Genomic DNA, 288,358 nt, shown 5'->3' on the forward strand with positions numbered 1-288,358 from the left:
GTGACGTACAGACAGCTATGTATTTTTTATTTCATTTTACTTGGATCCATAATCAATCCCCATGGAAGCAGCAGTCAAGAAATCAAAAGACAGATTGCATTGGGCAAATTGACTGCAAGAGATCTCTTTAAAGTGTTATAAAGCAAAGATGTCACTTTGAGGACTAAGGTGTGCCTGACCTAAGCCATGGTGTTTTCAACTGTCTCAAATGCATGGGAAAGCTGGACAATGAATAAGGAAGACTGAAGAAGAACTGATGCCTTTGATTTGTGGTGCTGGCGAAGAACGTTGAGTATACTATGTACTGCCATGAAGCCCTGGTGGTGTAGTAGTTAAGTGCTACAGCTGCTAACCAAGAGGTTCGTAGTTCAAATCCACCAGGCACTTCTTGGAAACTCTATCTGGCAGTTCTACTCTGTCCTACAGGGTCGCTATGAGTCGGAATCAACTCGACGGCAGTGGGTGGTGTGTGTGGGTGGATGGACTGCCAAAAGAACGAAAAAATCTGTCTTGGAAGAAGTACAACCAGAATGCTCCTTAGAAGCAAGAATGGCGAGACTGCATCTCACATACTTTGGACATGTTGTCAGGAGGGATCAGTCCCTGGAGAAGGATGTCATGCTTGGTAGAGGGTCAGTGAAAATGAAGAAGACCCTCAAGATCAAGAGATGGATTGACACAGTGGCTGCAACAATGGGCTCAAGCATAGCAACAATTATGAGGATGGTGCAGGACTGGGCAGTGTTTCATTCTGTTTTGCATACAGTCACTGTGAGTCGGAACTGACTCCACGGCACCTAACAACAACAACACCTTAGCAACAGCCTGACCATACTCTTTGCTCCCCACTCCAATCTCCAGCTATAGGTTAAATATTTGCCCACTGATTGCTGCTTAAGGATAAAAAAGATGCCTATTATCTCCTTTGTTTAGCCTAATCCATGAAAAATAAGAGATTAAAATAACAGTGTCCTTAATTAATACACAAAAAGACTCCATGACATTTGGCCCTAACGTAGGGAGGCCCAAAATGCAAAATGGCTGCATTTACTCCATCAAGCAAGAGCATCCAAGTCCTGAAAGCAATCGGGTTGTGGGCACTGGTGACAAGGGTGCCATTCTCAGGTCTCGTTGGTGATATATTTAAGAGAAATAGCATCAAGACCATGTTGATGTGGGAGTGGCTGATATGTGGGTCATTTCACTAAAGTTTCTAAACATATTTTTGCAATAATTAAAAAATTGTTTTGCCATAATTTAAAAAGTTGAAACATATATATATATTTTTGCAAAAAATTTTACATATTGCCTAGATGACATCTCCTTAAGCCATTCCTGCTGTGGACGAGGTCGTCCGGTGCACAGATCAAAATTAAAGGGGCGAAGGACAACTGATCACTTGACATGCCCTCTCCGGGGTCTCCAGTTCAGTACCTTTTATTTATTCAGTACATTCAGCCACCACTCACAGCCAAGCGGTTAGGACAATTTGTACCTGTAACAGCTATTAAGACACTAAGTCTGACTACACCCTCGAGTTATAGTAGCATTTCAGGGTCCCCTGAGGGCAGGGAGGGGTATCACTGTGAGACTAAACGTGCCACATAAACATGTACTTTCAACCGCGGGCATGTTTCCAATAGCCTGGCACTGCAGTCAGTCCTGTCATGCTCTCTCCTCCTTTACACCTTGATGCTCTACAATAAACCGACCTCCACACGCACTGCTGTCCAGCCGATTCCAGCTCACAGCGACCCCATGGGGTTTCCTAGGCTGTAAGTCTCACGGAAACAGCCTGGCACATCTTTCTCCCATGGAGCTGCTGGTGGTTCTGAACTGCCGACCTTTTGGTTAGCAGTCCGGCGCTTTAAACTCTGCACCACCACGGCCCCTTTAATGCTGCTCTACAGTACTACAACCTGAAATAGTCTACTCTGTTGGGTGAGCTTGCCGACACACATACAGGAAGAAATGCAAGTCTTTTTGAAACATGTCAACTGCTGATGAGCTTTTGGCCATTTAGTCATGGGAGCTCCAAACGCAAAGCGAAACAACAAATTATTTCCAGCATCACTTTTGTTAGGGAACTCTGGAGGCTGAAGACACTGAAGATACCTAATTAATTAGAAATCCACCAGGTATCAGGCCTCTCCCGGTCACCTCCCCACCACTTCACTCACTTCCTCTAAGTTGTTTTCTCTGACGCTCCAGAGAGCCCTAGACCAGTCCAGACCGAACCGGCTCATCCTGACATGCGCAGAGCAGACCATAATGGCTGACAGACGACCCTGGGCCGCCACGCATGCTCAAAAACGCAAGAGAACGTATGTCAGGGAGCCGAAAGACTCAGGCCAAGGAACCAAAATCACCGGAAATGTCCCATCGACAATAGTGGAGCCCATTTCAAAAGTGTTTGGTCCGTCGGCCACTTCCATGCCGACCCGCCTCATAATAAATAATCAGTAGAGACTATGAATAGGTAAACCGTCTGATCCTGCGTACCTTCCCCCCGCGCCATGAATATGTATTAAGTATAAAGTGTACATTGCTCACGCAGATCGGGGAACTCGCTCTGCGGTAGATACCTCTGAGTTCCCACATGGTAGCCTGCAAAATAAACTCTTTCTTCCTTTCAAAACCAGCCTCTCAGAGTTTGGCTTTTTGCACGCTGGGCACGGACCCATTGGTCTGGTTTCACTTTTCTTCTCATATACATTTTACACCTTGGTTTCCTAGGACTTTCACACCTTTTCGAAGGCCAGTTTTGTTTTGTCCATTTGGTCTGCCCCCAAACCACACACACACAAACACATAAAAACAAAAGGCTTGTTTCCTTGACATCATAAAGCAGTGTTCAGATTGCTGCAGTGATTATCCCGAAGAGGAAGACTTTAATGGTAATAAATAATTAATACCCGCACCTCCCCCAAAACCAAACCCCTTACCCTCAGGTCAACTCTGACTTATGGCAACCCCACGTGCTACAGACAGAACTGAGTTCCATAGGGTTTTCTTAGCTGTAATCTTCACAGAAGCAGTTCACTGGGCCTTTCTTTTGCGGTGCCGTTGGGTGGGTTTGAACTGCCAACCTTTAGGTTAGCAGTGTAGCACAAACCGCTTACTGCCATCCGGGATCTCTGACATCCAAACACCCCCTATCAGTAAACAGTTTTTCAGGTGAAGTGTAAAGGCACATTCTCAGCTTTAACTCCTCTCTCCCTCTTCCACCACCAATGGAATACTCGTCTCAAGAATGGGCTGGGGTGAGGGGCAGAGCCAAGAGCCTATCCTCTCTCTCGGAACACACAGGTTCTATTCAAAATGGCACTCTAAAGGAGGTTTGGGGGTTATTTGTAACTTTACATTTTGTGGGAGTAAGGGTGATTTTTAAATGGTTTCATGTAACACTCCAGGCTATTCAGTCTGCCCAGCTGCTACTCAGAAACCAGCCGTGGCTGAAGGTGCAGAAACCAGCCGTGGCTGAAGGTGCAGAAACCGTGGAGCTGAAAAACGGGCCAGCTTCGTCTGGGAGGAAGAATGCTCCTCGCTGAGACACAATGGCCACCTCCCATTTTCAGAGAACGTTTACAACGAGATGGAAAGGATCATGGAGTTGCCTGCAGGGCCCCCTGAGCCTAGTAAGAGAACTTTAGCTTTGTAGCTACAGATATGCAAATCGGCTCTGAGTGCTACAGTGGCCCAGAAAAACTCTGTGGGTGGACAGGGAAGGCAGCAGCACTGTTCAGCTGGGACTATTTCCCATCCACGCAGGGACTACAGGCTTTATCACCTCCACTTCCAAAAGTTGGGGCTGCCTTCTGGGGCCATGCTGAGAGACGGTTGTGACGGTGACCAAAGGGCTATATTCCCTATCCAGAAATCCTAGAGAATAAGCTTTAATAATGTGCACAAATATTTAGATTGTCAGTTGCATAGGTTATATCATAAAATCCACATGGATGAAAAGCATGCTTGCAATTGCCTAAAAACATTAAAAAAAAAAAAAAAAAAACCTTGAACATCTTTCAGTCATCTTTCCACGAGTCATTTTTGTCTTGTAGCATGAGACTGGAAAGTTCTACGTGTTCTTCTCCAGATCATACTATCACTTGTTATTAAGAGAGTTGGTAGCATATTCAATTTTATTTAGGGTTTTTTTTTTTTTTTTTTTTAAGATTCTAGATCTGAATGGATGTGAATGGCAAATTCATACTCAAGACAGAGAGGCCAAAGGTAGACACAGCTTGACCTGAAGGAAGAAGCCTCAAATCTAGTTCTCTCCACCACACTAGGGACCAGTGACTCGCCTCTCCAGGAAAAGGGGTAGTGGCAGGAACTTTGACCTAACTCGCTGGGGCGTGGTGTGGATTAACTCACAAGTGCCTATTAACAAACAAAAATGCCAAATTCTGAAACGCTAAGGGCTTCCTGACTCGTAGGGAAATGTGGTGAAACACGTTGGACAGGATGAGTTTTCTTGTCTAAAATGTCCTGTGTACTCCAGCACTATTCATGCACAGCCTGCTTAGGTTTCAGCCATCCAGCCTACACCGAAGTTTCAGGCTCTCAAGCTGAAGCTGACAATCGTGAGATGGTTTTGGATTGCAGAGGATGTTAAGCTGGCTCCCTTCACATAAGGATCAGGTTCCTCTCATTTGTAATTCTGAAACCGAGCTTTAAGATCAAAACCCAAAGGAGGAAGGTACAATGGTGGAAGCCACCTACAGTATAAACGGATTCCTAAACAGTATTTGGAAACTCTGGTGGCGTAGTGGTTAAGTGCTACAGCTGCTAACCAAAGGGCTGGCAGTTCAAATCTGCCAGGTGCTCCTCGGAACCTCCATGGGGCAGTTCTACTCTGTGCTATAGGGTCGCTATGAGTCGGAATTGACTGGACGGCATTGGGTTTGGTTTTGGGAACAGTATTTTGACGAGCACTTCTATTTATTATACATTCGAGCTATTATGCTGTCCTTTATGCTACAACTTAAAATTCACCGTGACAGATTTTTCTCTTAGCCCACTCAGGAGTGTTTGGGTATATAGTTGTCTAAGTAAGAAGGCTCACGCCAGGGAAGTACTGTGGGGAGGCAGCACCACATTTCAGCACTATGTCTGCAAACAACTGATTGTGGAATTCTACCATCTTTGTGCACCTGATGAAAATTTTGACCAGTTTAAGAGCTAAACAAATTATAAGAGTAAACCGGTGTGAAGGTAAGCATGTCAAATGTAAGAATATCTGAAATTTTAATTGTCATTTTCCTTTTCCTCTGTTTCACTTAAATTACATGGCAAACATCCATCATTTAAGGAGATCCAAATTAAAATTCAAATCTATGTTGGTAGATTTAAAATAAGATCTATAGACTAATAGACCCATTAGGATGGTATAGCTGTGTTATCAACACACACAAAAGGTTTTAAAATTTTGATTTGAAGACTCGAGAATGATAATCGGAACGATAGAAAAGCTGAATGACTAAAGAGTCCAAAGTACTTTGAAAATCACCATCCTAATGCCTACCAGGAAAACTTGGTAACTTAGTGGTTAAGAGTTTGGCTGCTAACCAAAAGGGCGGCAGTTCAATTCCGCCAGGCACTCCTTGGAAACCCTATGGGTCAGTTCCACTCCGTCCTATAGGGTCGCTATGAGTCAGAATTCACTCAATGGCAATGAGTTAATGCCTACCAAAAAATCCTGAAACTGGATGACACCCTCCTCCCCAAAATTCCAACGATGAATACTTTTCTCTCAAGAGTCTAACATTAAATGAAATATTCCAGAAACTAATTTATTAATCTATTTTGCCAAATACAGTTTACTATGCCTCAAAAACTGTGTAAAATCTTATTAGTGCTAAGGAAATACGTAAGTTGCTCATTAGAGAGCCAAGTTGAATAAGATACATTCTACTTTTAAGTGCTTGTTAGTAGAATGGTCATTTACATTGTTTTGCTTCCTGATTTAAATTTGATGGTTCTAGACACTGATGTTCACTGCACATACCACTTCAACAACACACGCACTTTGTTACTTCCTCTACCTGCTAGAAACAATTTTTAAAAACTCTCCAAGATATAGTTAATTTTATAATAGGACATGAAGGAAAGAATATGTTCCCATTATCGGTTTTTTATAACACCAATCAAGGATTAAAAAAAAAAAAAAAGCACACTGAGCTTTCTTTATCTGTTGGTTTTACCTTTGAGTCTATTTTCCTGAAGGAGCAGCTCTGGTTGCACAACGGTTGAGCACATGCATGCTAACCAAAATGTCAGCAGTTTGAATCCACCAGTCGCTCCACAGCAGAAAAGATCTGGAGATCTGCTCCCTTAAAGATTACAGCCTAGGGAACCCTATGGGGCAGTTCTACTATATCCTATAGGGTCGCTTGAGTTGGAATTGACTCAACGGCACACAACAACAATCCTGATGAGTTAATTCAAATTATTCACAAATAATTCACCTATGTCTTTAAAGGAGTCCCTGGGAGATGCAAATGATTGACGTCCTCTGCTGCTAACTGAAGTTGGTGGTTCAAGTCCTCCCAGACGTGCCTCAGAAGAGAGGCCTGGTGATTTACTTCCAAAAATCAGCCACTGAAAACTCTATGGAGAACAGCAACTCACAGCAACTGCTTACCTCTGTAAAATATACCCTAACCCTATCCACTGCTTCTGATCTCTGTCACTACCACCACCTGGATTTCAGGCCACCACAGGAGTCTCCCAGCTGGTCTTCCTCACTTCCCTATACAACTCATTTTTCCCACTGCAGCCATGTTGTTTTAGTCGCTGTGGAGACGGCTCCAACACGTGGCAACCTTACGGGTAACAGAATGAAATGTTAGCCGATCCTGCGTCATCTTCAGGATGGTTGCTATGTTTGTGTCCATTGAGTGGCTATTGTGTCATTCCATCTCACCGAGGAGCTTCTTTTTTCACCGACCCTCTACTTTACCGACCATGATGTCCTTTTCTGGTGATTGGTCTTTCTTGACATGCCCCAAGGAAGCGAGTTGAAGTCTTGCCATCCTTGCTTCTAAGAGGCATTCCGGTTGTATCTTTTAAAACCATGAATCTGATCATATCCTTTTCCTATATAAAATCTTCCAACAACTCTCCATGGCACTTAGAAGGCAATTCAAACTCTTGACCAGGACCCTCCAGTCAGACCCTGTATGATCTGGCCTCAGCCTTCCATTTCTTCTACCACCTTCTGCTATGCTTGTGGCCTTTAGGCAGATGGGCTTTTATATTTTTCCTCTTCATCCAAGTTCATTCCCAATTCAGGTCTTTGCATTTGCTGTTCCCTTTACCTAGAACAGTCAACTAGATCTCAGTCTGGCTACTACTTCTCCATGTGAGCTCAGCTGTCACCTCCGAGTTCTGCCCTGGCCAGCCTACCACCTTAGTTCTACAAGCGTTTTATTTGTAATTTGTCTATTGTCTGTTTCTATTAGAATGTAAGCTCCTTGACAGCAGTAACCTGTTTTTGCCTCATTTACATTGCTATATTCTCGGCACTAAGACAGCATTTTGCACATAGCGCCCGGTGAGTGCTCGGGGATGAATACTAATGAAATCACACTAACGGTGGTTGAGAACCTGGGCTTTGGACTCAGACAAATCTGGATTTAAATAACAGGTTTGCAATGTTATTGTGACTTGTTTGTAATCTTTTTTAAAAAACCTTGATTTCTTTATAACGTAGAAATACTCATAAACCTGTAGCCATTGAGCGAATTCCAACTTACAGCGACCCTACAGGACAGAGCAGAGCTGCCCACAGATTTCCAAGGAGTGGCTCGTGGATTTGAACTGCTGGCCTTTTGGTTAGCAGTCGAGCTCTTAACCACTATGCCACCAGGGCTCCAGAAATACTCATGTGGTAAAATAAATACTAATTTAAATGAAAGTTACTGGGACTCCAGTTCCCTTAGTCAGATTTCATACTGTTCCAGGTTCCAATTCATATAAAAACCCACTGCCATCAAGTTGATTGACTCATAGCAGCCCTACAGGACAGAGTAGAACTGCCCCATAGGGTTTCCTAGGTTGCAATCTTTATGGAAGCAGACTGCCACATCTTTCTCCTGTGGAGTGGCTGGTAGGTTTCAGCAACTGACCTTTCAGTTAGTAGCAGAGTGCTTAACCACTGTGCCACCTGGGCTCCTCCAATTCATACAGATTTAATTCACAACTTCAAACTTTTAAGGTCCATTATGGGAGGGTAAGGGGGATGGAAAATGTAAAAATACAGAACCAAACACTTTGGATCATCACTACATAATTTTCTTTCAGAGATGGAAGAATGTACCATGGTAAGGAGACTGTCATGCTGCCTGGGTTCAAATCCAGCTCCTGCACCTACTGCCGCCCAGCCAGGAGGTTGCAGGAAGAACCTACTGGCCAAAGAACAGTTCTTCCCTCCCAGGGAGCAACAACTGGGAAGCACTCAGCCCCTCTGTGCTTCATTACACTGAGTACATGGTACACACCAGTTATTAAGCATCAAACCAAGTTTTAAATATTTCTTACTTAGGTACATTTGAGATCTAATATTAAGAATTCCATTAGAAGAAAAAATGCACCTTCTAATTTTTTTAATATGGAAGTCTCCATAACTTGAAAGAAGTGTTAACAGATGAATCTTGGATGACTCTGAGCTGACCCCTTCCTGCGGTCCCCAGGGCCCCACGCACTGCACTCCAACAGGGACAAGTCACATTGTCATGACTACATGAAGGGATCACAGGAAAAGACTTCCAATGCCATAAGGAATTCGAAAAACTCTTATGATTCATTGTCTTATACATATTTTCCCTACCTATAAGTTATTTTAAGGCTAAAAGGTTTTTCAGTTATTTAAATTTCCTACATTTCATGTACAGCTAGTCTTAATTTCCATGTTCAAAGAATTCCTTTTCAGAAGACATTCTTAAAGGCACTTTCCCCCAATGCACCGAAACCAAAACGAAAAACCCAAACCCACTGAGTCTGACTTACAGCACTTGACCCTACAGGACAGAGAACTGCCCCAAAGGGTTTCTGAGGAGTGGCTGGTGGATTTGAACTGCTGATCTTTTGGTTAGCAGCCAAACGCTTAACAACTGCACCAGCAGGGCCCATTGAATAAGTAACTTTCAAGAGACACTAACGATGATCATGTTGATGAATAATCAAAGGATCTATAGGTGGTTGCAAGTGGTTCCTCTCCCAGGATCATCATGGGTACATTTTCAATTACCTGAATCTCCTTATTGGAAAGGAATTTGAACGATCTGTTTTCTAACACACGGAGGGCAAGGAGGATGGACTGGGTCTGTACCCTGTGGGGAGCGTACTGAGACAACAAACACAACTTCGTCTACTTCCTTCCTCTTCCTTTTAACTGGATGGAAATATGGTTTTGTGTTTGTTCAGATGACATAAAAAGATGAAAACAGCAGATCTGAAATTATGTTTTATCTTAAATATTAAAGGTCATATGCTGTCTACAAATCAGTAGCTCTCAAGATCAGACCGTGTTGTGTGTGTGTGCGTGCGTGCATGCTCACTGAAGGGTTCTGTTCAAATCTCATGTGGGTTTTTCCACACACTGGTTTCTGGCATCAAGCTCTGGTCTGCAGGACACCAGGCGCCTTTGTGTCCCTGGCTGACACTATGGCTTTGTGTTTTTCTATCCATTAACCAAGGATAAATGACCTAGATATTGTGCCTATTAAAGCCTCATTTTTCTTTTGCCCTTTTGTTCTTCAGTGTACCCCATTATCACACACTGCACACATTTGTACGTATTCTCAGTCTCATGCCCTTTTCAGGGCGTAATGGGAGGTTTTTGTGTGTGTTTCTCTGTTGTGATATCTGGAGTAGAATTCTGTGAAGGTAATTCAAGGTTTCTCTTCCTGTCCAGTTTGAGGACAATCCGTTTAGGGTATTACTAACAGCTCATCTAGTAGAAGAGGATATATCAAGAAACTGTACAAAAGCCAGAATGCTGTATTTGCATCTATTGCGAATACAAAAAATAGAGTGAACACCAGTTCCCCTACATACTACATTCTATAATTACATCTCTGCATATCATGGGCCACTTTTATTAAAAGCATCATTACTACAGTTGGCAGCAATTTACATTTTATCTTACATGATAGCAGTTTCCAAAGAAAAAAATAAAAGGACATCACAACAAAGAAAAAAACAATACATTTACAAAGTCCTGTCTGTAAACTTCAAGGCTAGTTCAGAGCTGAGGTAATGCTGTTTAGCTTTGTAGCTAAAGTAACAAAGTCCTTTAATTTAAAAAAGGTACCTGATTCTCTCTTCTCTCACTCTTTACTCATCTATTTGCTTATACCAGTGCATTACAATATCACGAGACAATGGACTGTAGTTCTATCTGGCAAGAACCCTCCCAGTAGGTAAATTTCCAAAGGGACCCTTCACATTCAACAGCTGCCTTTTTATTGCTGTGTCTCGGGACAGAGACGTTCACACTAACGTGGAGATTGTCAGAGTCTATGTATGTGTGTGTTGGAGCAAAAGTGTGGGAACCCCCATACAGTCAAAAAGGAAAAACATGAGCAAGTATGATATGCATGGTAAATTTCATCTTGACCTTCACAGCAAAAAAAAAATTAAAATTAAAAAAATTAAATATATAACTTCATACTTCCTTTAAGCAGCACTTCCTTCCATTAGTGCCACTCAGTTACGAATTGCTCTTTTATTATAATACCAATGGTACCAAAAGGAGGAAAAAAAAAAAAAAAAAAGCAGAGCATTATGTAAGTTTCCTTAAAAAGACATGATCACCTCTCAAATTTCATCTCTCCTAGGGATAATAAATAATGCACTGCACAATACTTAATGACCAAGATACCTTTTGACACACCTGTATAACATGACTTGGACTTTTTTTTTTTTTGCTACACTATGTTACAGAACAGCTTATAAAACTAGGTATGAACATTAACTGTGAGTGTAAACAGTAGGACTACCACTTGTCAAAAGTTTTAAACACTTTAACTGGAACTGGTACTGGTTATTCATCATTTTCATTGTTTTCTATTTCATCCCCCCCATCGAGTGAGTCTAGCTCTTCGCCCTGTGCTATTTCATCTTCTAAGACAGAGGACTCGGCGGTTTTATCCAGGCTTTCCTCGGCATCACTGCCTTCCAGGGTCTCCTCGTCTTTGAAGGGTGCCCCCTCGGCCTTGTCGGCAGGCTTGTCCTCCCCCGCGCCCACGGCGTTCTGCAGTCCTGCCAGCGCGGGGAACCCAGGCAGTGTCAACCCTCCCAGGCCTGGAGGTAGAAACATGGACGGGTAGAAGAGGCCAGGGGCCATGGTGGACAGGAGGAAAGGGTTGAAGGCCAGCGGGTTGGAGGGCAACCCGGCCGTGGCAGTAGCAGCACCAACAGATCCATTCGCAGAGTCAGTAGCCGAAACAGCATCTGTGCTTTTCTCGGAGTCTTTGTTCTCGTCGTCATTCTCATTGCCCTTCTCTTCCGCTTTTGCAGCCACGTCGTCCGGGTCGCCCTGCCCGGGGCCGGGGGCGGCGTTCCCCGCGGCGGCCGACAGCGGCGCATTGAGCAGCCCGCCGAGCCCGAACACACCGGGCAGGCCCGCCATCCCGGGCAGCATCAGCGGCAGCACGGCCGCCGGGTTCTTGGAGTCGCCTCCGGCCGCGGCAGCTGTTGCCAGTCCTGGAGGGAAGCCCATGAGCCCTGCCAGCTGGAGAGACTGGAGGCTCTGGAGGTTCTGGAGGCTGGTGAGGTCCATGCCGGCGAACAGGCTGTTCACCAGCAGAGGGTTGATGCCCGACGTGGAGGCCACAGCAGCGGCAGCTGCGGCCGCTCTGGCGATCTCACTTTTTGGCCTCCTTCCTCTTCGGCTTGCTCCCTCTCCCCGCACCACCGGACCAGTGAGAAGACGGTCAAACATGGACTCCGGAACAAAGCCCTGGGGGAAAGACAGGCCAACAACGGTATTAAAGTTGCTGATGAAAATTTAAGTTCACACCTACGATTTATGTAGACCGTGACTCAATATCCCAACTCGTTAGTTCCAGTGAAGTCGGGGCTCACAGCGACCCCACTTGTGCAGGGAGCTGCACCGTAGGGATGGAGGGCAACCAGCCTGTGCAACAGCAGCACAGAAGCAGACTGCCAGGACTTTGTTCTAAGATGCCTTCGGGTGGGTCTGAACAGCCAGCCTTTCAGTTAGTACTCCAGGACTTAATCATCTGCACCACTCAATGGCTCCTTTACTCCAAAAAACAAAACCTATACTCAAAACCAAATACTGTTGCTGTGTAGTCAATTTCAATTCAGAGTGACTCTACAGGACAGAGTAGGACTGCCCCATAGGGTTTCCAAGGCTGTAATCTTTATGCAAGCAGATCTGTCTCCCCTGGAGTGGCTCCTCCCGGCTAGCAGCCAAGCTCTTAACCACTGTACCACTACAGCACTCCTACTAGGAGTATTTAAAATGTCTAACGTTTTATTTCTTTGGGTAAATCACATACCCATTTTCCCAAGCAGTACTGAATGTAAAATTCTGATGCAGGTTTTGCATTCCAAATGGAAATACATAAGCGATCATTTCCAGCCTAAAAGCTCAATGATAAAACTCATGAAAGCAAAAGAATTCTGATTTTTAGTATTACGTTAGCTTACTGAATTATGCCGGATCCCTCCTCCAAAAAAACTTGTTAAAGGCTATTCTATCAGAGGCTAATGTTAAGCGATCCACACCCATGATTAACTTTAAACAATGCATCAGACTGTAGCTGAGAGATACAGAAAATTTAATAAACTAAAATTACTGTTTAGTAGCTATCCTAGAGAAGTGAAAACCTCTGTTCACAGGAAAACCTGTGCATCAGTGTTTATAGCAGCTCTCTTCCAACTGTGAAAATCTGGAAACAACCCTAATGTCTTCTAATGGATAAATAAACTGTGGTATATCCCTGCAATGGAGTACTATTCAGGAATAAAAAGGAACAAACTTTGGATCAGGACTTGGAATCGGTTTGAACCGGTTCAGTCATGGCCAACGAACTGAAACAAGAACAGACGGAGTTTTACAATTTGGAAGATACAGCAGGGTACCCAGAGCTGAAAAAATTACAAGGCAAAACCCTGGAACGGGAAACTCAGAAGAGGTGTAACGAGCCCTTTCAGAAGCCTGATGTGTGAGACTGGACTATTGGCAGGACTGTAGGAGCGCAGCACACATTCAAAGCGGTGCTGCTGGCCACCATCTTTGAGCTGGGCAGAGCCATCTTTGAGCAGGGCACCACCATCTTTGACCTGGGCAGCGCTGCTTTGGACTGGGCTCAAAATCCAAGGGCAAGATATTTGGTTGCTCTGCAACGTGTACGATGCCCTTGTTCTCTTAGACATTAAGTTTCTAGCAGGGCTCCAGCCCTTAATTTTTCTCATTCTAGCTATCTTTCTGGTTCATTTGAATTTTAAAAATTCGGGTCTGTTCCCCTGGCACTTCCTTGGCCATGATTGAACCGGGCAGAACCAGTTCAAAGCCTTGCTTTTGATACACGCCAACAACTTGGATGAATCTCAAAGCTATTACAAAGAGTGAAAGAAGCCATTTCAAAAGGTTACATTTATATGACATTCTCAAAAAGGCAAACGATTAGGGAGGGAAAACAGACCAGTGGTTGCTAGGACTTAGGACTGGGAGAGGGGGTGACAATAAAGGATAGTTCAAGAGAAGTTTTGGGGTGATGGAACTATTCTGTATTCTGATTATGGTGGCTGTTCGTGAATCTATACATGTGCTAAAATTCACATAACTATACACTGAAAGAAAAATTAGTCAATTGTACTGTATGATAATTTAAACAAACAGAAAAGGAATCAATCAGCTTGTCATTAACAAATTAATTTTAAAAAGAAGCTAATAATGAAAAAAAAATTTAGGAGGCAATGTTGTATTTTTTATTTGTTTGTTTTAAAATTGGAAATCACAGTTAACAATCCTCATGATCTCCATCATTACAAATTCCATTCCACAGATGGGATGTTAAGTAGGCTTACATGGGGTGTTCCTCCCCGTGGTAAGTCTACCTCCAACACTCTGAACTTAGCCTACAGAGTCTTCTTACCAACCCACTTTGGGCTGATGGTGCAAAGATATATGAAATGATGATTTTTAATCATGTATGAAGATGCTGTATTACTGTCAATTCTCTAAAGCTAACAACTCTTACAATTGGACAATTAATGGGCAATGGAAAATAATGAAAAAATTCCAGAAAAGTTCTGTAGAGATACCATTCTTGATAGAAATGTGGAGTTTGTACGTACAGACTGCTTAACTATATCAGTCCAATCTGGGGCAACTGCAAATTCAGGATTTTCTTCCAGCCACCTGGGTAGATCCTTCATCGGAGGGGCCATTGCTCCACCCATCTGGGGAGAAACATTTGAAAAACAATTAAAAAAAAAAAAACTCAAATTGTTCTCTAGATAGATAGATATAGATTCTGGAAGAAACACGATTCTTTTCCTTAAAAATTATGGCAGGTAAAAACATTTCTTTTTGGGTTAAGAAATCACATAGAGGTCGAATTCCCTTTTCCATTTTACCTTCTTCCCATTTCGTTTATTGACAACGGGCACCCTTTCTTCTCCTGTCAAAGTGTTTATATCCAATTTATTAGGGTTTCGACATCTATGTCGTTTCTGTTTCGGTTTCTGAAACGAGGAAAACAGCACATCTGCATTCTTCTGCAAAAACAAAAAAAAGTCTATTTAGCACATATTCTTTCCTATGTAACTGACAAAGAGAACAGTCAGGTCATTTTCGATTACTATGGAAGTTTCAAGGCTCTTTTTAATTATCGGAAATCTTATTTTTCTTTGAAAGGAAAAACTCCCACCCACCCTGAGAATCTGCTTTTCTTTTTGTCTGTCAATAACCATACTGAAGGTTTCTTCTTCTAATGTTTAACCAAGCCACGGCATCTTTAAGGGCCACTTTCAATGTATATTTACTAACTTCTACTCAGTGACTTGGAAACCCTGGTGGCATAGTGGTTAAGTGCTACAGCTGCTAACCAAAAGGCTGGCAGTTCAAATCCACCAGACGCTTCTTGGAAACTCTATGGGACAGCTCTGGCCTGTCCTATAGGGTGGCTACGAGTCAGAATCGACTTGACAGCAATGGGTTTGGTTTTTTTTTAGTCAGTGACTTAAATGAACACAGAGACGACATCACATCTGACAACATGAAACTGCACGTAAGGAGAACACACACAAGGGGTAAGAGCATCTTTGCAGGAGGCGGCATTTAGGACACCTGGCTGAACTCAATAAAGTAAAACGTAAAATCTTACGTTTAAGTTTTAAAAATCAATCACATAAGCGTAGGCGATAAAAGATTAGTTTTCTTAGCTAGCAAACACTATGTGACAAATATCTGGAGATACTAAATGTCAAATGTTTAATATAAAGCACAGGTGTTATTTAGTTGCTTAAAAAGAAGCTAATAAAACCTTGGGCTGAATTAACTGGTCAAATCTCAGGAGGAAACAGCTTTGAAGTACTTTCTGCTGGTCAGATCTTGTCTGGAGACCAATTAAAACACATTCCAGGGTGTTATCCCAATAACAACGACACACGAAAGTCAGGCCATATGAAGAATTCTTGAAGAAACCATGTTTGTTTGGTGGAAGAAGAAGAGTAAGTAGATGCATGGTAACCATCTGTGGATAACTATACAGCTACCCCTCAGTAGGACAGTCTAGAATCTAGTCTTTCTAATGTAAGGAGTCCTGGTGACAGAATGGTTAAGCATGGAGCTGCTAACCAAAAGGCTGGCGGTTGGAACCCACTCAGAGGTTCCATGGGAGAAAAGACCTGGTGATCTGCTGAAAAGATTACAATCTAGAGAACCCTATGGGAACAGTTCTACTCTGTCACATGGGGTCACTATTAGTTGAAATTGACTCAATGGCACACAACAACAGCGATGTAAAAGATACAATGAAGAAAAACTGTGAAAGGTTCAAGACGTTCAAGCAAAAGGCAGGGGGACCACTGTCAGGGATGTCGCTGTCATGTGGGAGAGGGAACTGAACTACCTCTGGGGATTCCTTCCAACTCCAAACTCTGAAATACTTACTGGTACATAACTTGGCATATCAACAGTATAAGTAGGATGCAGCTTAAGCCATTCAACTAAATCCTTATTTTTAGGAGCATCTTCCCCCACCAGCCTAGTCCCATCTTCTAGATTTATCACAGGGATCCGTGTGTCTGGGTCCAACTGTCCAGGAGAAGGAATGTTTCTTGTTGGTGGAGTGTCTATATCTTCTTCAAAAGCTTTGGTCACCTCAGCATCCTCCTGCAGAGAGTTGACAATGGTCTGAATTCTCACATTAAGAGAGACACTCTGACAATGTCCTACCCCAAGAAAATGCTATCCTAGCATAAGGGATCTTTGGTCTAAAAAGGAAGTTTCTTAAGGCAATATCTGTTTTGGAACAGCTATTAAATTAGAAGGAGAAACTTGTAATATTATTCTTCACACGGCAGATATCATAATGAGTTAGAAAGTTCACAGTCCATCCTATCTCCATTCTTTGAAACCCTAAGCAAGCCATTATGAATACAACATGGGCATCATCTGTCTGAGCTTGATATACACGATAGGAAGACTACTCAACCCCTCTTGGGGATCCTGGAATAATATCATTAAAGATAATTTACTTAAATTATCTTTAAAGATAAATTATTTAAAGGATTGTTCCAAAAGCTAGTTTATAAGTAAATCATCAACACTCTGCACACAGTACAGTGTTGTTGGTAGTGCAATATCTTGTGTTAGGTATGTGTGGCAACACTGACAAGATCAACTCTTACTGAAGTCTACACTCTACCATCACCCAGCCACTGGGTAATTCTGTTACGTCCACCTCCAAACACCTCTTATATCCACCCATTTCTCCATCCCTACTGCCCAGGCCTTCTTCAGTTCTCACCTGTATTACTGCAACATTCTTACATGACTCCAGTTCCACCCCTCTTCAATCCAACCTCCACACTGCTATACTAGAGTTAAAACCAAAACCAAACCCGTTGCCATCGAGTTGATTCTGATTCATAGCGACCCTATAGGACAGAGTAGAACTGTCCCACAGAGTTTCCAAGGAGTGCCTGGTGGATTCGAACTGCCAACCTTTTGGTTAGCGCTGTAGCTCCTAACCACAGGGTTTCCATACTAGAGTTAGTTTTCTAAAATGCAGCTTTACACAGTTTAAAAAAAATTACATCACATCATTCCACTACTCAAGCAACTTCAAGGACTGAATCCCCATCTCCTTCAGGCTAAGATCCAAGTTCTTGAGCGCGTAGTCAAGGCCTCGTGGTTTGGATCCTGCCTGATCTCCAATCTCACCTCTACTAAACCTTGGCCTCACCTTTCTCCCTCCCATGCCACCCTTTTCAAATGGCTAATCCCTACCCAATCCTCAAAACTTAGCCTAAGTGTTAACATTTCTACCCAGTGCCGTGGAGTCGATTCCAACTTACAGTGACCCTATAGGACAGAGTAGAACTGTCTTGTAGGTTTTCCCAGGAGCAGATGGGGGATTCAAACCGCGAACTTTTTGGTTAGCAGCCAAACGTTTAACCACTGTGCCAGCAGGGCTCCATTAACATCTCTAGGGAAACTTTATCAATTTTCTTTCCACAACTTCCTCCATTCATTGCCGGCCTTCCTTTGGGCTCACAGAGTCCCCCTGTCATGCCTTGGTCACAGCACACACACACAATGATAGTACATTATTATTTACTTATAGGATTTGTCCTGTTCCATACATGTAACATTCCCGACCTTAAGCACGTCTTCACAACTCACTTTACTTAGAGACTAATCAGTGTTTTCCTTGCATTTAACGTGCGTGCACTCACCCTCCAAACCATCAAATGGGGAATCCCCTACATACAGCATTTGATAGTAAAAATAGCAATTTAAAGATACATTCTCTAACATCGATTAGCAGTCCTATTAGACCTGAGCTGGGTTGCTAAATGTGACTTTGGAAAAATAAAATCAATAAATTCTTAGCAGTGGCTTAAAATATGTGAAATGAATAAAGTCAGTGTTAGGTTTCATAGGATTTAGTCTGGAAAAGGAAAGGTGAACCTGGTCTCACTGACAACTAATTCCTGACGCCTGCTCCACAGAGAAGTATGAGCTGTGACCCAAATACTAAACACACTGTTCCCACTCACAGCGACCCTACATACAGCAGAATGAGACACTACCAGTCCTCTGCATCCTTGCAATCTTTGCTATACTGGAGCCCACTGTTGCAGCCACTTTTGTCAATCCATCTCCTTAAGGATCTTCCTCTCTTTTGCTGACCCCATATTTTACTATGCATGATGGACTTCTCCAGGTACTGGTCCCTCCTGATACCATGTCCAAAGTACATAAGATGAAATCTCACCATCCTTGCTCCTAAGGAGCATTCTGGTTGCACTTCTTCCCAGAGATTTATTCATTCTTTAGGCAGTCCATGGTATATTTAATATTCTTCACCAACACCACAATTCCAAGGCGTCAATCCTTCTTCAGTCTTCCTTATTCATTGTCCAGCTTTCCCATGCATATGAGGTGACTGAAAACATGATGGCTTGGGTGAGGCACACCTTAGTCCTCAACTTTGCTCTTCAACGCTTTAAAGAGGTCTTCTGCATATCTGCTCAATGCAATACATTGTTTTCTTTCTTTTCATTTTTATTGTACTTTAGATGAAGGTTTACAGAACAAACTAGTTTTTCATTAAACAGTTACTACACATTATTGTCTTATGACATTGGCTAACAACCTCACAACATGACAACACTCTCCCTTCCCTACCTTGGATTCCCAGTTACCAGCCTTCCTTTCTCTGCTGCCTTCTAGTCCTTGCCCCTGGGCTGGTGTGCCCCTTTAGTCTCATTTTGTTTTATGGGCCTGTCCAATCTTTGGCTAAAGGGTGAACCTCAGGAGTGACTTCATTACTGAGCTGGAAGGATGGTTGGGGGCCACGCTCTCAGGGTTTCTCCAGTCTCTGTTAGGTCAGCATGTTTTTTGTTTTTTTTTCCTTAATTTTTATCGTGCTTTAAGTGCAAGTTTACAAATCAAGTCAGTCTCTCATACAAAACCTTATGTACGCCTTGCTATATACTCCCAGTTGCTCTCCTTCTAATAAAATAGCACACTCCTTCCCTCCACTCTGTTTTTGTGTCCATTCAGCCAACTCTGACCCCCTCTGCCCTCTCATCTCTTCTCCAAACAGGAGCTGCCCACATAGTCTCATGTTTCTACTCGAGCCAAGAAGCTCGCTCTTCACCAGTATCATCTTCTATCCCACAGTCCAGTTCAATCCCTGTCTGAAGAGTTGGCTTTGGGAATGGTTCCTATCTTCGGCTAACAGAAGCTGGGAACCATGACCTCCAGGGTCCTTGTAGTCTCAGTTAGACCATTAAATCTGGTCTTTTTCTGAGAATTTGAGGTCTGCATCCCACTGCTCTCCTGCTCCCTCAGGGGTTCTCTGTCGTGTTCCCTGTCACGGCAGTCACTGGTTGTAGCCGGGCACCATCTAGTTCTTTTGGTCTCAGACTGATGTAGTCTATGGTTTATGTGGCCCTTCGTGTCTCTTGGGCTCATAATTACCATGTGTCTTTGGTGTTCTTCATCTGGTCTTTTTGAGCTAGAATTTTGTTCTACATTCTTCTCCAGCTCTGTCCAGGACCCTCTATTGTGATCCCTGTCAGAGCAGTCCGTAGTGGTAGCCAGGCGCCATCTAGTTGTACTAGATTCAGTCTGGTGGATGCCATGGCAGATGTGGTCCATCAGTCCTTTGGACTAGTCTTTCCCTTGTATCTTTAGTTTTCATTCTTCCTTGCTCCCAAAGGGGTCAGATCAGTGGAGTACCCTGGAAGTGGAGTATCCTAGATGGCTGCTCACAGGCTTTTTAGACCTCAGACACTACTCACCAAAGTAGGATGTAGAATATTTTTTTAATAAACTATGTTATGTCAAATGAGATACATGTTCCCCAAGACCAGCTTCATTTCTTGATTGCTGCTTCCATGGGCATTGATTGTGGATCCAAGTAAAATGAAATCCTTGACAACTCCAATCTTTTCTCCGTTTATGATGGTGTTGCTTATTGGTCCAACTGTGAAGATTTTGTTTTAAGTTGAGGTAAAATCCATATTGAAGGCTGTAGTCTTTGATCTTTATCAGTAAGTGCTTCAAGTCCTCTCAGCTTTCAGCAAACGAGGTTGTGTCATCTGCATACAGAAGGTTGTTAATGAGTCTTCCACCAATCCTGATGCTGTGTTCCTCTTCATATAGTCTAGGCTCTTGGGTTATTTGCTAAGCATGCAGATTGAATAAGTATGGTGAAAAGATACAACCTTGATGCACGCCTCTGATTTTAAACCACACAGTATCTCCTTGTTCTGTTCCAATGATTGCTTCTTGGTCTATGTACAGGTTCCGCAACAGCACAATTAAGTGTCCTGGAATTCCCGTTCTTTACAATGTTATCTATAATTTGTTATGATCCACAGAGTTGAATGCCTTTGGATAGTCAACGAAATACAGGTAAACATCTGTTATGGACTGAATTGTGCCCCTCAAAAAAATGTGTTGTAAATCCAAACCTCTATGCCTGTGGTTATAATCCCATTTGAGAATGGGTCCTCTTTGTTACTCTAATGGAGAAGGTTAGAATAGGGTGTGGGGTAAGATAGATGCCAAGATACATGGAGATCTCCAAGGAACCAGGAAGCAGAAAATAGAGACAAGGACCTTCCTCCATAGCCAATAAAGAGAGGAAGGCTTCCCCTAGAGCTGGCACCCCGAATTCGGACTTCTAGCCTCTAAACTGTGAGAAAATAAATTTGTTTGCGTAAACCACCCACTTGTGGTATTTCTGTTATAGCTGCACTAGATAACTAAGGTAACATCTTTCTGATATTTTCTGCTTTTGGCTAAGGCCCATCTGACATCAACAATGATATCCCTCATTCCACGTCCTATTCTGAATCTGGCTTGAATTTTTGGCAGCTTCCTGGTGATGTACTCCTGTGACCATTTTAGAATTATCTTCAGCATAATTTGATTTGCATGTGATATTAATGATATTATTCGATAATTTCTACATTCCATTGGATCACCTTTCTTTAGAATGGGTATGAATATAGATCACTTCCAGTCAGTTGGTCGGGTAGCTGTGTTCCAATTTCTTGGCATACATGAGTGAGCACTTCTAGCATCTGTTTGTTGAAACATCTTATTTCGTATTCCATCAATTTCTGGAGCCTTGTTTTTAACCAATGCCTTCAGTGCATCTTGGATTTCTTCCTTCAGTATCATCAGTTCTTGATCATATGCTACTTCCTGAAATGGATGAATGTCGACAAGTTTTTTTGGTACAGTGACCCTGTGTATTCCTTCCATCTTCTTTTGATGCTTCCTGCATTGTCAATATTTTGACCCCAGAATTCTTCAAAATTGTAACTTGAGGATTGGATTTTTCTTCAGTTCTTTCAGGTTGAGAAATGCCAAGCATGTTCGTCCCTTTTGGTTTTCTGACTTCAGGTCTTTGTACGTTTCATTATAATACTTTACTCTGTCTTCTTGATCTGCCCTTTGAAATCTTCTGTTTAGCTTTTTTATTTCATCATTTCTCCCTTTCGCTTCAGCTACTCTACATTCAAAAGCAAGTTTCACAGTCTCTTCTGACAACCATTATTGTCTGATATAGTGTCAGAATATGAGCCCCTTCCCCTTAGGTTGGAAGGTACTCAAAATATGACCAGGGAAGAGCTGCCTCCTCAAAGTAGAGCTGACCTTAGTGACATGGATGGAGTAAAGCTTTCAGGACCTTCATTTGCTGATGTGGCATGACTCGAAATGAGAAGAAACAGCTGCAAACATCCATTAATAATCAGAACGTGGAATGTACAAGGTATGAATCAAGGAAAATTGGAAGTTATCAAAAATGAAATGGAATGTATAAACATCAACATCCTAAGCATTAGTGAGCTGAAATAGACTGGTATTGGCCGTTTTCAACTGGACAATCATATGGTCTACTATGCTGGGAATGACAAATTGAAGAGGAATGGTGTTGCATTCATCATCAAAAAGAACATTTCAAGATCAAGCCTAAAGTACAACACTGTCAGTGATAGGACAATATCCATACACATCCAAGGAAGACCAGTTAATATAACTATTATTCGAAATCACACACCAACCACTAATGCCAAAGGATAAAGAAACTGAAGATTTTTACCAACTTTTGCAGTCTGAAATTGACTGAACATGCAATCAAGATGCATTGATAATTACTGGTGAATGGAATGCAAAAGTTGAAAACACTGAAGGATTGGTAGCTGGAAAATATGGCCTTAGTGACAGAAATGACACCAAAGGTTGAGTGATAAAATTTTGCAAGACCAATGACTTGTTCATTGGAAATACCTTTTATCAACAACATAAACAGCAACTATACATGTGGACCTTGCCAGATGGAATACGCAGGAACCAAAGGACTGCATGTGTGGAATGAGATGATGGAGAAGCTCAATATCATCAGTTAGAACAAGGCCAGGGGCTGACTTCGGAACAGACCAGCATTTGCTCATATGCAAGTTCAAGTTGAAGCTGAAGAAAATTAAAACAGATCCACAAAAGCCAAGTTGATTAACATATTCTACCTGAACTTACACCATCTCAAGAACAGATTTAACGCATTGAACACTAATGACCAAAGACTAGAGAAGTTGTGGGATGACATCAGGACATCATACATGATAAAAGCAAAAGGTCATTAAAAAGACAGAAAAAAAATAAAAAGGCCAAAATGGACATCAGAAAAGACTCTGAAACTAAAAACAGTAGTATATGAAAACGGTGTTAGCTGTAGAAACTCCCCAATTTGTTGATGTTTATGGAGAAAGGATTTTTCAGTCAACAAAATCTATCAGAGTATTAGGATGGTTTCAAGCAGGAAGGCTCATCAACAGTGATGTCTGAGGACCATACAACTAAAAATGGCATTTTAAAAACTTCTGGAACAGCAGTCACCGCTGATCCACCAACAGGTGTATTTTTACAAGATTCTAATGATAATCCTACGACCAACAAAAATGACCTTAATTATGACTGACCAATTGGTAATCAATTTTGAAATTTTACTTTTAACTACTTGGATGCTTCAGTTTTAGTTATGCCGCACTAAGAGTCAAACAAAAATCCTCATAACTAGACCAATAAACATCATGATACAGGGAGAAAAGATTGAAGTTGTCAAGAATTTCATTTTACTTGGATCCACAACTGACACTGATGGAAGCGGCAGTCAAGATATCAAAAGGTGCATTGCATTGGGCAAATTTGCTTCAAAAGACCTCTTTACAGTGTAGAAAAGCAAAGATGTCACCTTGAGGACTAAGATGCGCCTGACCAAAGGCATGGTGTTTGCAATCACCTCATATGCATGTGAAAGCTGGACAATGAATAAGGAAGACCAAAGAAAAACTGACACCATTGAATTGTGGTGTTGGCAAAGAATATTGAATATACCATGGACTGCCAAAAGAGCGAACAAATCTGTCTTGGAAGAAGTACAACCAGGATACTCCTTAGAAGCAAGGATGGCGAGACTACATCTCACACACTTTGGACATGTTATCTGGAAGGATCAGTTCCCAGAAAAGGATATCATGCTTGGTAAAGTAGGGGGTCAGCAAAAAAAGAGGAAGACCCTCAACAAAATGGGCTGACACAGCAGCAGCAATAGCGGGCTCAAGCATGGCAAAGATTGTGAGGATGGCTCAGGATTGGGCAGTGTTTCGTTCTGTTGTACACAGGGTCATGATGGGTCAGAACCAGCACCAACACGAGTCAAACGAATTTCAGTGAATGCTAGGTTATGATTTCTGGGCTTCGACTCAGCCATGTCTTTTCATTCCCCTTTAAGTTACTGAACGAATCCTTGGTTGGCACAAACGATTAAGTGCTCAACTACAGCTGAAAGGCTGATGAATGCACCCAGTGGTGCCTTGGAAGAAAGCCCTGGCGACTGACTTCCGAAAACTCTGCCACTGAAAACCCTGTGGTGCACCGTTCCACTCGGACACACACGGGGTCGGCAAGGGTCAGAACCACACACGGGGTCGGCACGGGTCAGAACTAACTCCTTCTGCCACTGAAAACCCTGTGGTACACCATTCCACTCGGACACACACGGGGTTGGCACGGGTCAGAACCACACACGGGGTCGGCACAGGTCAGAACTAACTCAACTCTTTCTGCCACTGAAAACCCTGTGGCACACCGTTCCACTCGGACACACACGGGGTCAGCGTGGGTCAGAACTGACTCCTTCTGCCACTGAAAACCCTGTGGTACACCGTTCCACTCGGACACACACGGGGTCGGCACGAGTCAGAACCACACACGTGGTCGGCGTGGGTCAGAGCTGACTCCTTCTGCCACTGAAAACCCTGTGGTACACTGTTCCACTCGGACACACACGGGGTCGGCACGGGTCAGAACTGACTCCTTCTGCCACTGAAAACCCTGTGGTACACCATTCCACTCGGACACACACGGGGTCGGCACGGGTCAGAACCACACACGGGGTCGGCACGGGTCAGAACTGACTCTTTCTGCCACTGAAAACCCTGTGGTACACCGTTCTACCCTGACACACACGGGGTCGGCACGAGTCAGAACTGACTCCTTCTGCCACTGAAAACCCTGTGGTACAAACCGTTCCACTCGGACACACACGGGGTCGGCACAGGTCAGAACTGACTCCCCCTGCCACTGAAAACCCTGTGGTACACCGTTCTACCCTGACACACACGGGGTCGGCACGAGTCAGAACTGACTCCTTCTGCCACTGAAAACCCTGTGGTACACCGTTCTACCCTGACACACACGGGGTCGGCACGAGTCAGAACTGACTCCTTCTGCCACTGAAAACCCTGTGGTACACTGTTCTACCCTGACACACACGAGGTCGGCACGAGTCAGAACCACACACGGGGTCGGCACGGGTCAGAACTGACTCCTTCTGCCACTGAAAACCCTGTGGTACACCGTTCCACTCGGACACACATGGGGTTGGCACGGGTCAGAACTGACTCCTTCTGCCACTGAAAACCCTGTGGTACACCGTTCCACTCGGACACACACGGGGTCGGCACGGGTCAGAACTGACTCCTTCTGCCACTGAAAACCCTGTGGTACACTGTTCCACCCTGACACACATGGGGTCGGCACGGGTCAGAACTGACTCCTTCTGCCACTGAAAACCCTGTGGTACACCGTTCCACTCGGACACACACGGGGTCGGCACGGGTCAGAACTGACTCCTTCTGCCACTGAAAACCCTGTGGTACACCGTTCTACCCTGATACACACGGGGTTGGCACGAGTCAGAACTGACTCCATGGCAGCTGATTTGGTTTGAAGTTACGGAGCTTCCTATCCCTTTAAGAACCTTTCTCTAGTTTCAAGAAATAGAAAACAAGGCAAATAATTATAGGGAAGGTATAAGAAAAAACACTTCAAACAATCATCTCCCCTGAATTGCAAACTGTCAAACTGTGTTGGGTTCTGTTGCCCAAGGGAAAGGCCACTGGGGCTCACTCTGGAGGTACCCTAGTACCCTATCTGCCTCACAGCCAGACAAGTCAACACTCTTGGGCGACTTGTGGACTTGGGGTTTCCCACTGAAAAGGTCAGGAACCTTAGTACTGAGTGATCCTTTAACAAGAACACACGTTCTTTGGGGTAAAATCTTTGCCTTCAGCGAGGTAGGCAACAGTTTTAGATGGCATGGTTGTAGCAGATTAGGGAAGAGAATTATTTTGGTTACACCACATGCATTTCCTTTGAATTTGAAAAGAAAACACTAAAATTCATCAGCATACACATTTCTTTCAAACCTAAACTGACAGAAGCCCTTTTCCAGTCTAGGTTTTAAAAAACACCTAGTTTTCCTGAAGGTCGGGACATCTGGCATCCCTAGCTGGGTATATGCACACAATTCCTAGTCAAACCCTAAACATTTACATAATCTAATAGATGCCGGGCCCAAAGCAAATCAGTGTTTTTAAGAGCAGAAGCTATTTCCACCTCAAAAATTCAGAGACAACAATCTTAGGCTCAGAAAAATGTGTTTCTGCTTTGGGCCACTTGTCCGAAAGCAATCAATATATCAGAACCTTGAAAAGAATAAATCCTCAAGCTACACTTGGTTCAGGCTTAGTGGTCTGTATCGATGATCAGCACAATTTTCCAGCTCAGAACCACGGCTCTGTTCACTGTAATTCTCTTTCAATAGCGCAAGAAGCCAGCTTTGACACCCAGTCTGCGCTGCAACCTTGGCCCACGGTGTGTGCAGGGGCCCCTGACTTACTGCACTCAGCGATGTCCGTTTGTGGCTCATGAAAAGCAGGTCAAGGCCCTCCACATTTTTCCTCCTTCCCCGCCTCCTCTTCATGGGAGGCTCTCCATCCACTAGGGAGCCGTTCAGCAGATGCCTCGTAGGTGTGCGTGACAGGCCTGCCTGGAGCAGTTCCATTTGAGTCTTAAAGGCATCAGAGACTGGTGTGGAGACATTAGGCAAGATAAACTTTGAAGAAAGAGATGAGAAATTTGAGGTAGAACTTGCTGCCTCTCTTGAGGCCTTGGATAAATCTACAACTTTCTCTTGTCCGTTTTCTGAGACCACCTGAGACTCCCGCAGCTGGGCAACCATCTCCATGAGGTTTCGTCGCTTGGCAGCTCTTTCAGCCTCAATTTCGACTTTCCTCCTCCTCCGCCGCCGCTGTCGTGGGACTGATAGACTGAGCGTGTCTTCCTATGGAGAAATTCCAAAAGAGAGTTGCAGTGAGCCAAAGCAGTATCTGATATAATGGCTACTTTAAAAATAAAAAAAAACAAAGCCTAAGGAATAAAATATTTGTGACTGGGGAGAAGTCACAGAAGTGGATAAAGCTGGAGAACCAGTAGCTCCCTTATTTCTCAGTGGAACCAGTTACACACAAACCTCCAAACTGGGTTAAGATTTACAGAGTTTGCCTTTATGCCAAAGACATCATGGAGACTCACTTTTGATAACTGAGGAGACGCTGTGATGTCCTCACTACCCCCGATGCTAGCGTGACCGACCATCGAGAGCTCCGCAAAGCTCCTCTTCTGCAGAGGGCTGTCCACAGCGGTGGGTGCGCAGCCAGGGAGGAGCCCCTGAAAATCAAACATCTGGCGCCGGTTGACTGGCCATTTGCCTTTCAACACCGCTTCACAGATGTTGTCTAATCGGTTTATCATGACTCGATCCTGAAGGGAGAAGACAAGTCACATGGAACTGTTACAAAGACCTAGTTAAAGCTCCTGGATGAACTTAGCCAGCCAGAGACTAAATAGCATGGAAGGCTTAAAAGTAAATTGGTGGATAAAAAGCAAAAGGAAATCTAACAAACAAGCAAATAAAACCCACGAAAAAAACGGCTTTGCTCTGGTAGCAGGTCTTAGGTGTACGCAATACAGAAAACTTAATTATTTTTCAATTACGAACATTTAACCACATAAAAGAGAAAACATATTCAAGAACAGCCGACTCCATAACACTCCCATATTTTAAAAGTAACTTTTGTTTGAAGACTAGTACGTGCCAACGGAAGCTCTGCCTTTAGCTTCTTGCCGCTGGGGCGCTTCAGACCCACAGGCTGGCCCACAGCCTGTCCCAGGAAGTGGGACGTGATTAGCGTCACTATTAATAAAGTCCAGCATTATGAAATGAGCGCCAACCTAGGAACACCTAATGAATGTCATTTGCATCCCCTACCTATTATCACTTCAAATTTCATTGAAGCGTGTACATTAAAATTTCTAATTACAGCTCTCAGACCGAGGTCCATAGATTAAAAGTACATGCTACCATAAACCTTTTGATTGCTCTGCGAAACTCCCTTCTGTACCCAGACAGGAACATTAGCCTCAATGGGGAACCAAAGGGAACTACAGAGAAAAAACGTCTTTGACGGGACATTCTTCAGTCAACAACTTCACCCTGTTTCTTAAACAATCAACACTGCAGAAGACAGGCTGGGAGGCGTCTGCTAAAGCCCTGCTGTTTTTTTTTTTTATGGTGATTAGGGTGATTAGCTTCCACTCTGAAAACAGACCCAAATTACGTAGGGATTTATTATAAAATTATGCTACTCAGCCTTAAAAGTAGTTTCGACTTGGCTTTTCGTTACAGATTACTACATTTGGATTATCCCATAAAATGCTGGAGCAAATGGGCCAACAATCCACCCTCCCTCTCTCAAGAAGACAGATTTTCAAATACATGACATTGTCTTATGTCCTGAAGTTCTGCTTCAGATAAAAATAAATAGATAAAAACAAAGAGCTTTAAAGGTCCACACGTTTTATTCTGGCAAATGGTTGAGTCTGCTGAAGCAGTAATCCAGACCACACTGGTCGACGTGGATAAGGAACCTAAAAAGCCACAAGGAACAGGCACCACAAAAATAGCTCTCCCTCTCATTATTTCTTCTTCGTGTCACTTTTTCTATATTATTAGAAAAGTATTCTACAAACTTCTTTTCTTCAAGCTGTCCTAAATCATTCTTTAAAAACAACAAGAAGGATCTACAGTTTTTATGCATGGTGTCAAAATTTAAGGCTATTTGAAAAAACTCAAGCTAGAAAGGTTTCTACCCTTCTCTACTTTTTTTTGGTCAACAACAAGACGACACCAACCTTAGGCCAAAACGAGAAGGCAAACGTTCGTTCGTGGAGGAGCTGCGCTACTGAAGGGTCTCCATCCTCCATGTAGAATCCATCTCGGGTTTCATCCCTCGCAGTGCTCAGAGAAGCATTGCTTTCTTCATCAAAATTCTTCCCTCTAGACACCGCTCCTGCTGAGAGACGAGTGAGCGTACATTACTCACAGCCAGAACACCACTGAAACAGAAGCTGAGAAGGGTGTAATTAAAAATTTAACAGCAGTCTCATTTTATTGAGAACCTACTATATGACTAGACTGGTATTGGGCACTTTATATATGGCTGTAAATGCCATTTAACGCTCATTAAAGCTCTTTAATGTAGGTACAGGAGCCCTGGTTGCACGGCACTGCTAACCAAAATGGTAGTGGTTCAAACCCACCAGCTGCTCCATGGGAGGAAAGCTTGACGGTCTGCTTTTGTGACGATTACAGCCTTAGGAACCCTATGGAGCAGTTTTACTCTGTCCTAAACCCTGGTGGCGTAGTGGTTAAGTGCTATGGCTGCTAACCAAGAGGTCGGCAGTTCAAATCTGCCAGGCGCTCCTTGGAAACTCTATGGGGCAGCTCTACTCTGTCCTATAGGGTCGCTATGAGTCGGAATTGACTCGATGGCAGTGGGTTTGGTTTTTTGGTTTTATAGGGATCGGAATCGACTCAACAGCAGAGGGTATTCACGAAAGTGGTATCATTCCTATTTTATAGATGAAGGGACAGAGGCTCCGAGAGGTTAAATGACTAGTCTCTGGTATTGTGCAAGTAAATTGTGGCAGAGGGTGAATGCCAACCAAGTCTGACCCAAGAGCCTATGATCTTCCTTATAGGAAAATGGGCTAATGCTCTGGTTGAAGTTCAGAGTTTCAGCTGGAGCCAAACCAAAACAAAACCCATTGCCGTCAAGTCAATTCCGACTCACAGTGACCCTACAGGACAGAGTAGAGCTGCCCCACAGGCTTTCCAAAGAGCAGCTGGACGATTCGAACTGGTGACCTTTTGGTCAGCAGCTGAGCTCTTAACCACTGCGTCACCAGGGCTCCAGCTAGAGCAGGTGAGCTCAATGCGGTGCCTCATCCTTACTTTGTGTCAGTTCCAGCCACCTAACCATAATTTACAAAGAGAATTGGTTACTTCCAGATTCTACTGCTACCCTTTCCTTCCGAAACCAAATAAAGAAAATCCTACATCAGGTCACTACGAGTTGGAATCTACTTGGTAACAACTGGTTTTGAGTTCGTTTGTTTTAAAATAATTAACACTATTTACTCAGCAAATGACTGTCCTCTCTCACATTTAGTTGTCCAAATTAAAATCACATGGAATTCTTCATACGCTGCTACGAGCTGGCATCGACTCGACAGCCATTACTTCTTTTTTTAATTATAAAGTTAACCTCTGTCCTTAACCCAGAAGGTATGCTGTGTGTGTAAAACTCTTCTTAGAGTTCAAATTCTTCAAAATGCCGTCTTTCCATGTCATAAGATACCAGAGTAAATCACACATGGAAGCACAACCTGAAATTATTATCCTGTCACAGAAGAAAATGTGGATGAATTAGCCTTAAAAGGGAAAGCACCTGTCCTGTTATATGAAAACCACACCTCTCACGACAAGCTGCTGTGTGGTCAGGCTAAGGCCCCAGTTGCCAGTTGTTACCTTCAGGCTGAGAAGACTCTTCTGACTTATCATCATCCTCCAGCTTTTCCTCCTCATCTTCTTCAGAACCCTTTTCTGAAATGGACTTGGGCCCCATATCCGCACTGCCCTCCACGCCCTTCAGGTCATTTTTCACCATGTTTGCCTCGGCCTCACATTCCTGCTTACTGTCCTTCTCCCCACTGTCCATTTCTTCTTCCTCTTCTTTCACCTCGGATTTCTCTTTGGCAGCTGGGTTTTCCGACTCCTCAGCTTTACCTTCAGTTTGCTCTGTCATCTTTTCATCTTGAACGTGAGTGGACGAGATGGCTGGGGGAAGGGGGCTAAACCCAACTGCCAGGGGAGTCAAGGAAGATATGTTACCTGCCCCTCTGTTCTGAGCAAAGTTTTTATGTGCATCCAAGAAGGATAACTCAGGGTCATTGAGGATATGGTAATCCGTCCTACTGACCCCATGCTTAGCAGCACCAACCAATAAGTCTCGGTCGTGTCTCCCACACTCCCACCACTCTGGCAAGTCCAAACTTGGCTGGCACAGTTTTAGCCTCTCTCCCAGCTGAGGGTGATGAAGAACTTGCTCACGTATCTTCCGCAGCAGTTCTATGCGGTACAAAGTCCTGGAGGCTCGCTCTTCTGTGATTGGCTCGATCATGGAAGAGAGGTCGGGTAGCTCTAGAAAACAAAAGCAATTGCATTTGTTTTGGAAAATGAGTTACTTTCTCATTTTTTTCTTTTCATTTTTTTTTTCATTTTATTGGCCTTTCAGTATAAACTTTTGTTACTCCATATACCTACCATCATCTGCTTTAGAGGGCATTCGACACACTCGTCTACACATGGCCACAAAACAACTGAAGTATTTCTCCAAACTCTCATCAGACTTTTTGTCAAGTCTGGCAAAGGCTCGAAATTGGTTCCAGTCAAACTGCTGTTTTACGGGGTCAAAAACAACCCCAAAAGTGGACACCACACGGTAAAAATCAGCCTCTTCTCTTCTTGTCCATCTATTAGAAAGAAGATATGAGCTTGAATTGGACTTGAGCATAGAAGCTTAAGTTCATTAATTTCTTTTCCTCTTCCCCCTAAACTTAATACACTGTACTTATTTTGGGGGTGGGGAAGCCAGACTGCTTTGATGCAGTAAGGATTTCTTTGACGGTTACTATCTATGAGGGGGTTCCTGTCTGCTGTGGGCCTAGCAGAGGAGAAAAGAGGGGCCGGTTCCAGGAGCCGAATAAAACCCTGAAGAAACTCACTTTTGACGTTTTTCAGATATAATCGCTTCCCTTTCTGCTTCTAGCGCTCGCACTTCCTCCCGTGGCCGGCGTCTCCGCCGGTCAGTCTTCATTAAGGCCTCTTGCCTCATTTGTTCCCTTTTATAGCTGCGCTGATAGGCAGTAATGAGGCGACGCAGACGCGTAGTCAGGGTTGAAGTGTTAGGCCAGTAAAGTTGGCCTAACTCAGCATTGCTTTCACTGTGCTTGCCTGGGGAAGTGGAAAAAATATTTCTGAAATGTGTAGCTGCAGTCTTGCAATACACAGGATTTTCCAGCCAAACAGGATGACTCATTAACACTCAGATGACCGTGTGGGAAAGGGCATCTCAGCGCTCTCATTTTTAAGATATGAACGAGGGATAATGTTAGCACAGAACTTATGGCCTGTCTTTTGAATGCCTTAGGGGGAAAAGACAAGTTTACTTGCCAATCTTACATGAAGGAATGCACTTTGCATCATGAACTACATTCTAAGAATGTTCTCCTGTAATGCCTTTACAATAAAAACCTCAAACATAAGAAAAATTCATGTAATTGCTAGCTGATGATTTTATATCAGTTAAAAGGTCAGTATTCTATATAAATTGGCAATATTTCAGATAAACAGTTAGCAAATGCCCTATTCCCAACAGAAGTAGTTCTAAAGACACTTAAAATGATTTTGCTAACTGGTGGTATAAAGAAGATCAATTATCTTAGTCTAAAAAACAGTCATTCTATCAGTGAAATTCAATGTAAGAAGAAACCAACAGTGAACAAGAATTAAAATTATTAAAAAACAAAAAGATGAGCCAGTGTGAAGAAGTAATATTTTAAAATACCACCATCAGAAGTCGCTAACGTGGCAGTGGTCCCTGCACAACCCGTCTCTGCTCCGCCTGGCCTTTACAGACCCTTACCTGGGGCAGGTATTCCAGGAGACTCTTCCTTATCCTCTGGAGGGGAATTCGCAAATTCCTTGAAAGCAAAGCAAAAAATAGAATTATTTTAATTTGGGGTTTTATTTTTGCTTGAACTTTTAGAGAAAAGGCCATTATCTATAAAGTTTAACAAGTCTTACACGGGTATATTATATTTTAATGGTGCTGTAAAAGCCAATATACTCAAGTTCTTACATCTATTTCATCCTTGAATGGCGTTCTAGTTGGTTTATATTCTGGGTCTTCATCTTCTCTGTCAAATTCTCCCCTATATAAAATTAAAAAAAAATTTTTTTTTTCCTTCTCTAAATCATACTGATGAACAAGAAAATGAAGGGTAGGGAGAGGAAAAGAGCAACAATCAGCTGAACGCTACTTTCAATTCTGGGTTTGACCTCAAAAGTGACTCTATCAATATTTAAAACATGCAGTGGTAGAGGCGGCGGGGGAGGGCGGGGGGCTGTCATTTAGAGAAGACAAACAAGTCTCCGGTTATTTAGATAATGTATTTGTTTAAACAGCTATTATGATATGTAAATAAAATAAACCGGTGAAGACCGCTGAAGTTCAAGTCAGATGCAATATAGTGCTTCGTGCAGTGTTAAGAACAGAGCCTGCCGATATGTGTGACACTGACATAAAGTTTATTAAAATTTTACAATGTCCTCCTTACCCGTCACCGCCATCTGCTAGCATGTCTGTCCCTCTCTGCTCGGCAGCGATGGCCTTGGCATCAGGCATGCCGACTCGTTCCAGAAAACACAGCGCGGGGTCAGCACGCATGGAGTTGTACTTCTCATAGCCTGTGCCATCCGGATCCACCAGCCCCGAGGAAGCACACACAGAAACAAAGAAAGCCCTCGTCACTGACAAAATCACGGCGCCACCACAGCACCCGTGTTTTGTTTCTTAGTCAAGAGTATCCTCTATGTTGAATCAAAACAAACTGCGTTTCCAGAAAGCATTCTGGGGCATGATCATTCTGGGAAGCTTTTTTTGGGGCCAAGTTACACGTCAGGGATATTATCAGAATCACAACAAATACTAACAGAAAAACATGTCCAGATGCCTGGGAAGATTTTTGACCCTATTTTCCCCAAGATCTAATTTCGCCTGACATTTGAAAGGCTTCAGAAGGTCCCTTTATGAGTTCTGCAGTGGTAGTCCCGGGCCGCCCCTGCCCACCCTCCTTTGAATCGCTTCAGCCCTGCTGGACCCCGCACCGCTGGCTGAAAATCCCTGCGTACGTCAGGCCAGCGAACCTGTCTTATTAGGTTTAGGACGATGCATGTCATGAAGATGACACTGTTCCCTCCATGGTTTTCAAACTGCAATTTGCTTTTTGACTGCCCAAGTTGACTAGATGGAAAATGGCAGATCCCAACAGTGCACTGCGGGAAAATGATTTTTAGGCTGAGCTCACAAAACGTGGCTGCGGAACACAAGCCGAACAGCACAATTCAATTAGGATGTGTACTACAACACACTGCTCCTAACTGCTGTAGAGCCTCCAGCCAAACTGTCATCATGAAAGGTTTTATAAGCCATCATTCTCCCCTTTAGTCAGCCTGGGCTGCTGAGAATACCTCGGCAACCTCCAGAGAATTGGGATTATAATCAGGAATCGCTCACTGTATATATCATGCCAGTTCTGCATCCCCAGCCTTTCAAAGTTAACAAGGCTGCATCCCACTCGGGGGAGCCGCCAGTTCTCAGCACTGACATTTGTGAAATATTGCTTGGAACAAAGCCCAGGAGGCACTTGTACAGATTAATAGCAGAGGTTAAGCCCACCGTCCACTTTGACACTGGTTGGCAGAGTCAGCAAGTGAAGCAGCGCTGGAAGCAAAGTTTAGGGAGAGCTATAGTAGAACTTGGCCATTATTAAAACAAATATGGTTTTGGTTTTATTTACAGCCAAGAAAAGAAATGTTTTCTTCTCAAATGCTCAACAAACATTCAAAAACAGCATCTGATATTTACAGTTCGTATTAGATTTTTTAGAACAGAAAAATGGTCGACGCCAAGAGTCCTTTGGAACTAGCCTCATTAATATTATGACTTTGGGAAAGAGTATGCAAAGAGTTCTAAATAAAGACAAAGCCATACAGTCAAGATGGATTGAAATAGAAACAACACTTACCATGTTTGAACACTCCAATTAAGAGGGATTTATCTGCTTCCTTGTCCCACCAATCTGTAGGAACTTCAGCATGGAAAGGCTCAGGGATCCACACGTCTGCCTCACTATAAAGACAATTGTTCAGGTAATATTTAAAATAGATGCGAGCCTTAAAAAGGAATATCAAGTAATGAATACGATACCCGCTCTCATACCCTCTCGCTCACAATGAAGATCTGAGCGTGGTGGGGAGGGACAAGGAAAGGTTACAAGAAAGGGCAGAACTCAGTTGTTCTCTCCCATCACCAGGAATGAACTTTCTCACACAGCATCACATCTAAAAGGTCATCTCAAGACATCAGTGATTTATCTCACACGTTTTTATATGAACAGTCTCTTCCAGACTCTCATCCCACCCCCAAGCTCAGTCTGCATTCGACATGCCAAAAGCAGAAGTCTTCACGGGCCTGTGAAGGTTCTTAAACTCAATACACGATTGTCACCCGAACTCGAGAACAAGTGCACACTCACACTAACCTTGAGTCAGCACCCTCTAAGATCTTATCTGCCTGGTCTCCTATAACTTCTTGTCTTAGGTAGTACAGCATGCGGACACGCAGCAGGACCCTGGAGAGGAAGACAGAGGGGAAAAAAGTTCTTAACTTCAGGACTGTTTGCCAACAGTGGCTTTTGGCAGCTGCTGCTGTTCATCCATCATCCTGCCAAGGCTGATTAGCCATGCTGTATGGTAGGCTTGAAGCGTGACAGATGGTGGCACATAATCACCTCTGTGTGGTGCTTTCTGCTGGCTTCCAACAGGCCTGCCTGGCAACGGCTACGGTGCACAGAGAGGGACCGGGCTCGGCCCAGCCCGGGCGCACTTCATTTAGTTCTACCTAGTGCAGCTTGTGAAGTTTAGACACGTCCCCTACCAGTGCCTCTGAAGTATTGAAGCAAGTTTGTAAACAACCGAGCAGATGGCTTTCAGTAACTGTTCTGCTTCATTATCTCATAAAATTTCCTCAGCTGCTGCCTTAATACCATTTTTGGAAGCACATCAGAAGTTGTAGGAATAAACGAGATATAAAATCTGGTTTTACTACCTTACAATAAACCCTCAATATGGAATGTCAGGTTTTTCAGATTATACAACTTTGCTTCCGAGAAAGGAAGATAGGGCTGGGGCTGGAGTAAGGGTGGGTTCTCACTCTTCCCCCCGCCCCCTTAAGGAATATTAGGCATTTTTGTTCCTTCTCATTTATATTACCTGTGAACCTAAGTTGTAGCTTAAAAAACCATAAAACAGAACATTATATAGGAGATAAATATGTGCCCAATTTATTGAAGTTCTTAATCATTTTTTTCAATAAATCATTTAAAAAAAAAAAAAAAAAAACCCTTGGAATTCTAGGAACCAGATTTTCTATCCCACTTGGATTTTCTCATGGCTCGAACATAATTCTTTCAGTAAAATCCGCCTGGTAACTCCCAAAGACCCATGTCTACTCCAAGTCTAGCATCCCCTGCTGGACAGACTTAGCGTATAGTCAGGACCGAGAGTTGAAGATGACCTCCTTGGTCGTGACTGAATTACATTATCAACTTTTATTCCCCTAGCTGAATAATTCCATCATTTACCTGTATGACACTTTACAACCGATACCTCACTTTTACATATATAAGCTCATTTGATATTCAAGATAACTCTCTGAGGAGCTGGGGCAAGTTACGATTTCCATTTTATAAATGTGAAAACCGAGACTAATAAGAGAGAAGTTGCATATCCAAGATTCCAGAATTACTTTGAGCACAGAACACTCAGATCTAGGTCTTCTGAATCCACCACATGACAAGTCTCTCTGTGATGTAGCCAATGTCCTTTAAGACATCAAAATGGCAACTACAGACAGCTTCACCAAACAGACTACTCCTGACTATGCATAAGTAGGTCCTTGCAACACACCTTCCTCCCACCTCGAGAGTCCACTCCTGCTAACATGGGTTCAAGATGGGCCATGTGGGAGAGGGAAATGCGATTATCTGAACACACTCCAAGGTAAGTAATCACTTTGGGTAACTCATCTTCTCTAAATTTTAGAATTCATTCTTTCGTTAACTCATAAGATAAAACCGACTGTGCCTCATTTGACCAACATGCAGAAAAAAGTGTGGGCCCCAAATCTGGCACCCTTCCTTCGTCTCTGGCTGGAGAAGAGCATTTAAGGTCAGGGTCTACTTCCAGAGGCTGCTTAGAAAGGGCAGTTTCAAAGGAAAGCACCTTCAACCTTGGGCTAGATTCCTTTTCATTCACAGCAAAACTCAATACAATGGCAGTGATCCTAGTGATTTCTCTCTCTTTCAGTAGAAGACACAGTTCTTCAGGTAGAATTTTTGTCATGTAGAGACTTTTATGGACTAACTGTGAACTTTGCCTTTCTTTTAGGGGAAAAATTCAAACCAATGCAACTGGGAAATTTGGAGCCTGCTGTAGGCTACTCTGGGTGACCCTGGCACTGGGGGTGCAAAGGTGAGTGGGCATAGCCGCTGGGATGAAGGAGTTCAAATCCTACACATTAGACAGACGCTACCGTTCCTGAACCCTCAGGCCTTATTCAGTTTCACCAGCTGCCCCACTAGCGACCACTCTCTGTCCAGGATCCAGCTCATAGTCGTGTACTGTCTGAACTGTTTCATCTCCTTGAACCTGAGACAGATCCTTGCCTGTCTCTCACAACCTTGAACTGGTGAGAACACTGGCCAGCTATTTTCTCAGATGTCCCTCAACTTGGGTCTCATTCTCTATCTTAATAGTCACAAACACTTTCTCATGTTGGATCCTGGAAAGTCAAGGCAGGATCTGTTAGGAAGGCAGAATCGGAGTGCTCGCTTCCTCACAGAGATGAGATGGAATGCACTAACAGGCTTCTTCTGAGATTGAGCAGGGAGATGTGAACAACTCTAGTGAGCATTCACCCACTAGTTAGGGAGGTACCCTATGGAACTGGTAACTGCCATTAGTTGGGAAACGTAAACCATCACCTCACACTGAGACCCTAGAACAGAGCCACTCCTGCACAACAAACCCAGAGAAGCCTGGCTGTTCCAGGTGACTTCATCCCCAGCCTGCATGAATCCAGAACTCAAAAGACTTGACCCCAAATTTACATAAACCACAAGGAAGCAGATGTCTTCTAATAGCTGTATGTGGGGTAATATTTTAGAACTATGATTCTACAGCAGTAATAAGTTTCTGGGGTGCAAAAAGAGTCTAGAAGACTCAAAAATTAAAAATTTGCCAGTAAAAATCCAAGTACGGCCATCAAAGGTAGGCCCTAAAAGCACCATGGCTACTAAAAAAGTAATGAGAACTAGTCAGTGCCACCCAGGAAGTACCAGGTGTTTCCCACATGTTACCTCACAGCAGCCCCTAGACACAATGGGGCCTCCGAGGTGGGTGGGGAGGCCAGTGTTCAGTGCTAGGGCACTCTACTGGTCAGGCCTGGGTTTCAGATTTGCTCAGAGCCCAGTTAAGTCAGTTACTCAACCTGAGCCTCAGTTTCCTTATTAGTTAACTGGAGATAAGGTGGTACTACTTTCCTCAATTCAAACAGATTTGAAGTGATCCATATGAAGTGTTCAGCACACTGCCAACATGATGTGCTCAGACTTCCGTTGCTGTTACTTTTTAATGTGTTGACAATGCATTTATCTACTTATATTCTGCCTTATCCAATCAAGACCTTATTGCAGAGCTCTGTTTGACTGCCAAGGACGCTATGTCTCAAAGGAGTTGGGAACCTTGCCCAAGATGGCGCATAGCAGGGAAGAGGTGCTGACCAGCACACTCCGAATAAGGGAGGTGAGCATGTGCAGCCACCAGCGGGACTATAACGGAGTGCCAAGCAATGAAATCAATTTAGATTCAATGTTCTTCAAACACTTGTGAGATCAGAATCTGGAAATAAAGGTAAGGGATATGATTCTAACTCACAGAGAAGGGAAAAGGACCCAGCAACCGAGATATTCTGAAGCACAAAACAGCATGCACACTCCCCACTCCCTCCACCGCAGTCGGTCAGCAACAACGGGCTCACGGAAAGCTAACTGTAACTAACGAAACACGGGCTGGAAGGCGGTCATTTGAAAGTGCACCCTCATTACCTGACCGGGCAGCATGTTTCAAGACAAGAGTAAGGCTGTGCAAAGACAGCAGCTATAGCTTTTAATCGTCCTAATAACACAGGGTTTTTAAAAAGCAAGGAGGGAAAGGAGCTCTGGTGGAGAAGCCGCTCCACGCACTTGTTGCAATGGTGCTTCAGGTGTTTCTTGTAACTGTCCTCCTGGAAGAGCGCGTCCGGGTTGCAGCCAGCCAGCCAGTCCGCGTGCTGCACCACCGGCTGCGCGCTCTGTGCTTTCACCTTCTTGCCCTTCCTTCCCCGCGGCACCGGTGCTGACAAACCTGTAACGATAACGATGATAAAAGCTCCTCACAATCAAATCACAGCGCCAGAGTCAGGTATTTCAAGGTAAGGGACAAGGAAGTACAGGGTATAACAACGACAGCAACAAAAAGCCAAAGCAGTTGACGGGCCCGTGTGTCGCAGGAGAACTGCTCCCTGGGTTTCCAGTGGCTGAGTTTCTGAAGCAGACAGCCAGGTCTTCCTTCTGAGGCACCTCTGGGTAGACTCATACCTAAAACCTTTTGATTCGTAGCTAAGCATTAGTGGTTTGCACCACCCAGCTACTTGTCTTCTCACCAGCAGCATGTCACCAAGGTATCAGGTGGCTCCTGATGACCCTGTAACTCAGAGGACGAAGCTCTTACCAGAATGATTGACCAAAGCTCGAGTCTGGCCATCAGCCGTTGGTGTGATCAGATCCCAGATGAAGCTTTTGATATTCTCATCCCCTCGGTAGTGATTGAGGCAGTATACAAGGATGGTTCTGCATATGGTTTCCACATCTTGTTCGGTGAGCTGACGTTTGTAGCGCCCGTGTGAAAGGATGTCTGTCCACCGTCCCCACCTGGAATGCAAACATTCAGCATGTAGACGGCACCTTTGAGTTTAGACTCGGGGCTTCACTTGACCAGTCAGGTGCTGGTGCTGGGAAATCCTGAGTCTAAACTTGTAATACTTTACACCAGGTGATAGAAAAGCAATCCAGGATGCAAGTCTTAGGTGCAAGTGTCTTACAGAGTGGGCCATAAGTCACTGCTCATAACGGCAGTAGTTAAACCATCACTGAGATAATAAAGCACACGTGTTTAACACAGGCTCTCCAAGTAAGACGCGGGCAGTGGCAGCACCTTTCAGGACAGGAAAGCACTCCGGAGGGTGGAGGTTTAACTCTGTGCTCTGCTCTGTCATGGCTTGTGTGTTTCAGTGCTGATCAGCCATCTGAGATGAAAGGTGACTCAGAAAGGTGTGGCTACTCCAGAATCAGTGATGCAATGGTGAGGATTAGAGCCCATCCGTCTCTCTCAACGGGCTGCCATGATAATTAATGGACGACGATGGGAAGCCGTGAGTTTCCTTTCGAAATCAGGAGTGATAACTCAAAGCACGCTGGCACTCACAGGAAAAGTGCTCAGCCGGTTCTCAGTTCCCTGTGTGACATGGGTGGAGAGAACGCACTGCTGAACCAGAACAGTCTGCCTAGTGTTCTCCTTGCAGGCTTAAACACACTGCGGCCTGGCTTCCTCTCGGTGATGTGGACTGGGTTCACACGATAAAGAGACTTGGGCGGAGGGCGTTTGGAGGAGGCACAAACTCTGAGCGTGTCTTTCCCCGTGTTACACCTGACTGAGCCACAGGCTGCTCATGGTAGAGCCTGTGAGAACTGATGGGCTGGGCATCACGGAGTGCTCAGCCTGTGGGGGAGAAGTCCAGGGCACTCATGCTCACCCCCTGCCTTTCACCCTTGCTGGTCTCCTGCCACACCCTCGTCCTCTCTGGCTTCAGTGCTCCTTTCAGTTCCTCAAATCACAAGGCTTGCCCTCACCTCTAGGCCTCTGAGCTTACTGCTCTCTCAGGCAGGAGCTCTCTTTTCCTCTCTGCCTGGCTAGTTCACAACACCCATCATGGCACACACTATGTACATACCTCCTATGGAGTCCCTGCTTTCACCTCCTAGTCCTGGAAGTGGGGAGAGCATACCTGAGCTGTGTCTTAAAGGATGGGACACACTTCTAGACCCCATTCCCTGTTATGGCTACTGTCACATTTTACTGCAATTTCTACTGGCTCACCCACCTGCCTGAGATTGTGAATGCATGTAACTGTCTGTCTGGCCCTCTGCAGGATCCCGGTGTCTGAAAAAGAGTATCCTAGCACAGCGCCCAGCGCATGGTGGGTGTGCAATAAATAGTGACGAATATCACAGGGGGTCGGGGAGGCAAGGGAGAGACTCTACTGAAAGGAAAGACAAGATGCCCTAAGCATGCTTCTTAGCTTCAGGGGTCATTGATATGTTCTGTTTCTAAAGGTAACAATACAATTCTCAATTTTTGATCATTAGGTTGAAATCTGGAAGTTTATGCAAGTAGCAAAGGGCCCAGATGGGGAGAGCTCTGCCCCCAGGGTGAGAACGGACAGGAGAGAAGGAGCGTCCACCCAGTTGGCTCAGGTACTCAGGAGCGCTGCCCTGGCCACTTCATCTGTCCCATAAATGATCATTTGTGCAACCTCCACCATGAATCTGCCACCCTTCAGTCTGCACTGAGGACATAGAAAGTAGGGCCTGTCCCCAGTGAGCTGCTAAGTGACCATCTACAGGGGAAGCTTGTGACTCAGAAACCACACATAGCATGGCGAGAGCAGTGGACTCTTGGGTGCTGGGTGAGGCCTGAGCTTAAAGGACAGTGGACGTCAGGCCAGTGAAGTCGGGTGTGTGTGTCACGAGGACAGGAGAAAGGGCTTGTGACAAGTCAGGGGTGACACAGAATCTGGCACATTGAAGGTGATGCAGGCATCTGTCCCAACAAAAGCTCGGCTACCCATGGGGAAGGTCCAACAAGAGAGACACAGGCCACAACAAGGGAGCCATGGATGCCACACTAACAGAAAGGTTGTATTTATGCTGAAGCTAGCGGTGAGCCCCTGGAAGAAATCATCAAAGACACAGCATGACTAGATCTGCAGAAAGACTGCTTGGGTGGCGGTTTTTTTTTTTTTTCTTTTTCATTTTAATGGCATTTGCCTCAAGTCCACAACCCACTGCAGAACTCTCAGTTACTGATTCAGTATTTATTGAGCACCTTGCTGTTCAAAGTGCTGTGTGAGGTGCTGTGCAGATTCAGCTGGGTTAGGGATGGCTCCCGCCTCTCAGGAACAAGCAGACCTGCAGGACAAACACGTCCCACTCACAATACGCAAGTGACCCTTTGTTTGCACCACAGGTGAGTGGGGGGAAGGACTTTACGAGTGAGATGACTGCCTTTAACAAATTTTTATAACTGAAAGATATTAAAAGGATAGTCATATTTTATATAAAGATAAAGTAGGAAAAGATTTTGTGATTTTGAGACTTTATTTTGAATGATAATCAACGAATAAATTTGAACCTGACAGAATTCCTTAAGCTACAAGCCAATATCCCTAACCTCAGGTGACCTCTTCAAATCCATGAGGATCTAACTGACTCAGAGTGACTTTGCTAAATGACCCCTACACCCCATCAAAATTACCACAAAAGTGTCCGTGTGATTGCGCTATGCGGAGTCACACAAATCCAAACACAGTTTTTCTGTACCAACCGGGAATTCTAACAATTTTAAAAATAAATTACATCTCACACAGTAAGTCCAACTCACCCATAAACAAGCAGATTCTTCTCCACTCTGAAACACTCGCTCCTTGCGTAACCCTGTGACTTATCCTGCGGGCGCCTGGGCTTGGTACAAGGCTTTTCTTCGGAATCACTTTCCAAGTCTGAGAATTCCATCAGCTCATCTTCTTTCACTGCACTGTACAGCCTAGTTTGCTTTCTCACTCTTGGCGTGTCAATGACTAGGTTGTTCTGAAAAGGGAACACATAAATTTGAAACATCTGAAAAATCACACCCTTGGGTGAGATCAAATAGGGGTTTGAATGGGGCCTCTCACTCACCCTCCCATTTAAGGCATCGATATCCAATTCAGCCTTCTTTGCCCACTTTTGCCAGAAATTTGGATCATCCAAGGAAATATCTGTCCTATTTCCAGATGCAACAAAGCTGGCCTAAAGGGAAACAAATGTGCATTAGCTAGAAGTATTGTTCTCAGGGGCAAGGTGCAAAAGCAGCTTTCTGCTCATCCACTCAAACACCGGTGAGCCCTTCCACATTGTGCCTGCTGCTCTCACGGATGGGACAAAGACGACAGACCACCCCTCAGGTAGCTCACTGTCCAGGGGCTGAGAGAGACTAGGAAATAAGGGGTTACAATGTCGTGTGACAAACGATGGGGAGCAAAGGCACGCACAAATACAAACAATACACAGAGGCGGGGCCCCTAATCTGGCTTAGATGGACGGGTTGGGTGTTGCAGGGAAGGCATTACTGGAAAGAGAGAAGAGAAGGCTCTGAAAGAGAATGTCTGGACTAGATTTCAAAAAGCTCCCAGAACAGGAAAACACATGGACATGTTCACAGCAGAGGGAAGACCATGTGCAAAGACAAAGAGAAGAAAGGCTGATGTTTCATGTGGGCAGGGCTAAGGGCACATGGGAGAATGGCCGAAACTCAAGCTGGTCAGTCAGGCAAAAGCCAGATCAGAAGAAGGGCCTGGCATGTCCCATCAGCAAGGTCTGAACTCTATTTGGAGGTAGCAGTGACCTATTTGAAGGAATAATCTCAAGATGTACATGATTGTATCGAGTCATATGTTAGGAAAGCTCATGCTAGAGTGTCGATCTGGGAGCATGGAAGGTAGAACAGAGTAGAACAGGCCACTACAATAGTTTAGATAAGAAATGACAAAGACATCAGGGGACATCTAGGTCAGCTGGCATAACAAAGTTTATTAAGAAAATGTTCTGCATGCCACTTTGGTGAGTGGCATCTGGGGTCTTAAACACTAGCAAGCGGCCATCCATCTGTATTGGTCTCAACCCACCTAGAGCAAAGGAGAATGAAGAATACCAAAGAAAGGGCCACATAAATCAGAGATACCATCAGCCTGAGACCAGAAGAACTAGATGGTGCCTGGCTATAACAGATGACTGCCCTGACAGGGAACACAACAGGGAATCCCTGATGGAGCAGGGGAACAGTGGGGTGCAGACCTCAAATTCTCAGAAAAAGACCAGACTTAATGGTCTGACTGAGACTAGAAATACCCTGGAGGTCATGGTCCCCAGACTTCTGTTAGCCCAAGACTGGAACCATTCCCAAAGTCAACTCTTCAGACAGGGATTGGACTAGACTATAAAACAGAAAATGATACTGGTGAGGAGTGAGCTTCTTGGCTCAAGTAGACACATGAGACTATGCAGGCAGCTCCTGTCTGGAAGGGAGATAAGAAGGCAGAGGTGGACAGAAACTGGCTGAATGGACATGGGGAATATGGGGTGGAAAGATAGAGTGTGCTGTCTCATTGGGGGAGAGCAACTAGGAGGATATAGCAAGGTGTATATAAATTTTTGTATGAGAGGCTGACTTGATTTGTAAACTTTCACTTAAAGCACAATAAAAGTTTTTAAACAATTAAAAAAAAAAAAAAAAGAAATGACAAAGACCAAAAACAGTGATACCAGAAATGGGGAAAAGGAGACAGTCTAGAAAGACATTTTTTAAAAGGTAAAATTTATGGGAATTAGAATCTGGGTGGACGAGAAGCATGAAAGAGGAGGAAGAATCCAAGGAAAGCCTCAGCATCCAACTCTGCCACCAGGGTGGTGTTACCTGGGCAAACAAACAGGTGTGTGAGGAGTGCGGGGGGCAGAAATGATGAGTTTGCTTTTGCACATACTGAATTTGAAGTGCCTGAGAGGACTAGGGAAAGAGTAAAGAGAGGTTGGGAGGAAGTGAGGGAAAAGATGTTAGGTCACAGAGCCCAGAGGAGAAGGGCCTGCCAAGCATGGAGTGCTAGGACAGCTGGGTGTCCTCATGCAAAAGGAGGAAGGTGGATCCCTACCACACACCATACACAAAAATGAATTCAAAATGGCTCATAGATCTAAATGTTAGAGCAAAAACTAACTATAAGACTCTTAGAAGAAAACACAGGAGTAAATCTTTACGACCTTCTGTTAAGGCTATGACTTCCTAGATGAGACACCAAAATCATAAGTGATAAAAGAAAAAGCAGATAAATTGAGCTTCATCAAAACTAAACACCATTAATAAAAGACTAGGAGAAAATAACTGGAAATCACATCACCTGCTAAGGGCTTTAATATCCAGAATATACAAACAACTCTTATAACTCAAAAAATAAATAAATAAATAAATAAATGGAACAAAGGATTTAAATAGACATTTCTCCAAAATCATATACAATGGCCAAAAGGGCACATGAAAGGATGCTATTATTATCAGAGAAATGCAAATCAAAACCAGAATGGAATACAACCTCACACACACTAGGATGGCTATAACCAGTAAGGCAGCGTTGGTGAGGAAATGGAGAAAAAAACCCTCATTTACCATTTCTGGAAATGGAAAATGATGCAGCCATTGGAAACAGTCTGGTAGTTCCTCAAAAGGTTAAACAGGAGTGACCACAGGACCCAACAATTCCACTCCTAGGTATATAATCATAGAAAAGGGAATACATGTCCACACAAAACTCATACGCAAATGTTCACGGCAGCACTATCCATAATAATCAAAAAGTAGAAACAACACAAATGTCCATTACCAACTGGTAAATGTGGTGTACACGCACAACGGGATATTATTCTGCCATAAAAAGGAATGAATTCTGGATACATGCTACAACTTGGATGAATCTCAAAAAATTACCCTAAGTGAACAAAGTCAAACAAAAGATCACATATTGTATGATTCCATTGATATGAAATGTCCAGAATAAGCACATCTATACAGGCAAAAAGTAGATTAGGGGTTTACCTAGGGCTGGGGGAAAGAAGCCCCGGTGGCACAATGGCTAGGCACTCAGCTGCTAACAGAAAGGTCGGCTGTTCAAACCCACTAGCCGTTCTGTGGGAGAAAAGACCTGGCAATCTGCTCCCATACAGATTAGAGCCTAGGAACCATATGGGGCAGTTCTACTCTGTCACAGGGGGTAACTATGAGTTGGAATCGACTCAACTGCACCCAACAACAACAGGGCTGGGGGATGAGGTAGGAGAGTGGGTGGGGATTGCTAATGGACATGAGGGGTCTTCCTGGGGCATGGAAATACTCTAAACTTAGACCGTGGTGTTAGTTGCAGAACTCTGTAGAACATGCTAAAAACCATGGAGCTATACACTTAAAACAGGTGAATTTTATGGTACGTGGGTGTGTGGAGCGATGAGCACATAAAGCCCCTGACAGGCTCTCAGGTGGATCACGGGGGTTGGTGGTGACCTTTGCCAAAGCAGTTCTGACTGAGAGGTGGGGGAGGGGCAGGAGCCTGAGGTTGAAAAATAAGCAGAACAGGAAGCGGTGGCGACAGCTGGTGTCGATTAGGCATGTGTGGACTTTAGCCGCGAAAAGAAGAGTTACGGGGTTGTAGCTAGAGGGAAAAACAGATGAGAGGGTTTTTAAAGGCTGAAGTGACCTGATGGTTCTTATAGGCTGTTTCAAGAATCAGGATCTTGGGAGGAAAAGAGGATGATGATGATGATGGAGCAGGACTTGGAAGAAGTGATCTCAGAGGCAGTGAGAGGGGATGGGGCCAAGCGTGCAGGTGGAGGGTCAGCCTCAGGAGGCTGGAAGCCCAGGACTGTAGGCTGAGGGGCACGCACACCCCAGGGAGCTAACAGTTCACTGATTCATTATTCCCAACGTAACGCCAATGCTACATTTGCAGCCTGTGAGCACTTTCCGAGGTGCTTTGACGTAAACTCTACTCTGCTCCTAATGTAAAAGCTAGCCCTTCGGATCGACTCGCACCTTAGCGAACGTGGACCCTTTCCCTTCTGACTCAATGGTGATGGTGTGGGTTCGCCGTAGGAGAATCTGATCGATATCTTCCTCGCAGAATTTAGACCCTTCATCCTCCTCATCCATGAGCGCACCATAGGCCCCTTTTCGAAGAAGATCCTCTATTTCTTTCTTGGAAAGCTGCTGTACCTGTTTTAGGGAAATATTTTCCATCGTTTAGAATTTACTTGTTTGTAGGCTGAACCAGTGCTTCGCATGTCTCAAAGTGAGTGAACCTAAGGTACAACACACAAAAATGTGGTGAAATATGCTTACAGTACTGAGGTCAAAGATAATGGGATGCTGGGTAATTTCTTAATATTACCTAAATAAAGTAAGGAGTCAGGAGAAATGAATGGTTTGGGGGGGAGTTGTTTTACCCCATTAGTAGCGTTTTCTCTTCCGCTCATAGACTGTAGCACAGCTTTATCCAGCCCAAGCTTCAAACTAGCCTTGTCGAACATTTCTCTTTCATAAGAATTTCTGGTAATCAGTCTGTAGATTTTCACAGATTTGCTCTGTCCTATCCGATGACATCTAGCCTGAGCCTGGAAGGAAAATGAAATCAATGGCCATCAAAGAAAGAAAAGACTCAACTGCCAGTTAGACAAGTGTATGTTCCAAAAAATAGCAGTGCAGCTTAGGGGAGTGTTAACATACTAAGAAATAACATTTTACATTATTAATAAATTGACCACCAGTTGGTTCATTTGCTACGAATCGTGGGGCACTGCCTGAGCAATGGCGCAACTTTAATTTATCGGTTTGGCTGGGGAGTCTCCATCATAGCAGAATGACTTAAAAAAAAAAAAAAAAAAAGCATCAGCAAGATTTCCCTGCATGTTTACCTGGAGGTCATTTTGGGGATTCCAGTCTGAATCAAAGATGATGCAGGTATCAGCAGCGGTAAGATTAATGCCTAACCCTCCTGCCCTTGTACACAGGAGGAAAACAAACCTATCGGAATCAGGCTTAGAGAATCTGTCAATAGCTGCTTGGCGCAGGTTGCCTCTGACTCGGCCATCGATTCTTTCGTACGGGTACCTAGAAAATATCAGTGTTAACGAGGAGGTCCAGCGGACAGCTATGTTCCCTTTTAATTTTTAAGGAAGTATTACCATCTGGACTATATACTAACAGAATGCTACTACTCAGGAGAAATAATTTTAGAGTAAATAGGGTTTGTTGTCGTTTTTCACAGTCGGCTGAATGCCCAAAGGTCAAATTTTATTTTACCTTCCTCTCCAGTGAAAAACATCTAAACTCTAAAAATAGCTGGCACCTTCCACAGTAAAACAATAAACAATTTCCAGTTTAGGGAACAGCTCTTCTCCCTGAGTGAAACGAGAGCAAAGGGAAAAGGAGAGCCCACAAAAGTCTTCCGTGTCCTCCTGCAACCACCACAAAAAAACCACTGCCACGTCCATCTACGGTTTTGCAAAAAGATAACGCGTTTTCCCCATGCCACCCCCCTCGTCATAAATGTCACTTTGAGGTGAACTACGTGGAGCCCGTGAAAGTCCATTTTTCGTTTCCTCTTTATCGTATGACATGGTGCGCTCACCGTCTCTGAATGAGGTAGTCTTCCAGTATGTCCAGGCAGCGCACCATCTGGGAAAAGATAAGCACCCTGTGGCCGCCAGCCTTCAGTTTTGGCAGCAGCTTGTCAATCAGCACGAGCTTGCCAGCAGCCTGGATCATCGCCTGGAGCTGAAAATCTGGAGACTCGGCACTGTGTGTTTCTTTAAACTCTTCCAAAATTTTCTCTTCAGCACCTGCAGAGATGGGACAGCACAATGTGAATACTGTAAAAGGTTTTTATTACCAAAAACAAGGAGTCTGCTTTCACCCCCACCACACGCCAGAAGAACCTCAACACCAGGCTCAAGTTAAGAATAAGGACCCGTCCACTTTCTGAAAGTTCAGTCTCTGCAAAACTGTAAAAGTAAAAGGGGGCCAAAGTTTTAAGCACAGCACATTTAGGCAGTTGGGGGAAAACCACATTTTCTAACAAACAAATGTTTGCTATCTGTAGAAAGTGAATTTCAACAACAGACTGTCAAGCCAGAAGTGGCAGAAACAAGCCAAGGGCCAGATACCTAGAGAACATTTGGAACCTAAATTGTTAAATGAAGAGCTGTTTGCTCACTGAATATAAACACAAACAACCAAAATCTGTTCTGAAACTAAGAAATAAATGAACAGAATTCTGACCATGAGGCTGTAAGGGCACGCATTTGGGTATGTAATTGCATATTAATACGGCAAAAGGACTAAAACAAAGGACGATTCATCTTTCAAAATACTTTTTAGGGATTTTTGTGGGGACCTAGGCACACATCTTCTATTGTCATCTCTAATCTGCCTCCACATTTACTTCCATCTGATAGTTTCCTCAGATACAAAAATGCTATCTCGAATTACCCAAAGCTTAAAAAAAACCTCTAAGTGTTTCGTGTTTCACAGAAGACTTCCACAAGCAATCCTTTTTCTCACAGCCCATGTGTACTTCCGCGTATTCAGGGACTTAGTACATCAGAGAAAAGCCTTGAGTGAATGACATCTTCCTGGGAGAAAAGCCCTGACCACTTCCGCCCTGACCCAGGACCTACACTAATTCAGGAAGCAGCAGGCTAAGCTTCCTTCAACTGCTGAGGTGGCTTAACTAGAATTAGGTGGCATTGGGCTGCCCTTTCCCACTCGGGGTAATCGGCACAGAGCTGCTAATCTCAGCTCCTCTCCCTCAGGCTGGGGGATGCAGTCACTATTCTTTAAAAAACACAAACAAAGCCATCTACTGGGATCCCTTCCCAGCCTCAAACTGTGCCAGAACCTTTATTTTTCCTAGCACTGGCTTTAACCTTGTGAACTACCTATACACACAATGTGGACACCTAAACCACAAAAAGGTTTCCAAGGTGAGGGGTAGGTTAGACAGGCCACCACAGCCACACAGACAGAGCTCCAGCAGGACGCAGAACAGGTAACCAAAGCACAATCGGCTTTTCATTTTAAGGTCGCCTGCGAAAATTAACTTATGACACAGTCATAAGCAGAAATACAGCTTAATTACTAACCAACAAAGGATCTCACTGAGAACAGATTAAAGTCACTTAGCATCATCACCATCCACAAGGCATACTGCTACTTCTCAGGAAGGGGTGGCAGAGAACGGCACCTAGGTGGGGACTGCTATCCCCTCACTCCCTTCTCCACATTAATAAAAGGAGAATATTTCAAATTTTCATTTAAGTGAAAACTAAATTAATAAAAACGAAAGGTTTTATAGGAAAAGGTAAAGAATAAAATCCTACTAAGAGCACTAGCAAGAATGTTCTTAATAAAGTGCTTTATTTTTTCAGAACATGAAATTTAGAAATTCAGGTTCTAGATTTAAGAAGGTTATTAAGAGATAAGGGATAAAGATTTAAATCAATATATTCCATTAGGTAGTTTTTTAATGTTTGTTCTTGTTGCACAATATAAGCTCTTTGCAATTCAGTGATAGACAGATTTTACTTTTGTGATATTTGGATATTTATCCATATTAAGATTATACTCCACAATTAAAAATAACAAAATTTTTGTAGTTTAAAACAATAAGCTGGTAGTCAATGGGTATTTAAAAAAAATGAAATAATCATTTTAGCAATATAAAATCAGACATGTTTTTGAGAAAATAAACAATTCAGCCAAATTAGATAAATTTAAATTTACTTTTAATAAATTAATTACATTTTTCCAGGGACGAGAAAAATAACTTTCCTGCCTTTTCAATACTACCAATAATTTCTCATCTTCTAAAGAACAGTAAAAAAGATAAAAGCATATTCTTTAACTGACAAAGGATGCTACCGCTGGATTGATTCAGGTGATACACATTTAGGTTCTTAAAGTGACGGTTTACACTAGTAATACTTCATTTAAAAATATTATCAGCAAACATATTTCCTATAGGATTCACTTAGCACTGTATTTATTGTGGTCAGACTGAAGGATGGTTGGTAGGGGGAGCTGGGGAAGAAGGTAATTTCTACTTTCTGATTTTACAGCCAAAATTTCAAGTTTACCAATTAAAGATTTATCTTGATGTTAGATTTGTAAATATCAGTCAGAGAATTAACTGGAAATGTGTTATAATAAGCCCAAATGTTTTTCGGGCTCTATCCTGAATTAAAGTATTGCTTGTACTACATTAAAAAGTGTGTGTGTGTGTGTGTGTGTGTACCAAACACAACTTAAAATAAGTGTGCAGTCACTTAGAGCTTGGAAATCTTTTCAGTGCACCAGCCTGTCACTCTAAGGACAGTGGCTCAGTTGGTACCCAGCTATAGTAGCCACAAACAAGAAAATATTTTGTTCTTAAAGATTATCAGAAAAAAACAAGTTACCATTTCCTCTTGGAAACTGATTCCCTCATTCTTGTTTTCTTTTTGCCTACTATTCCCTATATTCTCCCCACCGCCAACACTAATGACGACCACACTTAGTCCCTAATCATCGGGGGTATTTACCAAGTTTTCACCATCTTTCTTACGGGGAACCTAAAATCAGATAATTCATTCTAACAAAGTTTGGGCCAATAGCAGTAACTCCATTTATATTACCCAGTCACCTGCTTAATTTTTAGCAAGAAACACAACTTCTAATACTTACTGAGTACACACGCTGTGCCAGACACTGCTCCAAGCATGTTACTAGAAATACTAACGCCCGTTAAAAAATCCCCGATTTATACACAGTTTGTGTTCTACCATTACTTCCAGATTTTTTTTTTCTTCTGCTGTGCTTATGTTACCATTCTTAGCTTATGCATATTAGTCGCTTCTTTTTTTCATAGTTACAGCAAAGTTGTGCTTTGCTGAATTTTCTTTTGATCAGGGCCACTTTATTCTCTCACACCAGTACATATTTTAACCTCCGAAAGTAAAGGCTTCCCTTGTCGCCGCTCAATAACACACGTTGAGCTGGCATTGCATTATTCCACCTTATGACCTTGGCCGCATGGGCCCTGGAACCCACCCTATGGAAGTCACCCAGGCAGTCACGTGCTGACGTGTGTGCGTGCATGTGCATGCGTGTGCCTGTTTTTTTGTTTTGTTTTTACTACAATTTCCGAACATAAAGGCATATTTTAAGGACACCTGCTTAGCAGCTACTCCATACCCTGTTTTAAGGACAGAAAAGCTGACTGCAAGGTGTGACAAATTAGAACAACCGCCACAGACGCCAAGCCTCAGGGAGTCCCATAAGGCTCCTGGAGAACAAGTGAGCTACAGGCTGACCCTGGAGAGCAATCGGCCAAAAAAAAGATCTACCAGCAGCGTTTTGGGGAAAAACGCTGCAATGCTCAGTGCGTGTAATTAACATGCAACCAAACAAGGTGAGCTTGATGAAACTGGGACGCCCACAATCACGGCCTCCTACCCTCCCACACGCATCCTGCTGGCAGCACTCAAGCCTTTGGTGAACGTCCCCTTTCTTTTTTTTCCTTTGGAGACCACTATTATTTATTTTTACCAGACATTAAATGTGTGTGTGTGTGTGCGTGTGTGCGTGCGAACACACACGTGCTTCTCTCATCCTGTCTAGGCCCCTAAGTCCTAACCCTGGAAAGATACTCTCCACAATGATCTTAGAAAGGGTTATGAATATTGTTATTAGCAGTTTTACAGAATTAAGCATATATTTATCATACAAGATACTTTCTTGGAGAAGACAAAGCTAAAACCACAAAGCTTTAAAAAGATATTTACTGATGTCCCACCCCTGCAACATTGTCAGGTTCTGCGCCTGAGACCACCTTTCAGATGCAGCCACCCTGTCCTCCAGTAACTGGGACTTCTGGATTGGGGCGGTGGGGGGGTGGCTGACAGATGTGTTGGGTCTGAAAGCAGGAAAGAGAAAGAACTCTTCAGCTGCATGCAAGTGGCCAATTATAACTGCACAAATATCCCCACGTTGTAGGCCACCTCTCTATGTAATCCATATTAACTCTTGTCCGGATTATACCTGCAGCCTCCCAAGTAGTTTCTGCTTGCCTGTCTTTCCCTACTGCCATCCTTTCTACACAATGCCGCCAGATTACTCATCCTGAATCGGGTATCTGATCATTTCTCGCACAGAAACTAGCAAAGGTTCTCTGCCGCCTACAGATGAAAGTCACAGTTCCTACCTAGCACTGAAGGCCTTCCACAGTAGGGCCCAGCACGTCTGAGGTTCCTTTTCCTACTATCTTTCACAGGCACCTTATACTTGTACAAGTTCCTCTTTGCTTTCCTGCCTCCCTCTCTCTGCTGTGTTATTACTTCAGCCTAAATGCTGGTTCTTTTCTAACCTGCCTGGCAAAATCCTTCCTGCCTCTGTAGGCTCATCTCAAACACCATGATTTTTTTTTTTTTAATTGTGTTGAGTATACATATAACAAAGAAGCCCTGGAGGCACAGTGGTTAAGCACTCAGCTGCCAACCTAAAGGTTGGAGGTTCAAACCCACCAGCGGCTTCGGTGGAGAAAAGGCCTGTAAAGATTACAGCCTAGGAAACCCTATGGGACAGTTCTACTTTGTCCTACAGGGTCACTGTGAGTCGGGAATCAACTCAACGGCATACAACAACAATCATATAACAAAAATTTTGCCATTTCAATATTTTTATATGTACAATTCAGTGAAATTACATTATGTACAACCATCACCAAGATAATTCCCAAATTTTTCCATCACCCTTAGAGGAAGCTCAATGCCCCCTAAGCTTTGACACCCTCTCCCCCCCCCCCCCACCCTTGGTAACCACCAACAGACTTTTTAAAGCCCTGCCTAATCTCAAGTCCTTCAACTGACGGTATGCTTGCTGAGGGGACTCTCCCTTCTTACTTATCTTTGAATTCTCGACAGTATTGTACACATGATAGTTATGAAATACCGGAGCTGAATCGAAAGCAACTAACAACAATTTATTCCCTTAGAGGTTTGTGGAAATATTTTTTGGGAAATATACAAGAGATTATCGCCCATATCGGTTATATAACACTATGAATTTACTTAAGAAAACAGGAAGACTACAAATTAATCATCAGGAAGAGGGACAAATCATCAAAGCTTTAGGATAATCTCTCATTCTCAAGGAACAGGTATTAAAGGAACCTAGCTACGGCTGAGAGAAATCTCGGACATTTTCTCCTCTCAAAGGCTTGAGACAGCTGCCTTCTCACACCAAAGTTCCTTCCCACACCAAAGTTCCTCTTTAACTCCTCTGGTATACACATACACACACACCCAAACACACATTCATGTGTGCACACACATGGCACACGTGCACACACATACAAAAGCCTCAACCCAGGGCTGATTTCTCTTTAGCTGTTGGCGCTTCTGATAATTTATAGCCCTGGCGTATTAAAGCCTCCCTGCAAGGGGGTGGGACTTAAGGAGGTAGGAGAAAGGCAGGGTGAGATCTAGGTACATGGGTTGACTGGGACAACGGCTGTTAGCTTGTGGCAACCACAGAAGGAGGCATCATCAAGACTAGGAGGTCAGTGATACCAGCAACGACTACAAACCACAGGGAGAAAGGCTTTCTGGTGCTTTGACAGTTGCTTAAACAGTGTGAGAAGGGGGCAGGCTTACCATTAATAAGGTAGGGGTGATTGCAGCACTTTCGTAATTCCATCATAGTGTTTAAAAGGTTGGGTACGTTAGCTTGACCACCACCTTTGGAAAGAAATGTAAAATTCTTCTCAAGGATGGCTCGGTAATATTTCTTCTGAATGTTTGTTAGCTCAACTTCAATAATAGTCTCTTCTTTGGGGGCCAAGTTCTTTTCTACATCTTCCTTGAGACGTCTCAACATCATTGGCTTTAGAATAGCCTGAAGTTTTTGCACCTAAAAAAGGACCTTAAGTAAATACTGGTATCACAATTTACTTGCACGTTAAAAACATATCCTAACATGGAAAATAAGGATTATCTTATGTATTTACCCCTCATTTTAATTTTTCAAAGTCCAGTAAGAGTGAAGGGTATGAAGGTACGAATCTTTCAGCTTTCAAAACAGAAGCACGTGAAGATTTCAAATCGACTTCTTCACCTGTACAGGGTTTGATTCCTGAACAGCCAGGAGGCTGGTAAAGTACACAGCAGAAATAACCCAATAATACATTCAGCTTTCCCTTGTTTGTCTTAAGCCACAGAGATGATGAGGAAGAGGAAAGAGATAACATCACAGGAGCGCTATGCTTTAGCTCTCTTCCCTTCTAGACAGAGCTAATAGAACAGAAGAGAATGAGCTGGGGGGTGCCTAGTCCCCTCGCTGAAGAGCAAGCAGAGACACCTCGCCTGAGTTCTCTTTCTGTTGATTGGCTATCTGCCCACCATATAGTTTTTATCGTAGAAAATCAAAGCAAAACAAAAGAGACTTAACGTTGAACTAAGGTAAGAGGTTTTAAACAGTAAGTTGGAGAACAGGGCACGTGAAGACCAGGATTTCAGATATAGCTCCATATTTATTTCAAATGCAGCACATAAAATATAACTAATACCCACGTAACTCTTACAGTATATGACCAACCACTTTTCATCCAGTACCTCTTACTTCTCATAGCAATCCTGTGTGGTAGTTAGGACTCATGTTTTTAAAAGGAAAATATGTGGGCTCACTGTGAACCACACGGCCAAGTGGACATGGTCCAGAAGTGAGCCTAGAGCCTCAAAACTCTGGGAGGCAAAGAGTTTTACAAACGTCAGTGGCCTCTGAGACTATTCCCGAAAGTGAACACGATCAAACCACCAATCTGAAGGGCACAGTGTCTCTGAAAATTAAGCAAAAGGCTATATATTCTCTTTACCCATCTCGATAGCCCTTCATTAGACAAGCCAAAAGCCTTCGTGACGATGACGTGCAATGTCTAAGAAAAGGACATTGAAAATTTCATGCACCCTGTTTAAGAGGTGGGAGAGACTGTACATATAACTCACATTTTAAAACAGTTAAATATTAATGCTTTGCCATTCCATGGGTTAATCTTCAGTTACATTAGTAAAAACATGGCGGATGTGATACGTACCTGCTCTTCAGTTTTCAGATCACCAAACTCTTGCATAAAGGTGGTTTCTGAAGGGAAGCGACTTGGTTCCAAGAAATGAAGCAAGCTGAAAAGCTCTTCCACTGTGTTCTGCAGCGGGGTCCCGGTCAGCAGCACTTTGTGTTCCTGTAGTAACGCAAGGAATGAAACTCACCAAATCGGCACAGAAACTGTCTGGAAGCCAAAGCCTCTCTCCAGATACCCATTTTTCTACTTCTATTCAGCAATGTTGGAAACCCCGGTGGCGTAGTGGTTAAGTGCTATGACTGCCAGCCAAAAGGTCAGCAGTTCTAATCTGCAAGGCGCTCCTTGGAAACTCTTATGAGGCAGTTCTACTCTGTCCTACAGGATCGCTATGAGTCGGAATCGACTCAATGGCAACAGGTAATGGGTGACTCACCAATGTCAATTTAGCATCCACCCTATGAAAGGCGTAATAATTGGGCACTAAGGTGGAGATGCAAGGAAAACCAGGTTCCTACTTGACATAAATAAATACGTGGAGGGTTCTCTCTAGAGCTCTGTTGTTGTTAGCTGTTGTTGAGTTGGCCCCCAACTCACGGCAACCCCATGCACAAAAGAATAAAATGCTGCCCAGTCCTGTGCCATCGCCGTGATTGGTTACAAATCAGACCATTGTGATCTGTAAGGTTTTCATTGGCTGATTTTGGAAGTAGACTGCCAGGTCTTTCTTCCCAGCACATCTTAGTCTGGAAGCTAAGATGCACTGAAACCTGTTCAGCATCATAGCAGTGCACAAGCCTCCACTGATAAGAGGGGTAGTGGAGGCACTGGCATGAGGGGCACTGGCCAGGAATCGAACCTGGGTCTTCCACATAGAAGGCAAGAATTCTACCGCTGAAGCCAATGTCCCCTCTAGAACTCTACAACTCCTTAAATGTGTCCTGCCATTTTGTTTCCTCCAGGGTTATTAGGCCAATATTTTAGTACTGGGGCTTCCTAAATCCTCTAAGTCTCAATGCTTTTTCCCCACCACAGCTAAGTTTTTTCCTGAAGTCCCTTGACTCAGATAAAGCTTATATGCTTCTTTCTGTTCTCTAAATCAACAGTGCTCTCATCTCTCCATCTGCTTCCTGCATGACTCACTTTAGAGACAAAAGACATTCTTCTACATGCAACACCATATGAAAAACTATTTTGTTCTGCAAACATTTCAAACAAGCAAAGAGGTCAGCTTGGTTTTAAATACCACAATCACTTTTTTTTTAAATAATCAGATGCTATTTTTAACTTTCTCTCTTTCAACCAAATTAGTATTTCTTTAAATTCTTCCTGTTTACAAACTCTTCTCCAGCTTTCCTCATACAGTTGTTCCCTTGTACTTCTATTTCTATATATCCAACACAGAGGAGCTGTTTGGCGATGGTTAGTTTTAATAATAGTAAGTTTATGAACAGTAAGAGTCTTACTATGTTCTACTTTATTTGACTATTAGATATACAGTACAGTTGACAGCTACAGCTAATAAAACTACCTTAGAAAGTGATTACACCCTTAAGTAGGTTCAAAAGTAATATTCTGACTATCTTTAACTTGGGATCTGACAAGACTTTGTTGCCAAGCAGAGAGTATATGCTCAGTAAATACCAGAGGGATGACGTAACCAAGGACAGGTAGATTTTCTTAGTTTCCGCCATGTTTTATTTGTCAAGGAAGCTATCTGAAAGTAAGGTAAAACAGTTCAATGTGCTCTTATTCCTCCATTTCTCCCCTCTGAATAAAGATGTCTCTAATTCGGGAAGATGCCTTCACCTTCAGATCCATTAAATTCACAAAGAGTAAGGAGTTTGTGAATCAATTCAAGATTTCCTAATCATACAACCAACCTTGTGGATAACGTGAGCCACAAAAACTGGCATACTCAAGTCCTGGGTAATTTTATCCAAGACTTTTTATTTTTTATATCATAACACATGTAGGAAGAGTGATTTCAGTGAAAGAGCTGTAGTGATGCTAATACTTATCTCCCTGTATTTTATACCCTTCGTTACTGTGTTACATTTAAATCCTGAACCCCTAACCAAATACTTCAGAAACAGCCTTTCGACTTTTCATTAATTTCAAAATAAGCTTATTTGGGAAAAGGAAAGGAGCTCCATTTATTGGCCTGCTACCTCTCTAATGGCTGTTTAATACTCAGTTTACTTAATGACTGCACACACGACCCTTTTAAATAGTTGCATATAAGTAGCTGAATAAAACCAAGTTCAAAATGGGTAAAGAGCAAGTAATATATGTTAATACACAGTGCCCCAAAAACATCACTGAAGGGACTTAGGCTACAGAGCTTTTCAGCTCCAAGCTCAACTGTGGTGACAGATATACCTTTGGCTTGAAAACATCACCTTTCTTTTTAGCCCTGACTGGAGTGATGTCCCTTTAATTTCATTTCAGCAAATTTCATTTCAGCAGACTCCTTAATTTGGGCGGGGCCTCCTGACAATGAAAGATGAGCTAAGAGACTCAGTGGACAACCCCGGCCGCTCCACAGCAGCCCCTCCTTGATAAGGAGGGGCAAGGAGACAGTCTGCTTTTCCAGAGCTCCTGTGGTGGACCGTGAGGGCCTGTAGGCGTCCCTCAACAAGGGCTTTCTTTGTGATGGGAGAGTTGAGGCACTCATTGGTCTTCCTTCTCTGAGAATGCATTTTCATCCTAACTCAGTCTCATTTCGTTGAGAACAATCTGCTATAACCTGCTGTGTAGTTTGATAGAGCCACTACTCACTATTTTGGCTGTAACTCAGTCTACGAAAGAAGAATAAAAAATGACAAGTAACGTCTATTGTAAGTAAAGACTTAGAGAGCAGGCAATAAGCTGTTCAGAACTGGATGTCAAATGCAATTATGTTCTAATTCTGAACAATGATGTCTTTCATTCTGAAAACATCTCTTATGAGATAAAGATTCTTAATCATCAGAAAAGCAAATATTTCATTCATTTGCTAATTGGCCTCCCCAGATGGTGAGCCAAGTCCTGGGGACAGCCAGCAGGGCTGGGGCAGTCAGGGTCCCCCAGCTGGGCACCTCTGGTAGTTGGCAACCAGAAAAAGCAGTTGCTGTCAATTCTGACTCACGGGGACCCCATGTGTATGGAAGTAGACCCGTGCTCCACAGGATTTTCAATGGCTGATTTCTCAGAAGTAGATCATCGGCCTTTTCTCTGAGGTATCTCTGGATGGACTTGAACTTCCAACCTTTTGGTTAGCAGCCAAGCACATTAACTGTTTGTACCACCCAGGGGCAGTTGGCAGCCCTCTCCTATTACCCAAGTGTGACATACAAATATTTATTATTTTCTAGATGTGCCACTCTGTGAAAAAGGTTAGGGCACGCTGTGATTTGTAACAGCAAGTTTATCTGGATAATAGATTCTAATCCATTAATGAAGTTTTAGTATTAAAACAAACAAACAAACAAATCCACTGCTTTTGAGTCGATTCCAACTCAAAGCGACCTAGCAGGACAGAGCAGAACTGCCCCATAAGGTTTCCAAGGCTGTAATCTTTATGGAAGCAGACTGCCACATCTTTCACCTGCAGAGAAGCTGGTGAATTTGAACTGCTGACCTTTTGGCTGGCAGCTGAGCGCTTAACACCTGTGCCACCAGGGCTCCAGAAGTTTTAGGATAAATAATAGAAAATCCTTTGAAGCCTCTCAATGACAATTAGATTGTTTGATGTTGGTAGAATTAAATCAATTTGTACTCACAAGTGGAGGCCTATTTTGCAGTAAGAATTACTATCTTGACTCATATGAACTAATAATAGAACACAACTTAGATAAACTCAGTCAGATAGCCACTTCAGCTTTCAGGGAACAGTGACATAACAGTCTTTTCCATGGAACGGTAGGGAGATGGGGGCCCAGCACATAAGATGCATTTAGGTATTTAATGAGCATCAGTGTTGACCTAGAGCTCTGATGGCGCAGTGGTTAAGACCTCCAACTGCTAACCAAAAGGTCAGCAGTTCAAATCCACCAGTCGCTTCTTGGAAACCCTATAGGGCAGCTTTACTCTGTCCTATAGGGTCATTTTGAGTTAGAATCAACTTGGCAGCAACAGGTAGTAGGTAGTAGCAGCATTTACCTGCAGATACAGGTTTATTTCCAAGCAGTGCTAAACTGTCACCTGGAGAGACCAAATACAGTCATAGACTTTCCCTTTTCCATATGCTTAACCATAACTTCAAGACTGTATACTGTTTCTAAGTTGTTTTGTGGACTGGTCAACAAATAATATAAACTGCTTTGAGAAAGGTCCTAGTTAAGATAGCTTTAATACTAACTCATTAGGTAGAAAAATGGGAAATACCATCCTAACTAGGAAAATTCAGTCAGATTTCTTCCTGTAAACAAAACCAAATTTTGGTTGTTTGTTTTTATTTAAAAGAATGGCTGGCTAATCCAATCCCCTTAATTTAAGAATAAAAGAAGCTGCTTCAAAGAACCAGCTATAAAACAGAAAGCTTTTAGGTATTCTTTTCCAAAGTTCCACAGACTTCAGTTAAAAAAAAAATTATAGCCATGGAAATATAGTATATTCCTCCCCATCTTAAACTCCTAATTAATAAGAGATCAAATTTATTTATGAGTACACATTAAAGAAATTTTTAAAAATCTTTTTGTACTTTTTTGAAACTCATCAAAAAACCTAAGACACTCTAAATGACAATAACAGCTTCCAAACTGTATGTTAAAAGTGAAAAACAAATTATCGTAAGCCACCTTATAAACTATGGAGTGAAAAGGAAGCCTGGGATGACCGAGGGCATACAGCGGTTTCTGCTAGGACATCACATACACACACAGCATGGGACAGAAAATCAGTCACACTCTGCTACTTACACAATATGGCATCCCATGATGCCCTTACTGAAAAAATCTAGGAAATCATCTAGTCAGGAACACCTGACCATCTCTTGGGAACCTGGAAGAGGATGGGACAATGCAGTCTAAAACTCCAGATCAAATCCAAAGTCCTGTAAATATCTCAACCTTCTAAGTGGCTGTGCAAACTGGACCAACCCCAGATACCCTGCCAAACCCTCTCAGAACTTGCACCTACCAGTTCTACTGGTCATACTATGCCAAAACCTATGAGCCCTGAAATATGACTGGATGGTCACCAATGAGGTGAAGTTTGGCCCCAGCTTCTGAAATGTCCGTATTTATAAACAAAGGGAAAATTCGACAAAATATGTGAAACTCACTTGAGTAAAAATAAGACTATGACTATATTTTCTGTATACCACTGTAGTAAAGACACCAGCAAACAATGTAAAAATCCGGAAGACAGCAGCTCTTTTTGAGTAACTGGAAGTCTAAGAGGATATATCACAATATTTAATAAGCTTTGCAAACACCCTTCATAGGCATCAAGGTCACAGCAGCAAGAATCTCAAGTCAGTAATAACTCAGGTTCGTTGGAATCACCAACATGACCACTGACCAAGTCCATCATCTTGAGTCCCTCCAGCAGCTTGCAGTTCCTATTCTTTAGCCTGTGAGCTTCGTCAATGACCACACAGCGCCATGGAATATTCCGCAGCTCAGGACAATCAGTCAAAATCATCTCAAATGTAGTGATGATGGCATGGAACTTATAGGACCCCTTTATCACTCGACCCTACAAGAACAACTCTGAATTATTATGATGCATCAAAGATTACATTAGTAACTTTGAGGGTGAATATATTAGCATAAACGTACGTATTTATCCTTTTGGAAATCTATTTTAGGTAACACATTCTGTTTTCAAGTTATTTGGGTAGTTTTAAGCTGTTAGGGTATAACACAGAGCTCAAAAACCTTGCCTTTCTTAAGGAAGTCAGAAAATTGTTAGCAACATTTCCGATCCAACTTCCTTACACACCACATGCAGCTAAGTGCCAAGAGGTGCCCCACACAGGTCACAGCTGTAGGCTCCAAAAGGTGAGAGGCCAAAGGGATTATGCACAAAGCTAATTTTTAAAAAACTTTTTACTTTTTTAAACTTCTTTTTTACTTCTAAAACTTTTTTAAAAATCTCTAAAAAAAAAAAAAATTCAATCAAGACAGAACTTATGATAATTCCCAAAGCTAATGGTATATACAAAAATAGATTTCAGAATTTTTTTCACCTTTACTTATCTAATTGCAGGTCAGGTGTTACAGTTACACTTAAACAAAAATGCAAAGCAAAACTCCCATTTCCAATTACAGGAGTTCCACTGGCTACCTAGGATTTAAAACTATTTCTAGCACATACTATTCTTCCTTCTTTATCATGTCATTTCTAATGCTTCACTGTCAATATCACAGAATAAATAATTGCATATAGGTAAATAGAATAAAATTATAAAAATTGCTATAATTAAGCCAAAGTATAAATCTGTCCCTTTGGATATATTTCATCCAGTGTGTCACATATTTCAAGGACTTTTTACATGCCTAATATTTTTCACTTCTAGCAACTTTATAATACATTATAATAAGATATTCTTCCTATTCACACTCGATAACACCACTTTTCAATTTAGCATTCTCTTTGGCTTATAAAATAAAACCAATTAGCATATCAACATGTTACATGGATTTCTGTGGTCATCTAAGGTAAAAATTACACTCAGAATGACCAAGGCTATAAAAATAAAGAGCTGTATTGACCAGATATAGAAATGTGATATAAACACAAATGTGATATAAACACAAACTGGATAAGAAATCTCACCCGAGTTTCTCAATTTAGCAAAATCTTGACCTTCCCCCCAAGCCGCTGAGACCATTTTACTTTCCAGGTCCTTAAAAGGCCCGTAATAACTACAGATGATAACATCTGTGACATTTTTACCTGTGGATCTTTGAAGTACATTTCATACAACTGAATGGTCCGACGACTAGCTTGACTCCCATGATACACAACCACGTTCAACTCTGTCCAGGTACGAAACTCCCTTTCCCAGTTGGGGATTGTGGACAATGGGGCAATTACTAAAAAAGGGCCATGGATTCCTTTCAAATATATCTCATAGAGAAATGTAATGGACTGGATAGTTTTTCCCAAACCCATTTCATCTGCTAAAATGCAGTTTCGCCTTTGAGGGAAAATAAAATAAGGAAAGTGTAATGAGTACAGATATTAAGACATTGTCTTTTCAACAAAAGGTAAACTATTACAATCACAAATGCATACCTATATGGCTTCACATGTTCTCATAGAGTCAATAAAATACATTTCTAAACAAAATTCTAAGAAACATTCTTCCTACATAATTCTATCAATCTCTATTATTATGTTTGCTAAGTAAATATTAAGTATATTCCCAATGCTTACTGTTAAAACTTTTTAGAGTTAAAATACTATTTAATTTTTAAAAATTAACTAATATTTTAAATACCTACAGAGGAAAAGAGCTACAGACATTTTTAAAAGTGAAGAAAAAAAATGTTTCACATACATGTTGTACCAATTGAAAAGTAGCCAGTTCACTCCCTCCAACTGGTATTCCCTGAGTTTGTTATTGTTTTTATACTCCCTGGAACTCTCTGATTTCTTCCAATCATCAGCAGGAGGTCGCTCCTGTTTCAAATAGAGTAAATCCCATTAGTGGTTTCTCAACGACCACACTGGTATGCTATTTTCAAATTAAATCTTCTACCATGGGCCAATTCTTACCACACGCTCTGTTTCCGGCTCCCTGGACATGAGCTTTTCAAACTCTTCGACCTTGGCTGGGTCTAGGTCCTGCCTCAGCTCCCACGTGCTGTCTTCATAAGGAAGTGAGCACCACTTCACCAGGTAGTGTGTCACAGGCTGGGCCGGGGCAGAGACCAGAAGGGAGGTCATTGTGCCAAAAAAAAGAGAATCCCCAGGAAAAGCCCCCTCTCTGCTTCATTTATCCATACACACTACTCCAGCAGTGTTGGAGGTGGCAGAAGTTCTAAAATTCTGACCACTAGGTTCCTAGTTATAATGTCCAATCAAAACTACAAACCGTGAAAAGCCAAAAAGTATAAAGAAATAGTTAATAAGCAATTAGAGCTGAATTCAAGCCTCATTCTTGTACATGCAGATCATATATCAATGTCTGATTCAGCCTTAAGCAGCTAGTTTCTGAAATAAGGAGAAATAAGCTTAAATGTATTAGGATCTCTGCCTTTTCTGCTGAGAGAAAGATATTCTTTATATTGATCTCTCTGAAATAACATATTTGAGCTCTAGAAGACTAGAGGGAAACTATCTTGGGATCAGTGGGACTTCCTTTGTCTTCCTCTAGAGAACACTCTGGCTTGCTGACCCGCATTTTAGCACCAAGGTACCCTGACCTTCCGGTTGTAATATTAAAAACATTTGCTGTGCTTTGTAAAAATAAAAATGCTACAAAGCAAAAAATTTGAAGTACAACTAAGCAAAACTAGAAGAGTAACTAACCATCATGTTACAGATTTGGTATCTGTAACATCACGGTTTCCTGATGTGGGGTCTGAAGTAAAATGGGAGTGCTTTACAGACTTACTAGAGTTGTTAGACAAACTTCCAAACCCAAACACTTCCTATATAAAACTAAATTCACGTGAAGAAGCCAGGATGACAGAACTCATGGTGGGCACACGGTTGCCAGGACACCATGCTCAGGAAGCCACTAGGCTTATCCTTTACAACCTCACAGGGCAAGGCAACATGAGAATGCCAAGCCTGGGATCTCATCAAGAGAAATATTTCATACTATCCTCTGTGGACCAACATCAACCTTAGTTGATCCACTTCACGAAGGACGCCCAGTGCTAAATAATATTAAACTCCATTCTGTTACAAGAGCACTCTCCATCATAGAAGGGAAATCGGTGCTACATGATAGATTAATACCAAAACGTATTGATTCTTTATTGATTGTATTCTGAAATTGTGTAAAATGTATTGGCTTCATATGGAAAACAGATTTAAAAAAAAAAAAGCTCTCAAACTAAACACAAAACATATTAAGTCAAAACTAACAGCAAGTCAGTAAATTTCAGTTAAATTTAGACCAAGTGTGTCATAACCCAAGGCTCTGACTGGGGCTGGGTCTAGAATTCTACAGTCTTTCTCCGTCAACACAGATGTTTTATCTGAGGCTCCGCCTCCTAATACAAACACTGTCCTGTTACCTCTCCCCGATCGTCCGTGCTGCGTGCAAAGTCCATTATCCGGTCCACCTCCACGTAATCTGGATTGAAAAGCTCATCCTCGATCTGCACCAAAAGGGGCGGAGGGGGTAAAATGCTTATTTATTTCCTGAGAGTAAACACTATTTCACTTTTCACCAGGCAATAATATTTTGGGTCACAGCAATATAAAATTCCTGTCTGGCAGATTCTAATACATTAATTGAAATGCTACCATTTAGCAAAATCATTCCCCATAAGGAAATCAGACTTCTCAGACTTTGTTAACTAGGTCTTTTAATTACTGTGAGAAATCTTTTACTGTGAGAGAATGTTTAAGAATATTTTAAATGAAGTGTGAAATTACAATTCACTAATGAGCAATCCAAAAGGCTTATGGCATGCAACGCATTTAGCATTCTCAAAACTACAGCTTGCAATAAGGCATCGGAGCTGTGCACACCAAGAGCTACCAGAGTCTCATAACCACCGGAGTTGTTGGGTGCTTTACAGCATCAATTTCTACAATGTTATTCAGGAGCTAAAATCACTGATACCAGAGAACTGCATATTTCCGTGGGAAAGGTTATACTGTTTGGTCTTCTTTGCCAATCAACCTATTAACATCTGGTTTAGAATAATGGTCTTGTTGTCAATCTTTAAGCATTTTATTCAAACACAGAATGTTTGAGTATATAAGTATTAAGAATAAAGAAATGAGGTTTAAATAATTGGGTCATTTAGCCAATACATTAACCACCTTTATAAAAGTCAAACAATACTGCTTGCTTGGAAAGTTACCTAATATAAAAGAATAGAATAAGGCTCAAGGGGAAGTTGTAGACTGAATCAAACTTTAAAGGAGTCAGGATCAGATAAGTTTCCAAATGTTAGTCAGAAAACAAAGGATACGTTATTAAATGTTCCTACTAATTAATTCATAAATAGTATAACTATTAAAATACTTTGTAAAAACATATTAGAAGTCACTTAAACATCATTCTTATCCCCTGAACTGCAGATTGAAAGGATAAATTGTTCAGTCAGTCTGCTCAAGGATAAAAACGTTCTCTGGGCTACTGTGCCATTTAAAATGCCTGGTTTGGAGGCTTTTAACCGTGAATTAGGAAACAAAAAGCAGAAATATAAATATGTGTTTCAACTGCCTTAAGCTTTCACATAGGCAAAAAATTCACTGAAACGTTCAGTTAATTTAAAATGTTAACATATGAATGCATTGTCCTTATCAAAAGTGTCTATCTAGATTTAGGTACATCATACATAGGTATTACTCATATACAGCACAAACACTAACATTTTCCACAAACTCTTTGTGTTGATAGCAAGAGCTCTCTTTAAGACAATGTATTCTTAAATATAAGCTTTCATATTCAGTACTGGACTAAAACCTTTAACTTCTCCTAAACGCTTCCACCCTCTAAGTGAGCAATCTATACCATCATGCATATGACAAAATTTCTAGTCTAAATGATCTTTTCAAATAGAGGTTTTAGTTGCAGTGGACTTGCAAGGAAACCTAAGGTGAAATAAAGAATGTAAAAGCAGCGCAAACCCCAAAGTAGTGGAACCATGCAGTACCTGAAGCAATGACGGTCTACAGATACAACAAACAGATGGTGCGTGCGTGCGTGTGTGTACATGTGGAAAAGGATTGCTCTCCTGCTCTGCTAACCCATGGACCATCTTTTCCAACCCAAGTTTAAGCTACTGCCATTCAGGATAGCACTTAAGATTTCCAGTTGCCAAGTTACTGGCAAGATAATGTACTTTGACCACGGTACAGGTGACAAATACAGATAGACTCAAACAGGCTATATAGCCAGAGTCAGGCACGATTCTCTAACGTGCATGTGACTAGAGGAAACACAGTCCAAAAAAAATTTAATAAACAGGACCAGGATTTAAGGATGGGGGAAAAATGACCGTTGAGTTTTTTCCTTTTCCCTCCCACTGATGCACATAAAAGGCAGAACATACACCGTCTCTTTCTAAAAGGAAGCTGATGATTTCAACTTGCCCAGGGTCACAAAAATTTAACTCTAGTTTCATTAACAAGAGCAAGAAAGAAATAGAACTTCACAGCATTTTCCTGGAAAGATCACTTTCAAAAAAAAAAGAATCACCTTAATATTCTCCATTTTTGTAAGACGTGAGTCCCATGTAAGTGATTCCATTCCCCCTCAGTGGCAACTACTACACTGACAAAAAAGCTTAATACTCGGAATAGGACAGGTTGTGTGGTACAAACTTAAGTCCAGTGAAGAACAACAGCCTCATCTCCCATCTAATGCTAACTTTACAATCTGCCAGATTCCAGAACACAGACCTATGATGTGAGGTTACTAGATTTTATTCCAGCATCTCCAAAAGGGCACGGGGTGAGGAGCAGGTTGTTAAACAGGTATTATTTTGCATCAAATGTCAACAGTTTACATTCTTTTAACTCTTTTATGAAGATGAAAACTAATAAATCAGCAAATCTAATCTTTCAATGTTAGGGTTTTTCTTTTACCTACCTGAGGCTATACGTGAAATCAGTTTGGTAACCAGAAGTCCAGAGACCCCAGTAACCAGTTTGTAAAAGCCTTTTTTTTTTTTTTTTTTTTAAATGAAACTGACCTCGGTGGAGAGAAGCTGGCACTTTCTGTAAATGCCCTAGGAATGGTTGTCTTTTCATCATAATTGATAACCAGAATAAAGGGCATGGGCAGAGACACCATACCAACTTCTACACCACAGCACATCAACTGTGAAACTGAGTTTAGTGAACGTTCTACAATCAGGTATTGACCTAAAATAATTTTGCTACACGCCTCCCCCAATAGAAGTTTTGTATCTTCAAACTTGCACTTATTATTTAATGTACATTTTTTAACCTGCTAAATTTCAATTAAGCTTTTGTCTACTTACTTTTTTCATTGTCTACTAACTGCACTTTAATTTCAAGGTTTTAATCACACTGTCATCACTGTTTCTACATATAAGGACCAGTATCTTTGAGACTAAGCAACAGGAAGAATGAGAAATTTCCTGTTTACAAAGTTTTTAGCAATAACCAGTTACCAATATGCAAGAAACAGTACCAAATGAGGCAAACTAGCTTTTCTTAATAATGTACTGAACTAAAATTCAAAATGCAGAACATTTCAATAAAGCAAATACTGTAGAAAATTAACCAGGTACTTCATACCTCGGAAAGGAATTTGTTCTGGCCCTGCTTTGCCTTGAATCGTTTAATCTTTTGCTGAATTCTCTTATCTTTTTCCAGATCTTCTATGGATGCCCACTGACAATGAAGGTAAGAGCTAAAAGAATAAAACAATATCCTTAAAACATGGAAAAATATTATTTTACTATATATGTCTCTATTATAAAAAAAAAATCAGCTGAATAGGTCATTAAAAAAATAACATGTTTGATTACTTATAGAGCCTGTTGGGTAACATTCAGCACAACCACTAATGTTCGGGAATAAGGAAAGAAAATCAATATTAGTGCCTAAATTTTGCCTTCTGTCCTGAGCCTCCAGCTCTCTTATCCACTACCCATAAATACAAAAAAGGATGTAATAGCAAGTGGTGTTCATAAGTGATTGGATTACACTTCAATACAAAGCAATTAAGCACTACAGGTGGCCTTAATTATGAATTTATGTTTTGAGCCTTTTATCATTGAGAATAAAAGTCTTTTATAAAGTTTAAAAAAAAATGCAAATTTAAACGAGCAATCCTTCAAGATAAGGGGTGTAATGTGCCTGTGATGTATACAAGGCCTATCCTACCGGCCCCAAAGGTATGCCTAATTTAGTCCTCCTAGCTCAGTTGGGGAGAAAAGAGTCACCTTCACTCCCTTAACACCTACCCATGCTTCCCTCGGTCCTAATCGGGCCCTGCACTCCCAAACCCAGGCCCCTCCCAAAGCACTGAAATTATGCCCTATTGTCCCTTGTGAATTCTCTCATCATGTAACTCTACCCTGTCCTGGCACCAGGGAAGTCCAAACACTTCAGATTCACCACTTGTCTGCTGTTGCGGTGGTGTGCTTTCTCTAACCTTAACTTGAATCCACTCCACCCTCCTTTTTTCTTCCCCGAGACTCACAGGGACATAGTTAAAGTTTTACGGTACCTTTGACATTCTCTTGTTTGGAATTTCAATATACTTTTATACCATCATCCTTTCTCTGTCCCTAATAGCCTCGACTCTCTCTCTTTTTTCTCCTTCTGTGATGGCATTAAAAAAAAATGAGATGTTCTGGGGCCATGGATGGCGCATGAACACCTGAAACTATTGCCCTCAGATCATCTTTAAACCTTAAACCAAAAATATCTCCTGAAGTAATCTTAAAACCAAACAATAGTTTAGATTAACTAATGAAAAAGGTCTGTCTTGAGTACTAAGATCTTTTAAGAACTATCTATATGGGATCAAACTGACAACAGGTACTCGAAATATTAGATAGGAATCTTAGGGGGCAGTGAATTTATGTTAATGCAGGAGGAACAACTCAGAAAAGGAGAGTGAGAATGGTTGCACGACTCGAAGACTGTAATTAATATCACTAAATTGTACATTTAGAAACTGCTGAATTGGTGTATGTTTTGCTGTGTGCATTCTCAACAACAATAAAACTAAAAAACAAAAAAGAAGTGAGATGCTTGTATACAAAACTCTTTCAAAATCAAGGTTCTACCACTCTTAAAAATTATGTAGCCATTATAAATGTCAGAAAAATGATTAATGATATGGAAAATATTTATGATACTGGGTATTACATCACTTATATTTATATAATGCTAATAGCATTTTCAAAGGTAAGCCTGATTTAGATCTTCTAGAATTGACTGAGGGAAAAAAGAACTATGAACTCACGAATCGATACAAATCCTGCACACACACACAGAAAATACACTAGATGAAAATGCATCAAAATGTTAATAATGATCAATTCTGGATGGTAAGATTGTAAATATTTATTTTCTACTTCCAACTTATATCTTCCAAATTTCTAATAAATAATACTGCTATAATCAGAAGCCTTATAAAAATAACCTACTATAGTCTCCTAGGAGCTCTGGTGGCACAGTGGTTAAGAGCTACAGCTGCTAACCAAAAAGGTCAGCAGTTTGAATCCACCAGCCACTCCTTGGAAACCCTACGGGGCAGTTCTACTCTGACCTATAGGGTTCACTGTAAGTCAGAATCAACTCGATGGCAACGGGTTTATAGTCTCCTAATTACTGGACCAGAAAAAGGCACATGTGCTGTCCGCATCCTTGTCCCAGTTGCGGTGCGAATGCCTTTAAAGCATCGGTAGTGTGGATGTGAGCTGAGACAGGTGCTAAAGAAGGTGAGTCCAGCCCTGCCCCCTTCCTGAGCCAGACTGAAATTTTCAGTCAGTGACCCCACTTTTCAGGTCCTGATAATAACCCACCCCGAAGGCTTACTCAGGAGGGAGAGAAGAGATCAAAGGGGGGCTGGTATGTTTCAGTAGGTAATTAAGTTAAGGAAAAAGGTATGTTGTACTGGAGGACTAGTATTAAAAATGTTAAGAAAAATATTATAAAGCAATAAACAAGAAAAATATTATGAAGCTAATAAATAATCTGAAATAGTCTCTACAAATAATAGTTTATGGTCACTTTGGAAAATAAAATTTCATTTTTAAACGTAATTTATCTTTATGAAGAGCAAGTGTATCATTTATACCTAATCCTGGTAAAGACAATACAAAAAAAAAAAAGAAAATTAAAGACCATATCACTTTTGAACACTGATGCAAAATTCTAAGTGAAATATTAACTAACATAATTCCACACCACATTGAGAAAACAATACACATGACCAAGTAGGATTTATTCTAGGAATGCAAGGTTGGTTCAGCATTAGGAGGAAACCCATTAAAAAATAATACCCAATATTAACAAACCTAAGGAGAAAAATCACACAATTATTTCCATAAATGCTAAGAAAGCCTTTTACAAAATCTATTATGGATTTTAAAACTCAGGAAAACAGGAACTGATAGGCAGTTTATTAACATCATAGACTATATATACACCTTAGTCCTAAAGCCAGAGTCTTACTAAACGGGGAAACATCACAAGCTTTCCCACTAAGATCAGAAACAAGGTAAGGATTCCTATTATCTTCACTATTATTCAGTGTTGTATTCAAAGTCCTAGTCAAATGCAGTTAATTAGAGAAAATAATAAAAGGCATAATAATTGAAAAATAAGAAGGAAAGCTATCTCTATTTGCAGATGAAATGATCATGTACCTGGAAAACCCCAGAGAATCAAGTAGAAAACTAATTCAAACAAACAAAAAATACAAAATGTAGCAGAATATAAAATATACAGACATTTACAGCCTTCATTCACACAAACAATAACCAGTTATAAAATATAATGCTAAAGGAATCCTCAATTACAATACCAACAAAGATAAAATACTTAGGAATAGATTTAATAAGAAATGTGCAAAACTTATACAAGGAAATACTTAAAACACTCCTAAAAAGATACAAAAGTAGACTTGAACAAATGGAAAGACATCCTGTATTTTTGAATAGCATGACTCAGTACCAAAACTCATAAATTTATAAATTGAACAGCATTCAAATAAAATTAAAATCAAGCATTTGTGTACAGCTAGACAAGTTAATGCTGAACTTCGTATACAAAAACAAACATTCAAGAACAGCTTGAAAAAAAAATTAAAAAAGAAAAGCTATTACGGGAGTCTACATTAACCAGATATTAAAATATACTATTAAGTAAAATAGTGTGGTACTGGCTTATAAGGAGACAGACAGATCAAAGGAAAAGAATAAAGTATACAAATAGAGCCAAATAAACACATAAATTTAATATATGATAAATAAAGGTTGCATTCAAATCACTGGACCAAGGATGGAACATTTTAATACTGGTGCTAGAATGACAGATAGTCATTTGGAAAAGATACTTAGATCCACACCTTACACTATACACAAGAATAAACACCAAATGGAGTAGGCACCTAAACGTAAAAAAGGGAACCATACTAGAAGAAAACACAGGCAAATTCCTCTGTAACCTGGGCGTAAGGAAATGCTTTCTAACTATAGCCAGAGGAAAAAAGACTGATAAGTCAAAGTATATCAATGCATTTTAGAAAAAAACTTTCAGAACGCAATACACACCATAAATAAAGCCAAAAGACAAAGTGAAACTTTGAAAAGATACTTGTAACACATAAAACAGATAAAGAACTAATATCCCACACATATGAAGGACTCTTCAAAATTGGGGGAAGCACAACAGGAAAATGGGCAAAAGACATCAACAGATACAAAATGTCTATTAAAACTTACAGAACAATATTCAACCTCATTCATAAAAGAGAAATGCTAGTTAAAACTACACTGAGACACAATCTCTCACAAAAAATAGAACAATACATTCTGTTGGAAAGGCTGTGGAGAAATAGGCGCTCTCATGTATTATAGGCGGGAATGCAAGCTGTTACAAACCTATGGCAGGGACTTTGTCAAGAGCTAACAAAACTACATATGCACTAACGTTTCAATCTGGCAATGAAAATACACAGGCATGCAACAACAGTAACAACAACCAAAACATATGTGTGTGGTTACATAGGTTGATACAGACGCATATCTGTGTATGGGAAGGCATATGCAAGCGTATGCACACACATGTATAGGTGTAACTGTAGGCATATGTAGTATATACTTACGTGTGTGCTACGTACATATCCATACATATAATAAAGCACATAGGAGGCACAGATACGGAGACGTCCTAGACATATCCAAACAACTCATGGGATTGGTTTACTGGGTTAAAAGGTTTAGAACCATAACCTCCTGGGGCAACTCAGTCAATTGACGTAACATAGTTCATGAAGATAATGTTCTACACCCTAGTTTGGTGAGTAGTGTCTGGAGTCTTAAAAGCTTGTGAGCAGTCATCTAAGACTGTACAAATATTGGACTCTACTCCGCTGGAGCAAAAGAGCATGAAGGAAACCAAAGACTCAAAGAAGAAACTAGTCCGCCAAACTAAGAGCCCACATGAACTGTGTCCTCTAACCTGTGACCAGAAGAATGAGATGGTACCTGGTTATCACTACCAACCGTTCTGATGAGGGACATAATAGAAGGTCCTGGGGTAGAAAGGGAGAAAAACAAAGGACAAAATTCAAATTCCTAAAAAAGACTAGACCTATTGGTCTGATAGAGACTAGAGGAACCCCAAGACTTGCCCTAACATACCCTTTGAACATAGAACTGAAGCCACTCCCAGAGGTCACCTTTAAGCCAATTAACAGATTGGCTTATAAAAAAAAAAAAAAATCACCCTTGAGAAACGTGATCTCTTAAACAATCAATTACATGAAGCCAAACAGTCAACATTTACCCAAAAGCAAAGATGAGAAGGCAAGGAGGGGAAAGGAAGCTAGATTAATGGAAACAGGTCAGAATGGAAATACTGATAATGCTGACACAATGTGAAAATTGCAACCAATGTCACAAAAGAACTTGCATAAAAATTGTTAAGTAGAATCCTAATTTGCGATGTAAACATTCACCTAAAACACGGTAAAATATTTAAAAAAGAAAATGCAAAGACAGGAGAATAAATCCCACCCCCCACCCCCCCACCCCCCGCTGCAGCATTATTTGTAATGCAATGCAAGCCCTACACAGCTGTAACAAAAAATGAGGAAGATCCCCATAAACTGATGCCAAGGGAATAGCTTGTTGTTGTTAGATGTTGTCAAGGTGGTTCTGACTCACAGGGATCCTACTTAGAACAAAACACTGCCTGGTCTTGAGCCATTGTCACAATTGTTGCTATGTTTGAGCACACTGTTAAACCCACGGTGTTAATCTAGTTCACTGAGGGTCTTTCTATTTTTTTGCTGACCCTCTACTCTACCAAGCATGACATCCTTCTCCAGGAATTGGTCCCTCCTGATAACATATCCAAAGTACAAGAGACAAAGTCTCACCATCCCTGTTTCTAATCAGCACTCTGGCTGTACTTCTTCCAAGACAGATTTGTTCATTCGTCTGGCAGTCCACAGTGTATTCAATATGCTTCATCAACACCATAATTCAAAGGCATCAATTCTTCTTCAATCTTCCTTAATCATAGCCCAGCTTTCCCACACATATGAGGTGATCGAAAATACCATGGCTTGAGTCAGGTGCATCTTAGTCCTCAAAGTGACATCTTTGCTTTTTAACACTTTAAAGAGGTCTTTCGCGACAGATTTGCCTAATGTAGTAAGTCGTTTGATTTCCTGACTGCTGCTACCACAGGCATTGATTGTGGATCCAAGTAAAATGAAAGCCTTGACAACTTTAGTATTTTCTCTGTTTACCATAATGTTGCTCATTGGTCCAGTTGTGAGGATTTTTGTTTTATGTTGAGGTGTAATCCATACTGTAGACTGTAGTCCTTGATCTTCATCTGTAAGTGCTTCACCTCCTCTTCATTTTCAGTAAGGAAGGTTGTGTCCACAGTCAGTCTTCCTCCAGTCCTGATGCTGCATTCTTCTTCATATAGTCCAGCTTTCTGGGTTATCTGCTTAGCACACAGATCGAATAAGTATGGTGAAAGGATACAACTCTGATGCACACCTTTCCTGATTTTAAACCATACAGTATCTGCCTGTTAGAACAACTGTCTCTTGGTCTATGTACAGGTTCCACATGATCACAATTAAGTGTTCTGGAATTCTCATTCTTTGCAATGTTATTCATAATTTGTTATGATCCATACAGTTGAATGCCTTTGTGCAAAACACAGGTAAATATCTTTCTGGTATTCTCTGCTTTCAGCCAAGATCAACCTGACACCAGCAATGATATCCCTCATTCCACGTCCTCTTCTGAATCCAGCTTGAATTTCTGGCAGTTCCCCATTGATATACTGCTGCAACTGTTTTTTAAATTATTTTCAGCAAAATTTTATACATGTGTGATATTAATAATATTGTTCAATAATTTCCCAATTCTGTTGGATCACCTTTCTTTGCAATGGGCACAAATATGGATCTCATACAGTTGGTTGGCCAGTTAACTGTCTTCCAAATTTCTTGGCATACACAAGTAAGCACTTCCAGCACTGCATCCATTTGTTGAAACATCTCAGTTGGTATTCCATCAATTCCTGAAGTCTTGTTTCTTGCCAAGGTCTTCAGTGCAGCTTGGACTTCTTTCTTTAATACCATCGGTTCTTGTTCATATGCTACCTCCTGAAATGGTTGAATGGTGACCAATTACTTTTGGTACAGTAATTCTGTGTATTCCTTCCATCTTGTTTTGATGCTTCCTGCATATTTCAATATTTTGCCCACAGAATCCTTCAGCATTGCAACTCGAGGCTTGAGTTTTTTCTTCAAGTTCTTTCAGCTTGAGAAATGACGAGCATGTCCTTTCTTTTTGCTTTTCTAACTCGAGGTCTTTGCATATTTCAATAATACTTTACTTTGCCTTCTTGAGCCGCCCTTTGAAATACTCTGTTCAGCTCTTTTACTTCATCATTTCTTCTGCTCACTTTAGCTACCTGACATTAAACAGCAAGTTTCAGAGTCTCTTTTGACATCCATTTTGGTCTTTTCTTTCTTTGCTATCTTTTTAGCAACCTTTTGCTTTCTTCATATATGATGTACTTGATGTCATCCCACAACTCATATGGTCTTCAGTCATTAGTGTTTATTGAGTCAAATCTACTCTTGAGATAGTCTCTAAATTCAAGTGGTATATACTCAAGGTTGTACTTTGGCTCTCGTGGACTTGTCTTCATTTCTTTAGCTTCAACTTGAACTTTCATATGAGCAATTGATGATCTGTTTTCTAGTCAGCCCCTGGCCTTATTCTGACTGATGATACAGAGCTTCTCCATTGTCTCTTTCCACAGATGTAGTCAATTTGATTCCTATGTACTCCAATCAGGTGAGGTCCATGTGTATTAAGCTGCTTATGTCGTTGAAAAAAGATATTTGCAATGAAGAAGTTGTTGGTCTTGCAAAATTCTAGCAGGCAATCACTGGCATCATTTCTATCACTATAGCCTTATATTCTACTATAAGTTCTTCTTTGTTTCCAACTTTCACATTCCAATCACCAATAATTATTAATGCACTTTGATTGCAGTTTTGATCAATTTATGACTGCACAAGTTGGTAAAAATCTTCAATTTCTTTGTCTTTGGCATTGGTGGTTGGTGCATAAATTTAAATAACAGTTGTATTAACTCCTTTTCCTTGTAGGCATATGAATATTATCCTATCACTGAGAGTGTTGTACTTCAGGACAGATCTTGAAATGTTTTTTTTTTTTGACAATGAACGCAATGCCGTTCCTCTTCAATTTGTCATTCCCAGTATAGTACGCTATATGTTTGTCCAATTTGAAATGGCCCATACCAGTCCATTTCAGCTCACTAACGCCTAGGATATCAATCTTTATGTGTTCCATTTCATTTTGACAACTTCCAGTGTTCCTGGATTTGTACTTCATACACCCCACGTTCTACTTATTAATGGATGTTTGCAACTGTTTCTTCTCATTTTCAGTCATACCACATGAGCCAATGAAGGTCCCGAAAGCTTGACTCCATCCACGTCATTAAGGTCGACTCTACTTTGAGGAGGCAGCTCTTCCCCAGTCGTATTTTGAGTGCCTTCCAACCTGAGGGGCTCACCTTCCGCACTGTGTCAGACAATGCTCTGCTGCTATTCTTAAGGTTTTCACTGGCCAAATTTTTCTTAAGAAGTAGATTACTGCATTCTTCTTCCTAGTCTCAGTCTAGAGGCTCCACTGAAATCTGTCCACCATGGGTGACCCTGCTGGTGACATAGCTTCCAGCATCAGAGCAACAGGCAAACCCCCAAGGTATGACGAACTGACAGTTAAGAGGTGGTGAGGGGATACAGTACTGTGAAAAAAAAGATGCAAAAATGTACTAATAGTATGCTATTTTTTGTGTGAGAAAGAAGAAATTATATAAATATGTGTGTGTGTGTGTGTATATATAAGCCCTGGTGACACAGTGGTTAAGAGCTACTGCTGCTAACCAAAAGGTAGGGAGTTTGATTCCACCAGCCACTCCCTCGAAACCCTAAGGGGGTCGTTCTATTCTGTCCTATAGGGTCACTATGAATCGATGTTGACTCGACGGTAATGCGTTTTTTATACATATGTATCTGCACACTGATGCCAAAAAGTATAGAAAGGATAAACCTGGGATAAACAAAGGGGCAGAGCGGAATGGGCTGGAAAGGAAAGAAGTAAGGAGGGACAACACTTCTCTGAGTATCCTACAAACCAAACTGTGTTATCAAATAAATAACATAGTTACACTTAAGGGGGGGCCGGTGAGGGAGGTAAGAACCAACCCAAGGAAATTCTGAACAAGGTTTTCGCCTCTAGGCCCTCAGGGTAAAGAGAAAAACTCTAAACAAATACTGAACTCAGTAGGCTTCCTGTTAACAGAAATATGGGCTAGTAATTCTGAAACCATTTCCTCTATGTTCTAAGATTGAAAAATATGCAAATATGAATATTAAGAGCCAGGTTTCTCACAGTCAGAGAAGGGTGTTACTAATACCAATATTAGTTCCCATTTTGGGAAATGAGAGAATAAACCCTGTGGTGTTGGACTAGAATTAGAAATATCAATATAAAGGAATCTTTTTTGTTGAGGTAGATTGGTAGGTATGTAGGAAGGCGGATATATAGACTGACAGAAATATAGGTATGTGTGTTTGTGTATATATGTAAGTGCATATATATAAGCGCATACATGTATGTGTACGTATGTGCATATATGTGTGCATATATACACATACATATATGTACACACTACACACACACATACACATGGGCACACACATCTCTTATCCCTGTCCACTGGGAGGCCTTGAACCAATGACTACCTAGCAACAATGAGCACAACTAGTGTCTCAATCTTTGTTTCTAAATGCCCTTGGAGAATAACTAAGGCTAAAAATAACCACGGATACTTGGAGAAATAGCTGGTTCCAGGATTGAAACAGGGAAATTATGAGGTAAGCATGCAACATTCTGTGTTTCCAGAAAGGAAGGAAGTGATCAGAGAATGAAGGGAACAAGGCAAAAGCACACAGAAGCCAGCTGGAAGGGGCTCCCAGTGGCCAAGTCTAAGGCAATGTGAGCAAAGTAAATAATGACATGATGGTAAAGACTTACAACCCACTGCCTAAAGCAACAATCCACGAGTCTACACAGGCATAAAGAAATAAATGGGTAAGACGGGAAAGCTCTTCCTTTCAGTAGAAACCCAACTAATAAGTTCAGAAAGAATGATAGAGTTAGTAAACAATCATTTGGCAACCATTATCGAATTTAATAGTCTCAAAGTATCTTTCCACAAGATACTTATTAATTACAAAAATATAAATAGCTTTATAGTTGAGAAACCTGGCAGTCACCACCTTAACCAAGAGTACAAAGTTAAGGCCAGTAATGGGAAAAAACGATATTACCTGCCTCCTGAAACGTGTCCTGAGAAGAACACATCACTGCTTCTGTGGTTTTCCTGCCAAAAGTGTATAACCTGAATCTAACCACGAGGGAAGATCGGAAAAACCCACAATTGAGGGAACCCACTCTTCAGAAACAGCGATGTATGACACAGAAAATCAGACAGAGGAGCTGCTCCAGAGTAACAGGGCTGACGTTGAAACACTGTGTGGGACTGGGACTTCCTTTTGTCCTGAGGATGTTACTGGGAAAACTGGTGAAATCTGAAAAAGGCCTATACGTTAAATAACAGTATTTTATCACTGTTAATTTCCTGATTTTGATCATCGTCTTATGGCTATATAAGAGAAGGTCCTTGTTTTTAGGAAATACACACTGAAGTGTTCAGGGGCAAAATGGCTCATGTCTGTGCTGACTATTGACAGGTTCAGAAAACACACACATACATATATACACGCATATGCATACAGAAAGAGAAGAATACAGCAAGTAAAATGTCAACATTTGAGGAATCTGGGTGAAGGGTATATAGGAATTCTTTGTATTATTTTTGCAATTTTTACATAAATCTGAAATTACCTCAAAATAGAAGGTTAATAAAAACTGTTAGTTTTATAGGAAATGTAATTTCCTTTAGATCTGAATAAGATCCCAGGGGACAGCTATTTTTTTAGGACTCTTTTTGCCTCATGTCAATGACCAATGGAGGATGGCTGGCCTCTCCCGGCTCAGCAGCAGTGTCTCATCAGGAGTGCTGTAGGCTTCTCTGGGCTTCTTTACAGGCTAGGTTAAAGGTCTTCAGTGACCAAGGCACCCCAGGCCCCACTGCCATACCAACCTCGATGCCTACCACCAGTGCCATTTTTCTGCATTCAGTACTGAAGTTCCCTTGCTCCAGTTTTGACTTGTGAATCTACAACAGGGCTCTCATCCCCTGGCCTTATCTGCCTGTTGATTCCTTACGGACCCTTCTCCACTCTTCATCCGCAGCTGGATGAAATCCTGTACTATGCATAATTTCCACCTGTGTGAACTCATCATGCTCAGAGGACAAAATGGCAGTGTCAGCTAACATTTACTGAGCACTTTTTATTGCCAGGCTCTGTATTTCGCTGAACCCTCACATCATAGAAACTTCTTTGCCTTTCTACTGGGTAGAAGGCTTTGCTCATAAAACTCCTTTAGAAGTACACCAGTTTATTAACATGGTGCCAGCAGAAGTAAGGCAGGATGACAGGAACAATGATGCCCCATGCTTGCATTTCTATAGGGTAGGTTACATTTTCTTAGGCCATTTGCATCCCGGCTCACAAAAGCCTTTCTTTAAACCCTAGAATTTATGACTATGGTACTTGAGTTCTTTGTTTTAAAGGGGGCAAGATCAGATTTAATTGTTATATTATCAGTGAATATTTTTTACCATGTTCTGTGGTTGTTATTAAGGTATGAGAATGACCCGTCTTCGGTAAAACTACGCTGGCTCATCGAAATAGTCCAAAATTTGCTCTATTTGTTACTAGAGCCTTTCTAGAGCTGTGATATATTAAGGAATTTCTAGCCAAAATTTTCATAGATTCATAAAAATAAATAATTTCCTGAAGTATAGGAAATTTGTTTTAACATGAACTTCCAAGCTTCCTTTGGCATATTTTGTAAAGCTATTTTAGAGATATTTAACACGAATATACCATCTATGTGGCCATATGTCACTCTGCAACAAACATAAAGCCACAAAACTATAAGAAACCTTATGTCCTTAGTCCAAACACACTCACATTTGAGGTAAGGACTCCGAGACCCAAGTACAGAGGGTGAAGGGCTTGCCCCTACTTGGCAGCAGCAGAACCCAATTCTCTTGATTCTAAAACAGTGCTTCCTCACGAAACCAAACCAAAGAGCTGATAATTAACAGAGGGCCAGGCAATCCAGAAAAAGGCTAGAAAGCTTGATAAATTTCTCTTACATGGAATCTAGAATAAGAGTTCAGTACCAGTCTAACAAAAACATTAAAATATTACATGGACTTCATGGGCCTAATTAAGCCCTGACACAGTTTTCTGACCTCTTCATAAATACGATGAATTTAGATCATGCAAAATGACAGTAACATGTGGCATGGTTAGTAACATTCAAAGGATTCAGCCAAGCATTGAAAACAGCAATAAACTTTAGTAGTTGCTTCAAGCAATTTTTCCACTCCTGTCCTTGCAGAGAGTTGTGACAGAGGCATGTCCACACCAGGTACACTGTCTAGATCTACAGTACAGCATCTACAAAGACAACGACTTCCAGAGGTTTTCAACTCAGCCTTTAAAAAGTTCTGCAATTCAAATCCACTATTTAAAAAAAAAAAAAAAGATTAGAAACAGAAAACAAATAAGCAAAACTGTAGCTTGGTGCATTTGAAAACCTCCATGACATCCTTGATTTTCTAGAGCCTTTATCCAATAGTGGCACTCTCACTGCAAACACAAGGGCTGATGATGGGAGGGAGGGTGGCCCCACGGAATAAAAATCATTTCCTCAGATAGTTAAGTATTATTTTACTCATTTTTCTATTATTATATGCATTTTTATTTCCTCCAAAGAGAACTTCTTCATTGTACAAAAACATCAGTCATCTTGCATATCGATTATATGTTTTCTAGAAAAAGTACACTTATAAAATAGCAAAGACACAAAGGCTAGTAGGAGATGGTCTCCAAGGCACTAAATAGCCACCCCAAAATATCCCAATCCCCCCAAAATTTTTTAAATTTTACCAGGTTTTTTTTTAATTCTTCTATTTTTATTTTTTAAATTGTGGTAAAGACACATGTCACAGATTGTCTGCATCTCGACACTCTTCACATGCAAATTCAGTGACATTAGTTTATCTGGTTGTTCAATCATCATTTAGTTGTTCGGCACTTTGAAAACCTCCCCCCTGCCCCCCGTTAAAAAAGAAAGAAAGAAAATCACCATTTACTTACAAGTTTTTGTATTTCACATAGAATTCCTCGACTTCTACCTCCTCTCCAGATTCCTTCTGTAACAAAAGACAATTTCAGGCGCACACTTAAACCACCTACTGAAATATTTCAGAAGTAACTGCTCAGGCCCAGGGAGGACACGGCAGCACGGAGCTTGTCCCAGAGGCACACGTGGTGCAGTGGGTGGGAGGCTGCGAGGAGCCTAACACCCTTCGCCATACACGCTGCTCAGCGTAACTACAACTTCGAAGGCATGAATCATTTTAACTCCTCCCTAACCACATGCAGCTTCATTCACAACAACCTGACCCCAAATCTGGCTTTCGGCCAAACCCACAGTGTTAAGTAGACGCCAAGTGTACCATTTTCTCAGGCAGCAGCCAATTACCAACTGCTCTCCTGAACGCCATATGTATTATTTTTGGCTGCCTCGTGGCAACTTTACATTGTGGGTTTTGTAATGTTTTAAAATATTTAAAAGACATTTATTCCTCCATATAGTTAATAACTCTAAACAAGAAACCATATAAAACTCTACCTCATTCTTATGCTGTAATTTCAGTGCATCACTATTTACAGCTTTAGCACTTCTCAATGGTACAATTAAACTCTCTCAGACAAGATGTCTCGCACGCACAGCAGCCAAATGAAATTAACACTCCAAATACTACAGTTAGGTAAGGGTAAAATTGTGATACATGTCAGCCAGATCGAGAGTTTTCAATGGGAAGATTAACTGTAGCATCTGCCTCGATTCTACCTGCCGTAGGATCAGAAGTAATGCTCATATGATATTTTAGGTATCTCTTTCAATATATGTTTTTTCTCTTTTGGCTTTAGGGTGTTAAACAAGTTGTAATATGTAATTTTCTTCTGGAACAGTTGATCAGATAAATCAGAGATGTAAACCATAAACACCATTTACAGATGTTTCAGGATTCCTTTTACACTCTTACAAGAGCACCCAAGCTTGCCTTCAGGGTCACATGTGGCTGCTGGGCTGCCTCAGAGATGCTTCGAAGAAAATAAAGGCAAGTAGGAACATGGCAGAGACCACACAAAAGAGCAAAGACTTCTATTGGATAACAAGCTGGCAGAGGATCTTTTCAAAGAGATCATTCCTTCCCTCTATCCCTAATCTTCAGACTACTGTTGAAGATCACGAACTTAATTTTTTTTAAACTCTCGCCTGTACAGTTAAACCCCAATTTTAAACAGTTTTCTCACCTGCCTACCCACCATACCCACTGCCATTGAGTCAATTTCGACTCATAGCAACCCTATAGGACAGAGTAGAACTGCCCCACAGTTTCCAAGGAGTGGCTGGTGGATTCGAACCGCCAACCTTTTGGTTAGCAGCCCCAGCTCTTAACTACTACACCACCAGGGTTTCCTCTCACCTGCCTAGAGACTACTAAGAAGATAGGATATTCAGGAGTGTGGTCAACACACAGCTGGTTTTGCCAGGTCTATAAAAGACCATTACTGTAAAGCTGCCTTTTTAATCGATGCATTCAGAACACCATCTATGTCCCAGATCTCTAGTCTTGTCCAAAATGAAAAGAAATTTTTGTTAGATGCCGTCAGAAGTCAATAATATAAACCTGGAATGAGTTTCCAGATAAATTCTAGTCAATTCTGGTGACAACCTATCCAAGCCCCAGCTCACTTTCTTCTAAGTCCCAACGTCTCCCTGTTCTTCTCACACATTTCAGCAGCTACTTCAAGATCTATCATCTTTGTAGAGAACTAGAGATTCCAAAAACAAGGCAAAAATAAGATCATAGATGATCAGGAAGATGGAAACCGAGGATGGGACTCTATCTTTTGATGCTTCCTATAGCATTTCAAGGAGTCCCTGGGTGGTGCAAATAGTTAAGGGCTCAGCTACTAGCCAAAAGGTTGGCAGTTCAAACCCACCCAGAAGCACCTCATAAGGTAGTCCTAACGATCTGCTTCCAAAAGGTCATAGCCTTGGAAACCCTATGGAGCAGCTCTACTCTGCACACATAGGGTCATTATGAGTCAGAACCGACTAGACAGTAACTAAGAACAACAACAACGACATACCATTTCATGAAATTCAGACCTAGAATGGAACTCAAATGCTGATTCTATTGTTTTTACTCTTTTAATACTGACTCTATTCCTTTCATTTAAGCAAGAATTTTTTCAAAATTATGTAACTTTGAGGTAGTAAAAGGATCAGCTTTATTATTTCTATGTTCTATTATTTCCTCTGACTTCCTTTTCTTTTCTCCTTTATTACTTTACTTTCCATCTCATTCTAAATGGTCTCACTGTCCCATAATCTCTTAGTGGGCATCAAGGCACACAGGGATCAACTCTTTAACAGAAAAGAACATTTTCGTTTTCATTTTACCACAATTACATTCCTAGAGTGCCTTGACAACCCCACTCTCTTTGATACCCATTAGCTTGTCACGATCAGCTATTCCTCTAGAAACCTGCTGTGGAGATGCTTAACAGCCAGTCTGGGAAGAACTGACTGGGTTCTAAGACCTAACTTAGCAGCACCTGGGCCAGTGCAGAATTGTCCCAGGGCCTATTTCTTTTGAGTGTCCTGAAAAAATAACACTACATTTTGTCAAACTGACCACAGAGACTCCATCACCACCTTCTTTCCCCTGGAATTGTAAATAGAACTATCTTTCATCCTTCATCTTATATAAATATGATCATGCTTATCTCTTCTGCCAATTAACAAAAGTGTGTGAACTAATAACCCCTCAGGAGCACCATTAATTCAGTGAATGGTAGTTGGTTTGACTAGGCTCTGGTGATAGCCAAAAACAGCCCCTACACCCCTGCAGAATTTCCAGAAGCCATTCTATAATAGGCATAGCCAATGAACAAATGAGTCAAAGCACTATTTTTATACAAGAAATACTCAAATTTATGTCTTGGCCCAAAACCAAACCTAACCTGTCGCTGTTGAGTGAATTTTGACTCATAGCCACCCTACAGGACAGACTAGAACTGCCCCGTTGGCTTTCCTAGGAGAGAGCCCTCTAAAGTAATTTTATGTACTCAATAGAATATTTCCGAGAAATATCTTTTCATTAGACTCCAGAAATAGTCTTTGGAAACCCTTATTGCTCATATGAAATATGAAACTCCAAACACAGTAAGCCATATTTGTTCCACTGTTCACATGAACCAGAATCCTTGATCAGGCCAAAAAACTGACTTCTTTTGTCACTTGGAATCTAAAACAGCCACTTAGGAAATGATAATCCTCATAGCCTAAAGGAAGGAGTGCCCTTTCGTAAGCATCTTATTACTACATTTCAGTCATACTGGTGAGACGAAGCTCAACTATAGAGGAAAAAAGGGAAAACTTGCTAAAGAATGCATAAAGACCAAGAAAGCACCTCGGTACAGGCGATCAATAAGGCACAGGTACAAATCTTCCCACTCTGACCCAGCATACTGTGTACTCTACCAGACACCAAATCACACTGCATCCAAGCAGAACACACATACGTGATAATACACGAGGCTAAGAGTCTTACCTTTTTTACTCTCTATTTTTAATTACTGGGTTCAGCTAAAAAGGATTAAAACACACACCCCAAAATTTTAAATAAGCTCTTAAAAAGAAAATTATCATGTAGTTAAAGAAAAATAAAAACTTGGGGAGAGTATAGTCAGAAATCACTTATAAAACTATTTTTAACCTCCTGATACAAAAAGCAATTCCTGGAGGCCCAGTGGTTAAGAGCTTGGCTGCTAACCAAAAAGTTGGCAGTTCGAATCTACCAGCCACTCCTTGGAAACCCTATGGGGCAGTTCTATTCTGCCCTATAGGGTCGCTATAAGTCGGAATCGACTCAACAGCAACGGGTTTTTGATACAAAGAGATTTGAATCATTGTTCTACAAAGATGGATGGCTCAAAGTAAAAAGTGTTGCTGATGACTCAATATGGAAAATATAAAAGACTTAACCTTTATGTAATCTCAAAGTCCATTCTAGTATCTACCTCAAAATTCAAATGTTTAAGTACCAACTACATCCCTTCCAGAGCCCTGGCGGCACAGTGGTTAAGAGCTCAGTTGCTAACCAAAATGTTGGCAGTTCGAATCTACCAGCTGCTCCTTGGAAACCCTGTGGGGCAGTTCCACTCTGTCCTATAGGGTTGCTATGAGTTAGAATTGACTTGACAGCAAAGGGTTTGGTTTTTTTTTTTTTGGTTATGTCCGTTCCACTGGGTCTCCTGCACATTAATTTGTTTTCAGAGCAACATAAAAAAAAAAAAATGCCCAAATTATCCCTACTCAACACAAGGTACTGAATTAGGAAGTGCTGCCAGCTGAGCTCTGGGTTTCCACGACTACATTATCTGGGACCTTCCTTCTCAGGCTGCAGCAATGAGTCAATTAAATTTGAAAAACACTTTGTCCCCACTATGTGTCAGCACTGCACAGGACAGGCTCTGAGAACTTGTAGCCAGTTGCTATAGTGCTGCCAGGGGAGATAAAGACACCTTCTCATAGCCAATTCTTAAATTATTCATGGGAACAGGAAACAGACCAGCCAGCATAATCAGAATCCACCGAAAAGTCTCACATTTCCTTGTTTCTCTATTTGTGACACTTTCCAACAACGTTATTAAAGTTGGTAAGTAACTATACTGAGAACATTAGCAGTTTAGAAAGTACCTTCTTTAAATCAAACCCCAAGGCCTATCTCCCCTTCCCGAGGAACTTTTCCATTAATTTTCTCCCTCCTCAAATTCATCAACTCAACAAAGACTCCACCCTCATGTACAGTCTCAGTGGTTTCTAACCTCCCGTGATAAGATAAACCTAGTCGCATATAAACAGTAATAATTATCTAGTCTTAAACTTTGGGCACCTATCTTTAAAGGACAGCTAAAAAAAAAAACTAACGTGGGTAAAACAGAAAGAGCAATGTCCTACATAATGCAAAGTCTAAGTCATTATTCTCTGAACAACAGACCTAATTATAATTTGCAACCCCCAAACCCGCTGAGTATGCCTACTGAAGCACTATCAATAGAATGGAAATTAATATAGCCCATTCCAACCATGTGCTACTTACTCAAACAAGTCACTTTAATTCAATGAAGAGGATTATACTTTAAAGCATGCTAAGTATTTAAATTTTACCATATACCAACAATTCACGAATTAACCGTTTTAAAGTCTGTAGTAGGACAGAAATGTAACATTTCTAATAAGTTAAACAGTGGTCATTTCTGCTTGGACAGGTGGGAAATTTGGCTGAGATTTTATCATTTAATTCATCAGAGAGGAAATCCTCACTTTCAAAGGGTCACCAGACAGCCACCCCGTACTTCCCCACCCCCCACACTCAATTTGAAAATATCTTGATATGTTGCTCTTGATTATTTTCATATGAACTACAGTTGTATATTCTAATAAAAATCCATACCTTGCATCACACACTAGAAAAACAAAGAGGATTGCAACATAGGTAAACAGAAGTTCACTGCTGGCTCAGAAGCCCGGGTGGCACAGTGGTTAAGTTGTTTGGCTGCTAACCAAAGGGTCAGCAGTTCCAGTCCACTCACCTCTTCTTGGAAACCCTATGGGGCAGGCCAGAATTGACTCAATGGCAATGGGTTTGGTTTGGGTTTTAGACAGCAGTATTCGAATAGCAAAGGTTTCCTATGTGATAAGCCTGTGATTTCATCTAGGTCTCCATTCCTCATCTCACTGGGAAGTTACACTTGCTATAAATTTTACTAATAAAAGAATCTTCTTTTACATGTCAAAAGGATGAAATTTACTTCCCCATTTTAAAAGCAAATAAAAACAAAGAAATGGGGATTTGACAATGATTCAAGCTGAAAGTTATATATCTAAAGGTGACAATTTTCTTAGAGAGACTGCTGAAATGTGTAATTGCAGCCAGGATGTCTAGGAGGCTCCTCACACTAAGTGAAGCATTTTCTGAAATTGGGCAAGAAGGGAGGTGGTTGGGATCAAAGGGGAAAATCTTCATCAGTAAAAGAAAATTCAGTGTTATCGGAATTCTTTATTCAAGAGTAAGAGACTCAGTGCCACAGTTATCAGGCTAATGACAGGTACTTAGGAGTTTACTTTTCCAGGCCAACATGAAGCTTGAGTAATTTTGAAGACTAAGTCACTATCTTGAAAAATTACACTGAAAAAAGCCCTCTGCACTGGCAATAAAGGTATTAGTGAATATTTCAGCTGTATATAAAAATTTGTACAAAAAGCATGAGGAAACACCTATTTGCTAGAACAATAAACATAACTTGCACCCCACCACAGGGGACGAAAAGCCTTACTCAGAGAGATGAGAGGTCAATTCATGTTTATGATTTTAGGCGTGGCATTTATGAATAAAGGCAGCTTGTAACTCTGAAAGTCCTACACATTTCTTTGGGTATCTTTGGGTTTCGGGCCTACTTTAAATTGTGTAACTAAAGCATTGGTCATTTGATATATTTTAACTTTATTTAGGGCTGCACGTCCCAAAGTTTTATACTGGGCTAGTAAATCTGACATGATTAGATGTCAGTTTTACTCTGCAATAGCGTAATTTTAAAAGAAAACTATAAAGCAAAAAATAATTGAAGAGCCTTACCTGTTTTCTGACTGAACGACTACTCATGATTTTTTCTACCACTGGACCTTCTGCATCAACAGATTCCTAAAAAACAGGGTAGAATGAATCAATCCAAATGGGAAACATGGCATTCTATGCTGCCAAGGCAAGAGATCATTCTGTCTTGCCTCTCTCTCCAGACCCTTTAAATCACCAAGTACAAAGTCAGCAGTGGGAAATATGACTGAAAAGAGCAAGAGCCTCACTCTCAGAAAGGCAAAAGGAAGCTCTGTGTTTACAACTCTGTGATGATGTGGTTTCATTATGTGGACAAGAACGGGTCCCTAAAGCCAGAGAGTATTCAGAAACTCTAGCTGCCAAGAAAAAATGAGCTCTGCACGACAGCAGTCAAAAATACAACTTTTCTGCCTCTACATCCATGGGGTAAATATACTCATCGTTCTGTTATTATAGGTAGCATTTATCTATGGCGGTCACATTAGATGCTATGGAACAGCTTAACGGAGCACAAACTACCAAATAAAATACCGAACTACATTTAATACACTTTCCGATGAGTTACCAGTTTGGTAATGAAAGTACAGGACACTAATGGTAAGAAAAGAGCATTATTTAATTAAAACAAAACAGAGAGCTCTTTACCATAATCAGTCCTACGTTACTACTCACATTTTACACAAACTATTTTAGCCATCATTTACATTGCACAGAGAATAAAGTATGCCCTGCTGGGTACTACAAGGCAGTAATTTCATAAAGGGGTTCTTACGGTGCCTAACAGCAGGAGACAAGCTTCGGCGGTTTATTAAAGTCCCAGCAGCTACAGCACTGAATTCTCAGAGGTAAATCCAGCTGCCTTGTCTCCCAGCTCTGACTTTCCTCAGCATAGACCATTAATTCTCCAAAATTGTGTCAAATTACATATCACAGATGTACATAAATTTCAGTGAACAGGGCTTTTTACAGGATACTGCTAAACAAGTAATTTCCCAGAGCGCGTAAGCCAACATTAGATGAAGGTTTCCCAGTTAAAAGTCCAGTGCTTCTGCTTAGCTTCTCAGACTCCAGTTCACCTGTTAAAATGCACACCTGAATCACCCACCCCTGATGGCTCACCTGCTGCTCTGACTGCGAAGTATTTGAAGGGGAGTCTCTTCCAGCAGCATCTCCATCATCTGCCTCCTCGTCAGAAATCTTGAACTCCAAGTCTTCGGTGTATCGCTTCCTCTTCACCTGCCTGCTGGAACGTCTCTTCTAAAATGAAACCCCAACAGCGTGGATGTTAAATAGCAGTCCGTGACAGTCTCCCTAACTTCTCAGAATAGTAAACGATATCTTTAAAAACTTGATCTTAAGGAGAAGCTTAATCCTGTAAGTCAGGTTAAAAGACAGTAGTGGCAACAAATATAATGGAACTGGGCAGAGATGTGGAGTTAAAAGCCGGGTATCAGCCCTGGCTCTGCCACTTCCAGCTCCTGGAACGTCAACTGGAAAATAAAACGGAAAGAACAAGTCTTATTCCTCATTCAGCCGCTGGGATGATCGAGCATGTTATAATACCATACAAGGTACCCACAATATTTCAAAACCAAAACCAAACCCACTGTAATCAAGTCGATGCCGACTCATAGCAACCCTACAGGACAGAGTGGAACTGCCCCATAGGGCTTCCAAGGCTGTACATCTTTGCTGAAGCGGACTGCCAAATCTTCCTACTGCACTCATATTTGCAGAAGGACATTTAAATTGAAGGTTTACATTTTAATCTTGGTCCTAACAAAAATGTCCTGAACTTTTTTGAGGGGTTGAACATCTGAATGGCAGAATTCACAGTGAATGAATCTGAAAAGTAATTTACTTTTTTTTAATTTAATTTTTATACCACACTAGCTAAAATGTAAAAGATTGGTGACAGCCAATGTTAGTAGAAATATTGGCAAAACAGGACTCTCACACCCCTGTGGTCACAATATCAACAGGTAGAGTCCTTCTAGGACAATGAGGTAGCATCTTTCTAAAATACCCCAACCCTTCGATCCAGCAATTGCACTTCTCGTAAACCATGCTATGGAAATGCTCCCACAGGACACATCTTGGAAACATCTCTAAGGTAAATTATTAAGTAAAAAAGAAAAATGCATAACAAGATGCAGGTTATGATTCTACTTAAGATAAATAAGAAACATTGTGTATCTACTTGTATGTGTGGATCATCAAGACATAAACTCCTGAAGACCAAGACACTGCCTTTCTTGTTCATTTTATGCCTCAAATGAATATATGAAAAAAAAAGGAATGTATATTAATATGTTTTCAATAACAGGAACAACGACAACCAGAAAAACAGAAAGGAAAAAAGAGAAAGCTAATAGCTGTTAATTCTAGGGAGAGAAGTAAACAGAGCAGAGGGTAGAGTTTTGTACTTTTTGCTCAAGATAATTTGTATTATTTGAACTTTTGGGCAAACAATTAGTTTTCTAAGTTAATTAAAAATAGGAGACAATAACCTTTTCATTTATATGTGTACATAATAAAACCTAATCTGAAAATACTTGTACATTTTAAATTGTTGATAAGTCTATAGAATGAGTACAAAAAGCACATAGAAAAAATGAAAAAAATTTTGAGGAAAGTTAACACTTATGTAAACATCCTTCTAAGATTTATGAAATAAAACTTTTTAAAGAGTTTCATGAACTTCATGGGCACAAACACTTTCCAGGCGGGACACCTTGGCAGAGAAAGGCAAAATTGCCACCATGCACACCAAAGGAGTGACAGGTATGGTACTTTCAGCTCTTGGACAATGACCACAATCCCGGCACCTTTTCCCAAAGAATCGAACTGACTAGTTTTTATTTGTTAAGTCTGTATCCTCCCTGCTTTCAAACAGGGATTGGAGGCAGCTCACAATACAAGCCCACTCTAATAAGTACATCAAGAGGACTGCCCCACACTGTCAGCTCCTAACCCTACACAGCCACGGGGGGGCTTAGCCACAGAGCACCATTCTGACTGGAAACACTGGGTAATGTTTTATTCACATACTTCCTGTGGCTTAGTGAGAGGGAGTGGCCACATGGGCCAGGGTTCCTCCTCTGACCCTCCTCTCCACTACAAAGCTTCAGTGCTGCCCAGAACAAGCAATCCCATGTGGAGGCAGCACAGAAGCCCTCTGGGACCCTTTCCCACATCACTGGAGGCAGCTTAATCTCATGGGCCTTGGAGCTGAGTGCCCAGGTCTGACAAGTTATTTTGTGGACCCCAGTTTCCTGGTCTGTAGAAAGGGGTTAATGATAGTAATGACTGTAGGATATTGTGAAACTCACTTGTGGGAATTCGTTTAAAGCATTTAGAACAGGACATGGTACAAATTAAAGGCAAATGCGATTAGGAGAACCAGCGTCACCGTTAACCTGCTACTCCCTCTCCAAAGAAGAACCAGAAAGCAACAAGCTACAAGGCTAGCCATGGCTTCCATGCTCTCCTCCCATAACTTTTCTCTTGGGCTCACTTTCTCACCTCTCACTTAAGTCTTTATGACTTAAATACTATTATCAAGAACATTTTGTGAAATTTAGCAAAACATCTGTATTTCATTTGGTATATGAATTTAACTAAATTGAAATGGATTGATTCATATTTTCACCCTTCTACCATTACTGGAAGGAGGAACATGCTACCAGGGACATACCTGTGAAGTGTCAACAGGTTTCTACACCTGGAGTCACACACACTGTCCCAGTATTCTATCAGTAGATGGAACTAAACACCCTTGGATGGGATCTAAGACTAACATACTAAAAAAATGTAATCCACTTTACACTAAATCCTACTTTGATACTAAAGAAAGGTTCCAGTGTAGTAAAACAGGGAGCTTTTCTTTCTTTAAAAAAGAAAGAAAAGAAATTTATGTATTGGTGGATATTACTTTTATGAGGTAAGTTCCTTCTAACAACTTTGTGAAATAACTTTGTGTTGTCATCACTATTTGTCTGTGCAACAGTGATGGAGTTGTTCGGCACGGTCAAGTCCATTCCAACTCACAGTGACCCTACAGGACAGGGTAGAACTGCCCCATAGGGTTTCCTAGTGATGGGGTTAGACAGTAGCATATACAAGGTCACATAATAAGTGTAAAAACAACCCAAAATACAACTGGAACTCAATTTCCTGAAAATTTTAAATGTTATATGGCTTCTCTCTCTCTCTCTCTGCTACATCATAGTTGATATTAAATTCATTTATTTTAGGTACATAGGTTCCTTTTCTAATCTCCCAGTAAGAGTTAGTTCTTTAAAAAATTAAATGATTTTATCCCTTAATTATGTTTCTATTGTGGTCTGTTAACCTATTATTATCTGGAAGATTTTTGTAGCTCAAAATGAAATATAAGAACTGTATTTAAACCGTAACTTAAAACTCGTGAATTGACACTAACAACTTTGGAGGATTTTATTTTTAAACTTGGATTGCATTTAAAAAGTTACTTAGTTGTAGCTAAGAGCGGTATACAGAAGAGAAGATTTGCATGTGTTTCCATGAGCTCACTGTTGCCATAATCTGTGACACAATTTTTTAGTTAGTTAAATATATATTGCATTTACTTAAATATAAAGAAATCAAGCACAAAACTCAAGAATTTTACCCCTCAGCCATTTATGCATGTGTTACAGGAAGAAACATCATAAACAACTAGCTGGCATCACTTCCTGTATCACAGAAACGGAGAAAATACTGCCCGCAACATCAGATCTACATATGTGGTGGCTTATATTCCTAGCAGTTAAGCACCAGCCAATTAGAAAGTATGCCCTGATATTCATTTGAATTGATTCGCTTTTTTTCTTCAACTGGAATGCAAAAAAAAATCCAAAAAAGACTATTAATTTCACTAAGTCCATTTGAATCTACATTAACACAAATAAGACTTAAAAAACAGCAGTGATATTTGTGAACAAGTAACAGGATTTTCTTGGCTCACATGAATAAATTTTCTCAATGTTGTCCAGATACTGTTGTCATAGAAGTTCTAGTTTAAGCAAATACAATTAGGGATAAAACACCTTGAGTAAGAAAATGAAATTCAAAATCATTAAAACGCTTTAGTTTACAACTCCTTAGGTAATTAAAAAAAGTAAAATAAAACTACTTACCTTCCCAATAGCATTTCACCAATGCGTAAAATAAAAGGAAATTACAACACTGGCCCAGACTGCAAGAGGTATCACTACGTTCGTCATACAACTAAACCAAACCAACCCACACCTGCCCATGCTCTCTCTCCCTTTCGGGTCCTCTTAGCTTGGGTCATTCGGCAAAGTTACAGTAACTAAAAAAGAACCCAAAATATCTGAAATTCTTTAGACTGGAGCTGCATACACAAATATACTGTTATTTCTAACTTTTAATCCAATTGGTAAGGGTGTAGGTGGAAGCATGGGTATGCACTGGATGAACGGTAAGAACAGGTCAATCCAGCTTCTTAGAGGGCTGGCTTCTTAGTCCAATAGGATCCTCAGGATCCACTGCAGGGTAACTCAGATGTCACTCACATAGGTTACATTCCCAGCCATCCCAGTGGACGACACTGGCATGCTTCCAGGGAACCTAACAAGGAAATCATTTTTAACTGTCATGTGTAAGGATCCCTCTCCATCCAATCACGGAAAGCAGCGGCCTTTACACACAAGAACCCAAATTCCTAATGTTGATTTCATGGGGAGTTTTCCAATCGATTCCCATAAAATCTTCCAAAAGTCAAGAGAATCTAACACTGGAAAATTCTGCTGAGTTGCTATCCAGAAAGTCACTGACTAGCTCATAGAAAGTCCAGTATCACATGAATATAACTCAACTCTGACCATCAAATGTCAGAAACCCTAAGACAAGCTACAGATTACACCTTGATTGTCTTATTCTGCAAAACTAAAAAAAAAAAAAACAAATTGACAAGCAACAACATTGAAGAAAAAATTAAAAATGTGAATGAAGCTTTAAACAAACTCATAGATTAACAATATATTAACCAAAACATGAGCGGTAACAAATATAAACATCAAAATATATATTTACAGAAATAAATGAAGATCCTCATTTTTATTATGGAGACAAAGACAGCAAAACCATGGCATCCCTGGCCAGGAGTTTAATTTCGCGTTGGCCCTGCTGCTCTCATCACTGTAGATATAATGTTCCAAAATAACAATAAGACAGCTTAAAAGCATCTCTATAACAAAGACAGGGGAGGTCTACTGTTAACACTTTATACATGTCTAAAGTTACCCCACACGAAATAATCGAGGCTTGGGTATCAGAATAATGGTATTACCTGAACACCTGGCTCATCATCTTCTTCAGGAGGAGGAGATGGTGGGGGTGTTTTTTCTAAGTCTGAATTTTCAGAACCTTCTGTTTTCCCCTTGTTGACCTTTTTCTTCAAAGCACTTGCTTCTGAATCAGGTTTCTTATTACTAGAATTCAAAGTGGATCACTTAGTGCTCACTTTTTAATGTGGTTGTCCACATGCCCCATGCCTTATATTTCCCACATTCATATCCCTGAAGAATCAATGACGATTTATAAATCAATGCATTTTGGCCATTTAAAGGTAAGTACTATCAATTAAGTTTTTATGGCAAAACCCCATCCTGATGACCTTTAACAAATAGCGGACCAAATTAAAAAGAAATTGCATGCGAACACTCCCAGTACCATACACAGTACATTCGGTCATCTAGTCGATGCAAAATCCTTGCCAGCACACCAACCCAAATGAAAAATAAGATTAAGAAGGACTTTTGCTATCAAGTTTTTAAGGTGTAGAACATTTCCTTTAAAAACTGTCATGGAAAACTAGAATATAATGATCTCTCTGTGTCTCTTGTGGTTGAATTTACACACTCACATTTAAGTTCTTTTTGGACGGATACTGTGAAGTGTCCTCTTTAATACCATCCAGCTAGATTTTTATCCAACTTAGAAGCTTTCAAAATATAATTACAATACATAGCAATTTCCTGTTCTTCATAATTTTACTTAACAGAGCTTTCTTAATTAAAAATAAGCCTTATTTTGGGGTAGTAGGCATTTTTTGGCATAGACAAAATTAGCCTTATTTTCAAAAGCTACGTTGCTGAAATACAAAAATATAGCAAAACAAACCCAATAATCAAAGCACGTGTCCCATTGTATGTTTCTGTCAATTATTAATAGGATTTGAATGTTAACGTCAGTCAAAAGAGAGGTGTGAACTTTAAGAAAAAACATTTCCAGTTCAGCATCTCCTTAGAACTTTACCTAACATTCCCTCTTAGAATGCATATGTAATGCTACTACCTCAGTTTCTATAAACAGGCCCCAAGATTTTCTAAGATCAATGATCATTTGTTATCTAACAATTAAAGTAATCTAACCACAGTGATGGTAATTTTTCACTCTTTCTAGAGAGCCTAAAATCCCAATGAATTTTGAAAACAAAAAATATTATTTCAAAACACTTTCAAAGTTTACCTATTAAAGTCTGCAGATTCCCAGAACAGTGTGCTGACAGTGTGCGTTAAATAGCAGTTTTTCAACATCAGGTATCCAAACCAAAAATCAAACCCGTTGGTGTCGAGTATAGTAAAAGGAAAAAGGGGCCTGGGCACATACATGCCTTTTTTTTTTTTTTAAAATAAAGTATGTATCATAAAATAGTTCAAAGGAATTTTTAATATAATGAAGTATCCATCACACCCCTAAAATCTATTTTTTTTTTCCAGCTAATAGAACAGCTTATAGTCTTAAACTAGTCGGTTTTAAAAAACTACGAAGAGCTTGTTTGTGTTTTGTCTTGTCGACATTTTAGCACAGTAAATAGCCACATAAGGAAATAAAACAATTCAAGATCATAGCAAACCGCAGTTCGGTTTAAAGAGTTCTTTTTATTTAGCGGGGTGAGGCGGGAGAGAGGCAGTAATCTAAAACTTTAAGTCCCCAAAAGATCCGTAGAAAACATAATATTTTTTAAATTAAAAAAAAAAAAAATCCATACAACAATTCCTCATCCAACTGTCCTAGTGTTTATGCTACACATGGACAGAAGTCTCCCCTACTATGAGGCTCCATTTCCAGCATTTATTTCCGCTCTAACTGCCACAAATTATACAATACTACAGCTGAACACTGGGCCCCTTTCCTTTCATCTGCACGCCAAGAGCAATCAGATTACCCTGGTAACCAGCAGTCACGTGACCAGCACCTGCTCTTTTGGCTGGATGCCACTGACTAAAGCCATCTGCTTCCCTCAATCAGCTTTCAAACATTCTCAACACCTGCGCTGCAGTGTTTTGTGGTTTCTTTTATCAAATCAGTGCAAAACTGCTTCCAAAACTTTACATATTTCTCAAATTTGTTTAAATCAGAGGTAGACCTGTCAAAGAGCTGAACCGCTGCCAGGTAAAGTGAGCTGGCAGCTCATGCTTTTCCCAGTGACCTCTCCACAACCAGGCAAAGCGCACAATTTAATTTCCTGGTGGTTACTGTGACCTGGTGCTCTCTCCTAGATGAGCGAAAGGCTCACTGTCCTGAAGAGGGCAGAGCCCAGGTTTGATGGAATATCAATTTGCTGAAGGAGAGAAGTGCTAATGATTTTCCATCTGCCCTTCCTAAGAACGAACTACATGGAAACTCCAAGATGGCTAACAGTCAGGCATTACATCTCCAAACACTTAGACAAAAAGCACATAAGCCAAGGGAAGCTCTTACACCAGATCTGATCACTGAAAGGTTTCTGAACTCCTTAGGCCTTGCAGTGTTAACGGGCTTCAAAGACGGCTAAGCGTTCCACGCTAACATCTTCTCATGACATCAACAAAGTATCCTAAGGCGGGGGGGGGGGGGAGCGAGGAGGGGGGTGCTACGAATCTTCAATATCCACCCAAGAACATCACAACCATGAGCAAAATAAAGTTACAGAAATCAAACTGTCTTTGCTACTGCTTTGCAATAAACTCAGAGTTGTTTTAAGAGCTTTGCCCAAAATACTCAAGTCAAAATTTTTCTTTTTTCAAAAGAAGGTGAGATAGCATGGTAGTGAAGAGCACTGCTCTGAGTCAGATGGACCTTAGTTCAAGCTCCACCTCTGTTGTTTACAACCGTGACCCTGGACAAGTTCTTTAATTTTCCTGAGCCTTAGTCTCTTCATCTGTAATATAAGATTAATAATTACATCTTCCTCCAAGATTCATGATGAGGTTTAAATGCGATAATGCATGAAAACTTGACCAGTGTCTGGTAAAAACGGTTAACACTCAAACACATCTGAGAAGACAAACAGCCGAAGTCAGGTGAGGTCTGCTCTGGCTATACATTCAGCCCCACTTGGGCCAAATCAAGTGCAGAGGTTTACAGACATGACTCCACTCCTATGAAGCAAGACGAATAGAAAGAAAATCTTTTACCGACATTCCTACCAACCAGAAGAACGAACAAGCAAACAAACCCCAACTATGCCCTTCGCATCCCCTCTGCCATTGCTCTAGTTCAGACACGCGTGACTTCCCCCCAGACTATTCCAACAGTCTCGTCTGACCTCCACACTCAGGGTGCCCCAATGTCAGACCAGTGGGGAAAGGACACAGATTCCACCTTCATGGATGTTATTTAAATCTGCAAGGGTCAGAACTGGTTTTTTATATCAAAGCTAAAACAGAGCTGACCACGCAGCCTTCATCCAAATTATAACAAAAGCTTGAATGCACCAGGAGGGCACTCCTGTGGCTGGGGGGACAAGAATGTGATCAATCAAAAACGTGACATAAACCAACACTGCAACTCTGCAGCGAGGCCTCTGAGCTGTGGGCACAGATCCGAAGCCCAGTGCACCTCCGGCAGCTGTGTGACAGCTGCCCCCTGGGCCGGCCAATGCTGCCCCCTACGGCAGCCCACAGGGCCAGCCAACGCTGCCCCCACAGCAGCCCACAGGGCGGCCTGCGAGCCAGTGAGAGCTACAAGAAAAGCAAGGCCGTGCACGGAATCTTTCTACTTCTAGCCCCAAATGACATGAGCCCTGAGAAAGAGTGCCCCCCCCATGCCTTCTACATTCCCTAGGTCGGTGTCATGGCCCCACCACCACAACATCAACCACAAATCCACCCTTCACGCTGTCACTAGGGGACCCCTCAAAGTGCTGTCACTAGGGGACCCCTCAAAGTGCTGTCACTAGGGGACCCCTCAAAGTGTGGCTCTGACTTTATCACTGTCCTGCTGGAAGTCGGCTCCTACGTATTACTGTCCGGGACACCCAGTGCTGGCATACAAGGCCCCCTGCAGTTTTGCAGCTGGCAACATCAGCTTTATTTTTCTACTCTTCCCACGTTCCCCAAAACCGTTATACTTTACGCTCTAGACATGCAAAGCCACTCTCTACACACACCTCTCTCCTCTTGCCTTTGCTCCTCCTACTCTACTCATCTTTAGGGCTCTCGGCGCTGATACCTTCCATCCGGGAGCATTCTCTGGCCTCATGGTCTGAACCAGTTATGTATGTCCTATGCACTCCATCTAAATGCCACGTGACGCCACCACACAGGTATAGCTAAAATACACAAAACACTGTGGTGACATTACTGCAATGTATTAAAGTCAAAGCTGTGTGTGTGTGTGTGTGTGTGTGTGTGTGTGTGTGTTTCCAACTACACGGTAACCTCAAGAACAGTAGGATCTGTGTCTTTTTTTCCCCCATATTCCTAATGCTTGGTCAGGTAGGTACTTAGAAACATTTGCTGATCTATTTAACTGTACAAGTAATGGCGACAACAATTAAAAACACACATATACCCCTTACTATGTGCCAGACACCACTCCAAATGCTTTTCTTATTAAGTCACGTAAGAACATCCCTCATAGGTCCTAAAAGCTTGTGAGCAGCCATCTAGGATACTCCACTGGTCTCACCCCATCTGGAGCAAGGGAGAATGAAGAAACCAAAGACACAAGGGAAACGTTAGTCCAAAGGACTAATGGACCACAACTATGACGGTCTCCACCAGACTGAGTCCAGTACAACTATGGTGCCTGGCTACCACCACTGACTGCTCTCACAGGGATCACAATAGAGGGTCCCAGACAGAGCTGGAGAAAAATATAGAACAAAATTCTAACTCACAAAGACAGACCAGACTTGCTGACCTAACATAGACTGGAGAAGCCTCAAGAACACCATTTTAGCTCAGTAATGAAGTCACTCCTGAGATTCACGCTTCAGCCAAAGATTAGACAGGCCCATAAAACGAGACTAAAGGGGCACACCAACTCAAGGATAAGGACTAGAAGGCAAGAGGGGACAGGAAAGCTGGTAATAGGGAACCCAAAGTTGAGAAGGGAGAGTGTTGTCAATGTTGTGGGGTTGGTAACCAATGTCACGAAACAATATGTGTACTAATTGTTTAATGAAAAGCTAGTTTGTTCTGTAAATCTTCATCTAAAGTATAATAAAAAATGCCATCATATGGCCTTATTAAAAAAAAAAAACTATTCCTTTGTATAATTAAAAAAAAGAGAACATCCCACATAGATTCTATGTTCATGATGAAACACCTATGCGACTCAACTAAAATGAGGCTAGTGTATTATTATAATAGGGTGGAACTTAGTAATTTTTCAAAGCCAAGTAAGAAGAATGCCATTGACATACTTCCCCTCCTGCTCACAAAGTTCTATTTCCTGACCCCTATCCCCATCATTACTGATGTGATTGAGATGCAGGGCCATCAACTCAGGAAGAGAGGACACGCCCTGGGAACCATGGATGGAGAGCCGGGATCCTGCCGGGGGTTGGAAGGGCCCCTGTTCCTCTGCCAGCCTTGCACTTCACATTTCACCATGACATGGGGTCATGCTAGGGGCGGCTGGAAGCATAGAGGGCCCAGCTTAGTGACACTCAGGAGGCCCCGCCAGACCAAGGTCTGAAGGTAAGTAGCCGCCTCCAATGGGATCAGAGAGATGAGGACCCGTGGAAACAAACGTTCAGAAAACACAAACCTGGTACTCAGAGAGAAGTATGCCTCATGAAAGGGCATTCTAGGGAATACCAAAAACCAAACCCACTGCCGTTAGGTCTATTCTGACTCATAGCAACCCTATAGGACAGAGTAGAACAGCCCCATAGAGTTTCCAAGGAACACCTGGCGGATTCGAACTGCCGACCTTTTGGTTAGCAGCCGTAGCACTTAACCACTATGCCACTAGGGAATATACCTATACAATAGATTCATTCGCAGCCATGACTGTAAGAGCCCCTAATGACTAGCTGAGTGATCTTGCCTGGAGTGGAGCTGGATGAACCCATGTGAGCTAAAACCCAGCATTCTTTCTGGTGAGAAAGACTGCAGGCTTTCTAGCAAGACTTTATGCAAAGGGGCAGAACTTACTAGAAAGCCAGCTATCTGCACTGATTTATTACAAAAATTGTAGGGTGGAAAGCAGTTAAACGTTGACGACAGTCAACTAAGGATCTGAACACTCAGTAGAAAGAAGATCTGGGAAGGAACCATACTGTGGAGCTGAATGCAGTGAGAAAAATATGGCCAGTTAATGTAGACGTCAGAAGGAATGGCGGGGGCGGGGGGGGGTTCCTCAATCAAATGGGCCATTCAGAAGAAGTAAGTTAGAAGACTTACTACACTGAAGACAATCAGCCTTGAGGCTAGCACCTCAAGATTAATCTGGTTCATTTTCAAGGACTCAGGCCTGTCCAAAATGTTACACTAGAATCTTTTAGAAAAAAAGCAAAAAGGTATTGAAGCGTGTCCTTATACTTTACATTGTTTTCATAAAGAATTGAGCCTAATAAATAAGAAGTGAGCAAGATGCTCTCTGTTTGTGGCATTCTGCAATTCTAAGAAGACCTAGACTGTCCTAATGAAATACATAATAAGCTGTTAGGGTCAAGGATCCATGCTGTAGACAGAAGGACATCTAGCTTCTCAACTTAAGAGTATAGGATTTCCTCTAAGCACCTCCTACTATTTGTAAGCTTTTTAAACAATGAAAAACAAAGTCAAAAGATAAAGAGGCACACTAGAAAAGACAAAATACAATACAAAAACAAAGTTTAAAACGGCCAATCAAAGCAATATAAAATGTAGTACATATCATAAAGTAAAATGAACTAAACAGGATAAAATTTTTTAAAAGTCCTAAGATCAAATTTAACAGCTAAAATATAACATAATAAAAGACAAATGGCACAATAAACTAATAAGGAAAAAGACAATACAAACTGAGTGACAGCTAGCAAGCACAAAAGTCAACAGCTTCCCCCAAAAGCACTCAGAGCTCCTTAGCTGAAGCCCCAAGAGTACTCAGACTTGCCAAAACATTTGAGATTTTCTGCAATTGAGATTTTCTGCAAGGTGACCTTGGGCGGTAAGCATCCGGGGGGGTGGAGGGGCAAGTCCCTTGCCTGGCCCCCTCTATGCCACCAACCCTGACACACAGGTTAGCCTGCAGGAGGCTCTGAGTCACCCAGCCCGTGCCCCCATGCCTCACACCAACCAGATGCCTTGCTCACCCCAACTCCACCCACAAATTTTTCACTTCACTCTTCTAGATCAGAGAGAGAGAGAGAAGAGGAAGGGAAGAGAAGGGCATTCTATTTTACTCATGAACACACACAGGATTTCAGTAATAAATTACTAACAGACTTTAAGTTCTCTGAAAGTCATTACCAGAATACTTACAAACCAAATAATTTAATCTAAATTGTGACCTTAAGTGGCTGTTATAAACGAAAAAAAAAAAAAAGGCACTCCCTTAATATATGATCTAGGACAGAGTTTTAGGAAAGAACTAGCAAAGAGACTTACAAGAGAGTCAGACACCGAATTCCCTTTCTTTTAAAGCATGTATGTCAAACTCAACATGCCTAGCCTTTACATGGATGAGCACCGATCCCATAGATGAGGAAGCAAGCTCAAGCTCAAAGAGGGCCTATGCTTTAGCTGGAAAAGTCACCGTCCTAGGACTGAAGCTGGAAGCTATCTGGCTGGAAAGCCCGTGCCTGAGGCTGGGGACTGACCTGAAGGCATCTAACATTCCTCAGGGAGATCCTTCCAGTCCAATGCTGCCCTAGAGGATGTTCTAGGTCCTGAAACCTTTTCTGGTGAATGTGTCCTGTTAACTGGCAACCATCCTTGGGTAATTTTAAACTTTCCAATATTAGAACCCTGAGGATGGCTACAGGGTTGACCAATGTTTTAAGGGAAATGTTTAAAAAAAATGAAAGACACAGTATAGTGGAATACTCTCCTGAAAAAGCCTGATCTATTTTTAACACCGAATATATTCTAGGGGAAAAAAAAAACGATTCTTCACACAGTCAAGAATTATCACTGAAAATCTAAAGGCCATTGAGGTTTTAGGTGCTGCATTAAGATCTGCCAGAAATAATACAGGAAAGAAGTCCAGTTAGCTAATGTGTCTGTCATTTGATCATGGCAGCTCCACACAGATATGAGCCACTTTTACACTGTGGCACGGCCTGACACTGAGATGCGACATAAAAGAATTTAAATAAATGAGACATTACAAAATAAATGCAAAACACATGCTTCCAACACCCTGATGCCATAGCACACCCTTCCGAGTGCCCTACTGCAGGGCAAATATTTGGCTATTTATGCCAAATTCTAAGACACCACGTTTATTTACACACAGCACTTCCATGGCCCAGCAAGGGAAACAAATGAGGGGGACTCCAGCAGTCAGAGCCCAACCCCCTGGATGCACAAGGCTCCCTCTGATCTGCTGGAGTGGGTCACACAACAGATGAGGCCTGCTGCCCTCCCACAACCTTCTCGGGTGCTCTTGGTAGGTGGAGAATGAGGCAGACCAGACGGTAAACCCAAAAAGGAGACGATATCACCACCCATCCCAACTGGAGAAGCTGAAAGCCTATGATTTACGTTATTCATATAGAAGCCAGGTATATTCTTTTTAATTTTTTTTAAATAATATTTTATTGTGGTTTTGGTGAAGGTTTACACAGGACTTTAGGTTCATACTCAACAATTTCTACACAAATTGTTCAGTGATATATAGAAGTATATACTCTATGAGAAAATTCAAGGGGGCTATCTTTCTAACTTTTTTAATAAAACAAAGTACAGTGTCTTTTTCCTTAATTCATACTCTCTATTTCCCTATTTGGTGGTGCAGTGGTTAAGAGCTTGGCTGCTAACCAAAAGGTCAGCAGTTCAAATCCACTAGTCGCTCCTTGGAAACCCTACAGGGCAGTTCTACCCTGTCCTATAAGGTTGCTATGAGTTGGAATCGACTAGACAGCAACAGGTTATTTCCCTATTTAAAAAATTAAAGTTAAGCCACGGACAGATACTTCAATATAAAGGTGGCTGAAGTGAGGGCTGGGATTTCAGATTATTGATGCTCAGTAAGTCAGCATCACACAAGCCTACAGCAGCTCAAATGGGCCTCCGCTAGGCAGAAGACAACTAATATCACGCAGCTGTTACACTCTGCTTTTGTAAGAGTGCAGTCCTTTTCAGAAGCATTTTCTTATATATATATATATATATATATATATATATACACACTCTTTTTTTCCCCAATAATAATTTAAAAATCACCCTACAATCAATTCCTTCCGTTGTTTATTTTCAGCCCTAATATCACAACCATATCTGCTATGGCGATACATGATCCACCCTACAATTCACTTAAAAAAGACTCCAAAGGAATGTGTCTCCAGAAAAATCCCCTTCTAACCCCCACTGCTGTCCATGGCCGCCTCACCTCTCAAGCTTCACTTGATGGGTGGCAATGGGAGTTGAAAGTGAGCTCGACGCCACCCTCTCCCCCGTGAGCTCAAGTGGCAGCAGGCCACTGCTTTGGAATGTACTGCAGCTCACTGGACTGGCGGAAATGGAATTTCCAGCAGGCCCAGTGAGACCCATCCTTTGCACCTAGCACAGAGCAGATGTCAGCAGAACTTGTTTTGAAGGGTCAGTGCTGTTAGGCACCCTCTTCCTCCAATGAGTAGAAGCTGAACCGAGTGTTGTCAAAGACATCTGGATCTGTGCCAACAACAGGATAACGGCTCTCCCTCCCTGCTTACTCAGCTGCTTTAAGAGGAGTCAGACAAGGGGAAGGCTCACCATTTGGCCTCTCACTGGCAACGTACAGACCCTGGGTGGTTATCTTGAAAGAAAGAATGACTTGGGTCTAAAAAGACCGCATGGCTGGCCCTCTTCTGCAAAGAGATGAACTTCAGTGAGAGAGATGAACAGGAAGTGGATGCAGGGGCCCATTCCTCACTTGTGGCTTGGATTTGATGGGCAGCTGGGCAGCAACAGACCAGTAGGCAGAGCCAGGCGATGCTCCCCCACGTCACAGGCACTAAGCACAGACTATCACCTCCTTGTCCCTCCCCAACACAGAAAGTGCTTAGAAGTCCATTTCATGCCCCACTTTTAAGAAATCTATACTCTCCTCTGCAGGCACAGAGCACAAAACACTTAACTGAGCCTCTCGAATTGCCCAGTGTCTTGGGTCAAGACTACCTCATAGCATGTGAATAAAGAAAGAACAAGAAAAAAGAAGAAAAATTGTGGGTTCAATTTACTACCCATGTATGTGATGGGAAGATATCTGAGTATCTGAGGTTTTGTACGTATTGGAAAAACTGGTTTGATATTTTGCTTTTGTGTCTATTCTCTACTGAGAAATTTTAAATGTTCAGAAGCACACTATAAAATATGTGTTAAACCAAACCAAACCCATTGCTGTCAATTCCGACTCGTAGCGACCCTATAGGATTTACCAAAATATGCCACCTTTGATTTTACTGGCTGAATAGAAAACACTATCTGAAAAGCCAAGTTCCCCAGAAGAACGTTGCTACAGAAATATTAACTAATACTACTAATTATAGCATGGTTTGCAAACAGTGTACTTCACTACTTTTGTACTTTTTTTTTAAATAAGAGCAGTCTTTTTGTTGTTGTTGTCAGTTTAAAAGAAAATGATGCTTTCATTCTTCACTTAGTTGAAAAACAGCACTGTAGTTTTCTATTAAATTTCATACTGTTGGGGGGGTGGGGTGGGGGATGGAACAAGGATCACACCATGTGCACCTAGCAAGGGCAGTGCAGGCGACTCTCTACTGCTTCATTCCACTGCAGCTTCCGTAGTCAAGTTACAATCTCTGGCCGAGTTCCCTGCTTTACGTACATTCAAAGAATCTTTACGTAGCTAAATGGACCACTAAATCCTTCAAGAGTCATTCAAAGAAAGTGCTTCCTCCAAATTCTCATCTCACAAAGGCCACGCACACAACAGTCTACCCACTGAGGAGAATGCAGATCTTCCTACTTCAGCGCCATGTATCTTTCCATATGCGAAATGGCAGCCTCTCCAGCCCCCAAATGTCTTAGCTGTTATTTGCAGTATTAACTGCCAATATTTGAAAGCCATAAGAACACCTGGGGAGAGCACTAGGGGGGTTAAATGGAAAAATATATACGCATACACATTTAACATAAAGAGAAAAAGGGACAAAAAAAAAAAAAAGATATGGTCCCAATCAAAAAGAAGAACGTGATCATTATGATTTTAAACATTCTTTCTGAGATCCTGAACACCTTTTTTATTTGTTTCAATACCATCCTATACACCAGCTCCTGGGCAGACTCTCTTAGGTTTTCTCTGCACAGGACAGAGAGGTGTGATTATGTTTTGGTTACCAAAGGGCCAGTTAGCTGAGAAAGGCCACAAATTCAAGCCTCAAACACCTACCTATGGAAACCTGGCAGTATGATAAGGTGGTGAGATGGGCACCACAAAAGCATATAAGAAAAGCCTGTCCCACTCTCCGGCAGCCAGTCTTCCCACGTAACTTAAGGAGGGTGCGTGGCTGGCGAAGAACAAGCTCTCCGCCTGCCAGACAGGCAGAGCCAGCTGGACCTGTAGCCGGCCGCTCCTTCGCCGCACGCTCAGAAGACGTCCGTTTGTTCTGTACAGCCTCACCAACGACACGCCACAAAGGACTCTAAGGGAAAAACGTGCGCATCTCTGAACTAAACTTTCCGTTTCACTTCTGTTTATTCCCTCTATTTCAGCCCTCTGTAGGAAAATTATTTCCCATATAAACAAATTCATCAAGTGAACTTATTCAAGGATGAAAATAACTGGTATCACATAGCATTTTGCAAAACAAAATTGCCACCGCTTATATGCCAGTGCTTAAAAGCAAACTGCTATGGCAATTCAACCCTAGTGCGAACATAACCCAAACCCCCTATTACCTTCATCACTGCATATTCAATTTACATAATTATTCTGCTATGCTGTTCAGAATTTACATTTACTCGTATGCCTTCTACTTCTCCTTGCTTTAGGGATGCTACTTCCTTTCTAGCCTTAGCAGAACTAGACAACGATTCAACATATTCAACTCCTTTGACAGAGAGAAACACTGTTGTTCAACAGAATAATGGTTTGGTTTGCTAATTTACTTAAAATCTTGATTCAATTACCATATTATTGGCCCACCATTCCCAGCTGCAGCACAGACCATAAAGGACAGGAAAGATTCTCAGGAATTGCCTCACCCTCCATTTTAAATCAGCAACACTTTACGCTTCAAGTGGAAAAGTCACCAGGGCCAACAAGAGTGCCGCACACACTCCAGGTGCCTGCCCAGTGGCCTCTCAAAGTCCCTGGTCACAAGAAGACAGCTCCCTTTTCCCCTGGGCATCTCCAGACTCAATAGCAGTGTTCCCTTCAATTATTTCCCCACCATTGGGGCAAAACAACTCTCACCTATAGGAGACATTGACTGAGACTATCAGGCAAAAGAAACAGGAGGAAAAAAGTACTAGACCTTTTTCTTGGGAGAAAATAAGCACACTCTTTTCTACCCCCCCCCCCCCCCCCAAACACACACAAGCAGTGACTCTAGTGCAAATCCTTGCTCAGGTTCAGCAGTACTGGACAAGTCACCTGCACGGGAGACTCGCAGTGCCTAAAGGACAGATGGCAACAGGCATGTGAGGTGTGTAGTGATCATTAGTGGATAAACACAGGGTCAATACCAGTACCCAGGAGGCATGGGGCTGCCCAGGACTGACCAGATCCTGATGCCCCCAATTCCGAACAGTTGTTTAGGATTGTGAAGGACCTTTTAACAATTTTTATTGTTCAATTCAGCATTTTAATATCTGCCCTAAAGTATTCTACAGGAAGTCAGGATATGCAAAGTATATTTTTAAAGATAGGTAGGGCCAGTTTGATGTAGAATCAGACCATGAAAGAATATGCTTGGAAATTTATGGCAAGATCCAAGGTATATATATATTTTCTTTTTTATCAATTTTGACCATTAGATGATGACTCCAAAAACTTAAGACATCTTGAGGCTAAAATTCTTATCAGTGATGTATTTTCTGAGCTCCAGAAAGCTTCTCTAGGTTACAGACTCCTACATTTAAAGGAAAAAAAAAGGCATACACTGTTTTTGAGATTTTGCTTTGATTTCTTTCTCCTTGGGAGAAATGTGCACAGACTTTCCTTCCTATCAAAAGCACAAGAAGCAATTATATGCTCAAAAACCACCTCAAAAGTCAGACTGAAAATTTAACCATGTGCTCCTTGCTCACAATTGTAGCCCTAATGCTTAACATAGCACCTGGCCATGGGAAGCACTTAATATTTCTGAAATTAATAAAAACAGAGTTTAAAATGGGTTGTGAATTAAGAAAGTTCATAAGGGAAATATAATGATTTTTAACTAAGAGACCACAGACTGAGGCACCAAAGAATGCTCATAAGTAAATCCAAATATGAAGTCATCTGTAAGATTGAGTTCCTAAACGTCATTCAGTTATTCTGGCAACGTAAAAGGTACTGATGGCAAAAACTTTTTATTGGGGGCTGTTTAGGTATTTTCAGCAGGAAGTTGAAAATCAAAGTTTGCTCTTTCATTATACTTTGTGGCAGCATCTCACTGTTCACTGTTCTCCTGTATTTGGGTACCTGCACACGCACACACAGGACAGTCTAGAAGTGAAAGATTTAGATACGGTCATCTCAGAAAGTTCACGTCAAACACGTCAACTGCAGAATCGAGTGAGTGCGTGTGTGTGTGCGCGTGCGTGCGTGTGTGCAGGGGGGTAGGGGCGGCGCGTGTTTTCTAATGGAGTTCGCAAACAGGTTCAGATTAACCAAGTCTGACCATACTTCCATCTGGAAACTATATTTTCTAACATGAGCCACATTCTGAAAAACAGATTCAGATGTTTGGAACTGGTTCAGAACAGTTGTAAGAAATGTTCAGTACAAATGAAAAAATTAGTCTTCAATGTCTTCTCCTCTCAGCTTTTCTCACTGGCTAAATATGCCTTCTGGGGGGTCAGAATACTGGTGACGGAAGAATGGAGAGGAAGTAGGACTGAAGGAAGGCCATTTCCTAGAACCTAAAGCGCATGTTACTCTTGAATGCATATCGAATGGGTAACTGCTATTTGATTTTTCCCACGTTGCGCACTAGGATTTCAACTCTGCCCCTGGAAGGCTTACTCTACCAAGTGGAGATAATTAATTCTCCTTTTTCAACTTCTGGGAAACAGGGCTGAGATGCTTAGTGAAATATAGTAACCTTTCTTTCCTCTATGATCCTTCCTTCCTGGTTCTACATTATCACAGAAAATGAGGCTGCTGGGTCTATGCTTAGAAATAATTACCTTTGTTCTGTTTGTTAAATGATAAATTTTCATAAGAATACAAGAAAATGTTTCAAAATAATAAATAATTTTTATCCAGTAAGATCTCTAAAATCTATCATCCAAATCAACAGTTCGTAACAACTGAGTCCTAAATTTCAGAATGCATAAAAACTTCATCTTTTTAGTTTGGACATTAGGGGAAAAAAAAACTCAACAATGACAACAAAAATCAAAATGCTCCACAGCCCTCACCCCCCCCGGCCCCCCATGCCCCCCACACCCTCCCCACCCCCCCGCCAGGCTAGAAGTATTGGGTTCAGTTTTGTTTCTGCCCACAGCCTACCTTGACTTTTTGCTGGATTTGGGTTTTGGTGTGGCAGTTTTTGCTTTCTTTTCCTTTGGCTCTTTGGGAATCTTAGGGGCTTTCGGGGTCTTGGGTTCCTTGGGCTCTTTTTTCTCCTTGGGTTCTTTCGGTTCCTTCGGATCCTTTTTTGCCTTCGGCTTTTTCTTTTTCTTTTTCTCTTCTTGGGATCCATCTAGTGAGTTCCTATTTAGTTCTTGGTTATCAACTCCACCAGGGAAGTCATCTTTACCAAAACTTCGACTGGAATCCTCTGCCACAATGTGGTTGTTTTTCTTTTTCTTCTTCTTTTGCTGTGGCTGTTGTTCTACTGACGGCAGGTAACCTTCGCTCTTCCCTAGCTGAGCGTTCGGTCCGCTAACCTGAGTCATATCCGGCACTGGTTTCTCTAGAAAGGGCTCCGATGGAGAATGCTGAGAGACACAAATAGGAATTGAAATTAGTTTATCATTCTTCATGGTGAAGAAGAAAGGAACTGAAAGTTAGTGGCTGATGTTTCTAAAATGTATTCTATATTCAAGGTAGCAAATATTTTACCAGCTAGACAGTTGTGGAATTTCTCATATTCTCTCATCTAAAAATACGTATTTCTTTAATAGGAAAGTTTCCAAATAGAGTGAAAAGAAAACAGTAATTTAATAATACGGTAAAAAATTCAAGTCGGGAAGAAAAAAAAATTCACATTCAGCTAAAAATCTTGTCCATGTTCTAACCAGCCTATACGGAAAGTGGTGAGCGGCAAAAGTGCAGCAAAAGCTAAACCGCAAAGAATAAAAGTAAGTGAAATTCTTTTCCCCATGATGGAGTGGGGAGTCAAAGGAAAGACAGGTAGTTTAGCTATTTCAAAAAGAACAAGTGTAATTAACATTGCAAGGTTCTGGGACAATGAAAGTCTGAAATCAAAGCTAAACCAGGGCTTTGAATGGTTCCTTCTGGGTTCAAACACCGCCCCCCGACCCCCCCCCCCCGCCCCCGCCACTGGGAATTTGCATTTCTAACAAGCTCCCCGGAGATGTAGCAGGTAAGCAGGTTTAGAACTCAGGCCTCCTGAATCCTAGAACAGGATTTTTCCCTTATGTTACTCCCTGACCAGCAGTATTAGCATCGCCTGGGAACTTGTTAGAAATGTAAATTCTCAGCAGGGGTTCAAGCCTGTCCAACAGGTTCAAAGCCCTAGACTAAACACAGCAAATAAATCTTACACAGTCTAGGTCATTTCTATGTTCTCCATTAAAATATTAAATTAAAAGTACATATCCAAACATAATAACTTTGGATTGGTGAAATTTCTTGTACTGATATGAAACATGGACAATACTTTTCTTAGCTTTTTGAAACTTCCCATTTCAAAATTTCACTGAGGGAGAGAGAACCAGAATTGTCAGGGGTGACATGCTCTGCAGGAGATCACTGTCATTCACTAGGAGCACCCCCAGAGCCCGCTTCAAGTACACTGGAGAACTCCAATAATTAGGATGGGATGCTGGGGGTCAGCTGAGATCACAGTAAGTGACCAGGCAAAAATTATGACTTCTAATGGACCTTCCAACGAAAAATTAGAAAACCAAGTGTTAAATATGTGAATGTTACTCATTTCTGCCTTTTTCATAAGCTTTCCCTGATAATTAATACTAACTATAATACAAACAGCAACACCACCAATAATGGCTGCTAATGTTTACTGAGCCATCTTACTACGTACCAGACATGGGCTAAGCATTTTATACCCCTCTCTACCCTGGTGGCGCAGTGGTTAAGTGCTCGGCTGCTAACCAAAAGGCAGGTGGTTCAAACCTACCAGCCGCTATGAGGGAGAAAGATGTGGCAGTCTGCTCCCGTAAAGATTTACTGCCTTGGAAACCCTATGGGGCAGTTCTACTTTGTCCTATAGGGTTGCCATGACTCAGAATCAACTTGACCGCCGTCTTCTTTTTTTATTTATTTAATACCATTCAATCCCCACAACAGCCCTGAGCGCTAGGTGTGATTGTTTTTCTAATTTTATACGTGAGGACACTGGCACTCTGGGATGAAGTAACCTGCACAGGGAGGGATAGATGGTAAGTGACGGAACTGAAACTGACATCAAAGCAGATGGAACCAGGGTCTCTACTCCCAAGCACATGCCCTACGAAAGGAGAGCAGGCCGGAAGCTCAGGCCCACGTCCGCCAAGGCCATGGCTTACATCAGCAAAGTAAAACCCAGCTGCTGCCGAGTTGGCTCTGACTCCTGGCAACCCCATGTGTGTCACGGCACAACTGTGCTCTGTAGGATTTACAAGGGCTGATTTTTCAGAAGTAGACCACCAGGCCTTTCTTCGAAGACACCCCTGGGTGGATGCCAATCTTCAGACTTTCAGTTACCAGCAGAGCACGTTAACTGTACGCACCACCCAGAGACTCCATCAGTCAAGGAGGAAGGATAGAACCAAACTTTAAAATATAGGTGCAGGAAATCAGATTTCAATATGACTAGTAATTACTGAGTATTCGATGCCAGAAACTGGGCTACGTACATTCTTGTGTTAGTTCACCTGAATCTCTTAAGAAAAATGTGAATATGTCCCCCAATTTTTCAGAAAGAAGTAAAGTTCAAAGAGGTACTGTGGTCAGCCAGGGCCACACAGTAAGGGCAGAGCTGAGATTTAAATCGAACTTCCTAATTCCAGGGACATTTGACTCTGTCCATCGCCTGAAATTGTATACACGGGCCACGTTCAGAAAGGCTCCACAGGTTTCATTTAATTCCAAAGTGGTTGTGACCCAAAACCATTAAAAAGTATGTATCACTGTATGAAAAGAAAGCGGTTATATGGTTCCCACTGAAATCTGCCATGGTGGCTAAAAAGACCGACATTCAATTCTCTCTCTGTGTGCCTGTAACAAAAGAGCCCAGAAGCCAAGTCAAGAGATTAGCTGTAGAGTCTGGGGAAAATCATTCTCCCTTCTGAGATTCAGTTTGTTAGTTTGCAAAATGAAGGGTTCAGGTTAGATGATTTCTAAGGTCTCTTTCAAAATCCTAGGGTACTTACAATTCTTAAAATACTTATTGCTGTTTTTAGTCATTGCTGAGAGGGAAAGAACCTGAAGAAGAATAAGGAGACACAGAAAAGACAAACGCAAGGATTGGTGTCTGGGGAAGAATACACAGCCGTAAATGGGCCTGAGTGGATTTCCGTACAGGGAAAACACAGCTAACCATCACCCCGCCTCTCTGTTTCCCCTCACAAATACTCGTAGTTGTGACACACTTTAACGCAGGCACTGTCCAAATTCTCATTAACTAAGAACCAGCGGGATATGATTTACTTGTTTCCTGACACTTAAGTTGCTTAAGTCAAGTTGTTATGCATTATTTCAGAATGTAACTAAAAAGAAAAATGCCTTGTCTTTTTCTAAAGGACACAGAGCTCAAACTTACTTGGGACAACCTATTTTTCAGGAAATGGAAGAAAAAGTTATTCCTGGGAAGAGGAAACTCTACCAGTAAGCAATGGTTAAAACTCAGAATAGTGAGTTAATTCCAGGTATGTGTACCCTCCTTAGTCTGCATGGTGGTAACTCGGCTAACAGAGTGCCAGCCTCCAACGAGAGATCCCTGGTGTACAGTCACATATTAGAAAAAGCACATAACACATAACAGCAAAAGACTGAAAATAATCAACACGCTTTACCATACAATTCCTCTTAAGTGCTGCTTTTAGTAATAAATGAAGCTATAAGTTAGTATCTCAGTAAAGAATTTCATCTTCCATTAAGACGAAAAAAAACATAAAGGTTAAATTTTAAAGAAAGGTAGTAATCCTGTTGCATATGTAGCAGAATTATGTTTTGGTGTTATTTGAAATAGGGTGAAAAGGGCGCTCAGAAATATTACAGTGTTTACCAGACCCATATCTCCTTAAATCTTTTAGGAGAAAGCTGTTTTTGTAAACATTTAACAAAGAACAGATGGCCAGCCTTAATCATGCGGTGGAACAAGGAACCTGGAGCTCAGATTAATGCCCTCCACAGCCTACCAGGCCCAGCCCTCCCCTTCCCCGCAATGTGTGGCATTCTTCTCTGATGCCATTTAACATTACAGTGGACATTTCCCATCAATTCCCACTGCCTGACAGCTAATCAATGCCATTAACATCTGATATTCCATATAAATAGGGCCTTCCTAAAACCTCTCACTTCTTAGAGCAAACATGGAGAATGTGAGATACAAAAGGTACTGTCAAAAATGCACCATAGGACTTACTGCCGGACAGATTTTCTATCGTAATTTCATACATCTCGTGGAGTATTACGGGATATATAAGGATTGTGCCATAAGCTTCTACAACTGTAACAGTATGCTCAATATTTAAACTATAAATAAAAGTGATACGAGGAGATTTTCTTTTTTCCCTAAAATTCTTGGGGCCAAAGATAATTGCTTTCATTTTAATGCCACTGCTCATAAGATATACAACAGACAAAACACACAAATAAGCTAGCTGTCTTACATAAAGAGCAGAATGGACAGGAAAAAAATTTAACCACAGAGAGCTGGGGTAGGGGCAGTGAGGGCAAGCCCCCTGCTCCTATTCAGAGGAATGAAACCAATGACTCCCATGCTCAGGGGCACTTGCTGGGCTAACGTACCCATTTTCAGTTCATTACAAGAGGAAAGAGTGAGATGAAACTTTTTTTTTAACCTATCTCAAGTGTGCTTTTCTTCCAGAACTCCTCAGCCCTTTCTGGCTTAAAAAGGTATTTTATTTAATCACATTTTGCCTTAATTGTGTTCTTGAAGCCTTGACCTGTTGGCTATGCCAAGCAACGCAAGAACGTTGTGTAATATTAACAGGAAGCAACGTTTCCGATGCTCACAGTCCCTGCAAACTGACAACCTTCTGTGATACATCAGTGGGCAAACCCTGTATTTTACCGAGTGAGTTAAACAAATCTAAAATCCAAATATTGCTTTATAAAAAGGAAAAGATGCCACCAACATGACCAGGGTCACGAGGTACTTCATGCCCCTCCCCACCAATTAAACCAAAACCAAACACGTTGCCGTCAAGTTGGTTCTGACTCACAGTGATCCTATAGGACAGAGTAGAACTGACCCACAGGAGTTCCAAGGAGCGGCTGGAGGATGTGAACTGCTGACCTTTTGGTTAGCAGCCGTAGCTCTTAACCTCTGTGCCACCAGGGCTCCGAATTATGCAGCAGGAACAGCGCTTGTGCCCTCAGAGAAAACGGCTCTGCTGAAGCAGCGGCAGATCAGTTAAGACCCACGTAACAACAAAGGCAAACTTAAAATGCACTAAACTATGATTTCAGTGGTTTGTAAAAATACATATATTAAGTATCCATTTAAAATATGAAGAGTGCGATCCTGTATTTTAAAAATGGCTGTGGAGACACATCATGAGCAGAGCAAGCTACTGCCCTCTGCACCCACCATTCTTAGCTTTTTATTTTCCAAGTATTCCTCAGGTCTTGATCCCTTTACACTCTTTTAAGAAAAGAGTTCTGTATAAAAGCTGAAGTCCAATCTTTAGCCAGAGGAGTGTACCACAGAGTTAGAAGAACGTTTTCGCAAAGGTTCAAGAAGTCCTTTTGAGATTGTAACACCCATTTCTTATCAATGACATTGATAAAAAGAAGATACACCCGACATCTGGTGCCCAATCCATTTACGCATTCAACAAATATTTAGTGAGGATAAAACAGGAAACAAGGCAGCCATGGTAGCTGTTAGAGGAAAGGGGTGGCGCACCTAGCCCAAGCTAACACCTCGGAGGTGTCCTGGAAGAAGTTGAGCTTGCGCTGGGATGAACAGGGAGGCCAGCGCTGGCCAGGAATCCTGTCTTCACCAGAACCAGCCTGAGCAATAAGTCGGCATTGAGTCTGAGTGACCGATGGCATAAAAATGCATTGCTAGCAAGGTTTCAAAACCCTCTTTGTGGGGGGAAAAAAATTTTTTTTTTTTTTTTACTTCAAGATTGGGGGCATTAGTTTGAACTGACAACTGAAATATTTTTTAACTTTCATTCTTTGATATAAAATAATAAGCACAAAAAAAATTCTTAAGAAGAACCAAGGACTAGAGTATTTTCTCTTTGGCTAATTTTGGTATTAATGGAGTCAGGGCCTCAAGATCAAGCCTTTTATATGCCAGTTAGTTTTATTCAGCTCATTCTTAGCAATTTCCAGGAATAATTATTTATTGGATGAATACATTTATGAACACAAATACACTACACAAGTGAACAATATCAAGCACGCTGGTCATGTGAATTGAGAAAAAGCAAAAGGTAAAACCCCTTGCCATTAAGTAGATTCTGACTCAGTGACCCTAAAGGACAGAGTAGAACTACAGGGTTCCAAGGCTAAAATCTTTACGGTAGCAGATCACCAGATCTTTCTCCTATATAGTGGCTGGTGGGTTCAAATCTTTGTTAGCAGCCTAGTACTTAACAGCTGCACCATCAGGGTTTCTTGCAAAAGGCACAGAACACCTTTTTTTTTTTTTTTTAAGTTTAGGACATTAAATGTTGTTACACATTGCAACTCCCATCCATTGCCAATGGAATGCAAAATGATACAGCCGTTGTGGAAAACAATCTGGTGGTTCCTCAAAAAACTAGAGGTAGAACTGCCATACCAAAACCAACCAAATCCAGTGCCATCGAGTCGATTCCAGCTCATAGCGACTCTACAGGACAGAGTAGAACTGCCCCATAGAGTTTCCAAGGAGCGCTTGGAGGATTCGATCTGCCAACCTTTTTGGTTAGCAGCCGTAGCATTTAACCACTATGCCACCAGGGTTTCCATATGACCTGGCAATTCCACTCCTACATATATACCCTAGGGATCTAATAGAAGTGGCATGAACAGACATAGTCACACCTATGTTCATTGCAGTACAATTCACAACAGCAAAAAAGATGCAAACCTAAGTGCCCACCAATGGATGAACGCACAAGTAAAATGTGGTGTGTACATACAATGGAATACTACTCAACAATAAAGAAAAATGAGTCCCTGAAACATCCTACAACGTGGATAAACCTGGAGGACATTAAGTTGAGAAAAATAAGTCAATCACAAAAAGAACCAAATATTGTATGTTCTCACTTTCATGAAATGACATAATTAGGTAAATATACAGAAGCTAATGTTCATCAGAGGTTACCAGGGGTGGGCATGGGGGAAGAGGGAGAAGTACTCCCTAGGTACTAGTCGCTTTTTGTTTAGAGAAATGGGAAAGGTAGCACCAAATATGGGTGAAGTTTGTACAGCATGGCTGATGTAACTAACGTCAATAAGCTGCACACAGGAAAAAGGGATAAATGGGCACATGGTAGGTGGTGTATGGTTTGCAACAGTAACAAGAACCAAGGGAAAAAAAGAAATGAGGCTACAGATGCTGATATTAATTAGACATAACAATCACCTCATAGATTAGTTCTCTTGGTTGGGAATCTCAGGGCCATGGTCTTGTGGGACAACCCAGTCAACTGGCATAATACACCTCTTAAAGTTTATGTTCTACCCTCCAGTAGGGTGAGTAGTATCTGGGGTCTTAAAAGCTTACAAGCAGTCATCTAAGATACAACTATTGGTCTTTATTCAAATAGTAGAAAAGGGAAAGAGGGAAACCAAAGAATCAGAGAAGGAGCTAGACTATATGTCTACATGAACCACTGCCTCCTGGCTACCAGTACTGAACTTGCTGATCAGGGACACAATAGATGAATCCTGATAAAAAGGAGAAAAATGAGGAACAGAACTTCAAATTCTTAAAGAATCCAGACTTACTGGACCTACTGAGGCTGGAGGAGTCCCCAAGACTATACGGCCCTGAGTTGCTCTTCAAACCTTGAATTGAAGCTATCCCCTAAGTTACCTTGAAAGTAGGTAATGGGTTAGCCCAAAGAGTAAAGATTGTCATGCTTGACTTCTGGCCATCATGGCACCATAGACAGAAGGACCATGCCATCTCTCCACAGCAAAGACACAAAAAACTAAGTAAAACATAGACAGACATCAATCCTGGAACCCAAAGTGTTAAATGAAGAGATAAAGAACTCAGCCAAGCACCAAATGGAATAAGAAACTGAGAACAGAGGGCCAGCAGAGATACGTGCAGAGGTCCCCTATTAGCTAATGCAGCACAGATTTGCCATCTTGGACTCCTTTCAGAGAAAGGCAGACATGGGGCACAAGAAAGCAGCTTCATGGAGCTCCCAGCAGGAGAGAGAGCACCCGGTAACCAGCGATACACACTTTCCCATCCCCCATCCTCTACCTGCTGCACTACCTCCGTGCTTCCTGGCTGGCAGCCGTGGCTCAGCCAGCCAGGAAATGCAGCATCTGTGCTGCTTGGATTCACCCCACCCACATCGGAGACTGGAGGACAGGGAGTATGGGAAAGCAGGTTCACGAGGTTCCCAGGAGGAGACAGACCACCATGCAACCAGTGATATGTGCTTTCCTAAACTCCATCTTTCTCTCCCCCCCCAGCCCCCCGCCCGGCCTCCTCTGCTTCCCATCAGCCACAGTCTCCTGGCTAGGAGGCAACTGCTTTGGCCACAGGCAGCTTGGATTCACCCTGCCTAAGCTGGCCGACTCCCTGAATGCCATTTGTCTGTTGTTGCTATTGCTTTTTTCCGTTTCTTTTGGTTTCTTCCGTGCCTCCCACCACTTTCCCCTCCTTTCTCTCCAACACCTGGCCTCATGTGCCATCTTTGCTTCCTCTTGAAAGGTTGTTAAGCACCACTCAACTGGGGAAACACTCCCCTGGCCCATGATACCATGATGCTGGGATCCCCAGGGCTTTCTTTTTTTTTTTTTAATTGCTTTCTTTTTCTTGTTTGTTTTCTTTTTCTTTTTGTGGCTTGGAAGCCCCTTTTTGCCGGGCTGCACTACACAGCTTAGGAGCCACTTTCCAAGTCTACAGAGCCAAGTCAGTGGGATCCCTGGGGGCATTTTTTTTTCTTTTTTCCTTTCTGTCTTTTTTCACTTCACAGTTCTCATCTCACTGTACTTACCTTTTCCCCCTGCCTCTTGAATACCTGGAGCTATGTGACATCCATACCCTGCCCCCCCACCAGCCAGGCTATACTGTGCAGCCGGGGAACCACTTCTGTCATCTTCACAGCTGCACCAGTGGAACCACTGGGGGATTTTTTTTTTTTTTAAATTTTTATCTAGTTATTTTTTTCTTCCCTTTTTCTTTTTTCAGCTTTGTTTTTCTCAGTTTCTCATCTCTCTGCTCCAAAACAAGCTCCATTAGTACTCTTTTTTTTTTTTTTTTGGGCTCTTGTTTCTGCTCTCTCTCCTCTTTCCTATACCCATATCAGCTCCACTAATCACAACCTCCCCTCTCCTTCCTGCCTACCTGCATCATGCACTGAATATCACATCCCTGAGCAGAACACTCATGGCCTAACAGAACCTGCACAACCCTCATTCCCAGTCGACCTTGTCAGCCCAAGTACGTACCATAAACAGCCCATCCCAGCCCCGCCCCTTCAGCTGACCTGCCCTCCTGCACAACAGCTGAGCGACTGGACCTGCCCATTGGATAAGGAGGCGAAAAGCATCATGATGACAGGCAAGTAAACAACAAAGAACGTACAGCCCAACTGCTCAGACATAACCAAATGAAACAAAAAAGCAGGAAGAAGCATGCAGATCTACAATCAATAAATGAAGAAAATTACTGAATGTCCCAAAGACAGCAGACAATATCAAAACATATTTAGAAAAACAGGATAGGATGGTTCCAGTACAGTCCGAAATAAAACACCATATGACTTTAAGTAGATAAACAGAAATTAAAGGGATGTGTAAAACCCAAACCAAACTTACAAGAATTATTAAAGGGAGTCCTTAGGTCTGAGAACAAACAAACATCAGACCACAGCCTGAACTAGGATGCAAGATTGTACCAGCCAGATACCAACCTAGGAAATGAACTCTCAAGGACTATCCAAAACCAAAAGAATTACAACAGGGAACAAGAGAGGTTAATCTGTAAATGGCAACAACATCAGAAGAATAAAAAAGGGAATAAATGGTGTAGGTATAGAACTTTCTAATGGAGAGAATGGCAAGGTGATACCAAGTAATAATAGACTGGTTCAAATCTAGGAAGATAAGGGTAAATTTCAGGTAACCACAAAGTTAACAAAACTACTTATCAAAATAAACAAGAAAAACATAAAGTCTCAATTAAAAAAAAACTACAAAAACAAAAAATCCACCAACAAAAGGAATTCACCACAGAGAGTAAGAGGAACAAAGAAAACGTTAGCACCACAAAAAAAAAAGCACTACAAAATGACAGCAATAAATTCACACCTATCAATAATTACACTGAATGTAAATGGCCTAAATGCACCCATAAAGAGACAGAGAGTGACAGAATGGATAAGAAAAACAGGATCCATCAATATGCTGTCTACAAGAGATACAGCTTAGAAACAAAAAAAATGTAAATGTATTAAAAATCAAAGGATGGAAAAAAATACATCAAGCAAATAGCTACCAAAAAAGAGCAGGAGTGGAAATACTAATCCCAGATAAAATAAAATAAAAAAAAAATCCACCATAAAAGACAAAGAAGGGCGCAATATAATGATTAAGGGCATGATCCATGATGAAGACTTAACCATAATAAACATCTATGCACCCAATGACCAGGCTCCGAAATACATAAAACAAACTCTAACAGCACAGAAAAGAGAAACGGACAGTTTCACAATAATAGTAGGACATGTCAACACACCACTCTCAGTAAAGGACAGAATATCCAGAAAGAAAGTCAACAAAGACACAGAAGAGTTAAAAGGGCACAATCAACCAACTTCACTTTATAGACATATATGGAACACTCTACCCAACAGCAGCAAATACACATTCTTTTCCAACGCACATGGAACGTTCTCTAGAAACGACCACATCTTAGGCCACAGAGCAACCCTCAACGAAATCCAAAACACTGAGATAATACAAAGTATCTTCTCTGATCATACCACCATGAAAGCAGAAATTAACAACAGGAAGAGCAAGGGAAAAAAATCAATTACATGGAAACTGAAAAACACCCTGCTTAAAAATCACCAGGTAAAAGAAGAAATCAGAGATGGAATAAAAAATTCCTAGAATCAAATGAGAATGAAAACACGTCATACCAAAACCTATGTGACACAGCAAAGGCAGTCCTCAGAGGTCAATTTATAGCAATACACACACACATCAAAAAAGAGAGGGACAAAATCAAAACATTAGCTACACAACTCAAACAAATAGAAAAAGAACATCAAAAGAACCCCGCAGCCACCAGAAGAAAGGAAAAAATAAAGATCAGAACAGAAATAAATGAAACAGAGAACAGACGAACAATAAAAAGAATCGACAAAACCAAAAGTTGGTTCTTTGAAATGGTCAACAAAATCGACAAACCACTGGCCAAACTGACAAAAGAAAAACACGAGAGGATGCAAATAACCCAAGTAAAAAATGAAATGGGGGACATTACAACAGACCCAACTGAAATAAAAAGGATCATAACAGAGTACTATGAAAAACTATACTCCAACAAATTTGAAAAGCTAGAGGAAACGGACAAATTTCTAGGAACACACGACCTACCTGAACTAACACAAATCCCCCTTCCCCCCCCTCCAAAAAAAAGCCCTGGCCCAGACAGCTCCACTGGAGAATTCTACCAAACATTCAGAGAAGAGCTTACGCCAGTACTACTCAAACTATTTCGGAATGTAGAAAAGGAAGCGATACTTCTGAATTCATTCTATGAAGCCAGCCTAACCCTAACACCAAAACCAGGCAAAGACACCACAAAAAAAAAAAAAAAAAGAAAATTACAGACCAATATATCTCATGAATATAGATGCAAAAATTCTAAAAAAAAAAAATTCTAGCCAATAGAATTTAGCATCATCTCATAATAATAATACACTACAACCAAACAGGATTCATACCAGGTATGCAAGGATGGTTCAGCATTGGAAATCAATCAGTGTAATCCACCACAAAGATAAAAGGTAAGAACCACATGATCATCCCAACCGACGCAAAAAAGGCATTCAACAATTCCAACACCCATTCCTGACAAAAACGCTCAATAAAATAGGTATAAAAGTTAAAAAAAAAAAGAGTTTTTTTTATAGAATGGGAATTTCTCAACATATTAAAGGGCATCCATGCTTGGAAACTCTGTGGGGCGGTTCTACTCTGTCCTGTAGGGTCGCTATGAGTCGGAATCGACTCGACGGCACTGGATTTATGCAAAACCAATGGCCAACATAATTTTTAACAGAGAGGGGCTAAAAACATTCCCTTCAAGAACAAGAAAAGGCAAGGATGACCTTTATCGCCACTCGTATTTAACACTGTGCTGAAAGTCCTAGCTAGAGCAATAAGGCAAGAAAAAGAAATAAAGGGCATCCAAATTGGTAATGAAGAAGTTAAACTTTTCCTATTTCCAGATGATATGACACTATACATAGAAAACCCAAAAGACTCCACAAGACAACTACTGGAACTAATAGAAAGCTTCAGCAGAGTTGCAGGATACAAGATAAACATACAAAAATCAGGATTAGCACTGGAGACCCTAATACACAGCATTAATACGATACACACCACAACCAACAATACACCAACTCCAGAAGATAAGCGAGGTAAGTGGGTTCTTCTAAATATTAAACACATAAGCTCATCAAAAATTTCACCAAAAGAGTAAAAAGAGAACCTACAGAGTGGGAAAAAATTTTTGGCTGTCACGAATCAGACAGAGGCCTAACCTCTAAAATCTATTTTAAAAAATTCAATACCTCTACAACAAAAAGATAAATAATCCAATTAAAAATGGGCAAAGGAAATGAACAGACACTTCACCAAAGAAGACATTCCAATGGCTAACAGACACATGAGGAAATCCTCAAGATCGCTATCCATTAGAGAAACGCAAATCAAAACCACAGTGAGATATCATCTCACCCCATATTACTGGCACGAATCAAAAAAACTGGAAATAACAAATGTTGGAGAGGCTGCAGAGAGACTGGAACTCTTATGCACTGCTGGTGGAAATGCAAAATGATACAACCATTTTGGAAAACGATATGGCACTTCCTTAGAAAGCTAGAAGTAGAAATATCACATGATCCAGCAATCCCATTCCTAGGAATATATCCTAGAGAAATAAGAGTCGTCACATGAATAGACATATGCACACCCATGTTCACTGCAGCACTGTTCACAATTGCAAAAAGATGGAAACAACCTAGATGCCCACCAACAGATGAATGGATAAACAAACTGTGGTACATATACACAATGGAGTATTACGCAATGATAAAGAACAATGAATCTGTGAAGCATCTCATAACATGGATGAATTTGGAGGGCGTTTTTTTATGCTGAGTGAAATAAGGCAATCACAAAAGGACTGGTATTGTATGAGACCACTAGTATAAAAACTCGTGTAAATGTTTACACACAAAAAGAAACAATCTTTGATGGTTATGAGGGAGGTAAGGGGTGGGGATGGAAAAACACTAAATAGACAATAGGTAAGTGGTAACTCTGGTGAAGGGTAAGACAGTACACAATACTGGGGAAGCCAGCACGACCTGTACAAGGCAAGGTCATGGAAGCTTCATAGGCACATCCAAACTCCCCAAGGGAGCGAATTGCTGGGCTGAGGGCTGTGGGGATCATGATCCCAGGGAACAGCTACCTCAATCGGCATAACAGTTTATAAAGAAAATGTTCTACATTCCACTTTGGTGAGTAGCATCTGGGGTCTTAAAAGCCTGTGAGCGGCCATCTAGCATACTCCACTGGTCTCACCCCTTCGGGAGCAAGGAAGAATGAAGAAACTAAACGTACAAGGGAAAGATTAGTCCAAAGGACTAATGGACCACATCTACCACCGCCTCTACCAGACTGAGTCCAGTACAACCAGATGGTGCCTGGCCTCCGCCACTGACTGCTCTGACAGGATTACAGCAAAGCGTCCCGGACAGAGCTGGAAAGAAGTGTAGAACAAAATTCTAACTCAAAAAGAAAAATCAGACTTGCTGGCCTGACAGAGACTGGAGAAACCCTGAGAGTACTGTCCCCAGAAACTCTTTCAGCTCAGTAATGAAGTCACTCCCGAGGTTCGCCCTTCAGCCAAAAATTAGGCAGGCCCATAAAACAAAAAGAGACTAAAGAAGCACAGTAGCCAAGGGGCAAGGACTAGAAGGCAGGAGGGGACAAGAACGTTGGTAATAGGGAACCCAAGGTCGATAAGGAAGAGTGTTGACATGCCATGGGGTTGCTAACCAATGTCATAAAACAGTATGTGTACTGTTTAATGGGAAACTAGTTTGTTCTGTAAACTTTCATCTAAAGTACAATAAAAAAATTTAAAAAAAAGATTGTCACCCTTGAGTATTGCGTTAAACAAAATCTACATAAGATCAAAGGGCGAGCAGCTATTTTAAAGCACAGATGAAAAGATTGGGGAGCAGAGAGATTAAATAAATGGAAGTGAAACAACTAGAACAGAAATAACAAGAATGTTGACACAATGTGAAGAATGTAACCAACGTCACTGATCATTATGTCTAGAAACTGTAGCAGGGCATCAGGTTTTACAATGTATATTTTCTCCGAAAATACATAAAAAAATTTTTAAAGTTGTTATGTGTCACATGAAACCCACAGGAAAAAACCCATTGCCATCGATTCGATTCTGACTCATAACGACTCTATAGGACAGAGTAGAACTGCCCCATAGAGTTTCCAAGGAGCACCTGGTGGATTCGAACAGCCAACCTGTTGGTTAGCAGCCATAGCACTTAACCACTACACCACCAGGGTTTCCACATGAGTTTAGAGAATTCCAGGTTAACCGAAGTTAAACAGGGGTCTTCACCATAGGACTCCAGGGAGTGCAGGTACAGTACGCATAGCGTGTACTAAAGGTATTCAACTAAGGCATCTCTTTTTTTTAATAAGAATATCTCAAAATAAAAATGTTCTAGGAGTCCCTGTGTGGCGCAAATGACCAAGAGCTCAACTACTGGCAGTTCAGAAGACAGGCCTGGCGATCTACTTCTGGAAGGTCATAGCCATGAATACCCCACAGTGCACCTCCACTCTGCTTGTATAGGATCACCATGAGTCGGAATCAGCGGGATGGCAACTAACAAAAATAAGCATTCAATACTAAAAATTACAAACAAAACATAAATTAAAATTTTCTTCAAAATATACTTTGGCTTGCACTGATCTGGTTAAAGCAGTACAAATTCAAATTTCTCTGGCATGGAAATAAATGTGTGTGTTAAAAAATTTTTTTTTTTTTATGTGTACACGTACATGTATGTTTATCAAAATAACGGTTATTAAATGTTTTAAAAGACAGTGTATGACTATGAACAAATATAATTTTATACATAATGCACTGAAACAAGTCACTGGGCTGGCAGTTTCTTTTATGTTCTATTTAAAAAAAAATTATTTAAGTCACTGGTTAAGAATAAAATAGGAGTATTAGTATAATCATACAAGGGTGATTTGTACAAGATAATTACCAAGTTAAATAAAATGCATTTTTACATATAATGTAAAAGTTTGTCTTAGCACATACCTCAGAATCATTACCTTTTAGAATTACATTTTTTAAATTGCTGTTGAAGTACCTAATTTAAAAATCATTTTAATTGGGGTTGACAACCAATATCATAAAACAGTACACGTATTGTTTAATGAGAAACTAGTTTGCCCTGTAAACCTTCATCTAAAGTACCAATTAAAAAAAATTTTTTTTAATTAATTACAAATAAAGGGATTTGATGTCAGCCTAATAAAATAAAAATCATTTTAAGCCATTTTTGAACCTTTGGTTTTCTGCTTGTATTTTTAAGCTGTCTTACAGCAGATTCACCATACAAAATCTTAAAAGCCTACAAATTTAACATTAGACACTTCCGTGGCATCTATAATTATCACACATTTGAATTAGTAAATCCAAAATGGAGCCCTAGTGACGCAGCAGTTAAGAGCTATAGCTGCTAACCAAAAGGCTGGCAGTTTGAATCCACCGGGTGTTCCTTGGAAACCCTACAGGGCAGTTCTACTCTGTCCTACAGGGTCGCTACGAGTCAGAATCGACTTGATGGCAATGGGTAAAATTCAGAATAATGAAAGAGTCAAGTGGCGGTGTTAATTTAACTTTAAATCCATCCACATCAGATTCAGCACACTGAGCTTTACCTGCCTATGAAGGAATGGAGTTATGTCCCCAGAACCATCACACAGCATTCTTAATGTGTGCAACACTCAACTGTAGAGTTTTTACAGTCAGTTTGACTAAAACTCAGCTAATGCAAAACCCTTTTCTAAACATCTGAGAGAGTCAGGCTGGAGTGGGCTCCCTTTCAGTAGAGAAGTGGTAGCCCACTGACACTTTCCTCTACGGCTCACCCGCCAGGCCCTTCTGTCTCCTCCTGGCCGGTCTCCCTCCTCACCTGGGTAACCACACTGTGCCTGGTGGCCGCCGGGAGAGGAGGCAATCTTGGCCTCACTGCCCCCAGCCTGGTCCTGTGCAGGACAGCACTGACATGCTGGTGAGGAGGCCTCTGAGGAGAAACATGGGTGGTGAGAAAAGACAACTGGGAAGTCCTGGAACCATCCCAGGACGTCGGACCAAATGCCTTTTTGTTGTTGTTGTTTTAACCATTTATTACACAGTTGCACGTGCCATGTGCTCTGCTAAGCAGTTTACAAGCCTCTTCTCCTTCAGTCCCTATAAGAACCCTATAAGGTTGATGCCATTGTTGCTCTTTTATAAATGTGGCAACTGAAGCTTTAATATTAGCTTACCCAGAGTCATACAGCTAGAAATGGAATTCTAGGCAGAGCTGGAATTTTAACCTAGGAGAGCTACCTACAAAGGCCATGCTCTTAACCAAGCGTCCACACCGTGGCTGTGGAGTGTGACTCAGGCAAGCCCAGTGCTCTCGCCCACGGGGCAGGGAAGGAGGTGGCAGGGGAGGCAGAGGAGTTTCCCACGCCAGCTGTGGGCCAACCACAGACCAGGGAACAGCCTGCTTTCCTCCTCCACAGCCACAAAGGACTTAGCTCTAAGATGCTAATGCAAATCTGCAGGTAAGATGGTTTTTAACTGAGCACAAACTTGGAATTCTTGCCTTGGAAGCGTCAGAGAAAAGTCTAGCTCGGGTCCAAACCAAGGCTGTGGGTAATCGCTGACTTTTCATCCAAAGATAAAAATGTGGATAAGAACTGACATTCATATTGTGCTTTGACGCTACCAAACACTATCCAATTTGATTCTTAAAACTGCCCTGTTCAGCAGAACAGAATTCAGTTGTATGATGCTGAGACCCCCTCTGTGCCAGAGGCTGAACCCGGTGTTTCAGAATCCGGAAAAGAAAAACTCAGCTCCCGCCCTGCCTTGAAAACCCCCCCAAAGCCTCCTCTAAAGAACAGTTTCTATGGTTTTTTATTCAGTGTGCTATATGGTAAGGAATTGAACACAGTTCTTTTCTTCAGCACTGTAGCACATGAATTGTTACTTCTTAGCAAAAGCACCAGATGATGTAGGAGGCTTGCACTTCGGGGCCACATAGTTGAAATAATGTGCATGTCTCCTGTTTTGTCTACATACACACACACGTGCGCGCACACACACACACACATCCCTTGGGCACAGAGCTGAACTGATGTCAAATAAAGCATCCTTTTGATGTATCTTCATTGCTTCATAAATGCTTGGAAAAGCTGGCTTAATTGTTTACACAAGACGTGAACGGTGTTTTTACATGTGTTAAAAAAATTTTTTTTTTTTTAACATGTTAGCTTTCCAAAAAATGTATGGCAGTAGTCAGACTGTTCTGGTTGTGAACATCTCCTATCCCTGAAGTGCTTTTGACAAAAGGAAGAGAAATGTAGAAGGAGCCACCAGAACCCATCATTACTTTAGACAGGGGAGAAAAGAAAAACAACCAAAAAGTCAACACAACTCAAAGCTAGCACAGTAATGATGAATAACTTCTTAGGTCACCTGGGCCACCACCAGCATTCTGCCCACCTATAAAGATGATACACATTCTCCTCAAAGCAGACCCTGCAAATGTTCAGTCATGTACATCATGGTGCCTCTGACTTACAATAAGCAAACCAAAACAGGCATTCATTAGAAGAATTTGAGATACAGTCACACTTTCACCCTCTTGCTGGGAATTTTAAGCTCATTTGGGGCAGTAAACCATTGTCATTTACTGGGCACTGCTTTCTAGAAGTGAAGATTGCAAAGGTTATTACTATAGTCAGGAGGGTGTAATAAAGTCAACTTTATTGTCTCTGCCTTCCTGCTTTCTTCCTTCTCTCCCACCCTGCATACAGTATCCTTCCCCTCACAGGCTCAACTCAGTAAATATCAGTCAAAGAGAATCTACAAGAGCCAGTTCCCATTTCACAAGCATTTGTCTTGCTTATCCCAAGTTAGAACTAAAGTTCACGTTGCCCTCAAAGGTGCAATGGCAGGTTTGAATTTGGCAGCAGACACCTAGACCTGAGCTTACCAGGGATCAAACCTCAGCAAAACACAACTCAACAGTGCTTCCAGGCTGTTAAAAATGTTTGCAGAAGTAGATTCTATTCTAAGACACTAAAGACAAAAACCAAACCTACATATTGAAAACAGTTTAATTCAACAATTTTTTTTTACTGTATACTTACACTGTACATGGTATTCTGTAATCATTGGTATACCCAAAGGCAAGTGTGACCCTTAAATTGAAGAGGTGAAATGTGTAGAGTTTGTCCCTAAAAATCAATTTATACCAAGCTTGCCTTTAGGTTTTTACAAACTTTAAAAGGTCAATATTGAAAGGAACTTACTCTGCTGTTCCCGTGAATTTAAAGAGCCAAACTTCAATAAACTGAAAAGAAGGTGTGTCATTACTGAACACTGAACAATCTATCGGTTTGTATACAAATGAGAATAGAACAATTTTTGAGGGGAAAAAACTAAATTTAAGGAACTCAGTGATAAAGCTAATCTATACACTCTATGCAAGTTCCCCAGGATAAGAGAACATGAGTTCAGCAAGTGTAGTTTGCAATAAATGGTTAATGGTGGACTACCTCGGTCTCAGAAAACTTCATTCTCATCTTATGGGAGGCAAATGCTAAGATGATCTTTATCTCCTGGTGTTGTGTCTCTTAAGCGTGGTGGGACTGTAACTTTTGGCCAATAGAATATGGTACATGAGGTTCCAAATCAGTTGATTTTGTGTTAATCAAAGGGAATCCTGGGTGAGCCTTACCTAATCAGGTAGATGGCTTTTAAAGAGGGTGTGGGCCTCTCAGAGACCCTCTCTCTGTTGCTGGCTTTGAGGAACCAAGTCACCATGGAGGGGAACCCAACATGAAAGGAACTGCAGGCAGCCTCTACAAGCCTATAGGTGTCCCAGGTAACAGCCGACAAGAATTAAAGTCCTCGCCATGCAGCCAACAAGGAAATGAATTCCATCAACAACCTGAATGGGCTTAGAAGCAGATTCTTCCCCAGTCAAGACTCCAGATGAGAATACCATCCTCACAACACCTTGACTGCAACCTGGTGAGACCCTGAGCAGAGGATTCAACTAAGCCATGCCCAAATCTTCACCCACAGAAACTATATGATAATAAACACTGCTTTAAGCTTGTGGTTACTGTTACACAGCAATAGATAACTGAAAACATATCTTAAAATCTTCTGTGACTCTCATCTGAAAGTTTCTCCAATTCTTTCATCTAGGATCCCCCTGTCCATGCCAGATATGCATCCCTCCACAGACAGGCAGCACATAGACTTCCTGCTCTCTTCTAATGCCCGCTGCCGCTGCAAGTAACACCTGACACCTGTTCACAACAACCTTATGAAATCATCCCGACTTTATAAATGGGAAAACTAAGGCACACAAAAGAAGGTAAGAGATTTGTCAAACATCACAAAAAGCTGGCTACACGAGGAATCGGGATTCTAACTGACGACCTCCCTTGCAGAGCCCACGTTCCTGGCGCTGTGCTGTCCAAACGCTGTGTCTTGTGCACTCCTGTGAAAGTTTCTCTAATAAAAAGGAAGATGCAAAGACAGAGGCATCTGGGCATAAGGGGGCACCTGGACAGACGGGGGACCCGCTCCACTATAAGCAGCCAGACAAGATGCAGGTTGTGGCTATTACCCACAAGACAGCATTTCAAAAAGCTGGACTACAGACATTGTTGGATGGCTAACTACCACTAAAATCATCACCAGAAGATTTTTAAAAGGAAATCTCCTCATCTTTAAGTAAAACAATATAGTGAACAGCACTCTCAGCAAAAAGAAAGGTTCCTAATACCTATTTTAAAAAGAAAGTTTAAAGTGCATTAGAAGCAGTTTAACACTTGGGGGGGGGGCTGTGTCCCCAGGACTCCCTCCAGCTGGAATTACCCAGGAGACAGAATATACCAAAGCAATTAAGTACTTTATAAACACTGCTGAGGGGTCAAAAAGAGGGAGGTTCATTCACTGACTAATAGCACAGTAATAAACAAACGGCAATGTTAGGCAACTGAGAAAATGATCATAATTGAATCTACACAGCTGGGCGAGGCTAGAAGCCTGGTTATGTATATTAGCTCACAGAGGCTCGGTGTGGGTGGGTTTGAGTTTTAGAACTGTTCAGGTTTGAGTCCCTGTTACCATCAGATTTTTTCCATCTGAATACAATCCCACAATTACAAGTGAGCAGTGGAAAATAACAGACTCCCACTAGTTATTTGCTGAGGTATTTTCACTCCAGTAGTTAAACTTTCTTGAGATGCACTTGTTTTAGCCCTCTTCCAGAGACGTTTGCCTTGTTGGCACACAGTAATGCGAATAATGAATGGTGGTGACACACTAGCATGCTGAAGGGGAAAAGCCAGGACAAAGTTGCTTTCAACATTTGAACACTTAGCCCCCTCGGTATTGCTGGAGTTTCCTTTACACTGAGAGTTTCCACTTTGTAGGGCTTTAGGTTTGTCTGTAACGTGTACACCAGGAGGATGGTCAAAGACACACCTTCAATTGCTGTACTTAATTGTACACAAGTGTGTTACATAGGGACGGGAGGGTGATTCATATGTTCGCCTGGGTAAAAGGCACAGTACTAGAAGAATCGAAGAAACACTGTTCTCTTGAGTCCAAGAAAGAGCTTAGTGAAAACCTAAGGGGAACAATAACCACCTGCTACGCTGCCATCAACTAAATGTAGTCAAAATGCAAACCAAAAGTAAGTTAAGTTTCTTTCTGGGAGAATGTCTAGCTAGATGTTACCTTTATTATTACATGGAATTTTTTTTTAATTAAATGACTAAACCTGAACAAATTCATGATGTATGTTATGTTCCAGTCTGCATAATATATGAAGAACTTCAAACATGAATGGTTGATTAGCTAACCAGAAGGGCAGAGGTACATATGTATCTTCAATACGCACACATTTTACATCAGTGATATCTATTTTTATGAGATAAAAGTACTAAAGCTTTAATGGTGGCAATTAAAAAAGCCAAGAGTTTGAGTAGCTCAATGGCTGAGTCACAGACCTTTTACCTATAATGGGATCCATTATGTCCCTGAATTCAGTTCGAGGGAATAAAAGAGGAGCAGATTTTTAAATATGGTTATAAAACAGCAGTGCCCTCTGAACCAAGCTGTTTCCGTTTAAACGGCTGTGTGATTTACCCCGAGCCTCAATGCCAACATCGTTCAGCAGCCTTCTTTAGCCTTCTTAAATACATGTGTGCTTGAAAACATTCAAACAATTTGAAAATGCTGCAAAGAATCTATCACCTAAGGATTTGTATCTGAATAATTTGTTTCTATTTTAAGTAATTTGTGTCAACGTTCATCACCGATCTGAAAATACGTAACTTCGGATGACTCTTGGCAGGTATCATTTCTGCCTTTAAATACATTTTCAGATCCTCATGTAAAATAATCAATTTAGGGGAATAAATAAGAATGCCATTATTCACAATAAGATAAAGGTCTTTTGGCAATATTTACGTATGAACATCAGCAAACGAAGAAATGTGTTTTTTTTCCCAAGGTGGTTTAACATTATTATTCCAAATTATTAGAAAAGTAAGCTCTGGAGTTCCAAACTGTAATAATCATCTAATATCTAGTCCAACGTTGACCACTTCTTTAATTCAAGAACCTGAAAGTTTTCTCTTTAGCTGCTACTACAGCAGATTGGGAAACGTAACTATGATTATTTTGGGAACAATCTCACAGGTTTCTGCTTTTTTTTTGTACCACTACCATCCCCAGAGGTGGCTGGCAAACAGGAAGCAACAGGCAGAACAGATTTACCTCTGACCAGGAAGGGCCACACCAGGAGGGACCAGGGGGCGGCCCAGAGGGCCATGAGGCAGGCCTCCTCCCAGGGCCCGCCTGAGTCTGCAGCCACACAGACGAGACAGAAAGTCAGACTCCTCCTCCCGGGTCTCCCTCTCCATGCTGGCAGCTCCCTTTAGGTTTGATTTCTGGCTCTCTGGGGGCTTTAGCGATCAAATGGGAAGATGATCAACTTTATATGCCTCAATTTCCTCACCCATAAGATGAAGAAGTTGAATGAACTGATCTCTGAAGCTCCTTTTAAGCCTAAAATTCTAGGGGGTCTCTGCTTTTAAATTCTGGCTTCCGTCCTGCTTGAATGATAAGGGCCCACACACACCTAGCTTATTCTGTGAGTATTAAGCATTTCCAAGGTGGTGCGGGAGACAATTTCAGAGGAGAGTACTAGAAGTTTCTCAAATAAATACAAAAAATCAGTAAAATTAATTTGAAAAACTACAAGAGAAAGACAGACAATACACAAAGCATACCAGAATTAGCAATCCAACTAAACCTTAAAATATACAATTTACTTTTCCCATAAAAAAGAAAACATTCAGAACTGCATTTGTCATACATAATCTTATGGCACAGATACCTAACTGAACATCTACTATGTTTTCTAGTCTAGTCTCTGCTCAAAATAATATGTCATAAAATAGTACGTATTACACACCTCAGTATGCACAGGATAATGTTAAAACATAGAAAATTCACTCAGGGCTGCGGACCTCTGAAGTCACAGATCCACACACATAAACCATGGGGAGGAGGCAGGGAAGTGGGGGACGAACAAAGGCAGGGCAGAAAGAACGAAATTAGAAGTCACTCAGCATGAGCCCCAGGACTACACACGTCACATGTAGGAGCCACTGGACAGGGAACATCTCCCTCACCTAGGCCTCTGAGACCTTTGGAGGGCCATGTTGAACTCACGGAGGCAAGTATAGGGAACCCTCTGGGACCTAAGTTCCTCACGGCACAGCCAAGGGTGTGGGTGGCTCACCACCAGGGCACCCCAAGCCATGACCACCAGATAAGGCAAATCCTACACTGGTTTCCAGCCACCATTATCTGCCCCTCTCACCAATACATAACACTTGCAGCAACACTCTTTAAAACAGTAGTTTCAAAATGTGGTCCATCATACAATGGGATATTATTCAGCCATAAAGAGAAATACAGTTCTGAGACGTGCTCTAACACAAATGAGCCTTGAAAACAAGCTGAGTGTAATTAGTCAGACACAAAAGGGCAAGTATTGTATGATCCCACTTGTACAAAATATTCAGGCTAGGTAAAAGTACAGAGACCAGTCTGTCAGTGGTCACTGGGCTGAGGGAAACAAGGGTGGAAGCTTCTGCTCAGGATGCTGGAAAACTTTTGGAAGGAATGGACAGCAATGACAGTTGCACAACACTGTGAACATAATTAATGTCACTAAACTGTACACTTAAAAATGGTTAAAATAAAAAATAAACATGTTTAAAAAACAGTCACTTAAATGAGTTCTGCCTCACCCGGTAATTTAAATAGCTATGCCCTCCAAATGTATCTTCAAGTCTCTACATTTGAATTGGCCTCCTGCCTTACCACAGTTCTGTCCACCTGAAATGTCCCTCCACCCCTCTCATTCATTTTTCAGGTATAAAGCATCCCTTGGCCCCACATCTTCCTAACGTGCCATTTCTCTGCTCTAAAGGGGAGGCATCCTTGAAAGAGTGGCGATACTTGCTGTCTTCACTTCCTCTCCTGCCATATGCTCTTGAATTTGCGCTAAACACACAGATATTCCACAAACAGGGCTCTCCTCAAGGTGGCCTCCAATGGCCTCCTCCCTCTTCCTCACCTAGCCTGGGCCCTCGGCAGCATTTGACACAGCTGCACTCGCCCTGCATCCTAGGCCTCTGGACAGCCCTCTCCCCCTCCTTGCTGGCTCTTCGCATCAACTTCTTGACCTTTGGTTTCTGAGATGCTCCAAACCTCCACACTTGGATTTCCTCTATCTATGCCCCCTCCCTCAGCCAGTGCCATTGCTCTAAGCACTATCTATATGCGATGACTCAAAAATTTCTTTCTCCAGCCCAGACAGCTCCCTTGAACTCTAGGCCTGCCTACCCAACTGTATACTTGACATATCCACTTGGATGTCCCAAGCAGATATCTCAAACATTCTAAGGCAAATTCTTGATTTCTCCACCGAACTCCATAAACGGTTTCTCCACTCCACCAGCTGATGTTGTTAGCTGCCATCGAGTTGATTCCGACTCATGGTGACCCCATGTGTGCAGAGTACAGCTGCTCCATAGGATTTTTAAGGTTGTGACCTTTAGGAGGTAGATCACCAGGCCTGTCTTCAGAGGCTCCTCTGGGGGGGGTTCGACCCACCAACCTTTCAGGTAGTAATTCAGCACTTAACTGCCTGTGCCACCCAGTGCATCCACTCAGCTCTTCTCCTCATTAACTCCTACTCAAAATGGTGGAGGCCTCATCAACTCCTCACTCAGTCTCATGTTCCACATCCAGTTCAACCTGTACATCCTATTAGCTCTACCTTCAACGCACAGCCTCTCCCACTGCTAGCCTTGTCCAGGCAATCACCCTGCCTTGCCTGGACCACTACAGTAGCCTTTATGACTGACCTCCTTGCCTCCAGCCTCAGCCTCAACCCCAGTCTCTGTGCTACACAGTCTGAGCCATCCTTTAAAAATGTAAATCAGATGTCACATCTCTACTCAAAACCTCCAACACCTGCCCTCTCATTCACAGCAAAACCCAAGGTCCTCCCCAAGGCCATAAGTGACATGGACTCCTGCTACCTCCCTAACTTCATCACCTGCATTCTCCTCCTTGTTCTCCCTCTCCAGCACATGGGTTACTCCCTCATCATCAAACAAGCTCTGTATGCTCCTGCCCTAGGCCTTTGCACAGGCTGTCTCTGTCCAAAAAGCTCTTCACTCAGATATACTTTCTGTGCTTCCTGCACGAGGCTCAGGGGGCAACCGATTAAAGTTAATGTGGCAAAATATTAACAACTGCTGATTCTAGGTAAAGGATAAACAAACACTCATATTCCTTCAACTTTCCTATAAAACCTATAAAACCAAAAAAGAAAAAGAAAAAAAAAACATTGCCACTGAGTCAATTTCAACCCATATCAACCCTACAGGACAGAGCAGAACTGCACCATAGGGTTTCCAAGGAGCAGCTGATAGATTTGAACTGCCGACCTTCTGGTTAGCAGCTGAGGGAAAAGCCCTTTGCTACAATGTGATTCTCTTTTGTACCCTGTCTCTGACCCTTCTCTTGTTCACCCTCTCCTGCTCTCTGCTTCCTTTAAGCTAGTGGTCTTCGGGGTTCTGCTCTGGGCATGACTGTAGCCCGGCAGGCGCAGGAGCTTATTTCAACAACTGTGACAGCACCTTTCCCGTCACCTGCCCCTCTGGTACCTCAAGATCAGCAGACCAAAATTCAAAATCCCCTTTCTCCCCCAACCACCCCGTTTTCCACCTTGGTTGAAGACCCTGTGTTTACCCCGCCACCCGCCCAGATGGAAGCCTTGTTCCCTCCTCATCCTCACTGGCCACATCCAACTGGTGATCACCACCTGCCTCCCTCCAAACCCTCTCACTCTGTCTCTGTCTCCTTTGCTAGTCCAAGCCCACGCCAAACACCTCTTCACCAGCCTTCGTCTCGCTGGTTTCCTTCAATGTACCCTTTCTGTCTTAGCACAGAGATCACTCTAAAATGTTGATTAACTACGCTGCTTTCCTTTGTAAATTTGTCAATGAGTCCTTGTACACTACCCTTAAAACTAAAACTCTCAGCACAGCTGTTGAGGCCCTCCTCATAACTGCCCCCAAGCCACACACATTGCCCCTACCAAGGAGTACCTACTTGTCATCACATAAAGGCATGTGCTCTCCCAACCGGTGCCTTTGGACACATTACTTCCTAGAACATCCTTTCCTATGCTCTTCTCCTAGTTAACTCCTACTCTATGTCAAAACTCAAGTCAAGCACAACCCTTGCTGAGGCCTCCCCTGCTCTCCCAGGTAGAGTTGGAGCACTCACAATGCCAAGTCATGTTTACCACATTCCTCAACTAGTCATCATGGATCCTTCCAGCTCCTGGACTAGAAGTCCTTGAAGGACAGCAGCATGCTACATTCCTGCTTGTTGTACATCTCCTCGACGTGGAATGTAATGACTGATACATACAATAAGCTAGTGTTTACTGATGGAGCATCAAAGCCTTACCATTCCTTCACTTCTGCTCACATAGTACCCCACCTTCCGAGCCACGTGTTGTTCTCCATTTTCCACAAGGGCATCACACTGCCTCAGTCTGTTATACCTTACAGCATCTTGTCCCTCCGCCGTGCTCAGCAAAGGGCCTGAAACCATCTGTTGAGTTGGTAAGCATAGTGCCAATAATCGTGCATGTTGTTGACTAATCAAGGCAATGTTGGCATATCTACTGTCCTTTGAGAGCACCATGGTCTGGGCTTGTATCTGCATAAATTTCTCCTTCATCGCCCCTTCCACCTGACTCAAGTAATCACCTTCTCTCCTGACCCTAGAAATAATTAAGTTACATCTCTCTTCCCATAGAAGTCTGCATTTACCTCTTTTCATTGCAGTTCCATCACAGTAGGAAATCTGAAATTTTTTAGGGGAGAAGAGCTTACTTCTATACCTTCAGGACCTCATACAGTGGCTGCCACACTGTTAACACTCAACAATGTTGACTCACGAATGAACAAATGAATGGATGGATGGATGAGGTGCTTACATCACCTTTGAATATTTTAAGTAAGAGTCAACAGGCACCAGAGGTGACCTCCCTGCTATGAACTAATTATGCCAAACAAAAACACTCTCTGGAAAGAGATCCAGAAAGTTCTCAGAATCTGACCTCCAAAAACAAAAGATATTTTTTGGTAATCAGTGAACTACATCCACCATAAAACATTTGTATCAAAAATGCCTTATTAAATTTTATATAAATTTTAAAAGTCAAATGGCTTATGAACTACTGCAGTCACTTTGGATTAAAGGTTAAGGCATGTGTGCAAATGTTGACATGTGTATGCTTCCCCTTTTTTCTCTGACCACAGCTCCTATCTATCTGATGGGGTGCGGTGATCATCTATCTTCCCTATGGCCCAAGAAGAGAGTCCTTGAACCAGAGAAAGGTCGAGAGGTAACAGCAAGGGAGTCTGTGTGAGGAAGTGGAAGGAACAGGCCACAGTGGCCGGGTTGAGCTTAAAGCACCTCAACTCCATCTCCCCAGCCTCAAAAACATAAAATCCTCTACTAAGCCCCGTCTGCATGAAGCCCAATGTCCTACCTAAACCTCAAACTCCAAAAGTTAACTCCTGGCCCCTGTATTTCTGAAAACACAACCAAAAAAAAGCTACCACTCACCTACAACCAAGCAAGAAAGCCAGCAGTGATCCTGTCCATCATCCGACCTCAGTCTCTCTCCAATCAACTTCCTTCCACACTGCCGCGTCTTAATTCAAGGCCTCATTAGCACCCAGCTCCCCATACCAAGGCCTGCACTGTCCGATGCAGGAGCCACAAGCCACACGTGGCTACTGAGCATTTAGGCCAAACTGAGATGTGTAGTAGCTGGAAAATCATACCAGATCTCACAGCCTCAGTGTAAACAAAGAATGCAGAATATGCCATTAATATTTTTATAGTAAATGCTGTTTGTCAAAATGATATTCAAATGCTACATGTTGAAATAATGTTTGGGATATACTCACTTAAATAAAAATATATTATTAAAATGAATTTTCCCTGTTTCTTTTTACCTTTTCCATGTGACTACTACGGCAACCATGGCTGACATCCTAGTTTTACTGGGCGAGGCAGCCCTAGACCAGCCCAGCCACTTGCACAGTCTCCTGTCTCAGACCTGCCCTCCAGTTGGCCTCTGCCACTGCCAGGCCACCCTGTCCTGACTCGCTTCACTCGCCACATATAACTCAGCCCAGAAGGCACCTGCCTTCCCTGGCAGGACGTCCCCCTCCCCCCAGCCCCAAGAAACCTGCTCTCCCATACTGCTATCACAGGGTATCACACATTCAACAAATACTGGCAGAACATGTGTGCCACACTCTGATGACACATGGAGAAGATGACAGGCAAGGTCCCTGAACTCACCTAACTTACAGTATAGCAGGGACGATGGACTGTACTAGTAAAAATGCAACAATAGTAGCAGTAATAATAGTAATAAAGTGACATTAATACTACATTTATGGCATTAGTACTAATTTGCAGGCAGTTTACTATGTACTAGGCACAATTCTAACCATATTACACATATTAACTCACTATCTTCCTAACAACACTACTAGGTAGATATTAGTGTGATTCCCATTGCAGAGCTGAGAAAACTGAGGCCCAGACAAGTAATTTGTTCGAGGTCAAAAAGCTCATAGGTGAGAGGGCCAGGCCCCAGGGCACATGCGTGCTGCCCCATCCCTGCACAACAAGTAGACAAGTGATCCTGGCATGGTAGGTCCTGTGCTTCCGAGAGGGAGATGGGGGGGCTGGCTCTCAGAAAGCACAGGCTGCTCTGGAAGCATGAAGGAGGGGACTGTACTCCATACCTAGTGGGGTCAGAACCGACTGTGCAGAGGAAGAGTTTTCTAAACTGGGGATGAATGTTCCGGTGTAAAAGCCCTGAGGTTCTGAAGAACAAAATGAGTTCACTGTGCCTGTGCAGGAGAAAGAAACGGCAGTAGCTAGAAGGGAAGACAGGGCTTTGCTTGTTTGTGGCTTCAGGAGGAGCTTTCAAGAGGACTTGGACAGAGAGAGGATGCTAACGGTCCAGAAGTCTGGGGAAGGAGGTCCCCCTCCTGGGACCTGGAATTTGAGAAATGAGAATAATTCTGCAGTTCTCACACCACATCCCAGTGAGCCTGAAGAGACCTGGGCCTCCCCTGTCCTCTAGAAAGGTAGGAATTCTCGTGCAGATGTTCCCCATCAGCACATCTGAATTTCCAAAGAATCTGCCTAGTATCCAACTGAGACAGACATCCACGAGTTTAAGAAAATTTCTAATTTATGAGGCTGTGAAGTGGAAATGTTACAAAATGGCTGGCATAAGCATTTCCCCCGGGGTACACTGCAAGTGCACCAAAGAGGATTCACAGCATGAAAAAAGCACGGCTTCCTTAAGCATCGGAATTTTTGCTTGAGGCTTTGGGGCAGGGTAGGATTAAATAATTTAACTGCTAAGCAAACATGATCTATTTGAATAGACTGCAAAATTCACATTAATTTTAAAGATGAAATGTGAGCCTTATAAGCAATGTTTATATCTTGCCACACCCCAGCCTGGAAAATTTTACTGAAATGTGGCACCTTGGAAGTATAGTCATTTTGCTTTTCAAGTGGGTGTCCTCTCATAAATATCTTCATAAGCCTTAAAAACCCACTGCCGTCAAGTCGATTCCGACTCATAGCGACACTATAGGACAGAGTAGAACTGTCCCACAGTTTCCAAGGAGCACCTGGTGGATTCGAACTGCTGACCTCTTGGTTAGCAGCCGTAGCACTTAACCACTATGCCACCAGGGTTTCCTTATAAGCCTTAGGACTGGTTATTTTTTTACACATCTGCAGGTGTCAGCAGGAGGATAGGAGCAGAGACTGAAAGGCAATAGGTCTTGGTTCTAATACTAGTTTTGCCACCAATTAACTGCAACCATTTCGTCATTAACTTCACATACAGCAAACATTCAATCTCACATAGTTATCGTGGCAAGCACTGCACTAACAACTTCACACACGTTTTCTCCTCAGATGACAACAAAGCTGGGAGGTCTAGAAGGGCTGTTCTCACTCATCTTGGTATCTTAAGAGCCAACATAGCCTGGGACATGGTAGATACCAAGTGCTATATTAAGTACCTCTTGGTGAACCGCTCCCTCAAATTTAGAATTCTGCTAAAATTCAACAAAGAAATGAGTTGATTTGCTACGTGTAGGGAAGTATATAAGAACATGGGAAAGGTTAACCTTTAAGACTGAAACTCATAAGACTTGGTCCTCATCTTATTCAACCTCACAGTAGCATTAGAACCAACTGATCATCCTCTATTGAAACCCTTCTTTCACTTGCCTTCCAGGGCCCTGCATTTTCCTGGTGTTTTTACCTTCCTTACTACTCTTCTCATTGTACAGAACTTCCTGGACCCATTAGTCTAGAGCATTAAATGATAAACTGTACAAGTGTTCTAGCCTTGGATTGTTCTTCTACCCATTCGCCGTAAATGATCTCATTGAATCCAATGGCAGAAAGTACCATCTACATGCTGACAACTCTTGAATTCATACCTTCAGCTCAACCTCTGACCTAAACTCTAGTCATATATCCAACTGTCCACCTGAAATTTCTGCTTTAGTTTCATTAAAAAAATATTTTTTTTTCATAAGCATCTCCAAATTAACATACCTAAAACCAAACCTGATTTATCTGCCCTAACCTGCTTCTCCCACAATCTTCCCAATCTCCCAATTACTCAAGCCAAAAGCCTTGCTGTCTCTCATCCCTCAAACCTCATTTCTAATATATCAGCAATATCTAGAACAAATGTACCAAGTATGAATCTAGGAAAATTGGAAGCTGTCAAAAATGAACTGGAACACATAAACACTGATATCCTCGGCATTAGTGAGCTGAAATGGACGGGTATTGGTCATTTTGAATTAGACAATCACATGGTCTATTATGCTGGGAATGATAGCTTGAAAAGGAATGGTGTTGCATTCATCAAAAAGAACATTTCAAGACCTGTCCTGAAGTATAACGCTGCCAGTGATAGGGTAATATCCATACACCTACAAGGAAGACCGGTTAATACGACTGTTATTCAAATTTACGCACCAACCACTAAGACCAAAGACGAAGAAATTGAAGATTTTTACCAACTTCTGCAGTCTGAAATTCATCAAACATGCAATCAGGATGCATTGATAATTACTGGAGATTGGAATGCAAAAGTTGGAACAAAGAAGAAGCATCAGTACTTGGAAAATATGGCCTTGGTGATAGAAATGATGCCAGAGATTGCATGGTGGAATTTTCTAAGACCAACAACTTCCTCGTTGCAAACACCTTTCTTCACCAACATAAACAGCGACTATACACGTGGACCTCACTAGATGGAAAACACAGGAATCAAATCAACTCTATCTGTGGGAAGAGACAATGGAAAAGCTCAATATTATCAGTCAGAACAAGGCCAGGGACCAACTGCGGAGCAGGCCATCAATTGCTCATATGCAAGTTCAAGCTGAAAGTGAAGAAAACTAGAACAAGTCCACGAGAGCCAAAGTATGACCTTGAGTATATCCCACTTGAATTTAGAGACCATATCAAGAATAGATTTGATGCGTTGAACACTAATGACCAAAGGCCAGAAGAGTTGTGGAAGGACATCAAGGACATCATACACGAAGAAAGCAAGAGGTCATTAAAAAGACAGGAGACAAAGGAAAGACCAAAATGGATGGCAGAATTGACTCTGAAATTTGCTCTTGATAGTCGAGTAGCTAAAGCGAAAGGAAGAAATGATGAACTAAAAGAGCAGAACAGAAGATTTCAAAGGGCGGCTCGAGAAGACAAAGTAAAGTATTATAACATGTGCAAAGAACTGGAGATGGAAAACCAAAAACGAAGGACATGCTCTGCATTTCTCAAGCTGAAAGAACAGAAGAAAATATCCAAGCCTCTAGTTGCAATATTGAAGGATTCTATGGGGAAAATATTAAACGACTCAGGAAGCTTCAAAAGAAGATGAAAAGAATACACAGAGTCACTATACCAAAAAGAATTAATTGACGTTCAACCATTTCAGGAGGTAGCATATGAGCAGGAACCAATGGTGCTGAAGGGAGAAGTCCAAGCTGCACTGAAGACGCTGGCGAAAAACAAGGCTCCAGGAATTGACGGAGCACCAAGTGAGATGTTTCAACAAATGGGCGCAGCTCTGGAGTGCTCACTCATCTATGCCAAGAAATTTGGAAGACGGCTGGCTACCTGGCCAACCAACTGGAAGAGACAGATCTATATTTATATATTTATTCCTATTCCCAAGAAAGGTGAGCTCACCGAATGCGGAAATTACAGAACAAAATCATTAATATCACACAGAAGTAAAATTTTTACTGCAGCTCATTCAAAAGTGGCTGCAGCAGTATATCAACAGGGAGCTGCCAGAAAAACAAGCCGGATTCAGAAGAGGATGCAGAACCAGGGATATCATTGCTGATATCAGATGAATCCCAGCTGAAAGCAGAGAATGCCAGAAAGATGTTTACCTGTGTTTTATTGACTATGCAAAGGTATTCAACTGTGTGAATCATAACAAATTACAGATAACACTATGAAGAATGAGAATTCCAGAACACTTGACTGTGCTCATAAGGAACCTGTACATAGATCAAAAGGCAGTCGTTCGAACAGAACAAGGCGATACTGCATGGTTTAAGGTCAGGAAAGGTGTGTGTCAGGGTTTTATCCTTTCACCATACCTATTTAATCTGTATGCTGAGCAAATAATCCAAGAAGCTGGGCTGTATGAAGAATGGGGCAACAGGATTTGAGAAAAACTCATTAACAATCTGAGTTACGCAGATGACACAACCTTGCTTGCTGAAAACGGAGGACTTGAAGCACTTACTAATGAAGATCAAAGACTACAGCCTTCAGTATGGATTATACCTCAACATAAAGAAAACAGAAATCCTCACAACTGGACCAATAAGTAACATCACGATAAATGGGGAAAAGATTGAAGTTGTCAAGGATTTCATTTTACTTGAATCCACAATCAACACCCATGGAAGCAGCAGTCAAGAAATCAAAAGATGTATTGTATTTGGACAAACCTACTGCAAAAGACCTCTATAAAGTGTTGAAAAACAAAGATGTCCCCTTGAAGACTAAGGTGCGCCTGATCCAAGCCATGGTATTTTCAATCGCGTCATATGCACGAGAAAGCTGGACAATGAATAAGGAAGACCAAGGAAGAATCGACACCTTTGAATTGTGGTGCTGGTGAAGAATATCGAACATATCATGGAGTGCCAAAAGAATGGACAAATCTCTCTTGGAAGCAGTACAACCAGAATGCTCCTTAGAAGCAAGGATGGCAAGACTACATCTTACGTACTTTGTACATGTTGTCAAGAGGGATCAGTCTCTGGAGAAAGACATCATGCTTGATAAAGTTGAAGGTCAGCAAAAAACAGTAAGACCCTCAAAGAGATGGACTGACACAGTGACTCCAACAGTGGGCTTAAGCATAACAATGATTGTGAGGATCGCACCAGACCAGGCAATGTTTTGTTGTGTTGCACATAGTGTCCCTGTGAGTCAGAACCAACTCGACAGCCCCTAACAACGATAACAATGTCTACAACAATTTCTGGCACAGAATATGCGGTCAAAAAATATTTTCTGAGTGTGACTGAATTAATAAAAATATAAAGGTGAAACATCTACCAAAGCAACCTATCCTAAGGAATAGTAAAAAGGTACCTAAATTGGACACTTGAGACTATGTTGGCATCTCCTGCCTGGAGGGGAGATGGGAGGGTGGAGGGGGTTAGAAGCTGGCAAAATGGACACGAAAAGAGAGAGTGGAGGGAGACAGCGGGCTGTCTCATTGGGGGAGAGTAATTGGGAGTGTGTAGCAAGGTGTATATGGGTTTTCGTGTGTAAGACTGACTTGATTTGTAAACTTGTACTTAAAGCACAATAAAAATTATATTTAAAAAAAGGGTACCTAAATGAGTTTTTTTTTTAAATGAGTTTTGGAAATACCAACAGCTAAGTCCAATCAAGGTGACCAATATGCACTCAAGAAAAAAGAAGTAACCAAAAGTTGTACAATAATCAATTTTCTCAAACCTAATGAAAAGAAAGAACATTTTATTATTAGGAAGAACATAGCATGGTAAGAATCCAAAGGGTATTAATTTAGCCAGCAGGATTGAGAGGGTGCACGGGATCAAGGAAAACCTCTAACAGGAAGTGCTTGACTTTGTGACAGATACAGAGAAGCCTGGGGGAACATCCTCAAAAAACCAAACTTCCAGAAAATCCACTCCCTTTGGTTCCTACTGTATTCTCACCAGTCAAAGCCTGATCATGAATTTGGGCTCCTATGTACCTTGACATCAGAAAACGGAGGTATACAAATATGCTAAGTATTATATAGTATTGACTGGTATTTTAGGCATCTAGTGCTGCTGTAACAGAAAAGCACAAGTGGATGGCTTTAACAAAGAAGAATTTATTCTTTCACAGTCTAGGCAGCTAGAAGTCCGAATTCAAGGTGCCAGCTCCAGGGGAGGAAACCCTGGTGGCGTAGTGGTTGAGCTACCGCTGCTAACCAAAAGGTCGGCAGTTCGAATCCACCAGGCCCTCCTTGGAAGCTATGGGGCAGTTCTACTCTGTCCTATAGGGTCTCTACAAGTTGGAATCGACTCAACCGCAACGGGTACGGGCAGCTCCAGGCGAAGGCTTTTTCTCTCCAATGACTCTGGGGGAAGGTCCTTGTTATCAATCTTCCCTTAGTCTAGGAGCTTCTCCACACAGGAACCCCAGGTCCAAAGGACATACTCTGCTCCCGGCACTACTTTCTTGGTGGTATGAGGTCCCCTGTCTCTCTGTTCACTTATCTCTTTATATCTCAAAAGAGATTGACTCAAGATACAACCTAATCCTGTAGATTGGGTCCTGCCTCATTAACATCACAGAGGTAGGATTTACAGCACATAGGAAAATCACATCAGATGACAAAATGGTGGACAATCACACAATACTGGGAATCATGGCCTAGCCGAGTTGACACACATTTTAGGGGGACACAATTCAATCTATACCAACTGGCCTTTATTATCTTTACACATAAGCTTCTGGCACCTCATCACTGACTCAGTCCCAAAGAGTGTAATCAACTCGGGATGTACAGATTCAGTCCAGATTTCTGAGGCTGAAAACCTCCATGAAGCCTTGCCTACCCGAAGTTGAATGGCTTATCCTAACACCGTAACTGTACTTTGTGGTCGCTCTTTACAAACACCAACTACACAGTCCTTCATACACATGCTTACCACTCTGTGTTATCTATAACTGAGCCACGTGGAGTCATCTCTACATTCTCAGTATTTACCACATACTAGGCATCCACTACCCTGGTGGCATAGTGGTTAAGTGCTATGGCTGCTAACCAAAGGGTCGGCAGTTCGAATTTACCAGGCAATCCTTGGAAATTCTATGGGGCAGTTCTACTCTGTCCTGTAGAGTCACTGAGTCGGAATCGACTTGACGGCACTGGGTTTGGTTTTTTGGGTTTACTAAACATTTGATGAATGAGTGAATGAATGAACAAACAAACCAGTGATCCCACCAAGACCCAGCCATTCTCCTTTCTCAACAACTCTATTTCTTCATGTTCTAACTTAAACCATTTTTTCTTAACATGTGATTTTTCATTAAAAGCATCTTTAACTCCATGCTACTACAGAGTAAGTAAGAAGAGAAGTGACCGTCGTGGGTTCCACTTCCCTGGGGCAGCAGGGATGCTGATGTGAGTGGCAGTGGAATTCACCTCTATTTACCGCTGCAGAGCAATAGAAAAGCTTACCAACTAAATATCCAGTCCCAGACCCCAATTTAAAGTGACCTGTTTATTGTAAATGCTCTCTTACCAAAAGACTGTAAAAAAAAAAAAGCACCAGCAGCAGCAAACAGCATTAGAAACCTCGAGTCACTCAAGGGCAAAATTAATCCATCTGCCTCCTCCACTCACAGGCACTAGACTCACTCCAGTTCAAGATGGGGCCTGGAAATGGAAGTAATATCCCGGTTCTGCCTTACCTGCCCACGCCCAAGCAAGGCTTAGGGTCCCCCCCACCAGATAAAAATGGATTTGCAATTTTATAAGGAGAAGTTGTTATTTGGAATTTACTTCTCAGCCAGTGGTCTTCAAAGTGTGTTCTATGGACTCAGAGTGAGTAAGGCATCCACAAAACCAAAACTTTCTTACCCGGTGAGACCTGTGAGAGCTGGAACTTAATAGGGCTGCCTTGTTTTACCGGCTCTCGCAAGTTGTCCACCTTCAACAGGGCACAATCTTACCATTTCTCTATCGCTCGTTTTAGTGGGAAATATTTGCGTTTTCCTCCTCTGACAGGTTTCCACCTTATACGGGTTCCAGCTTTCACAGGGTTTACCGTGACATGCTAGGATATTATTTGCCTTTTTCACTATGTTGACATTTACTACACTGATGGTGCGAAAGCAATCAAGGCAATGACACCAAACCATACCAATAATCATTATTTTCTTCACTGCCGCACACTCCCATTAAAAAAAAAAAAACGGTTCACATAAGAATGTCCTTGATGAAACTGTAATAATTGATTTTATTACATCTCAACCCTTGAACACACAGCTATAGGTCGCTATGAGGAGAAATCGACTCGACGGCACGGGGTCTGGCGTGACAAAACCAGAAGTCCACCTGAAACACTTCCTTCCCTTGCCCGCAGGTCATCACCAGGAGAGCACAGGGGTTCTGAGTTGAACTGGCTGCCTTTTTTCAGGCAGCACTGTTTTCACGTGAAAGAACGACTGAAAGGCGTGGTTATTCAGACTTAGGTATTGGGCAGTGATGTTCTTGAAACGAACAAGTGTGCCTGTCCCTTCGAGAAAAATAACTGACAATGTTTGTTTCCAATGATAAAATATGAGCTTTCAAACAAAAACTGAAAGTTTGAAAACTTGTAACTACAACCCTGAGCTTGACAAGTTCAAAGTTTTAACGTCTTTTCTGGTAAGATGGTGGTGATACTTTCAAAAATGTTAATTTTTTTAATAGTGCATAATAGAATATGTTAATATTTAAAAAGGAAGCATAATTCAGTGAACCAATGTTTTCCAAATAATCCATGTATAATGTTAAAAATTCATACATGGTTAGAAGAACTATTCAAAGTACAAGTCATAGATCAATGGATTTGAATATAACAGTGTATGAAAAGTTAATGGATACAGCTTCAGATCCCACATTCCAACTAGTCTGTAAGAAACTGCTACTTGTTGAGTTTTGGTGTAGTATCAGAAACCCTGCTGGTGTGGTTAAGTACTACGGCTGCTAACCAAAAGGTCAGGAGTTCGAATCCACCAGGCACTCCTGAGAAACTCTACAGGGCAGTTCTACTCTGTCCTACAGGGTCCCTATCAGTCGGAATCAACTTGACAGCAACAGGTTTGGTTTGGTATGAGTTTGGTGTAGCATCAAAGAAAAATATCCAGGATTTTCTGAGAAGACCATGGAAATACTTCTCTCCTTTTTTCAACTATATATCTGTGTGAGGATAGATTATCTTCATATACTTCAATCAAAACAATATATTGCAAAAGATTGAAGGCAGAAGAAGGTACAAGTTCCAGCTGTCTTTTATTAAGTCAAACATAAAATGTTTGCAAAAACATAAAACAATACCATTCTTCCCTCTATATCGTTTGTTAGATAATAGTCGGTTTTTATGTTATTTATGTTAATGTAATGGGTCTATTAACATTTTTAAGTGAATTAATATTTTCCATTTTTGCTTTAATCCGATAAGGTATTTATTGATAGATATAACCCTCATTAACAAAAGCCCTTTGGGTTCTCAATGTTTAAGAGTGTAAAGGGTTCTGAGATCAAAAAGTTTGAGAGCCACTAATTTAAACAAAACTTCCTGTTGTAACTAGATGAATAGGGACCTACAGGTAGTTACATCATTTACTGAATTATCTGAATGTATGCCCTCCTGCCTCAGTAACAGGAAGACAAGGATTCTTTCTTATCCTTATATCCTGTTTTATTATCTAGAATAGTCCTGGTATTTAAATGCCAGAAACAAAGAGTTCAAAATACATTACATCAAAACTAACACTGTTATCTTTGGTATCTATCCTCTAAACATTAATGATTTGTTGTTGTTGTTAGGTGCTGCCAAGTCGGTTCTGACTACAGCAATCCTACGTACACTGCCCAGTCCTATACCATTGTCACAATCTTTGCTAAGTTTGAGCCCATTATTGCAGCCACTGTGTCAATCCATCTCGTTGAGAGTCTTCTTTTCCGCTGACCCTCTACTTTAGCCAAGCATGATGTCCTTCTCCAGGGACTAATCCCTCATGATAACATGTCCAAAGTACGTGAGATGAAGTCTCGCCATCCTCGCTCCCAAGAAGCACTCTGACTGTACTTCCAAGACAGGCTTGTTTGTTCTTCTAAGACCCGTGATATATTCAATATTCTTTGCCAATACCATAATTCAAGGACATCAATTCTTCTTTGGTTTTCCTTATTGATAGTCCAGCTTTCCCATGCATATGAAGCAACTGAAAATATCATGGCTTGGGTCAGGTGCACTTTAGTCCTCAAGGTGACATCTTTGCTTTTCAATACTTTAAAGAGGTCTTTTGCAGCAGATTTGCCCAATGCAATACATCATTTATTTCTTGACTGCTGCTTCCATGGGCGTTGATTGTGGATACAAGTAAAATGAAATCCTTGACAACTTCAATCTTTTCTCCATTTACCATGACGTCGCTTACTGGTCCAGCTATGAGGATTTTTGTTTTCTTTATGTTGAGGTGTAATCCATATTGAAGGCTGTAGCCTTGGGCCTTCATCAGTAAGCGCTTCAAGTCCTCTTCACTTTCAGCAACCAAAGTTCTGTCATCTCGGAAGGTCAGCTCAACTGGACTGGACCAAAAGCAAAGAAGTTTCCGGGATAAACCGAATGCTTCGAAGGTCAGTGGAACAAGGGCGGGGGTGTGGGGACTACAGCTTAAGGGGACTTCTAAGTCAATTGGCAAAATAATTCTATTACGAAAACATTTTGCATCCCACTTTGAAGCGTGGCGTCTGGGTCTTAAATGCTAACAAGCGGCCATCTGAGATGCATCAATCAGTCTCAACCCACCTGGATCAAAGGAGAATGAAGAACACCAAGGTCACACGATAACTGTGAGCCCAAGAGACAGAAAGGGCCACATGAACCAGAGGCTTACATCATCCTGAGACCAGAAGAACTAGATAGTGCCCGGCCACAACCGATGACTGCCCTGACAGGGAGCACAACAGAGAACCCCTGAGGGAGCAGGAGAACAGTGGGATGCAGACCCCAAATTCTCATAAAAAGACCAGACTTAATGGTCTGGCTGAGACTAGAAGAATCTCGGCGGTCATGGTCCCCAAACCTTCTGTTGGCCCAGGACAGGAACCATTCCCGAAGACAACTCATCGGACATGCAAGGGACTGGACAATGGGTTGGAGAGAGATGCTGATGAAGAGTGAGCTACTTGTATCAGGTGGACACTTGAGACTGTACTGGCGTCTCTTGTCTGGAGGGGAGATGGGAGGGTAGAGAGGGTTAGAAACTGGCAAAACCATCACGAAAGGAGAGACTTGAAGGAGGGGGCGGGCTGACTCATTGGGGGAGAGTAAGTGGGAGTCTGGAGTAAGGTGTATATAAGTTTATATGTTACAGACTGACTTGACTTGTAACTTCTCTTAAAGCACAATAAAAATTATTAAAAAAAAAAAGTTGTGTCATCTGCATATAGCAGGTTGAGGAGTCTTCCTCCAATCCTGATGCCATATTCTACTTCATACAGTCCAGCTTCTCAGATTATTTGCTCAGCATACATATTGAATAAGAATGGTGAAAGGACACAACCCTGACACACACCTTTCCTCACTTTAAACCATGCAGTATCCCCTTGTCCTGCTCAAATGACTGCCTCTTGATCTATGTACAGCTTCCTCGTGAGCACAGTTAAGTGTCTGGAGTTCCCATTCTTTGCAACATTATCCATATGATTGAATGCCTTTGCACAGTCAATGAAACACAGGTAAACATCGTTCTGGTATTCTATGGTTTCGGCCAAGATCCATCTGACATCAGTAATGATATCCCTTGTTCCCCATCCTCTTCTGAATTCAGCTGGAATTTCTGGCAGCTCCCTGTTGATGTACAGCTGCAACCATTTTTAATTATCTTCACCAAATTTTACTTGTGTCTGATATTAATAATATTGCTCGATAATTTCCACATTCGGTAGGATCACCTTTCTTTAGAATGGGCACAAATATGGATCTCTTTCAGTTGGTTGGCCAGGTAGCTGTCTTCCAAATTTCTTAGCAAAGACAAGTGAGTGCTTCCAGCGCTGCGTTGTATCCATTTGCTGAAACATTGCAATTGGCATTCCATCAATTCCTAGAGCCTTATTTTTCACTAATGCCTTCAGTGCAGCTTGGACTTCTTCTGTCAATACCAACCGTTCCTGAACATATGCTGCCTCTTGAAATGGTTGAACATCAACAATTCTTTTTGGTACAGTGACTGTGTATTCCTTCCATCTTCATTTAATGCTTCCTGTGTATTTCAATATTTTGCCCACAGAATTCTTCCATATTGCAACTCAAGGCTTGAATTTTTTCTTCAGTTCTTTCAGGTTGAGAAATGCCAACCATGTTCTTCCCTTTTGGTTTTCTAACTCCAGGTCTTTACACATTTCAATACTTTGCCTTCTCCAGCCACCCTTTGAAATCTTCTGTTCAGCTCTTTTAATTTGTCATTTCTTCCATTCACTTTAGCTACTCTACGTTCAAGAACAAGTTTCAGAGTCTCTCCTGACATCCATTTTGACCTTTTTCTTTCTTTCCTGTCATTTTAATAACATTTTGTTTTCTTCACATATGATGTCCTTGATGTCATTCTACAATCTGTCTGGTCATTAGTGTTCAATGTGTTAAATCTGTTCTTGAGATGGTCTCCAAATTCAGATGGGAGATATTCAAGGTTATACTGTGGCTCTCGTGGACTTGTTTTAATTTCCTTCAGCTTCAACTTGAACTTGCATATGAGCAATTGATGGTCTGTTCTGTGTTCAGCCCCTCGTCTTGTTCTAACTGAAGATATTCAGCTTTTCTATTGTTTCTTTCCACAGACATAGTCAATTTGATTCCTGTGTTCTCCATCTGGTGAGGTCACGAGTATAGCTGCCATTTATGTTGTTGAAAAAAGGTATTTGCAATGAAGTCGCTCGTCTTGCAAAATTCTATTATGCAATCTCCGCCATCATTTCTATTGCCAAGGCCATATTTTTCCAAGTACCAATCCTTCTACTTTGTTTCCAACTTTTAATGATTTAGTACTAACTAAGTCCATACAGTATGTTAACTTGTTCGGTTACCTGGGATCTATCTTCTACTAATTCATCCTAGTTGATACACTAGCAGGATATGTTGTTAGTTGTTGTCAAGTTGGTCCTGACTCATGGTGACCCTATGTACAACAGAATGAAATGCTTTCCAATCCAGCACTATCTCCATGATCAGTTGGGGATCTGACCATTGTGATCCATAGGGTTTTCGTCGGCTTCTTTTTGGAAGTAGATCACCAGGCTTTACTTCCCAGTCCAATATTACTCAGCAATCTATGGAAAGATTACTAAAGATATCTACCAAGGTGGACAACCATTGGTAAAGCCTGCTCCGAAACTTTTCAGGCCAAAATCATCTCTGCCATGCTCTCAAGCATGTCTTCTTGGCCTCCGATGCACAGCAGAATCACCTAATGACCTTCTACGAAACAAGTCCACAAAGCCCAAGCCAGCAGCTCAGGCATCATTATTTAGAAAACACTTCCGGGGTGATTCTCCTGTCCTGAAGATGTTAAAGCCAATGCTACAGTATAACTGACCACCCTAGTGGTCTTCAACCAAAGATAAGTGAAACCCTGGAGATCCCCAAAGAACTTCCCAGAAGCACGGATCGTCTGAGGGGATTGTTTTCCAGTTTCATAAGAGCCATCTGAACCTTTGTTGCTTCTCCTTTGCCACTGTGCTTTTCACAATGACTTCTCTTTACCAACATGTCTTTCACTCATCTAAAATCTCATTAGAGTGCCTTGCCCTGGAGTATAAAAACCCCTGGGGCACCAACCAAAAAGCAATTTGAGAATGTGTATCTCTTAAGGAAGAGTCCCTTGACAGCCAAGCAAAGAGCTTTGGTAAGAAATGTCAAAGGAGGCAGTGCCTTTTCATGGAGGTGACAAATTCATGTTTAGTAAGTGAGATGACTGCCATGCAGACACATTTTAACACATTTATTTGAATTGAAAAATAAAGTCAGAATAAAAAAAAATACCTTTTCAAAATTATTTTAAGGGACAAACTGTTTGAAGACACTAAAATTGTGGTGTTCAGTATGGTAGTCACCAGCCAAATGTAGCTATTTGATTTTAAATTAATTTGAAAATTAACTTCTCAGTTCCTTGGTCACACCAGCCACAGTTCAAATGCTCAATAATCACACGTGGGTAGAGGCTATCAAAATGGACAGTGCAGAGAACATTTCTATCGCCCCAGCAAGTTCTACTGGACAGAGCTTCTCTAGAACCTTGTCCAACTATTTAATATAAAGGGCTGAGTTCCTTCCTAGAGGAAATCCTGGACTTAGAGGTGGGAGATTGCTGTCTAGGAGAGATGGCATGTTAGGAGCTCCACTTTCACCCCACAATCTTCTTTTCTGGTTTCCAAAGAAAAGGGCTCTGTTCTCCACGATTAAGATACAAAATTGGTACTTTAGACCCATTTTTTTTAATTGAGGAAAAATTTATATAACAGAAAATTAATAATTTTGAAGTGAACGATCCAGTGGCATTTACTGCCTTCACAATACTTTAGACTTTTGATGGCCAGAGAATTTAAGTCACATTTTCTTCTACCCAGGTTCTATTCATGTCCTAATTAACAGACCAAAAACCTACAGGAGATTGCCTAGGACATGCAGCCCACCACTTCACACATTTTAAGCTTGACTACTCTACCAAGCCCTGGTGGTGCAATGGTTAAGCATGTGGTGGCTAATCAAAAGGTAGGCAGTTCAAATCCACCAGCTGTTCCTTGAAAACCCTATGGGGCAGTTCTACTCTGTTCTATAGGGTCACTATAAGTTGGAATCGACCCGACGGCAATGGGTTTCTTTTTGGTTACTCTACCAAGCAGGACCTCTGGGATGCTCGCACTAGGCCAGACTGATGCACCCTCATGGGCTGCCTTCACCGTGCAGACCAAATGTGAGGCCCAGAGATGTTACCATCAATGGGCACTGAAGGAACGACCACACAAAAAAATATAAATTTCTGCATTTGTTGTAAAACTCCTCTTGTCGAGAAAAGTGTTTGTAATGTCACTCCATATCTCCTACATATAAAATACACCACACAACATTTTTTTAGAATTTGATGTCAAGAAAAGACATCTCTCAGAAAAAGAAATACTACCTTTTTTCTTATAATGAGAATTATACATCTTGTCATTGTTTCCTTTGCACACTCACCAGGAATCTCACAAAATAATTTGATGATCAGTCCCAGCACCACCCCAATCCCATAATTAGCATATGTCCTTGCTCTTCCATCTCAGAACCCTGATTTACGGCTTCCTTTATTTAAACACACACACACACACACACACACTTGTCCTTTTGTCACACTGTCTCAAATCCTTTTTGGAAAAATATCAACTAAATGATCATAAGTTAAATCTCTATTAAACGTGTTTTACCCTCTGCCACTAACGATATATCGTAAAATTACGAGGCAATTACAATTTTAACAGAGGGCCAAGTTCACACTAAGATAACACCTTACAACAACTAACGTTTCTTGCTTGCCTTCAATGCTAAATAAAGACACAAGTGCCTTCTGATTAAAAGAGAGCCATACAAGTATACAGACCAACCTGGAAATACAAAAGGCGTAGCTTAGGAGACCCGTAACTGAGATACAGCTGCTATGAGTACTTGGGAAAATATCCTGAATTTTTTCCTCCCATAAATGAGGAGACTGATTTTAATATCAAGTAGTGAGAAATATTTTTTTAAATCATCAGCTATGGTAGCTTTTAACTTATGAAATCAACTGATATAGATGAAGCATTTATAACTAGGACTTCTTTGAGGAAAAAATTAAATAACTTTCTACAATGCCATTTATACCTTAAGATAAGAAGACCTATTCACATTCCTTAAAATAGTATCCTGTGTTTAGCAACAACTGACTGGTACACAGCAAAGATTTATTCCAAAAATAACGAAGTGCAATGTGCCAGCGCTACCATGTATGGGTCACTATATTCTATCACTATCTAGCAGGGCCAAAAGATACGGAGGCCCGTGGATTTAGGGCCGTCTGGGAAGAGGTGAGAAGGAATAAAAGTAGAAACACAAAGCTTACACTGGCTGCATGAACCAAAAAAAAAAAAAAAAACTCTCTTCCATAGTTTTCCTTGTGCTCTACTTTTTATTTCCTGGTAATACAAATAATTCGTCTTATTTGGTTATACCTGAGCTGTCTAACAGGCTGCCACTAGCAACTGTGGCTATTAAAATTAAAATAAATTAAATTTCAGTCCCTTAGGCTCATGGGGTCATCATGAGTTGGAATCAACTCGATGGGCCTCTCGCTAGACTCATTTCAAGTGCTCAACAGTCATATGTGGCAAGTGGCTACCACACCAAACAGAGCAAGCATAAAACATCACAGAAAGGCCTATTGGATGGTGTTAGGTTATGTATTTTTGACAAACTTTGTATTTTTAGTATGATATCTGAATATATGATCAACTTTCTTTAAAAAATAACTTGGGAAAACACTAGATACGTGTGGATAAACTTCAATACACAGTTAAATATATTTAGAAGGTTTTTCTTTTCCTAAAGCTTGAATTAAATGAAAGTATATGACACATATAGACTGTAACCACGCTACAGTATTTCCCTAACATGAAGGGGACGTTTCATTTTATACATGGATTGTGTCTAGATTATGGTTCAATAAAGTAAATACATGTTATATCTAAGGGACATGAGACAATAAATAGGTATTCCCATTTTTTTCCTGTCTCATTTTTCTTTAATCAATACTCTTTAAAGAAAGGGAAAAGCTGTTACAGAAGTGTATGAAGTGTGAATATGATAAGCAAAATGGCTTCTAGTTAAATGAGAGCAAAGACATTGCTATGACCTTTCTTAAAGAACAGAACACTGGGCTCCAGGTCAATTCTAACACCAGCCCTTTCTAGCTCTAAACAGTAAACTTTAGAAAGTGGCAGCAGTGCTGTGAGTCAGATAAAAATTTTCTCCAAAAATAAAAACATCACATGCTGAAAAACATGCGAACTTTTTTTGGGGGGTAGGGGGCATTTTTTCTTTAATTTAGCTACTAAAACTGCAAACTCCTTTTTATTTTCTTTTGAGACCGCCTCACTTTAAAACATCAGAAGTTTTTTTTATTTTTAACTAGGAAAAAAAAAAGAAGATTGGGATTAAGAAACATTAAAAACATCTTAAACAGTACGGTCTTTGCAAATCAGCCTGAGTTCAAACAGCCATAAATGCTATCCAGTGGGAATCCATTTATTCACAAAGTTCTAGAATCATTTCCAGATATCTGAGAGCACGCTGCGAAAGTACACCAAGGTTCTGACAAAAACAGAAGTCCACTAAGGCGCTGGTAAACTCAGTGACGGGGGGTACTGCACTGAAGTTTACCAGCTCTGAGATTAAATTGATATTTAAGAAAAGAAAGGCTTAGTACTACTGAATGATATACTGTTCAGAGGGTTAACCTCTTGGAGGGAATATGAGCGAATCTCCTCAGCAATAAAAAACAGGATGCCAATTTGACCTTGGCTGTTGGGAGTTTCTGAAAACTGAGTGATGACTTTCTGCCTTGGTGGGAATTAGGAAGAAATTAAACACTGGGCAAGAAGTTGGCATTTTATACAGAGCATCACATTTCCCACAGATTGAAATGGAGTTTGCTTAGTCATATGATATCAGTTTTGGCCCCCAAAATAAAAATGTGAATGTCAGTTTGCCTTACACAGTATATGATAAATTAATGGTTTTTTTTTTTTTTAACGCATTGATACACAGCAAAACCTGCGAAAGGCAGAAACCTGTCAGAGAAGGAAAACTAAAATATTGTCCACTAAAACAAGTGATACAAAAGTGGTAAGAATGCACCTTATCAGAGGCAGAACACCTGTGAGACCTGGAAAAACAAGGCAGTCCCCTCGAGCTCTGGCTCTCACAGGTTTCACTGTATAATGTCCTGTTTTACAAAGTAAGGGAAAGTAGAAAGTGAAAAGAAACCTTCCAAAAGCCCATCTCAACAACCACAGTAACAGTAGTTATAATAAAATATGTAACATTTATATTTACTGAGCACTTACAGCATGCCAGGTGCTGTGATACATGCTTTAATACCGTTATCTCCTCTAATTCTCCTAATAACCTTGTGCAATTGGTGCAATTATTATTACCAGGAAACAAAGGGTGAGGAAAGTTAGAGAAGTCACCAAGATAACCTGGCAAAAAAATCGGGAGACCCAAACTTCACATGGAGTTCTGGGTGCGCATGAAGCCCCGGTCTCACCTGTGTGACAGCGAGTCGCAGACAACTGACCACGCTGCCCAATATGTGGACCACTGGACAGAAGACTAGGGGCAGGAGGCACTAAAGAAAATACAAGGGACACACTGTACTTGACACAGTAAACTGACACTCATCTCCTCCTACTTACCTATTCTTGGGATTAAATCTATGTCTAATATAAAGGACCACTCCAGTACCTAACATGGCATGAGATGGATTCTCATCCAAGTCTTAAGCATACTAATCATATTAAAACTGATCTTGTGATTCAGATCATTTTGGCTCTAAAAACCAAAAAAACCAAATCCGCTGCTGTTGAGTCGATTCCAACTCATAGAGACCCTATAGGACAGAGAAGAGTCCCCCATAGAGTTTCCAGGGAGTGCCTGGTGGATTCCACCTGCAGACTTTTTGGTGAGCAACCAGAGCTCTTAGCTACTATGCCACCAGGGTTTCCACCCTAGTCTAGAGACCTTATTTATATGTAGGTATTGGTTTTTAACTTTCTTATAAAAACTAAAGCTGTAAGCTTTAAGCTCAGTTCTAAAGACAGATCTTTTCCAATTCTGACTCTGGAATATTTATTTCCTTCTTCAAGTTAAGTCTTCTACTGTTATTTCAAAAGTAAGAGGGATATGGATAGTGGTGATGTTTGTGTAACATGGTGAATGGAATTAATGTTACTGAATTGTACACATAAAAATGGTTGAAATGGCAATTTTTTTTTAATATATTTTACCACAATAAACACACAAACAAAAAAAAAGTAAAAAGGATAACTTGTTGAGTCAGAAGTCAAATTCTGTAAGGCTCTGAGCACAAAAGCTGCTATACAGCATCTTAGCCTAGCGTGGAAGATGAGGGTATGCCAATTAACACATCCGGCTGGGAAAGGGTATGGAGGAGTAGTTGGTAAAATGAAATACTGCTCTGCTCCTTACTAAATCATCAAGCTTCTTCCCTAATGCCTCTGGCTTACTGCCTTTAAGCCAAAGTATGCTCCCATGTATTTCAACACTCTCCTTTATGAAGATGTTTTTGCAACATCAGAGAAGCCAAAAATGGGGTTGGCATAGTAAAGTCAGCGCATCCTCCTTGTTCGTTGCCCTGGTTCCATTTCTCTCAGCAGGTACTTACAGATCATCTACAGATTTACAGCTCTAATTACAGAGACTGGAGACTGATAGTAAGATGTCAAGATGAAACTCTCCAAGTTGGTTCCCACTGTTCCATTTCTGTCGGCCTCAGAACTTAACTGTGTTTGGCCGTCTCTTAACGCTGGCTGTTTAGGCATGTTTTTAAAATTAACAGCAAAAGAAACACATCGTAACAATGACTAACCCCACAAATTTATATGATTTTTTAGGTTGAAAAGAATCTTCATGCTATGAGTCAATCAAAACACACGATCGGAATATTTAATTTCAAATATTCCTATATTCAACACACATTCAGAAATATAATTTCTGAAAAGTTTCAGAAAAAGAGTGATCTTGAAATCCTTGCCTATTGGCTAGCAGGGAACCCAATCTCCCCACCCCCTGCACTGAGGGGCTATGGGCAGGAGGACGGGGCCTGCAGAGCCCATGACACTGGTCAGGGCAGGATCTTATGCAACTGCTGCCAACCCCCTCCAGCCAGCCCTTACCTTACCTGCCTTCTACCACACCACCAAACTGTGTCCTTAATATACTGCTTGGCACACAGCCGGCACTCAATCGCTAGTTCTTTCATGTAGCTGAATGAAGGCAACCATGATACATGGCTAAAATGCATTAGCTAAACATGGTTGCTTAAAAGTTAAGAGAATCAATCTGCTGCTTGGGACACTACCAAGTAAAGGCTTAATACCCAGCCTTTGCAAATAAACCAAAAAAGCTGAATTCTTCTTACTGGCAATACATTTCAGAGTCCCAGAAAACAATTCTTCACAAAGCAAAGGCTACCTGAAGGCCAGGCTGTCACAAACTGTGGGGTGCATCCTGCGTTCAGGCCATGTGGTTTTAAGGGCCGCACGCAAAGACAGAGCTTCTTCTGGTTAGCAGCCAAGCATTTAACCCTCGCCACCAGAGCTCCTTACCTCCCTTAATCCTAGTGGTCCTTTAAAAAATGTTTCCACCTAAGTCTGTTCTCCTTCATAGTAACTATATATCTGGACCAAATTAACAAAAGGGGCACAGATCGATCCAAAACATGCTTATTCTAAAGAACTCAATGCTGCATACCCTAAAAACTCCCACAGAATTTTCCAAGCTCGCCATTAATCTGTGAACCACGCCGACACATACATGCACCTGTGCAGTGTAAGTTATTCAGAAACTTGGGAATTTGGTTATTAGCACAAGGACAGTCCATTAACCAGGCTTTCTTAATGCACACGAACATTCTGCGCTTTCCTTTTACATTGTCCTCATCCATGTCCACAGTACCCGTAAACGCTGGCCTGTTAGTCCCACCCACTCTCCGTTCCATCTTCGGCCAGAGGCCCTGATGAAGCCTGCCCAACAGGGCCCTCTGACTCCTCCCTGAGACCTACAAGGTCCTGGGATCTGCACTTTCTCCCTCCTATGCTCTATGTCCTCCCTCCCCCCGCCACATCCCAGCAATACTGAGAGCCACCAAAACCCACCGGCTCACTCTCATCTTTGCACTTGATGTTTCCTAGACCTTAAACTCTTTCCCTCCCCCTCTACCCACCCTTTTCTCAACACAGACTGATGCTTCACATCTCAGCAAAGACTTTGCTTCCCCCAGAAAACCCTCTCAGGCCCCAGCCACTCACCCACCCTAAGGGCAGAGGGTGAATCTCTGTGGGCACTTCCACGGCACACACTCCACTGCACCACTCCTCCCCCAGCAGGTCCTCCTCTCTCCCAGTGCGTGGCCTACAGGGGGCCTCCATGTTTGACAAATGTCTGCTGAAGCTCAGGAAATGAAGTCAAACAACCCTGACTATATTTTAACAGTGAAAGGAGTGGTAAAAATTATTTTTAAAATTTTGCATCAGACAACTTTGAACATTTGCTGGACGATAATGTAATATTTTTGAGTCCCCACTATCTGTGCCATAGCAGGTTGGGTACTCCAGGGACATGACTGCTAACTTACTATCTCTTGAGCCAGGAAGGTAGGTCAGCCCTCATTCTAGAGATAGTGAAGTGGAGGCCCTGAGGTCACATGACCTGTCCAAGGTCACAGGGTTAGTCATCAGTCAGGGTACTTGTGTTCAAAATCTCCACACTTCAAAGCCACACTCCCTCCTTCATACCGATGGTTCTGAAGTGTGGGCCCGGAACCCTGGGGGCAAGATCAGAGCTATTTTTATGATGATACTGAGATGTTATTTGCCTTTTCACTCTGAGTGGATTTTTCCAGAGGCTCAGGACTTGCCTGCACACTCCTCACAGAAACAGATGTGAGACTCTAACATTTGTGAACACGTGAGATGATCCCACTAATTTTTTGGGTTTTGGTTTGGTTTCTTATTGTTATCTTTAAATGAATGAACAAATAAGTATCTTAAACTTTCCTCAATTTTCATTTCTAAGATAGAAAATACCAATACCTATAAGCCACAAAATAAAAGCTCTTTGAAGTTCTGCTTTTAAGAGGGTAAAAGGGCCCGAGATCAAAAAGTTTGAGAACCAGTATTCTAATTAGCTATTAAAAAAGAAGTAAAAGCTAGGGCTTTTTTCCCCCTAAATTTCATCAAATAGTCAGGATAGCCCAGAGTTTCCGGGAAAGAACATGTTCACATACCTAAACATAAAATTTTGTATATTCCGATGGATGAACTTTGGGCTTTCTGTTCAAATATTTTCCTTCGTTGACTCTTCGGTGTAAAGTTAAGCTTATCTTTAAAGATTCTTAATTGTCTTGTATCATTTAGAAAATATCTGTCCAGAACCTATGAAACACTTAAAGAGCCTAACTTCTAGGTTTAAAAAAGTGAAACACTCAAGAAGAGAAGGGAATCAAGGAGCCTATCATGAATACCATCACTGTAATCCAAACGACACCAATGTTGCTACCTGACCTGGTAGCTTCCCTGCAACACGGCATGGATTTGAACCACCAATCTCTCAAAGACGAAACGCAAAATAATTTTACAAGTTCTAAAGCAAAACCTATTTAGAGAGAGATGTTCACTAGAGTAAAAAATGTGCTAAAAGAGGGGTATTATTTGCACAAATTGAAGTTAGTATTTCATAACTAAGGCTATATTTCATAGTATTCAACTTCTTCCTTAAAAAATAAAATTAATGTTATATGATATCTGCATGTGGAATGATACAACTATGAAGCAAGGTTCAGAGCAGCTAAGTAACTTGCCCACGGTCACCAAGCTATTAGTGATCCAGATACTATTCAAACGCTTTTCTGACTTTAAAGTCTGTGCTAGTCCCAAGACATTACACCACCTCCCAGTATTATATTCAAAAGCGCGTGCTTCAAAATCTAAAGAGGATGCAAGGGCAGGCAGAAATAAGAAAGCAAACAGCATGAGCAAAAGTCATCAGCTGAAATGCCTGTTGAAATACTTGTACTCTTAAAACTCGGAGCAGTGGGAACAGATCAGCAGTCCTTATCCAGGGATCAGGCGGGGACCAAGGGGCGTCTCCTTCACGTTGCCTTGCCCTCCAGCCTGCTGGGACAGGGAAAAGCCTGAGAGGCACTGCTCTCTTTTCAGATTCCCTGTTTAAGAACCTTTCCAGGGAATAAAAGAAAAGAATAGTTGCTGGAAACAAGTCATTTCTGCCCTAGCAGCCACCCAGGTCTCAGGGAGGCACTTTTGGTCCTTTTTGAGGCGGGGCATTTTGCCTCCAGGTTTATATAGAGAAAAACAAATTAGCTGCATTTTATCAGTTTTATCTTGGTCCTTCCTCTGTTCCTGCTCCTCTGTCCCCAGCGCCCTTCTCTGAAGCATCTTGTCAGACCACCTATAGGTGCCCCTTCCACACTTTCCTCTGCGCCCCAAGCCCCTTCCAATTTGGCTGCTGCAGGTTACATCCCGCCAGCAGTGACACCACAGAGGATTCAGGCGGCTGAGGAGGCAAGGAGCTGAGTCCAGGAGGGTGGCTTCTACTGCCTTTGGGGCTCTCCTGGGAATCGTCCCTCCATTTGCTCCAGGCCTGAGGAGGCCCCCCGACCTCCACTCCTGCAGCGCCTCCAATGCTGGAGCTTCCGAGGCTCTGTCATAAAGGCACCTGGCATAGGAGCTGGTTGAATGGACAAGGGAAACCCGGGGTGGAAAGGGGGAGTGTGCTGTCACATTACAGGGATTGCAACTAGGGTCACATAACAATGTGTGTATAAATCTTTGCATGAGAAACTAACTTGAGCTGTAAACTTTCACCTAAAGCACAATAATAAATAAATAAATAACAAAAATAAGTAAATAAATGTACCTCCATCTACCCGAGAAGCCCAGAATGGTTGCTTCCTGATCAAATCCTTTCACGTTCCCACGACCCCATCCCTGGTCCAAACTGTTGTCTCCGCCCTGGACAGTGGCTCACATGTCACCTTCTGGTTCCCCATTCACTATGCACACTGTCTAACCAATATCACCGGCTCCCTATTTAAGTCCAAATTCCTGAAAACAGCACACAAGGCCTGTACAATCTGGCCCTACTTGAAAGCCCTGCTCCCCAACCCCACACGCCCTGCAGCAAGCTCTACTTCATGTTCCCATTGTTTGATAAACTATCCTCCAACGTGCCTTGGTGTCCTTGGTTCGCTTGCCCTGACTAAGTCCCAGCCAAACTCCATGGAACCTGACCCACAGGCCTTTCTTCTGCCTGACATCTGTCACCTCATCGTGCGTGGTCTCTTACTCTGCGGTACATTTGCACGTACTGGCCATGTTTCCCAGACCAGTGACAAGGTCACTAGAAATAAGTACTACACCTTACACCTCTAAACTCACCTACTGTGCCACCCAAAACCAGGGTGGCAACAATAGTGGATAATCAATGTACGTTTCTGAACAGCATTCAGCATAACCTGTACACATAGTAATTCGTTTTTACTTGACCCAGAGCCCAAAAAGCAAGATTTATAACAGAAAGATGTCTCTCTGAATACCTGTTATGGGTTACACTGTACACTCCAAAATGATAGGTTGAAGTTCTAACACCTGTCACCCATGAAGGCGACTTTACTTGGAAAGAAGGTCTTTGCAGACGTCTTAGTTAAGTTACCTTGAGGCCATATTGGAGCAGGGTGGGTTCTAATCTGAGTGCTGTACTTATGAGACAGGCAGGCACAGAGGGAAGACAACCACGTGAAGGCAAGAGACTGGAGTTATGCCGCCACAAGCCAGCGATCACCTGGGGCTACCAGAAGCTGAAAGAAACAAGGGAGGACCTTCCCCTAGAGCCTTCAGAGAGAACGTGGCCCTGCAGACACCCTGCATCCAGACTTCTGGCATCCACAACTGTGAGAGAATAAATTTCTGTTATAAACCACCACCCACTTTGTGGTAACTTACTAACAGCAGTCCTAGGAACTAATACCAAAGCTTAAAACTTAAATCTGTTCTCTTATAAATTTCATAGGATAACAAACATCACAATTTACCCAAAAAAAGGAAGACTCCTCTTTGAGTGCTGGGTATCCAAATCTCTTTGAAACCAAACACATTCTGTGGATTACTGTTTACATTTTAAGTTTACGCTAGCATTCAACAATTGGCAAAACAAATATTATAAAAGTGCCCAAGAAAAAAGCACAACATAAAGGGCGGAGGGGGCTACCACTAACACCTAAAATTTTGCTGGGAACCAAGTTTCAGTGTATTTTTAAAACAGAGAGAGAGAAGGAGGAAAAATGTTTGCCTGACGAGCTTCAAGTCCCATACTCTTTCCCAGCTGGCAGGACAAAAGCTCCTTGCGAGCAGAGACCAAGTCTTAGTCACAGCCATGTGTCCCTATTACAGAGGAATTCAAGAACTTCTGAACAAATGCGTGAGCAATAAGAGAGTAAATACAGGGAGAAGACAAAAAATGAGATTTGGAGGCAGCTGACAAGATAAAAATTAAGGCACTCATCATGAAAAAGATCTTCACACTTAAAAGAAAATTCTGCTGGATAAACATAACTGTGTTGAATAGCATTATTTACGTAAAGGCAGAACACAACTTACCTGACGCACAGGCACTTTCTGCGGGGTGTTCTGGGGCGAGGGGTGGAGCTGTGCCCACGGCTGGTGGTGAGGGTGCGGTGGGGGTGAAGACTGGTGGGGCACCCCCGGGTGGGGCTGCATCGGAGGGCAGGTTGGCAGCTGCTGGAAAGATGGCTGCTGGCCAGGATGCTGCTGGCCGGGGAGGAGTCGCTCTTGTATTGCTTGTGGGTCAGCAAGGCCAACACCAGGACAACCATTTGGTCTCATGTGCCCGGTCAACTCCCTCGGTGCTGAGGACATGCCTAGAAACGGACGAGACTGCTGCAGGTTTCTGGGGCCCATATTCCTCTGTCCAATTCCCATGGCCCCAGGGGGCTGGTGAGACGGCTGAGGGTGGGGTATATTTGGATAACTGCCAACTTCCATGGGCATCCCAGCACTTCCAGGCCTGACTTGCGGAGGAGGCGTGCCTGCTGGGTTACTCATTGCTTTCATGGGTGACATGGGAGGTGGAGAGGCGTAAGTTCCCTGAGGCTGTGAAGGATGCATAGTTTGTGTGTTCATTTGGTTAAGTGAGCCGCTGGGGTGGATGGGCTGCTGGTGCATTAGTCCTTGACCACTGTTTGATGGAAAGCCTACAGCATTGGAGTATCTTGGTACGGACTGATTCATTGGAGTATTATTTGTAAGGCCTAAATTTTGATTCATCCCTGTATTGTTAACTAATCCCTGATTTAGGTTACTGTAAGGATATCGAGAATACTGCCCTGAGTTGTTTATAGTAGGTGAGGGGACCGTCTGGCTCCGAGAACTAAAATTAAGGGTTTGTGGCCTAACAGTCCCTTGTTGAGGAGGATTAGGGGAGAATCTGGGACTGTGGGCAACGGATTCTCCATGGAGAGCAGTAGGGGGGTGATGATGGAACTGCTGTACAGAGTGACGCAGGGAGGGTGCCATGCTGGGGCTCTGCTGGGGCACGTGGGACAAGTGGCCAGGTCCTGAGGTGGCAATGAAAGGGTTTCCCTGACTGAGGCCCTCTTGGCCTTGGGAAAACTGGCTCATCCTCTGCTGCGGCTGACCATGCTGCTGCATGGAGAAGTCCCCACGTGCCATATAGGTCCCCATCTGCTGCATGTGCGGAGGGTGGCCCTGAGTCGGGGGGCCTGACGGAGCCGGCTGGGGCGGGGGCGGCTGCTGCTGCTGCTGGTAGGGGGCTCGTATCTGGTCTGGCACCTGCACAGCCCGTGGTCCCCACATAGAGCCACTGTCCACAAAAGATTGCCCATGCCTTTCGTTCTGCAGGCCGGGGTAGACGCCCATCTGGCCGCCACCACTGCCACCGTGAGGGACCTGAGGAACGGGAGGGGCGTGATATTGCGAGTGAGGGGACGCGAGTCCATTCCCAGGGGCGCTACCCATCATTCTATTGGGCTGATCCATCAGATGCATCTTTTGTTGTTCGTACTGATTATAGTGATCAAAATGGGTCAGCTTGGTTTGATTCTGATTAGTGGAGGGATGATGAAGGGGCGACTGCAGAGGGGCAAAGCCTTGGTCTATCGGCATCTGTTGGCCCATGGGGTTGACCGGATTTTCAGGGTAACCACACTCTCCAAGGCCTTCCAGGCCCTCACTGAAAATATTCCCATCCTCGCCAAAAAGACTCATCATTCCTGGATCCGCCATCTTCTTCCAACACACGGCTCCTCCAAACTTCAGCTAGGGAGCTTGTCTGTGCTTCACTTCACTGAGGTGTCTGTCCTCAAAGCCTATAATCCTTAGCTAATCTTCTTCATGTCATTCCATATTTCCTTAATTCTCTCGGACCCTGCAGTGTCAGGTAAAGTCTGGTTATAAGTCCTAGAAGGGAGTGGAGGGTAGGGAGGAAGAAGGAAGAAAACAAAGAATTAGGAACACGTGATAAAAAAAAAAGCCAGTATTTTACGCACGTGAATTTGTTACCCATCAGACAATACTAATCTAGGCCCCTCGCTGAGCAGTATTTTATAAATCTAGTTCACTTTAAGACAAACTCATTAGCTTCTACCAGAAGCATTATTATGATTGGTTACTTAGAAAGCAAGCAAAACACTAACCTTAACCTTAAATTAATCCATTCACTACACTCCCTAGCGTTCATTCTGGGACGGAACAGAACAAAAGAACACAACATGAAGCAGCAGCAGCTGCCACAGCAGGCAAGCAGACGTATGACTACAGCCAAGCAGCCCATCTGCTGAACCAAAGCCCTGGAAATGCTCTGGTTACCAACAGCACGTCCTTAACCTTATTCCCCGAGCAGTGCAATCAGATGAGAGGCAGCCTCGCCGAGGGTTGGGAAAAGCTCAACTTAGTTAAACTGAGGAGAGGATTATATAAATATCGAAATCAGTCATTTCATACAAATTACATATTTACAGCCAACATAAAACTATGTCACACACAGTCACAGAGACGTCTGTGGAGAACGTGTCCATGGCGATGTTGAAAAGGAGGCTGGAGAACGGTATAATTCATTCAGATTCATCAGGCAGGAATGTACAAGACTCAGAAAGAGACTAAAAGAAAAGCTCTCAATCTACAGGCAGACCAGTCTCCGGCAGACTGAACCCTTGTAGGACATGGGACCACTGCACCCCCACCCTGTGCCCGATGGTGCCAAGGGCGAAGGGGCCCAGTCACCAGGTGTACTGGCCACCCATGTCCCACTGGGCTCTGGTGACAAAACAGGATCCTGCTGACCACTCAGAAGGAACTCCAGCTGGGTAGGCGGTTGGTATGGGATAGCTATTCTCATCAGCGAAGAACAGAAAATTTGCCTGAAAACTAGTCAAAACCAAAAATTACTCCAACAGAATGAAATTCAAAATATCCGCACTGGCCTCCCATGGCCTCAACCCCTTTGGGGAACCAGGCAGGACCCTAAGTGGGTAGGAGAAACAGCGTTCACAGCCCATACCCACAGCACTTGACACACCCCATTTTATCCCAATAGCTCCTAACAGGTTTGTAACAGATTAAAATGACTAATTTTAAAGAATCTTTCCACAAACAGGAAAGTGTTTTTGTTGAATGCTAATCGAATCAATGGCCTAATAAAGAACTAATTCACACAGGAAAAAATGCCTGAAATCTTAAACATCTTTGGAATTTAACTTTTTTTTTCTTTCTGTCTTATAAGCATTGTGTGATCCTGGCCCACTTGGGAGAGGGAGGGAGGGGACATATGCCGATGAATTTCAGAAGTGATGTTACACACAGGCTCAGTCACCAAGTCTGCGGGCACACTTCCATCTGCGTGTGAGCAAGCAACGTGGTGGCCGGTGCTGCTGCTGAAAGCCCCGTGAGCAGATGAGAACCTGGTCTCTGCCTGCCCTAGTCTAACATACCCCTAACACGGGGAGGATTCTGCTTACAGGACATGTAAACACCGCTCCTGCTTCCTGTCAGAACTGCAGAGATCTACCCTGAGAGGGTCTCCAGGTCTGCCGTCTTCAGGTGGCAGCTGTCAACTCGAGCCAAAGGTCTCCTCACTCAGCCGCTAACTGCCATGAATTTTCTGATCCAGTTTCTCCAAAAGCAGAGGTCATACGGGTGCAGCTCAGGTGAGCGTGGATGCCGTTTTATTTGAAAGACACTGCCTTTCTGCACAATTACTCTAAAATCCAAAATAAAGAAGAGGAGAAATCTCCAGTGCCAAATGCAACAAATATATATAAATTGAATTTACTCCTAAAAAGCTGAGGCAGTCAGTATTCATTTATTCAAGGCTCATTCTAGCTTTCAAGGAAATAAATACGGGGATGGACTTGATAATAGCTTAAACCAGCCATGCAGACTAACCGCTTACACAGAACAACCTTTCAAATTCGCTTTAGGTAAATAGTGTCTGGTTATATTTCCGACAGCCTTGTTTGATAGGACAACGGTTTCATCCCCCAGGGTCCACCAGTGACACAGGAGGAAACACTGTGGGTGAGGCGGGGTCCCCAGCCAGCTCTGGGGAGAAAGGGTCCCAGAGGGAAGGGACGGCACCATCTACCAGTGACCCTGCTGCCAGACGCGCAGCGGCACAAGCACAGCTGGCCTGGAGGGGCCGGCAGAGGGGTTGGTTCTCATTAAGGCTGGGCAGAAAGGGGAGACGCACAGTGTGCAGGCACGGGAAGGGACAAAACAGAAACCTCTAGAGGAGTCGTATCTGACATGTGCGTTTTGCTCCTTTGCCTTCCAGTTCCCTAGTCCTTCCCACTAAGGGTCCATTTCCTGGCAGCATGAGAAATGACAGCAGACAGGTAGCCCACACAATGTGGCATCAAGTAAGCATGTCACCCACCATAACTGTGACCACACTCAAGTGAGCTGAGAGTGGGAAGTTTACAACTGTGGCTCGAATCTATCATTAGTGACCACTCTCGCTCAGCAGCCATGGCGCTTCCTGCCCCATTTCTGACCTCAGGAGACTGTGGACAACTATGCCAGGAATCCATCTGGGAGCGGGAGTTCATAATTCTAATTTGAGCTAATCTAATTCATTTACTTTGGTCTTTTTTTCTTTTTTATTTGATCAAGACCATTTGAATGCCCACTCTCCCAAAGTCACAGCTGCAACATATAATTTCGTGTTTCTACAAAAGACATTCATTTAAAACTACTTTTTGAAGGCTTCTCCCTTCTCTAGTCAATGTATCTACATTTTCCACATCTAGATCAGACTGTCCAATAGAGAAAAATATAAGCCACAAAAGCCACGTCATTTTAAATTTTCTAGAAGCCACATTTTTAAAAGTAACCAGAAAAGAGTAAAATTAATTTTAATAGTATTTTTATGTAACCCAATATAACCAAAATATCATTTCAACATATAACCAATATAAAGCAGTAATAAGATAGTTTACACCTCTTGGTATGTAACTTTGGTAAGTTTTCAAAACCTAGTGTGTATTTTATACTTACAGCACATCTTAATTTAGACTGGCCACATTTTAAGTAAAAATGGAGACATATGGCTACTGGCTACTGGACAGCATAGTTACAGATTATTAAAAAGAAACAGAAATACAAGTCTCAAATAATTATAATTCTGACTTGGTTAATAAATATTCAGGAGCCCTGGTGGCACAATGGTAAAGAGCTTGGTTGTTCGAATCCCCAGGCATTCCTTAGAATCTCTATGGGGTAGCTCTACTCTGTCCTATACAGAGGGTCACTATGAGTCAGAACCAACTCAACAGCAATGGGTGGCTTTAAATAAAAATTAAGTTAAATCTCATATCACAGTCACTCATTCAAAATATATCTATTGGGCACCTACAGCGATCCAGGCACTGGAGTAGGTGCTGGGGATATGTCAGTGAACAAAAACAAACAAAATCCCCTCTTGTCTTCACAGAGCTTACACTCATTTGTAATACCTCTGAAAATGACAATCTTCTTAAATAAGAACCAAGATGTAGGAAGTTATATCGTAAAAATTTAGGATATCGTTTTATAAACTATTCCTTGGTAATTTATTATGACAATTGTTTTAATTATGTCTGATGTTGTACAGTAAACAGTCCTGGTGGCATGAACTGTTAAGTGCTGGTCTATCAGCCGAAAGGCTGGCAGTTCAAACCCACCCAAAAGTGCCTCGGAAGACAGACCTGATGATCTGCTTCCAAAACGTCAGCCTTGAGAACTCTGTGGAGCACATGTCTACTCTGATGCACGTGGGGTCGCCATAGTCAGAATCAACTCAACTGCAACAAAAGACAACAATAGATAAATATAATAAAAACACAGTCATTTAAGGTTCTACCCAGTGGCCTACTGGCAAGCATTTTCAGAAGACGTTTGTGTTGGGGGTATGGGAGGGGTTCAGGGAGACTAGGCAACTAGCAGACTAGTCAGTACTTGCTGCACACTCACTGTGAAATGAATTACGAAAACGTTAGAGCTGCAAGAGCTTTGGAGACCATCTATCTAATCCAAACCCCTCTTCGTTTAACAAATGAAAAAATCCTTTTACAGACGGAGCGTAGTAAACATCTTCTACAAAACAATTGATGAGGAACAACTCCCAAAGATCAAAGAGAAATGTATAGATTAAATAGCAACTTATTAGAGAGGGCAAAAAATTGAAGGACTACGCTGGGTCCATTTTATTCAGATATATTACTAAAACAATTGCTGAGGCCACCAAATAAAAGTTTCTCAAAAATATTTTTTTTTTCTTATTATACTGTATGTAACTTTTAGGAAGCCAGCACCTATCAGCACCACATGGAGGCAATTTCACTGGGAATAAGCAGGTTGAAAAATAGGCCCAAACAAACAAATGGCACACAGAGAATCAGGGAGGAAGATAAAGGTGGCACAACCAACTACGATGAATGAGAGTATTTAAAAATATGTTAATATTTTGAGCACATCTTTTGCCTCTGAAAACGTAAATAAGCAATTCTCCACCATCAGACTATTCTCAATGGTGTTCTGGAGCCACACTGTATTTGGCTTCACGGTGAACCTTTCCCTCAGAGGTGTGGAGGGCTAACTTAGCAAGGAGACAGGTAAGTTCAGAATACCTTTCATGTCTAAAATATCCCTATAGCTCAAAGAAATTCACAAATATCTAACACATGCAAGCAAATGTGAAGGAATAGAGCATTTGCCCACTAGATTCTGACTCTGCTGTATGTAGCTTGATTTTCAATTGTGAACTTGAAATTCCTTTCCTCCACCTTTGAACACCCTGAGGTACAGAACATAGCTCTGACAATGACTCTTAGGACAGGGATAAAGTATGTATCAGAATTTCCAAAGGCATGTCTAGCAGCTGGAAAAACAACACATCAACACCATTGCCACCCCTTCAGAGACTCCTTTCAACCCTCATGGTTACAAATCATATCAAAAGGAAAGGGGCCAAAGCTGATAGGGGAACACACAGAACTGCTGAGCTTCTGCTCCAAACCAAAGTCGTTTCAGCAGAAACTTTCAGTAGCCAGTTAGATCATGAAGCTTATGGACAGCATCCCCCTCTCCTCACCAATTACCACCTGGGAAAGAGCAAAGTCTAGTCAGGCATCTATGATTGCTGTTGTATCTATCCAACTGACAAGCACCCAGATAAAGAATCAGGAAGTGTCTGCAAGCTACCAACATCACTTTACCACAAGGCAGTTCCAGATTTGCCTCATGGACCAAATGATGGCCCTCCTCAACACCCTGACATAGACCACAGTTTCTTTCCTAATGAATGTGCCCAGGTCGCTATGAGTAGGCATCAGCTAGATGGTAATGGGTTTGGTTTGGTTTATGCCTGGACAGTGTCAATACACTGTTACTGTGCTTGTCGATCCGTTGCCACTAGCTGCATATTGCTATCTAAATTTAAATTAAAGCTAAATAAAATTTAAAATTACATTTCTCAGTCAAACCTGCCATATTTCAAATGGTCAAAGCTACATGTGGTTGATGGCTGCTGTACTAGACAACGTGTATGTGGCACATTTCCATTATTACAGACTATCCAATGGACAGCACAGACAGAGACCATAGTAAACAGTAGCAATCCTCTCTCAGGAACAACTCTTCTCCTGCCCAGAGGTCAGTATTCTTTTAAAGGCCCAAGTTATTGTCGTTTGTAGTTGCTTTTGAGCAGTCTTTGAGTCATGGCGATCTTATGGACAACAGAACGAAATGCCGCCCAGTTCCGTCCATACCTACCCCTTAGGATAAAATGTATGACATTCTTTCCATATAGCATATTTTTGTATTAATTAACTACATTTTCAATCTATAAAATGTAATTATTTTCCAACATGTATTTCTATACTTCTTAATAATAATTTTCACCATGTAAGGGATCGTCCAAGACTATACAAAATCCAAAAACTTGGGGACGATTAATTTCAAAATCCTTTTCATTTTATAATGGTCTCATTACTGTTGCCATTTAATGAAGTATTTGCAAGCTTAATTTTTACAACAAAAAATCTACATAGGCCCGTTTTTCCTAGTGGCTTTGTGCATTATTTTCATTCACTATTTTATTAGAAGAAAAAGGTTAAGGATGTAAAGTTCTTCAGAAGGTCTGTGTTAGTTCCAAGCGTCATATTAAAAATAAAATCATGAAAAATAATAAAGAATTGTATTTATAGGTTGCTTGCTTCATTCGTAACACCAGGTACTCTCCAATTTTGCAGACATTAACTAAAAAGATATGTATTTGTATAGGGCAAACTATGCTCTGAATTAGTAGTAACTCCATCCACTTCTCTAACTAGCCAAACACTAGAAAATAGCCCTAGAAGCCCTCCTCCATGCATTTATTTTTTAAATATTTAATGAGTGCCTACTTAGTACACAGCAAACAAACATGGCTCCTGTCCTTAAAATAAAAAAAAACCTTACGCAGCTAAAAAAAAACAGTTGCCATCAAGTCCATTCTGACTCATGTCAACACGATGTGTGTCAGAGTAGAACTGTACTCCATAGGGTTTATGATAGCTCATCTTCCGCAAGTAGGTTGCCCGGCCTTTCTTCCAAGGCGTCTCCGGGTGGACAAGAGCCTCCAACCTTACATTAGCAGCCAACCGTGTCAACCGTTAGTAATATTCAGGGACTGTTCATGCAGCTTACTCTTATAAATACTCCTCGGATCTCCCCCATATTCAACCCATCATCAAGCCTGCTAATTCTGCTTCCTGAATATCTCACAAGTCTACCCCCTCCTCCCTATTCATATCATGCCTGATGGACCTTGTCTGATGGAGTGAGGCCTTGATGGTTTAGTGAAGGGCGAAAACTAAAGGTCTCCCTGGTTCTCCCCAGTCCAGTCTCCATACTTTCACACTACTGTTGAGTGATCTTCTAAGGCAAATTGATATCTCTTCCCTGATTAAAATCCTTAAAGGCCTTCCCATATCTTTCCAAAGGCTTCAGCATGGTTGACAGCACTTGGTAGTCCAACCCCACCGACTGTTCCATTCCCAATCCCCCACGCACCCTCCCTTCTTCTGCCCCTTGAAGCATTCACTACGTCCGCACGAGCTACATCAAACCCTTGCAGGTTTAACAAGGAACTGCCCTTTCTCACACCTTCCTTGCCTTCACACCTGCGGTTTCTTCTTCTCTGGCTGGCCTCCCCTTCACTGCACAGAGTCTGGCCTCTCGGTTCCTTTGTTACCTTTTGCCCCTCTGACCCCTCACCCCTCTCCTCCTCAAGCTCGTTCTGGAGCCTTCTCCGTATTTCCACTGCATCACGGGCAAGGTCTACAACAAATCAACACCATTGCTCTTGTTTGCTTCCTTGCCTCTCTCCCTAGAGACCAGCCAGCTGCCATCTAGTCAAGCTGACTGTGACTCTGGCAATCCCGCGTGTTTCAGAGTACTGTGCTCTATAGGGTTCTTCAAGGCTGTGACCTTTCAGAAGTAGATCACCAAGACTTTATTCCAAGGAGCCTCTGGGTGGGTTTGAGCTGCTAACCTTTTGGTTAGTTGTTGAATACTTAACCGTTTGCACCACTCAGGGTCCCCTTCCTAGAGACCAGAGCCTTGCTATTGGAAGCGGGGTCCTGCGAGCAGCAGCACAGGCTTCCCCTGGGAGCTGGCGAGAAATATAGACTCTCAGGCCCACCCCAGGCCTCCTGAACCAGAATCTGCATTTTATCAATAAGGGTTCCAGGAGATTCCTGTGCACGTGAAACTTGTGAAGCCCTGCTCTGAGACTCTGCGCCCTAGCACATTACTGACTGTTCGACTACTGTGTGAATGAATAACCAACATCCAATGACACTTACTCAAAAACTTCCAAAGCAAATAAAAGAATTGGCACTTATTACTGACGAAGAAGTAATACTGACATTACCCAAAGAATTATAACTAGCCCTCAGTGACAAAGTTTAATCTGTAATGGTTTACAAGGGGTGGGTATCAATAGGTGGTTTAAAGTTAAAGATCTGCCCATCTGCTGCCAATCATGCTTGCAAGACAAAAAATGCAGTTAACATTAATGTCTAATGGCATGTTACATAACACATGATTTCACAGGCTTCTTGCAGAAATCTTTCAGTTATTTCCACATAACTTCGAGAAGTCTGAATATCGTAAGCTGCCTCTCAGATAAAGGTTATTTTTCTTCTACATAAGAGTGCCAGTGTTAGCACGTTTCTTTTCAAGACAACTGATGTGATAGCTCTCAGCAAACAGCTAATACTAAGTGCATGCCCACAGCACTATTTCCTTTTTTTGAACGGTCAAAGGAACATATTCTCCCATACATAAAATTGTATCACTAAAGCATAAGAAACAGGGAATCTATGCCCTTTAGAGAACAACCCTCACACCCTGCAATACAACATTCAAATACGACTCCCTGAAACCAGCTCCTGCAAAGACTACACCCCCTTGAGAAGACAGCCAGCATCTGATCCTAACCCAGATGACAGTGGACCCACTCGTCCTGCCCAAGACACATGGGAAACATATCCAGGACGGCTCTCTTTCCACAGGCAATGTCAAGTGGCCAGCGACAGACCAGTAGTATTGTAATTTCACTTGAAGTACCAGCACTACATGAGAGAAGACTGATGAGGACAAGCATGCATCTATATACTTAACTGTATATGAGCTGAAAGGTTGGCAGTTCAAACCCACCCAGAGGCACCTCAGAAGACAGGCCTGATAATCTGCTTCCAAAAGATCACAGCCTTGGAAACCCTATGGAGCAGTTCTACTCTAACACATGGGGTCACTAGGAGTCAGGACTGACTCCACTGCAACTAACAACATATAAAATATGTATCTGTGCACAATATTATGTCTATACAATGTTTTGTTAATGCTATCCTAATTCATTTTAATATGCAGCCGGGGAAAAGCAAACGAAGTGACAAGAACAGACATACGTAAATGGAAAAGTTTTAAGTCATTTAACTGTGACAGGGGAAGATTACATTTCAGAAATGTATCTCAACAAGCCTGGCCAGGATGTCTGTAGTGCAGACTTGGGTGCGGGGGGGTGGGGGGGTGAGGGAGTGGGGGCGTGGGGGGGGTGTAATATAAAGTTTAAAAAAGTTGATCACTAGTATTTTTGCTTAATATTGTAAAATATGCTGGAATATTTTAAACAAACTTGGTGGGTTTATAAAGGCCAATGACACCTTATGTTTATTAGTTCAACGAAAAAAATCATGATTAGAAAATATCTTTTCCCACTCGCTCTAGACTTGTTTCAAGCTACTGACTTAGCACACACAGAGAACATCTAGGTGCTCAAGCGTGCAAGAGGTGAGGCAGAGAGGGGATGCAAGGAGAGAGGGAGGAGGAGGCTGCAGCCCCTGGGACGTCCTCTGTCAAGGGCACCCTGGCAACCACCAACTCCTATATCTTGGACACTAACCCACAGGGGTGCCCAGGGCAACATGCTCAGGGGCTGAAAACCAACAGACACAGCTAAATGCCCTTGTTAGGAGCCGTGGTATTTTTATACAGACTGTAGATGTCACAAATTAATCTGGTAATTTCCTACATACTTTTTGCATTTTAGAAGTTTCTAGAAAGCTGAAAAAACCAAGCCTGTTGCCATCGAGTCGATTCTGACTCATAGTGAGCCTATGTGACAGAGTAGAACTGCCCCACAGGGCTTCCAAGGCTGCACTCTACAGAAGCAGACTGCCACAGCTTTCTCCCACGGAGCGGCCTGTGGGTTCGAACCACCGAACTTTCAGTTAGCAGCCGAGCACTTAACCACTATGCCACCAGGGCTCTTTTCCTTATTCCAGGAAGAGTTTAAACTGTACCCGATCCTGCCTGGTTTGAGAGGAAGAGAGAAAAACGGTGAATTAAACAGTCTTCTCTGACAGCACAACCAACATTCTCAGGAATGAAGAAAAAGAGAATGTGGAGGGAAGAGGAAAAAATGCGAGGAGAGAAAGGAATAGGGGAAAGGAGGGAGGGAAAAGGGAAGGAAGGAAGGACGAGAGAGATTGAGACCAACCAGCCAATCTTCGGCAACACTGCAGCTAAAAACAATTTCTTTGCTATAGCAGGGAGTGTGTGATGGGAAGGGAGGCTTATCCATCATGAGTAAACGAGCACAAAGACAGGCTAAGTGACGCAGGACACCAGGGGCAGGGGGCACTGCAGTAAGCTGCAGGGTTTTCTAAGGCCAATGCCTACCAAGACGCCATATCTCAGACAACAGGGAAATACACAAGTATTATAGTAATTCAAATTTTCATCAAGGAACCAACAGAATTGCTAAGGAAATTTGAAGAGGTCTTTGGAAGAGTATTACATTAAGTGTTTTGGAAAACTGCACATAGTCTCAGAAAAGCAAATTTACAGGGAAAACAATGTAGCTTATTCAGTGACTACCACGTTGTTTGTTTCAAATAAATTGTATTTGACCGAGAAAAAGGATACAAGGCTGGAATAGACAGTAAACAGCTTCACATTCACTATTTCATAATCATTTCAACTTATAACAAAGTTGGAAAACATTTGTCCTGTATTTATATTTATCATAAAGACAAGTAGGTTCTACAATGCCACCAGAGTCAATTCCATGCAGTCAATTCCAAGTAGACCTGATATATCTTTCAGTCAATTTTTTAATGTCTTCATTCATATTAAGGAGCCCTGGTGGTTCAGGGGTTAAGCGCTTGGCTGCTAACTAAAAGGTCATCAGTTCGAACCTAGTAGCTGCTCCACGGGAGAAAGATGTGGCAGTCTGCTTCTGTAAAGGTTCTGCAGCCTTGGAAACCCTACGGGGCAGTTCTACGCTGTCCTATAGGGTTGCTATCAGTCAGAATCTACTCAGTGGCAGTGGGTTGGTTGGGTTTTGGTTCATTCATATTAGCATACCATAAAGACAAAGGTTTTATCCTTAAAAACAAAACAAAAGTTGTTGTCATCAAGTCAATTCCTATTCATAGCAACTCAATAAACCAAAAAAAACCAAACCCTTTGCTGGTGAGTCAATTTTGACTCATAGCAACCCCATAGGGTTTCCAAGGCTTTAATCTTTATGGAGGAGCCCTGGTGGTGCAGCAGCTAAGCACTCAGCTGCTAACCAAAAGGTTGGCCATTGCGAACCCTATGGAGCAATTCTACTCAGCCCTAGAAGGTCACTATGAGTCGGAACAGGCTCGAAGGCAATGGGTTTAATCTTTATGGAAGCAAACTGCCACATGTCTCTCGCACAAAGCAGCCGGTGGGTTAAGCCGCCAACCTTTCAGTTAACAGAACTGTTATTTAACTTGAGATTTTCCTACACCTACCACAAAGGCTCAACTCTAACTTGCCTTCTGGTTACCCAGCAATCTTCCGGTTTTCCTTTCCCCGATTACCTGTGTGCTTTGAGGAAAACTAATGTTATGAAACAGCTTTTATACTATTCTAAGTACTTAAATTCATAGACTAATCCTCTTTCCAAAAAAAAAAAAACCAAATACAAGTCTATAAGCAATTCTTGCCCTGTTTTACTGTACCCCACATTAATCTACCTCATTGGAAGCCGACTACGATGACCTGCTTCCCCCTCGAGTTTTTCCCCTGAAAATCATGTGACTACTCAATTCTAACTCTGAAGGAGTTTATACACGTTAGCATACAGGATTCTTAACATTAGGATATTATTCTAACTTACAGGTAAACTCCGCATTTCAGTTTGAAAAGGGATCCACAGATGGCCATCCTTGATCACAGGTCAATTTGAAGCTCGCCTCAAGTAAAAGAGATGGCAACATAAAAGGAACGTGAGAAGATAAACTACCACCAGACACCACATTCGTTTCGCATAATGAGGATGATCAAAATAATTTAAGGCTACCTGTGAGGCCTTCTAATTAAATTTTGTGCTTGGTTTAATCAAAGACTATAGAAAGAATCAGACACCTACTCAGCTTTAAAACACTGGCTTTTTACTAAGGCTTCTGACTGCTGAACCCAACACTTTTTATGGTTTTAACACAGCTTACCTTTTATACATCAGTCACTAATAAAATTATGATCCAGATAAAGAAATCAGAAGAATTAAATTTCACTCATGGCAGTACTTACATTTTTTAGGTTGCTTCTCCCATTATCTATTACATCTCTTATATTGCCAAACACACCAAATTTTCTACTTTGGTACAATTTGGAAATGTCCACGATTACTCCTATAAAGCCATTCTGATACGTAACTTCTCAGGCTGTGTAATATTAAAAGGACAGCTTGTGCCTTGCTCTCTCAATCTCTGAACCTCTCTTTCAGGTTGAAGCCAGCCTCCATTTTGTGAGGATACTTAAGCACCCCTGTGGAGAGGCCCAGGTGTGGAGAGGCCACAAGGAGAGGAACAAACTTTCCAGCACCAATCTGTCACCCAGATGAGTGGGCCACCTTGAACGCAGATCCTCCAGCCTCAATCAAGCCTTTAGGTGATTCCAGGTGATCAAGGCTGTGAATCTTCAAGTCTCTCATCTGAGACCCCAGACATCACAGAACAAAAGCAAACCTTCCCTACCAGTGCCTTATCTGAGTTCCTGTCCCACTGAAACCACGAAATAACTAACCATCATTGTTTTAAACCACTAACTTTTGGGTACTCTGTTACCCAGCAATAGATAATACAAAGAGTCAGAAAGGTAGGGGAGAAATTAGGACAGTTTTGGTAAGAATTTAAATCTATAAAAAAAGCTACTTGTTCTATTATTACTGACGAACATCCAGTGATGCCCTGTACTTCTTTTTTAAATTACATTTTTTTAATTGAGATATAATTTATATGCCATAACAGGCACAGATCTTAAGTGCTGTTCAATAAGTTTTGACAATTATATACTCCCATGTGACCACCATCCAAACCAAGATCCATGAAATGTCTATCACTCAGAAAGTCCCATTCTGCTCCTCTTTGGTCAATTTTTCATCCCAACCCCACCATTACTTTATGATTTCCATTGCCATAGATTAGTTTTTCTTCACATACATGTGTTAAAAAAAAAAACAAAACTATTCTGAGAAATACAAGCTAAAGGTTTCTAACTCAACTACTAAGAATTCAGAGCTTTTAAAGATCAGAGGCTCTGACAAACATATCTGTAATTTTCTAAAAGAGCCTTAAAAATTCTGTGTAAATCAAAGTGTCCAACAAAACAATATGTTTTTGCCTACAGTACATCTTCCAGATTGCAGCTTATACCTAGAGAGAACAACAAAAAAAAGTTCTGTCAGACCATGTACCTCAATTTCCTATTTCAAAAATCAAACTCACAGCTGCTCTGCACTGGTCTAGTCACCATCAGAGCTCCGCGAGGTCACTGCTACAGTCCCTTGGCTCTAACTGTGCCATCCTAAAATGGGGAGGAGATGGCTCATGCCAAAAGTTCTTAAAGATCATGGGGTGCTTGAAATTGTTTACATCAGCGGTACCCAAATCATCTTTATTGGCTGCATACAAACTGCGTAGTCAGTAGCTTTTAACCTGTCAGAATCAAGGGTAGTTTTTTTGTAGAGTGGATTTAAATTTTCTGTGCAACTTTACTATTGAAACATCCTTTCCACATTCCTTTTCATTGAATAAGCGATGCCCTGTTTAAAGGCTGACATGTGAACACAGACTCCATTCCTGTCATCACAACCCATTTAAATGTTCCTTCTTATTGTCAGCTGCTGTTGCGCTGGCTCCAACTCACGGTGACCTGATGTATAAAACAGAATGAAACATCGCCCAGCCCCGCACCACCTCCATGATGTCCCCTACTCTCTATAAATACATCCCCGCCCCCGGTCAGGTGAGTCCATCAAGGCAGCCCTGCACTTTCCATCTGTCGCTTTGTATCCCAGTGCCAGGCCCAAGGCCTCAAAAATGTTGATAGACTCAGCCGCTGGGTAACAGAAGCATAGAAGGGTGGCTAAACTGTGCTGCCTCTTCAGGGAAGAGGGGTTGGGCTGGGGCGGGGAACTAAAGGACCTACCATTTAAAAGGAGACACCACACTGGTGGCATTTTTCTAGCTTTACAACCTCTCGCTCCTGTGATGACCTGCTCCAGCCTCCAGGGCAACCTACCAGGGCGAGGTGGCCTGTGTCGTTTCCCACCCCGAGGGCCAGAGAGCCTGGCAACCTTTTCTCCCTGCTTTGCCTTCTACTTATACTTTGGTGAGCCCCAAAGAGAAATGCGTTAAGTGCTACCTCCTGCTTGTAAAGGGATCCCTGGGTGGCATAATCGGTTAAGCGCTCAACTACTAACCAAAAGGTTAATGGTTCAAACCCACCCAGCAGTGCCTTGAAACAAAGGCCTGGTGATCTGCTTCCACAAAGATTACAGCCAAGAAAATCCTACGGAGCAGCTCTACTCTATAATACACGGGGTGGCCGTGAGTTGAAATTGACTTGAAAGAAACTGGTTTGGTTTGGTTTTATTGTTTTTGTTTTGTTTTGCTTGTTATATCTGAACATCTTTTATCCAAAAAGTCCTAACTTTTCTACATGCTGCTTTCTCACCTATTTGAAGCAGCACCAATATTCACTCACAATCCAATATTCAAGTATCTCTTAAAACTATAAAATTATCTGGCATAATAGACAATAAAATGTTTGAAATAAATTTTGATTGTTATATTCACCTAGAATACATATCCCCTTCAGTTGGCAGTTTACATTTAAGCATTTCAGATATAAATCTGAATATAAAGCAAGTAACCATGTGAATATGGTGGCAATAATTGGCTCAATAAGTCAGAAACAGCCTTTAGAAAAACCTTTTTTCTTGCACCCTTACATACTTAAGTCTTCATATAAATAGCTTTGAACTCCTGCGTTTATTTTTTGTAGCTTTTCTAACTCCAATACTATTTTGTTGTTCCGAGAAAGCACTCTAGTGAAATGAGAACAGGGCCTGAGGGGACACAGGGCACCCCTCCCTGTCCAATATGGTGGCCACGAGCCACACGTGGTGATTTACATCTAAATTCAATAAAATTAAATAAATCTTAAAATGCAGTTCCACAGCCATACTAGCCCCGTTCAGGTGCCCAAAGGCTAGCATGTGGCTAGTAGCGACAGACAGGGACAGAGCAAATAAGGGACATCCTCACTGTGACAGGAAGCTCACAAACATACTGGTCTGCAGGATCTGCCCAAGCCCAGGCCTGAGGGGCAAGCGGGAGACTGAGGCATGGCAGGGCACAGGAAGGATGGGACAGTCAGGACAGACACAAATGTCTGCAGTGATGCAGAAAGTCTGCAAATATCTCAATATGGTGTAAGTGGAAGCCAGATGATGAGGGGTCTTATCATTTACTCTGAATTCACTGAGAAGTCACTCCAAAATCTTTAAGCTCTGCATTTTAGAAAGATGCGCATTTTAAAAGAATTGCTCTTGCTAAAAAAGTGGATCATGGATTAGGGCAGGTAGGGATGGTACAAGACTGAGGCCAAGGAGACCAATTAGAAGGCTCCTGCAGGAATTCAGGAGAGAGACAACAGTGCGGCAAAGAAGGAGAAAGATGCTGAGGAGATGTACCACCCAAACATCCAACTTGGTGCCTGACTAAAAGTCGGAAGGTGAGAAAGTCTAGGATGATAAACAGTACTCTGGCTTGGATGACCAAGCAGATGGTGATACCACTCACCAAAATACAGGGAAGAGAAGTGAAGCTGGATTTACCTGGGGTAGTGGCGGGGTGCAGAGAAAATCTACAACCAATACAACATAAAAGTGAGGTGCTCAAGAGAGAAAGCTGGGCTGAAGACCTGACTGTTCACGTCATTAACCAAGAGAAGGAAGGTCAAGTTTTGGAGCAGATAAGTTCACTCACCTAGAGAACATACTGACAGTGAGAAAAAAGGCAGAGACTTGAAGAATAACAATGCTTATAGAGCAGGCAGGAGACTCAGCAACAAGAGAAGGAAAAACCAAGAAAAAGCTTTCAGAAGGTGGTAATCACCAAGTTCAAGTGCTACAGAGAAGGAAAGTAAGAAAAGTGTCCATTAGAGGCAACAAGAGGCTGTTAGTAACTTTGTTAAGAGTAGTTGCTATTAAATAGTGGACCAGAAGCTCAGCTGTGCTCAAGTTAAGGTGCTGATGGGTGGAGAACGGCCATGTCAACAGCTCCCAACATTCAGCTGAGAAGGCAAAAAGACAGATGGGGCCTTCGTGGAAGGGGATCAGTCAAGCACTGGTGTTCCTCTCCTTAAAATGAGAGGAATGGGATTGCCTTCAAACAGGGCCCCGTAGCCCTGGGCATGTCCGTGCCTCAGTTTGAAGTGTTTATTCCAGAGGGCTATTAAGAGAATTAAGTGAGTTGATGCTTACAAAGTGCTCAGAACAGTGCCTGCCACGTAGTAAGCACTTTGCAGCATTTGTTAAACAAAATATATGGGCCCACAGAGAGGGACAGATCCGAGAAGGGCAGAGAAAGTAGGGGGGTTACAGAATGAGGTCGCCGAGGAGGTGAGGCGAGACAGGATTTCCGCCTCTTCGCTGGGACACGCAGAAAGACGTGCGGACAAACGCAGAGGCTAAAGGAGGAGTTGGTGCAGTCTCATGCTGATGTCTTCTCTTGGCGTGGTGACTCGGAGGGCGGTGGTGGTGGTGAGGTGTGAGTTTTAAGGAAAGAATCGGCAGAACAAAAAGGCACATGCAAAGGGCACTCTGAGCTCAGTGAAGGTCTGAGAGCCAACTGGAAAGTGACTCACCCCTCTCTAGAACTCCATGTTCTCTCGATAAAACACAGGCACCATCCCTCTAAATTAGGTCACGCACATAAAGCACTCGGCTGGATACCCAGCTCATCATTACTACTCAGTACAGATGATCAAACATTTTCTGCTTGGACGTGAAAAGTTTAAACATGTAAATATGCAGACTAGGCTGTGTGGCCCTGATGGGGTCACTTAACGCCTCTGGATTTGTTCCCTTATCTGTAGAAGAGGGGAAGGAGCCCTGGTGGTGCAGTGGTTAAGAGCTACAGCTGCTAACCAAAGGTCAGCAGTTCAAATCCATCAGCCACTCCTTAGAAACCCCGTGGGGCAGTTGTATTCTGTCCTACAGAGTCGCTATGAGTACGAATCGACTCAACAGCAATGGGTTTGAGGACAGGAAAAGGGGCTGGACAGATGGTGAGCTGCCCTTCCACCGTGACTCTCAGCTAACTAGCTTCTCAATTAGAAATATGCAAAGAATAGCTGTCCTCTTCTGAAAGTCATGTTTCTGGTGACAGAAAAAAATAACCAGAAGTTCAAGAAGCACAGACCGCTGATAAGTAAAAAAGCAATTATGCAGATAACTCGATGTACAAATATGTAAATGATTCAGTGAAGCTTCAGTTTCAAACACAAAATTTACCAGGGAACTACTAACAATTCTAAAGTAACTACTTCTCCCTAAAGATAAGTTAGCATAGTAAGCAGAGTTCACAAAGTAAACAGAGTCCCTGAGTGGTGAAAACTGTTAACATGCTCAGCGCTAAGTGAAAGGCTGGGGGTTCGATTCCACCTGGAGATGCCATGAAAGAAAAGTCTGGTGATCTACTTCCATAAAATCACCCAGTGAAAACCCTGTGGAGCACAGCTCTACTCTGACGCATCTGGGGTCACCATGAGTCCGAAATGAGTCAACTGCAATTGGTGAGTTTTTGTTGTTTTTTTATATGGCAAATACTGTGTATTTCAGCGTTAGTGTCATAAGCTACTTCTCTTCGCATGTTCACTTACAATCCCAGGGTGTCATGGAAAATCCCTCTGCTTCAGACCCCTACAGAAGGGAAGTCGAGGCCAGGGAAAACCCTGCAGGTACTATCTCTATAAAAAAGGCCTCAGACTCCTCCCGGGCACATTCCCAGACGTCAGGAGTGTTGGTTCAAAGTGGAAGAAGTCACCTGAAGCAATTCTGTCAGAACGGCCAGGTGGGGCAGGGTACTCTCCCTCCTGGTCACCAGGAGCATGAGCTCTTTGGGAATAAAATCAGAATGCTTCCATTAAAATACCAATTTCTGGGTTCAGAACAAAACCAAAAGGCATCCTATAATGCACTGAACCAGATGCTAAATATTTTCCTTCCATTTCCCATTTATTTGCTGAACAAATTTGCAAGTAACCTCCTTAAACTTCTTCCAATAACAAATTAGGTTAATATCATCAACTCTCATCATCAGAGATGTTGTGAGGATGACTTCGTTGCTTCAAATTCTTCCAAAAAGTATGCTGAGTAATATGAAAAAACACATAAGAATTCTCATTCTCTGCTAACTGGTCTTAAAGATCTACCTGGGGACACTTCTTCCCCGAGAATTCCTGACCATGTAGATGGAAGAGGTCTCTCCTCAAGAAACCACAAAAGCGATCTGCAAACGATCCTTGACTGCAAAGTCCACAACTTCAGAAGAGGTCACAGAACATTCCTTCAGCACATCTCTCGCCCTTACAACAGCCATCAGTAGTGTTTACACATCTGCAATGCAGGGCTTCCAGCACCATGCCCACCTGGCGCCCTCCCCTGAGACAGGGAGGGAGGGGAGAACCATCCCAGAGGCCCCCCCCACGTCCCATGCCGTGGGCTCACGAAGGGCGATCATGCTTCCTCTTGTGCCCAGTGCTCATCACGACAGCCAGGGCAAAGCAGGTACCCTAGGAGTTTGCTAAGGGAATAAAATATACGCATTTTTTAAAATAAATAATCCACAAAACATTGAGTTTCTGGTTCTTGATGTGGAAAGGCAAACTGGGAACATCTGAATGTCGCACACTGGCACATCCTGTCGACTGTTTTAACTCGCCCAAACAAAGCACATCTGTCTGCAGTTTTCCACAGCCAATCCCCTGAGGTAGACCCCTTTTCAACCCAAGTTTATGATTTAACATCAGCATTCTCTCATCTACGTTTTTATTGCCCATTGTCAAAAATTAAGTCCATAAATGTTAAGCAGTTTATTTATAAAATCACCAACTCTCATCAAAAATTAATGATGTCCCATCATAACATCTCTTCAATACCTTAGAAGAGCTTAAAACAGTCACAGAGAAGAAAGAAGTCTCATGGTTAGGGGAGGGGTGTGGGAAGGTCTCCATCCAGAAATGTAGGGAAAACCAGCTTTGCAGCCACCTAGATCTGGCTCAAACACTACCTCTCTACCTCAGGCAGCTCCCTGAACTTCAGCTTCCTCATCTATGAAAATAAGTATCCCATCACATCCCTCAAAGGGCTGCTGGGGAAGCAATGTCATGGAATTTTCACAAGCAGCCATTCAAAACGCCTTGCCCACAGCAGCCAGTCAGTACATGCTGGTTGTTGCTCTCGTCCCAGTTCTGCATCAGTCTTAACCCGTCACCTGACTTTTCTTGTTCCCCAGTTTTACCCACCAAACAAAGCGGGTATATGGATTAGGAGCTGACAGCATAAAACTCAACTGCAGTCACGCCAAGTTCTAAACTATCTGCTGCATTAAGAATCAAAAGGCTCCTTTCAAAAACCAGAACCACGAGAAGCCTGCTTCCTTGCTAAGGAGACAGGGCTGGAGGGAACGGGCTGGAAGGCTGCAGAGCAGCCGCGCAGCGGTCCGCCTCACAGACGGGGAAGGGAAGGCTGCAGAGCAGCCACGCAGCGGTCCGCCTCACAGACGGGGAAGGGAAGGCTGCAGAGCAGCCACGCAGCGGTCCGCCTCACAGACGGGGAAGGGAAGGCTGCAGAGCAGCCGCGCAGCGGTCCGCCTCACAGACGGGGAAGAGAAGGCTGCAGAGCAGCCACGCAGCGGTCCGCCTCACAGACGGGGAAGGGAAGGCTGCAGAGCAGCCGCGCAGCGGTCCGCCTCACAGACGGGGAAGGGAAGGCTGCAGAGCAGCCGCGCAGCGGTCCGCCTCACAGACGGGGAAGGGAAGGCTGCAGAGCAGCCGCGCAGCGGTCCGCCTCACAGACGGGGAAGGGAAGGCTGCAGAGCAGCCACGCAGCGGTCCGCCTCACAGACGGGGAAGGGAAGGCTGCAGAGCAGCCGCTCAGCGGTCCGCCTCACAGACGGGGAAGGGAAGGCTGCAGAGCAGCCACGCAGCGGTCCGCCTCACAGACGGGGAAGGGAAGGCTGCAGAGCAGCCACGCAGCGGTCCGCCTCACAGACGGGGAAGGGAAGGCTGCAGAGCAGCCGCTCAGCGGTCCGCCTCACAGACGGGGAAGGGAAGGCTGCAGAGCAGCCGCTCAGCGGTCCGCCTCACAGACGGGGAAGGGAAGGCTGCAGAGCAGCCACGCAGCGGTCCGCCTCACAGACGGGGAAGGGAAGGCTGCAGAGCAGCCACGCAGCAGTCCGCCTCAGACGGGGAAGGGAAGGCTGCAGAGCAGCCACGCAGCGGTCCGCCTCACAGACGGGGAAGGGAAGGCTGCAGAGCAGCCACGCAGCGGTCCGCCTCAGACGGGGAAGGGAAGGCTGCAGAGCAGCCACGCAGCGGTCCGCCTCACAGACGGGGAAGGGAAGGCTGCAGAGCAGCCACGCAGCGGTCCGCCTCACAGACGGGGAAGGGAAGGCTGCAGAGCAGCCACGCAGCGGTCCGCCTCACAGACGGGGAAGGGAAGGCTGCAGAGCAGCCACGCAGCAGTCCGCCTCAGACGGGGAAGGGAAGGCTGCAGAGCAGCCACGCAGCGGTCCGCCTCACAGACGGGGAAGGGAAGGCTGCAGAGCAGCCACGCAGCGGTCCGCCTCACAGACGGGGAAGGGAAGGCTGCAGAGCAGCCGCTCACCGGTCCGCCTCACAGACGGGGAAGGGAAGGCTGCAGAGCAGCCACGCAGCGGTCCGCCTCAGACGGGGAAGGGAAGGCTGCAGAGCAGCCACGCAGCGGTCCGCCTCACAGACGGGGAAGGGAAGGCTGCAGAGCAGCCACGCAGCGGTCCGCCTCAGACGGGGAAGGGAAGGCTGCAGAGCAGCCACGCAGCGGTCCGCCTCACAGACGGGGAAGGGAAGGCTGCAGAGCAGCCACGCAGCGGTCCGCCTCAGACGGGGAAGGGAAGGCTGCAGAGCAGCCACGCAGCGGTCCGCCTCACAGACGGGGAAGGGAAGGCTGCAGAGCAGCCACGCAGCGGTCCGCCTCAGACGGGGAAGGGAAGGCTGCAGAGCAGCCACGCAGCAGTCCGCCTCAGACGGGGAAGGGAAGGCTGCAGAGCAGCCACGCAGCGGTCCGCCTCACAGACGGGGAAGGGAAGGCTGCAGAGCAGCCACGCAGCGGTCCGCCTCACAGACGGGGAAGGGAAGGCTGCAGAGCAGCCGCTCACCGGTCCGCCTCACAGACGGGGAAGGGAAGGCTGCAGAGCAGCCACGCAGAGGTCCGCCTCAGACGGGGAAGGGAAGGCTGCAGAGCAGCCGCGCAGCGGTCCGCCTCACAGACGGGGAAGGGAAGGCTGCAGAGCAGCCGCTCACCGGTCCGCCTCAGACGGGGAAGGGAAGGCTGCAGAGCAGCCACGCAGCGGTCCGCCTCAGACGGGGAAGGGAAGGCTGCAGAGCAGCCACGCAGCGGTCCGCCTCACAGACGGGGAAGGGAAGGCTGCAGAGCAGCCACGCAGCGGTCCGCCTCACAGACGGGGAAGGGAAGGCTGCAGAGCAGCCACGCAGCGGTCCGCCTCACAGACGGGGAAGGGAAGGCTGCAGAGCAGCCACGCAGCGGTCCGCCTCACAGACGGGGAAGGGAAGGCTGCAGAGCAGCCACGCAGCGGTCCGCCTCACAGACGGGGAAGGGAAGGCTGCAGAGCAGCCACGCAGCGGTCCGCCTCAGACGGGGAAGGGAAGGCTGCAGAGCAGCCACGCAGCGGTCCGCCTCACAGACGGGGAAGGGAAGGCTGCAGAGCAGCCACGCAGCGGTCCGCCTCAGACGGGGAAGGGAAGGCTGCAGAGCAGCCACGCAGCGGTCCGCCTCACAGACGGGGAAGGGAAGGCTGCAGAGCAGCCGCTCACCAGTCCGCCTCACAGACGGGGAAGGGAAGGCTGCAGAGCAGCCACGCAGCGGTCCGCCTCACAGACGGGGAAGGGAAGGCTGCAGAGCAGCCACGCAGCGGTCCGCCTCACAGACGGGGAAGGGAAAGCTGCAGAGCAGCCGCTCAGCGGTCCGCCTCACAGATGGGGAAGGGAATCCTGCCTCCACGGTGCTAGAACCTGTGAACCACGGAACATGACAGCTAAGACTCAAGATCCAAGCAATCACAGCTAGAGGTGGTGAGAAGTTACATGCTTCATCCAGCTAGTCCGAGGGAGAGAAGGACGAGGACGCAGGTCTCTGACTCCCAGATGAGCACTTGCTCCCAGACCTTGCTGGGTTCCACTGTAATAAACAAACAAAAAAAACCCATTGCCATTGAGCCAATTCCAACTCATAGCGACCCCACAGGACAGAGCAGAACTGCCCCCTAGGGTTTCCAAGGGGCGGCTGGTGGATTTGAACCACCGACCATTTGGTTAGCTGCTGAATGTTTAACCACTGTACCAGCAGGGCTCCGCACTGTAATAAATCTCCCAAACTAAAAACGTGTCCACTGTTTTTAGGTGAGCAACAAGGTCCTCTCAGACTACAAAACTGTATTCGTATGTACTCGGGAAAGTATTAATAGACTTTGATGCAATATGATTTTAAAACAGTACATCCAGACACAATCTGTGGAGTTAAGATAAAATCACAACGTGAAAAATTCTAAAAGGCAGCATTGGAAGCCATGCCAAACCTTGGCATGTTCACTGGATGTACTGTACTGTCTCCAAGGTCACTACTCTGAAGGAAGCAACACTCACTTTCGTAACTTCTAGTGTATTTCACTTTAAGTCAATTATGTTGTAGGGATTTTTTTCCCTTTTAACCAGCAGAGTACCCGCCTCCCCGAATGTCACCGAGTGGCCCTTGTCTACACAGGATATCTGCCTGTCTGCCGCCATTCCTGACCACTGCACCCCTTCCAGACTAGGGCTGCATGTCATATGTCATAAGCCATTTGGTTCAGAGTAGATGGAGAGGTAGATGTTTTTAAGGACTACGACAGAAAGCTGGGTACCTATTTTTATTTAAACTAATCTAAATTTTTAGTTAAAAAGTTACTGATTTAACGTCATAAAGGATAAACTTTCTCAAATAACCAAGATAAAGACCAAAACACCTATGTTCTAAAAAATGATTTCTTTTCCAAAACCAAATAATACAAACCGCTCAAGTGACAGGTAAATAAAACAGAGTGACAGCCAAATATGGATAGCAAAGGGAAGTATATGGACAAAACAACCAGCAAGGTGAGCCAAGGCCAGCCTCAGTGGCTCCTTATAGTCCAAAGTCCAGATGCAAGCCCCTGCAGCACCAAGAGAACAAGCGGTTCTCCAAAGGCAGCCCAAATGCAGGGGAGGTCAGCACAACTGGACTAAACCAAAAGCAAAGAAGTTTTCTGAATAAACTGAATGCTTTGAATACCCACATAGCAAGGGCAGGGGTTTGGAGACCATGGTTTCAGGGGATATCTAAGTCAATTGGCATAATAAAATCTATTAAGAAAACAATCTGCACCCCACTTTGGAAAGTGGCATCTGGGGTCTTAAACCCTAGCAAGCAGCCATCTAAGATGCATCAATTGGTCTCAATCCATCTGGACCAAAGGAGAATGAAGAACATCAAGGACACAAGGTAATTACGAGCCCAAGAGAAGAAAGGGCCACATAAATCAGAGACTACATCATCCTGAGACCAGAAGAACTAGATGGTTCCCGGCTAAAACCATTGACAGGGAATGAAACAGAGAACCCCTGAGGGAGCAGGAAAGCAGTGGGATGCAGACCCCAAATTCTCATCAAAAGACCAGACTTAATGGTCTGACTGAGACTAGAAGGACCTCGGTGGTCATGACCCCCAGACCTTCTGTTAGCCCAGGACAGGAACCATTCCCAAAGCCAACTCTTAGGACAGGGATTGGACTGGACAATGGGACAGAAAAAGATGCTGGTGAAGAATGAGCTTCTTGGATCAAGCAGACACTTGAGACTATGTTGGCATCTCCTATCTGGAGGGGAGATGAGAGGGAAGAAGGGGTTAGAAGCTGACAGAATGGACACAAAACGAGAGAGTGGAGGGAAGGAGCGGGCTGTCTCATTAGGGGGAGAGCAATTAGGAGTATATAGCAAGGTGCATATAAATTTTTGTATGAGAGACTGACTTGATTTGTAAACGTTCATTTAAAGCACGATAAAAATTAAAGAAAAAAAAGGCAGCCCAAGCATGTGTCCTGGGGCCAAGTGAGACCTGTCACGGGCTGCACAAGATTAAAACTATTTTCATAATAATACTAAGAAGTTTTCCTGGTGTTGACATTTCCACAAGTGCAAAAGCAGTCGTGTACGAAACTGCCGGCACCTTTGCCAGCACGAATCTAGGCAGTGATCCTACAATGTACCATCAGTAATTATCTCCTTCCCTGCCAAGCACTTGGGGTGAGGGGGCTGCCAGTTTCACTTAAGAATGTCCTTGATGAAATTCTCTAGAAAAGCAATTGTGCATCACATGGAGTCACTATGAGTCAAAACTGACTTAATGGCACCCAACAACATTGAGACTGCTAAGTGCATGCTCATCATGGGACCTGCTGGCCAAGAACATAGGGTGCTCCTGCTCTGTTACTGCAGAAAGGCAACTGTGCAGCTGAGGTGCAAGCTTTTCTCACGGGATGCCATTTTTGCTTGAAAAACACCGACTGACGAAGTATGGTTATTCAGACTTCAGTATTTGGCAAGCGTTTTCTCACAAATGAACAAAATAAGTCTGCCACTGCAAGGAAAACAACAGACAGTTTTGTTGCCAGTTTTCAAGCAAGTATCATTATTTCGGAGAGCCTAGATCTTCCACAATGAACAGGAGAGCTTCCCAATACTTTAAGGCTTTTCGACACAGGTGGTGATGTTAATAAATGAGATTTCTGTACATAGTGTACAGTGAAATGTGTCAACATTTGAAAGATGTGTGTAACTCACTGAGCCAATGTTTTCCAAACGACCAATACAAGATACCACAAAACCATGCACAGATAAAAGAGCCATTTAAAGGCCAAGAGACACCAATGAATGCCAATGAAACCAAGTACAAAAACTTTCCGCTGATATCATTTCAGATTCTACATTGCATCGAATCTTCTAAGAAGCTACTCCTTGTACAGCCGTGATACAGTACCAAATTGCCTGAAAAAGGCTACTCAAATATTCCTCCCTTTCCCAACTACACACCTGCATGAGGCCAGATTTTCTTCATGTTCTTCGACCAAAACTACATATCACAACAGACTGGATATGGAAGCAGATCTGAGAATCCAGCTGACTCCGCTTATGCCAGCCATTAAAAGGGTTTACAGAAAATGTAATGTAACATCACATGTTCTCACTAAACATTTTTTGTTTTGGAAAATAACTATTTTTCATAAAAAGTATATTATTTACAGTCTCATGTAATTTACTGTTACTTTAAATATTTTTAAACTTCTCAGTTTTCGTTTTTAATACAGTAAATGTCAATACATATAACCCACATAAATAAAAGCTCTTTGGGGTTCTCAAGCAAAGTGTAAATTGGTCCTGAGACCAGAAAATTTGAGAACTGTGGCTCTAAATGATTAGCTCCCTTATTGTTAGTCAATGGCATCACTGAAAATGTGAAATATCTGTATGTACATTTACATCATGAAGCATTTTCAACATGGCAAACTCAGTATTTTCCACTGCCCCAATCACCAAAAAAGCCCCAGACATCCTTGACAAGGAAGAGTCAGAAGAAGGAATTGCAGCCTCCACAATAAGGGCCACTTGGCTAAAAAGTCTGGCTTTTAAGAGCAGGTGGGGTAAGGACTTTAGAGAAGTAGGTAAAGAGAAAGTCCCAACAGCCAGCAAAGCAGATGACCAGCAGTATACAGTGAAGAAAAGGAAGGAACACCTTACTCTTGCTTCACTGCTTATGATTAAAATACTTTGTCACTCATTCGCTTGTTCTCTTTTTTAAAAAAGAATGCAATATCCTCTATCCTACCTCAGCTACTCTGTATGAAGATCACAGGAGGATCCAAAAGCTTTTATCTTGCATCTTGGTTCAACAACCCTACGAGATATGCAGGATAAACATTTTCCCCACTGTGTAAGTGGTGAGACTGAGGCTCTGAGAGTTGAGATGGCTTCTACAGTTGAGTGAAAGAGCTCAGACCCCTACCACAAGTGTTCTTCTTGGAGCTTCTTTGCCAACGTGTCCTAGAGCAGTGGCCCTCCAAGTGTGGTCCCACATCGGCAGCATCAGCATCACCAGGAAACTTGCTAGAAATACGACTTCTCAGGTTGACCCGGACCTGCTAAGTCCAAAATTCTAGAGATAAATCCCAGCAATCTGTGTTTTCACAAGCCCTCCAGGTCATTCTGACATCTGGGCCGCTGGCCTAGAAGCAACGATACCACAAACAGGCTCCCATATGCTAGTACAGTGATTCCCCAACTTCAGAAGTGAAATCCTCCAGCCCCACACCAAGGCTGAGGCCGCTGGTCTGGGACCTCCCCTGCAGAACCAGTGACATGAAGGAACAAAGAAAGAAAGAGCAACTGTCAAGGGAATCCCAGCTCTGACAAGGATCCAAAGCAGCTGAACAGGATTCCTGGGGATGCAAACAGGGAAGTGAAGTAGGAGGGAATGTCATTTCATACGCTGGTGCCTGGCGATGAGGGCGTGGCCCACACCTCCTGAGCACTGACTGGTGGGCCGGGCGTGCTCAGGCTTCAGATGCCCCTGTCCATTTAATCCTTGTCATCCTCAGCACAGGAGTGGGCACCGAGGAGTTAAAGGTCAAGTGGCCTGCCATGGAAAAGTGGCAGAATGGGAATAATCCTTGAGACTGCTGTCTGAGCCCGTGGTTGTCACCTCTCCTGTCCTAGAATGGATGAGAACACAAGATGCACACCTCTCCTTCCATCACAGGTAGTGACCACAGGAGCTAGAGGCCAGAGGTACAACAGTCATGAGGGCAGGCTTCAAAAAACACACATGGAAAGATACTCAACTTCACAGCAATAAAGAAATGCACCTACCAAACTGGCAGAGACCAATAATTCCAGAGTTGGAGAAAAACAGGCAAGTCGTGCTCCACCGAAAAGGCTGCAAACAGATCGCACCTTTCAGGGGAGCAACACAAGACCACGTCTCATAGTTAAAGCAATTCCGCCTTCTAGGAATCCATCCTGAAGGTGCACAAGAGCTGTACGGAAAGCCTCCTCTCTACCCCAACACTGCTCAGTAGAGAAACACTGGCAATTACCTAACTCTCCACCAAAATGGGGAACAAAAAGGAAGTTCTGTGGAACACGGTATAGTTGTTGGAGCTATTTAAAAAGAAAGTAGAGCTCCATGTACTGATAGGAGAAGCTCAACCAGTTCTCTGAAAAAAGGAAGTCACATACGTATTGTATGTTTACACTGTGAAAACCCTCCTTCCACTAAAAAGCCTAGAAGGGGTGCTTGCTTCAGCATCACAGATGCTAAAACTAGAACAGTGCAGAGAGGGTTAGCAGGGCCCCTGTGCGAGGATGACAGACAAATTCGTGAAGCATTCCATATTTCAGAAAGAGCCTAGGAGGATAATTAGCGTGCTTGTGTTTGTGGGGGTGGAGACAGTCACTTCCTACTTTACACGTTTGGTGGCTTAAAATTTTGGCATAAGCATGTATTACTTACAATCATCTAGATGTCAGAAAAATAATTTATTACAATTTCTTTTTCTATGTCAAACAGCTACCATCTTAGCTCTGCCCCAACTATGTCACCCTGGCTGGATTATTTTACCTCACAATGCCTCAGTTTCCTCACAGGTGAGCAGGGTAATTCTGGGGAGCAGGATGCCCCTGTCTGCCCTCTGTGTTCCTTCGTGGGACTTTTTAGGGTTGTGCAATGTATGCCTTGTACCCCTTTATTATCCCAGGACCTCCCAGAGTGCTGAGTACAAAAAGGTGATCAACTAATAATTAATGGACGAGACAAACTATAGCTAGTATTTTTAATCGATACTAATACAGTAAAACCTGCAAAAGCTGGAAACTGTGTAAGGTGGAAACCTGTCAGAGAAGGAAAATGCAAATATTTTCCACTAACAGAGACTGCACCTTGTAAAAGGCAGAAAACTTGTGAGACCTGGAAAAACAAGGCAGTTCCAGCTCTCATTGGTTTCACTGTAATGTAAGAATGTATTGGTCTGAGACTGATAAATATTTCACTTTCAAGGAAATTTTGATCAAAGATGTATAAATCTTTGAACCTTCACACATGCTCTAAATATTTTAAAGGTATAAAAACCAACCTATGGCCTAATTTTCTTTAATGATAGACAAATACAACAAGAAATATACAAGCAACAGAAGACAAAGTAGATAACTGGGACGTCACAGAAAGTACGTACTTGAGTTCATCAAAAGACTTTTTCAAACAGTAAAAAGACAACCTACAGACTGGGAAAAAGACCTTTAGGAACCACATATCCGATAAGGGGCTAATATCCACAATATATATAAAACTACAACTTAACGAAAGAAAACAAATGACCCAATCAAAAAAATGGGCAAAGGACATGAACAGACACTTCTCCAAAGAGGAGATTCAAGTGGCCAACAAACACATGAAAAGATGCTCGTTGCCAATAGTCATTAAAACCCGCGGTCATTGAGTCAATTCCAACTCATAGCAATCCTACAGGACAGAGTAGAACTGCCCCGTAGGGTTTCCAAGCAGTAGCTGGTGGATTCAAACTGTCGGCCTTTTGATTAGCAGCTGAGCTCTTAAACAGATGCAAATCAAAACTATAATGAGATACCACCTCAACCCTACTAGAATGGCAATGATCAAAAAACAGAAAACAACAAATACTGGCAAGGATGTGGGGAGATAGGAACCCTTATTCACTGCTGTGGGAATGTAAAATGGTACAGTTGTGGAATTGAGCTACCATATGACCCAGTGATTCTATTCGTACTCTGATGTTCACTGTAGCACTACTCGCAACAGCAGAAAACTGGAAACAACCCAACAAGTGCCCCTCAGCTGATGAATGGATAAACAAAATGTGGTACATACTTACCATGGAATATTACTCAGCCTTAAAGAAAAATGAAGACGTGGATGAACGCCGAAGACATTTATGCTGAGTGAAATAAGTCAATCACAAAAGGACAAATATTGTATGGTCTCACTTACATGAAATGACAAAAACAGCTAAATGTATAAAAACCAATGGTTATTGGGGGCAGGGGAAGGGGAACTGATTCTACAAGAAGTACTGAATGCTTGTCTAGGTGATAGGAAAATTGGTATCAACTAAGTATAATAGTTATACAACTTGATTATTGCAACTGATATCAATAAGCTGTATGCTAGAAAAGGGGGGAGGGCAAAATGACAAATTAAATGCTACAGTTAATTTTACAACAAAAAGAGTAGGAAAGAAAGAAAAAGAAAAAAAGTCTGCAGCCATTGATAATTCTTAGCTACAAATAAACACCTCACACGATTAGTTTTCCTGGTTCAAGAGTTTAGGGTGGTGGTCTTGTGCGCCTGCCCAGTCAATTGGCCTAATATTGTTTTTAGAATTTCTGCTCTTCCCCCTAGTTCGGTGGGTAGTGCTTGGGGTCTTAATAGCTTGAGAACAGCCATAGGGCCATCCAGGATACAACAATTGGTCTCTAATCACCTGGAACAGCAGAGGGAGGAGGAGATCCAGGAAATGAAGAAGGAAATGGTTTGTAGGTCCAGTTCCCTCTATGAACTACTACCTCCCTTGCCATGAGACCAGAAGAAATAGACGGTGCCCACCTACCATTATTGAACATTTTGGTAAGTGACCCAACAGGTGGCTCTTGATCAAAAGGAGGCATCTCAGTTACCTAGTGCTGCTATAACAGAAATACCACAAATGGGTTGCTTTAACAGAATTTTATTTTCTCAGTTAGGAGGCTAGAAGTCCAAACTCAGGGCAGCAGCTCTAGGGGAAGTTTTTCTCTCTCCATCGGCTCTGAGGGAAGGTTCTTGTCTCTTCAGCTTCTATTCCTTGGCTCCTTGGTGATCTTCATGTGGCATGGCATCTATCTCCCCCCATCTCTGCTTGCTTGCTTTAAGAGACTGACTTAAGACATACCCTACGCTAACACCATCTCATTAACTGGATTATAACCACAAGAATAGGGATTAGGATTTACAACACATATTTTGGGGGGACACAATTCAATCCATAACAGGACAAAAACTGAGAAACGGAACTTCAAATTCATATTGGATATAAGACTTACTGGATGCACAGAGACTGGAGGAACCCCGGAATCTATTACCTGGAAATGTTTGAACTGGGAGCCAAAACTATCCCATGAAGTCATCTTTAAACTGCTGTAGCATTTAACCACTATGCCACCAGGGTTTCCAAGACAATAATTTGGCTCAAAAAATAAAGAATGTCTGTCTTGAGCATTGCGTCCTATTGAAGAATTGTCTATGTGAGGCTGAAATAACAACAGTAGCTCTAAAGCATAGATGAGAACTTTAAGGGGCAAAGAATATAAGATAACAGTGATGACGCAACAGGGGCAGAAACAGTGAGAATGGTGACAAAGTGTGAAGAATGCAACCATTGTCAGTGAACTAACTGCACATGTAAAAATTATTGAACAAGTGTATATTCTGCTGTGTATATTTTCACCAAAAATTTTAAAAATAAAAATTTTTTTTTAAATCTACGTATCTAAACAGCTGCTAACCAAGAGGTCGGCAGTTCAAACCCACCAGGTGCTCCTTGGAAACTCTGTGGGGCAGTTCTACTCTGTCCTGTAGGGTCGCTATGAGTCGGGATCGCAACGACAGCACTGGGTGGGGTATCTAAACTCTGAAAACCCTGGTGGGTGGCATAGTGGTTAAGAGCTACAGCTGCTAACCAAAAGGCTGGCAGTTCAAATCCACCAGATGCTCCTTGGAAACTCTATGGGCAGTTCTACTCTGTCCTGTAGGGTCGCTGTGAGTCAGAATCGACTCGATGCAATGGGTTCTTTTTTAATCTAAATTTTTGACAATTGAGGAAGCTCAAAATGAAAGATGTTCCCAAATTTTCCCTATTCCTGCTTTGGAATTGTAAAAAAGTATTTTCGGTCCACTCATCTAAAATCATAACGTAGGCTGATCTGAATCAAAAGAGGAAGTCTGTCGCCACCAAATTTCCTACCTCACAGGTATCAGGTTAGTCAAGTAGATGGTCCAGAATTCAAGCACTATCCAAGAACATAAGATTCACCATCAATCAATCAATCCACACTGCTAGTTACTCTACAGTTTTCACTCACACCCTCACCCCACACGCCCCTGCCCTACACGCACACACCTCCCACAGCTGAGGTCACTACTGATTCTACATGGGCATTTGAGGGAAAGTCAGAGGCAAGAAGCTCCCGCGCTGCTCCACCACTCAGGCCTTGCCTGCATGAAGACCACAAGTAGCTGCCTCTCTAGATAAACAAAATACACAGAGCCAGAGACACACTGAAATAACAAATGAGAAACAATCGTAAGCTCTCAAAAGAGTCCTATGCCAAGATACTGCCAAGTCCAATAACAAACCAAAGTGTTTCCATTACAGCTAATAACCAGTAACTAAATGAAAATACACAATGGCACACTCTCCTTCATTTTTCAAACAGGCAAATCATTATAATTCTAAGGTTATGAACAAAAGTCTAATAATTTCCTTTTCAAGACAGAATGAATTACCTCTACCAAATGACCAAGCTACCCACCTCCAGTAAACAGGGTATTCGGACACCATGAGCCCCACAGGATGCCCTGAGGGAACACACACCATCGCCCATGCATTTCTCTGGTCCAATAAAGGCTTAGCCTAAATCTAAGTCAGGGGAAAAAATCTAATTTGCTAATTAGTTTGCTAATTTGATTATCTCAAAGGGAAAGGATGTCTTTAATTCCTGCAAGTTGCAATACTCTCACAATATTTGCTATCTTGCTTGCAAAGCTTCAGCGGCTGTAGCATGCCAATAAACATTTATGACAAAGAAGAGAACTAAAGACATCTTTCCCTCCAATGATTAGCCACCATACCTTTTTTTTTTTTAATTGTGCTGCTTCCATACACTTTTACTGAACAAACATTTACTGAATACCTACTAACAGCCAAGCCCTACCGTAGGCACTGGAGATAGGTCAGTCAACCTCACGGGCAACGATGCCCCTTCACAGAGCTAATTATATTCTAGCAAAGAGAGCATCAAACAAAAAAATAAACAAAATATCTAAAAAGTAAAGTTGTTATTGCTAGGTGCCGTCAAGTTGATCCCAACTCATAGTGACCCTATAGGACAGAGTAGAATTGCCCCATAGGGTTTCCTAGGCTGTGATCTTTGTGGGAGCAGACTGCCACATCCTGCCTCCAAGGAGTGGCTGGGTGGGGATTCAAACCACCAACCTTTCGGTTAGTAGCCAAGTGTTCAGCCATGTGTCACCAGGTAAGTGGAGAAGACAGACAGCATGGAAGGGGGCTGGGACAAGTTGGGGGGAGGGGGGTGCTTTACAGAGAGGGCGGCTCTGAAGGAAGGTCTGGAGGAACGCGAGGAGCTAGGAAGCTGCTACCAGAGACAGTTGGGGAGGACAAGCTCAAAGGACAGCAAGGACACTGCGTGGCTGCAGCACGGGGGTGGTAGAAGAGCCTGGGCTGGCGTAGGGCACAGGAACCACGGTCTGTGTCTGTAAGGACTTGGGTTGTAACTGAGGAGGGAGCACTGGAGAGGTTTCCGCAGAGGAGGACATGCTCTGACGTAGGTGCTGACAGGTTACTTTGGCTGCTGTGTTGAAAACAGACTGAAGGCAGCAGAGGCAGAAGCAGGGAGGCCAGTTAGCAGGTACTCAATAACATGTACAGGTAAGAAATAACGGCCACCCGGGCCAGGGTTGCAGAAATGGAGATGGAAGCTGTTGGTTCCCACATATAATTTAAAGATGGAGCCACAAGGATTTGAGGACAAGATCTGATGTAGCATAGGAGACAAAGCGAGGAGTCAAAGAAGATTCCAAGGTTTCTACCTAATACTCCAATTGTGATGAAGGTTCTAGAAACAATGGAGATGATGAATTACAGCTGATTAGCCTGAGAATGTTGTAAAGCGCTTTAACGTATGTCATCTCATTCCACGCCACGTGGTCCCATGAAATAAGCTGGGAAGGGGTACGAAGCTGCCACCATTTACAAAAGAAGGAATGAGGCGTGAATGGCTAACTGCTATGCTCATACATACAGTGGCATCAGAAACAAAATATGAGCCTTGATTCCCTGTCACCAAGTTTAGCAGAGATTTTTTTTTACATTATATCATGCATCTGTTTTTTTTTTTTTTTTCTTTTTAATGTAAAGTATTCCAGGGTGTTTCAAAGGCTCTGCTTGCACCGTCAGGTGAAGGAGGCAGCCGCTGCAAAAGGGACTGTCCAAGGACACAGTGCTCCTGTAGAGAAGCTAGGTGCAGGCGAGGCCTCCTGAACGCTGACAAGTTCCCTTGCTGAGCTGGAGTCTGTAAAAGATTCTCTGATGGACTCTGTAAGGGATATATACATTAGAAGAGCAGCAGTGGTTCCTCTGTCCCAATTAATCAAAAATGTCCTCCTAAGTTTAGCCCAAAGTTGTCAACTCTCCACTCTCATCTCTCTCAGGAAGCAAACCATGCCAATGTGGCTGCTGTTGTTTTAAACAGCATCTGTGAAACTCAGGCCTCATTCTTTGGTCACCTTTCTCACTGACCATGCACTTAGCTATCCCACCAACACCATGAAAAAATGTTTCCGACAGAATGTTTCTCTTTCCAGCAGGATGTCCCCCTTCCCTATCTCCACCCATCACTTGCACCCTGGAGACACCCACCACCACCCTCCTGCAGCCTGTTGTCCAGCCTCTCATTTGTTCAGCAAATATCTACAGAGAGCTAGACTCCCACTAGGCTCTGCCATCCCACCCGCCCAGCAAATCTGGAACATGTACAAGTAGCCCCCAACTTACGACGGGTTTCCGTTCTGACGACTCCATCATAAAAGTTAGTTCTGACATAAGTCTAATACCTTTTTTTTTCTTTTTTTAGTTTTCATTATTATTGCCTTTTATTATCGGTATCTTTATAAATCCAATCTTTAATTGTCTTTGGGGATTGGAAACATTACATATTACATATATCTGTAAGTGAACATCTAAGAATAACATCAGCAAATTATACACTGCAACATTGTATGTAATATATATTACTACAATGAGATGAAAAAAAAAGACAGTTTTAAGTGCTGCTTGTTGTAACTTGAATACTTCATAAGGCAGAAACTACCTGTAGTTACAAGCAGGACGAGTGTTCTGAAGCAGGACAGGCTGCTGGCAAGGAGGCCATGTGGCCAGGGCCTAACTGAGGCTGCGGTCAGGGAGGGGCTCCCTCACCATCCAAGACCACACTGAAGAGAAGGGCAGGACTCAGCCAGGTGAGGGGAGACAAGATGAGCACGGTTCCCAGTGGAGGAGGCAGCTGCTACAATGACCTCGAGGAAAAGACACCTCAGTACACTCGAGTCATGAAGGCAGGGCAGCTAACCCAAGGGACCTGGAGGAGCTAGGGAGGTGGGCCAGATGGCAAAGAGCCTTAGAACCTCATTGGATTTTCTGGACTGTATCAAGGCAATGAGAAGTGGATAAAAGGTGTTTAACAGAGGTGTGACAAGATCATATTTTGGGGTGGGGGAAGGGCCAGGGAGAAGGTAATTTTGAGTGTGATGCTTTTCCCCTGGTTTCCTCCCCCAGAATCTGTGCTCATTTACCCCAGTCAGCAACAGCTCCAGAAGAGCTCCTAAAAAACTTCCCACCTCCCTCCAAAGCCTCTGGGCCTCAAAACAATCCTGACACCAACATCTTAAAAGAAAGTTGCTATCTAAATCAAACAATGTTTCAATCCTGCCATTCTCATTTAAGAATTCTGTGATTGCTGCTGAAATAAAATTAAACCTTCTGATCTTCCCAAATTGCCTGTCACCATTATGTTCTAGCTCAGAAAATACACATACAGATCCCTTCTCAAGAGTACTGTTTTTTTATTTAAAAAAAAAAAAAAATCTTAATATGTCCATACACGCTTTCATGGTTAATTTAATTTTAAAATAGTCATTTCCTTTTAGTGCTATGTATTGAAATGTTTAAAAATGAAATGATGTATCTTAGATTTGCTTCTAAATAATACAAAGTATGGGGGAAATGGGTAAGGGTAGAAATGGATTAAGACTGCCCATGATGAGAACCTACTATACAGCCACAGTAGTCAAAACAGCCTAGCACTGGTACAGCAGATACATAGACCAATGGAACAGAATTGAGAACCTAGACGTAAATCCATCCATCTATGGGCAGCTGATATTTGACAAAGGGCCAAAGTCCACTGAATGGGGGAGAAGACAGTCTCTTTAACAAATGGTGCTGGCATAACTGGATATCCATATGAAAAAATGAAACAGGGTCCATACCTCATACCATACACAAAAGCTAACTCGAAGTGGACAAAAGACCTAAATATAAAACCTAAAATGATAAGAGATCAAGGAATAAAAAATAGGGACAGTGCTAGGGGCCCTAATACATGGCATAAATACAATACAAAGCATAACTAACAATGTGCAAATACAATAAGATAAACTTGATAACTGGGAGCTCCTAAAAGTTAAACACTTACGCTCATCAAAAGACTATACCGAAAGAGTAAAAAGAGACCCTACTGTCTGGGAAAACAAATTTTGGCTACAACATATCTGACAAGTGTCTAATCTCTAAAATCTATAAAATACTTCAACATCTGAACAACAAAAAGACAAATAATTCAATTAAAATAGGCAAAGGATATGAACAGACACTTCACCAAAGAAGACATTCAAATGGCTAGCAGCCACATGAAGAAATGCTCTTGATCATTAGACATTAGAGAAATGCAAATCAAAACAACAATGAGATACCATGTCACCGCAACATTACCGGCACGAATCAAAAAAACAGAAAATAACAAATGCTGGAAAGGCTGCAGGGAGATTGGAACTCTTACGCACTGCTGGTAGCAATATAAGATGGTACAACCGCTATGGAAAAGGATATGGCACCTCCTTAAAAAGCTACAAATAGAAATACTGTACAATCCAGCAATCCCACTCCTAGGACTATATCCTAGAGAAATGAGAGCCATCACACGCATAGATGTATGCACACCTATGTTCACTGCAGCTTTATTCACAACAGCAAAAAGATGGAAACAACCTAAGTGCCTGTCAACAGTTGGGTAAACAACTTACAGCACATACACACAATGGAAAACTACACAACAATAAAGAACAATGATGACTCTGCAAAACAACTCACAACACGGATGAATCTGGAGGGCATTATACTAAGTGAAATAAAAGCCAATCAGAAAAGAACAAGTATTGTATGAGACCACTCTTATAAAAACTCATGAAAAGGTTTACACACAGAAAAAAACAATCTTTGATGGTTACGATGGAGGGGAAGGGTGGGAGGAGAATCACTAACTAAACAGTAGACAAGTGCCAACTCTGGTGAAGGGAAAGACAATACACAATACACGGGAAGTCAGCACAACTTGACCAAGGCAGTCACAGAAGCTTGCTAGACATCTAAACACCCTGAAGGACCAAGCTGCTGCAGCTGAGGGCTGGGGACCATAGTCTCAGGGGACATCTAGGTCAACTGGCATTACACAGTTCATAAAGAAAATGTTCTACATCGTATTTGGCGAGTAGCATCTGGGGTCTTAAAAGCTTGCAAGCAGCCATCTAAGATAAGTCTATTGGTCCCCGGAGAAAAGGAAAATGAAGAGAACCAAAGACGCACAGAAAATATTACCCCAAAGGACTAAAGGACCACATGAACCACAGACTCAATCAGCCCGAGACCAGGAGAACTAGATGGTGTCCAGCTATCACCAACAACCACTTTGACAGGGGTCACAACAAAGAGTCCCGGGCATGGCGGGAGAAAAATATAGCACAGAATTCAAATTCAGAGACTGGAGGAACTCCCAAAACTATGGCCCCTGGGCACTCTGCAAACCCAGAACTGAAACCATTCCCACAGCCCACTTTTCAGACAAAGAGTAGCCAGGCCCATAAAACAAAAAATAACACACATGAGGAAGGTGCTTCTTAGTTCAATCAAATATACAAGACCAAATGGGTAGCTCCTGTCCAAAAGCAAGACAAGAAGGCAGGAAGTGACAGCAACTCGACAAATGGACACAGAGAACCTGGGATGGAAAGGGGGAACGTGCTATCACATTATAGGGGTTGCAACCAATATCACAAAACAATGTGTGTAAATATTTGAATGAGAAATTAACTTGGGCTACAAACTTTCACCTAAAGCACAAAAAAATTATTAAAAAAAAAAAGAAGACTGGCCATGAGCTCCATGTGGCAGGTACAGGACAGCTGGTTCTATCGTTCTGCCTGTTTTGCCTGTGTTAGAAATGTTCAATTATCTGAGCATCTGAAGCATCTCAGAATCCTCAGATTTTGTATAAATTCCTTTTCTTTTGCTGTTACTTTTCTCTATAAAAGATCATGTTGCTTAGGATGATACCAAACATACCCTCAGAGATTACCCATTGCCGTCGAGTTGGTTCCGACTCACAGCAACCCTAAGGACAGAGTAGAACCGCCCCATAGGGTTTCCAAGGAGCAGCTTGTGGATTCAAACTGCTGACCTCTTGGTTAGGAGCCGAGCTCTTTAGTCGCCATGCCACGAGCTGTAGTAATTCTGTCAACAAACATCCCCAAAAAAGAAAATTGTGATTTCAGGGCCAGTTACTTGATGAAGCATTTGTAATGTCTGTTTTAGAACAGTCCTGCCTAAACATCTTCCTCCCACTGAAATGGTTTGAGTCAAACAATTCTACTGGGCATTTGCAGCTTTGTAAAGCTATAACTGACTTGTGTTAACATTTATGCATTTCAAAATAACCTACTTACATCAACTACATATCTTCTACTTCATCTGAAACTCCCAAGTCTATACATGAAAAATGTTTCATATATGTTGGATACTGACTTACAGAATCATTGACTTCCACAGCTGAAAAGGACATTCAAGGTTTTTTAGTCGACCGACCATCTGACGTTTTTGTTTTTAATGTATATATGTAGTCCGTTAAGATATAATGGATTATTTTACGTTGCAAAATATGCGCATGACATACAGTAGGAAACACAAATGGCAGTGAACACTTCCTTAGCCCACAATGGAGGGATCACTTACTAGTGCCCTCCTAAAGTCTCACTCTAGATAATAGCTATCCTTTTAAGAGATAAAACAACACTACTATCTCTATGGAAACACCTGGTGGCCTAGTGGTTAAGTGCTATGGCTGCACACCAAAAGGTCAGCAGTTCAAATCTACCAGGCGCTCCCTGGAAACCCTACAGGGCATTTCTACTCTGTCCTATAAGTTCGCTATGAGTCTGAATCAACTTGATGGCAATGGGTTGGGTTTTTGTTTTGTTTTACTGTCTTTATGCCATGTTACAGTTTCTACTGGTAGCAATTATAGCCAACACCTTCCAAAAGTGTATTCTGCCACACTGAGTTCAGTTGTTAGCACTTCTCCACAATCAATGTGAGGAATAACACCATTTCCACTCCCTGCTCAACATTTAAAAAGTCATCAAATAACTCAAGATTTCATTACCATCCTGTACTGACAGAGACCAATATTAATTATTATTTGAATTAACCTCTGAGCCATGGTTTTCATCAGTACTCAGAAAAGACAGGGACAATTTCTAATTACATGCCACCCTCATTATAAGTCAGTAGGCCGCAAAGCTGCGTCTGATGAGGCAGCTACACTTTGCCTTCAAACCACTTTAGACTCCATTTTGAATCTCCTTATAGCACCTTCACAAAAAACAAAATTATTCTGCAGACCACAGAGTCTTTCCCCTTGAAAACTTCACGCTATTAAAGTCCTTAGTACAAGGTAATCAGCTATTCAATTGTGATATTTTCCTATACATCTGAACAGTAACAGCCTTTTCATAGTTTCACTGGTCAACATGACTTTGTGAACCTCCAGTCTTAAATATCCCACTGCTAATAACGAATTATAAAGAGTTGAATTTATACTAATGATTTCTATGAGACACATTTTATACTGCTCTGTAGAATATACATGTTTAAATGTCACTTCCTATTACCATTGCTACTATAAATAATAAGCTGTAACTAAAGCCTCCTTTCACCCTTAAGTATAGTTTTAATTTCTATTTAAAAACCTAAAAGTAATAGGGGAAGCTGGAAGGGATGGGGAAGAGGCAGTATACGGGAATTTTCTGTATTTTTTGTTCAACTTTTCTGTGTAAACCTAAAACTACTGTAAACAATAAGGTCTATTAAAAAAAAAAGTATATATGCTATGACAGATACAAGTGCAAGGTTCTAGGAATAAAAGTAAACAAAAAAGTCTTGATGAACTCAATCTAGTCAGAAGGACAAAGAAGAAAGTAATTCATGACACCATGTGAATTAACACTAATAATTTAGTTAGAAGGTAACAGTTCTGACCAAATTATGAGACCGCCTTCAAAGATCTTACAACATAATAGAAGAAAACAAGAATGTACGTCATTAAGCCCAAGACAATCTTAGAAATTCTGCAAAAGCAGCACCAGGGATGGAGCCATTAGTCTTCTCACGAGAGGGGAGGGCCAGCAAAGACTCTACAGGGACTTCAGGAGATTTGCGGGCGAGATTCTGCCTTTTTTAACTTGGCACCTCCAGAGCTGGGCATAGTTTAGGACTTTGCTTACGTACTTACTGTCTGAGCAATCTACAAGGGGACCTGTGACCCCAAATAACTAGAAAGAGCAGGCAGTATAAGTAAGGAAACTGCATTAGTTGAAAAGAATAAGAAATGGTGTTAGAGAAGAGGTAGTGTTTGAAATAGAATTTAAAGACAAGTCGGATTTTGGCAGGCAAAGATGGATTTGAATGGACAAAAAAGGTACTTGAAATAGGGCAAAGCAAAGCAGAGGCATGGAAAAGGGAAAGGACTATGTTGGTTTAGCGACCATGAACAACCCAGTTGAATCTACAGTGAGAAATCAGGCTGGCATTAAGAACGAAGGCACCAGATGCCAGGTAGAGGGAGTCAATTTAGTTTTCAGGGGAAAATGCAAACAGGGGGGTAGGAGTGTGAAATGAGATGTGAGCATTAAAAAGACATCTGAACAGGCAGAGGCAGAGAATCCCCTTAAGAAGTGTTTGCAATAGTCCAGCAGACAGGCCCAGGAGACAATGAAAGCTGGGAAGAAGCAGAAAAGCCACGGTAGGGAGACAGAGCTACAAAATCTGAGGGCTTTCTGGACATGGAGGATTAAAAGTGAAAGTCAGAAATGAAGTGGAGCTGGTGTTCCTGGATGAGTGGGAGAAGGGTGGGTCAGAAAGCACAGGGAAGTCAGGAGAAGGCTGGAAAGGATTGGGAGTACCCACCACACGCATCTCTCATGTGAAAACCTGCCAGGGCCCCCTGGTAACCAAATAAGCCCCAGCTCATAAGAAAGTCACCTGGAGCTAATCTTCACATCTCCTCTATCCTATCCAGACCAAATTCTTCCTGTTTCCTAAAAACAAAGCTTTGTTGCTTTTCTCATACTTTTTTCCCCCTTCTCCCCATCCCACCACCACCTTCTTCAACGATCACCCATTCTTTAACTCCTGCGTGAAGGCAGATTCCTCCGGGAACCCCCCAATTTGTATTCATGCATGTATCCTGAGTGTCTGCCAGAGCAGGCTGCTATCAACAGGGCTTGGTGAGTCATCTATCAATAGCTACCTAATTCTGGCAATCAATTCTTCATAATCGCTATTCAAATCCTTCAAAAGAGATTCTTATAAGGGTAGCCTGTAAGCTTTTTCCATTAGTCCAATCCATTCATTCATCAGTAAAGGAAATAAGTGGTACGTTAGCAGACATACCTACAGGTGTCCCATTTCACAGAAGCAGTATATGTCATAAAAGTAGGAGAATAAATGGCATGATTCGAACAGAGCAGGACTAGAGAGAAGCCACTGGGGGAAGCACACAGATGCTTCCCGCGAAGAGCTGCCTGCCAGGCGCAGGTGCCTGCTGAAGGCACCAGCTCACGGCACTTCAGTTGAAATCACTATCAGTAAATCTCATTTTGTCAATATTTGCTTATGTCAGCCTCGGTGGATGCAATATTAAAGTATGCAGGAATAAACAAGTTCCAAGACTATGTAAAACAGCACCAAAAGTTGGTTTTCGTTAACATTTATCAGCTTTTATATCACAGATTTGGAGTGCCTCTGCAGAATCCTAACATCAGTTTACACCTTAAAATATCTCTGTAGGTTACTTGGTAAACAACGTTAAAAGGACTTCCCTTTTCTTCAGGTATGAAAATTAACTTTTAGCATGCTGGATTTTTAAAACGGTAAGATAGTTTCACTGGTAGGTTTAAAATTTCTTAAATTAACCAAACCATGGCTAAATTACTATACGTTCACCCTTGTTTTGAAAATTAATGTGTTACTCTCGTTTATCTTTTTACTATGACTATTCAATAATTAGAGCAAGATCCTCTATTCTTAAGAAGTCTAGGAGCACACAATTATATAACAAACGGGCTACGGCCACCCTTTCTTCCTCCACTGCCTAAACTCTTCAGATGTCTGTTTTCCCCTGCTGTTTAAACTACTTTTCCATTATATGCAAAATTCTAGTCAGGAAGAAAAATATTCCCTAGTATCATAAAACTCACTCTTACAAGTTTTTAAAAATATTAAATACTATAGTGCTCGCTTCAGCAGCACATCCTAAAACTGGAATGATACAGAGAAATTAGCCCAGACCTGGACAAGGATAACATGCAAATTTGTGACATGTTCCATATTTCCAAGGTCGAGAAGGGGAGACTGTTGACATGTCGTGGGGCTGGCAAGCAATGTCACAAAACAATATGTGTATTGTTTAATGAGAAACTCATTTGCTCTGTGAACCTTCATCTAAAGTACAATAGAAAATATACACAAAAAAAAGTGTAAATGATAAAAAAATTAAATATTACAAAAAGGTGCTATATGCCAAAGTCAGAAAAACAATTTGTGTATAAATTGTTGAATGAGAAATTAATTTGCTCTGTAAAGTTTCAACTGAAGCACGATTTTAAAGTTTCAGCAACAACCAAAAAAATGTGTCATACTAAATTATTCCTAAATGTTACCAGCTTAAGCCATTCATAAAGGTTCAATTACCTATCTCAAACTTTAACCATTTTAAATAATTTTGCACAGGCATAACAGCAAACACAAAATACTAATCACAAAACTTACTACAGCAATCAGATCAAAAGCGCACAGTAAACACAGTGAAAAGGGGTCTGTGTATTTGTAGTAGGCTGTGTTATTTGGAACTGTGTAAGTTGGGTCCACTAAAAAAAAAAACAATGATCCCGTCCTTTCACAATGTCCATGCGGACAGGCACATGACCCTGCTCAGGAGTCATGGGAACTGGAGTCAAGTTGGCCCCTTCACCTGCTATGGCTGCTGGGAAATCCCACATTTCTTCTTCTATAAAATGCCACCTGTCCTCTACGGATTATTGCATCAACGTGTGTTAAGTGCCTGACAGCAATAAACCACGGTACAAATGTGAGGCACCTATTATATAATTGTGATCAATGTACTGGGATTCAAGTTAAGTCCCATCACCCAGGTAGTTACCCTCTCTCTGTTCTCTTCACACCTTGAAACTTTGTATCTACACCTCAAAGAGCAGGTATTAATGCAGTTCTCTAAAGTCCAGGCACCCAACTACTGGCAAGAATTCTTTCATTCTCATTCCGTGAGGGCTTATTTATGGATACCTTATATCCTAACCCTGGTGGCGTAGTGGTTAAGAGCTACAGCTGCTAACCAAAAGGGCAGCAGTTTGAATTCACCAGGCACTCCTTGGAAACCCTATGGGGTAGTTCTACTCTGTCCTATAGGGATGCCATGAGTCAGAATCGACTCAGCAGCAATGGGTTTTGTATCTTAAAAGTTGGTAATGGTCAGGAAGTAATGAGGATTAATTTAGTATTGCATATGCTATTAGCATTTTCCTATTTTTGCAAGCTTGGTAAAACAGTGAGCTATCTTTCAGATGTAATCCCATATTTAACCCCAAACAGCAAGTCTAACTTTTCAATTAGTCCAGTTTTGTCCATGAAACCCATTAAGTAACTATTAATCTAAAACTGTACAAGTTATAAATAAGTATGCTTTATATACATACTTCTTTGCCTCAACAAACTTATATTCTGGCTGGAAGTAGCCTCACTTCCTACTTTCCAGAGAAAATAGGAGCCCTCCTATGGCTAAATTCAGGGGTTCCTCACAACAAACTCACAGACTCACTGAAGTCTGCACAATCCTGCTGCCTCCCTGCTACCACAGAGCTGCCATTCTCTTCCACCCAGCCCTCCTCCCCCCTCCCAAGAGTCTTAAACTCTCAGTTATTCTTCACTCTCTCCTATATAGCCCACTCTGTTAAGCAAAACATCAGCAGTTTGAATCCACCTGTCACTCCTTGGAAGCCCTATGGGGCAGTTCTACTGTGTCCTAAAGGGTCACTATGAGTTGGAGTTGACTCAACGGCAATGGGTTTGGTTTTTGGTTTTTATAAGCCAAGTTTCTACCATTTAGTTAAAGAAAAAAGTAGACAGACCTTGCTTGGTTTGGAGCGGAGGGGAGAAGAGAAAGGTAATGAGCCTGCATCTTGGTGTCCGGCCAGGGGTGCTACACACAGTTGGGTGGGTTAACCGGCCCTTCACTCCACATGGTGCAGAAGGTGGCAAACACGTGTGAAAACCCAGCCAAACGTGCTACCAGCCAAGTCCTCTGTCCTAAAGAAAGGGCCCCTCTCATTAATCTGCATAGGTACTAAAGGGGCTAGAGATAACCCCATGAGTATCAGTCACTCAGCTAGCCATTTAGACAATCAGAAACCCAGGAGTCACCAAGGACACCTTCTTCTCCCTACAGCTCACCACATCCAATCCATCACCAAGTCTTACTGATTTTACCTGCTACATCTTTCTCAGATCCATCCACCTCTGTCCATTACCACCACACCAGGTCACATTACCAACACCACCCGCCTGGATCACTGCAATGGTCTTATCCTACCCACTCCAGCTCCTCCCATCTAAGCACCTGATGTGCCCAGAGCCATCACTTTCCATTGTTCTCGGTACAGGCCAAGCTCCTCCCAGTGCAGCCACCAAGCCTTCATGCCGGAAGACCCCGGCTCAAGCTCATCTCCTCGGGTAAGTCGGCCTTTCCTCAGCTCCTGAATTAAGTCAAGCCCCACCATCACACACTCCACAGAACCAAGTACATACAGCTCCATTTTTTAACATTACAATTGCACTTTTACCTGTCTGTGTGATTACTGATTAACATCATCTACCCCACTGGCCTGGGGCGTCTGGTGTGGCCTTGCTCACCTCTGTACCCCCAGCACAAGCATGGCGTCCAGCCACAAACAGTCATCATTACTTTCTTAGATCAATAAACGAACACAAAACAATTAATTCTATAGCCAATACCTTAGAAAAGATGAGATGACACGTACAGTCTAGTACATGAGGGCTGAGGACATTCAAACACGGGAGAATTTTATGAGTGTGTTTAATAAGAGACGTTAAAAAAGGGAAAGAGCATTAAAAAAACAAGGCCCTAGGTCTGGGCACAATTCAGGGAAAGCCGCCTGGATGTGGGCAATGCTGTAAAGTAGATAGAACAAGGACAGAGGAGAGGATGGCCACAGAGGGCCTTCTATAGTTAAGTGTAGAACTTCCGCTGCAGATTGAGGACCTGAGCTGTGGTCACACAGACATTAATTTGGCAGAATGAAGGGAGACATACCTGCTGCCACTCAGCTGATTCCAACTCATAGCGACCCTACAGAACAGAGTAGAACTGCCCCATGGGGTTTCCAAGGAGTGCCTGGTGGACATGAACGCCAACCTTTTGGTTAGCAGCCATAGCTCTTAACCACTATACCACCAGGGTTTCCAAGTGAGACAGAGGAGGAGGTAAAAGTCATGAGATGTTTCAGACGAGCAAACAGCAGCAGACTCGGAGAAGGGAAGGAGAGAGAGACCCTTGGGTGATTAGGAACTGAACAAGTTGTTCACAATGACACAAGAGAACTTTCAGTGACTACTACCAGAAACGGCCAGCCCTTCAGGAAGTAGCCGAAAACATGGAGCTCAGTCTATGCTGCAAGGCAGGAATGTACCATCAATTCAATGACCTCTGTGGCTACAGTTACTGAAGCGTAATGGATTTGTTTTGTTTTGTTTTGTTTGATGGAGGGGGCAAAGAGTGTAACTTCCATTAAGAGTCTTAGCCAAATAGAATTTCAAGAACTTGCCCTAAAATGGCTTCTAAAATTTAAGTACTATGATGGGGAAACAAAAGCACAAATCATCTTCTGTTCTTGTTGTGTTTTCTTCTTTTGTTTCCTTCCCATAACCCTGCCTGGACCAATAAGAGGAAGACAAAGCTACAAGATCATAACAAGTTCTCTGCTAGTCCTTTCACTTCAGTCCTATGGCCGACTGTCAGCTGGCCCAAAGCATTTTGTAGAAGAAACCAGAGAAGTGCACACACACTGTGAAGACAGGTACAGTGAGGGCCCCAATCTGCTCCCACCTCTGCCACACTGCCTGGCCATGTGACCTGCTCTGGCCAGAGAGATGATAGCAAACTTCAGGCAAACAGACTTGGAAAGCGGCTAGGCACTAGCCTTGCCCTCTCTTGCTGCCCCTGGGACAACTCTGTTGCCAGGTGAACAAGCTGGAGGGGGGAGGGGACCAACCCACTGGAATATGAGACATGTGACCCAGTTGCTTACACACAGACACCCCTAACGACGATTCATCAGTATGAGGCCATCAACCACCAGTTGACCACAGATAGAGGAGTGAGTCCACCTGAGACCAGTCCAAACGGCCAACCCCCAAAACTGTGAGCTGAAAAGATGGCTGCTGTTCCAGGCCACTGAGTTTCAGGCTGGTTTGTTACCCAGCAGCAGGTAACTGATAGTTCACGGCCAGAATGGAGCTACAGGCCCCGACGAATTCCTTGTCATGTTCACATTCTATTCAACAGCAACTGAAAAGCTTGAGAAAGAATTGGTATGAGAAATTTTGTTTCTAAGTTTACAACTAAAATCACAGTTGCCACCTCCTCAAAAGTTTGTTGCTGGAGGGTCTTAGCATAAAATGCTTTACTTAGTTACGGGACTAAGTAGATTCCATTTGCCCTGTGAAGTTGGAATGAACAGTTAGGTTAAAGAGAAAACCAAAGTCAGTGCTGCAAGTGGCAAGATGTGATACAGATGCAAAGACCATATCGCCCTAACGAAAAATCAGGAGGAACACATACTCTAAAAACAAAAGCATAATATTTGAAATAAGAAAACTCTGTATTTTTCTACCACACATAGAAAATTAGTATGAAAGTAGGGAAAAAATAAACCAGCATTTATCAAGTCCTCACTATATACCAGGCACTGTGCTAGGTGCTTTGGACACACATACACCCTCACCCTATAATCCTCACAACTACCCCCTGAAGTGTCATCTGTCCACATTTTATAGATGAAGAAACTGATCAGAGCAATTAAGTAACTCTCCCCAAATCATAAAATTAGCAAGCGGAAGAGCTAGGATTCCATACCAAGTCTCGCTAACTTTGAAATTGTCTCATCCTCCCATTCTGTCTAGGGGAGAAAGCACGGGTCTCCACTCCATGCCAGGAACTGGGAGGACTGAGTAAGAGGCTGCAACCAGTCCTACACTACGAAAAACCTCCTCTAGAGAGAAAGTGAACAAACCACAATGGTGATGGGTGCCTCCCCTCAAAAAAGTAGGGGAGAAGCTTTTAAAAAATCCCCGAGAAGGTTAAAAAATATTCCATGAGTCCATGTGGAGCTGTTGTTAAACCAAATACCTTTCAAATCAGCAGTTTGTTTTTTCTCACCCTACACCACCCCTCTAAATAAAAATCGCTCTTTAAAAACCAATAAAAAGTTGTTCCAAGAGGGAGCCATTATACTAAGAAATATTCCCATTATATAGTGTAGACAGCTACACAAAAAAGAGAAATATGATACTGTAAAATAGCCTGTGCTATAATGATTACACATGTGGAAAAACACAATATAATCTTCTGGTAAGAAATAACCTCTCCATTAAAACCCATAACTCCCATCCATTCCCAACCATACTTCCAAGTATAACTGTAAGTTAAAATAGAGGGAAGAAAAATAATCTACTTAACCTGAAGGAATTTACACTTATTTCCAGAAATGAAATGGGCAGTCCTCAAAGATACTGAGACGCCAAGCTTCATACAGATGACTAAATCCACACGATTGAAAAGACTCGCTCTTTGAGCCATAATCTTTTCCATCCCAACTACCATTTGCTGAATTCCTTATTGAGTACTCGGTACTCCACCCATAACCTTATGGACATTTTATAAGTGCTCTCTCATATACGGTGACTAAGTCATTGCTACTGGTTATTAAGCTGTATTAATTGTAACTTCTCTTTTTGTTTTACCTACAGTCTGCTGATGGGGTTGAATTACTGCTGTGTATCTGTCACTATCACATAAGATGTCCTAAACTACCTCTAGTTTATGTCCGTGAGCGTGTGTTTGTTCACCTTCCATCAGATTATTTTCCAGTTCAAACATACATCATTCACATACTCACTCCACTCAAAACTAAGACATAATTCAAATGAACAGACTGTTGTAGTCTTGGAAACCAGCCCACCATTTCTGAAAAGTATTACATTCTGATGCAATGACAAGCTTGCCAGGGCTGCAATGTTGCCATCGTAGTCACTGTCATCGTCATCATCATCATCATCATCATCCCATCTAGAGTGCACGCCAGGAACGGGTCTCCTTTTCAGGAACTGGAGTTTGGAGAATTTAAGTAATTTTCCCAAGGTCACGTGGTAAAGTGAGGTGTCTAAATTAGAACCAGGTTCTAACTCCAGAATCCATGCCCTTAACTGTTAGGTTATACTGCCTCTAATGGTTATCAGCAGCAGATCTAGCTTTGGAAACCTTCATATTTATAGACCATCTGAGTTAGTTTAGTTTAAACAAGTGCCTAGCCAGCACCAAAGCTGGCAACATTTCGAAGTTCCTACAACTATTCTGTCATTTCGCATGACAGCCTCTCCTCACGTCAGGCGAAATGCACTCATCTCCTAATTCTGTGATGCCGACTGCTTTGGGTTTAATGTCAAGCACCTCAACCTCTGTCAGGGCAACACACAGCAGCGACTGACAAGTTCCACAAGAGATGCAACCACACCTTCACACGCTGCAGGACAGTCACTGGCTGCTATGATCACCGTAAGCTGGTAAGCTTCCAGAAAGGTCCCAGACACGATACAGCTGGTAAGAGCCTGGGGCGAACAATCACCAAATACCAATTTAGTACTCAGCTTCCTTCCCAATGATTTTTTGAAATTTGGCTGTTTGGAATTAAAAAATTATTTCCATGGAAATAATCTCTAGCTTTCAAACAGTAACAAGACAAAAATGCATTTCACCCATCATGAAGCTGAAGGTGAAAACAGGCAAAAGCAGGGTGGAAAAGGAGATGACACTTTCTACAAGCTCCTTAAGGTCCTCACTATTTCTTACCCTACTTTTCTCTTCCCTCCCCAACCCCACCCAGCAACAGAGAGAAGCTCTAGAGAAGGAAACAGAGAAGTTAGGATCTATTCCATAGCAACAGGGCTGGGGAGCAGGGCTGGCTACAGCAGAACAGGCTAGCCCAGATTTAAAAAAAAAAAAAGTGAAAATGGAGTAAGCTAGCCTTGGCTTACTCTCACAAGGTGACTAAATACAAATGAGTGAAAACACCCATGTTACACAATTTCGACATCACTGCAGTTCTTCTGGATGGTCATCTAACTTTTTGGTAACATTGAAATCGTTGGTTATACTACCTAAGACACAGAAATCTCTGGGGTAAAGCAGAGAAGCCCCAGCACGTTGCCCAAAGCACAGCCTCTACACGTCGCTATACCCTAAGCCCTCGCTGTCATATTAAAACCTCTCTATCTTTTTATCCTTTAGCCACATGATACAGGGGAAAACCCAGAAAACTCTGACCAAGATACTACTAGCAAGATGTTCTGCAGGTAGTTGCCACAATCATGCTTCCAGTTTTTTCGTTTAAAGATGTTAATAACTGATTGCTCTCGCACTGCAGGACACTCACTATAATGCTAAAAAGGCGTTATCTACTGTCTACCTGAAATCTCCACAATCCCACTAATAGACACCAAAGTTTTGCAAATCTTTACACCTCTCACTTTGGAGCTCTCTTTACTAAGAAACAAAGCAGGCCCTGACAATATTAATAAGGGCTGGTTTTAATGCATGCTCGGTGTCTTAGTCATCTAGTGCTGCCATAACAGAAATACCACAAGTCGGTGGCTTTAACAAACAGAAATTTATTCTCTCACAGTGTAGGAGGCTAAAAGTCCAAATTCCAGGTGCCAGCTCTAGGGGAAGGCTTTGTCTGTCTGTCAGCTCCGGGGGAAGGTCCTTGTCTCTTCGATTTGTTTCCTGGTTCCTTGGAGATCTGCTTGTGGCTTGGCATCAATCTTCCCCCATCTCTGCTTGCTTGCTTGCTTGCTTGCTTGCTTGCTTGCTTGCTTGCTTGCTTGCTTGCTTGCTTGCTTGCTTGCTTGCTTGCTTGCTTGCTTGCTTGCTTGCTTGCTTGCTTGCTTGCTTGCTTGCTTGCTTGCTTGCTTGCTTTTTTTTGTATCTCAAAAGAGACTGACTCAAGAGACACCCTATACTAATCCTGCCTTATTAACATAACAAAGACAACCCATTCTTAAACAGGATTATAATCACAGGCATAATAAAAAAAAATATATAGGATTTACAACACACATTTTGGGGGGACACAACTCAATTCATAAATAACACTGGGTACGTGCCAGGCACCATTAACCCCATTTTATAAGCAAGGAAACTGAGGCACAGGCAGGTAATTAATTTGCCCAGTGTTGCATAGGTAATAACTGTTGGAACTAAGCTTTGAACCCAGGCCGTCTGACTCCAGACCCTTTGCCTTTAACCTTTATGCAACGCTACCTCTTCCAACTTCTAAGTATACATTTAAAATCCAAAACCAAACTCACTGCTGCCCAGTCAATTCAGACTCCTAGCGGCCCCACAGGGTTTCCAAGGCTGTAAATCTCTACAGAAGCAGATTTCCAAATCTTTCTGCCCAGGAGTCTCTGGTGGTTTCGAACCACCAACCTTCTGGTTGGCAGTCAATTGCTTTAACCACTGTGTCACCAGGGCTCCTTAATTACTATTATTTTTCTGAAATTTTTTCTTATGGCTTGGGTGGGAGGAATCTTTGACATCATTAGGGTAGTTTTACATCTGGATCTAGGGAAATCTACCTTCCCTGTGTTCTTTCAGTACCGGCATCACAGTATGTGATGTGAAATCTCAAATCATCCTTGGTAGGAAAGACCAGAGGTGGGCCCTTCCTCGCTTTGTGTCAATGAGTAATTACGCTGCAAGCCCTTTATGACCAGGAACCATTCCTATGACTACTTTAGCATGTACACAGTGCCAGCCTGGTGCTAAGCTCAGAATCCATACTCAAATACTTCTTGATGATTTGTCCAAGTCAGGCATTAGGTGGTTAGCAGTACGTTTTCTTGTTTTATTGTGTTTTAATAGATTTTGGCATCATTCTTGTTGAACAGTCTCGGTGACACTGGTTTATGGTATCAAAGTGTTGACAGCAGTCTGGCAGCTTAACACTAGAAAGGGTTGCCCACTGTCTGCTTACATTAGGTGCCGTAGCCAAGCAGGGTCACGATGAAATACCAGACTCCGGGTATGTGCTGTTCACGGCAGTATATAGCAAGATGTACAGACAGACACCAGGTGCGATTAAAGTAACACACAGCTGTGAAATCTTTTTGCTAAACATTAGAGGCTTAAGTTTCCATTTCAGATGCATTCATTTTCTTTTCGTTCAGTAAACAAAACTGAAAAATCTAACTGGGTGCAAACTGAGGATTTATTTTTTAACACATTCCCATGTTTTGTTTCTAAGACATACATTCTTTTCTCATTTGAATATATCCAAAATAGAAATACATCTTAAAAGTGATACCACCTTAGATTTCACAAAATACAGCAGTAAAATATTGTTGCATGTATTCTATGATTTTCAAGTTTTTAATACTACCATCAAGCCATTTATTCGTAATTAATTCAGGTGACAATGTTAACAACTTCTGTCTTTTTTTCCTTTCCTTATCCTGTTCTCTCTGCCTAAGAAGATATAATAAAGAACATTTATAATAAAGAACATAAATGAAAGGTAACAGAACTTCAAGGAGACAAAAGCTTTGAAGCTATTTTATTATAGATGCAAAGCTGCTGCCCGTCTGTGAAGAAAATACAGCCAGAGAATGTCTCCAGGCTGTATGCTGCCCAAATGTGGTTCTTCCATGAGAAAGACAGATTCCAAGGTGAAAGCTTTCCAGGTGCTAAATTCTTCCTCCTAGCCTACATCAACCCACTCCAAGACAGTAAGCCTTTTAACTCAAGCTCACAAATTTCCAGGGTTTCTCCTCCACCTCCCAAATATCAAAATCATGCTCACACATTTTAACAATTAGGTGAGATGTACAGAAGCTCGCACTAAATATGTCTGAAGTTTGAGTGCTAAATGTGCAGATATTAACCAAATTCAGAACTTATCTACAGACGTTTTAAAAGATAACTAGTGTTTCCTCTGACTTCAGAAAGCAAAAAAAAAAAAAAAAGTTTTTTTCTTCTAAATGCAACTTACTGTACAACAAAATTACTTTGGAATAGGAGAAATACTGCCCTAATACAAGAAAAAGGAAAACACTATCAGGCAAAATACCAAGTTGGGAGTATTTGTTTCAGAAATGCAATGGCTAAAATTATTTAAAAAAAAAAAAAAAAAAAAGAAGCCCAAAAGTGTCTCACCTATACCACAGAAATGCTGAAAACACCACAAAAATTCCTCCCACATATGTATCAGAGAGCTTTTTTGAGGGTTTTTTGTTTTTTTTTTAATATTTTCCCTGATTGTACAAGCAGCCTTCAGTTGAAAAATTAGCAAATATAAAGATGATACTAAAACCCACCCGCATCAAATAGCTAACATTTTCTGAATGTTACCGCGACAAGCACAGTGTGAAGTGTCTGGATGCGTTATTGCACTAATCCACATAAGCCTATGAGGTACGTATGACCAGCATCCCCATGTTACATACAGATGAGGAAGCCGAGTCTTTCATAAATCCTATAACTTGCCTGCGTGCATACAGCTAGTACGGCACTTGTCCAGCGTCACACGGCTACCCATTGGTAGGGCAGGAATGCAAACCAGGTCTGTGCAACTCTGGAATCAGAGCTTTTGACGAAGTGAAACTGCCAGTGCGTGAAACTAGCAATTTTTAAATTCCGATGTATTTTCCTTAGTCTTTTCCTGTTCTTAGCATGCAATTTATAGAAAAAAAGGACCATATTTAATACATAGTTTGTACTCCAGTCTTTGAAGTTTTGTATTTTGCAAAAACATGATTTGTAATCCTCCCATGATATCCTAAAATGTGGATATAGCATAAATTTAACTGTACTCAATTTCTCAGTGTCAGGAAAAATTGCTGTGACTTCTCATTCATAACAGTATACTAGATTTCAGGTTTTTCCTTAGGAGAGATCACTGGTACAACTGGAGTAGCCACTTATAAAGGCCTTGATACACATATTATCAAATTTCTTTCTAGAACATTTGTACTTACTGGACTTCAGCAGTAGTGAGGGTGCCAGTCTTCACCATACTCTTGCAACATCAAGGTTATTTTTAAAATCTTCATTAATTTGATAAGGAAATAAAGATATTTTAACTTACGTTTCTTTTTTCACTCCATGATTTAGAAATTTTCTCATTTATTGGTAATTAACAGTTTTCTTTTTGTACAGTCCCTATTTATATCCAAAACAAAACCCAATGCTGGCAGTCAATTCCAACTCACAGCGACCCTAGATGACCTAGCAGGACTGCCCCATAGTTTCCAAGGCTACAGTCTTTATGGAAGCAGAATGCCACATTCTTCTTCCATAGAACATGCTAGTAGATTCGAACTGCGAACCCAACAGAGCAGTTAACCATTGCACCACCCAGATTCCTTCCCTATTTATATATCTTGCTATTTTCCTATCGGTCTGCAACTGTGTTTCTCTACTGTAATCTCTCATGGAATATACTGATGTGTCTTATTGAAACAGATTTAATTCTCTCATGGATTATGTTGGTATGTCTTTTTAATAAATTTGTCAGCAAGTGAAGAGCATAGCTAAACTATAAAACATGAGATAATTCTTAATGTTAGAACACATATTCAAAACAAAGTTGAGCTACAGTGAATTGCTAACTTCAATTTCTAGTAACTATTTTATTGCTCTCTTACATACACCGAGGCGCCCTGGTGGTGCAGTGGTGAAGAGCTTGGCTGCTAACCAAAAGTTGTGCAGTTCCAATTCACCAGCCACTCGGTGGAAACCCTATGGAGCATTCTACTCTATCTTATAGAGTCGCTGTGAGTCCGAATCGACTCCACGGCAACAGGTTGGGTTTTCTGATTTACGTAACCAAAATTATCACTGTGCTATTATAAATTTGAAAGCAAGATTAATATTGTACAGAATTGCATCATATTACTCTGACTCTACCCTATTTGTAAGAATGTTTATAACAGCCAAGCAAATCACAAGTGAAAAATAGCTACAAAATAATTTTTATAAGAGTCTGATTGTATTTTTTTTTTTAAGTTAAACATGTTGTCTTTTCTTGAACTGCAACTTGCAGAATCTCACCAATGAGCAGCTTTATGTTGGAACCGGCCTGAAGGGACTTTTTTTCCATCTACTTTACTCTCCTCCAATGTTTTTCTATTTTTAGAGCTTATCTATGTTCAAAATGCCGAATTTTCTTCCTCCTCAAAGGGGGCTTCTAAGCCATTCTCAGCTCTACGCTGGGCCCTGGAACCGTGTTCTCGTCCCGTCCCTCCCTCTGCCCTCCCTCAGAATGTTCCAGGCCTCGACTCTCCCCCTTCCTCTCCGTCCATGTCCTGTGGCAACCCGCCTCCCCCACTCCTGCCTGGACTACTATGGCTGCCTGAGATTTTTTGCCTCCAGTCCTTCAACTGCAATCCATCACGTGTTGGCGAACTAACCTTTCCACTCCGTTTCCATTATGCACTTACCCTATGAAGAGAAGCCCTGGCAGCGCAATGGTTAAGCTCTGGGCTGCTAACCAAAAAGTCGGCGGTTCAATCCACCAGCCTCTGAGGAAGAGAGATGGGGCAGTCCGCTTCCGAAAAGATTACAGCCTTGGGAACCCTTTGGGGCTGTTGTACCCTGTCCTATACGGTCGTTAGGAGTCGGAATCGAGTCCACGACAATGGGTTTTTTGTGTACCTCTATCAAAACTACCCTGTCTAAACGAAAATCTTGAGCCCCAAGGACAAAAAACCCCAAGGAGAAACCTCCAAGAAGGAACCCCTGAGGATCAATCCCGAGGACGAATCCCGAAGACGAACCCCGAGGACGAGACCTGCGCCCCGCGCACGTACCTGGAAGACGAACCAGTGTAAGTAAGAGCCCTGAGCACGAGCCCCGAACGCGACCCTGAGGACAGGACGAGTCCCCAGCAGGAGCCCCGCGCTGAGCCGCGCCCCGACAAGGTGGCGCCGGGCAGATGCTAGATACGGACAGCGGCTTCCGCAGGGCCTCTGCTCCGCTCTGTGACCTGGAGGCCCAGCCTCTTAGACGAACCGCCCAACGTGCCCTCTGGCTCCAAAGCGAAGGTAGCGCATGTGTCATCCGCCGTTCCTCCTTGCTGGGCCCAGAAGGTGGGGCCTTGCTGCTCTCCCCGGGGCCACGGCTCCCTGTCGGGGCGCCCTGCCTGCACCCTGCTGGTTATACTGGGAGAGTCATGGAGAGGGCGTTGGCCACCGCTCTGATCCAGCGCAAGAGACTGCCCGTAGGCCAGAATAACCAGCAGGGTGAAGGCAGGGCGCAGGCAGGGCGCCCCGACAGGACCTTGGCCCCGGGCAGAGCAGCATGGCCCCACCTCCTGGGCCCCACCTCCTGGGGCCAGGAAGGAGGGAAGGCAGATGACACACGCGCGCAACCTTCGCTTTGGAGCCGGAGGGCACGTTGGGCAGTTCGTGTCCATAAGGCCGGGCCGCCGGGTCACGGAGCATAGAGGATGCCCTGCGGGAAGCCGCTGTCGGTATCTAACATCTGCCTGGCGCCACCTTGTAGGGGCGCGGCTAAGCTATTTCTGGGCTCGTCCAACCTATCCAAGGAGAGCTCCAGTCATACTTTCCGATCTTCCTTTCTCCACCCCAAAGCCTGCACTCGTCGAGCCGCTGCTACTACACGACGGTATCATACCTTCCCAGCACTTAGTTACATACCGCCTTGAAGTGTTCGACACTGCTGTGTGCGTCCAACTTCACTTCTTGGCTGTGGATAACATTTGTTCTGTCTTCGCGGAGCTAAGTACACCTTTGACAAACCTTAAATTAGCCCCCCAAAAGTTTGCAAGAATATCCAGAAGACCTGCAGGCTCATAGTTCTCATCTACCTTTGGAAGGAAAGTAAGTCACCGGGCGCATTCATGTTTTCAAAAGCCAACGAGATTTTCTATAACTCTCACGTACCCCCCCCCCAAAAAAAAAAAACCCAAACCAAACCCAGTGCTTTGGAGTCGATTCCGACTCATAGCAACCCCATAGGACAGAGTAGAACTGCCCCACAGAGTTTCCAAGGAGTGCCTGGCCGATTCGAACTGCCAACCCTTTGGTTAGCAGTCGTAGCACTTAACCACTATGCCACCAGGGTTTCAAGCCTCACATAGAGAATTGCTATTTGTTCTTTAGAGCTGTAAATCTGAAAATAGCAGTGAATCCTTTACTCGTCATTCACTGCTGTGTCTTCAGGTTCATTAAAGTCCTTCCATAGAATTATGCTGGCTATGGGCCCTTTATGTGAAAGTTCGCTATTACATGAACTTTGATAGGCCAAAGTTTCTGACACCTCATTCCTTAAAGCCTGTTTATAATGCAGGCTTCTCTACCGATGCCAGTGTCACCAAATGGTTTCCCCGTGCTGGCATCAGCCCTACGGCACAGTGCCTTAGGTGGCTCACCTCAGCAAGCAATTCCTTCCCAAAAGGGTTTCAGTTGCTAGTTTAGTAATTTTCCCTCCGACACACTATTATAACAAGGACCTTATTGTGCCAGCCTACAAAAGCACTGGATTAACCCCAGGTATACTAAATCCTAACAGTGTTACCATGGGAAAATACGTTCCAATCAGAGACTAGGAACAGGGCAATGGGGTCCCAGGAGGCCAAAATAACTCTCAGCCCTCCTTCTCCTACCCACTGAGGAAGCCAGGGGGACGTGCACTTCCTATGACCAGCTCAGCAATGAACCTGTCAGGCCCTATTGTGTGAGGAGGCCTGGCCCATGGACGCTGCCCCACAAGCCCTGCCCCAGGAAGCTCCCCTCCACAGGCAGATCACCCCAGAGAAGGAGGCAAGACTAAAGCCTTGGGTCCATCTCCTAAACCCAGCAGTCAGGGAGTGAGGCCTTGGCTGCCTGGGCAGAGTGGAGGACCCAGAGAAGGGGCAAGAGGACTCCTTCCACAGAGCGACAGGAGGGGAGGGGAGTGTAGGTTTCCCCAAACATGGACTATCCACCTCCTCCACCCCCACCCCCACCCCCTGAACTCACAACAATAACAACAATGGCCTAACAGGCTGGGGCCATGTCAGAGAGGGTCCAGCATCAGAGGAAGAAGCAATGGACATAAAGATGCAAGGACAAGGTGTCCACTGAAGAGGAAGAATCTACCACACCAGCAACTCCTGATCAAGGAACCAGAAACAGATGACATCAGCAAAGACTCAAGATCTGGAACCCAGGTTCAAGAGAGAGCACTGCGTTTGGAGTTTCAAGCTTTTATGTTTTTGCATAAAACATGAGTTTTATTTTACGTTGGGAATGTTAAAGATTAGAGTCTGAGGAGCTGATGAAAAAAAAAATACAGACTTAGGGGTTATGCACACAGAAAGAGCTGAAGCTGAGGGCCAGAGTGAGACTCTGGAGTAGGCCAAGATGGAAGCCCTGAGTATAGGCCTTGTTTAGAGAATGGGAAGAGGAGGAATGAGGAACTGAGGAAGCCGCCTCCAATGGTGCTTCACTGCCAAGGTCCAGGGAGTTTCAAGAGTGCTCAAGAGTGGTCAGCTAGGGCTAAATCGGACAAGGAGGCAGAAGGATGAGAAGAGAGCAATTGAGACAAAGATTAGATTTTTAAGTACACCAAAAAGAGCAAAACAAGTTTTAGCTGCAAGCTCACTTCACTCAAGCTAGACAGTTTGTTCAACTGTACAGGAAAAATATAACTATAAACATGTACAGAATCCAGAAATATATCATAGACTATCTCTATGAGGCAAAGTAGTATTTAGCAACAGAACACCCACACACCCTGTAACATATAAGTCTACCGAGGTATTCATTTGAATTGTGTACCTATATAAATGACACGTTTATGGCAGAAGACAGCCTGCTGTCTTGTGTGCAGCAGAAGCGGTCCACAAGCATTTCACAGAGGCTGAGACTTCACATAAGTTAATGTAGATAAGAGGAACAAGGGCCATGACTGGGAGCCTAAGTAACATCTTGGGTTCCTTCCTGGGCAGGTCTACTTTTGTATGGTTAGAAAAAGACACGAAATGAACTACGTCTTGAATTGAGCACTGGGGAGAGACTCTGAAAAAAGTCAATTGTTTGAGGTTGGCTACGTCACGAACTGACAAACAAAAATGGGTCTAGGAAACGAGTAAGTCTTGCAACCAGCATGCATCTGTTAAATGTAACTGTTTGCAACTGATAAGATATGACATCTAAGCAAAAGGGGCCTCAACTACAATCCATTAATAGACACCTTTTCAGCTTCTCAGCTGCCCTCCTTGAAAGCACAGGTGTGTAAGGTCTTGATATATATGCTCTCCCTGCCCTGCTGGCACAACAGTTGTTAACAGAAGGGTGAGCAGTTCGAACCCACCATCAGCTCCACAGGAGAGAAGACCTGGTGATCTGCTTCTGTTTAGAGTACAGCCAAGAAAAGCCCTGTGGACTAGCTCTACTCTGTAACACACGGTGTCGCCATGAGTTGGAATCAACTCGACGGCAACAACCACCACCTAGGTCTTATATCTTATGTTAGATATAAAGCTAGGTCATTTTGACAGGGTCGTCCAAAGCAATTTTACAGAGAGGTTAATGCTATAGGCTCTTCCTTAAGAATGTCCTGATTTGAGTTCCAACTCCTCCCATTAATAGCTATGATCTTGGACAAATTTATTAAACAATAGAACTCCATTTCTTCATCTGTAAAATGGCAATTATAGTTCCTACCTTGGCGTTTTGATCAATCCTACTCCAGAATTCAGTGAAAAGAGTTCGTGCAAACAGCTTAGCAAAATGCTAACTCACACAAAGTTTTTGCTCCATAAATGTTAGCTATGAGATCAATTTCTTAGAGTCACTGTTGCTTAAAAAGAAAAAAAAAAAACTGAAGAAGAAGAACTTTTTACTTTGATACAAGCTTGCAATAAAGCAGGGCTTCTGACCCGTTCGTTCTGGTTCAAACCCCTGCTGAAAATTTGCATTTCTAACAGGTTCCCAGGTGATGCTGATGCTGCTGGTTAGAGACCAGTTCTGAGAAAGCAATGGTTCTAAACATTTGTTATACATAAGAATCACCTGGGGATCTTGTTAAAAAGTAAGTTCTGATTCAGTGTATCAGAGGTGAAAATGCAAACTCTCAATAGGAGTTCAAACCCGAATGAACCGATTCAAAGCCCTGCAGTAAAGTTGCAAGAATGGTACAAGGAACACCCATACATACATATACAATCACCAATTGTTTACATTTTGCCCCATTTGTTTTAGTATTCCCTTAAAGTTACTTCTAAGTCAAAATAAAATGAAAATTGTCTACATTCCATCTCTTCCATTTTCATGGCAGTCCAGATAGTAGTGGAACTACCCCATGGTCTCACCTTTTCACTTTCTACTTCAAAAGCTATTCACATTTCCCCTCCAACCCCAGACCTACTCTCCTTAAGATCTCATCTTCTCTCTTCCTTAAGCAGTAAACAGAATTAAAGAAAGGACTGAGTCCAATGCTCTGAGATTTGAGGAGCTGCAGCTCCCCCACATTTTCGGGACAACCTGTGGCTCTCTAGTCTGAACCAGAAGGCTCTAATATTCCAGAACAAATCAAATATGCCCACATAACTGATCACCTAGCATAATATCACCCACTATTTTTAGAGAACTGCAGGTTTGAGGGAGAGGAGGAATAACTCTTACTAGAAAGACAGCCATAATTTAGATAATATACAGTCAAAGAGGAGAAACAGTTACCTCAAATTGGTAATTTTTAGTGCCTGGATATCCGAATTACCTCTGTGTAACCAACAAGAGGACTGGGTAAATATCAACTGGTTATATGGCTGAACAGAGGTACATATAGATATTAATTTTCAAATTTTTATTCCTGAGGAAAAGTAAAAACTGTGGCAGGCCGCTTGTTATTTTCTAGTCATAATTTAGGATTACAGTCTTCTGGAAATGTTTTTCAACTAAAAAAAAAACAAGATGCATAGTTTGATCAGTTCAAAAATTAAGAGTGAGCTAAAAATAGTACTGTACAGTGAAACCTGTGAAAGCTGAAATTTGGCTTGTTTTTCCGGGTCTCACAAGTTTTCCGCCTTTGACAGGGTGCAGTCTTACCACTTTTGTATCACTCGTTTAGTGGAAAATATCTGAGTTTTCCTTCTCTGACGGGGTTCTGCCTTACACAGGTTCCAGCCTTCACAGGTTTTACTGTAATAACTGCTAAGTAAATGTGCCATGTGCTATACTCTAAGTGAGTTAGTTAGAGAATCTCACGTAATCTTCCCCATAATGCCGAGCAGTCGGTACTATTATCACCTTCATTTTTTATTCACACCCTGATTTGTCCAGCGTCAGAGCTTAAATTCTTAGCCAGGACAAAATAAACCCTCCACAAGAAACAATCATTCTCCCTCTCCTTCATTAGGGGTGAAAGGCATGGAATTTGGTCACTTTAGGTGGCAGGCAATCCCAAGATACATGGTCACGTCAAATGCAGTAGGCACAAACAGAGGGGGTGCGGACAGAGAACGAGCTGGCCTGCTGGAATATAGCAATGGGGGTGATACAGGATTACAGGGTGTTGGTGGTTTTTAAGGGATCTTTACTTAAGATTAAGGAGTCCCTGGGTGACATGACTGCTTAAATGAACTAACTGAAAGGCTGGCAGTTCTAACCCACCCAGAGGCACCTCGAAAGAAAGGCCTGGCAATCTACTTCCAAAAAGTTGCAGCCACTGAAAACCCTAAAAAAGGGAGCACGTTTCTACTCTGACACACCTGAGGTCACCATGAGTCAGAATGAACTCAACAGGAGCTGGTTTGGCTTTGGTTTTCCTTTTAAGATAGCAATGACACGAACCTCAGGGCTAGCCCAGGTGACTGCTAGACAGATGGTTACACACACAGATCCTGAAGTTAGGCCAACCTGGATTCAAATTCCTCGCCAACATTTGCTACAGCTATCTGGCCCTGGGCAATTTAACCTCTCAGCCTGAGTCTCCTCATCTATACAATGGGGGTAATAATTCTACCGATTTCTTAGAGCTGTTGTGACGATTAAATGAAATGATCCACATAAAACACTTAGCATAATGTCCAGCTGACTGAAATGCTCAGCAAGTGTTAGCTAGTTATTATGGTTATTGCTATTATTTTTAATGTTTTGTTATTTCTGCCCTTTTATTCAATTTTTCCAACAAACACCTAATGGAGAAAATAAAAGCTGTTTCTTGATTTAATCAAGATTTTTAAATTCTCAATGAGTCTGCATGATTTTTCTGACAAGATCAACAGATCTGCAATTGGCCAAAGCAAAATTTCAAGTACACACAAGGCTATGTACACACAAATATAAACTACTGCAGGACAGTATTCCGAATACAGAAATTTCAGAATACAGGAAAAAAAGTTCACTTTAAGGACCTAGGTTTAACAGTTTCAATAAATTGTCAGTTCCATCCACAAATAAACTGCTAGGCCCACAAACTTAAAAATACATCTCGAACTAAGGTATAGTTTTGACTGCACACCTATGTTCAAATTGGCTTTATTATTCATTGAGTACAATGGCAGAAAAGTGACTTGGAAGCAAAGGCATGTTTATGATTCTGCAAGGGACTTGGCGCTACCTGTCTACTTATTATCATGCTGACGATGTCTGATAGTTTTCAGGAATGTTGGAAAAATAAGTACGTGTGTTATGTATGTTTTAAGTAAGAAGACAGATTTCTAAATTTTTAGGGTTTCTTTCAAAAGGACAGCAAGAAGAGAAAGTGGATTCTTTAAAGGTTAAAGTAGCCCACAAACCTGCTGCAGAACTAGGGGGAAAATTAATTATCTAGCAACCACATGCCCTGTAATAGACATACTGCAGCATGGTGTAGAACCTGCAACTGTTTTCCGTTGAGGGGACCAGGGAGAGTAAGTGATATGTCAGACCTGCCACCCGTGTCCAGTTCCCTGCCTTTCCCTACACAAAGGCTGGGTGGTTGGTCACCAAGGCCATGGCTGCCCCCGCACAGGTGCCCGGGTTATAGTAGCTGTTTGGGGAGCATGGTTCATTGCCTGACCCCATACTGATGAAAATACATGGCCAAAAACTCCAGTCTACCACGTGACCTCTGCTGCCCCCTCTGCCTCCGCTGCCGGCCAGGATGAGAGGCAGGCCCCAAATAAACATCCTCTTTCTTCTTCCACTAAAAGCCACATCACAGGAGCCTGCATGCGGCTTTCCATTTAGCTTCTACACCTCTGAGGTGGAAATGATTTCTTAAACCATAAGAATACACTGTTGATGGGATCAAGCTAGAGAATGCACTTTAAAGAAAATTTAAAAAGGGCAAATTTAAGAAACAGTACCAGAAGTAAACAGCCACAGAGTCGTTTACACAAGCCCATCTGAAACTGACGTCACCACACCAAGCTTTCCTGCTCCTCCACGTGGGAACATTACTACTCCTGAATTTAATTTATTCAAATAATCACTCAAAACCACCAGAGGCGAGAGTAAAACTTTCAGACGCAGCATGTCCCTACAACAAGCCACACAATCTTTCCCAGCCTGCAGGAGACATGGAAAGGCCTGGTGGACATGACTGTGAGTCAAAATGGCCACCAAAAAGGCCTGTGAGGAACAAACAATGAAAAGAAAACAATAAAACTACCTTTGAAATAGAACTCCTACCAAAGACAACGAGCCCCAGGAAAAATATCTTTATGTATACCAAGAACAAAAATCAGATCTAAAACAAAAATAGTTTAATAGTTACCTACATAAACTGGCAAACACAAAAATACAAACACTTCTATTTTAAAAAAAAAGTTTGAAGGTTGATGATCAGGATTTTCATGACTTGGTGTCTCATAATATTAAAGGTAACAACTCAGACGTTTTTCTGGATTTCAGTTATCATCTCTCACTTGCTACCAGACAACACCTCTTTATAATAACTGAACAAAGTGGCTGTGAAGATAACCTATGTATTAAACTGGTGAATATATACTCCACTAAAAGCTAGGTAAATATTCTAAGCAAAGATGCCTTTTTCTCCTCAATTATTTAAGTAATGTATCATTTCTCTCGCCACCGTGTATGTGTGTCTGATGGCACCATCTCAGAAAAGACAAACCCTCCAAGGTAGAAACGCAGTATGGGTCCAAAAGATCTCTGCTGGGAGCCCAGGAACCTCAGCCCAGCACATAACTAGCCTCCAAAATGCATTGTGTCCCTAGGTCTCCAGAATGCAAAGACACAGAGGGACAATATGTAACAAAGTCTGGGTAACCTCGGGATTCTATTCTCAGTCAATGACGAGCAAACTGATACAAAGTGCTACCTATTAGGTTAAATGCTCGACTACTCAACAGTGTGAACCCACCCAGAGGTGCCTCAGGAGAAAGGGCTGGCGAGCTCCTCCTGAAAAATCAGCTACTGAGAACTCTTTGGAGCACAGTTCTACTCTCACACGCACGGGGTCGCCATGAGTCAGAGCTGACAGCAACTAACAACAAGCAATTAACCAAGGGTCCTCCCCCTCACTGCCATTTCACTGAACCCACCAGCAATCCTCGGCAGGCACATCATTTACCAACCTCCCTCTGAGGAAGATTACTTTTGGAAAGCTTCGGAATGCCATTAACCATGTCAAGAAGGTCTACAACAATGGGGTCATGGCCCATTCTTCCTCCTCAAACCTGGTCCTTGTTGGGTGTTCCCGGCCACAGAGGGCAGCACCAGCCAGCCAACCAGCCACGCAATGAATAAGCTAGGAACCTACCTTCCCTGAGAGCAAACCTGTCATCAAAGTCCTATTCATTTAACTCCCTAAAGGTCTCTCAGATCTGTCCATCTCTCCCCATCTCCATGGTCAACAAGCTGGTCCACACCATTGTCATTTCCCCTCCCTAAGCAGGATGATGCCCCCAACCTATTCTCCCTCCCTACTCCACCCACCAGTTCAATCATCTCCAAAACACATGTCAAACACCGCCTAAGACTCACCAGGGACTCCTACCTGCTTGTAAAACAAATTCCAAATTCCCATCCTACAAGCCCTGCCTAAGCTGGCCTGACTGCCTCTCCACCTCCTCCCACACAGCTCCTCAAACACAGACCCTTTCAAGTATGCCAGCACTGCCCAGAACACCCCCACCCCCTTCTTCTACCATCATTTGGGTGGCACTGCTAAGGTCACTTCCTAAGGGACAGCACCCCCCAAGGTTAGTCTAGTCCCCAATAAGCTCTCATTCCACCTGCATTCACCACCTAGCACCTACGACCCTGTGCAGTGGCTTTATCTTCCATGTGGGTCCACCATGTCCCCACACAGCTCCTCTGTACTCCTAACTTGTAGGACAGCACCTTTCAGGTAGCAGGTACACAATAAATAGTTCATGAATTGATGAACAAGGAAATGGGAGCTAGGAAAACTGACCACAGTCAAGATTCAGCTGCTACAAGACCCCAGCCTGACACCACCAGCAGGGAGCAAACGGCTGGAAGAGTCACTGAAACAAGCTGCAGTTCTGATTCCACGTTGGCACAAGCAAACGACCCCAAGGGCCAACCGGCCCTTTGTTAGTAAGTTATACTTCTTCCTCAGGAGCCCGGTGGTGCAGCGGTTAAGAGCCTGGCTGCTGAACAAAAGGTCGGCAGTTCTAACCTACCAGCATCTCCTTGGAAACCCTACTCACCAATATTTGACACTATTTTTATTTTAAAAGGTTTTTAGAATTTCAAAGGCAAAACAAATCATATTACTGTTGTTATTAGCAGCTGTCAAGTTGGCCCCTGACTCATGAGGACCCCATGCACAATGGCACTGAACACTGCCCGGTCCTATGCCATCCCCATGATCAACTGCAGATTGGGCTGTTGTGATCCATAGGGTTTCCATGGGCTGATTTTCGAAACTACATCACCAGGCCTTTCTTCCTAGTCCATCTTAGTCTGCAAGCTTTACTGAACCCTGTTCAGCATCATAGCAACACACAAGCCTGTGCTGACGGATGGTTACCAGGCATGAGATGCACTGGTCAGGAATCGAACCTGAGTCTCCCACATGGAAGGCAAGAATTCTACCACTGAACCACCACTGCCCCCCAAACCAAAAACAAACTCGCCGTGGAGTCAATTCCAACTCATAGCAATCCTAGAGGACAGAGTAGAACGGCCCCACGGAGTTTCCAAGGAGTAGCCGGTGGATTCAAACTGCTGACCTTTTGGTGAGCAGCCAGGCTCTCTCAACCACTGTGCCACCAGGGCTCCAAATGCAAACTGTAACCCCCTCAAAAATACTGCGGTGAGCTAACAATTATGTTTGCAGTCACCTAACGTTAGTTAAAAGGTACAGGAATCTAGTTATGGTAATGAATGCATGCCTGTAAAATGAAAACAGTAATCAAATCTTGGAATAATTATCTCTGCATTTTTCTCGATGGATAATCATAGTTTTCCAAAAAAACTCTACACCGTGACACTGTAGAAGCAAATAAATTACTGTTGGCTTAAGAACACCTGTACAAGCTGGGTTACCGTGTGCTATAGGGCACCTAAATCACAAGGTCCTTTGGATTCAGAGTATTAGAGGGAGGCCTGAGCATACCCAGAAGCAGCTCATCCGACGAAGACACGGGGCACGGGGCTAGGCACCCTGAGGCCAGTGTGACTCGGGCAAGCTCTGCAATAGCTGGGTGACGAGCCGGAGGCAATTCGTTTAATTAATCTCTCTGGGCTTTAGTTTCTTAATCTGGAAAATGAGAAAGTTAAACTAGCCCTCTAAGGCCCTCACACTCTATTTAGCCAAAGGTTTCCTAATGCTTATAAATGAATTTCTCTTTGACAACATCAGTATGGTTTCCTACACCTATTTATCATTTTACCATGAGTGTGTAGTTTCACCTTAGATTTTTAATATTGGAAAAGTAAGATATAAAAGAGCAGGATTCACAACGCTTTTACTTTCCTGGCTCTTAAATCAGTCTATGAGCAACTGCGGGCTCTGCCATAACCGCAGCCCGTGTGACACCCAACCGGACATACATCACTGCATCTTCATATTTTTTGAAGAAAAACTAAGGGATTGTCCACTTCCAAATTCTTTTATGCTTTAATGTCATCAGTCATCTTTGAACATCAAATATTTTTTAAGAACTAAGATTAAATGACAAAAGTTTTCTAGACGAAGAGGGATATTTTATTTGCCAAGCTAAGAAAGCTAGAAACCTGATAAGATATAATACTTAATTCAGCTCATTTAGAAATGGTAATAAAAAGGGTAGTTTTTTAAAACGACAGACAAAATGTGACCATGTGAAGGAACCAGACAATTCAAAGAGCCCCATAAGGGCTCCTGACGCTGTCGCCACATCACCCGCTGTCGCCACATCACCCGAGATGTTTCTTCCCCACTGTTTTTAGTGACTTCAGCTATGTGATCTATACCTATTCATGGGCTTGTTTGTTTACACATAGAAATCATTTGAATATTGGAAATGAACCAACTTCCTTACAAACTGAAGATGTAAGGGCCTTCTTTTGTTTTCTTGTAGTCACACACTTTGCTCAGTCCTGACTAAGCCGTTTTTATTCTTGTGATGCCTTATTTATAGCTGTTTATAAACTGGCCATGGTGTCTGCTAGCAGAAGTATAACTAGTATCTCCAAACTTAATCTCCTTAAAAGTTAAATTCAAATTTAACCTAAATTTGAATACCTGCTTACCTATGGAACTGTGTCTTCTACTAGATGGTAACCCGCCTGAGGGAAGCAGTGCCTCCTATTTCTTGTTTCAGACATTGAAGGCTTGCCAGTGTTTGCTGAATCGAAATTAACTCAAAAGGAACTGTCTGAAAAATTCTTACTCAAGCACTGGGAATACAATGCTATAATCCTAGGTGTGAAAGAGCTACCGTTAACTTGGTACATTATTCTCACAGTTACACAAAGTGTACATAAAAAGCACTCAGATTGTATTCTCTCGGAGATGAAAGCATTCTTATTCTTTTGGCCTAATTTCTTAAAAACTACAAGTATTGCATTATTGACCTTGCATCTGAATAAAGGAAAAGTTTCACATTTCCCTAATGCAGTATCACAAAGGTATTCCGTGTGGTATTCATTTTAACTCAATAAAAAGTAAGGTTAAACTATAAGACGCTCATTACAGAAAAAGTTTTGGTTACGGTCCTACGAAGTCGAACTGAAGTACAGGTGAATCTATGAAAGTACTATTCTAAATTCAGTTACTGGGAGGATTCTTTTAAACTTGCGCTTTACATCTTCAGCTTGGGAAAAGTGTTACCCCCTCCCCCGCCCAAGAGGAAAATAATGTTTGAGTTTTAGTCATTGCCTATACAATTACTCTTCATCATTTATTCTGCCTTCTGTGTAAAGACATAGAAAAGTTTTTAATTAATTTAAAAACCAATGCATTGATGAAACCAATGTAACTATAATTTGAATTCATGTACCAGTTTTTTTTTTTTTTTAATTAACTTCGAATCTGAAACTTATCTGAATCTTAAAAACATAAACCTAGGTTAGAATTCATCACATTTCAATTTAGTAACTTGCACATAGGATGAAAAAAATAGAAAATATCAACAAAATATAAGTGATAAAAACCACAGCGCTAGAAAACACCCCAGATTCTTGAGTGCCATGAGGAGGAAATTCACCTGTTACAAGCCTCACAAAAACCCGTTATGTTTATCAACAGGTCACCAAAAAAAAAAAAAAAAAGAGAGAGAGGAAATGCCATATTCCCACTATTTGGCAATATACGAAAATTTAGCTCCTAAAATTTGCTGCTCAAGCCCCTTTGCATTTGCAAATTCTATTTACTTATTTACCTTGTTACTTTTTTGTAGAGTACAGATTTTTTCGGGGCGGGGGGGACTTGCCAAGAGCAAACTGGAAGACATAAAATGTCTTCTACTTGTTATCACCTAGAAAGGCAAAACCGAGTCTCAGTCCATGCCCCAAGCATCTAGCTTTCAGCCTCTTTATTATCATTGTCAATGAATGGGCCCCAGTCAAATGAAAGCTGCCATTTTAGGGTAAAGACTGGAGGGCTTCTGTTGTGCAACAGCAAGACAAAAACACTCGGCGACAGATGTACTCTGGGGGCTGGGAAACGGGCTTCAACTTCATAAAATCGCTGCTCAAGTTATTTCTGAAATAGGAATTACACAGTGCATACACATTACTGCAACCTAAATAGATTACAACTGGATAAATCAGGTACCCGTGTTGCTAAGGTCACAGTCACTAAGAGTTTTGGGTCATCGTTAGATCTATGAGGAAATAAGAGAAACACTTTTATTTTATTAGATAATTACATAAAATAGGTACCCCCCACCCCTTACAGGAGAGAATTGGGGGAAATACACTCAATCCCTCTGAAAGGCATCGCCCACTGCAAAGACGGCTTAAATTCGAATTTTTAGAAAATAAAAATCAGGGCCTTCCCATAATCGTTTAAAAATACAGTTACAATATTTGATATATTCCAGAAAACAAGCCCAGAGGATGAACACATTTTAGGATAAGTTATTTAAATCGACTTGCTAGATAAGATACAAGGGAAACTAAAAAGTATACTTAGCAAGTGGAAAGCTGGATAGTGTATCTAATTCTAGCAATTCAAAAGGAAACTCTCCATGTGGGTTGCTACTTTTCTTTTGTCCATTGTCTGTTCAGAAGGGGGAAAAAAACTAGTTTAAAACCGAGGTGTGAACAGTCTGTAAAAGTGACCGGGAAAACCGTCCGCCCCATCGCCGAAGCACTCCCCGCGCCGCCCGCTCCACGGGGGCGCTCACAAAGCGGGCGGACGGCGAGAGTTTGGGGTGCGCTCCCACGACGCGGGGTTCCTCGAGGCTGAGCCATCCGGAGAAAGGCGGCTCGGTAATGATGGCTGCTCGGAGCCGGCGGCTCCTTCCCCGGAGCCTCCCGGCCCCCGCCGGGTCCGCGCCCCCGCCCGCGGCCACCCCGCGCCGCCGCGGCCACCCCGCACCGCAGCCACCCGGTGCCCCGCCCGCGCCCCGCGAGCCCAGTCCCCGGTGCGAATCAAACAAACAACGCGGCCCCCGCCGCCCTCCTTCCTCTCCCCGCTGACCGCTTGGCCTCCAGCCACCTCGGCCGTTCACGCTCCGAGCCGCGGCTCTCCGCGGGGGCCAAGCGCACCCAGGCCACCTCGGGGGCCACCAGGCAACCCCCCCTTCCCACGGTGCTGACCCCCGGCGGGCGGGGGCGGGGGAGCCGCGTTGCTCCGGGGGTGAAAGTCTCTATTATGCAGCCGCCGCTCCGGCCAGCTCGGCAAGGTGGGGTCCCCTCCGCGCCGCGCCGCGCCTCCCCGGCCCGTTCTCTTTCTTCTCCTCCGCGCGCACTTGGAACCGCCGGGAGCCCCGGGAGCCCCCTGCCCGGCCTCACAACTCGGCCGCCGGGGCAGCAGCGGGTCGGGCTGGGACGCCCCCCGCGCCGCGTGTTCGCGTCGCCCCGCCCCACGCGGCGCCCCGCGCACTTTCCCCGCCGCCGACCCACCTCGCCTTAGCCGTCCCCCCGCGGCCAGTGCCGCCGCTCTAGGAGGGACACACTTTGTTCGCGCCGGTGTGGCCGCGGCTGCCGGCGAGCGCGGCGTGGTCGGTCCGGGGCGGGGGCGGGGGTCGCCGCCGCTTCCGAGCCGCCACCGCCTCTCAGCCGGCCCGCGCCCGCGCGCCCATCGCCCGCTCGCGCTGGAGTTGGAGCCCAACTTTTCCTCCTTCCCTTTTCTCTCCAAGGGAGCCGGCAACTCGTGCTCGGCGCCGGCGGGAGGACACGCGCTCGCGCTCCTCCGCACGCAGACACGCTCTCTCCGGTCCCCGTGCCCCCCCACGCCGGCAGCACAACAAAAAGCCATTTACATGCGAGGAAGTGACCCTCGGCCGGACCGCGCGCCCCCGCCGCCGCCGCCCGCGAGCGCAGGCAAAAGTTGGGGCGCCTGGCGGCGCTCGGGCGCGGGTTCGGGGCCCACGGGCAGCTGCGGCGACAAGGCGCGGGCGGCGCTGCGCTCCTGCCGCCCCTGTCGCCCCGGCCCTCCGCCCCGCACACGCCCAACTCCTCGCTCCCAACTCCGCGCCGGCCCCGGCCCCGGCCCGGAGCGGTTTCCTGCCGCCGCCGCCGCCCCTCCCGGGCGCCCGGCGAACTCTCGCGCTCACCGGGTCGCTCGGGCTCCTCCACTGCCGGCGCCAAGGGGAAAACAAAACGCAGAGCGGGCTCCGGAGTTGGCTCGGCGGCCGCGGCCGGGGGCTGAACGCACGGGCGCGGAGTTAGCCGGGGCGGACGGGGCTCTGGCGAGTTTCAGGGTCTCCGGCCCCCGGGCCGCCTCCTCCGCGGCGCTCCTTTGTGTAATTTCACTCGATCCAAGTTTAATCCGATAGTTCCCGAGCACGAGCGCGTCCGCACCACCACGGCTCAACCCCCGCGCCGCCGCCGCCGCCGCCGCCACCGCTGCCGCCGCCGCCGCCGCCGCCGCGGCCCCAGCACGCCAGCGCCTGCGCGCGCCCGGCACGCCGCGCGCGCCCGAGGCCGCGGGGCCGCGCGCGCCCGGCGCCGGGTCCTCAGCGCCGCGCCCGCGCCCGCGCGCCGCCACCTGACGTCAGGCGCGCCTGGCATAATTTATGCAAGAATTCGGCCCGGTGGCGGAGGCCGAAGGAGAGGCCGGGAGAAAGGGGCGGCGCGGGGCTGCGGGGCCCGGGCTGCGGAGGGCGGGCCGGGCGCCACTTCCCGTCCCCGGGCGGCCGGGCGCCGGCGCTGCGGGCGGCTTCTCCCCGCGGTCCGTGCGCGGCCGCCGGCAGCCTGGCCGGCGGGGCTCCTCCGAGCGCTCGGCCGCCGCGCGGAGCGCCCGGGCGCGGACTGGCACGGCTGCCACGTTTCCCCGCGCGGCACCTTCCCGGCCGAGCCGGTGCGCCGCCCCGGGGCAGGAAGCGGCCGCTGCGAGTGCGAGCAAGGCTGCGCGGACGGCGGCGGCTCGAGGTGCTGGGCTACCTCTTCTGTCATCATCCTGCAACTCGAAATTATTTCCCCACACGAAATTATTCGGAATGGACACGTTCCATTTCAAATAAATCCATCCTGCTTCTCCTCGTGGCTTTTTCTACATCCTCGTTGATAGGACAGCCGGATGCTAATAGTAAATCAAAAAGTTTAACTAGATGGCGTTGAATTTGTTGCCATGCCACAAAAAGAATAGAGAGAGTTCAGTGGTTATGAAACAAAGAAATAGGTTGTGTGCCCATTATTAAACACGTCAGGACTAGAAAATTTTAATCATTCGCTGGCAAAAAAAAAAAAAAAAGGGCAGTTTTATATGATCTTCCAGCCGTAAGTATCTGTGCCTCCTGTTGTATTTCTCTTCCCAGTACAAGATAAATATTAAACTTGAGGGAAAAAATTCTTTTACTAATTTTTCTTTTAGAAGGTAGATCTCCAAACATTTATTCAGCACCTCCTATGTGCAAAACGCTGGGCAATTCTAATTTGTTTAAAACCGTAAACAATTGTAAACTTTAATAGGATTTGATTCGGTTAAAGATTACATTTATTTTTAAATCAAGAAAGGAACTTAAATCAACCGAAGATTGCCCTAGAATAGACACAGGGTAGATTGACTTGCTATTATTGGATTTCAAAATAAACTGAGAAAATTGCAAAACTATCCAAAATATACTTTCTCACTGTCTGATGGTTATACTATCCCTAGTCCTAAGTCTATAATCACAATATTTCTATTTGAACAAGAGAGTGCTCAGAACTATTTTGTTATGTAACTACTACAACTATTCGATAACAAAGTATGATTAACCTGGACTTATATACTAAAACATTTGTTTTCCTAATATTAGTAAAACTTTATAAATATTTTATTGTGCTTTTGACTTTATTGCATCATATAGTTGGTGTTTTAAAAGAAGTAAATATTTTAATCAAGGAGTTTACAATCTTCAAAATGAAGGTTGATAGTACAGAAAGAATTCTGACACTAAAATATTGAATAATATCAAGTCAACCGGAGCATAAACCAAGAATCAGATTTCTGAGGTTAGGCTTACATTTCCATTGAAGTCTATCTGTCAAAGAAAGAATATGGGGAGTGCTTTGGTTTGCATTTTTAATGATAAATTTATGTGTGTGTGTATACACGGATGTACATATGTATTTGTACATGTGTATATGGGTATGCTTGTATGTATATCTAATACATATAAGCCTATCTCCAAAATAGCATTTGTTGAAGACAGAACACAATCTCTAAACAGAAACCGTGAGTATCTGACTATATGAGAACACGTAAAAAATGATAATGTAGCATGAAAGATGAAAGGAATTACTTCTGTTTTACAGTATACTCCTGCTCATTATCAGATATGCATATATTTCAAGACAATTTATAAGCTAAAATAGATATCTACATATAGTGAAAGTATAACGTTACAGTTAACCTTTAATCAATGTCTTGTGCCCTAGTATATTTAACTGAAGTGATAAAACTCCTTTGAAATGTACCAGAAATAGTACATCCAGTGTCCAAGGTAGAAACAAATAGCCTTCTAGCCCCCTCTCCCCCCCCCCCCCCCGCCCCACCAAATTACTCTCCTTCCTCATCCCTTATCGCTGTCCTGAGAGCCATTGTGAAGAAGTCTCTAAGCTTTTAGAGGCTGTTCAGCCTGGGAACTTGAGCAGCCAGCCTTGAAAAGCAGAAACCCCCAGGGGCAAACTCCTAGGCAGGCCTGGCCTACCTAAATCATAGCTCCACCCCTACCCCTATCTTTTAGTAGCCTGGGAAGTCCAGATGATTCACTGTTGAAGTTTTCCTGATGAAAATAATTTGAATTTGCAAGCTTTCCCTTAAATAAGCAAATATCTCAGGGAGAAAGATAAGGGATTCGTGGCCATTCACAAACCAGTATAAATTTGTTCAATGAGTTGTTTCCTCAGAACAAATTTAGGGTTTATTCATGTCTACTAGGTGTTGGGCATGGTTCTAGGGTCCAGAGACACAGCCACGAACAAAAGAGACAAAAATCCTGCCCTCACAGAGTTTAAGACCTAGCATATATTGGTAGTTTTGATTTAGCCATAAAAGAAAATGGTAATTTTGGAGGTGAGCGTTTGGGAAATAGGAAAGCCTGAGTTAGTTGTAGCCAGAGGGTAACAAAAGGTACTTGGGACCTGGGAGTGGGGCATTAGCAGGATGGCATGGGTGCAAGCAGGAGACTAAAACCAAAACAAACTAGCTGCCACCGAGTCATCCCTGGGTGGTGCAAGTGGCTTTAAGTGTGTGGCTACTATTGAAATGTTGGTTCAAACCACTTAGAGGCCCTTGGAAGAAAGGCCAAGTGATCTGCTTCCAAAAGATCGCAGCCGTTAAAAAGCCTATGGAGCAAATTCTGTTCTGACACACATGGACTCACCATGAGTTGCCAAGCAGAAGTCATTGACAAAAATACCAAAGACAACTTGACCTCTTACAATTTTCTCTGTTGTTGTTAGGTGCCATTGAGTTGGTTCCGGCTCATAGTGACCCTATGTACAACATTGCCTGGTCCTGTGCCTTCTTCATGATCATTGTTATGCCTGAGCTCATTGTGGCAGCCACTCTGTCAATCCATCTCGTTGAGAGTCTTCCTCTCTTTCGCTGATCTTCTACTTTACCAGACATGATATGGTTCTCCAGCTACGGTCCATCCTGATAACACGTCCAAAGTATGTGAGTCAAAGTCTCACCATCCTAGCTTCTAAGGAGCATTCAGGTTGTACTTCTTCCAAGACAGATTTGTTCATTCTTCTGGCAGTCCATGGTATATTCAATATCCTTTGCCAGCACCATAATTCAAAGGCATCAATTCTTCTTCTGTCTTCCCTATTCATTGCCCAGCTTTTGCATGCATATGACATGATTGAGAACACCATGACTTCGGTTAGGTGTGCCTTAGTCCCTAAAGTACCATCTTTGCTTTTTAACACTTTAAAGAGGTCTTTTATAACAGATTTGCCCAATGTAATGTGTCTTTTGATTTTTTTTCCTCCAGTTTTTTCTCTTTATTTTTATTGTGTTTAGATTAAGGTTTACAGAGCAAAGCGTCATTTGATATCTTGAGTGCTGCTTCCACGGACCTGGATTCTGGATCCAAGTAAAATGAAATCCTTGATAATGTCAATCTTTTCTCTTTTTATCATGACGTTGCTTATTGGTCCAGTTGTGAGGATTTTTGTTTTCTTAATGTTAAAGTGTAATCCAGTTTCTGTTGACCCCATAAAAAAAAAAAAAAAGACTGAAAACAGTCTCTGCCAAGAACTCAGACAAGACCAGCACAAAAAACTTGTCTCTGGGATTGGACTAGACAATGGGATAGAAAGGGATACTGGTGAGGAGTGAGCTTCTTGGATCAAGTAGACACATGAGACTATGTGGGCAGCTCCTGTCTACAGGGGAGATGAGAAGGCAGAGGGGGTCAGAAGCCGGCCAAAGGGACACAAAAATAGAGAGTGGAGGGAAGGAGTGTGCTGTCTCATTAGAGGGAGAGCAACTAGGAGTATATAAAAAAAAAAAAAAAAAAAAAAACACCAAACTCACTGTCGTCGAGTTGATTCTGACTCATGGCGACCCTACAGGACAGAGTAGAACTGCCCCATAGGGTTTCCAAGGAGCGCCTGGCGGTTTTGAACTGCCGACCTCTTGATTAGCAGCCGTAGCACTTAACCACTATGCCACCAGGGTTTCCAGGAGTATATTGCAAGGTGTGTATAAATTTTTGTATGAGAGACTGACTTTATATGTAAACTTTCACTTAAAGCACAATAAAAATTTAAAAAGAAATATAAAACAACAACAACAAAAAAAACTTGTCTCTGGGACGAAGCCATACTGTATCAACCTATAATACTGGGGGGAGGGGGTGTGCAGGAAAGTAGAAATAATTTTCATATCCAAAATAATTGAAAAACACCAAACTTTTAGAACACCTCCTATCTTAAAAAAAAAAAAAAAAAAAAATTTTTTTGTAAGCCCTTAAAAATATTGCAAAGTTATACACTAATTATACTAATTCCACTGTTGAGGAAATAATAGCGTGCATTTTCAGAACTCATCTTTTGACCTTGTGCTCCGAACCAATTTTCAATTCACAGAAAATAACTTTCTTCAGAGTCATATTTTTCCCCACTGAAAACTGTATTATTGTGCTTCCTCATTTACCAAATTTGCATCCACATGACACTGGCTAACTCCAAACAATACGTTTTGCATTAAATGATGAAGATTTACACCCATTGAAGATACACAGAAAAACATACCAACCCGCCGGACACACGCACACTGTCACATTGCCTGCTAACTCTTGGCCTGTCTGAAGTTGTACATTTCTAAACCAGTCATTCAGGCTGTAGCCTTGTGGGGCTGGACTTTGCTTTGGTGGGGAAATAAAGAGAAAAAAAAAAAAACTGACCTTTTTAGACAGGATTATAAAACAAAAACTAATACCTGTGAGGAATATGCTTCTTAATTCAATCAGATACACGAGACCAAATGGGCTGCTCCTGTCCAAAAGCAGGATAAGAAGCAGGAAGGGACAGAAAGTGGTCAAATGGACACAGAATGACGGTTGGAAAGGGAGAACGTGCTTTCACATTGTGGGGATTGTAACTACTGACACAAAACAATATGTGTATAAATTTTTGTTTGAGAAATTAACTTGAGCTATAAACTTTCACCTAAAACACAATTTAAAATTAAAAAAAAAAAATTGACCTTTTAGAGTTGGTGAAGGGCATATGTAAAATTGGAAGCCCTGGTCGCGTAATGGTTAAGAGCTAAGGCTGCTAACCAGAAGGTCGGCAGCTCAAATTCACCAGGCGCTCCTTGGAAACCGTATGGGGCAGTTCTACTCTCTCCTACAGGATGGCTATGAGTCAGAATCGACTTGATGGCAACGGGTTTGGTTTTTTGGTTTTGGGAGATAGTTATCCAACCTTAATTATTATGTAGATTGACATGTTCATAATTACCACTTACTTGATTACCTGATAAAATAGGGTAAAATGTTAATATTTGGAAAATCTGGGTGAAGAGTACAGAGGTATTCTTTGTGTTACAGAAAGTGTTTGTATGTGTTTTCTGTTGATCTAAAAGTATTGTTTTAAAAAATGGTTAAAATGTTCCAAAGGTAGATAGATAGATATAGATTTTAGAGGTCTATAAATTCTGAAGAAAGCACCAAAAGAAAAGTCTAAACTTTTCCTGGATCACTGGAATAACCGCATAACCTTCCACTGTAATTTTTTTCATGAGGGAAAGAGCCCAGTTGGATAGGAAAGTGCTGTATTGGTTAGAAAGTGGGCCACACACATTCTTTGACATTAAAATGTTCTATTATATTGCCTAAAATTATAATTTCCCAATGATATTACCTTTAGCCTTGTTATTTGTACTACTTTAAATTTACTGGGTAGTTACTGTAACGCTGAATTGTCTAATGTTGAATTTGTAAATGTAGTATATATTTTTACAGTAATAAAAACTTTTTTTTTAAGTTACTTTGTTGTTGTTAGGTGCCCTCGAGTCAGTTCCAGCTCATAGTGACCCTATGCACAACAGAACGAAACACTGCCTGGTGCTGAGCCATCCTTAAAATCGTTGTTATGCTTGAGCTCATTGTTGCAGCCACTGTGTCAATCCACCTCGTTAAGGGTCTTCATCTTTTCCGCTGACCCTATACTCTGCCAAGCATGATGTTCTTCTCCAGGGACTGATCCCCCCTGACAACAAGTCCAAAGTATGTAAGACGCAGTCTCGCCATCCTTGCTTCTAAGGAGCGTTCTGGCTGTACTTCTAAGACAGATTTGTTCGTTCTTTTGGCAGTCCATGATATATTCGATATTCTTCGCCAACACCACAATTCAAAAGCGTCAATTCTTCTTTGGTCTTCCTTATTCATTGTCCAGCTTTCATATGCATATGATGCGACTGAAAATACCATGGCTTGGGTCAGGCACACCTTAGTCTTCAAGGTGACATCTTTGCTCTTCAACACTTTGAAGAGGTCCTTTGCAGCAGATTTACCCAATGGTTACTCTTATTGCAGGTTAAAGCTGACTTGAATATGAAGATATTGGTGTCTTTCCATAAAGACTTCTTTGTTTTTGTTGTTGTTTTTCCTCCAGGTTTTAATGTAGCATATGAGTATGAATTAGTTCAATTTTTTTTTTTCCTGAAGATTCTTAAGTTATTCTTGGGGTACCTTCCTGTACTTTTTAATTTATTAGGTGTATGTGGGGTGAAATATTTTAGCAATCAGTGCATCAGTGTTCTTAAGTAAACAGATAGCATTTTGATTTAAAAATCAATTACAAGTTTTTGATGACCACTGTCAAGGACAAGCCTTATGATAAAGTCAAGATATCAGATGAAAAGAAAATCACTATGGCTACAATTAGGGGTCCCTGGGTGGTACAAAAGGAGCCCTGATGGTGCAGTGGTTAAAGTGCTTAGCTGCTAACCAAAAGGTTGGCAGTTCAAATTCGCCAGCAGCTCCACATGAGAAAGACGTGGCAGCCTGCTTCTGTAAAGATTACAGGCTTGGAAACCCTATGGGCAGCTCTACTGTGTCCTGTGGGGTTGCTATGAATCAGAATCAAATTGACAACAGCAAGTTTGGTTTTTTCAATGGGTAGTGCAAATGGTTAAGCACTCAGCTACTAACGGAAAGGTAGGCAGTTCAAACCCACTCAGCGGCACCTTGGAAGAAAGGTCTGCCAATCTCTGAAAAATCAACGATTAAAAACCCTGTGGAGCACAGTTCTACCTGGACACACATGGGATATCCATGAGTCAGAATCAACTCCACAGCAACTGGACAAGGACTGTATATAGTTATACCATTCTCGGTTCCCCGGGATAGCAAGTTCAGTTAAGCTTTATTCATTCTTTCAATAAACATCCTTTTTGTGTGTGTGCGTGCTTTAGATGAACGTTTACAGAGCAAATTAGTTCCCGTTCAATAATTTATACACAAAGTATTATACACAAAGTATTCCGTGACATTGGGTGCAATCCCCATAACATGTCAGCATTCTTCCCATTTTCACCCTGAGTTCCCCATTCCCATTCATCCAATTTTCCTGCCCCTTCCTGCCTTCTCATCTTTGTTTTTGGGACAATGTTGTCCTTTCGGTCTTCTATAGTCGATTACTCTAAGGAGCACTTTCCTCAAAGGTGTTATTGTTTATTTTATATGCTTTGGTGGCACAGTGGTTAAAATCCATGATGACTACTAACCAAAATGTTGGCAGTTGGAATCCACCAGCTGCTCCTTGGAAACCGTATGGAACAGCTCTACTCTGTCATATGAGGTCACTATGAGTTGGAATCAGCTTGGTGGCAACAGGTTTGTTTGTTTTTGTCTATTATTTGACTGAAGGGTGATCTCTGAGAGTGGCTTCAGATTCTAGTTAGAAGAGTGACTAAGTGCCATAGTCTTGGGAGTTTCTCCAGTCTCTATCACATCAGCAAGCCTGGACTTTTTTATAAGTTTGGATTTTGTTCTACATTTTTCTCCCACTCTGTCCAAACTGTCTATTGTGATCCTTGCCAGAGCTGTTGGTAGTAGTAGCTGGGCACCATCTAGTTCTTCTGGTCTCAGGCTAGTGGAGGCCATGGTTCATGTGGGCCTTTGGATTAATTGCTTCCTTGAGTCTTTGGTTTTCTTCACTCTCCTTTGCTCCTGTTGGGAAAAGACCAATAGTTGTATCTTTCAATAAACATTCTTTCAATAAATTTACTGAAAGCCTACTATGTGCCAGACTTTGTATGGGCACTGAGGATATGATAAAGTCCCTGTCTTCAAGGAGCTTATGGCTATGGCAGCATAAAGAAAGGAGTGATTCTTGCTGCCTGGAACAGCAGAGCAGGCTTCCTAGAATAAGTGAGGCTTCAGTTGGGTCTTGAGTAGGCACAGGAGTTTATCAAAACAAGGAGGGCAAAAGGCATTCCAGACCAGTCAGAGGACCAAAAGCTCAGTGGCTCCAAAACCTGGTGAGTTCAGTTTATTGCACATTTGTTCAAGTTATTGGTTCCATTATGAGTGGAACATCAAAGTTGAGCCAGTTCTCCTCCACAATCTGTTCTGATCCTCTGAGATGGCTGGCTGTTCTTCACTTGTCCTCCCAAAAGGGCCCATCTTCATCAATACATGCCTACATTGAATTACAATGAATTTTTGTTCTACGTTCTGATTGGGTTTTGAGTTACTGGGGGCAATGACTATGTCTTATCTTCTACATCCTCCACCAGTATGGAACGGTCCACATAGAAGGTGATCAATAAATGCTTAAACAAATGCTTAAATAAACACTTACAGTGATGGTGGGGGAAGTAGCAGGGCGTTAGGCTAGAGAAGTAGTCAGGGCCAAGGAGAGCTCCAGGCTGCACTTCAAAGGTTGTGGGGAGTCCTGGAAAGGGTTTCAGTGAGACAGTGACAGGTCAAATCTGTCCTAGCAGGGTGAAGAAAGTGGGGAACTAGTCCTGAAGCAGAGACAGAAGTGAGGAGGATCTCAGAAGCAAAGGCAAGGGGAGCTGCAAAAGCAACTGCAGACTGCTTTTTATTGTCCAGACTTTCAGACACGACCAGAAAAAGAATAAAGTGAGAGGAGCCACAGTCCCTGCTTTCAAAATGTACTTCAAAGCTACAGTGGTTAAAACAGCCTGGTACTGGTATAATAATAGACATATAGACCAATGAAATAGAATTGCAAAGTCCAGGAACAAAGTCATACATCCACAGTCAACTGATTTTCCAAAGGGGTGCCAAGTCCGTTTAATGGGCAAGGAAGAGGCTCCTCAACAAACGGTGCTGGGGAAATTGGATTTCCCCACATGCAGAAGAAAATTAGATTTCCACATGAATCAAGATTCATGCCTCATACCATACATGAATGCCAGTTCAAAATGGATCAAGGACCTAAATATGAAGAGTAAAACCATAAAATTCTTAGAAGAAAACGTAGGGGTGAGGCTCTAGGGCTTGGTGTTTACAGATTATCAGATATGATAACAAAAGCTCAAGTAGCAAAGGACAAAATAGATTGGACTTCACAAAAATTAAATACTTTTGTACATCAAAGGACTTTACCAACAAAGTGAAAACACAACCTACAAATTGGAAGAAAATTTTAGGGAACCATATATCTGATATAGGTCTAATATCTAAAATACATATAAAACTTTTACAACTTCACAACAAAAAGACAAAAAACCCAATTTAAAAAATGGGCACCTAGTATGCATCAACAGATGAATGGATAAACTATGGTACATATACACAGTGAAGTACTATGCAACGATAAAAAACAATGATGTATCTTTGAAACAGCTCACAAAGTGAATGCATCTGGAGGGCATTATGTTGAGTAAACTAAGTCAATCACAAAAAGGCAAATACTGTATGAAACCACTATTTTAAAAACTCATGAAAAGGTTTATACACAAAAAGAAACAATTTTTGATGGTTACGAGGGAGAGGAGGGGTGGGGGAGGGAAAAACACCAACTAGACAATAGATAAGTGGTAACTTTGGTGAAGGGTACGACAGTACATAATACTGGGGAAGCCAGCACAACTTGACCAAGGCAAAGGCATAGAAATTTCATAGACACATCCAAACTCCCTGAGGGACCGAGTTACTGGGCCGAGGGCTGGCGATCATGGTCTCAGGTGACATCTAGCTCAATTGGCCTAATACAGTTTATAAAGAAAAGCTCTACACCCTACTTTGGTAAGTCGTATGTGGGGTCTTAAGAGCTTCTGAGAAGCCATCTAAGATACATCTACTGGTGCCATCCCATCTGAAGCAAGAGAGAATGGAGAAAACCAAAGACACAAGTGAGAATGGAGAAAACCAAAGACACAATGGACCACAACTACCACAGCCTCCGCCAGACTGAACCCAGCACAACTAGATAGTGCCTGGTTACCACCACCAACTGCTCTGGCAGGGATCACGATAGACTGTTCCGGACAGAGCTGCAGAAAAGTGTAGAACAAAATTACAAACTCACAAAAAAAGACCAGACTTACTGGTCGGACAGAGACTAGAGAAATCCCAAGAGCATGGGCCCTTTTAACTCAGCACTGAAGTCACTTCTGAGGTTCGCCCTTCAGCCAAAGACTAGACTGGCTTTATAAAACAAACAATAACAACAAGTAGTTCAACCATGCATACGAGACTAAATGGGTACATCAGCCCAGGGGCAAGAACGAGAAGGCAGGAGAGGGCAGGAAAGATGGACGAATAGAAATGGGGAACCCAAGGTTGAGAGAGTGTTGACATGTCACAGGGTTGGCAAACAATGTCACAAAACAATATGTGTATTAATTGTTTAATAAGAAACTAATTGCTCTGTATACTTTCACCTAAAGCACAATAAAAAAAATATTTTTTAAAGGGCAAAGGATTTGGACTATTCACCAAACAAGATATTCAATGGCCAAAGAAGCACATGAAAAGATTCTCAACATCATTATCCAGCAAAAAAACCCGTTGTCAATTCTGACACATAGAGGCCCTATAGGACAGAGTGGAACCACCCCACAGGGTTTACAAGGTTGTAAATCTTTACGGAACCAGGCTGCCACATCTTTCTCTCACAGAGCAGTTGGTGGAATTGAACCGCTGACCTTTTAGTTAGCAGCAGAGCACTTAACCACTGTGCTATCAAAACCACAATGAGAAATTACCTCAGCCCCATTGGAATGGCAGTGATTTTTTAAAAAAGGAAAACAACAAGTGTTGACAAGATTGTGGAGAAATTGGAACATTTGTCCATTGCGGGTGGGAATGTAAAATGGTGCAGGTGTTCTGGAAAAAATTGGCAGCTCCTCAAAAAGTTGAACATAGAACTGTCATATGACCCAGCAACCACAATCCTAGGTATACACCCAGAAGAAGCGAAGGCAGGAATGTAAACAGAAACCTGTACACCAATGATCATTGCAGCACTTTCCACAACAGTCAAAAGGTAGAAACAACTGAAACATCCATTAACAGATGAATGGATACACAAAATGTGGTCTATCCTACAATGGACTATCCCTCAGCCATGCAGGGAAATAAAGTCCTGGTGCGTGCCACGACACGGATGAACCTTGAAAACATGCTGAGCGGAGGAGGCCTGTTGCAAAAGGACAAGTACAGTATGATCTCACTTATATGAAATAAGCAAATATGTAGAAGCTGGAGATTATTCATGGTTATGAGAAGTGGAAGGGAGGGGGACCGGGGAGTTTTTGCTTAAGGGGAATGGAGTTTATGCTAATGTGGCAGAATATTTCGGGAAAGGGGAACGATTAGGGTAGCACAACATGAAAAATGAAAGCAGTGTCATTGAATTGTCAATGTGCGTGCTGTCGTGCTGAGGCATGTTTGGGTGTGTACATTTCCACCACAATAAAAAAATAGGAAGGAAAAAAAAGACAAGAGCTCGGCTCCTAACCAAAAGGTCATCAGTTCAAATCCACCAGCTGTTTCTTGGACATCCTATGGGGCAGTTCCACTCTGTCCTATAGGGCCACTATGAGTCAGAATCGACTCCACGGCCATAGGTTAACGGGGTTAGATGCTTGCCCTGTGGGCTTGTGACCAGAAGGGGAAGAGGCCAGCCTGAGACCACTCTGCCCTGTGGTGGTGGGAGGCAGTGCTCTGTCAGGAAGGAGCACTGAAGCGGCCCTGCTCCCAACCTGGAACAAGCCACTCGCCTCTTGCTTTTCAGTTACCTGCTCCAATAATCTGTGACTTGGTGTCAACAAACTCATCCTAAGTAATACTGGGCAGTCTTTTAAACCTCTCATTGCCTCCATTTCTAGACTAAAATCCGGTTGCCGTGGAGTCGATTATGGTTTTCAATGGCTGATTTTTCAGGAGTAGATTGCCAGACCTTTCTTCCAAGGCAAGTCTGGGTGGACATGAACTTCCAACCTTTCAGTTGGCAGCCCAGAGTGTTAAGCATTTGCAGCACCCAGGAACTGCATTTCTAGACTAACCAAAAAAACAAACAAAGAAATTGCCGTCAAGTCGATTCTGATTTTTTTTTTTTTTTATAGCAACCCCATCAAACAGAGTAGAACTGAACTCCAACTGCCAATCTTTTGGTTAGCAGCTATAGCTTTTAACCACTACACCACCAGGGTTTCCATTTCTAGACTAATAAATGAACATTCATTTACAAACTACAATAAGATATTTTTATAGAAACTTTGAACTAAAAACATAATGTATTATTCATCCAATAGTGATTGAGCACTTTCTGTGCACCACACACCATGCTGGATGCTACAAACACAAAAACACAGCACTGCCTCTGGCCTGGAGGAGTTCTCTGGCTGCACAGGGGGACAGACGTTTAAGCGCGCCATTGCAATAAGCACGTGTACAATAGCAGCATTATTGGGCGCAGTGAAGAAGGGATGACTAATTCTGGTTCTGCCTAGACATTCAGGAAGGCTTCACAGAGGATGTGAGTCTTGAAGGACTCTGCAGATATCAAATTGTGGGGAGGCACACCAGGCAGGGCCCCCCGCCCCCGCCCCCGCCCCCAGACGCATGGGGGCAGGGGCTAGTGTCGACACTGCCAGTAATCTGGCTCAGCTAGAGCACAACACACACAGGGAAGGAGCAGGAAGTGGGGGTGGGAATAGAAGTCGGGCCAGCTCAGGAGGGTTTTGCAGCACATTAAGAAATTTTTACCTATTGTGTAGATGAATAGGGGCCACCACAGACTGTCAGCAGGAAAACGTTCAGGACAAATTTGGATATGTTGGCTGTGTGACCAAACCCCCGAACACGGAGACTGACAAGAGGATTGGTGATTGGTGATGTTGGTCTAAGTAAGACGTGATAGGGCCTCTACCAAGGAGGCATTTGGGGAACAAGACAAAGGAATAGATTTGAGAGATACTTAGATGACACTTTTGATAAGATTTGGTGAACAACTTGTGACTTTTGGGAAGTGAATGAAGGATAGGGGTGAAGATTCACTTCTAGGTTTCTGTTTTGGGTGACTAGTTATGTCACTAACTTACAAGAAAAAAGAGATAGCATTTTGCAGGAGAAATTTTTGGAAGAAATCAGTGCTTTGGCATAGGAATTTGAGGCAATCTGTGGAATAGTCAAGTGGGAGTATCCGTTAAGTCAGAGGTGGGATTTAGAAGATTGGTCTGGTCTGGAAATGCAGACGTAAGAATTATGGGATATGAACGGTACTTAATCCATTGGAATGGGTGAGATTGCTTAAGAAAAACATGTAGCATGAGACAAAAGCAGGCTGAGGACAGGAATCTTTAAAATACCATTGTTATTATTTTTTTAGTTATCTATTATTGCATATCAAACCATCCCAAAACGTAGTGACTTAAAACAATGATTTATTATTCATCTCGTGGGTTTACTGGGAGTTGAGCTCAGCTGGAATAACTGGGGTGGTTGAATATCTGTCTCTCTCAGTGTCTCTCTCTATATATATCTCTACTTCTCTGTCTCTGACTCTACTGCCCCTTTGGTCTTTCATCTTGGTCATCTTTATGGCATGGAAACCTCTGGGGAGTGTTCTAAAAAGTCAAGCCCCAGTGCACAGGCGCTTATCTAGCCTCTGCTTGCTTCATGTTTTCTGATGTTCCATTGACCAAAGCAAGTCAAATGGTCAAGTCCAGAATCAATGTGGGAGGGGAATACGATAATGCATGGATACTCCGTAGTGTGATTCACTGGGAGACCCTCATTATCCATGCCAAACATATATTAAGATATAGACAGACAAAAAAGTAATAAAGAGAGACATCAAAAGAGAAGCCATTGGAACAACAACCAAAAACAAAAAGTAGGGTGGGGGGCTACAGATGCTGATACTGATTAGATATAACCAATCACTGCATGGGATTAGTTCTCTTGATTTGGAGGCTTAGGGCCGTGGTCTTCTGGGGCAATCCAGTCAACTTGTATAATACAGCTTTTAAAGTTTGTGTTCTACCTCCCAGTACGCTGAGTAATATCTGGGGTTTTAAAAGCTTACAAGCAGCCATCTAAGATACAACTATTATTCTTTATTAGTCTGGAAAAAAAAAGAGAAAGAAGGAAACCCAAGAATCAGAGAAGAAACTGGACTACAGGACTAACTGTCTACATGAACCACCACTTCCTTCACCTTGAGACCAGGAGAACGAAGACAGTGCCCAGCTACCACTCCTAAAATTCTGGTTAGGAGCACGATAGATAAATCCTGATAAAAGAGCAGTAAAATGTGGAACAGAACATCATATTCTTAAAGAATCCAGACTTACTGAACCCACTGAGGTTGGATTGTGACCTTGAATTGAAATGAAACTATCCCCTGAAGAATCCATTAAACTAAGCAAAATTTTAGCCCAAAGAGTAGACATTGTCACCCTTGAGTACTGAGTTTCTTTTAAAATATATATATATATATATGTATGTATATATGTAAGACTAAAGGGTCAACAGCTATTTTAAAGCATAGATGAGAAGATTGAGGACAGGGAGATTAAGTAAATGAAAGTGAAACAAGTAGAACAGAAATAACTAGAATATTGTAATAATGTGAAGAATGAAGCCAATATCACTGGTCATTATGTCTAGAAACTGTGGAATGGGAGTGGGTTTTGCTGTGTATATTTTCACCAAAAATTAAATTAAATTAAAAAAAAGAGAGAAGTCATTGAAGAAAACTCACAAAAATCAATCTGAAAGGAAGAATAAGGCATCAAGGAAGAACAGTTTTAGACGGGAAGGAATAACAGCATCGAATGTCGCAGAGAGATCAGGTAAGGAAGGGATGTTCTCTGGATTTAGTCACTGTTGAGTTTTTCAGTTTCAAGGGTCGAAGGAGGAGAATAGATTGCAGATGGGTGAGAAGTTAATTAGAGTTGAGGAAGTATAGGCAGTTCGTATAGATTTCAGACTTTTTCTTAGAGCCTTGGTTAAGAAATGAAGAGAGTTGGGGTGATATCTAGAGAAAAACTCACATTAAAGAAAGAGCAGTAGTTTTGTTTTTTATTGGGTTGTATTAGCTTCCTAGGGTTGCCATAACAAAGTACCAACTGGGCAGCTTAAAACAAGAGAAATTTATTGTCTGACTGTTCTAGTGGGTAGAAATCCAAATTCGGGATGTGAGCAGGGCCATCATTTCTCCAAAGTCTCTAGTGAAGATACTTCTTTGCCTTTTCCTAACTTCTGGTGGTTCCTGGAAATCCTTGACATTCCTTGACTTATAGATGCATTATCCCAATCTCTGCCTCCATCTTCATAAGGCCATCTTTCCTCTGTCTGTCTCTCTGGATCTCTTTTCCTCTTTTTATAAGGACATCACTCATATTGCATTAGGGTCCACCCTACTCCACTACGACCTCATGTTAGCTGATAACATCTTCAATAACCCTTTTTCTAAGCAAGGTCAACATATCTTTTGGGGGTAGGGAATTCCACTCACACACAAGGTGATAAGCATTATTTTAGAGTAAGATAAAGGAGACAGGAGGAGGGAGAAGATAACTATTTAGGAAATTAAGTCTTTAGGGGAGAGGGTTGAATCAACCTACGGTAGACGAATTAGTCATCATCTGTGTTTCTGAAACAAAACAAACAAAAAAAGACAGATGAAAATGACAATCAGGTTTATAGATTCAGGCGGAAGGAGATGTCAGAAAGTTAAGCAAATTTATTTATAATAGCTTCTATTTTTTCTTATTAGTTCAGGGGTTAATCACCTCCTGAGACTGAAATGTTCATCGGTACTTAAGAGACGCAAGCAAAGTGTTCACTTTTTAGAATAGCCACAATTGGAAGAAAGAAGCTCCAAAAAGAAAGTAAAAGGACTCTCCTTGATTATCAGGCTGAGACTGAAGTGGCACCAAATTGGTACTCAATTTTCCTAAGTTACATTCACCCTCTGGGAGAAAGAGTACACCCAGGAGACTCTAATCCCTTCTGAGGAGATCCAGAGGGACAATTGGCCACATTACCAATGTGAGGGCCAGCTTCCGAGGGGCCACACAAAATCAGCTTGAGTTGTTATCTGGAGCCAGGAAGTAAGCATGACTACCAATCCTTCATTTAAATGTAGGACATGCTGTTGTTGTTAGGTGCCATCAAGTCAGTTCTTACTCATAATGACAACAAAACAAAACACTGTCTAGTCCTGTGCATTCCTTGTGTCAATCAATCTCATTGAGCGCCGCCTTCTTTTTCACTGACCACTTTACCAGGCATGATGTCCTTCTCCAGCTACTGGTCCCTCCTGATAACATGTCCAAAGTACATAAGACAAAGTCTCATCATCCTCACTCCTAAGGAGCATTCTGGCTTTACTTTATCCAAGACAGATTTGTTCATTCTTCTGTAAGTCCATGGTATATTCAATATTCTTCATCAACATCATAATTCAAAGGCAACAATTCATCTTCACTCTTCCTTATTCATTGTCCAGCTTTTGAATACATATGAGGCAATTGAAAATACCATGACTTGAGTCAGATGCACCTTAGTCCTCAAAATGACTTCTTTTTAGCACTTTAAAGAGGTCTTTTGCAGCAGATTTGCCCAACGCAATGCATCTTTTGATTTCTTGACTGTTGCTTCCATGGGCATTGATTGCAGGTCCAAGTAAAATGAAATCCTTGACAACTTCAATCTTTTCTCCAATTTTTATGATGTTGCTTTTTGAACCAGTTGTGAGAATTTTTGTTTTCTTTAGGTTGAAATGTAATCCATACTGAAGGCTGTATTCTTTACTCTTCATCAACAAGTGCTTCAATTCCTCTTTGTTTTCAGCAAGCAATGTTCTTTCATATGCATAACACAGGTTGTTAATGAGTCTTCCTCCAATCTTGATGCCACATTCTTCTTCATATAGTCCAATTTCTGGGATTATTTGCTCAGCATACAGGTTGAATAAGTATGGTGAAAGCATACAACCCTGACACACACCTTTCCTGATTTTAAACCATGAAGTATCCCATTGTTCAGATTGAATGACTGCCTGTAGATCTATGTACAGGTTCTACATGAGCACAATTAAGTGTTCTGGAATGCCATTCCTCACCATGTTACCTATAATTAGTTATGATCCACAAGTCAAATGCCTATGCATAGTCAATAGAACACAGGTAAACATCTTTCTGGTATTCTTTGCTTCAGCCAAGATCCACGCGACATCAACAAAATCTCTCATCTTCTGAATCTGGCTTGAATTTCTGGCAATTCCTTGTCGATGTAATGCTGCAACCATTTTTGAGTTATCTTCAGCAAAACTTTACTTGCATAGGATATTAATGATATTGTTGGATAATTTCCACATTCTCTTAGATCACCTTTCTTTGGATTGGGCACACATATGGATCTCTTCCAGTTCATTGGCCAGATAGCTGTCTTCCAGATGTCTTGGCATAGAGAAGTGAGCACTTCTAGCTTTGCATCCATTTGCTGAAATATCTCAATTGGTATTATGTCAATTTCTGGAGACTTGTTTTTATCCAATGCCTTCAGTGCAGCTTGGAATTCTTCCTTCAATACCATTGGTTCTTGATCAGATGCTTCCTCCTGAAATGGTTGAATGTCAACGAATTCCTTTTGATGCAGTGGTTTCCATCTTCTTTTGATGCTTAATCGTGTAATATTTGCCCCCATAGAATCCTTCAATATTACAACTCAAGGATAGAATTTTTCCCACAGTTTTCTCAGCTTGAGAAATGCCAAGTGTCTTCTTTCTTTTTGGTTTTTTAATTCCAGGTCTTTGCACATTTCATTATAACACTTTGTCTTCTTGAGCCACCCTTTGAAATCTTCTGTTCAGCTCTTTTACTTCAGCATTTCTTCCATTTGCTTTAGCTACTCTATGTTCAAGAGTAAGTTTCAGGGACTCTTCTGACATCTGTTTTCATCTTTTCTTTCTTTCCTGTCTTTTTAATGGCCTTTTGCTTTCTTCATGTATGATGTCCTTGATGTCATCCCACACTTATCTGGCCTGACTTCCGTTGTTAGTGTTCAGTGCATCAAAATCTATTCTTGAGATGGTCTCTAAATTCAAGTGGGATGTATTCAAGGTTGTACTTTGGCTCTTGTGGACTTGTTTTCATTTTATTTTCAGCTTCAACTTGAACTTGCATATGAGCAATCGATGGTCTGTTCTGAAGTTGGCCCCGGCCTCGTTCTGACTGTTGATACTGAGTTTCTTCATTGTCTCTTTCCACAGATGTAGTGGATTTGATTCTTGTGTATTTCATCAGGTGAGGTGCATGTGTATAGTCGCCACTTATGTTGTTGGAAAACAGTATCTGCCATGAATAAGTCACTGGTCTTGCAAAATTCTATCATGCAATCTCTGACATCATTTCTATCACCAAGGCCATATTTTCCAACTACCAATCTTTCTTCTTTGTTTCCAACTTTCATATTCCAATTATCGATAATTATCAATGCACCTTGATTGTATGTTTGATCAATTTCAGACTGCACAAGTTGGTAAAAATCTTCTATTTCTTTATCTTTCGCATTAGTGGTTGGTGCATAAACTTGAATGGTAGTCGTGTTAACTAGTCTTCCTTATAGGCGTATGGATATTATCCTACCACTGACAACGTCGTACATCAGGATAGATCCTGAAGTGTTCTTTTTGACAATGAATGCAATGCAATTCCTCTTCAATTTGTCATTCCTGGCACAGTACACCATATGATTATCTAATTCAAAATGGTCAATACCAGTCCATTTCAGCTCACTAATGCCAAGGACATCGATCTTTCTATGTTCCATTTCATTTTGATAACTTCCAATTTTCCTAGATTCATACTTCATACTTCCCACTTTCTGAGTATTAATGGACATTTGCAACTGTCTCTTCTCATTTTGAGTCATGCCACATCAGCCAAAGAAGGTCCTGAAAGTTTTATTCCATCCTTGTCAGTAAGGTTGACTCTACTTGAGGAGGCAGCTCTTCCCAAGTCATATTTTGAGTGCCTTCCAACCTGAGGGGCTCATCTTCCAGCACTATATCAGACAATGTCACACTGCTATTCATAAGGTTTTCCTGGTCTTTTTTTTTTTTTTTTTTTTAAGAAGTAGATTGCTGGGTTCTTCTTCCTAGTCTGAGTCTAGAAGCTCTGCTGAAACCCTGGTAATCTCAGTGGTGCCAATATCATAGAGTGGAACATAATATTATCATTGCAAATTTCTGGATAATTCTAGGCCAAACAATGTCAACCTCAAAGTTGTCTGTTCTTTGGTATTTAAAATGAGAATAAGCCATAATTTATAGTTGCTTTTATTTCATGTGTCAGATCTCATGCCCCTCCTACATTTGTGTCTGGTTTAGATATGTGCTTGCATGTGACATTCCTGTCTTCTTCCTCCTTGATCAAGATATTCACAGCACATAGCATATTTGATTTGACTTTGCAGGTCATGTGCATACAACCCTCATGGTGCAGATGAAGATTCTGAGGCTCAGAGAGGTTGCCCAAGGTCCCCTTTCTGGTGAAAAGCGAAGATGGGACTCAAACCCAGGTCTTCTAACTCCCTGATCTGTGCTCTTCCTCAAACAGAAATCTAAAGACTGCCAAAAGGCTACTTCCCTTTCTTGTGAGCCACAGTGACGTCCTTTACATCAAGTATTCCATTTTCCTCTGCTTTAAAAGGGAAAAGTTCACATTTGACAGACAAGTCTGCTACCTGATTCTCACAAAGACATGCCTTAGGATGCAGCTCTTGATAAGACAGACTTGAGAATTACACAACTGTTGTGATTAATCCCTTCTCATGGGTGGAAACACTGACTACGCTCACCTAGCCATATCCGTTGTCACATATGTTGACATGCACTCACGTATTCAAGACGTCATTCAGATTTGTAAGAGACTGGTCAGAGCGTGCACCTTGCACAGTGTCTGGCATACAGGAGGTGCTCAACAAATCCTTGTGGAATAAATGTTGCCTTAAAGGCACTGGGCAGCCTGGAGACTGAAAGGCAAAAGCAATTTTTTTTTTTTTTTTACCTTCTGTGCTTGGATCTGAATTTTATCTTAATTTGTATTTTTAAATACTTAACGTCCTCTAAAGTTTCACATGTTTATAATATAACTGACCTGCTGTATTGGGGCTTTCCTTTAGGAAAGCAAGCAAGGATCCATATAAACCATTTCCTAAGCACTTCTCTGGAGGTATTAGCTGCTGTTGAATTGATACCAACTGCTGTCCCCCAACTCATGGTGGTCCCTGACTCATGGTAACCTCACACACAATGGAGAGGAAATGCTGCCCAGTCCTGCACTATCTGCATAATTCCATAGAGTTTTCATTAGAACATTTTTGAAAGTAGATCCCTGCGATGGTTAAGATTGTGTGTTGACTCGGCTGGGCCATGATTCTTGGTGGTTTGACAGTTATGTATTAATGTAGTTTAGCAGATATGTAATGATATAATTCAGCAGTTATGTAATGATGTAGTGATCCTCTATTTTGTGATATAATGTAATCATCTACATGATGTGATCTGATGTGATCAGCCCATCAGTTGTAAGGGGAGTTTTCTCAGGGGTGTGGTCTGCATCTAATATACATATGGACATTCTGACAAAGCTCATTTGCTTGCTCTGGGTCTTGCATCTGGTTCATCATCATCTGACCTCCAGTTCATGGGCCTTGAACCAGCAGCCTGCTGTATTGCCTGCGAATCTTGGGATTCACTGGCCTCTGTGGCCTTTGAGCCAGTCGCCTGCTGTCCTTCTTATCTTGGGTTCATCAGTCCTTGCAGCTACATGAGTCAGGTGAAGCCTCAGCCCGACACCTAACCCACAGACAAGGGGCTTGCCAGTCTATACAACTCCATGAGCCATTTTCTTGAGATAAACTTCTCTCTCTATATATATATATATTTCACTGGTTATGCTTCTCTCAAGAATCGAGCCTAAGACATTTGGTACTGGGAGTAGTTCTAGAGAAATAAAATTGTAAGTGTCAGTTTTCTAAATTGGTTCTCAAGTCTGACTAGTCCTAAAAGCTCTGATGACTCTGCCCCCAGTAGTAAAGACGGCACCACTAATCCATGGCATGAGGTGGCAATATTAATATGCAAAATATCACCACCAATAGATCAAACACTGGTGGGAAGTGGGGCTCTGGGTGGTCACATGTTTGATACTTTTCTAAAATTTTGCCAGAATAAGAAATGTAGGGAAGCTGGTTGGTTGGTCCTAGTTTCGCTACACAAAGTGGTAAAAGAAGGGGATGATCTCAGGGCTTCCGAGTCATAGCCCAAGTGCTACATGAAAGACTTCAAAGTTGTCACTTGTGCCCTGAATGAAAGCCTTATTTGCTGTAGTAATAGAGCTGATATTACCGGAAACCAGACCCAGAGTCTTATTGCAAGAGTGGCTAAATTACACCAACTGAAATTCCCAACCTTGAGTGGTATCTGAAGTTACAGTGAGGGCATCAATTAGGAAGAAATTGGATCCTGAAACTTGGGATTGGGACATATGGGCACATAATCGGGAAGCTGGAGACACTGACCCCTGAATTCCATTGAATCACTCTTCCCAACAGAACCAGGTTTTTCACTCCCATCTGAAGAGATTACTCCATCTTTGTCTGCTAAAGCCACCCTCCCAGTAAAACCAATATCCCCCCTCCCCCATCTGATGAGATTAACCCAGATGTGTCTGAAGAATATTTGTCTGACAACATTAGGAGCCCTAATACAAGGCATAAACAGAATACAAAACATTACCAAAAATGATGAAGAGAAACCAGATAACTGGGAGCTCCTAAAAATCAAACACCTATGCTCATCTAAAGACTTCACCAAAAGAGTAAAAAGACCACCTACAGACTGGGAAAGAATTTTCAGCTATGACATCTCAGACCAGCGCCTGATCTCTAAAATCTACATGATCCTGTCAGAGCTCAACCACAAAAAGACAAACAACCCAATCAAGAAGTGGGCAAAGGATATGAACACACACTTCACTAAAGAAGATATTCAGGCAGCTAACAGATACATGAGAAAATGCTCTCGATCATTAGCCATTAGAGAATTGCAAATTAAAACTACGATGAGATTCCACCTCACTCCAACAAGGCTGGCATTAATCCAAAAAACACAAAATAATAAATGTTGGAGAGGCTGTGGAGAGATTGGAACTCTCATACACTGCTGGTGGGAATGTCAAATGGTACAACGACTTTGGAAATCTATCTGGCGTTATCTTAAACAGTTAGAAATAGAACTACCATACAACCCAGAAATCCCACTCCTTGGAATATACCCTAGAGAAACAAGAGGCTTCACACAAACAGATATATGCACACCCATGTTTATTGCAGCTCTGTTTACAATAGCAAAAAGCTGGAAGCAACCAAGGTGTCCATCAATGGATGAATGGATAAATAAATTGTGGTATATTCACGCAATGGAATACTAAACATCGATAAAGAACAGTGAGGAATCTGTGAAACATTTCATAACATCGAGGAACCTGGAAGGCATTATGCTGAGTGAAATTAGTCAGAAGCAAAAGGACAAATATTGTATAAGACCACTATTAAAAGATCTTGAGAAATAGTATAAACTGAGAAGAACACATACTTTTGTGGTTACGAGGGGGGGAGGGAGAGAGAGAGAGTGGGAGAGGGTTTTTTACTGATTAGTTAGTAGATAAGAACTGCTTTAGGTGAAGGGAAGGACAATACTCAATACATGGAAGGTCAGTTCAACTGGACTGGACCAAAAGCAAAGAAGTTTCCGGGATAAACTGAGGGCTTCAAAGGTCAGCGGAGCAAGGGAGGGGGTTTAGGGACCATGGTTTAAGGGGACTTCTAAGTCAATTGGCAAAATAATTCTATTTTGAAAACATTCTGCATCCCATTTTGAAATGTGGCGTCTGGGGTCTTAAATACTAACAAGCGGCCATCTAAGATGCATCAGTTGGTCTCAACCCACCTGGAGCAAAGGAGAATGAAGAACACCAAGGTCACACAAAAACTGTGAGCCCAAGAGACAGAAAGGGCCACATGAACCAGTGACTTACATCATCCTGAGACCAGAAGAACTAGTTGGTGCCCGGCCACAACCGATGACTGCCCTGACAGGGAGCACAACAGAGAACCCCTGAGGGAGCAGGAGATCAGTGGGATGCAGACCCCAAATTCTCACAAAAAGACCATACTTAAAGGTCTGACTGAGACTAGAGGAATCCCGGAGGTCATGGTCCCCAAACCTTCTGTTGGCCCAGGACAGGAACCATTCACGAAGACAACTCATCAGATATGGAAGGGACTGGACGGTGGGTAGGAAAGAGATGCTGATGAAGAGTGAGCTATTTGCATCAGGTGGACACTTGAGACTGTGTTGGCATCTCCTGTCTGGAGGGGGGATGGGAGGATAGAGAGAGTTGGAAGCTGGCAAAATTGTCACGAAAGGAGAGACTGGAAGGGCTGATTCATTAGGGGGAGAGCAAGTGGGAGTATGGAGTAAGGTGTATATAAACTTATATGTGACAGTCTGACTTGATTTGTAAACGTTCACTTGAAGCTCAATAAAAGTTAAAAAAAAAAAAAAAAAAGAATATTTGTCTGAGATATCACCTGCAGTGGTGTCTGAGTCATTAGCTGGGGCAATGGCTGGGGTAGATGCCTTACAGGAAATTTCTGAATGACCCCAGGACCCGTACCCACCACTCACTTTGGCTTCTAGACCTATAAGTAGAATTATGTAACAGTGAGTCCCAAAAGGTAAAGTACAAAGTGTGACCCAGGAGATTAGCTACACTCCAAAAGCACTGCTAGACTTTTCTAATATGTACAAACAGAAACCTGGGGAATATGTGTAGCAATGGCTATTAAGGGTGTGGAATAATGGTGCAACAAACATAAAGTTGGATCAGTCTGAGTTTAATGATATGGGCCCACTAAGCCCAGATTCTTCATTCAGTGTTTTAGCTTGAGAGGTTAGGAAAAGATCTAATAGTTCATTTGGTTGGTTTGCTGAAGCACGGAACCAAATAAATCAAGCTGAAGTACCAGACCTGCCTTGGTATACTGTAGAAGAAGATATCCAAAGGCTTAGAGAAATTGGCACGTTAGAGTGGATTTATCAGGTTAGACCCACAGACCAACACATGGAGTGCCCAGAAGATACACCTTTTAACACAACAGTGAGGAACAAATTTTTAAAGGGAGCCGCAGCATCCACGAAGACTGCTGTGATTGCTATTTTATGTAATTCAGATTTGACAGTGGGAGCTGCCCTAGTTGAATTAAGACACCTAACTACAATGGGGCTAATTGGACCCTGTGAAGGTAGGGGCCAAGTAGCGGCACTCAATTAACAAAGGCAAGATGGGTGTGGTTACCATAAAGAACAGCAGAATCAAAGCAGTAATCAAAACAGTCTGACTTGTCCGGACTTATGGCATTGGCTACTTAGTCACGGTGTCCCCAGGAATGAAATAGATAGGAAATGTACTAAATATTTACTTGTTCTGTACAAGCAGAAGAAGTCTAAGTCAGGAGAACAGCAGTCTAACTCAAACTGCCAGGATAGAAAGCAACGGTCCCTCAGTCAATTCCTGGACTGGAGCAAGTTTACAGACCCAAGACTTCTTGAAAGAAGAGGAAGCCAGTCCACTTGAGGGAGGACCCCACTACACTGCCCAAAATTTATACTGTTAATCTTTCTCCCAACCTTCCACAAAGGAATCTACCACCTTTTACAAGACTGAATGTTCACTGGGGAAAGGGAAATAATCAGACTTTTGGGGGATTACTGGACACAGTCTCTGAACTGACACTAATTCCAGGAGATCCAAAACATCACTGTGACCCACCAGTCAGAGTGGGGACATACGGAGGTCAAGTTATTAATGGAGTCTTATCTCAGTTCATCTCACAGTGGGTACAGTGTCTCCCCGTATGCATTCTGTAGTGATTTTCCAAGTTCCAGAATGCATAATTGGAATAGACATAGTCAGCAACTTGTAGGACCCCGCACTGGATCCCTGACAAGTGGATTAAGGGCTATTATGGTAAGAAAAGCCAAGTGGAAGCCCCTATCTAAGAAAATAAATAGTAAACCAAAAGCAATACCTCATTCCAGGAGGGATTGCAGAGATTACTGCCACCATCAAGGACTTGAAGGATGCAGGGGTGGTGATTCCCACCACATCCCCATTCAACTCACCTATTTGGCCTGTGTGGAAAAAAAAAAGATGGATCTTGGAGAATGACAGTGAACTGTCATAAACTTAACCAGGTAGTGACTCCAAGTGTACCTGTTGTTCCAGATGTGGTTTCATTGCTTGAGCAAATTAATACTTCTCCAGGTACTTGGTGTGCAGCTATTGATCTGGCTAATGCCTTTTTCTCAATTCTGGTTTCAAAGGAACACCAGAAACAGCTTGCCTTGACCTGGCAAGGTCAACAATACACCTTCACTGTCCTACCAGAATATCAACTCTCCAGCCTTACGTCATAATTTAGTCCACATGGAACTTGATTGCCTTTCCCTTCCACAAGACATCACATTGGTCCCTTACATTGATGACATTATCCTGATTGGACCCAGTAAGGAAAAAGCATCAATGACTCTGGACTTATTGGTAAAATATTTTCATGCTAGGTGGTGGAAAATTAATCTCACAAGCATTCAGGCGCCTTCCATCTTAGTGAAATTTCTAGGAGTTCACTGGTGTAGGCATGTAGAAATATTTCTTCTAAAGTGAAGGATACATAGTTACATCTGGCTCCTCTCACAACTAAAAAAGAGGCACAATGCCTGTGGGCCTCTTTGATTTTGGAGGCAACATATTCCTCATTTGGGTGTGCTACTCTGGCCTATTTATCAAGTGATTTGAAAAGCTGCTAGTTTTGAGTGAGTCCAGAACAAGAGAAGGCAACAAGCTCAGGCTGCTGTACAAGCCGCTCTGCGATTCAGGCCATATAATCCAGCTGATCCAACGGTGCATGAAGTTTCAAAGGCAGATAGAGAAACTGCTTGGAGCCCTTGGCAGGCCCCTATTGGTGAATCACAGTACAGACTATTAGGATTTTGAAGTAAAGCCCCACCATCCTCTGCAAATATCTACTCTCTTTTTCAGAAACAGTTTTTGGCTTGTTACTGGGCCTTAGGAGAGACTGAATGCTTAACCAAGGCCCACCAGGTCACCATGAGACCCGTGCTGCCCAGCAAGAACTGGGTGTTCCCTAATGTACAGAATCATGAAGTGGGGTATGCACAGCAGCACTCCATTATTAAATGGAAATGGTATATATGAGATCAGGCTTCAGCAGGACCTGAAGGCACAAGTAAACTATGTGAGGGAATGGCCCAAATGCCCATGGTCTCCACTCCTGTCACATTACCTGCCCTCTCCCAGTCTGCACCTATGACCTCAATGGGGAGTTCCATATGATCAGTTGACTGAGGAAGAGAAAACTCGTGTCTGGTTTACAGATGGTTCTGTGCAGTATGCAGGCACCACTTGAAAGTGGACAGCAGCAGTCTTTTTATGGGACTTCCCTGAAGGACAGTGGTAAAGGGAAATTCTCTCAATGGGCAGAACTTCAAACAGTGCACCTCATTGTTCACTTTTCTTGGAAGCAGAAATGACCAGATGTGCAATTGTATACCAATTCATGGGTGGTAGCCAATGGCTTGGTTGGGTGGTCAGGGACTTCAAAGCAATGTGACTGGGAAATTGGAGACAAGAAGATATGGGGAAAAGTTATGTGGATAACCCTCTCTGAACAGGCCAAAGAAATGAAGGTTTTTTTTGTCTCATGTGAACGCTTACCAGTGGGTGACCTCAGCAGAGGAAGATTTTAACAATCAAGTGGATAGGATGACACATTCTGTGTAAACCAATCCCCCTTTTCCCCATCCACTCTCACCCTTGCCCAATGGCCTCATGAACAAAGCTGTCATGGTGACAGGAATGAGGTTATGCATGGGCTCAGCAACGTGGACTTCTACTCACCAAAGCCAACTTGGCTACAGACACTGCTGAGTGCCCAAAATGCAAGTAGCAGAGACCAATACTGAGTCCCTGATATGGCACCATTCCTTGAGGTGATCAGCCAGCAGCCTGGTGGCAGGTTGATTACATTGGACTACTTCCATCATGGAAAGGGCAGTGTTTCATTCTTAGGGGAATAGACACTCTGGATACAGATTTGCCTTCCCTGCATGCAATGTTTCTGCAAAAACTACCATCTGTGGACTCATAGAATGCCTTATTCACTGACGTGGTATCCCACACAGCATTGCCTTGGCTCAAGGGACCCACTTCACAGCAAATGAAGTACAGCAATGGTCCCAAGCTCATGAACTTCACTGGTCTTACCTTGTTTCCCACCGTCCTGAAGCAGCTCACTTAACAGAATAATGGAATGGCCTCCTAAAGACTCAATTACCTTATATGGGAGGGGAGGGGTGGAGATGAAAAAACACTAAATAGAAAAAGATAAGTGGTAACTTTGGTGAAGGGTAAGACAGTACATGATACTGGGGAAGCCAGCACAATTTGTCCAAGGCAAGGTCATGGAAGCCCCACAGACACATCCGAACTCCCTGAGGGACCAAGTTACTGGGCTGAGAGCTATGGGGACCATGGTCTCAGAGAACATCTCAACTGACATAACATAGTTTATAAAGAAAATGTTCTACATTCTACTTTGGTGAGTAGTGTCTGGGGTCTTAAAAGCTTGTGAGCAGCCATCTAAGATACTCCACTGATCTCACCCTGTTTGGAGCAAGGAAGAATGAAGAAAACCAAAGACACAAAGAAAAGATTAGTCCAAAGGACTAATGGATCACAACTACCACAGCCTCTACCAGACTGGGTCCAGCACAACTAGATGCCTGGCTACCACCACTGACTGCCCTGACAGGGATCACAATAGAGTGTTTTGGACAGAGCAGGAGAAAACGTAGAACAAAATTCTAACTCACAAAAAAAGGCCAGATTTACTGCGCTGACAGAGACTGAAGAAACCCCAAGAGCATGGCTCCCAGACACCTTTTAAATTCAGTAATGAAGTCACTCCTAAGGTTCACCCTTCAGCCAAAGATTAGACAGGCACATAAAACAAAACTCGATGAAATGGGCAAGGACTAGGAGGCAGGAGGGGACAGGAAAGCTGGTAATAGGGAACCCAGGGTCGAGAAGGGAGAGTGTTGACATGTCGTGGGGTTGGTAACCAATGTCACAGAACAATATGTGTTCTAACTGTTTAATGATAAGCTAGTTTGTTCTGTAAGGCTTCATCTAAAAAGTACTACAGAAAAGAAGAAAAAAAAAAAAAGACTCAATTACCACATCAGCTAGGTGGCAATACTTTGCAGGGTTGGGTCTGTGTTCTCCAGGAGGCAGTATATGCTCTAAACCAGCTTCCAATATATGCTGCTCTTTCTCCCATAGCCAGGATTTTTGGTTCCAGGAATCAAGGGGCAGAAATGGGAGTGGCACCCCTCACTATTACCCCTAGTGGCACACTTACAAATCTTTTTCTTCCTGTCCCTGCAATCCTATGCTCTGTGAGTGTAGGGGTCTTAGTTCCAAAGGGAGGACTACTCCCACCCGGAGACACAACACAGATTCCACTGAACTGGAAGTTAAGAATGCCACCCAGCCACTTTGTGCCTCTGGATCAACAGGCAAAGAAGGAAGTTACCATATTGGCTGGTGTGATTGCTCCTGATTACCAAGGGGAAATTGGATTAACGTTCCATAATGGAGGTAAAAAAAAGTATATCTGACATACAGGAGATCCCTTAGGCCATCTCTTAGTACTACCATGCCCTGTGATTAAAGTCAATGGGAAACTACAGCAACCCAATTCCAACATGACTGTCAATGGCCTAGACCCTTCAGGAATGAAGGTTTCAGTCACCCCACCAGACAAAGAGCCATGACTAGTTGGGGTGCTTGCTGAGGGCAAAGGGAATACGGAATGGGTGGCAGAAGAAGGTAGGTCCAAATATCAGTTACTATCATGTGACCAGTTCCCAACACAAGGACTGTAACTGTTATGAGTTTTTCTTCCTTGCATGTGTGTATCAATTTTTTTTTTCTCTTCAGTTGTAAAATATAAGATGTAAACGGGAGCTAGTGAGTTTTTGGTTGTACCCATGTTAGTTGCATCATGTTAGGCACATGTATGACTTGGTAATTGTCTTTATTTAGAGGCTGTGTATGGTTTAAAGAGATGTATACAGGCACCAGGTTGACAAGAGGTAGACTCTTATGGTTAAGGTTGTGTACCAACTTGGCTGGGCTGTGATTCTCAGTGGTTTGGCAGTAATGTAATGATGGAGTTCGGCAGTTATGTAATGATGTAATTTGGCACTTAGGTAAAGATGTAGTCATCTGCCATGATGTGATCCTCCAATCAGTTGTAAGGGGAGTTTCCTAGAGGCACACCCTGGACATTCTGGCAAAGCTCACTCACTTGCTCTGGATCCTGCATCTAGCTTGTCATCATCTGACCTCTGATTCTTCGGATCTTGGGACTTGAGTCAGTGGCCTACTGTATTGCCTGCCGATCTTGGAATTTGTCAGTCTCTGCAGCCTGTGAGCCAGCAGCCTGCTGACTTACCAAGCAATCTTGGATTCATCAGCCTCCGCAGCCTATGAGCTAGTGGCCTGCCATCTGACGTGCCGATCTTGGGTTCCTCAGACCCTGCAGCTATGTGAGTCAGAAGAAGCCTTCAGCCCTCACCCTGACCCTGGACTTGGCACTTGCCAGCCTCTATAACCATGTGAGACATCTCCTTGAGATAAATTTCTCTCACACACACGCTGGTTTTCTTCTCTAGAGAACCCAGCCTAAGACAATCACCAAGCCTTTCTTCCTAGTCCATTTTAGTCTGTAAGCATCACTGAAACATTTTCAGCATCATAGCAACATGTAAACCTCCACTGACAGATGGGTGGTGGCTGGGCGTGAGGTGCTTTGGCCAAAACTGAAGGTTAGAATTCTACCACTGAACCACCATTGCATACTCTGAGTATACTGCCACTAACTTCAGTTCACATGGCGGAGCTTCACGGGGTCAGAGAGGCAGGAGCTGGACCTGGATAGCCAGCTGCATGCACTCCACCACCAACCTGTTCCAGTCCTCATTGCCACTGTCATGGGGCCCTCACTATCCATGGCCCTCAGTTCATTCCTAAGTCACCCAGTCTGAAGTCGGGTAAGTACAGTTTTACATTTTTTTTTTTAACCAGTAGCCTATTTGTTTACTACATCTCTCAGGAGAGGAATGTAATATTGCCAGACTGGACTAAGTGTAAAATAGTTCCTGTGGGCTCAGTAATGGCGAAAATGCAGGCAGTGCAACAAGAAGGATGGAATTCTGGGAAACAGTGCTGTAGTCTGTAGTGTGTATGTTTCTACCCGACCGAAGCCACAGTACTTTGCAATTTCTCCTTCCCCGAGACTAGCCCACACTAGGTCCCCTCTTCACTTTTCCCCCACTGTGGTGAAGGTCTTTCCTTTTGTGAGCAGAACTGATGCAAACTTCCTCTTGGGAGTCCTCCCTGGAGTCAGAGGCTGCTGGGCTCAATCCTGGGAGCAGTCCTCTGGGTCCTGCAGACTCCCTGCACATGTCTCTAGACACTGGGCCTTGGCTGGGCTGGCTTCCCTTCCCTAGGAGCTGCTGCTGTGGCATCAAGCCCCCTCAGCCCTGCCCCTTGCCTTTCACGAGCTGAGTTGCTGAAACTTAGTGCAGCTCAAGGCCAAGCCTTTCCAAAGCGTGCTGTAGATAATGACAAAAGTACATCGTGACATGGGAAATTTCAGGGAAAGGCAGACGTGGTTGACTGGATAACGCTATAAGACTTTCTCAAGTGACTCATAAAATATTTTTTATAGGAAAGAATACTTGGTACTTGACTATTTACTGGTAAAAAACTGACAGTTATTTCTCGAGCTTTTCCTGTGTGGAAAGAGCTATGCTGCATTCATAGGAGAGTATACTAAAAGTAGGCATTTTCTCCATTGACCTCAGAAAGAGTACATATAATCAGACAGATATGAAGGAATGACTAATGAGATAAACTATGGCTTATCTTTGAAGTAGAAACTACGGGGCATTAGAAGGAATGAGGTAGATACTTATATGCTAATGTGCCATAACCCCCAAACTATACTATTACATGAAAAATATCTAGGTGCAGAAGAATGTATATGGTATATTCATAATAATGGAAAAAAAGGAAAGATTTACAAACACACACATTTACATATATGTTTGTCATCGCATAGGTTATATCTGGAATAATACACAAAGAACTAACAATAGTGCTTGCCTTGGCTGGGTAACCGTGGGTGAGCATATAACTTTTTCCTGTGCCTTTTCTTTTGTGCTGTGTAGATTTTCCATGGTGTGCACATATTACTTTCCAAAAATTTAAAAATGTTTATAAAACCACTTTTAAAAGTGTGTGGTAAGTGCCAAATACGTAGTATACAAACAACATTGGGAGGCTCTCAGGAGAAGGAAAGCTGGCCCAGGCTGGGGCGATCAGGGCAGTTCAAGGAGTAGGAGGAGGAAGCCCTGGAACTGAGCTATACAGCATGGGGAGGCTTTGGGGTGACGGAGGGGTGGTGAAAGCAGAGCAGGACAACATTCTGATTAGATGGCATATAATAAGCAAACTTGGAGTCTTATGGGGTAATAAATTGAACTTTGCCTGGGGTGAAGGAATGCAGAGAGATTTTCCTTCTTTCATGTATGTACACACTGGCTCATCCCAGAATGAATTCAAAGAAGCTTATAAGACAAATAACAACACACAATTATTAAAGTAGAAATAGAAGCTTAAATCAGAACCTAGGAGAAGATAAAAACATTTCTAACCAACTGGCTTAACCAGTTACCATGACTCAGCTGTGCAATTGTAGCTGAGCCTCCTGGCAGCCAGAGTAAAAAGAAAGCTACTAGTACATAGCTTTGATTGTGGAAAGAAACATGGTAGACCATCTCCTTGAGAACAAGTTCTTTACAAGAAATTGACACATGACATCTGGGACTGAGTTGTGGCAATGGGCAGGACCAGTGTAAGCCAGGATGTCTTGGCTGAAGGTCATTCATGATGCAGATGTCCACTGGTCTATCTTAACAAAGTCCTTGGAAGAGTGAATGAGTATTGTGTCTCCTAGAAATATTTCTCTGGGTATCCCTCTCTCAGCTGGGTATTCTTTGGGTTGAGTGTGTGTTTGGTTTTTAATGAGAGCTGGTGACAGGGCTTGGAACTGGTTCATTCTGATTCAAACCCCTGCTGAGAATTTGCATTTCAAACAAGTTCCCAGGCAATGCTAATGCTGCTGGTTAGGGACCATTTCTGGGAACCACTAGTAGAGAAGTGGTTCTCCAAATTCATTATACATAAGAAGCACCTCAGGATATTGTTAACCATAGATTCTGATTCAGTATATCTGGGGGGTGGAAATGCAAATTCTCAGCAGGGGTTCAAATCATAAGGAACTGGTTTGAAGCCCTGGCTAGAAAGCAAGTGATGTGAGGCCAGGCTGGGCAAAGGCTTGGAGGCTGGCATTCGGTATTGCTGATCAGTGGCCAGTCACAAGTTTTAGGAAGCAGACAAAGAGATACAAGCATGAACATTCTACTAGGAAAGCTGAGAAAGCTAGCATTCAGTGCTTTGCCAAGGTGAAAGGCAACCTCCTCTTTCCGTAGAGTGAGTCCATGTACCTTGAGACAACCTCTGGTTGTCCTCCAAGAGAAGCTTTGCCTTTATTTTAGCACTTGGATAATTGCTCTTTCGACTGTCTAATATTCAACACTAACAAGAAATTATGAAGTAAGAGAGCTGAACAGATTTCAAAGGCCAGCTTGAGAAGAAAAAGCAACGTATTACAATGAAATGTGCAAAGACCTGGAGTTAGAAAATTGAAAGGGAAGAACATGCTCAGCATTTCTCAAGCTGAAAGAACTGAAGAAAAAATTCAAGCCTCGAGTTGCAGTTTTGAAGAAGTCGACAGGGAAAATACTAAACGATGGAAGGAATACACAGAGTCACTGTACCAAAAATAATTGGTCCACTTTCGACCATTTCAGGAGGTAGCATATGATTAAGAACTGATGATTCTAAAGGAAGAGGTCCAAGCTGTACTGAAAGCTTTGGCAAAAACCAAGCCTCCAGGAACTGACAGAACACCAGCTGAGATCTTTCAACAAACGGATGCAGCTCTGCAAGTGCTCACTCGTCTATGCCAAGAAATTTGGAAGATAGCTACCTGGCCAAACGACAAGAAGAGATCCATATTTGTACCCATTCCAAAGAAAGGTGATCCAACAGAATGAGGAAATTCTAGAACAATGTCATTAATACCACACACAAGTAAAATTTTGCTGAAGATCATTCAAAAGTGATTACAGCAGTACAACAACAGAGAACTGGCAGAAATTCAGGCTGGATTCAGAAGAGGATGAGGAACCAGGGATATCATTGCTGATGTCAGATGGATCCTGGCTGAAAGCAGAGAATACCAGAAGGATGTTTACCTGTGTTTTATTGACTATGCAAAGGCATTTGACTGTGTGGATCATGACAAATTATGGATAACATTGCAAAGAATGAGAATTCCAAAACTCTTAATTGTGCTCATGAAGAACCTGTACTTAGACCAAGAGGCAGTTGTTCAAACAGAACAAGGGCTACTGCATGGTTTAAAGTCAGGAAAGATGTGTGTCAGTGTTGTATCCTTTCACCATACTTCTTCAATCTGTATGCTGAGGAAATAATCTGGGAAGATGGACTATATGAAGAATGTGGCATCAGGATTGGAGGATATGCAGATGACACAACCTTGCTTGCTGAAAGTGAAGAGGACTTGAAGCACTTACTGAAGAAGATCAAAGACCACAGCCTTCAGTATGGATTACATCTCAATATAAAAGAAACAAAAATCTTCACAACTGGACCAATAAGCAACATCATGACAAATGGAGAAAATATTAAAGTTGTCAAGGATTCCATTTTATTGAAATCCACAATCAATGCCCATGGAAGCAGCAGTCAAGAAATCAAATGACCCATTGCAATGGGCAAATCCACTGCAAAAAATCTCTTTAAAGTGGTAAAAAGCAAAAATGTCACTTTAAGGACTAAGGTATACCTGACCTAAGCCATCGTGTTTTCAATCACTTCATATGCATGTGAAAGCTGGACAATGAATAAGAAAGACCAAAGAAAAATTGATGCCTTTGAATTACAGTGTGCCAGAAGACCATGGAAGAAATACAGCCAGAATGCTCCTTAGATGCGAGGATGGCGAGACTATGTCTCACATATTTTGGACATGTTATCATGAGAGATCAGTCCCTGGAGAAGGACATCATGCTTGGAAGAGTAGAGGGTCAGCGAAAAAGAGGAAGGCCCTCAACGAGGTGGATTGACACAGTGGCTGCAACAATGGACTCAAGCATAGCAACGATTGTGAAGATGGCGCAGGATGGGGCGGTGTTCATTCTGCTCTACATAGGGTTGCTATGAGTTGCAACTGACTCGATAGCACCTAACAACAACAATGTTTTGTGGTTAAGATTTTTTTTCAAGACTGATTTTGTCTTGCTAAGATATACAGTGAAATATTTACAGGTGAACTAATGTAATTTCTGAGTAAACAAAACAACAACAACAAAAACCCATTGCTGTCAAGTGGATTCTGACTCAAGCGACCCTATAGGACAGAGTAGAACTGCCCCATAGGGTTGTCCAAGGAGCACCTAGTAGATTCAAACTGCTAACTTTTTGGTTAACAGCCATAGCTCTTAACCACTCCACCACCAGGGTTTCCAATTTCTGAGAGTTGCTTCAAAATAATTCAGGTGCTGGGAATGGGGCTTGGCAAGGGGGAGAGGGAGAGGAGAGACAGCTGAAACAGAAGTGGTCGTAAATTAATGATTGTTGGGGCTGGGCGATGAGGTCTGGAAGATCAGTGGACGATTCTCTCTAGCGTATGTCTAAAGTTTTCCATCATAAACCAAAACCGAATCCAGCGTCGTCGAGTCGATTCCGACTCACAGCGACCCTATAGGACAGAGTAGAGCTGCCCTGCAGAGTTTCCAAGGAGCTCCTAGCGGATTTGAACTGCTGACCTCTTGGTTAGCAGCCTTAGCACTTAACCACTACGCCACCAGGGTTTCCTTTTCCATCATACAAAGCTAAAAAAAAAAAAATGAGTGAAGGAGAAAGTTCACTCCACATGGAATCACACTTCTCTGTGAAAGGCAAAGTCTACAGACAGATGAGCAGGGAGCCCACAAACTGAATCCTTGAAAAGTCTCAGTTTCAGGTGAAAATAGGAAAAGAGGAGCAACAGGTAGAGTGGAAACATTATGCTGTACTGGCAAAAACCACCACTTTGAAATTCAATCAACCTGGGTTTTCATCCAGTCCCTGCCCACTAGCTTAAGCACGTTACTTACTTTGAGCGCTTACTTAACTCCATTAGCCTCCAACCTTCAGTTTCCTTTTTCATAAGGGAGGATCAGAGTTGCATCTACCTCATAGAGTTATTATGAGGGTTATATGAAATAATGCATATAAAGCATTTTGTACTTGTCTTGACACAAAATGGAAACTAGGGTGCATAGTGGTTAAGGGCTATAGCAGCTAGCCAAAAGGTCGGCAGTTCAAATCTACCAGGCACTCCCTGGAAACTGTATGGGGCAGTTCTACTCTGTCCTATAGGGTCACTATGAGTTGGAATCGACTCGATGGCAGTGACTTTGGTTTTTGGTTTGGTTTGCCGCAAAATAAGCGTCCGTTAAATGTTAGCTAATAATATTATTCTATTAATGAAAATAAGTTGTCCTGAGAGGTAAGAAAAGAAGCAGGGTATGTAGTGTGACAGAAGCAGAAGAAAAAAAAATTGACAAAAGCACGGAGATGATGGTGTCATATTATAATCAAGGAATCTGGTGCCTTAAAAGAAAGGATTAAGCATATTGGAGGTCATTGATGACATCAACATTTTAGTACCATAAAGATGGGGAGAGCACAGCTGATGAAGAGGAATAAGCTGGGAGCGGTAGTGAGGCAAGGAAAGCAGTGGCTGCTGAGTATTTCCTTATTTGGGGATGAAAGGGAGGAAAGAAACGGAGCAGCAAAGACAAGAAAGCCCTTTTTCAAAGTAAGGGAGCTCTTGCAAATCTGCAGGAAGCGAGGAAGACGCCTATGGAGAGGGAGCAATGGAGGGTGTACAGCCAGGAGCAAAGGAAGAGATGGAGGGCTTGTCCTGTGGTGAGGTGGAGATGTGGGGAAGTTAACTCACAGTCAATATGTCTGGAGACTAAAAGCAGGACACAACCAAGAGCAGAAGTGGGGTTTCAGAGGCCACCACAGAGGGGATTGTGAGGGAGGAAAAATTATCAGACGGAGGAGGTAGAAGCACAGCGCAGCATGGGAAGGAGAGAAAAAGAAGGAATAGGTGACCAAAACCATGAGCCGGAATCAACTCAACGGCAGTGGGCAAGTGGGTTTAGGTGACCAAACCAAAAAACACCAAGCACTTGCCGTTGAGTTGATTCCACCTTACGGCGACCCCGTGTGTTAGAGTAGAGCTGCTCCATAGGGTTTTCTTGGCTGTAATCTTTATGGAAACAGATCGCTAGTCCTTTCTTGCATGGTGCTCCCAGGAGGGTTTGAACAGAGAACATTTAGGTTAGTACCAAAAACCAAACCAAAACCACTGCCGTCGAGTCTATTCCGACTCATAGCGACCCTATAGGGCAGAGTAGAGCTGCCCGATAGAGTTTCCAAGGACCGCCTGGCGGATTCGAACTGCCAACCTCTTGGTTAGCAGCCATAGCACTTAACCACTATGCCACCAGGGTTTCCTTAGGTTAGTAATAGAGTGCAAATCATTTGCGCCACTGAGGGACTGAGATGACCAAAGGGCTTGGCATTTTGGCTGGCGGTGGAGGGTGACAAGGATGAATAGGCTGGTTATAAGTGACAGCAGGTTGACATAGGTGCACACTGGGGTAGACTCCAGTGGAGTCAGAGGCCAGAGCAGGCACGGTCTGTACTCTGTCCTGTTGTTGAGATGGTTCTGTGGCCTGTGAAGACATCTCCTGTTGGGTGGTGGAGAAGGGCACAAGCTGAGTCCATGGTGACCCATGGTGGAATAGAGACTTCCAGGTTCACAGGGTGAGACTGCAAGTGCTTCACATGAACATGCAGGAAAAGGCAAACCGATCCAGTGCGACTCCGGGATCACAATGGGAATGTTAGAACGTAAAGTCATTTCTTTCTAATTCCTGAGTCCTTCACACTACCGACATCCTTCACATTCATTCCACCCTTGCCCCACCTCTTAGTCTCATCCTAAGAACAAGGTGATGTTTGTTTTTCACGTTACTTGACAATACAAAAAGCCTGGAAAGTTTTTTAGTGACTTGCTTGGTGTAAAAACTACTGAGCTTAAATATCATAACCTTTTTACAGAGGAATTAAGAGTTGGGAAGAAGACATTTGAAATCCAGATTCGACAGCACTATGATGCTGACATGTTGATATCTTTTTTTAAATGCAGGTATGGCCAACACTCACTGGAAAAGGACATTATGCTTGGTAAAGTACAGAGTCAATGAAAATGAGGGAAATCCTCAATGAGATGGATTAACACAACAGCTGCAACGAAGGGCTCAAACATACCAATGATTATGAAGATGGCACAGGACCGGGAACTTTTCATTCTGTTATAGGTAAGGTCTATACATGAGTTAGAGCCAACTCAACAGCAACTAACAACGTGGCCTATACCCCTTTTTGTCACCCAATATTCATTCCTCTTCTTTTTTCATACTGACAGAATTACTAACTGGGCACTTGGCTGCCCAGAATAAAGGCTGTATATCTCAAAAAAAATTTTTTTTTTTTTTTATCTCAGCCTCCCTTGCAGCTAAGTCTGATTAAGTCTGGCCAATAATATGTCAGCAAAAATGTTAGATGGCAGCTTCTGGAGAACATCCTAGGAAGACAGTTGGTGCGTGTCCTTGGCCCTTTCTTTATCCCTTCCTCCACCCAGGTGCCTGGAATTCAAGTCTAACATGCACCTTGGAGAAGGAAGCATGGTCCATGTGCACACTTGGGATGGGAGGTGAGCTGAAAGAGGAGTGGATCCAGGAAGTGTTAGAGCAGAACCTCATATCAGCCAGTGACTGTCTGCCTTTGAACCTGTATGGGATTGGGATAAAAATTCTATCTTGTCCATGGTAATGTTATTTGAGGAGTTTGTTATTTGCAGCTGAACCTAATTTTGAAAGTAACTGATATACCAAGTATTACAATTAAAATTAACAGTGGTAAAAACAATATTGTAAAAGATAATGACTTGATATTTGTCGAAACATAGTAAAATCAGAAACCGAATTATCATTTAAAAGTAGCTGCCACTGAATTGGCTCCAACTCACGGCGACCTTACGTACAGTGGTACCAACTGTTGTCCAGCCCTGAGTCACCCTCACGACCTCCGGCATACTTGAGTCCACTGTTGCGGCTGTCGTGTCAGTCCGTCTCACTGAGGGTCTCGCTTGCCCTTACTCTCCCTCTGCTTTACCAAACATGCTGTCTTCCTTCAGTGATTGATCCCTCCTGATGGCATGTACAAAGCAAGTGAGCTAGACAACACTCTGCTACTCTGTTATGACCCATAAGATTTGCAGTGTCTAATCTTTTGGACATAGATTGCCAGGCCTTTTTTCCTAGTCTGTCTTAGCCTGGAAGCTCCACTGAAACCTGTCCATTGTAGGTGATCTTACTGGTATTTGAAATCCTGGTGACATAGCTTCCAGCATCACAGCAGCATGCAAGTCACCACAGTATGACAAACTGACAGAGAGGTAGTGGATCATTTATTAAAACCACACTATAACAAAGTTTTCATAAAAATATGTATTTATTCAACCCATGTCGACTGTGTCAGGCCCTGTGGCAGACTCTGGGGGTGCTGTAACCCAGAAGCCACAGGCACTGCTCTCATGAGTCTCACAGTTGGGGAAATTAGAACACAATTACGTGAGTAGGAATAAGCGTGGGGAGGGGGGACTATGGGTGGATCTCCCTCCCCACGAAGACTGAGGTGGGGACTGGGAACTGCTTCCTCAGAGTGGAGGTCTCAGCTGAACCCTAAAGAATAAATAGGGTTTGTCAGACAAGGAGAAGCATAGAAACAGCGTTCCAAGCAGAGGGCTCTACTGTTGCAGAGGAGGCTTGGAAGAGAGGAAGCCTAGCACTCCTGGAGGGTGAAAAAAGTGCAATTACAAATGAGATCCACTCATCCAGACTCATGCTGGAACATGTTAAAACATGGTCTACTCCATGGCAATGACAGTAACAGCAGCCTAAAGTGACGTGGAATGAGGCTTAAAGAGAGTGACGAAGGTTTAAGGAGTGGCAGAGGAAGTCACCAACAGACAAATGTAAAAAGGCTGATTGACTATGAGCCAATAGGCAATGGTGTCAGTGCACACAGCTGGGGAACCCCCCCACCCCGCCCCCACCCCAAGAGCTGGAGCTCACACAGGAGAGCAGATGGATGGCTGAATCAGCACAGGTTGGGGGAGGGAAGAAAGAGTAAATAAGTGAGGCATCAGAATGAAGAGGGTGATAGGGCCAAGGCTGAGGGAACGAGGGTCTCCATGAGGTTGAAGGGCAGCACAATAAAATCACAGTCATCTCGCCTCCATTAGAATGGCAATGATATATTTAAAAAAAAAAAAAATACTAGGTGTTAGTGAGGTTATGGAAGAACAGGAACCCTCATTTATTGCTGGTGGGATTTTAAGTTGGTGCAGTCATTGTGGAAACCAGTTTGACAGTTCCTCAAAAAGCTGAATATAGAACCGCCATATGACCCAGAAATCCCACTCTTAAGTATATACCCAAAATGCCTGAAAGCAGTAGCGTGAACAGACACATGCACACCATAAAGAAGAATGTTATGCTGAGCAAAATAATTGGGTCACAAAAGGACAAACACTGTAAGATATCCCTTACGTGAAATAAACAAATATACAGAGACCATAAGTAATTATGGTTACCAGGGGCAGGAGTGAGGGAGAAATTGGGAGTTTTTGCATTGACTGTATGTTAACGGTGGAAGGATAATTTGGAAAAAGACAGGGAGAATGGTTGCACAACTTGAAAATTGTAATCAATGTCACTGAAGCATACATGTAGAATTTGATGACATGTATGCTTTTTTTTTATGCTTTATTATATACATATAGCTATAATAAAAAAATCAAAGTCACACAGAGAGGATGTGAGGCTGTGGTTACAGGCTGCACACTGGAGAATTTCAGAAGTAGCTCTAGATGATGCCCCAGTGCACTTGGGAGAGTGAGAGTCAGTGGTTAGAGTGAGAGTGGGTCCATAGCAGAGTTTCGCTGGAGAAGGCATGGGGGATGCAGACACCAGACAAGGCCCAGGAGCATGTATTGTGGGGATAGTGAGGAGCACTTCCTGGAGGTGGGCTGGAAGGGGCTCTGTCCTCCAGGGAAAGCTTGAGGATGGCTGTGATCAAAACTCAAACATTTACCCACAAAAGTCAGGGGCAAAGCACACGCAGACCTAAGAGCCAGAGTTCCACTGTAGGGCTGCAGGGTCCTTGACCACTGGTGGTAGATGCTCCTTTGTCGTACAACACAAAGCATGTTGTTGTTGTTAGGTGCCATCGAGTCAGTTCCAACTGATAGCGACCCTATGTACAACAGAACGAAACACTGCCTGGTCCTGCGCCATCCTCAAAATCGTTGCTGTGCTTGAGGCCATTTTTGCAGGCACTGTGTCAATCCATCCTGTCGAGGGTCTTCCTCTTTTTCGATGGCGCTCTACTTTACCATGTATGATGTTCTTCTCCAGGGACTGATTTCTCCTGATAACATGTCCAAAGTATGTGAGATGCAGTCTCACCATCCTTGCATCTAAGGAGCATCCTGGCTGTACTTCTTCCAAGATAGATTTGTTCTTCTTCTGATGTTTTTCATCAACACCATAATTCAAAGGCATCAGTTCTTTGGTCTTCCTTACTCATTATCCAGTTTTTGCATGCATATGAGGCGATTAAAAACACCATGACTTGGGTCAGGCGCACCTTAGCCCTTAGAGTGACATCTTTGTTTTTTTAACACTTTAAAGAGGTCTTTTGCAGCAGATTTGCCCAATGCAATGAGTCCTTTATTTCTTGACTGCTGCTTCTATAGGCATTGATTGTGGATCCAAGTACAATGGAATTCTTGACAACTTCAATATTTTCTCTGTTTGTCATGATGTTTCTTACTGGTCCAGTTGTGAGAATTTTTGTTTTCTTTATGTTGAGCTGTAATCCATACTGAAGGCTGTAGTCTTTGATCTTGATCAGTAAGTGCTTCTAGTCCTCTTTACTTTCAGCAAGAAAGGTTGTGTCATCTGCATATTGCAGGTTATTAATGAGTCTTCCTCCAATCCTGATGCCATGTTCTTCTTCATATAGTCTAGTTTCTTGGATTATCTGCTCAGCATAGAGATTGAATAAGGCTCCTGGATAGTGAAAAGAGTTGGGAGACAAGTCAGCAAGGATAGGAAGAAACGCAGAGCAGAACACTGGGATCCTCCACTCCTTTTGCCAAGGAGGAAACTGGAGTCTATAGACGGCATCAAAGTCACGAAGAGCTGGAGTCTTCTGACCTTCAGGTTCTTTTCCTGTCTGTACCTGTGTTTACCACCAAACCAGTCAAATCCAGCTAAGCTCCATGACAGGTAAAGAATGTGGATAAAGCCAGAGCAAGGGATCCTGTGAACCTAAGACGTGAGGCAGCTAAGAGGTGAGGCAGCTAAGAGGTGAGGCAGTTACTCATGGCATGAACATCAGGGCAGCCCAGAGCAGGGCTAGAGAGAGACTGTTCTAGGCAAAACTGTCAGAGCTCCTTTTGGTCCTGCCCGCCTTGGTCTGTTCTTCTTTCCTACCTTTGCTGTCCACACTCCCTTCTCTGACTTGTCCATCTTGCTCGCTTTCTTGGCTTCAGCAGCATAACAGCAAGCTCTACTGAGTGGGTAAAAGATGATTTAGGCGTTAAAGGGCCAGGTAGAGATGCATATTTTAAAAGGCAACTTTAGAAAATCGAAAACCTTAAGACTCAAAGGCATGAGACTCTATGGCAGAATGGTGGAGGGTGGGGGTGCTGTATTCAGGCAGGAAAGCCCTGCCCTGCTCAAGGTTGGGGCTTGTTAGACGCCATGAAGAGAAGCAGCTGGGGGTTGTCACCCATTCAGCTCTCCTTCCCTGGGAAAGAATGCAGGCGCATTCTCGAATGTGTTAGGGTTTTGCTTTTTCTTTTCAGAACTAGACTTCAACTTCCTTGGAGAAAATACCTCTTATTATTATTGTACAATCCACATCCAGCCAGTTCTGTACATAGTAAGTTCTCAGTCAAACCTGTAGCATGAGTAACCCTTGGCCAAATATTGCAAACTTGGGTAAAGGAATCAAGGGTAATAGAAGAATTGTTTTCATTGCCACTTTATCCATTGGATTTATCGAGGGTCAAGAATAGCAAATAAATATTGCCAATGAAGAATAATAGCTTCCTTTCTTAACCTTTGACAGTGAGCATCGAACACGATAAACTTCATTAAATATTTGCCTTACATTTCTTTATTGTATTTTTGTTAGTTTTTTTCACCTGCAAATATTAGCTTGCTCTTGTACATACTTCAAGTATAACAAAATCAAGATTGTAGCAGAATCCTCTGTAAAATCACAACTATCAATTTTTTCTAGAGCCTGTGCCCCAATTGTCTCCACCATTAGCTATTACACACGAGCAAACGCAGGCTGACATGAATCCCCTTCCCTCCTAGAAATCAGAATTTATAAAAAGGTAATTTATCGCCTCCTTAGATATTTTAAAATCCTACTTGTATTACATATGGTGGGTATATATTCGTACTGGTTATTTTCATAATTTCCATGAGAACTGAATGTGTCCAAGTTCAGTGCGTGAAGGTTTGCAGTCCACATCGTCCTCATCTGACCCTCACACCACCACTGTCAGGGGGTCAAGATGGCAAACGGTTGCCCAGTTTTACAAATATGGAAGCTATGGTTCAGACACAACTTGCAGAAGGTATCAAAACAGCAGACTGGGACTTGAGGCTTTGAATTCCAAAACTCGCCCTCTTTCCACTATACCATGCTCTAGTCACCACAATCTGAACATCTCCACTAAACTGGCGCTTTAGTTTCAATGCCCAATTAACTTGCAATTTCTGTTAAAACCAACAAATATAGCAAATAGCAACCTGAGATCTCATCTTGAGCGTGTGTTCTTTCCAGAGGGTCAGCTCATCAGGTTTGGCATGCTTAAATAAGGCTGAAATATATTTCATTGTAAATCCCCAGCCCCAACCCAGTGCCATCGAGTTGAAAATATACTCTTAAAATTAGCAATTAAAAAAGAAGCTATGCTATATTTTTTAAATCCTCTACCACTCCATAAAGTTGGAAAATAAGATGAAAAGGGTATTTTTTTAACTGAAAAATGCAGTTAACTAAAATGTAATATAGGACTTATCCCAAATCAGAATGCCTAAAATGTTTTCCAAGCTCAAAACTCTCTAAGATTACGTTCAAAAGAGAAGCCATTTCCCCAGCGTTTACTTCTTATCATTTGTTTATAATAGTTATTTGGCATGTACTATAAACAGATATGATACATACTTGGAGAATATTTTTCTTTAGAAATAGTAAATAATTAAAATGAATATATGTCTTCTGCTTTAACTATCATTTTCATTAAATAAATGGCGGCAATATAGCACCTTATGTTAATTACAGCACAAGAGAATTGAACCATATTAATTTCTTTTTATTTTTTTGGTAGCTTAAAATACATTATTTGCATTTACTTTTATACAATCTCATTTTGTTGTTGTTGTTATTTTACTAAAGAAACAAATTCCCCCTCCCTTTTTTTGGGTAACTTTTATTTATTTATTTATTTTACTAAATTCTACTGCCTTCCACCAGTGTGTAGTAAAGTCAACAGACTGGTTGTACAGCCAACAAGGATCTCCTTCAGAGGTAGGCTGAAGGGAAACAATTTGCAGTAGTTAAGATTTATTCCCCTATCCTACCCTCTACATATTACATCTCTCAACAAAGAATTCTTGTTTCACTTTATTGGGAAGGGAGCAGAGGGCTGTTTAGAAGTTCTGCAGGTCTAAGTGTACATATGTTAGCATTGCTGGCTGTGAGGGGGGCACAAGGAAAATGAGAATTCCAATTTGTTACGCTGACATCTCATGTAAACAAAGGAAAATACTAAGGGTACTAGAATTTAAAAAACAAAACAGCACAAGAGCAATTTCTTAAAATACTTTTAATTACTATCCTAACAATTAATAATAAATGAGGAAGCAGAGCTCTCGGCTTAACACTCGTTCCTTCCACTTCTTCCCTAAGTCATTACTGGGGATCAGTTTCATCTCAAAGTTTCAGCGTTTGAGTTTAAAATGAACCTTTCTGCCCAGTTCCACAGGACAGCAAGCCACTGTTTCGGAATTTCACTTCACAAACCGGACATGCTTTATAGTTGCTTGTGACAAAAACACCAGATTAGTGTAAAATTTACATCATTTTTTTAAAAGCCTGTTATTTTTTTTACAGAGATACTTGGAACTACAAAAGGAGGTATTCAAAACTGAAAAACACAGCAATATAAGATGAATGTATGGTGTATACCTAAGGTAACTTGTTACTTGTGGTTTTCTGCTCCCATAGGTGTGCATTCTTCCTGGGCACGCCCACCTCTGGGTGTTCTAGGATTATTAGCTCCCACCAGTACTGCCAGGGCCGTGCTAGGAGCGGGGGAGCAACAGTGAGCATGACGCAGCCCCTGCTCCCAGCCGGGACTGGAATGTAGCACAGACAGGACCACAGGGACTGCAGCAGGGGTCTGGGTGCACTGCAGACTCAGGGAGCCATTATGGGTGCTCCTCATCCTCACTTGGGGAAGGGAAGTGAGGGAAGGAGGAGAAGCCACCTCTGAAGGCAAAGAGGAAAGAGAGGGGCAAGTGTTCCAGAAGCTTGAGAGGACTCAGCACGTTTAGAGAACTGAAAGCGATCCAGGTTAGCTCGAGCCCACGCAACGGTGGGAGTGGTGGCCGATGGAAAGGGATCCAATTGGTGACTTACACGGGACAGGATTAGGAAGGCTTTATAAAGCGAAATTAAGGGGAGAGGACTTAATCCTGAGGACAATAGGGAGCCATTAAAAAAATCTAATTGAGAGAAATAGTGAGATTTACCCTAAGGTAAAGTATCTCTCTGGTTGCAAGGTCGAGATGGGGGAGGGGTAAAACCAGAGGCAAAAACAGCCGTGAGGGGCCGGTAACTGCGGTAATCCAGGTGGGACGCGCCGGGGTCAAAGAGTGACCGGAGCGACAAGCAGACAACGACAAGGACGAAGTAAAACGGGGCTTCATGATTTTGGAGGATGGGGCTGGGGGCTGGTGACCAGGTTTGGGGTTGAGCAATACTGCAGTGTTGACGTTGCTGAGATGGAAACACCCAAGCTGGGAGAGAAGAGTGGAGCTCCCCGTTCAAAGCTCGTGGATTATGAGATTTCTGCGGCACCCAAGTTAAACACGCCCGACCTCAGCACAGGGGTGGTCTGGGGGCAGGACGACGGTCTGGGAGTGGAAACGGATCCAGGGAAGCTCCCCAGGGGCCCCAACCGTGCTGCCGACAGTGCTTCCCAAAACCAAACCCGTTGCCGTGGAGGTGATTCCTAGAATTGCCCCACAAGGTCTCCAACGGGCGGCTGGTGGATTCGAGCTGCTGACTTTTTGGTTAGCAGCCGAGCTCTTTACCACTGCGCTACCAGGGCTCCTGGGACACTGCTTAGATCCCACTTTTCTTCAAACATACACCGAATCACAGAACAGCCTGTGGGAGAGGGAAGGGATTGCACTGCTTTTATTCTGCAGGTGAGGAAAGTAAGTCTTTGGGGCCGGCGCTTGTTCAGCCGGCGGTCAATCTCGATCTCCCGTGTCCGGCCAATAAACCCCTGCTGCACCCTACAAATTAACGCAGTGCACTGCATGGTTGAAACATACTCTTTCAAATTTATGTTCAGAGAAATGGGTGCTGCTTTTTAAATGCCTTTTGTTCCTCCTTCTCCGAATCCTCATACTAAGATACTTCGTCACCCACTTTCAATTTTAAATACCGCCCCACATTAAAGATATCTAACCGCTCTTTTAAAAACCGGACAGAGGAAGGTCTTGAAACGTACCGCCCCCAACACGCACACAACTTCTTCAAGCTCCCCGTCCTGCGCAGACCGCCCAGACGGACGCCGGCCGGACGCCGACCAGCTCGGCACGCCCTGCGCGGGTCTCCCACCCCGAGGACAGGCCCGCTCCCCTCCCCCTCCGGCCCCGCCACCTGCTCCCGGCGCCGCCCCGCCCCCGCCCGCCCGCGCCGGTTCTCACGCGCCGCCCGCGCCCCGCCGCTCCTGCCCCTTCACTTCCGCGGGGCTCCGGGGCCGACTCGCCTCGCGCCGGGCTCCGGCGCCCTTCCGTTCCCCTCCGTTCCCCTCGCCTTCCACCGCTCCCGCTCCGGCTCCAGCCCGCCCGCCCCAGCGCCGCGCCCCCCACAAAGTTCCCTCGCGAGCGCGTCGCCCCCCGCGACGACTTCGGGGCGGTCCCGGGCGGCCGCGCGGATTGGCTGCTTCCGTGACGCCCCGCCCCTGTGCACGCGCAAGAGGCGGGGCGGGGCCGAGGCGCGCGGGCGGGCGCGCGCGGCGCGGCCTCGCGGACGCAGCGTCCGTGACCCGCTGGCCGGCCCGGCATCCAGGCCCGAGCGCCCGCGAGGCGGAGCGGGCTAGCCGGCGGCGGCGTGGTCACGGGTTGAAGCTCGGGCTGCCTGAAGGTCCCCTTTACCCCGGCCTCGGAGCTCCCCTGCGGTGGTGAACACGGGCGTCCCGCGGGACCTGGGCGCTGACCACCGGGCCGGCGGCCGTCGCCAGCCCGGTAGCCCGGATGTCGCTGCCCCCCGCGGCGCGGCCGCCGACGCACTTCTGGGCCCGAGAGGAGGATCGTCTTAAAGGGACAGCGCGTGTCGGAGCCGAAGGGGCGGTGCGTCCTGGCGTCTGTGCGCAGCCCGGCCCGAGGGGAAGCCGCGACGCCGCCGCCGCCCCACGTCCCCACGCCCCCGCCGGGCGCGAGGAGGGTGCCGCGCGCCAGGCCTCGCCAAGGCCGCAGATGGCCGCTCCCGGCCAGGTTGGCTCGGGTCGTGGCGGGTGGCGCCGTGCAGTGCCGTGCCGTGCAGTGCCGTGCCGTGCCGGGAGGCGCCGGCCTGTGATTGGCCGCGGCCGCCGTGAATGCAGGACATTGTCTGGTGGCGCCCGTCGTTGTCCCTGCCCAGCCGTCCTTCCCCGGATCGACATGGGTGCGGAGCGAAGGTCTTAGACGGCCGGTTCCCGCCGGCCTCGGGGTCATTTCAGTGATGGGAACGCCGGGACGGGAGAACGTAACTTTTCCAGCGTCACGGGATCAGAGACTGGAATAAAGGTGCTGTTTGAAAATATAAAATCATCGTCAACAGGGAAATAAAATCATTGTTTGACATAAAGGTTTTTTCCTAAACTGAGATAAAAAAATACCAAGATAACTGAGAAGGGCCAATGTTTTTCTGTTGCAAAAATGGCTTACATTTTGTTTACAAGATTTCCCTTAGCTAGGACTTATGGTAATTCACCTGCAAGTCTTCAGTAAAATTTTAAACAGAATGAACTTCCTTTTGCATAAAATAAACCTCTCTGGGTCTCAGTTTCTGTATGTGTAGAACGAAGACGCTGGACTGTATATCTCCAGGTTTGGTTTGCTTCCATTGTTAAAATATTCTGATTCAGGTTGTAGACTTAAAATTTTTTTTTTTTTAATAATTTTTATTGTGCTTTAAGTGAAAGTTTACAAATCAAGTCAGTCTCTCACACAAAAATCCATATACACCTTGCTACACACTCCCAATTACTCTTTCCCTTCACTCTTTTTGTGTCCATTTTGCCAGCATCTAACCCCCTCCACCCTCTCATGTCCCCTCAAGGCAGGAGATGCCAACATGGTCTCAAGTGTCCACTTGATCCAAGAAGCTCACTCCTCACCAGCATCCCTCTCTAACCCATTGTCCAGTCCAATCCATCCCTGAAGAGCTGGCTTCGGGAATGGTTCCTGTCCTGGGCCAACAGAAGGCCTGGGGGCTGTGACCACTGGGGTCCTTCTAGTCTCAGTCAGACCATTAAGTCTGGTCTATTGAGAATTTGGGGTCTGCATCCCACTGCTCTTCTGCTCCCTCAGGGGTTCTCTGTTGTGTTCCCTGTCAGGGCAGTCATCAGTTGTAGCCAGGCACCATCTAGTTCTTCTGGTCTCAGGATGATGTAGTCTCTGGTTCACGTGCCCCTTTCTGTCTCTTGGGCTCATCATCGCCTTCTGTCCTTGGTGTTCTTCGTTCTCCTTTGATCCAGGTGGGTTGAGACCAATTGATACATCTTAGATGGCTGCTTGCTAGTGTTTAAGACCCCAGACGCCACTCTTCAAAGTGGGATGCAGAATGTTTTCTTGATAAATTTTATTTTGCCAGTTGACTTAGATGTCCCCTGAAACCATGGTCCCCAGACCCCTGCCCCCTGCTACACTGGCCTTTGAAGCATTCAGTTTATTCAGGAAACTTCTTTGCTTTTGGTTTAGTCCAATTGTGCTGACCTCCCCAGTACGCTGTACTGTCTTTCCCTTCACCTAATGTAGTTCTTACCTACTATCTAATTAGTGAATGTCCGTCTCCAGCCCTCCCTTCCACCCTCCCTCCCTCCCTCCCCCCTCTCATAACCACAAAAGAATGTTTTCTTCTCAGTTTAAACTGTTTCTCAAGTTCTTATAATAGTGGTCTTCTACAGTATTTGTCCTTTTGCAACTGACTAATTTCACTCAGCATAATACCTTCCAGGTTCCTCCATGTTATGAAACGTTTCACAGATTCCTTACTGTTCTTTATCGATGTTTAGTATTCCATTTTGTGAATATACCATAATTTATTTATCCATTCATCCGTTGATGGACACCTTGGTTGCTTCCATCTTTTTGCTATTGTAAACAGTGCTGCAATAAACATGGGTGTGCATATATCTGTTCGTGTAAAGGCTCTTATTTCTCTAGGATATTTTCCCAGGAGTGGGATTGCTGGATCGTATGGTAGTTCTATTTCTAGCTTTTTAAGGAAGCACCAAATCGATTTCCAAAGTGGTTGTACCATTTGACATTCCCACCAGCAGTGTAGAAGTGTTCCAGTCTTTCCACAGCCTCTCCAACATTTATTATTTTGTGTTTTTTGGATTAATGCCAGCCTTGTTGAAGTGAGATGAAATCTCATTGTAGTTTTGATCTGTATTTCTCCAGAGGATCTGTATGGCTAATGATCGTGAACATTTCCTCATATATTTGTTAGCTACCTGAATGTCTTCTTTAATGAAGTGTCTTGTTCATATCTTTTGCCCATTTTTTAATTGGGTTATTTGTCTTTTTACAGTTGAGTTTTTGCAGTATTATGTAGATTTTAGAGATGAGGCGCTGATCAGAAATGTCATAGTTAAAAGCTTTTTCCCAGTCTGTAGGTACTCTTTACTCTTTTGGTGAAGTCTTTGGATGAGCATAGGTGTTTGATTTTTAGGAGCTCGCAGCTATCTAGTTTTTCTTCTGCATTCTTAATAGTGTTTTGTATACTGTTGATGCCATGTATTAGGGCTCCTAACGTTGTCCCTATTTTTTCTTCCGTGATCTTTATCGTTCTAGATTTTATATTTAGGTCTTTGATCCATTTGGAGTTAGTTTTTGTGCATGGAGTAAGGTGTGGGTCTTGTTTCATTTTTTGCAGATGGATATCCAGTTATGCCAGCACCATTTGTTAAAAAGACTGTGTTTTCCCCATTTAACTGTTTTGGGGCCTTTGTCAAGTATCAACTGCTCATATGTGGATGGATTTATGTCTGGATTCTCAATTCTGTTCCATTGGTCCATGTATGTGTTGTTGTACCAGTACCAGGCTGTTTTAACTACTGTGGCGGTATAATACGTTCAAAAATCAGGTCAAGTAAGGCCTCCCACTTTGTTCTTCTTTTTCAGTAATGCCTTATTTGTCTGGGGCCACTTTTCCTTCCATATGAGATTGGTGATTTTTTTCTCCATCTCATTAAAGAATGTCCTTAGGACTTGGATCGAAATTGCATTAAATGTATAGATCGCTTTTGGTAGAATAGACATTTTTATAATGTTAAGTCTCCCTATCCATCAGCAAGGTATGTTTTTCCACTTACATAAGTTTCTTTTGGTTTCTTGCAGAAGTGTACTGTAGTTTTCTTTGTATAAGTCTTTTACATCTCTGGTAAGATTTATTCCCAAGTATTTTATCTTCTTGGGGGCTACTGTAAATGGCATTGATTTGGTGATTTCCTCTTCGATGTTCTTTTTGTTGGTGTAGAGGAATCCAACTGATTTTTTCTGTGTTTATCTTGTATCCTGATACTCTGCTGAAATCTTCTATTAGTTTCAGTAGTTTTCTGGAGGATTCCTTAGGGTTTTCTGTGTGTAAGATCATGTCATCTGCAAATAGAGATACTTTTACTTCTTCCTTGCCAATCTGGATGCCCTTTATTTCTTTATCTAGCCTAATTGCTCTGGCTAGGACTTCCAGCACAATGTTGAATAAGAATGATGATAAAGGGCATCCTTGTCTGGTTTGCGATCTCAGTGGGAATATTTTCAGGCTCTCTCCATTTAGGGTGATGTTGGCTGTTGGCTTTGTATAAATGCCTTTTATTATGTTTGGGAATTTTCCTTCTATTCCTATTTTGCTGAGAGTTTTTATCATGAATGAGTGTTGAACTTTGTCAAATGCCTTTTCTGCATCAATTGATAAAATCATGTGATTCTTGTCTTTTTTATTTATGTCATGGATTACATTAATTGTTTTTGTAATGTTGAACCATCCCTGCATACCTGGTATGAATCCCACTTGGTCATGGTGAATTATTTTTTGGATATGTTGTTGAATTCTGTTGGCTAGAATTTTGTTGAGGATTTTTGCATCTACATTCATGAGTGCTATAGGTCTATAATTTTCTTGTGGTGTCTTTATCTGGTTTTGGTATCAGGGATATGGTGGCTTCATAGAATGAGTTTGGTCGTATTCCGTCCTTTTCTATGCTCTGAAATAACCTTTAGTAGTAGTGGTGTTAACTCTTCTCTGAAAGTTTGGTAGAATTCTGCATTGAAGCCGTCTGGAGCAGGGCTTTTTTTTTGTTGGGAGTTTTTTGATTACCTTTTCAATCTCTTCTTTTGTTATGGGTCTATTTAGTTGTTCTACCTCTGTTTGTGCTAGTTTGGTAGGTAGTGTGTTTCTAGGAATTCATCCATTTCTAGATTTTCAAATTTGTTTGAGTATAGTTTTTCATAGTAATCTGATATTCTTTTAATTTCAGTTGGGTCTGTTGTAATATTGCCCATCTCATTTCTTATTCGGTTTATTTGCTTCCTCTCCTATTTTTCTTTTGTCAGTTTGGCCAATGGTTTATCAATTTTGTTGATTTTTTCAAAAAACCAGCTTTTGGTCTTGTTAATTCTTTCAATTGTTTCTCTGTTTCCTATTTCTTTTAGTTCAATGCTAATTTCATTATTTGTTTTCTTCTGGTGCCTGTGGGTTTCTTTTGTTGCTCTCTTTCAATTTGTTCAAGTTGTAGGGCTAATTGTTTGATTTTGGCCCTTTCTTCTTTTTGGATGTGTGTATTTATTGATATAAATTGGCCTCGA

At 42.6% G+C, this 288,358-nt stretch overlaps 1 protein-coding gene, 1 non-coding gene and 1 pseudogene across 8 annotated transcripts; 2 read left to right on the top strand and 1 right to left on the bottom strand.

The window, feature by feature from the left end:
- Positions 1-9,978: 9,978 nt before the first annotated feature.
- CHD7 (chromodomain helicase DNA binding protein 7) lies at positions 9,979-235,677 on the bottom strand. 7 transcript variants are annotated; one of them, XM_049853860.1, is made up of 40 exons: positions 235,588-235,658; positions 169,109-169,204; positions 166,883-167,124; positions 163,488-165,326; positions 109,327-109,757; positions 94,592-94,733; positions 89,377-89,514; positions 88,279-88,344; positions 81,656-81,711; positions 68,335-68,449; positions 65,127-65,210; positions 63,655-63,792; positions 63,437-63,558; positions 62,830-63,073; positions 61,450-61,626; positions 55,963-56,106; positions 54,527-54,782; positions 48,466-48,676; positions 47,750-47,945; positions 47,282-47,449; positions 46,872-47,051; positions 42,938-43,048; positions 42,642-42,847; positions 39,654-39,853; positions 39,128-39,287; positions 35,366-35,455; positions 34,850-34,953; positions 33,380-33,509; positions 32,902-32,974; positions 32,686-32,743; positions 31,766-31,994; positions 31,305-31,513; positions 30,510-31,181; positions 28,832-28,992; positions 27,173-27,400; positions 26,478-26,921; positions 16,157-16,378; positions 14,620-14,760; positions 14,338-14,442; positions 9,979-11,968 (listed from the first exon to the last, which is right to left on the bottom strand). In XM_049853860.1, exons 4-40 carry the CDS (start codon positions 165,150-165,152, stop codon positions 11,051-11,053), a joined length of 8,994 nt encoding a protein of 2,997 aa, XP_049709817.1. In that variant the 5' UTR covers positions 165,153-165,326; positions 166,883-167,124; positions 169,109-169,204; positions 235,588-235,658; the 3' UTR covers positions 9,979-11,050. The 7 variants fall into 7 exon arrangements, with proteins under 7 accessions (XP_049709817.1, XP_049709818.1, XP_049709820.1 ...); XM_049853861.1 differs by having other exon boundaries at positions 169,085-169,204; XM_049853863.1 differs by lacking the exon at positions 166,883-167,124.
- Positions 192,909-193,015, top strand: LOC126059111 (U6 spliceosomal RNA). The gene has a single exon (XR_007513372.1). It is a non-coding gene; the product is annotated as a U6 spliceosomal RNA (small nuclear RNA).
- LOC126059115 (uncharacterized) lies at positions 207,321-207,421 on the top strand (annotated as a pseudogene).
- Positions 235,678-288,358: the final 52,681 nt, after the last annotated feature.

This window comes from Elephas maximus, chromosome 15 (genome assembly GCF_024166365.1).
Source record: "Elephas maximus indicus isolate mEleMax1 chromosome 15, mEleMax1 primary haplotype, whole genome shotgun sequence".
Lineage (NCBI taxonomy): Eukaryota > Metazoa > Chordata > Mammalia > Proboscidea > Elephantidae > Elephas > Elephas maximus.

Bases quoted from the DNA above. Each gene is read 5' to 3' on its own strand.
- CHD7 (XM_049853859.1), bottom strand. From the start codon at position 165,152: ATGGCGGATCCAGGAATGATGAGTCTTTTTGGCGAGGATGGGAATATT. The intron at 94,734-109,326 runs GTAGGCTGTGGG...TTTGAATTCTAG, and splicing joins AAATCCAGCAAAAAGTCAAG to TAATAAGAAACCTGATTCAG. The intron at 31,182-31,304 runs GTAGGTATATGG...TTTGTTTTCTAG, and splicing joins GCCCTCTAAAGCAGATGATG to AGCTACCCGACCTCTCTTCC.